Source organism: Salmo trutta, chromosome 16, assembly GCF_901001165.1.
Source record: "Salmo trutta chromosome 16, fSalTru1.1, whole genome shotgun sequence".
In the NCBI taxonomy this organism is placed as follows: Eukaryota; Metazoa; Chordata; class Actinopteri; order Salmoniformes; family Salmonidae; genus Salmo; species Salmo trutta.
In genome coordinates this window covers 15,055,566-15,312,479 of record NC_042972.1, presented here as the reverse complement: position 1 = coordinate 15,312,479, position 256,914 = coordinate 15,055,566, and the positions used below count along the sequence as shown (strand labels likewise).

At 43.9% G+C, this 256,914-nt stretch overlaps 3 protein-coding genes, 4 long non-coding RNA genes and 1 other non-coding gene across 18 annotated transcripts in view; 5 read left to right on the top strand and 3 right to left on the bottom strand.

The window, feature by feature from the left end:
• The first annotated feature begins 26,997 nt into the window (after positions 1 to 26,997).
• On the top strand, positions 26,998 to 66,741 carry LOC115150162 (tensin-2-like). The gene is made up of 24 exons (XM_029693143.1): positions 26,998 to 27,281; positions 27,463 to 27,509; positions 31,744 to 31,921; positions 32,935 to 32,985; positions 44,217 to 44,339; positions 44,448 to 44,512; positions 44,594 to 44,674; positions 44,817 to 44,932; positions 45,447 to 45,507; positions 46,023 to 46,098; positions 46,390 to 46,519; positions 52,448 to 52,513; positions 52,969 to 53,085; positions 53,942 to 55,363; positions 57,599 to 57,659; positions 58,730 to 59,844; positions 60,085 to 60,213; positions 63,033 to 63,125; positions 63,410 to 63,487; positions 63,838 to 63,906; positions 64,244 to 64,412; positions 64,568 to 64,636; positions 65,580 to 65,609; positions 65,917 to 66,741. Exons 1-24 carry the CDS (start codon positions 27,210 to 27,212, stop codon positions 66,065 to 66,067), a joined length of 4,569 nt encoding a protein of 1,522 aa, XP_029549003.1. The 5' UTR covers positions 26,998 to 27,209; the 3' UTR covers positions 66,068 to 66,741.
• A 1,737-nt stretch (positions 66,742 to 68,478) lies between these two features.
• On the top strand, positions 68,479 to 74,967 carry LOC115150161 (uncharacterized). Of its 4 annotated transcripts, XR_003867059.1 has the most exons (6): positions 68,479 to 69,211; positions 69,494 to 69,976; positions 72,109 to 72,204; positions 72,322 to 72,669; positions 72,762 to 72,887; positions 73,469 to 74,967. It is a non-coding gene; the product is annotated as an uncharacterized LOC115150161 (long non-coding RNA). The 4 variants fall into 4 exon arrangements; XR_003867061.1 differs by lacking the exon at positions 69,494 to 69,976 and having other exon boundaries at positions 68,495 to 69,211; XR_003867060.1 differs by lacking the exon at positions 68,479 to 69,211 and having other exon boundaries at positions 69,442 to 69,582.
• trnaq-uug (transfer RNA glutamine (anticodon UUG)) lies at positions 68,487 to 68,558 on the bottom strand. Its single transcript has one exon. It is a non-coding gene; the product is annotated as a tRNA-Gln (tRNA).
• A 5,166-nt stretch (positions 74,968 to 80,133) lies between the features above and the next one.
• Positions 80,134 to 175,251, top strand: LOC115150157 (vitamin D3 receptor B). Of its 4 annotated transcripts, XM_029693138.1 has the most exons (12): positions 80,134 to 80,720; positions 80,947 to 81,026; positions 85,240 to 85,332; positions 134,559 to 134,706; positions 143,337 to 143,467; positions 145,512 to 145,708; positions 147,390 to 147,489; positions 149,162 to 149,345; positions 156,175 to 156,326; positions 159,098 to 159,214; positions 159,711 to 159,955; positions 173,151 to 175,251. In XM_029693138.1, the coding sequence occupies exons 2-12, from the start codon at positions 80,963 to 80,965 to the stop codon at positions 173,172 to 173,174; spliced, it is 1,455 nt and encodes a 484-aa protein (XP_029548998.1). In that variant the 5' UTR covers positions 80,134 to 80,720; positions 80,947 to 80,962; the 3' UTR covers positions 173,175 to 175,251. The 4 variants fall into 4 exon arrangements, with proteins under 4 accessions (XP_029548998.1, XP_029548999.1, XP_029549000.1 ...); XM_029693139.1 differs by lacking the exon at positions 173,151 to 175,251 and having other exon boundaries at positions 159,711 to 159,964; XM_029693140.1 differs by lacking the exon at positions 85,240 to 85,332 and having other exon boundaries at positions 80,135 to 80,720.
• On the bottom strand, positions 88,059 to 111,037 carry LOC115150160 (uncharacterized). Its single transcript, XR_003867056.1, has 3 exons — positions 110,957 to 111,037; positions 110,782 to 110,855; positions 88,059 to 88,557 (listed from the first exon to the last, which is right to left on the bottom strand). It is a non-coding gene; the product is annotated as an uncharacterized LOC115150160 (long non-coding RNA).
• Positions 88,555 to 94,646, top strand: LOC115150159 (uncharacterized). The gene is made up of 2 exons (XR_003867055.1): positions 88,555 to 92,184; positions 93,638 to 94,646. It is a non-coding gene; the product is annotated as an uncharacterized LOC115150159 (long non-coding RNA).
• Positions 106,295 to 107,227, bottom strand: LOC115150158 (uncharacterized). The gene is made up of 3 exons (XR_003867054.1): positions 106,636 to 107,227; positions 106,433 to 106,497; positions 106,295 to 106,348 (listed from the first exon to the last, which is right to left on the bottom strand). It is a non-coding gene; the product is annotated as an uncharacterized LOC115150158 (long non-coding RNA).
• Positions 175,252 to 210,695: 35,444 nt separating the features above from the next.
• LOC115150155 (histone deacetylase 7) overlaps positions 210,696 to 256,914 on the top strand; it is a 77,672-nt gene continuing 31,453 nt past the window's right edge. For 3 of the 5 annotated variants that reach the window (XM_029693133.1, XM_029693132.1, XM_029693136.1), the window contains exons 1-7: positions 210,696 to 211,014; positions 235,811 to 236,004; positions 236,398 to 236,491; positions 245,328 to 245,448; positions 247,460 to 247,566; positions 251,386 to 251,499; positions 251,748 to 251,854. In XM_029693133.1, the coding sequence (XP_029548993.1) occupies positions 210,996 to 211,014; positions 235,811 to 236,004; positions 236,398 to 236,491; positions 245,328 to 245,448; positions 247,460 to 247,566; positions 251,386 to 251,499; positions 251,748 to 251,854 (756 nt within the window). In that variant the 5' untranslated portion in view covers positions 210,696 to 210,995. Of the gene's footprint in view, positions 211,015 to 220,541; positions 221,147 to 221,449; positions 221,548 to 235,810; positions 236,005 to 236,397; positions 236,492 to 245,327; positions 245,449 to 247,459; positions 247,567 to 251,385; positions 251,500 to 251,747; positions 251,855 to 256,914 lie in introns of those variants that run through there. The other 2 variants (XM_029693134.1, XM_029693135.1) reach the window with 2 other exon arrangements.

The window sequence follows — 256,914 nt, the reverse complement described above, 5'->3', positions numbered from 1 at the left end:
TGGACAAACATTTTCAAGTCTTGCCATAGATTTTCAAGACGATTTTAAGTCAAAACTGTAACTAGGCCTCAGGAACAATCGATGTCGTATTGTTAAGCAACTCCATTGTATATTTAGCCTTGTGTTTAAGGTTATTGTCCTGCTGAAAGGTGAATTTGTCTCCCATTGTCTGTTGGAAAGCAGACTGAACCAGGTTTTCCTCAGATTTTTTCCCTATGCTTAGCTGTTTTCCCTTTCTTTTTACCCTAAAAAAACTCCCTTGTCCTTGCCGATGACAACAATACCCATAACATGATGCAGCCAGTACCACGCTTGAAAATATGAGGAGTGGTGCTCAGTGATGTGTTGAAACTCAGCAACAACAAACGTCCCTTTTTCAGGACCCTGTCTTTAGAAGATAATTCGGGAAAAATCCAAATAACTACACAGATCTTCATTGTAAAGGGTTTAAACACTGTTTCCCATGCTTGTTCAATGAACCATAAACAATTAATGAACACGCACCTGTGGAACGGTCAATAAGACACTAACAGCTTACAGACGGTAGGCAATTAAGGTCACAGTTGTGAAAACTTAGGACACTAAAGAGGCTGTCCTACTGACTCTGAAAAACACCAAAAGAAAGATGCCCAGGGTCCCTGCTCATCTGCGTGAACGTGCCTTAGGCATGCTGCAAGGAGACATGAGGACTGCAGATGTGGCCAGGGCAATAAATTGCAATGTCCGTACTGAGAGACGCCTAAGACAGCGCTACAGGGAGACAGGACAGACAGATGATCGTCCTCGCAGTGGCAGACCACGTGTAACACCTGCATGGGATCGGTACATCCAAACATCACAGCTGCGGGACAGGTACAGGATGGCAACAACAACTGCCCGAGTTACACCAGGAACCCACAATCCCTCCATCAGTGCTCAGACTGTCCGCAATAGGCTGAGAGATGCTGGACTGAGGGCTTGTAGGCCTGTTGTAAGGCAGGTCCTCACCAGACATCACCGGCAACAACGTTGCCTATGGGCACAAACCCACTGTTGCTGGATCAGACAAAAAGTGCTCTTCACTGACGAGTCGTGGTTTTGTCTCACCAGGGGTGATGGTCGGATTCATGTTTATTGTCGAAGGAATGAGCGTTATACCGAGGCCTGTACTCTGGAGCGGGATCGAGGTGGAGGGTCCGTCATGGTCTGGGGCAGTGTGTCACAGCATCATCGGACTGAGCTTGTTGTCATTCCAGGCAATCTCAACGCTGTGAGTTACAGGGAATACAACCTCCTCCCTCATGTGGTACCATTCCTGTAGGCTCATCCTGACATGACCCTCCACCCTGCTCATTCTGTGCGTGATTTCCTGCAAGACAGGAATGTCAGTGTTCTGCCAGCGAAGAGCCCGGATCTCAACACGTCTGGAACCTGTTGGATCGGAGGGTGAGGGCTAGGGCCATTCCCCCAGAAATGTCCGGGAACTTGCAGGTGCCTTGGTGGAAGAGTGGGGTAACATCTCACAGCAAGAACTGGTAAATCTGGTGCAGTCCATGAGCAGGAGATGCACTGGCGTACTTAATGCAGCTGGTGGCCACACCATATACTGACTGTTACTTTAGATTTTGACTCTCCCCCCCCGTTCAGGGACACATTATTCCATTTCTGTTAGTCACATGTCTGTGGAACTTGTTCAGTTTGTCTCAGTTGTTGAATCTTGTTATGTTCATATAAATATTTACACATGTTAAGTTTTCTGAAAATAAATGCAGTTGACAGTGAGAGGATGTTTCTTTTTTTGCTGAGTTTATTTGCCCCAAACATAATGATTTGTATTCAGGGCATAATGTAAATTTTTTTGGCCAAATTTTTTGCAGTTTTACTTTAGTGCCTTATTGCAAATAGGATGCATGTTTTGGAATATTTTTATTCTATACAGGCTTCCTTCTTTTGACTCTGTCATTTAGGTTAGTAATGTTGTTGATCTGTCTTCAGTTTTATCCTATCACAGCCATTAAACTGTTTTAAAGTCACCATTGGCTTCTTGGTAAAATCCCTGATCGGTTTCCTTCCTCTCCGGCAACTGAGTTAAGAAGGACTCATGTAGTGACTGGGTATATTGCCTAAAAACTTCACCATGCTTAAAGATGTATTCAAATTTGAGATTTTTGGTTCCAACCGCCGTGTCCTTGTAAGACGCAGAGTAAGTGAACGGATGATCTCCACATGTGTGGTTCCCACCATGAAGCATGGAGGAGGTGGTGTGGGGGTGCTTTGCTGGTGACACTGTCTGTGATGTATTTATTTAATTCAAGGCACACTTAACTAGCATGGCTACCACACCATTCTGCAGCGATACACCATCTCATCTGATTTGGGCTTAGTGAGACTATCATTTGTTTTTCAACAGGACAATGACCCAACACACCTCCAGGCTGTGTAAGGGCTATTTGACCAAGAAGGACAGTGATGGAGTACTGCATCAAATTACCTGGCCTCCACAATCACCCAACCTCAACCCAATTGAGATGGTTTGGGATGAGTTGGAGGGCACAGTGAAGGAAAAGCAGCCAACAAGTGCCCAGCATGTGGGAACAAGACTGTTGGATAAGCATTCAGGGTGAAGCTGGTTGAGAGAATGCCAAGAGTGTGCAAAGCTGTCATCAAGGCAAAAGTTGGCTACTTTGAAGAATCTAAAATCTATTTTGATTTGTTAAATACTTTTTTTGATTACTACATGATTCCATGTGTTATTTCATAATTTTGATGTCTTCACTATTATTCTACAATGTAGAAAATAGTAAAAATAAATAAAAACCCTTAAATGAATAGGTGTGTCCAAACTTTTGACTGGTACTGTATGTTGAACATATTGTTCACTATACTATGCAATGTAGCCTATTTTACTGTATCATAGTGCTGTCCTCTTTCACTGATGGTCCTGTTAGTTTTTAAAGCTAATTCCAGTCAACCTTTTTAATTAGCAATGAAACATTGTATCCTTTGTTATTTAAAAACAAATTTTACCCATCAATGATAATGAATTACCAAATCACTTGTAAAAGAGGAAGTTCCTCCTGTCCTTATAGTCCCTGGTTCCCCAAAGCTCGCGCTCTCTGGCAAGGGTCCAACAGCGGAGGGGTTGCGCGGGGCAGTGGGGCAGCCTTTCCCCGGTCCAGGCCTGGTACTCCAGGGGTCCCTGTTCACCCACATCCAGAAGCCACTGAAAAAGCATGGACTGGTCCCTCTGTGCACACTTGAAATGAATAATTTTCTGGATCTGGAGCTGCTCAGTCTCAGACAGCAAGCTGGCGAGGTCAGTGATCCCTGCAGTGCTTCAGAGCCTCCTTCTACATCTTGTTCTCCTGTACCATCATGTTTAGCTGCAACCTGGCCTGCCCTGAGAACAGTCTTGGTTTCCACTGATGCGATGCTGCCTGACCAGAGCAGGAGAGGCAAATAGTGAAAACAATCAAGGTTTTTGAAAAGTTTAAATCCCTTGAGATAGAAAGAAGCATTCTAAAATGGTTTGGTACGTGAATGTCTGCTGCAATGTGGCTGAGACTGAGCTGCTCTTCTCCTTTTTCGCCACTAGGTGCTGCTATTTTATAATTGCTCTCATTGTAGGCTTGTGAGGGACAGTGACATGACAGGCAAAGATGGGAATACAGTGTGCACAATTTATCCTATTGTAAATGTTTTTATTTTTGCCAAATTAACGTGGTAATATTATTCACATTGTTTTTTTGTGGGTACTATTTAATGAAGCTGCCAGTTGAGGACTTGTGAGGCGTCTGTTTCTCAAACTAGACACTCTAATGTACTTGTCCTCTTGCTCAGTTGTGCACCCAGGCCTCCCACTCCTCTTTCTATTCTGTTTAGAGACCGTTTGCGCTGTTCTATGAAGGGAGTAGTACACAGCGTGGTACGAGATCTTCAGTTTCTTGGCAATTTATCGCATGGCCTTCATTTCTCAGAACAAGAATAGACTGACGAGTTTCAGAAGAAAGGTCTTTGTTTCTGGCCATTTTGAGCCTGTAATCAAACCCACAAATGCTGATGCTCCAGATACTCAACTGGTCTAAAGGCCAGTTTTATTGCTTATTTAATCAGGACAACAGTTTTCAGCTGTGCTAACATAATTGCAAAAGGGTTTTCTAATGATCAATTAGCCCTTTAAAATGATAAACTTGGATTAGCTCATACAACGTGCCATTGGAACGCAGGAGTGATGGTTGCTGATAATGGGCCTCTGTACGCCTATGTGGATATTCCATTTAAAAAATCAGCCATTTCCAGCTACAATAGTCATTTACAACATTAACGATGTCTACACTGTATTTCTGATCAATTTGATGTTATTCTAATGGACAACAAATGTGATTTTCTTTCAAAAACAAGGACATTTCTAAGTGACCATAAACCTTTGAACGGTAGTGTACATATCAGAATCAATCAGACAATTAACCCTTAGTTTGACATGGCCAATAGATTTGTGCGTATCTGCTTTGTTGTTGACCTTACTCCCTATGTCGGCAATAGATCTGATAGAGCGCACAATCGAGAAGAGCGGCATAATGTTAGCAATGATATATGCTAAGATGTATGGACGTCATTATTAATGATACATGAACAATGTAAACAGGTTTTAAAAGAGGACCAAACCCCGAGATGAGTAAGGTAAGAGGATTTGTAGTGTATTCATATTTGTCATAGCCTCACATACCCTTATTCATCAATATATCGACAATTTAATTGAAAAACATTTTGTGTAGTCTGCTGCTCACACACGTCACTACGGTAAAAAAAATGTGTTAGATATTTATGGCGAACTTATTGGTCTGTAACGTTAGCCTACTTCTGTCATTTTTTCATTGCTTATTATCTGCTTGCAAAAGTGAACGACTTCAATTTCTACCAGTTTGCCAAATTATTGTACTCTTACCAAAACTGCCCTGCCAATACGTTGACTCCATTCAACAGCATTTATACTATACTAAACTATATATAACTTTACGAAAAAATATTGCAGTCAGAGTGCAGTATAACTGCAACACACTGCAGTATAACTGCAGTTAGAGTGCAATATTTATTTGTATTTTTTATTTCACCTTTATTTAATTAACCAGGTAGGCAAGTTGAGAACAAGTTCTCATTTACAATTGCGACCTGGCAGTATAACTAGTATGCTGCAAATACTGCGTCCAAAATACGTTTTTTTTTTTAACTGCAGTAATTTTGCAGAGTAACTGCAGTTACAGTGCCGTTTAACTGCAGCTCAACTGCAGTTATTCTGCAGTTACTGTGTCCAAAACACCACACTGGACTGCAGTTTAAAAACGGCAATCTTTTTTTGTAAGGGATAGGCCAGTATAGCATCTCATATTACACTACAATATTACGTGTAGAATACTTGTGAAACTTGTATCATTCAATTTTTACTGAACTTTCTATCCACTTTTACAGTTGAGTTTGAGTCAGTTCATTTCTGGATGCTTCCCACATATCTTAAGTAAGATGTCTAATTTTCCATGGATGGAAAGCATTACTTACAAATTAAACAAGTTAAGTCACTTGTCTTTGCCAGGGGTGTAGGCGAGTTCACGTTGTGTCCACCACCCAAATCTTTTTCCAGATTCATCAGATCATTTCCCTTATCATTTGACTATTTTAGAACACTGGAGTTTGGACACAGAATTGCTTAACTCAAATTGATTCCAGAAGAGCACACTAATGAGTTATATAACAGCCTGATCTAATAGAAAATGTACGCATAGTATCGAACGTGAGGGAGAGAGACCGAGACAGACAGAGATAGGCGACCTGCCGGCGGGCGCGTGGATCCATACATACATTCTGATGCATCCAGTCCCAGTCAGTAGCACTTTAGTGAATGTGCGATGGGACCACGACTTGACCAGTCTGGACACATATCAATCAATCATTGAATAAATGCTCTCGTGTCTATTTTCACACTGTGCTCTGGCAATCTGAATGTCAATAGGATTGCCACTATGCTATTGAACATGCTTCAGCTAGACATGTTAAAAGCATGCCAGGGGCATCATCAGTGGTCTACATGAACTCTATTCATCCTGATTGAACGCACACACACACGACATATAAATGTCTTAAGCGTACATTACGCACTTACTGTACTAAGACCCGTTAATGGTCAATTAAGCTTTTACAGTCTTTACTCAACATGCAATCGATTTAAATCACGGCAAAGCTACATAGTGTGATTGTGCGTCCTCTCAGAATTTAGGATGGCGGGAGGGAGGGGCGGTCAACGGAGAGATGTGCCTTGTGATGGAGAAAGTGAATAAATAAAGGTGTTTGCGAGGGCGTCTGAGGGAGTTAGAGAGACTGTGGGGTGGTGTTTTGGGTGCCTAGTTCAATACCCCTTCTGTTCTTGAGGTAGACGGAAAAACGCTAACTTCAGAAATGCTCTTTCAGCCCAGAGAAATGCACCAGCCATTTAGTCAGAAGAGAAACCCCTGTGTTTGTCGCTGGAGTTGGTGTAAGTTGTTTACCCAGACTACACTCTCCTCATCTCCTCCTCCTCCCTTCTCGCTCAAGGATAGATTAATGAGCTCATGTAGTTCACATGCAGTCAGATGCTACTGCTTTAGGAAGGCGTTGCCGCAACGTTCTCAGACATTTGTCATACCTTGCTTTTTGCCCAAAAGAAGCTAAGAGTGTATGGAAGCATGAAGGACTATGAGGCAGGAGAGGATGTAGATATTATAGAGCTACACCCTAACAGAGACTGTTTAGGTGTGTGTGCGTGTGTCTGTGTAAAACCTTTCAAGTTGTATTGCGACCCACAAATAGGCAAAGCCATGTTTCAAGCGAGCCACGACTAGCCCTGGCTTTAGCCCAAGCATCACTGGGTTCCGATATGCCATTTGTTGTTCTAGATTTGACCTTTCTTTGTTTATAGTGTCCCAGCGCGAACGACCCACGTGGAGTTCCAGGTCTCCGACAGCCTCTGGAACTGCCGGTCTGCGGCCAACAAGGCAGAGTTCATCTCAGCCTATGCTACCCTCCAGTCCCTCAACTTCTTGGCGCTGACGAAAACATGGATTACCACAGAAAACACTGCTACTCCTCCTGCTCTCTCCTCGTCTGACCACGTGTTCTCACATACCACGAGAGCATCTGGTCAGCGGGGTGGTGGCACTGGAATCCTCATCTCTCCCAAGTGGACATTCTCTCTTTCTCCCCTGACCCATCTGTCTATCTCCTCCTTTGAATTCCATGCTGTCACAGTCACTAGCCCATTCAAGCTTAACATCCTTATCATTTATCGCCCTCCAGGTTCCCTTGGAGAGTTCATCAATGAGCTTGACGCCTTGATAAGTTCCTTTCCTGAGGATGGCTCACCCCTCACAATTCTGGGTGACTTTAACCTCCCTACGTCTACCTTTGACTCATTTCTCTCTGCCTCCTTCTTTCCACTCCTCTCCTCTTTTGACCTCACCCTCTCACCGTCCCCCTCTACTCACAAGGCAGGCAATACGCTTGGCCTCATCTTTACTAGATGCTGTTCTTCTACTAATCTCACTGCAACTCCCCTCCAAGTCTCCGACCACTACCTTGTATCCTTTTCCCTCTCGCTCTCCTCCAACACTACTCACTCTGCCCCTACTCAGATGGTATTGCGCCGTCGCAACCTTCGCTCTCTCTCTCCTGCTACTCTCTCCTCTTCCATCCTATCATCTCTTCCCTCTGCTCAATCCTTCTCCAACCCAGCTCCTGATTCTGTCTTCTCAACCCTCTCCTCCCTTTCTGCATCCTTTGACTCTCTATGTCCCCTATCCTCCCAGCCGTCTCGGTCCTCCCCTCCTGCTCCGTGGCTTGACGACTCATTGCGAGCTCACAGAACAGGGCTCCGGGCAGCCGAGCGGAAATGGAGGAAAACTAGCCTCTCTGCGGACCTGGCATCTTTTCACTCCCTCCTCTCTACATTTTCTTCCTATTTCTGCTGCTAAAGCCACTTTCTACCACTCTAAATTCCAAGCATCTGCCTCTAACCCTAGGAAGCTCTTTGCCACCTTCTCCTCCCTCCTGAATCCTCCTCCCCCTCCTCCCTCTCTGCGGATGACTTCGTCAACCATTTTGAAAGGAGGTTGACGACATCCGATCCTCGTTTGTTAAGTCTGGTTTCAAGACTGGTCATTCAACTGAGACTGCTCTTCTCTGTGTCACGCAGGCTCTCCGCACTGCTAAAGCTAACTCTCTCTCCTCTGCTCTCATCCTTCTAGACCTATCTGCTGCCTTTGATACTGTGAACCATCAGATCCTCCTCTCCACCCTCCGAGTTGGGCATCTCAGGCGCGGCTCACTCTTGGATTGCATCCTACCTGACAGGTCGCTCCTACCAGGTGGCGTGGCGAGAATCCGTCTCCGCATCACGTGCTCCCACCACTGGTGTCCCCCAGGGCTCAGTTCTAGGCCCTCTCCTATTCTCGCTATACACCAAGTCACTTGGCTCTGTCATATCCTCACATGGTCTCTCCTATCATTGCTACGCAGACGACACACAATTAATCTTCTCCTTTCCCCCTTCTGATAACCAGGTGGCGAATCACATCTCTGCATGTCTGGCAGACATATCAGTGTGGATGACGGATCACCACCTCAAGCTGAACCTCGGCAAGACAGAGCTGCTCTTCCTCCCGGGGAAGGACTGCCCGTTCCATGATCTCGCCATCACGGTTGACAACTCCATTGTGTCCTCCTCCCAGAGTGCTAAGAGCCTTGGCGTGACCCTGGACAACACCCTGTCGTTCTCCGCTAACATCAAGGTGGTGACCCGATCCTGTAGGTTCATGCTCTACAACATTCGCAGAGTACGACCCTGCCTTACACAGGAAGCGGCGCAGGTCCTAATCCAGGCACTTGTCATCTCCCGTCTGGATTACTGCAACTCACTGTTGGCTGGGCTCCCTGCCTGTGCCATTAAACCCCTACAACTCATCCAGAACGCCGCAGCCCGTCTGGTGTTCAACCTTCCCAAGTTCTCTCATGTCACCCCGCTCCTCCGCACACTCCACTGGCTTCCAGTTGAAGCTCGCATCTGCTACAAGACCACGGTGCTTGCCTACGGAGCTGTGAGGGGAACGGCACCTCCGTACCTTCAGGCTCTGATCAGTCCCTACACCCAAAGAAGGGCACTGCGTTCATCCACCTCTGGCCTGCTCACCTCCCTACCTCTGCGGAAGCACAGTTCCCGCTCAGCCCAGTTAAAACTGTTCGCTGCTCTGGCACCCCAATGGTGGAACAAGCTCCTTCACGACGCCAGGACAGCGGAGTCAATCACCACCTTCCGGAGACACCTGAAACCCCACCTCTTTAAGGAATACCTGGGATAGGATAAAGTAATCCTTCTAACCAAATGTAACCACCCCCCCCTACCCTCCCACCCCCCAAAAAAATATAGATGTACTATTGTAAAGTGGTTGTTCCACTGGATATCATAAGGTGAATGCACCAATTTGTAAGTCGCTCTGGATAAGAGCATCTGCTAAATGACGTAAATGTAATGTAAATGTCCTAGACTTAATCATTGAAGTTGGCGGTCTGCGGAGGCAACTGTTGGTAGTGCCCGCCTGGTGCCCACTGTCTACCATAGATTTCCACTGAAAGGGATGGTGCCAGTCTAGGCAGCTGTGTAAACATCCTGTTCTGAGGAAAATACGAGAAGAGGCCTCTTGTCCTCCTCTCTCTCTCGCTCTCGCTCTCGCTCTCTCGCTCTCGCTCTATTTCAATTTAAGGGGCTTTATTGGCATGGGAAACATATGTTTACATTGCCATAGCAAGTGAAATAGATAACAAAAGGGGAAACAATTATAAAAAATTAACAGTAAACATTACACTCACAAAAGTTCCAAAATAATTAAGACATTTCAAATGTCATTATGTCTATATACTGTTATGTAATGATGTGCAAATAGTTAAATTACAAAAGGGAAAATAAATAAACATAAATATAGGTTGCATTTATATAGGTTGCAGTTTGTTCTTCACTGGTTGCCCTTTACTTGTGGCAACAGGTCACAAATCTTGCAGCAGTGATGGCACACTGTGGTATTTCACCCAATAGATATGGGAGTTTATCAAAATTGGATTTGTTTTCTAATTCTTTGTGGGTCTGTAATCTGAGAGAAATATGTGTCTCTAATATGGTTATACATTTGGCAGGAGGTTAGGAAGTGCAGCTCAGTTTCCACCTCATTTTGTGGGCAGTGTGCACATAGCCTGTCTTCTCTTGAGAGTTAGGTCTGCTTTTGGCGGCCTTTCGCAATAGCAAGGCTATGCTCACTGAGCCTGTACATAGTCAACGATTTCCTTAATTTTGGGTCAGTCACAGTAGTCAGGTATTCTGCCACTGTGTACTCTCTGTTTAGGGCCAAATAGCATTCTAGTTTGCTCTGTGTTTTTTCCAATGTGTCAAGTAATTATCTTTTTGTTTTCTCATGATTTGGTTGGGTCTAATTTTGTTGCTGTCCTAGAGGCTTTGTGGTGTCTGTTTGTGTTTGTGAACAGAGCCCCAGGACCAGCTTGCTTAGTGGGCTCTTCTCCAGGTTCATCTCTCTGTAGGTGATGGCTTTGTTATGGAAGGTTTGGGAATCGCTTCCTTTTAGGTGGTTGTAGAATTGAACGGCTCTTTTCTGGATTTTGATCATTAGCGGATATCGGCCTAATTCTGCTCTGCCTGCATTATTTGATGTTGTACACAGAGGATATTTTTGCAGAATTCTGCATGCAGAGTCTCAATTTGGCCCATTCTGAGAATTGTTGGTTGTATTTCTGGTCCTGGACCTTTTTTGGAACACCATTATTTTTATCTTACTGAGATTTACTGTCAGGGCCCAGGTCTGACAGAATCTGTGCAGAAGATCTAGGTGCTGCTGTAGGCCCTCCTTGGTTGGGGACAGAAGCACCAGATCATCAGCAAACAGTAGACATTTGACTTCAGATTCTAGTAGGGTGAGGCCGGGTACTGCAGACTATTCTAGTGCCCTCGCCAATTCGTTGATATATACAGTACTTGTCAAAAGTGTGGACACACCTACTCATTCAAGGGTTTTTCTTTGTTTTGACTATTTTCTCCATTGTAGAATAATAGTGAAGACATCAAAACTATGAAATAACACATATGGAATCATGTAGTAACCCATAAAGTCTGAAACAAATCACAATATACGCACGCGCGCATTTCTCTTGTCGCATTTCTTGAGGATTTAATCAACTGAGTGCAAGTTTAATACACAAGTTACCACGGTCAGGGTTAGTCGGCACAAGTTACCACGGTCAGGGTTAGTCGGCACAAGTTACCACGGTCAGGGTTAGTCGGCACAAGTTACCACGGTCAGGGTTAGTCGGCACAAGTTACAACGGTCAGGGTTAGTCGGCACAAGTTACAACGGTCAGGGTTAGTCGGCACAAGTTACAACGGTCAGGGTTAGTCGGCACAAGTTACAACGGTCAGGGTTAGTCGGCACAAGTTACAACGGTCAGGGTTAGTCGGCACAAGTTACAACGGTCAGGGTTAGTCGGCACAAGTTACAACGGTCAGGGTACGGCACAAGTTAAAGGTTCAGTAAAATCAGTCAGGGTTAGGTTAGGGGAATATTAACCCAACACCAAAAGGTTAGTCAGTCAGGTTTAGGGTTAGCGTTAGTCAGGGTTAGGGTAAGTCAGTCGGGGTTAGGGTTAGTCAGTCAGGGTTAGGGTTGGTCGGTTAGGGTTAGTCAGTCAGGTTTAGGGTTAGTCAGTCAGGGTTAGGGTTAGTCAGTCAGGGTTAGGGTCAGTCAGGTTTAGGGTTAGCGTTAGTCAGGGTTAGGGTCAGTCAGGTTCAGGGTTAGCGTTAGTCAGGGTTAGCGTTAGTCAGGGTTAGCGTTAGTCAGGGTTAGAGTCAGTCAGTTGGGGTTAGTCAGTCAGGGTTATAGAAAGGGGAAATTACTACCGGCTTCCTCTCTTTAAGGATACAACTTAATTGTGTGTATACCCCCCCCCCCCAAAAAAACTTTGTTGTTCGAGAGCTATAGCACTCCTGCAAAGGAAGCAGTACAGCATCAAATCCTTGGTTTGTGATCTTGTATTTGTCACACACACACACACATTCAGACATTCTCACACACATTTAATGGTGTTCTCCACTAACACACACACACTCCGAAACATAATGTTGTGTGACTTGGCACCAGCTGCAGTGTCTAACGCACCGTGCATTAAAAGAGTTTCAAGTTCCTTGGTGTCCACATCACCAATAAACTATCATGGTCCAAACACACCAAGACAGTTGTAAGAGGGTACAACAACACCTTTTCCCTCGCAGGAGACTTAAAATATTTGGCATGGGTCCCCAGATCCTCACAAAGATCTACAGCTGCACCATCGAGAGCTGGTATGGCAGCTGCTCAGCATCCGACCGTATGGTGCTGCAGAGGATAGTGCGTACGACCCAGTACATCACTGGGGCCAAGCTTCCTGCCATCCAGGACCTTTATACAGTGCCTTGCAAAGTATTCATCCCCCTTGGTGTTTTTCCTATTTTGTTGCATTACAATCTGTCATTTAAATGGATTTTTGGGGATTTCATGTAATGGACATACACAAAATATTCCAAATTGGTGAAGTGAAATGAAAAAATAACTTGTTTCACAAATGTAAAAAATAAATAGAAAATGACAAGTGGTGCGTGCATATATATTCACCCCCTTTGCTATGATGCCCCTAAATAAGATCAACCAATTACCTTCAGAAGTCACATAATTAGTTACATTGCACGCAGGTGGACTTTAAGTGTCACATGATCTCAGTATATATACATCTGTTCTGAAAGGCCCCAGAGTCTGCAACACCACCAAGCAAGTGGCACCATGAAGACCAAGGAGCTCTCCAAACAGATCAGGGACAAAGTTGTGGAGAAGTACAGATCAGGGTTGAGTAATAGAAAAATATCAGTAACTTTGAACATCCCACGGAGCACAATTAAATCCATTATAAGAAAATGGAAAGAATATGGCAACACAACAAACCTGCCAAGAGAGGGCCTCCTACCAAAACTCTGGGGGGTGAATAGTTATGCATGCTCAAGTTTTCTGTTTTTTTGTCTTATTTCTTGTTGTTTCACAATAAAAACATTTTAGCATCTTCAAAGTGGTAGGCATGTTGTGTAAATCAAATGATTCAAACCCACCAAAAATCTATTTTTAATTCAAGGTTGTAAGGCAACAAAATAGGAAAAATGCCAAGGAGGGTGAATACTTTCACAAGCCACTGTACTAGCCGGTGTCAGAGGAAGGCTGAAAAAAATGTTGAAGACTCCAGTCACTCAAGTCATGGACTGTTCTCTCTGCTACCGCACGGCAAGCGGTACCAGAGCACCAAGTCTAGGTCCAAAAGGCTCCTTAACAGCTTCTACCCCCAAGCCATAAGACTGATGAACAATTAATGAAATGGCCACCCTCTGTTTTTACACTGCTGCTACTCACTGTTTATTATCTATGCATAGTCACTTTACCCCTACCTACATGTACAAATTACATCGACTAACCTGTACCCCCTGTATATAGCCTCGTTATTGTTATTTTATTGTGTTACTTTTTATTTTATTTTTTACTTGAGTTTATTTAGTAAATATTTTCAGAACTCTATTTCTTGAACTGCATTGTTAAGGGCTTGTAAGTAAGCATTTCATGGTATGGTCTACATCTGTTGTATTTGGCAGATGACAAATACGATTTGATTATATATTTTGGTACTCCTCTTCTGTGGTATTATAGTAACGATAACATGAGCAAAAACAACTGTAGGGCAGAAAGGCTTGAGAGGAGAGGAGAGGAGAGGAGAGGAGAGGAGAGGAGAGGAGTGGAGTGGAGTGGAGTGGAGTGGAGTGTGCATCACACAGAGTAATGATCAATCTGAAAAAGACACTAAGGTGGGTAAATATATAAATAACCATGGTGCTCGCGAGGGAGCGATTGACAGCAGGCACAAATAAGTGTGCGGCAGCTGGAGAAAGAGCGAGAGAGAAATGGAGTGAGAGAGGGAAGAAAAAGGGAGTATGATTACACAGCTTCCATCTGGGAATATTCATAAATACATGAGGGACACGAGACATGGCTACAAATGTTGTTTAAAAGCTTCACAGCAGAGACAAGGCCATAAATGTTGTTTAAAAGCTTCACAGCAGAGACAAGGCCATAAATGTTGTTTAAAAGCTTCACAGCAGAGACAAGGCCATAAATGTTGTTTAAAAGCTTCACAGCAGAGACAAGGCCATAAATGTTGTTTAAAAGCTTCACAGCAGAGACAAGGCCATAAATGTTGTTTAAAAGCTTACATTTCGCTTGTTTGATTGCCTTGCGGAGAGAAGGTAATCAAACAAGTGAAATGTACGTATAGGGACAAAGTAGAGTCGCAATTCATCGGCTCAGACACGAGACGTATGTGGCAGGGTCTACAGGCAATTACGGATTACAAAAAGAAAACCAGCCACGTCACGGACACCGACGTCTTGCTTCCAGACAAACTAAACACCTTTACCCGCTTTGAGGATAATACAGTGCCACCGACGCGGCCCACTAACCGAGGACTGCAGGCCCTCCTTCTCCGTGGCCGACGTGAGTAAGACATTTAAACGTGTTAACCCTCGCAAGGCTGCTAGCCCAGACGGCATCCCTAGCTGTGTCCTCTGAGCATGCGCAGACCAGCTGGCGGACATATTAAATCGCTCCCTATCTCAGTCTGCTGTCCCCACATGCTTCAAGAGGGCCACCTTTGTTCCTGTACCCAAGTAGGCAAAGGTAACTGAACTAAATGACTATCGCCCCGTAGCACTCACTTCTGTCATTATGAAGTGCTTTGAGAGACTAGTCAAGGATCACATCACCTCCACCTTACCTGCCACCCTAGACCCACTCCAATTTGCTTACCGCTCCAATAGGTCCACAGACGATGCAATCGCCATAACACTGCACACTACCCTATCCCATCTGGACAAGAGGAATACCTATGTAAGAATGCTGTTCATTGACTACAGCTCAGTATTCAACACCATAGTACCTTCCAAGCTCATCATTAAGCTTGAGGCCCTGGGTCTCAACCCCGCCCTGTGCAACTGGGTCATGGACCTCCTGACGGGCCGCACCCAGGTGGTGAAGGTAGGAAACAACATCTCCACTTTGCTGATCCTCAACACTGGGGCCCCACAAGGGTGCCTGCTCAGCTCCCTCATGGACTCCCTGTTCACCCATGACTGCGTGACCATGCACGCCTCCAACTCAATCATCAAGTTTGCAAACGACACAACAGTAGTAGGCTTGATCCCCAACAACAACGAGACAGCCTATAGGGAGGAGGTGAGGGCACTTGGAGTGTAGTGTCAGGAAAACAACCTCTCACTCAATGTCAACAAAACAAAGGAGATGATCGTGGACTTCAGAGGGCGCACCCCCCTATCCACATCGACAGGACAGCAATAGACAAGGTGGAAAGTTTAAAGTTCCTCGGCGTACACATCACAGACAAACTGAAATGGTCCACCCACACAGACAGCGTGGTGAAGAAGGCGCAACAGCACCTCTTCAACCTCAGGAGGCTGAAGAAATTTGGCTTGTCACCTAAAATCCTCACAAACTTTTACAGATGCACAATTGAGAACATCCTGTCGGGCTGTATCACCACCTGGTACGGCAACTGCACCACCCACAACTGCAGGGCTCTCCAGAGGGTGGTGCGGTCTGCAAAATGCATCACCGGAGGTAAACTACCTGCCCTCCAGGACACCTACAGCACCCGTTGTCACAGGAAGGCCAAAAAGATCATCAAGGATAACAACCACCCGAGCCACTGCCTGTTCACCCCGCTATCATCCAGAAGGTGATGTCAGTACAGGTGCATCAAAGCTGGGACCGAGAGACTGAAAAACAGCTTCTATCTCAAGGCCATCAGACTGTTAAACAGCCATCACTAACACAGAGAGGCTGCTGCCTACAGTACATACAGACTTGAAATCCTTGGCCACTTTAATAAATAGATCACTTGTCACTTTAATAATGCCACTTTAATAATGTTTACATATCTTGCATTACTCACCCCATATTTATATACTGTCTTTTATACCATCTATTGCATCGTGCCTATGGCGCTCGGCCATCGCTCTTCCGTATATTTATATGTATATAGTCTTATTCCACCCCTTAGATTTGTGTGTATTAGGTAGTTGTGGAATTGTTAGATTACTTGTTAGATATTACTGCACTGTCGGAACTAGAAGCACAAGCATTTCGCTACACTCGCAATAACGTGTATGTGACCAATACAATTTGGTTTGATTTGAGCTGAGACAAGGCTACAAATGTTGTTTAAAAGCTTCACAGCATGCTATCTTTCTTCTCTCTTTCTCTCTCCCCCCATTGTTCTCTGTTCCTGTCAATATCATTTCCATTCTCCCTACATCTCTCTGTTTCTCTCTCTCCAGATCTCTTTTACTTCATGTCCTATGACTATGTATTTATCTCCAATATTTATTTTGCTTTATTAAATGTATCTGTTAAATTGTTTTGGATTGGCATGGCTGTGAAATGCAGTGTTACCCTACTAATGTGATACATAGTTATTTGATCATACAAGTTGGATGATTATTTGATCAGTTTGCCTGTCTCTTACAGTCCTCTCCTCTTTCTTTCCCTCTCATCTTTGCTTTCTTCATAACATTTCTATTTAGTCTCTCTCTCCCATGTCCTCTCTCCTATTCTCTCTGCCTCTTTCAGTATTTTTTCCTTCTTCTCTTCCTCTCCCTCTCTTCATTTATCTCCCCTCTCTCTTCATCTACTCTCTATTCTCTCTCTCTCTCTCTCTCTCTCTCGTGTTAACACTATCTCTCTGTCCACTCCCTCTCCCCCCTCTTATCCACTCTGCCTCTTTATCTTTCCCTCCCTCCCTCCCTCCCTCCCTCCCTCCCTCCCTCCCTCCCTCCCTCCCTCCCTCCCTCCCTCTATCAGTGTCTCTTTCTCTCCCTTCCTCCCTCTATAAGGGTCTCCCTCCCTCCCTCTGCGTCTCTTCTTCTCCCTTCCTCCCTCTATCAGTGTCTCACCCCATGGGAGGGAATAGGGCGTCAGTAACCAGAGCCCTTTGACTCCGCAGTTGTGCCCATGGGGGTGTGTGTGTGCTGGCACATTGGATTTGTATGTGTGTGAGAGAGAGAAAGAGAGGGAGGGAAAATATTACTGTGTTGTATGCCTGCACAGCGGCAGCGTGTGTTACTGTTAGAGGGAGAGAGAGCGAGAGAGGCACTGTATAATGTTCTCTCTCTACAGAGAAGGCTCTTCTGTGACAGAGAGAGAGATAAGAGGGAGCTGAAGCAGCTTGCTGAAAGGTAAAACGCACTCCATGGTTCAGTCATGATATTGAGGAAATAGAGTAGTCTGGAGTTTATAATGGGCACTGAATGGAAAGATTATACTGTTTGAATCTTCCCATCTTGTGTACTGTGTTTGTGTACTGTGTTTGTGTACTGTGTTTGTGTACTGTGTTTGCACTATGATTTGTTGAAACCTTATCTATTGTAGTTTTTCAAGTGGCAGACGTGACTAGAAGAGAGTATTGACTATTGAGAGTATTGAGTAGTACTGTGTACAGAGTATTAAGTAGTACTGTGTACAGAGTTTTGAGTAGTACTGTGTACAGAGTATTGAGTACTGTGTATATAGAGTACTGCGGTACAGCAAATCTGAGAAGTATGGTAAGAGCTAGGTAGTTGAAAGCGGTGGAAGCGAACTTCGAACGCGTGTCTGTCTGTTGTGTGTGTCTAGACGATTCTGTTTGAGAGGACACAGAAGCAACAGAGTGTTCGGCAAATGGCCAGCTGTCCTAACAATATCTGTGGACCTACCGCTTCTGGTCATCTGAGCTATACAGATTGTCATGATATATGCACTTTGTCAGTTGTTCAGAGAAAGCACTGGTCTGTTGACATGAATTGAGGTAGAGATTAGAGTCATGTGTTACACTCATGTATTAGTGTATGGATGGTTTAGAATATAAAAGGGTAACAAGGTCACCTGTTTTTATGGAGTTCGTCCCATTTTTTATACTTTATTAATTTGTGGACTAAGAATTTGTATTGCACTGTGCAATGACCTGCTTACAATACATTTAATGTATAATTTAAGCCAAATAACTACAGATAGTAGCAGGGTGTCTTGATAGGGTGAAATTCTCTCATGTGGAATACCTTGAGGAACATAGCAAAGACACGAACAGGATTTGATGTTCTAGTAACCAGATAGAAGCAAGACATGCTATCCCTTCATAGCAAGCTCTAGGTATATCAGGAGATTGCTTGCAAGTCAGAAATAGTTCTGTCAGTTTACATAGAGCTCGCTACTGTAGTGCTAGAGCTCATTTGCAAAGGAGGTGAAGTGGATTGTCCGTTAGAAAGGACATGCAGCCTTTGAACTAAGTGCAAAAGCAGTGGACTGAGCAAATGTTACGGTGTTGAGCTTATTGGTCATCTCCGTCACCATTCCAGCTGAAACCTCTGCATGTACTGTAATGTACAGACCCTTCCCTTTTTCCACATTTTGTTACCTTACAGCCTTATTGTAAAATTGTATAAATTGTTTTTTTCCTCATCAATCTACACACAATACACCATAATGACAAAGTGAAAACAGGTTTTTAGAAATTTTTGAAAATGTATAAAAAAGAAAAACAGAAATACTTTATTTACATAAGTATTCATGATTTGGAAAGGCACACACCTGTCTATGTAAGGTCTCACAGTTGCCAGTGCATGTCAGAGCAAAAACCAAGCCATGAGGTCGAAGGAATTGTCCGTAGAGCTCCGAGACAGGATTGTGTCGAGGAACAGATCTGGGGAAGGATACCAAAACATTTCTGCAGCATTGAAGGTCCCCAAGAACACAGTGGCCTCCATCATTCTTAAATGGAAGAAGTTTGGAACCACCAAGACTGGTCGCCCGGCCAAACTGAGCGATCGGGGGAGAAGGGTCTTGGTCAGGGACGCTATGGTCACTCTGACAGAGCATTTTTCACATTTTGTTACGTTGCAGCCTTGTTCTAAAATGGGTTGAATTATTTTTTGCTCAGTCTGACAGAGCTCTGACAGAGCTCCAGAGTTCCTCAATGGAGATGGGAGAACCTTCCAGAAGGACAACCCTCTCCGCAGCACTCCAGCAAGTAGGCCTTTATGGTAGAATTGCCAAATGGAAGCCACTCCTCAGTAAAAGGCACATGACAGCCCACTTTGAGTTTTCAAAAGGTACCCAAAGGACCCTCAGACAATGAGGAACAAGATTCTCTGGTCTGATGAAACCAAGATGGAACTCTTTGGCCTGAATGCAGAGCGTCACGTCTGGAGGAAACCTGACACCATCCCTACTGTGAAGCATGGTGGTGGCAGCATCAAGCTGTGGGGATGTTTTTCAGCGGCAGGGACTGGGAGACTAGTCGGGATTGAGGGAAAGATGAACGGAGCAAAGTACAGAGAGATCCTTGATGAAAATATGCTCCAGAGCGCTCAGGACCTCAGACTGGGGTGAACGACTCTAAGCACACAGCCAAGACAACGCAAGAGTGGCTTCGGGACAAGTCTCTGAATGTCCTTGAGTGGCCCAGCCGGATCCCGGACTTGAGCCCGATGGAACATCTCTGGAGAGACCTGAAAATAGCTGTGCAGCGACCCTCCCCATCCAACCTGACAGAGCTTGAGAGGATCTGCAGAGAAGAATGGGAGAAACTCCCCAAATACAGGTGTGCCAACCTTGTAGTGTCATACCCAAGAAGACTCAATACTGTAATCACTGCTAAAGGTCCTTCAACAAAGTACTGAGTAAAGGGTCTGAATACTTATGTAAATGTGATATTTCCTTTTTTTATTTTTAGTACATTTGCAAAACTTTCTCAAAACCTGTTTTTGCTTTGTAATTATGGGGTATTGTGTTTAGATTGATGAGGGGAAAACAACTATTTAATCCATTTTAAAGGCTGTAATGTAACAAAATGTGCAAAAAGTCAAGGTGGCTGAATACTTTCCGAATGCACTGTATATGCTTTAGTGGATGCATATTGTGTAAATGTCTTAAGCCTTCTCCCCACTTAGTATGGAAGCAATAAAGGGAAAATGTGACCACACACAAATGTGTGTGTTAATATTTACCCAGGGTTTTTCATTTCCTGTGTGGCTGAGCTGGGAGTTACAGACAACAATAGGCCTCATCTAACTGGGATTAGAGGGTTGCGATTTTCCGTGCTGTAGCCATGGTAAGACCACTGGTACTACTGAGGCTTATAGGGTCTTCTAGTTGTTGTTTTTTTGTTACGGGCATGACTTTTTGATTCGTAGGGTTTAATCGATTTTTATGAATGAAATATAGTTGCTTTTGCCTAGGAAGTTGGCTAGATGAGTTACACTGAGTATACAAGACATTGGGAACACCTTCCTAATATAGAGTTGCACCCCCCGCCCCCTTTTTTCCTCAGAACAGCCTCAATTCATCAGGTCATGGATTCTACAAGGTGTTGAAAGTGTTCCACAAGGATGCTGGCCCATGTTGACTCCAATGCTTCCCATAGTTGTGTCAAGATGGCTGGATGTCCTTTGGGTGGTGGACCATCCTTGATACACACGGGAAACTGTTGAGAGTGAAAAACCTAGAAGTGTTGCTGTTCTTGACACAAACTTGTTCCCCTGGCACCTACTACCATACCCCGTTCAAAGGCCCTTACATTTTTTTGTCTTGCCTATTCACCCTCTAAATGGCACACATACACAATCCATGTCTCAATTGTCTCAAGGCTTAAAAATCCTTATTAACCTGTCTCCTCCCCTTCATCTACACTGATTGATGTTGATTTAACAGGTGACATCAATAAGGGATCATAGCTTTCACCTGGATTCACCTGGTCAGTCTGTCATGGAGAGAGCAAGTGGAATATCCAGAAGCATGATAGGGTTAGAGAGAGAGCGAGAGCGAGAGACAGGTTTGTGTGTACAGGTTTCATGCACACTTGAGTATTTGCCTGTGTCAAAAAAACATGGTGAAATAGCAGGGTCTGTACACTTTGTAAAGCTGTTACAAGAACAGCAAGTAGAGATCTGAGTTGACGGATGAACAAAGAAACAAATGCCTTGATGAGCGCTCAGAGCAGTGTAGGGTCTAAAGTAAGGAGGTCTACCAAAATCTCTGTCTGGTCTCAATGGTTGAAAGGCATTTTCAGCTGTTGATACCCCCCCCAAGCACTCTTTCACTCACTAACTCACATGCTCGCTCGCTCGCTCGCTTGCTCACTCGCTCACTCTCCCCTCCTCACTTTCTATCATGTAAGTCGCTCTGGATAAGAGCGTCTGCTAAATGACTAAAATGTAAATGTAAATGTAATTATTTCTCTCTTGTCTACCGCAAGGTCTCCCCTTCTCTTTCACCCAAATGCTCTTGCTCTCCCGCCTTCTCCTCCAAGCTATTTCTCCCCTCTCACCTCTGTGTGCCCACTCCCTCTATCCAATGTCTCTCCTCCCCATGCCTCGTACCCCCCCTCCACCCATCCTCTCGTGCATTATCTTTATCTCTGTGTCTTTTGTCATCTCGTTATAGTCGTGTTTATTTGGGGGAAAGGGGGAGGGGTGGTACATGCTTGTGTCCCATGGCGGCATGACTGTGGTTAGTCTACATTTTACTGGAGTCCCTGTACATAAGGACCTGACAGACAGGCAGGCAGATGGAAACAGAGAGAGGGAGAGAAGAGCATGCTTTCTCACTGGCTACTTACTTATTCACAGCAACATGGCTTCTAAATCTAGCCTGTGTTCTTGGTGGAATGTTGAAAAGTTTGCGCTGTCTGTCTCTTTGACTCAATTACACAGTGGTTAAGAGGAGAGAAGAAGATGCTTAGAATATATAAGATGTAATATATTATAAGATCCTTGAGAGAGTCAGACAGAGCTGGAGTGGAGATTGTGTGTGTCAGTTGTCTGAACTGCTGTCTTAGAATATTCTCAGCTCAATAATCTCAGGGTTTAATTGGTTACCTCACTATGTTAAAAGTGGATGAGTTACTCACTTCTTCCCCCTCTCTCCTCCCGCTCTTCCTCTCTTCCCTCTCTTTTTGCATTAGCAACTGGAAATTAGGTCAGTTCTGTCTTGGAAGTCGTCCTGATAAAACCTATTATTGGATGACAGACAGAAAGTAACCTCTAACCTCTGACTCAAACAGTCAGAATTAGTCTTTGGTCCCACTGACTCAGAATACCCAGCCACTTTCTTTATGTGCCTTTTGCCTTCCTGCTGCTGAGACCTGGCCCAAAATAGCGCCAGACAAAGTTACAGCCAATGACCAACACTGAATATCCAATAGTAGGCCTACAATAAGCAAAAAAGGGTCAGAAAGTAGTTTGAGTGGAAATTCCGCCCCAATAGCCTAGATCTATGGATCTATGGATCTATGGATCTATGGATCTATGGATCTATGGATCTATGGATCTATGGATCTATGGATCTTGGCATACAGCACTCCCAAGTCTCAGGAAGGCAGTAGTGATGCACTTATCTATCCGCTTCATCTAGTTAGGCTCGTGCTTGGCACAATTTTGAGCAAGATGTCTGTGTCCTGAAAAAGTATTTTGTGGTTCATTGGAATCCATTTATACTGTGCCATGATGGCATTGGCAACATCTTAAAGTGGTATTTTGCAGTCATATGTGGCATTCCCATTCATTGGAATCCAATCATCTTTCCATCACAGTAACGTTCTACTAGGTTGTTAAGGTCACAACTGCACTGAGGAAGGTACTTTTGTCTAGTTCTGCTTTCTATGCCCATGACTTGGCCTCTCTGTCTCATGCTGGCTGTAGGGAGGGCCACATGGGCAGCTGTACTTGTGTAATACCAGTCAGTAGTCCCTGAGGGTTGGATGGGGGACGGGCAGGCACCTCTGTAAGTAGTAGCTAGTCTAGCTGATGGACAAGGAAAATGTATCCAGATGGCCCTAGCAGCACACTGGCTAAAGGAACTAATGAAGGTCCTCAGGCTGCTGCTGCCCTGGACACGTGTGTGTGTGTGCGTGCGTGCCCCATCCATGTTAACATGTGTACGTGCGTATACAATATTAGTGTAAATAGGCTACATGCACACAACACAAGCATGTTTGCGAGTGTACAGCGTGAGCGGGTGTGGAAGGTTAAGCGACTGAGACGGTGTCCTGCAAATTGCATCCTGTTGACTCATGAGTTGTGTGTCTGTGTGTGTGCTAGGCTACTGTGTTCAACACCAATCTCGAGGGGCTTCAGTCCTTGTCTGTCTGCATCCTTTCCTTCCTGTGGCTTACTCCATCACCTTATCCAGTTTACCACCATTATTACAACCAATTAATTAACAGTGGCTTCCTACCCTGTGGGATGAATCTCTATTCAAAAACTAGAGATGTGTCCCAAAAGCCCTATGGGCCCTGGTGAAAAGTACTGCATTAGAAAGGGAACAGAGCACTATGGGCCCTGATGAAAAGTACTGCATTAGAAGGGAACAGAGCCCTATGTGCCCTGGTGAAAAGTATTGCACGATAAAGGGAACAGAGCCCTATGGGCCCTGGTGAAAAGTATTGCACTATAAAGGGAATAGGGCGCCATTTGGGACGTAGCCTAGAACTATTGTGTTTTCCTGCTCATCTGGGTTACGTTCAATGGGACGCCATGTTAGAGAACATTCACATAGAAATATACAATGTGGATAGACATGCTTCTCTGTCATGTAGGACAGGGAATCGTGTCAGTCTCTATGCAAGTCGTTTCTATCTGCTCCCGAACATGACCCTGGGAAACAGGTCACATGGTCATGATGTCATCACTTCCTGTTACGTAAAACACACACATACATACACACATATACACACACACACTTCCACTGGAACTCTGCCATCGATTTTATAATGGCATAATGTTACTGTTCTATACCAGGGTTCTATACCACTCTCTCTCTCCCTCAATTGAATTGACATTCAATGAGCTTTCTCGGGAAATGGCAAGCCAATGTCTCCCACATTGCGACAGTGAGTAGAACACATCAAAAGTAACAAGGAGAAATGTAAAAAATATATATTTTCTTCATGTTCATCCTTTTCAAACCTCTCTCGACTCTTCTCTATATCTTCCTCTCTGACTCTCCCTTTCCCTCTCTCCCTTCTTACTCCCTTTCTAGCACACTCTGTCCGTGTTTCTCTCTCTGTGTTTTTTTCTTGTCATGTTAGGGCAGGCAGCAGGGTGGAGTGGTTGAAGTGAAGATGTAAACTCAGCTGTGATCTAGGGCTGTTCAACTGGCTGATGATGGTGTTTAAAGAGCTGCCTGCAGAAGCTCCCTCAGCCCAGCAGTAAACAATCTGACTCTTTCTTTCTCTCTCTCTCTCTCTTTCTCTTTCTTTATCTCTCTCTCTTTCTTTTACTCTCTCTTTCTTTCTCTCTCTCTCGCTCCCTCTTTCTCCTCACCCTGTCCATCCCGCCACCAGAAACACGAGCGAGGGAGAGTTGCATGTGTGAGAGAGGGAGAGAAAGACAACTCTCACCCCATCGCTCGTGTTTCTGTCCTTCTCTCTTTCCCTCCTTCGCTTCTCTCTGACTCCCTGTTTAGTTTCATATCACACCTCTTCACATTTTGCCCTGTCGAGTTTTCAGTCCAGTCATCTGCAGTGTGTCAAAAACAAAGATTAGATTTTGTCTAGTTTAGCACAAAATGGCAGAGATGGTTTAGTCAGGGTCAATGGGTCACGGTCTGGCTGCTTTGTACATTGATGTGTGTGCATCACATGGTATTAATGACTTAGAACTGGTACACACGGGCGGGAGTGAGTGAATCTTCTATCTTCATGTGTTCATTACTGTGTGGAATGAAGAGGAGGCCTCTGTGCGTTCAGGAAACGTCTGTGTAACTGCCAACCAGGAAGGGAGATGTAATGTGGTGCCTTACCCCCGTCCTCCCCTTCCCCTCCTGCTTTTCTCTTCTTCTTTTTTCTCCATCTCTCAGATAAAGATAGAAAGGGATGGGGTGACTGTCCAATAAACAGATTGGAAAGTGTAATGATGTTAATAAATTGTATATAAAGCTCTTGAGGTTTTCATTAATGTGGAAAGTGCCTTACAATAACATTCTTCAAAGCTGCTTCTTGAGGTGATTCTGTCTGGTATTTCATTCGTAACATGTTGACATTCACCTGTCAACAACTAGTAGACCTTAGCCCAAGGGTCAAAGGTCAAATGCCACTCACGTCCTGTCAGTGCAATGATGTAATGAGGTCAGAGGTAAAATGGAATGACATTTAACTGTTGGGGCGGCATCCTGCTCCCCTATCCTCCTCTCCAATGTCTGCAGTGTGCACTTGCTCGATTCCATATATTATATTGGTGTAAGGTAAGCTTAAGCTAGTGGGGGTTTACCCTATTTCTTACACCAGACCATTTCAGCAATGAGGGGAAGTGCAGACCAGGAAAAGGGGTAGAGAATAGGACCTCAGCTTATGGTTTTGGGAGGACTCGGGTTGTGTCCCAATATCTGAGATGGCATATTTTCCTAATCTCCTTTCCTTCATGACCAAAAAGATCAAACTTGATCAATATAAATTCATGGCACATTGAGGACAACATACATTCTGTATTATCACATTTTGTGCGGATCGCAATTATGAGAAGTATAGAAGACGACACATTTCTGTCTAGGAATACAGAGAACTTTACACAGATTCATCTCTGGGACATGATGCTGCAGAGTGCAAACCGATGTGTGTCTAGTCTGGCATCGCGCCCCTCTAGTCTGTCAAATGGAAGGGGTACTCTGGAGTCACGCCCCTCTAGTCTGTCATATGGAAGGGGTACTCTGGAGTCACGCCCCTCTAGTCTGTCATATGGAAGGGGTACTCTGGAGTCACGCCCCTCTAGTCTGTCATATGGAAGGGGTACTCTGGAGTCACGCCCCTCTAGTCTGTCATATGGAAGGGGTACTCTGGAGTCACGCCCCTCTAGTCTGTCATATGGAAGGGGTACTCTGGAGTCACGCCCCTCTAGTCTGTCATATGGAAGGGGTACTCTGGAGTCACGCCCCTCTAGTCTGTCATATGGAAGGGGTACTCTGGAGTCACGCCCCTCTAGTCTGTCATATGGAAGGGGTACTCTGGAGTCACGCCCCTCTAGTCTGTCATATGGAAGGGGTACTCTGGAGTCACGCCCCTCTAGTCTGTCATATGGAAGGGGTACTCTGGAGTCACGCCCCTCTAGTCTGTCATATGGAAGGGGTACTCTGGAGTCACGCCCCTCTAGTCTGTCATATGGAAGGGGTACTCTGGAGTCACGCCCCTCTAGTCTGTCATATGGAAGGGGTACTCTGGAGTCACGCCCCTCTAGTCTGTCATATGGAAGGGGTACTCTGGAGTCACGCCCCTCTAGTCTGTCATATGGAAAGGTACTCTGGAGTCACGCCCCTCTAGTCTGTCATATGGAAGGGGTACTCTGGAGTCACGCCCCTCTAGTCTGTCATATGGAAGGGGTACTCTGGAGTCACGCCCCTCTAGTCTGTCATATGGAAAGGTACTCTGGAGTCACGCCCCTCTAGTCTGTCATATGGAAGGGGTACTCTGGAGTCACGCCCCTCTAGTCTGTCATATGGAAGGGGTACTCTGGAGTCACGCCCCTCTAGTCTGTCATATGGAAGGGGTACTCTGGAGTCACGCCCCTCTACTCTGTCATATGGAAGTTGTACTCTGGAGTCACGCCCCTCTAGTCTGTCATATGGATGGGGTACTCTGGAGTCACGCCCCTCTAGTCTGTCATATGGAAGGGGCACTCTGGAGTCACGCCCCTCTACTCTGTCATATGGAAGGGGTAAATCTCTGAAGACAGCATGACAGCATCAGTGGTTCCTCTCCAGCCTTTGAGAGTGAGAGAATCCCCTCCATTAGCACACTTCCCTCTCTCATCCCCCTATCCTGTTCATTCCTCCTCCTAGACAGAGCCCAATAACTATCTATCTGCTGAGCCACATGACTTGGCATAAAGTGTCTGTGTGGTCAGCATGTGTGTATGGAGGAGAATGTTTTTAGTTACCATCATTATGCAACAGGTATCTTCTGTATGACATATGTATGATATTTAAGTCCTTTATACCCCTATGTATTAATAAAGTACAGTACTCTATATTCAAAAAGTGTTTGTATTGATGTGTAGATGTTGTACTTACCTGTGTTGTGTCTTTCAGGTGACACCCACCTGCGTCCCAGCCCCAGACCTGGTGAGATTCATTTAACTCTGTCCTCCTGCCTTCATGTCGTTCTTGTTTTGCTTTGTTTTAACTTAGTTTGGCATTAGTAAGGTGTTCTCCACTCTGTCTTTACATTCTGATACTCACTGCGGTACTGTACTACAAAAGCCCCAAACTAAAATAGTTGATCTCTTTCCCTCATTCTAAGCAGGGCTCCACAAAGTCTCCGTCCCAGAAGAAGAGGAACTTCCTTCCCAGGTACCAAACACATTTTTACTAGTGAAGGACTTGTTCTCTTTCTACGCTGAACAAAAATATAAATGCAACGCACAACAATTTCAAAGATTTGACTGAGTTCCACTTCATATAAGGAAATCAGTTGATTGAAATTAATTAATTAGGCCCTAATCACATGACTGGGAATACAGATATGTATCTGTTGGTCACAGATACCTTAAAAAAGGTAGGGGCATTGATCAGAAAACCAGTTAGTCCCTGGTGTGACCACTATTTGCCTCATGCAGCGCGACACATCTCCTTAGCAAAGAGTTGATCAGGCTGTTGATTGTGGCCTATGGAATGTTATCCCACTCCTCTTCAATGGCTGTGCGAAGGTGCTGGATAACGCGGGAACTAGAACACGGTGTTGTACACGTCAACCCAGAGCATCCCAAACATGCTCAATGGGTGACATGTCTGGTGAGTATGCAGGCCATGGAAGAACTGGGACATTTTCAGCTTCCAGGAATTGTGTACAGATCCTTGCGACATGGGGCATGCATTATCATGCTAAAACATGAGGTGATGGTGGTGGCTGAATGGCACGACAATGTGTCTCAGGATCTCGTCACGTTATCTCTGTGCATTCAAATTGCCATCGATAAAATGCAATTGTGTTCATTGACCATAGATTATTCCTGCCCATGCCACTTCCCCAGCACCACCATGGGGCACTCTGTTCAAACTGCTCGCCCACACAATGCCATCTGCCCGGTACAATTGAAACCGAGCAAACGTCTCCAGCGTGCCAGTGGCCATCGAATGTGAGCATTTGCCACAGAAGTCGGTTATGAGGCAAAACTGCAGTCAGGTCAAGACCCTGGTGAGGACGACGAGCATGCAGATGAGCTTCGCTGAGACGGTTTCTTACAGTTTGTTCAGAAATTCTTTGCTTGTGCAAACCCAGTTTCATCAGCTGTCTGGGTGGCTGGTCTCAGACAATCTACAGTTGTGAGGCCGGTTGGACGTACTGCCAAATTCTCTAAACGACGATGGAGGCGGATTATGGTAGAGAAATGAACATTAAATTCTTTGGCAAGAGCTCTGGTGGACATTCCTGCAATCAGCATGCCAATTGCATGTGCCCTCAAATCTTGAGACATCTGTGGCATTGTGTTGTGACAAAACTACACATTTTAGAGTGGCCTTTTATTGTCTCCAGCGCAAGGTGCACCTGTGTAATGATCATGCTGTTTAATCAGTTTCTTGATATGTCACACCTGTCAGGTGGATGGATTATCTTGGCAAAGCAGAAATGCTACTAACAGGGATGTAAACAAATTTGCGCCCCAAATTTGAGAGAAATTAGCTTTTTGTGCGTACAGAACATTTCTGGGATATTTTATTTCAGCTCATGAAACATGGGACCAACACTTTACATGTTGTTTATTATTTTTGTTCAGTGAATGACTTGTTATATTTCTACTGTAAGGGCTGTCGTTGGAAGAAGACCAAAATGCAGCGGAGTTAGTGTTCGTCATATTTTTAATTACGGCAAGAACACTATACAATACAAAACAATAAACAGACAACCAAAACAGTCCTGTCACGTTTAACACAGTAACACGAACAGAAACAATTACCCACAAAACCCCAACGGAAAAACATGCACTTATGTGTGACTCCCAATCAACAGCAACGAACTTCAGCTGTGCCTGATTTGGGAGCCACACACACACACACACACACACACGGCCCAAAACAAAGAAATACAAACACATAGAACGCCCACCCAATGTAACACCCTGGCCTAACCAAAATAAAGAACAAAAAACCCCTCTGTGGCCAGGGCGTTACATCTACTTAGTAGTGAAGGACGTGTTCTCTTTCAGTCAGTAGTGAAGGACTTGGGACAAGATTCAATCCGTTGCAGGTAGTGTATTATTTACTCAGGAGTGTGAGTGTGGAGTGATTTAGATTTATTAGGATCCACATTAACCAACGCCAATGGAGACAGCTAGTCTTACTGGGGTCTGACACATAACGAAAAATACATTACAGACAAAATACTTTACAATTTGCATGAATGTGAAAACATCAACGTGTGTGTGTGTGTGTGTGTGTGTGTGTGTGTGTGTGTGTGTGTGTGTGTGTGTGTGTGTGTGTGTGTGTGTGTGTGTGTGTGTGTGCACATTTAACAGTTACACATACAGTACCAGTCAAAAGTTTGGACACAACAACTCAATCAAGGGTTTTTCTTTATGTTTACTATTTTCTACATTGTAGAATAATAGTGAAGACATCAAAACTGTTAAATATATATGGAATCATGTAGTAACCAAAGAAGTGTTAAACAAATCAAAATATGTTTTATATTTGAGATTCTTCAAAGTAACCACCCTTTGCCTTGATGACAGCTTTGCACACTCTTGGCATTCTTTCAACCAGCTTCATGAATGCTTGTCCAACAGTCTTGAAGGAGTTCCCACATATGCTGAGCACTTGTTGGCTGCTTTTCTTTCACTCTGCGGTCCAACAAATCCCAAACCATCTCAATTGGGTTGAGGTTGGGTGATTGTGGAGGACAGGTCATCTGATGCAGCACTCCACCACTCTCCTTCTTGGTGAAATAGACCTTACACAGCCTGGAGGTGTGTTTTGGGTCATTGTCCTGTTGAAAAACAAATGATAGTCCCAAGCGCAAACCAGATGGGATGGTGTTTCGCTGCAGAATGCTGTGGTAGACATGCTGGTTAAATGTGCCTTGAATTCTAAATAAATCACTGACAGTGACACCAGCAAAGCATCCCCACACCATCACACCACCTCCTCCATGTTTCATGGTGGGAACCACACATGCGAAGATCATCCGTTCACCTGCTCTGCGTCTCATAAAGACACAGCGGTTGTAACCAAAAATCTCACATTTCGACTCATCAGACCAAAGGACAGATTTCCACCGGTCTAATGTCCAAGACAGTCTCTTCTTCTTATTGGTGTCCTTTAGTAGTGGTTTCTTTGCAGCAGTTAGACCATGAAGGCCTGATTCACCCAGTCTACTCTGAACAGTTGATGTTGAGATGTGTCTGTTACTTGAACTCTGTGAAGCATTTATTTGGGGCTGCAATCTGAGGTGCAGTTAGTTGCTGATTTCTGAGGCTGGTAACTCTAATGAACATCCTCTGCAGCAGAGGTAACTGTGGGTCTTCCATTATTTTGGCGGTCCTCGTGAGAGCCAGTTTCAACATAGCGCGTGATGGTTTTTGCAACTGCATTTGAAGAAACTTTCAAAGTTCTTGACATTTTCCAGATTGACTGACCTTCAGGACTTAAAGTAATGATGGACTGTCATTTTTCTTTGCTTATTTTAGCCGTTCTTGCCATAATATGGACTTGGTCTTTTACCAAATAGGGCTATCTTCTGTATACCAATGCTACCTTGTCACAACACAACTGATTTGCTCAAACACAATAAGAAGAAAAGAAATACCACAATTAACTTTTAACAAGGCACACCTGTTAATTAAAATGCATTCCAGGTGACTACCTCATGAATCTGGTTGAGAGAATTTCAAGAGTGTGCAAAGCTGTCATCAACGCAAAGGGTGGCTACTTTGAAGAATCTCAAATATAAAATATATTTTGATTTGTTTAACACTTTTTTGCTTACTACATGATTCCATATGTGTTATTTAATAGTTTTGATGTCTTCACTATTATTCTACAATGTTTGCTAAGAGCTGGCAGCAAACTGATAGGTCTGCTTTTAGAACCAGTAAAGGTTGCTTTTCCACTCTTGGGTAGCAGAATGATTTTGGCTTCCCACCAGGCCTGAGGACAAAGACTTTCCTCTAGGATCAGATTAAATATAGGAGTGGCTAGAGAGTCAGTTACCATCCTCAGTAGATTTCCATCTAAGTTGTCAATGCCAGGAGGTTTGATCAAAAATAATAAAAATTGTTCCACCTCTCCCACACTAGCTTTACATTGCTTTTCTTTCATTATTAGTTTTTTTATGCATGAGTATGATGGATCACTTTTAGTTGTTGGCATTTCCTGCCTAATTTCGCCCACTCAATGAAGTAATCAAGACCTGGCCAGATGAAAAACGCAAAGTGATTGTTTTTGTTTTTATGGTTTCACAGTAAGAAATGTGAATCTTTGAGTGGGTGGTGAAGGAGAAATGAAGAGAGACAGCAGATGATGGAGAGAGTGATAGAGTAATTGACCCTCTTTCTCCCTTTTCCTCCTTCCCCTCTCTCCTCTCCTCCAGGAGTGTGAATCGTGTGATGGAGAGAGTGATGGCGAGGCACTATGACTTTGACCTCACCTACATCACTGAGCGGATCATCTCTGTCTTCTTTCTGCCTCACCTGGAAGAACAACGTTACCGTGGCAACCTACAGGAAGTGGCTGCTATGCTCAAGTCCAAACATCAAGATAAGTTCCTGGTGAGTTGGGGGGGAAAGGACTACTGTATTTGGAAAAAAGCAATTCACACATCCAAAATGTGAACTGGGTTGGCAACTAAGCAGACTGAAACAGGGAGGGAGGACTACGCTCTTTTAAATGTTCTTGCAAATCTTTTTCAAACTTTTGCGTGCGCTAATGAACATGACCCTGGTGCTGGGAACATCAGTCGATACATATGTATAAAAAGAAGCCCACATACCGTATTGCCACTCCGCAAAGTTCATTTATCTAATCACACCACCGTGAGAGGACTGCTGTGGGTGCAGGCTTTTTCTCCTGCCAAGCAGTAACACTCCTAATTCAATTTATCAAATAATCATTGTCCTGATTTAAGGCTTTGATTTTTGGAATTGGGCGTTTTACTACTCGGGTGAAGCAAATACCGGCATCCACAACGGCCCTTACAAGGTAAGGTTTCCCACTTCTGTCCATATGGAGATAAAATGGACATTTAAATGGAATACATTTATTGAATGATCCATTTTATCAAACATTATACTCACAAATTGCAATGAAATGGAGATCACATTTCATTTGAAACAGATTTTAATTTCTCCCTTACACTTTTATAATACCAAAAACAAAGGTTTGTTTGTTTGTTTGTTTGTTTGTTTGTTTACTTGTTCTGGTAGAAATGTAATGATCCGTGAACAATAGTGTTTTGTATCGTAACCTGCAAACCATTGAGCTAATGCCATCTTCTTCCATTAGTCTTTTATATAGCTACTAAATGACCATTAGTCATGCTTACATTCTGTTTCGGTATTAACTACATTACTGTGTGGTGTTATGAAGAAGCAATGCAAACAGTATATTGTTCTTTGTAAATAAACGCTCATTGTTTTGTTTCCTCTAATCACATACGTGACGTGCATTTTTGCCACACAACTTGCAGTCAACGTTGAGACAATGTTGTGTGGTGGTTGTGTGCTTGCTGGGTATGACATTGTTGATTTCCTCATCTTTTTGTCTCAACATCTACCTCTCCCAGCTCTTAAACCTTTCTGAGAAGCGTCATGACATCACACGACTCAACCCCAAGGTAGGTTGACTACATACACACTAGGGCTGACCCCATTTAGTCAACTGGTCGATAGGCTGTTGGTCGGCCAAGATTTTTTTAGTCAAACAGTCGCAAATATATAAATCAGACAGGTGTCACGATGTCTGATTCATGCCTGTGTGAGTGGACTAATCCATTGTGGAGGATGCGGGGATGGCACACCAGTATCACCAGTAGTACATTTACCGTTAATTGCCATAATCTCTAATCTACAATGTTTGTTTGGTTACGGTAATTTCTGTTAATGCATTCAATATATTATTATTAGTCTTTTACCGTTCCCATTGTCAGAGTGGACACGTTGTTTTCAGACCGCACCACCTAGGCATTTCATTCCATTTACGAGTTGTCAATTTATGAATTATTTTATTTGTAGCGCTCCTGTCAGTGTTGAGTAAGGGCGCGCACCTGATTATGCATAGAAGTAGGCCTAGGCTACATGGCCTGCGCGCAAATATAGGCCTATAAAATGTGCCCATCTGGGGATCTGTTAGCATTTTTATATATATGTATATTTTATTTCAAAGGATTTTCTTTTGCAATTTTGTACAAACAAAAGCACACAAGAAAAAAAAGGAAAGAAAAACACAGCTGCCAGACATATGAAATGAAGTATTGCTTAGGCAAGACATGGGACAACAAGAGAAAAACAATGACAGTTACAACAGCAGTAAGGGTTCCTAGTCAGTTTTCAAAGTCAGTCTCTGTCCAGACGGTCCAGAAACAGAACCCAAACCTTGAGAAATCTGTTGGAGGAGTTTGTCCTAAAAAAACAAATATTTTCCAAGTTAATTGTGTTAATCATTTCTGCTGGCCATCTACTGAAGCAAGGGGGGGTGGGTGACTTCCATTCTGTGAGGATTTATTTTTTGCAACCATCATTCCAAACATCAGAGCCTGTTGTTCCTCAAACGACGATCTTAGAACAGACTCTGAGCAGCCAAAGAGAGTGAGTTCTGCGTCTGGGTCAATGGCCCTCTCATATACAGTTGAAGTCGGAAGTTTACATTAGGTTAGAGTCATTAAAACTTGTTTTCCAACCACTCCACAAATTTCTTGTTAACAAACTATAGTTTTGGCAAGTCGGTTAGGACATCGACTGTGTGCATGACACAAGTAATTTTTCCAACACTTGTTTACAGACAGAATATTTAACTTATAATTCACTGTATCACAATTCCAGTGGGTCAGAAGTTAACTAAATTGACTGTGCCTTTAAACAGCTTGGAAAATTCCAGAAATTATGTCATGGCTTTAGAAGCTTCTGATAGATTAATTGTCATAATTTGAGTCAATTGGAGGTATACCTGTGGATGTATTTCAAGCCCTACCTTCAAACTCAGTGCCTCTTTGCTTGACATCATGGGAAAATCAAAAGAAATCAGCCAAGACCTCAGAAAAAAAGTGTAGACCTCCACAGGTCTGGTTCATCCTTGGGAGCAATATCCAAATGCCTGAAAGTACCACGTTCATCTGTTCAAACAATAGTACGCAAGTATAAACACCATGCGACCACGCTGCCATCATACCGCTCAGGGAGGAGACGCGTTTTGTCTCCTAGAGATGAACGTACTTTGGTGCGAAAAGTGCAAATCAATCCCAGAACAGCAGCAAAGGACCTTGTGAAGATGCTAGAGGAAACAGGTACAAAAGTATCTATATCCACAGTAAAACGAGTCCTAAATCGACATAACCTGAAAGACTTGTGTTCCATATTTAGCCACTGCCCAGTTGCCAGTACGTTAATGCTCTGGCATTTGCAGCCCAGTAATAATGCTTGACGATGGTTAGGCCTAAGCCGCCACTTTCCTTGGGCTTTTGCAAGTGGGCTATACGAATACGGTGGTTTTTGTAACCCCAGACAAATTACAAGATTGTAATTTGAGTCCAAAGTCTTAAAAAATGATTAGGTAATACAAATTGGGAGAATCTGGCAAAGATAAAGGAACCTGGGGAGAAAAAAACATTTTTATGGCATTAATACGCCACATCATAGAAAGAGACAGTATTCTCCAGCTCTCCATGTTTTGTTTTAGCTTTGCAACCAGTTCACTGTAGTTTAGCTTGAAGATGAGCTTTGGATTTCTAGGTATTTTTAGTCCCAGTTAAGTTAAGTGGTCATGCACCACTTTAAATGGTGTCCTATCTAGCTCCCTTGTTGTAAAATTATCTGCGATACACATGAGATCACTTTTTCCCCAATTTATTGAATAGCCAGATAGTTTGCCAAATGAATTGATTAAGTCTAGAGGTTTAGGGACAGAGGCTACCGGGTCCAAGAGGTATAAAAGTACATTGTCTGCATATAATGAAATACGACTTGTCTGCATATAACGAAATATGTTTCCTACTTTAAGACCTTGGATATTAGGATGAGCCCTTATTTTTGTCGCCAGGGGTTTAAGGGTGACAGCGAAGAGCAAAGGACTGAGTGGGCAACCCTTAGACAGATCTATGTAGTTCAAAGGGACTGGATTTGTTGCTGTTGGTCAGAATAGAGGATGTTGGGCAGGCGTAGAGCATTTTGACCCAGGTGATAAATGAGTCGCCAAATCCAAATCTAGTGAGTGCTTCAAACATATATGACCATTCTATTTGGTAAAATGCTTTTTGAGCATCTAGTGATATAACAGCTGCCCTGGAGCCCCTCCCCTGATTTGCATAAAGAATGTTCAGCAGCCTGCGCACATTAGAAAAAGAGAACCTGCCGGGGATAAACACTGTCTGATCCGGGTGAATAATGGTTGTTACATGTTTGTTCAACCTATCAGCAAGCACTTTGGTGATAATGTTTTTATCAAAATTAAGCAATGCTATTGATCTATAATTTGCAGGATCTGTTGCCTCTGCCTTTTTTCAACAGAACGCAAATAGTGGCTTCTGTTACGGCTTGGTAGTCGTGGAGGAGGAATGAGGCGCAGGAAGCAGCGAACACAGGGTAGTGGTGTTTTTAATATACACTCACAAAAACAAATGTTCCCACACACAGGGGAGAAAGTACATACGGCGTCAAAACAACGTCGACACGAACATAAGCCGTCTGTCAAAGAAACAATCATTAATCCCGCACGAACAGGAGCGGGCCAGCTAAACTAAATAGCCCCTCTAATGGCTAATTGACCACAGGTGTCACAAAATAAAAAAAGGGAAAAGCAAAAGGGAATCGGTGGCAGCTAATAGGCCGGTGACGACGACCGCCGAGCGCCACCCGAGCAGGAGGGGGCGCCACCGTCGGTGGGAATCGTGACAGTACCCCCCTCCTGACGCGCGGCTCCCGCAGCGCGCCGACACCGGCCTCGAGGTCGACCCGGAGGGCGAGGCGCAGGGCGATCCGGACGGAGGTGGTGGAACTCCCTCAACATAGATGGGTCCAGGACGTCCGCCGCCGGCACCCAGCACCTCTCCTCCGGGCCGTACCCCTCCCAGTCAACGAGGTACTGTAGGCCCCTCGCCCGGCGTCTCGAGTCCAGTATGGCCCGTATGCTGTACGCCGGGGACCCCCGATGTCCAGAGGGGGCGGAGGGACCTCCGGCACCTCATCTTCGTGAAGGGGACCAGCTACCACCGGCCTGAGGAGAGACACATGAAACGAGGGGTTAATACGGTAATAGGAAGGGAGTTGCAACCGATAACACACCTCGTTTATCCTCCTCAGGACTTTGAAGGGCCCCACACACTGCGGCCCCAGCTTCCGGCAGGGCACTCGGAGGGGCAGGTTCCGGGTCGAGAGCCAGACCCTGTCTCCCGGTGCGAACACGGGCGCCTCACTGCGGTGGCGGTCAGCACTCCTCTTCTGCCGCGCACTGGCCTCCTTTAGTGAGTCCTGGACGGCTCTCCAGGTCTCCTTGGAGTGCTGGACCCAGTCCTCCACCGCAGGAGCCTCGGTCTGACTCCGGTGCCATGGTGCCAGGACCGGCTGGTAACCTAACACACACTGAAAGGGTGATATGTTAGTAGAGGAGTGGCGAAGTGAGTTCTGGGCTAACTCAGCCCAGGGAATATACCTCGCCCACTCCCCTGGCCGGTCCTGGCAATACGACCTCAGGAACCTGCCCACCTCCTGGTTCACCCTCTCCGCCTGCCTATTGCTCTCGGGGTGATAACCGGAGGTCAAACTGACCGAGACCCCCAGCCGCTCCATAAACGCTTTCCAGACCCTGGATGTGAACTGGGAACCTCGATCAGAGACAATGTCCTCCGGCACCCCGTAGTGCCGGAAGACGTGGGTAAATAGGGCCTCCGCAGTCTGCAGGGCCGTAGGGAGACCGGGCAATGGGAGGAGACGGCAGGACTTAGAGAACCGATCCACAACCACCAGAATCGCCGTGTTCCCCTGAGAGGGGGGAAGATCTGTCAGGAAGTCGATGGACAGGTGCGACCATGGTCGTTGTGGAACGGGGAGGGGCTGTAACTTCCCTCTTGGTAGATACCTAGGAGCCTTACTCTGGGCACACACCGAACAGGAAGAGACATAGGACCTCACGTCCTTAGCTAAGGTGGGCCACCAGTACTTCCCCCTTAGACGCCGCACTGTCCTCACCAGGATGACCCGCAGTGGGTAGCGTGTGCGCCCACCGAATCAAACGATCACGAACACCGAGCGGCACATACATGCGCCCCAAGGGCACCTGCGCAGGCGCAGGTTCTAACACCAATGCCCGCTCGATGTCCGCGTCCACCTCCCATACCACAGGGGCCACCAGCCTAGACGCTGGAATGATGGGAGTTGGATCGATGGGCCGGTCCTCCGTGTCATAGAGACGGGACAGCGCGTCGGCCCTAGTATTCAGGGAACCCGGTCTATAGGAGATGGTAAACCTAAACCGGGCGAAGAACATGGCCCACCTCGCCTGACGTGGATTCAGTCTCCTCGCTGCCCGGATGTACTCCAGGTTTCGGTGGTCGGTCCAGATGAGAAAGGGGTGTTTAGCCCCCTCAAGCCAGTGCCGCCACACCCTCAGAGCTTTAACCACTGCTAGCAACTCCCTGTCCCCCACATCGTAGTTACGCTCCGCCGAACTGAGCTTCTTCGAAAAGAAAGCGCAGGGGCGGAGTTTCAATGGCACACCCGAGCGCTGTGATAGCACGGCACCCACCCCAGCCTCGGACGCGTCCACCTCCACTACGAACGCTAAAGACGGGTCCGGGTGCGCCAACACGGGTGCGTCGGTGAACAGCGTCTTCAACTTCTTGAAGGCTCCGTCCGCCTCCGTCGACCATCGCAAACGCACCGGCCCCCCCCTTCAGCAGTGAGGTAATGGGAGCCGCTACCTGGCCAAAACCCCGGATAAACCTCCGGTAGTAATTGGCAAAGCCTAAATACCGCTGCACCTCCTACACCGTGGTTGGAGTCGGCCAATTACGCACGGCCTTAACGCGGTCACACTCCATCACCACCCCCGTGGTGGAAATGCGATAACCCAGAAAGGAGACGGCTCGTTTGGAAAACTCACACACTTCTCAGCCTTAACGTATAAGTCATGCTCCAGCAGTCTACCAAGCACCTTGCGCACCAGGGACACATGCGCGGAGCGGGTGGCGGAATATATCAGGATGTCATCGATATAGACTATCACGCCCTGCCCGTGCAGGTCCCTGAGAATCTCGTCAACAAAGGATTGAAAGACGGCTGGAGCATTTTTCAACCCATACGGCATGACGAGGTACTCATAATAGCCTGATGTGGTACTAAAAGCGGTTTTCCACTCGTCTCCCTTCTTGATACGCACCAGATTATACGCGCTCCTGAGATCCAGTTTTGTGAAGAACTGTGCTCCGTGAAATGATTCCACCGCCGTAGCGATGAGAGGTAGTGGGTAACTAAACCCCACCGTAATAGCGTTTAGACCTCGGTAATCAATGCACGGACGCAGACCTCCCTCCTTTTTCTTCACAAAAAAGAAACTCGAAGCGGGTGAGATGGAGGGCCGAATGTACCCCTGTCCCAGGGATTCCGTGACATATGTCTCCATAGCCGCAGTCTCCTCCTGTGACAAGGGGTACACGTGACTCCTGGGAAGCGCAGCGTCAACCTGGAGATCTATCGCACAATCCCCCTGTCGATGAGGTGGTAATTTAGTCGCCCTCTTTTTACAAAAAGCGATCGCCAAATCGGCGTATTCAGGGGGAATGCGCACGGTGGACACCTGGTCTGGACTCTCCACCAACGTGGCACCTATGGAAACTCCTAGACACCTACCTGAACACTCCTCTGACCACCCCTGGAGAACCCCCTGTTTCCACGAAATACGGGGATTGTGACCAGCCAGCCAGGGGACCCCCAGCACCACCGGAAACGCAGGCGAATCAATAAGGAAAAAACTAATGCGTTCCTTATGATTCCCCTGCGTTACCATGTCCAGTGGCACCGTAGACTCCCTGACTAACCCTGACCCTAATGGCCGGCTATCTAGGGAGTGCACAGGGAAAGGGGAATCTATCGGCACCCGCGGAATGCCCAGCTTAATGGCAAGTCCACGGTCCATAAAATTCCCAGCTGCGCTTGAATCGACTAGCGCCCTATGCTGGGAAGAGGGAAAAAATTTAGTAAACAAAACAGGTAAAAACACGTGACCAACAGGGGGTTCTGGGTGAATCTGGTGCTGACTCACCTGAGGTGACCGAGAAGTGTTCTGCCTGCCATCTCGACTCCCAGACTGGCTCCTCCTGCACCGGTCGGCCGTGTGTCCTCTCCGACCACAGCTGGTGCAGGAGGAGCCACCTCCTCCGGTGCCCCTTTGCACGGCCCCCCCTACCTCCATAGGGGTAGGGGCGGGGGTGCACAGGGGTGGAACGGGCAGGACCCTCTCCGAACGCCCGCGGGCAGCCAGCAAATTGTCCAGTCGTATGAACATATCTATGAGCTCGTCCAGGGACAGAGCTGTGTCCCGACAGGCCAGCTCCCTGCGGACGTCCGCCCGGAGACTGCAGCGGTAGTGGTCTATGAGGGCCCTGTCGTTCCACCCCGCCCCAGCAGCCAAGGTCCTGAACTCCAGCGCGAAGTCCTGGGCACTCCTCGTCTCCTGCCTGAGGTGGAACAGCCGTTCACCCGCCGCTCTTCCTTCCGGAGGGTGGTCGAACACGGCCCGAAAGCGGCGGGTGAACTCTGGGTAGTGGTCCCTCGCCGAGTCTGGACCGTTCCAGACCACATTAGCCCACTCCAGAGCTCGGCCCGTCAGGCAGGAAACGAGGGCACTCACGCTCTCCTCCCCCGTGGGAGCAGGTCTGACGGTGGCCAGGTACAGCTCAAGCTGGAGCAAAAATCCCTGGCACCCAGCCGCCGCCCCATCGTACTCCCTCGGGAGCGCCAAACGAAGCGCGCCAGAGCCAGACGTCATGGGGGGCGAAGATGGCTGTATCGGGGGAAGTGGAGGTGGAGAGAGGATACCACTTCTCTCCCATCGGTCCATCCTCTCCATCATCTGGTCCATTGCCGATCCGATGCGATGGAGGACTGTCGTGTGGTGGAGTACGCGTTCCTCCATCGAGGGCAGAGGAGTGGCCGCTGCTCCCGCTGATTCCATGCCTTTTATCTTGGTGCGGGATTCTGTTACGGCTTGGTAGTCGTGGAGTAGGAATGAGGCGCAGGAAGCAGCGAACACAGGGTAGTGGTGTTTTTAATATACACTCACACAAAAACAAATGTTCCCACACACAGGGGAGAAAGTACATACGGCGTCAAAACAACGTCGACACGAACATAAGCCGTCTGTCAAAGAAACAATCATTAATCCCGCACGAACAGGAGCGGGCCAGCTAAACTAAATAGCCCCTCTAATGGCTAATTGACCACAGGTGTCACAAAATAAAAAAAGGGAAAAGCAAAAGGCAATCGGTGGCAGCTAATAGGCCGGTGACGACGACCGCCGAGCGCCACCCGAGCAGGAGGGGGCGCCACCGTCGGTGGGAATCGTGACAGCTTCATACAATGATTTTGGCAAAATATAATTTTCTGTTGAATCAGTGGACATCCTGAGTAAGAAGGGTGAGAGCTTCACTGAAGGTTTTATAAAATTCACAGCCAAAACCATCCGGGCCTGCAGCCTTTCCAGGTGGGAGAGCTTTTATTGCCTCCATTATTTCCACTGTTGTGAAATTTGAGTTAAATAATTTTTTGTCTCTATCATCAAGTTTTGGCAGGCTGACGGAATCAAAGAAGGCTGATACATCAGTTCCAGAAGCATCGGATCTGGAAGAATATAACTCTGAGTAAAATTCTTTGAAGCAGTTGTTTATCTTTTTAGGGTCTGTCAGCAAAGTACGCGCCTTAGACCAGATTTCATGGATTGCTGTATTTGCCTGTGCGCCCTTTAGTTGTCTGGGGACAAACCTTTCCGGTTTGTCCCCTAGTTCAAATTGTTTTTGTCTCAGCTTTAGTAGGAGGTTACTGACCTGTGAACCTGTGAACCAAGAATAGAATTGTATTCAAATTTTAATTTCAAAATATTGTTGTAGTCAACCTGAGAGAATGAAGTTCTGTATGTCTCCTCCAAAACTGGGAGTTTTTTTTATCTATCTCCTCTAACCACTTGCGTTTCCCTTTTTTCTACGGCATACTGAAATAATATGACCTCTTATAACCACTTAAACATTTTCCCATAGTGTAGAATCAGATACCACTCCTGTGTCATTAGTCTTGAGGAACTCATTCAACTTGGCTGTCTGGTCTGTGAGCAAGGAGGGGTTAAAACGGCAACTGTAATTCTGTTTTGGTAAAGAAAGATTGAGGGACAACATAATTGGACTGTGGTCACTTATTATGGTGTTTAGAATTAAGCACATCAGTTTGGAATCTATTAGGAAGTAGTCGATTCTAGAATAAGACTTGACAGTAGAATGAGTAGTCTTTGTCTGTGTGATATTGCGGTCTCCAGATGTCCACTAGATTCCTGGATTTGATTAGATTATTTAGAACCTGGTCAGAGGTGATATTTGAAGGAGTACGTGTAGACAGTCAGTAAAGATACGAAACAAGGTAACAAGTAAAATCACCTCTAAATATTAGATTAGTGGTACTAAGATCTGGGAGCAAATCAAAAACATCAGTAAAGAAATGTGGGTTGTCACTGTTAGGGCCACAGATGTTCAATAGGGTGACAGGATAAGAATTCATGTTCCCTGATACATGTGGGTCTGTAGACATGGAGGAGAGTTGAAAAGGGATGTTTTTACGAAAGAGAGTAGCGACACCTCTAGCTTTGGAGGAGAAGGGTGATTGGTAAACTTGAGAAATTCAGTTGGATCTCAGATGCCGCTGCACCGTGGCTAAAGTGCGTTTCTTGCAGGACAATTATGTCAGCACCAAGGGATTTCAAGTGCTTAAATATCATGCCCCTTTTGCGCACGTGCCCGAGACCGTTCACGTTCCTGGAGACTAATGTAACAGCATTAACATCTGACTGATTCCTGAGATCGGTGTGCACGGTCAATGATGAGGGGCTTTGGAAGTTGTCATAGCCCAGCAGCTTGGGAATGAGCTTGGACACAAACTATGTGGGTTTACCTTGTTCTTTATCCTCCAAAATCCCCACAAGTTTGATGTTCAGCCTGCGACTTCGGCCTTCTAAGTCGAGAACCTTGGTTTCCAGGCCTCCGATCCGGGTGTCATGGTCAGACAGGGCCTCATCGGCTGTGTCCATGCAGCTCTTCAGTTCGGCCTGTGCTGAAACTTTGTTTCGAGCCTGTCAAAGCGATTGTTGATAGTTTTTATTACAGCCTCTTTCATTTGTTGACACATTGCCGTTGCATAATCTTGTTGCTGGGTGTCTGAAGAGTTGTCATCTTCAGTACTCAATGGCGCTAGCTGCTGCTTGTTGGGCCTGGGCCTTTGTAGACTGCGTTAGCTGTTCTGTTGGTTTTCGTCGCCATATTTCACTTTTTCGCTGATAGGTTAGTGCCTGGGTTATGTACTAAACAATGTGTATATATTTTAGCAAATTTGGAACTAAAACGGTAACAGTTAAAGATTTCAAAATAAGCGGAGAGGAGATCTGAAGAAACGCTTGTACTCCATACGCATGCGCACTAGCGCCCCGATCTGACAGTATTTCTGATTGTCTTAACTCACCACCACTGTGGAGCTTCTTAAATATGTTTTTCTTCACCTCATATAGCAAGTAAACAAAGTCTGTTTTTACATCAATTGAGAATGACAATAGTTCCTCAATGTAGCCTATTTGAAAAATCTTTCCAGCATTTCTTTCCAGGAAAATAATGTTGTGCTCGGTCATAAGATAGGCCTACCTGATTACTTCTTATCCCTTGCGCAAATAGCCTACAACTTTGGCTGTCCGGAGCTCACTGGCTCAGGAAACTCTGAGTGCCCAAAATATTTTATACAATGTTGCAAGTTTGCTAGCATAAGCTTCAGGCTGGACCCAACATGTTTCAAGTTCCTTGCAAACAGGCCATACGTAACCACTGTGATTTTATAGGATATTTATTTTTATCAGGATATTTTTTTACATGCAGGGTGCAATGTTATATTGGTTGGCTTTATGTAGGCTATTTTTACCTAGTTGGTAATTACAATAGAAGTTACTTTTAGAATTTTGATTAACCACATGATAATGATTTTGAGATACGAAGACTTTATTCTAATTTAAATTAAACTGTTCCACGAAAATGTGCATATGGAAATCCTAAAAGGCATGCAGATCGGTAGAAATAAATTGGCACTCCAAATGGAAAAGGGTGACAATCCCTGGTGTAGCCTATCATCTACCAGCAACATCAGGAGCTTAATGGCAGAATCTGATTAGGCTATCTTAATCTCTGGCTCCCTATTGAGTAATTTGTGTGTCTTAGTTATTTAATCGCAGTGTGCTTAAAGCATCAGACAAGCTCAGTAGCCTACATATAGTTGGTTTTATTAAAACACATAGGGTGTGTCTATATAGGGAAAAATACACATTTAAAAATGTAGACCAATCGATTTGTCGGAAGAACAGACCAATCCAGGTCGACCAAGATTTTTTTTTAGTTGGGGACAGACCTAATAAACACACACTTCAGAGTGCTACTAGTCCAGTGTTCATGTGTGAATAAGTCGATAAATAATAGCCTGGTCCACATCTGTTTGTGCTGTCTTGCCAACTACTATGGTCATATTATCATTCCAAACATGACAATATACTGGCAAGAAAGTACAAACAAGTCTGGGAGCAGGCTAACTAAATAGCCCTCAGAACCTAAAATGTTCTCATCTTCAGGTTGAAGACTTTGGTTGGCCTGACCTGCACGCCCCTCCACTAGACAAGATCTGTGCCATGTGTAAGGTCATGGAGACCTGGCTGACCTCTGACCCCAGCAATGTGGTCGTCCTTCACTGCAAGGTCAGGGAGGGTTTAGTGATGTGTTGTATTGTGTTATGTTTTCTGTTCAAATATCTCCAGATATCTTACATCTATCTCTCTTGTATTTATTTTTTCTCTCTCTCTCAGGGAAACACAGGGAAGATGGGGGTCATTGTGGGTGCCTTCATGCACTACAGCAAGATCTCTGCAGGGTATGTGATGAGTGTGTGTGTGGGGGGGGGGGGGGGGGGGGGGGGGTAGCCTGTTTATTGATAGCCTGTATGTGTGTGTAGGGCGGACCAGGCTCTGACCACTCTGGCCATGAGGAAGTTCTGTGAGGATAAAGTCTCCTCGCTACAGCCCTCCCAGAACAGGTAAGAACATCTCCCCTCTATCTCTTTCTCTTATGCCATGCAACTTTCCTGCATATTCCTCCCATTTCTCCTCCTTCCTGTGTGTTTTACTCCTAATTTTATACCCCCGTCTCTCTCTTGCGCTCTCTCCTCTCCTCCCCAGGTATATGTACTACTTTGGGGGTCTGCTGTCGGGGGCGATCAAGATGAACAGCAGTCCTCTGTACCTTCACCATGTTCTGATCCCCAGCCTGCCCAACTTCCAGGCAGCAGGCGGAGGTCAGTGTCCTACTGTAGAATGTGATGTAGTACACTATAATGTCAAATCTGTGTTGTTTCAACTTGAAAATATAAATTAGCACGATGCCTAATGGTTATAATTTAAGTAAACTCAGAAGATCAAGTTTAGTCAAATGAAAGTTCAAATGTGTGTAGTAACTCTTCTTTTCAAGGTGAAACAACAGAAAATGTTGAGATGGAACTTATTAGTTTAGTACTGGTAGGAGTATCAACATTAGTATTTTTAGAACGATCAACTAGTATTTTTTGTTTAGTACTGTTAGGAGTATCAACATTAGTATTTTTTGTTTAGTACTGTTAGGTGTATAAACATTTGTATTTTTAGAATGATCAACTAGTATTTTTAGTTTAGTCATTTTTGAATTATCAACTAGTGTTTTTATTTAACTTCAAAACTTTGAGGGGATAGATTTCAACTCCTTTAATGACATCACATCAACACCCTCTTTCTCCCCCTGTTGTCTCCTTCTTTCTCACACTTCTCTCTGCGCAGGTTACTATCCTTTCCTGAAGATCTACCAGTCTCTACAGCTGGTCTACACCTCGGGCATCTAGTGAGCTAATTAATGTTGTTAACGGTGATTGTGGTGAATAATAGCATATGGTCTCTAGTGTGTTTTTCACTGTGTTCCCTTTCCACCGTCACACACAGTTGGTACTTGTGTACCTTTGTTGGGACTTGTTTATACTGTTTATACGTGCTACTGTCTGTGTTTACATGTGTGCTGGTTTGAGTTACCTCCAACTGAACATGGTTTACCTGTGTTTTACTATGTTAGCATGTGTTTTGACAATGTTGAGGTGTGTTTTACTATGTTGAGGTGTATTTTGACAATGTTGAGGTGTATTTTGACAATGTTGAGGTGTGTTTTGACAATGTTGAGGTGTGTTTTGACTATGTTGAGGTGTGTTTTGACTATGTTGAGGTGTGTTTTGACTATGCTGAGGCGTGTATTCTGACTGTTGAGGTGTGTTTTACTATGTTGAGGTGTATTTTGACTATGTTGAGGTGTGTTTTGACTATGTTAGCATGTGTTTTGACTATGTTTACGTCTGTCTGTATGCGTAGCGACCCCCAGGGCTCCAGGGCGAGGAAGCTGTATGTGACACTCGAGCCGGCGCTTCTGTTGAAGGGGGACATCATGGTGAGAGAGCACTGTTAGACACAAAATGGATGCCCAGTGGCGAGCTTTCACTCCTGTCAATCATACTCTACTATCTCCTATTTGACCTGTTCTCCTATTGGATTATAGCTACAGAAGTAAACAAACTATCCTCCATGTTGCATTTGAATAAGAATGCAATTGATTAGAGCTTTTGTTGCCAATGTGGCGCAAAAATAAGCATTTACACTCCAAATTGTATTCTCTCCCTCTCTCCCTTCCCACTCTCTATCCCGACCCTCTGTCTCTTCCTCTCCCTCTCTCTCTCTCCAGGTGAAGTGCTACCACCGGCGGCTGCGTGGCTCAGAGAGGGAGGTGGTGTTCAGGCTGCAGTTCCACACCTGTACGGTCCACAGAGCTCAGCTGTGGTTCAGCAAGGGCGAACTGGACCTGGCCTGTGCAGGTACCTTTAACGGGGGTGGAAGAGAGGGGATGTCGGGGAGTTTAGGAAGGAAGGAGGGGAGCAGGGAGAAGGGAATGGTTGTGTTTCAGGATGATATGCAGTTGCTTATTATTGGAGGCAGTCAGATAGATAGACACGCAAGCACGCAGTCTCACTCCTTTGCAAACACACACTTGCTCGCTCACTAACACACACACACACACACACGTACAGAAATCTGACTTGTAGGCAAGACGCAACACAATCTGACAAGAACCAACAGTTTTTATGATACAATTATTTATTTATTTTAAATAGAATATTGATATACAAATAAATAGTTTATTAGCAAACCTATACCTACCAATATCCTAACTGATAGCTCAGAGGCAGAGAGTAAGCCCATCTCCACAGACCCGGGTTCGATCCCAGGCGCACATTTGGCCCAGCGTCGTCCGGGTTAGGGGAGGGTTTGGTAGGTCGGGATTATCTTGTCCCATTGCGCTCTAGCAACTCCTTGTGGTGGGCCAGTACAACACTTGAAGACTGGGGATGGCCTCCTACACTGGAGCAGAATAGAGCAAGGGAGAAGTAGATAGACGGGTATTTACTAAGCTGGTGAATTCAGGCTGAGCTGGTGAAGTCAGGCCAAGGTGGTGAAGTACTTACTAAGCTGGTGAATTCAGGCTGACCTGGTGAAGTCAGGCTGGGGTAGTGAAGTCACTTACTGAGCTGGTGAAGTCAGGCTGGGGTAGTGAAGTCACTTACTGAGCTGGTGAAGTCAGGCTGGGGTGGTGAAGTCACTTACTGAGCTGGTGAAGTCAGGCTGCGGTAGTGAAGTCACTTACTGAGCTGGTGAAGTCAGGCTGAGGTGGTGAAGTCACTTACTGAGCTGGTGAATTCAGGCTGAGCTGGTGAATTCAGGCTGAGCTGGTGAAGTCAGGCTGGGGTAGTGAAGTACTTACTAAGCTGGTGAATTCAGGCTGAGCTGGTGAAGTCAGGCTGACCTGGTGAAGTCAGGATGGAATAGTGAAGTCACTTACTGAGCTGGTGAATTCAGGCTTAGCTGGTGAAGTCAGGTTGAGGTGGTGAAATCACTTACTAAGCTGGTGAAGTCAGGCTGAGCTGGTGAAGTCACTTACTGAGCTGGTGAATTCAGGCTGAGCTGTTGAAGTCAGCCTGAGATGGTGAAGTCACTTACTGAGCTGGTGAAGTCAGGCTGGGGTAGTGAAGTCACTTACTGAGCTGGTGAATTCAGGCTGAGCTGGTGAAGTCAGGCTGAGCTGGTGAAGTACTTACTAAGCTGGTGAATTCAGACTGAGCTGGTGAAGTCAGGCTGGGGTAGTGAAGTACTTACTAAGCTGGTGAATTCAGGCTGACCTGGTGAAGTCAGGCTGGGGTAGTGAAGTCACTTACTGAGCTGGTGAAGTCAGGCTGGGGTAGTGAAGTACTTACTAAGCTGGTGAATTCAGGCTGACCTGGTGAAGTCAGGCTGGGGTAGTGAAGTCACTTACTGAGCTGGTGAATTCAGGCTGAGCTGGTGAAGTCAGGTTGAGGTGGTGAAGTCACTTACTAAGCTGGTGAAGTCAGGCTGAGCTGGTGAAGTCACTTACTGAGCTGGTGAAGTCAGGCTGAGGTGGTGAAGTCACTTACTGAGCTGGTGAAGTCAGGCTGCGGTAGTGAAGTCACTTACTGAGCTGGTGAAGTCAGGCTGGGGTAGTGAAGTACTTACTAAGCTGGTGAATTCAGGCTGACCTGGTGAAGTCAGGCTGGGGTAGTGAAGTCACTTACTGAGCTGGTGAATTCAGGCTGAGCTGGTGAAGTCAGGCTGACCTGGTGAAGTCAGGCTGGGGTAGTGAAGTACTTACTAAGCTGGTGAATTCAGGCTGACCTGGTGAAGTCAGGCTCGGGTAGTGAAGTCACTTACTGAGCTGGTGAATTCAGGCTGAGCTGGTGAAGTCAGGTTGAGGTGGTGAAGTCACTTACTAAGCTGGTGAAGTCAGGCTGAGCTGGTGAAGTCACTTACTGAGCTGGTGAAGTCAGGCTGAGGTGGTGAAGTCACTTACTGAGCTGGTGAAGTCAGGCTGCGGTAGTGAAGTCACTTACTGAGCTGGTGAAGTCAGGCTGGGGTAGTGAAGTACTTACTAAGCTGGTGAATTCAGGCTGACCTGGTGAAGTCAGGCTGGGGTAGTGAAGTCACTTACTGAGCTGGTGAATTCAGGCTGAGCTGGTGAAGTCAGGCTGACCTGGTGAAGTCAGGCTGGGGTAGTGAAGTCACTTACTGAGCTGGTGAAGTCAGGCTGGGGTAGTGAAGTACTTACTAAGCTGGTGAATTCAGGCTGAGCTGGTGAAGTCAGGCTGACCTGGTGAAGTCAGGATGGAGTAGTGAAGTCACTTACTGAGCTGGTGAATTCAGGCTTAGCTGGTGAAGTCAGGTTGAGGTGGTGAAATCACTTACTAAGCTGGTGAAGTCAGGCTGAGCTGGTGAAGTCACTTACTGAGCTGGTGAATTCAGGCTGAGCTGTTGAAGTCAGGCTGAGATGGTGAAGTCACTTACTGAGCTGGTGAAGTCAGGCTGGGGTAGTGAAGTCACTTACTGAGCTGGTGAATTCAGGCTGAGCTGGTGAAGTCAGGCTGAGCCGGTGAAGTACTTACTAAGCTGGTGAATTCAGACTGAGCTGGTGAAGTCAGGCTGGGGTAGTGAAGTACTTACTAAGCTGGTGAATTCAGGCTGACCTGGTGAAGTCAGGCTGGGGTAGTGAAGTCACTTACTGAGCTGGTGAATTCAGGCTGAGCTGGTGAAGTCAGGCTGACCTGGTGAAGTCAGGCTGGGGTAGTGAAGTACTTACTAAGCTGGTGAATTCAGGCTGACCTGGTGAAGTCAGGCTCGGGTAGTGAAGTCACTTACTGAGCTGGTGAATTCAGGCTGAGCTGGTGAAGTCAGTTTGAGGTGGTGAAGTCACTTACTAAGCTGGTGAAGTCAGGCTGAGCTGGTGAAGTCACTTACTGAGCTGGTGAAGTCAGGCTGAGGTGGTGAAGTCACTTACTGAGCTGGTGAAGTCAGGCTGCGGTAGTGAAGTCACTTACTGAGCTGGTGAAGTCAGGCTGGGGTAGTGAAGTACTTACTAAGCTGGTGAATTCAGGCTGACCTGGTGAAGTCAGGCTGGGGTAGTGAAGTCACTTACTGAGCTGGTGAATTCAGGCTGAGCTGGTGAAGTCAGGCTGACCTGGTGAAGTCAGGCTGGGGTAGTGAAGTCACTTACTGAGCTGGTGAAGTCAGGCTGGGGTAGTGAAGTACTTACTAAGCTGGTGAATTCAGGCTGAGCTGGTGAAGTCAGGCTGACCTGGTGAAGTCAGGATGGAGTAGTGAAGTCACTTACTGAGCTGGTGAATTCAGGCTTAGCTGGTGAAGTCAGGTTGAGGTGGTGAAATCACTTACTAAGCTGGTGAAGTCAGGCTGAGCTGGTGAAGTCACTTACTGAGCTGGTGAATTCAGGCTGAGCTGTTGAAGTCAGGCTGAGATGGTGAAGTCACTTACTGAGCTGGTGAAGTCAGGCTGGGGTAGTGAAGTCACTTACTGAGCTGGTGAATTCAGGCTGAGCTGGTGAAGTCAGGCTGAGCCGGTGAAGTACTTACTAAGCTGGTGAATTCAGACTGAGCTGGTGAAGTCAGGCTGGGGTAGTGAAGTACTTACTAAGCTGGTGAATTCAGGCTGACCTGGTGAAGTCAGGCTGGGGTAGTGAAGTCACTTACTGAGCTGGTGAATTCAGGCTGAGCTGGTGAAGTCAGGCTGAGCTGGTGAAGTACTTACTAAGCTGGTGAATTCAGGCTGAGCTGGTGAAGTCAGACTGAGCTGGTGAAGTCAGGCTGGGGTAGTGAAGTACTTACTAAGCTGGTGAATTCAGGCTGACCTGGTGAAGTCAGGCTGGGGTAGTGAAGTCACTTACTGAGCTGGTGAAGTCAGGCTGGGGTAGTGAAGTACTTACTAAGCTGGTGAATTCAGGCTGAGCTGGTGAAGTCAGGTTGAGGTGGTGAAGTCACTTACTGAGCTGGTGAAGTCAGGCTGAGGTGGTGAAGTCACTTACTGAGCTGGTGAAGTCAGGCTGCGGTAGTGAAGTCACTTACTGAGCTGGTGAAGTCAGGCTGGGGTAGTGAAGTCACTTACTGAGCTGGTGAATTCAGGCTGAGCTGGTGAAGTTAGGCTGAGGTGGTGAAGTACTTACTAAGCTGGTGAATTCAGGCTGAGCTGGTGAAGTCAGACTGAGCTGGTGAAGTCAGGCTGGGGTAGTGAAGTACTTACCAAGCTGGTGAATTCAGGCTGAGCTGGTGAAGTCAGGCTGACCTGGTGAAGTCAGGCTGGGGTAGTGAAGTCACTTACTGAGCTGGTGAATTCAGGCTGAGCTGGTGACGTTAGGTTGAGGTGGTGAAGTCACTTACTAAGCTGGTGAAGTCAGGCTGAGCTGGTGAAGTCACTTACTGAGCTGGTGAATTCAGGCTGAGCTGGTGAAGTCAGGCTGAGGTGGTGAAGTCACTTACTGAGCTGGTGAAGTCAGGCTGCGGTAGTGAAGTCACTTACTGAGCTGGTGAAGTCAGGCTGAGGTAGTGAAGTCAGGCTGAGGTGGTGAAGTCACTTACTGAGATGGTGAAGTCAGGCTTTTGCCCTCAGAACAGCCTCAACTCCTCGGAGCATGGACTCTACAAGGCCCATGTTGACTCCAATGCTTCCAACAGTTTTGTCAAGTTGGCCGGATGTCCTTTGGGTAGTGGACCATTCTCGATACGCACGGAAAACTGTTGAGCGTGAAAAACCCAGCAATGTTGCAGTTCTTGACACAAACCTGTGAACCTGTCACCTACTACCATACCCCGTTCAAAGGCACTTCAATCTTTTGTCTTGCCCATTCATCCTCTGAATGGCAAACATACACAATCCATGTCTCAATTGTCTCAAGGCTTAAAAATCCTTCTTTGACCTTTCTCCTCCCCTTCATCTAAACTGATGGAAGTGGATTTAACAAGTGACATCAATAAGGGATCATAGCTTTCACCTGGATTCACCTGGTCAGTCTATATCATGGAAAGAGTTCATAATGTTTTGTCCACTCAGTGTATTTATAACATACTTCAATTAAAATGAAATATACTGTGTATAAGATACACACACGACATATTTCATGTGTGTATATTATACAGCATATGTAATGTATATTTGATGTATGATTTATATGAGAGAGAGAGATACATTTATATAAAACGGCTTGTTTGGATGCTGATTGGTTGATATGTGGGACAATTCCCGCAAAATACCATGACGTGTTAATGTCAAAGTTCCACTGTCCTGCAGCCAGAATACAAAAACAAAGTTACTTGTTAAAATAATATTTGTAATGCAAAAATATCGTTAATGTTTTTTATAAATATGTTGGCAACCTTGGCTTCCCCTCGGGCCACAGAACAGCCCTTGGCTTCCCCTCGGCCCTCAGAACAGCCCTTGGCTTCCCCTCGGGCCTCAGAACAGCCCTTGGCTTCCCCTCGGGTCTCAGAACAGCCCTTGGCTTCCCCTCGGGCCTCAGAACAGCCCTTGGCTTCCCCTCGGGCCTCAGAACAGCCCTTGGCTTCCCCTCGGGTCTCAGAACAGCCCTTGGCTTCCCCTCGGGCCTCAGAACAGCCCTTGGCTTCCCCTCGGGCCTCAGAACAGCCCTTGGCTTCCCCTCGGGCCTCAGAACAGCCCTTGGCTTCCCCTCGGGTTTCAGAACAGCCCTTGGCTTCCCCTCGGGCCTCAGAACAGCCATTGGCTTCCCCTCGGGCCTCAGAACAGCCATTGGCTTCCCCTCGGGCCTCAGAAAAGTCCTTGTTGGGAGTTGTCACACAATAATTCTCGGGTTGTCAGGCATTATTGCTTAAATATATATAGTTTGGGTTTAGGCTGGGCTGTTTGTCTCTCCGTAGATGACCGCTTCCCTCCAGACGCTACGGTGGAGTTTATCTTCTCCTACGGCCCAGAGAAAATGAAAGGGAGAGAGAGAGAGAGAGAGAGAGAGAGAGAGAGAGAGAGAGAGAGAGAGAGAGAGAGAGAGAGAGAGAGAGAGAGAGAGAGAGAGAGAGAGAGAGAGAGAGAGAGAGAGAGAGAGAGAGAGAGAGAGAGAGAGAGAGAGAGAGAGAGAGAGAGAGAGAGAGAGAGAGAGAGAGAGAGAGAGAGAGAGAGAGAGAGAGAGAGAGAGAGAGAGAGAGAGAATGTGCAAAGCTGTGTGTGAGCGTACAAAGCTGTGTGTGAGCGTACAAAGCTGTGTGTGAGCGTACAAAGCTGTGTGTGAGCGTACAAAGCTGTGTGTGAGCGTACAAAGCTGTGTGTGAGCGTACAAAGCTGTGTGTGCACATGTGTGTGCACATCCTTGTTAGTGTGTTGTGTGTGTGTGTGTCTGTGCATTCCAGGTGTGTGTGATATCTAATATCAATCTCTTTCTTCACAGGGCAAGAGTACCGTAAGAATGAGCCATCTGTTACAGTGGACTGCAACACCTCAGACCCAGTGATGCGCTGGGACTCCTATGAGAACTTCAATCTGCACCACCAGGATAGCACTGAGGGTAAGGGTTAAACACACACACACACACTCATACACATAGGGAGAGTGGGGTAAGTTGAGCCAATGGGGTAAGTTGAGTCACCCTTGTTTCTAGGAAACCATACTCAAAATGAATCATGGAGTCTGTGAAGGAAGAAACCACATGGAAAAAGTGGTAAGCAAGTTACGTCCAAAAAACAGATTTTCAAATGTATTTATTGTGTTAAAGGTTTCATGATGGTTGTATCTAAACCTAAGTAGACAATTTTAAGATTGTTCTATACATAAGTTGGGGTCTCTATAAGCTTCAATATGAGGTTCTAAACCTAGCATGAAAGTGCATCCTTGTAGCTGTGTGGTCTTATATTGTTAAAATGTTTGCCTTGGGGTAAGTTGAGCCAATGGCAAGTTGAGCAAATTGAAACGTTTTCTTCACTGGCATAATGCAAGGCATTATCACTGGGTTATGAGGTAACAATGGCCTATGTTATAAGTGTTTAAAAAAGTACAAAATGTTTGTTATCTGTTAAGCCTGTGTTAAAATATGTGCCAAGATTTTTTGGATAAGCTATGTTTAAAAAACATTTAATGTTTACATGAATTCTGATTATTTCTAGAGATACATTACATAACATCCTGAAATATATGTAGATATCTTTGTTAGAAAGAATAATAGATTTCCCTTGAAGGAGTGATGCTGAATGTAAAAAATGGCTCAACTTACCTCACTCTGCCCTACAGACACACATAGTTTATCATGCACGCAACTATACCCACACCCACACATCTCTGGTGTATATACTCACGCCACCAAGACAACATTCCTGGACTCATATACGTACACACAAGCTAACCCTGAATCCCTCTTTGGTTGTCAGACATCTCCCACACGCGTGGTCCCCTCGATGGCAGCCTGTACGCCCTGGTGAAGAAGCATCGAGGCCGGGGCTCTGTCAGTGTCGCTGATGCCTCTCCCAATGCATGCCCCACAGGCAACCCCACAGCCAAGCCCCCTCCACCGGCCCAGCCTCAATCTCAACCTCCGCCCCTGTCCCTCAGCTCTGACTCGGGACACTCCTCCAACCCCTCCGAACACATGGAGGACCCCCCTCCTTGCCCCCTGTCCCGCCTGGAGAAAGAGAAGAAGGTGGTGGACTGTCTACTGCGGAGGGGGGAGGGTGGCGAGAGAGACAGGGAAATGCAGAGGGAGAGGGACCGGGAGATGGCAATTTTGGATGATGGAGACTCTGTTCCAGATATAGAGTTGAGGCGGGAGCAGTGGTCATGTTGCGTTCGAGCGGGCCACGGTCGAAGATGTCAGAGGTGTGGGGAGGCATCGGGTTGGGAGAGGGAGCTGTGCTTTGCTAACGGACATTGTATGGCCCGCTGTAACAGCAGCACCAAGGGGAACCCAAAGAGCCGAGCATTACCCGCCTTACCCTCCCAGCAGCCGGTGTCTCCTCGCCCCCTGGAGCCCCATCTGGACATGTGCCATCGCCATAGCGCCCACACCCTGTCCAAGTTGCCGTGGGAATGTCCCCCGCCCCCTTTACCCTGTCTCCATCGGCCATGCTACCCCTACCCCGCCCCTGAACACGCCCACCCAAACGCCCACACCATCCCGGCCTCCAATAGGCTCTTCTGTGGTGGAGAGGAGTGTCGGGTCTTTCATTACCCCGCCCCCCGCCCTGACCCACCTCGCCTCTCCCACCAATCTCTGCCTTTCAGCCCGTATAGGGAGATGTTTTTCAGCCCGGCGGCTCGTCCTCGCTCTGATGGCTGCCCATGCCGAGACTGCACCTGCAGGCGAGCGCACCAATCGGCTTCGGCCAGAGCCTTCCACCCGCTGTGCCCGGACCAACCAGAGAGCCTGCACTGGCCCCGAGGGCAGGACTCTGAGCTGTGGGACAGGGATGCGGGGCTGAGGCGGGGGAGGGAGGGGCCTTCTCAGTTCTGGGAGCCAGAGAATCCGTGGGAGGCGGAGAGAGAAGCAGAGTTTTGTCAACGGAGGTCAGTGGGAGGGATGTCACCCTATAGAGGTCCCGGGTACCCCAGCCCCCAACCACTCCTGGACAGCCCCGGTGGCAGCAGTGGGTACAACACACCCCAACCCCCCCGCCACTCCTGCCCTTGCTCTCCCTACCAGCAGGCCTCCCCCTTGGAGAGCCACGGGAGCCCGAGGTGTGCCTCGGGGTCCCAGTCTGGGTCCACCTTACCCCTGTCCCCTGGTAGCCCAAACCCTGGTGACTCCCAATCGAAACCACCCACCGACCGGCAGCAACAGACTGATGGACACACTTGTAAGTGATGCAACCTCACACCGTGGCGAACCGTGACTATAGGACCTAGGCCTTCAGAGGGACCAGAAATCTTCCAATATGTTGTATCAAACAAAAAAATACAGAAAATAACAGAAAACATAGCATCACTTAATGCACCCGACATTACATCTAGTTGTAGTGAAGGAGGAGGAATACTTTTTGATGACATTAGGAATTAATTAAACAGGCCTGGCTTCGCTTCGGGCTGCCACACACACAGAGAAAGAACCGGCATGGACACAACATGACACACAGCATAAAATAATGCATTGTTTAAACAATTTATGGTAGCCAACACCAGAGTTGGGACCAAGTCATTGTTTTACAAGTCACAAGTAAGTCTGAAGTCGTAGCACTCAAGTCCCAAGTCAAGTCTCAAGTCAAGATCGTCAAGTATCAAGTCAAGTCTCAAGTCCTTAACTTTGAGTTTTGAGTCCTAAACCAGTCATAATGTGCTCTTCACCAAATGTAATACCATTTCATATTTTTAACAAGAGTAATAGTATATTACATTTACGCAAATCATGAATGCTTTTCAAAATATCTATATAATTATTACTTTCCAAATAAACGTCATATTTCCATGGAAATACATGGGTAGCCATGAGAAAGACACCCCACCCCAATAGTGATCGACTATCGAGGATCGCTATGGGGCGCAATTGGGCGATGTAGGCTTGTACACAATCGCCCAACCTTAACACACACACACACTCTCTCTCTCTAAGTGTGGTTACAGTAGGCTAACGTATATCAATGGTTTTAGGAACAGCAGTAACATCAGTAACTGCCTAGCCAGTTGTAGCTCAATCTTGACTCGAGTCCACACCTCTGGCCAACACCACTATCACACAATCACCAATAGCAACAAGAACAGTGTCACATCAAAGGTGACAGGCTCATGGTGCTGAAAGTACAGCAACTGTAATACTTGTCCACTCCATGGTGCTGAAAGTACAGCGACTGTAATACGTGTCCACTCCATGGTGCTGAAAGTACAGCGACTGTAATACTTGTCCACTCCATGGTGCTGAAGGAGAGCCAGTTTTGGTCTAACACATAGACAGGGCTGATAGACAGGCGACAGCAGTCACACACAGCATCAAATAATGTTAAAGGATAAGCAGCCCATTCACTCCAGTAGGCCCCATGAAATCATACCACTACAAAATCGCAAGCATTTCACGCCAACAATTTTATTAACAAACCAGCTATTTCTTCCCATTGCAAATATATTTTATCATGTTCATCACACTAACCAGTGATCTAAAGTTTAAATGCAACAATGTTTCACAGTCATGATTTTCAAAGAGATAGCTAACAGCAAGCGAACTGCAACAACAAACGGTTTCACTCACCAGATAATGATAAATTGTAAATTAAGTTTGAAAGTTAATCTTGAAAAGGGTGATGCTAACAAATTAACAACAACAACTGCTGCAGCCGCCGTCACCATTGTCACACTACTACAATGGAAGCTAGCTAGCATAACTAGCATTAGCGTGTGAAAACTAGTGCTTGCGACAGATTTTTTTTGTCTTGCGCTCTCTTCTTCTTTAAGGTTTTATGGCAGACTACAACCTATTAGTGTATTTCCGCCACCTACTGTATTGGCTACTGTCAGCCTACTATTCTGTATTATGAATTCATGACCTCTTGCGCTCTCAGTAGTGACCTGTTGAGGCCTTGTCCCACCCATTGCAAGTCAAAATATGATTGGTTAATTCCACTGTCACTCCAAAATTCTGCTCTAATACAGTTGGATGGCAGAGGCCTTCTGTCCAGTTTCTGAAGGCCAGCCAATGGCTGGCTGAGCTAGCTAGTTTTATCTACCCAGAGACCACCAAAGAAAATCCTGATTGGATTATTTGTTCTATTCAGTATTAACCCTTCTCTTTCCAACACAAACTGAAGAGATGAAATCAGGAAATTATTACAATTATTGTAAAGATGAAAAAGAAATTAAAACAACATTTAATTTATAAAATTATATATTTTTATAAATCCTTAGACCTTCTATGAAGGCCTAGAAGGCCCTGACGGTTCCACACTGATCTCACAGGTACTGTATTATGCACATGTTTACACTAGATGGATAAAATGCAACTGGACTTTCTTTCTTGAACTCTCCTCTTTCATTTACTCCCCCCTCTCTCCTTCTGTCACTCTGTCTCTCTCGCTCTCTTTCTCTTAATTTCTCTCTTGGTGCATCAGATGTGGTGCAAAACAGTGTGGGTATGGAGGACTCTTCTTCCCAGGGGTCATTGGGGCAAAGGTTAGTATTGGGAGAGTGGGAGCTGAACCTAGATCTGTATCTTGGGGACACTTCACCCGTATCATGGATCCATTTTCTTCTTGTGGTGTTTTCTTTAGGTTTGTGTTTTCAGTGTGAATTGTGTGACACATAGTGGTGAAGAAAACTCTGGAGCAGGATATGTAATCTTTTTCAGCATCAGACCTCCCTAATTCTCACTTTAAACATTGTTTTTGTGTTTAATAAGCTAAATTACACATTCTGTTAACATATGACCACAAAGTGAACTGTTCTTGCAATTTGTAGTCTATGACATTTCAGATTTACATATAATTTTTTTTACAAAGTAGTTTGGATGTAGTGAACTACTTTTTCAAACTTTAGTTCAGTAAACTATATTTTTCTTAAGGGTAGCTTTAGTGTAGCCTAACTTCTTCCAGTGTGAAGTAATTGGTAGCTTGGTAAACTATATTTTCAGAGTAGCTTCCCCAACACTGTATACAGTGACGTATTAAACCAGTAATAAACCAGTGATGTATTCTGCCAATGGAGCTCGTCAGCTTGTAGTCCTAAAAAACAGAAATTAGTAACTTCTGGTTTGTTCAGCCATTCCCATGGGGAAAATGAATGTGGAAAGAATAGGGTTTTGGGATAAACGCCGAAAATAAGGTCTGAGGTGAACACAGGGTTAGGAGATCTTATACGTTTTGTTCTATAAGATAATATCAGTCAGTTAACATGACCTTTATGAATTAGGAAGCTTTTGTGTGCTTTTTTTGATTTCATTCAAAATTCACCAAAAGTGACGTTAGCTGATGAAGATTATCTCATAGACCAAAAAATATAAGATCTTCTAAGCCTGTGTTTACCTCAGACCTTATTTTCTGAGTTTATCTAAAAACCTGACAAATTCAGCTAGGTCCCTCCCCATTTTGGCCCGCTTGCCTCCGTTTGGTTCTTAGTGAATACTGGAAAATCATTATGTACCTTTTCTACTATGTTGTCTTCAGCACTTTTGAAATGTGTAAATGAGCATAAACAAATCTCTCGCTCGCTCTCTCTCTCTCTCTCTTTCTCCCGCTCTCCTCCAGTGAGAAGAAGCCAGATGAACAGACATTTGACGACACTGTAGAAGGTTCCCCCCCGAGTCCTCCAGACGGTCCCCAGGAGCCAAGTCAAGGGCCCCAGCAGATAGAGCCTCTCAGTGGGACCCCCGTTTCTGCAGAGCCAGCCTCCACCTCCACCATCCTGGAGCCTAACACCAATAGTAACAGTAGCACGCCGGAGACCGAAATGACACCGCACCAAGCCGTAAAATCCACAACGACACCGACAGCATCGACAGATTCACAAAACCAAGGCAGTGACAGCTGTTCTAAAGAGTCCATACAGATGCTGAGTGAATGTGTGAACCCTAGTGACTCACAACAAGTGCACATGGAAGTGCACACTGTAAGTACAAGTGTGCATCCACCTCCCACTACAGCTGAGGATGGAGAATTGAAGGTCGTGGAGAGAGTACTAGAGATGTCCACTCAGACCGCTGCCGTCCCGAGCGCAAGGCATTCAATCGTCCCTGTCCAAGTGAATCTCAATGGCAGCGGCTCACCCCAATCAGAAAGAGGCTGCACTGCATCACCGAGCCCTTGCTCTACCCTCAGCTCTGCCCCTCCCTCACCACACCTTTACATTGGCTCCCCAGAGCGACGCCCCTCCCCTCAGCCCTCTCCATTGGCAATGGACCCAGCTGGGCGGAGACTTACCCCTGTGAGTGACAGTGACCCCAAAATCCCATCCCCTGTCTCTGACGGGTACAACACCCCCACCTTCCCCCTAGCGTCCTACTACTATCCCCTTCTCAACATCCCCCACGTCCCCTACTCGGGGTACACCGCTGTCACTATCCCCGCCGCCCAGCCCCCACTCCCCGAAAAGAGGCGCCTGTCTTCCATGCCAGGGTACCGCAACGGGCACGGCTCCCAGTCCATCCTGAGTTCCTCCCTGGGTGCCATAGGACCCATGGGTACCTCTCCCCAATCTAGCCCCCTCCACGTCATCGTCTCCCCCTCGGTGGGGGGGCTCCCCCCGCCAGTCAGACGAGGACTGGCGCCCCCTAGTGTCAGAGAGGAAAGCAGCAAAGTCAATGCCAAGTTTGTCCAGGACAGCTCCAAGTTCTGGTACAAGCCTGGCATCTCCAGAGACCAAGGTAAGGGCACAGGCCTGAGTTAAAGTTTTGAAGGATTCCCCTTTATTTAGATTGTCCCCCACAGATATAGAGACGCTCACTCTCAACAACTAGTGTCAATTGCAACTGTGTTGACAAGCAAACATCTTGTACGATCATCTTGATTTGAGAAATACTGTTGTAGTGTATACTTGAATTAACTAAGGTAACTAATTTCTACCATAGTAATACTTACTCTAGTGTTCCTCCTCCCCCTCGTAGCCATCGCTTTGTTGAAGGACAAAGAGCCCGGCTCCTTCCTGATCAGGAACAGTAACTCCTTTCAAGGGGCCTACGGTCTGGCCCTCAAGGTGGCCAGCCATCCTTTAAACAACGTCAACAACAACAAAGGTAACGGGGAATTCATTATTTATTTGACAAAGCATTAAAAAAAAAGTCCATTGCCTATTCTATTTTGTTAGAAGTAATATCATATATATATACACATACATACATATATATATATATATATATATACACATACATACATACATACATACAGTTGAAGTCGGAAGTTTACATACACCTTAGCCAAAAACATTTAAACTCAGCTTTTCACGATTCCTGACATTTAATCCTACTAAAAATGTCCTGTCTTAGGTCAGTTAGGATCACCACTTTATTTTAAGAATGTTTAATATCAGAATAATAGTAGAGAGAATTATTTATTTCAGCTTTTATTTCTTTCATCATATTCCCAGTGGGTCAGAAGTTTACATGCACTCAATTAGTATTTGGTAGCATTGCCTTTAAATTGTTTAACTTGGGTCAAATGTTTCGGGTATCCTTCCACAAGCTTCCCACAATAAGTTGGGTGAATTTTGACCCATTCCACCTGACAGAGCTGGTGTAACTGAGTCAGGTTTGTAGGCCTCCTTGCTCGCACATGCTTTTTCAGTTCTGCCCACACATTTTCTCTAGGATTGAGGCCAGGGCTTTGTGATGGCCACTCCAATACCTTGACTTTGTTGTCCTTAAGCCATTTTGCCAACACTATGGAAGTATGCTTGGGGTCATTGTCCATTTGGAAGACCTATTTGCGGCCAAGCTTTAACTTCCTGACTGATGTTTTGAGATGTTGCTTCAATATATCCACATACTTTTCCTGCCTCATGATGCCATCTATTTTGTGAAATGCACCAGTCCCTCCTGCAGCAAAGCACCCTCACAACATGATGCCGCTACCCCCGTGCTTCCTTCACGGTTGGGATGTTGTTCTTCGGCTTGCAAGCCTCCCTCTTTTTCCTCCAAACATAAAGATGGTCATTATGGCCAAACAGTTCTATTTTGTTTCAACAGACCAGAGGACATTTCTCCAAAAAGTACGATCTTTGTCCCCATGTTTTGGAGCAGTGGCTTCTTCCTTGCTGAGCGGCCTTTCAGGTTATGTCGATATAGGACTCGTTTTTTGGATATAGATACTTTTGTACCCATTTCCTCCAGCATCTCCACAAGGTCCTTTGCTGTTGTTCTGTGATTGATTTGCACTTTTCGCACCAAAGTATGTTCAACTCTAGGAGACAGAACGCATCTCCTTCCTGAGCGGTATGACGGCTGCGTGGTCCCATGGTGTTCATACTTGCGTACTATTGTTTGTACAGATGAACGTGGTACCTTCAGGCGTTTGGAAATTGCTCCCAAGGATGAACCCGACATGTGGAATTCTACAATTTTCTTTCTGAGGTCTTGGATGATTTCTTTTGATTTTCCTATGATGTCAAGCAAAGAGGCACTGAGTTTGAAGGTAGGCCTTGAAATACGTCCACAGGTACACCTCCAATTGACTCAAATGATGTCAATTAGCCTATCAGAAGCTTCTAAAGCCATGATGTAATTTTCTGGAATTTTCCAAGCTGTTTAAAGGCACAGTCAACTTAGTGTATGTAAACTTCTGACCCAATGGAATTGTGATACAATGAGTTATAAGTAAAATAATCTGTCTGTAAACAATTGTTGGAAAAATTACTTGTGTCATGCACTAAGTAGATGTCCTAACTGACTTGCCAAAACTATAGCTTATTAACAAGAAATTTGTGGAGAGGTTGAAAAATAAGTTTTAATGACTCCAACCTAAGTGTATGTACCGTAATTTCCGGACAATAAGCCGCTACTTTTTTCCCACGCTTTGAACCTCGCGGCTTAAACAATGACACGGTTAATATATGGATTTTTCACGCTTTCAAATAAAAAAGGTTTTTAAAAAAAACACATTCTGTGACGTGCTCAGTTTTTTGGCGGCATGAAGCTTTCATTAGACCAATGAAATTGCCAAACGGGTTAAGGTCAAACAACTTTTTTGTTTACTGTTTAGATTAAATCGAGCGCGCTCAAACTTCCCATCATTCTGATTACGGTAGTCATTTTGTCACCCTCATCATGGCAAAGACACGGAGAAATGCATATGATGCAGCTTTCAAGTTGAAGGCGATTGATCTGGCTGTTGGAAAAGGAAATAGAGCTGCTTCACGGGAGCTTGGTCTGGAGCAATGACTTTCTTGGTAGGCTACTGTTTACTGCAAATTTTTTATTTTTTGTTACAAGCGGTGTTTCGTTAAAGCCTATTTATTTTTGTTACAAGCCGTGTTTCGTTAAAGCCTGTGTAAAGTTAATTTGTTTCAATGTACCGGTAGGCACCTGCGGCTTATAGACATGTGCGGCTTATTTCTGTTCAAAATAATATTTTTTTTTAAATTCAGTGGGTGCGGATTATATTCAGGTGCGCTCAATAATCCGGAAATTACGGTAATCTTCCAACTTCAACTGTGTATATATATATAGTGTGTGTGCAAAGCTGTCATCAAGGCAAAGGGTGGCTATTTGAAGAATCTCAAATATTGAATATATTTTGATTTGTTTAAAACTTTTTTGGTTACTACATGATTCCATATGTGTTATTTCATAGTTTTGATGTCTTCACTATTATTCTACAATGTAGAAACTAGCAAAAATAAAGAAAAACCCTTGAATGAGTAGGTGTTCGAAAACTTTGGACCGGTAGTGTATGTATATATATCTTTCTCATCCTCTCTCGCTCTCTCTCCCCCTCCCTCACTATCCCTCCCGCTCTCTGCCTATCCCCCTGTCTCTCTCTCTGTGTCTCTTTCGCCCTGTCTCTCCCTATCCCTCGCTCCTCTCTCTCTTCCTCCCTCCTTTTTCTCTCTCTGTCTCAGTGTTTGATCAGGAGCATCTGGTCAGACACTTCCTCATTGAGACAGGCTCTCGGGGGGTCAAGATAAAGGGCTGTCAGAATGAGTCCTATTTCGGTGAGTCTTATTTCTGTCCTGCAGAAGTCACTGTGGGCCTCACAATTAAGTCTATCATTGCTTTGATACCCTTTTTTACACTATCAGGAATTCAGTGCTGGCTCAGATATTTCATTTCACATTATTCTTCACAGTACATTTCCAGTAACTATTGTGTATGCGTAACCAGGTCAGCGCAGTACAGCTCTGCCCGGCTCAGTAGTGTGAAAATGGTTAGAAAGTGACTTTCCTTCCTCGCCTCCGCTCCTTCACCTGTGATGATCTGATATGCGTATGTGTTTTAGGAAGTTTATCTGCCTTGGTGTACCAGCACTCACTCACCCCTATCTCCTTGCCATGCGCCCTATTCATCCCTGAGAAAGGTAAATCCCTGTGTTTCAACTGAATCACTTTGTATCAAACAGTATGGGGGCCGATACTATATGTATACTATACCTGTATCAATATGGCATGGGCTATGTGTGTGTGCACGACACAATATACAATAGACGCTGAGTGTACAAAACATTAACTCAATTTTAGGAAGGTGTTCTTAATGTTTTGTACACTCAATGTATATTTACATTAAAAAGAGTGTATGGGGTGCACGTGTATATGAGAAATGTGTATTGGGAGTGTGTAAGGATATGTGTTGTGCATGTACGTACACAGAGTGTTAGCATGGTTTGGTGGTGTCATGGGGAAATGTCCTAACGTTGTTGTGGTGTTCCAGATCTGGTCGGAGAGCTGCAGAGTGACAGTAACACCAGTACGGCAGCTGACCTCCTCAAACAGGGCGCAGGTGAGAGAATGTTCAAGGGTCAAATACAGCTGCAATGAAGGCTTTGGCCAGTAGTGGCTGCTCAAGGTCCCTGTAGAGAGATGGGTAAACGGAGTGGAATGCTAGCATGACTTAGTAAAATATACCCCATTTACATCAACGAACACTCACATTCTATCAATGCATTGAGCTCGGCAAGTTATCTCAAGTTCGGTGGGGCCTTGTGTAGGTGTGACATGACCCCAACTACATCTCGAAATACTGTTCATCCATCATTCCTAATCTCTGTCACTCTCTCTCTCTACCTCCTTCCCACCATCGTCTCCCATCCTCCTTCTCTCTGTCTCCCTCCCTCCAGCCTGTAACGTGCTCTACCTAAACTCTGTGGAGACAGAGTCACTAACGGGGCCTCAGGCTGTCTCCAAGGCGACCAGGTGCACTCTGACCCAGAGCCCTCAGCCCATGGCCACCATGGTCCACTTCAAAGTGTCCACTCAGGGCATCACGCTGACCGACAGTCAAAGGAGGTGTGTTTTAAAACATTTTGCAACAGAACACTAAAATTAGCATTTCTTTTTGGACCATGTTGTAAGTGTAGACAGTCTCTCCTTGTTTGGCAGTCCGTCCTTGTTTGATTCTGTTTTCTTCCGTTTGGTGCCTAATGAATGCAACCACTATATAGACTCTTCTTCAGGAGACACTACCCCATCAACAGTGTGACCTTCAGCAGCGTGGATCCTCAGAACAAGAGGTGGGCCCAACGTCAGGCTAACGTTAGAGTAGCCTTAAGACAACGCATGGAACAATGGGGTCTGATGCTCCGGCTTTAGGCCTATATGCAATCACTGCGACATAGACCACATGTGAATACCACCGAATGAAAGTTGAAATGTGACGTGTCGTGAGCAATGACTTATATGTGCTGCGTAGAGACGTTGACCTTGTATTTTGACATGGCTGAACACTGCTTTGTTGTGGTTCAGGGTTGGGTCAATTCATCTCTAAATTGTTTCATGTTAAAACAGCAATCAGCAGTAGTAACAATAACAAAGCGTATTCCCCGCCCCTGTTTCAGTAAAAAGCTGAGGGATGGGGCTGGAGGAATGTAATCACTCTCAAATTCATAGCCAGAGCTATGGATGCAAGGACTGATCATCCATAATATCAAAATGATAGTTCTAACCATGTTTGTTGGTTTACATTTACTTGGTTTACAAACATTGGAGTAAAACAAGCTTATATTTTGGGCTCTGATGGGGTACGACAGTTGAACTAATCTCATGAGGCATTTCTAAGTTATTTTCTTCAAGCGTCATTGGGTACATATCATGAATTTATAAGTCCAAAATGGATGTAGCAACTGCTGATTGCACCTTTAACTTAAAATGTATTTCAAATCTAATGGGTCCCAACTCTGTTGTGGCTAAATGTTGCTATAGCCTACCGCAAATTAACCCTGGATTGCACCATTATGGCTGAATTCTGCAACATCTAGAAGGGCCTTCTATGGGTGTTTCTACTGTACATACTGGTATGGTATAAACCTTTTTGTGTATTGTGCAACTACAGTATAGTATGCCTTTTCTGGTTAAGAACAACAACCATGACAGTATGACTGCTCTTCTTGCTCAATGCATCTAAGACATGTTGCCTTTATGTCCCTGTCTGTCTGTCTGTCTGTCTGTCTGCTTCAGGTGGACTAATTCTGATAAAAAGTCAAGCAAGTAAGTGCTTGTTTCTCTGCTTCTGACTGTGTTTGGATATAATTGTGTGTGCATCATGGCAATGTATCATACAGTGTTCTCCTTTTATAAAAAGATGAGTAGATCCCTACATTGAATGAACCTGAAGAGAATGACAGTGAATATAAGTAATGTGATGCTCCAGAGTTTCTTGTAATATCTGTGCTTCTCATGAGAAGAGCGCATTGAAAAAACTGTTTTCTACCATCATAGATAAAAAAAAACACAAATCCTATTCTCTTTCACCTCCTCTCATCCCTCTCTCTCTCTTCATCCCTCACTCCTGCAGGGTGTTCGGTTTTGTGGCCAGGCGGACTGGCAGCACATCGGAGAATGTGTGTCACCTGTTTGCTGAGATGGACACAGAGCAGCCGGCTGTGGCCATCGTCAACTTCATCAACAAGGTCATGCTGGGGCCCCAGCAGCAGCAACGCAGATGAGTTAGGACTCCCAGGGGCCACAGAGCAAGGGCATAACTGGGTGTAAATCGGTGTGTGGGAGGATATTGGTGGTTTGGGTATGTGTGTCTGTAAATTGGTCAGTGTGTTTGTGTGTGTTTTTGCATGTTTGAAGACAGCTGTCCACTGGTGAAGAACCGGATTGGGCACAATCTTCTCCATCAGGACGGTATATTACAAAGGTACAGAATAACTTTTGAGGTGATAGCTTTAAGCTTTTCCTCTACAATTGGTGGATTAACACCACCTCTGCCAGGGGAGATTTCGCATTTCATTATTTTGTAACATCCATTCAGTTACTGTTTGCCATCACCTTTCATTTAATCATGTTGTTCATGACTATGAAGTATTTGTAATTTTAAATAGGCAAGCCTTGTAAAAAGTCTGTACGATGTCGATGACTACCCAGTTTGCACACATGCAGATATGGAAAATGACTTGTTTTGTTGGTCCGTATTATGTTACCCAATGTCTGTATAGTCAACCTCTTTGAAGAGAAAACAGTAAATACAGTAAATACACTGAGTGTAGAAAACATTAAGAACACCTGCTCTTTCCATGACATAGATTGACCAGGTGAAAGATACGACCCCTCATTGATGTCAGTTGTTAATCCACTTCAATCAGTGTAGATGAAGTGGAGGAGACAGGTTGAAGAAGGATTTTTAAGCATGGAGACAATTGATACATGGGTAGTGTGTGTGCCATTCAGAGGATGAATGGGCAAGACAAAAAATGTAAGTGCCTTTGAACAGGGTATGGTAGTAGGTGCCAGGCGCACAGGTTTGTGTCAAGAACTGCAACGCTGCTGGGTTTTTTCACGCTCAACAGTTTCCCGTGTGTATCAAGAATGGTCCACCACCCAAAGGACATCAAGCCAACTTGACACAACTGTGGGAAGCATTGGAGTCAACATGGGCCAGCATCCCTGTGGAACGCTTTCGACACCTTGTAGAGTCCATGTCCAGACGTATTGAGGCTGTTCTGAGGGCAAAAGGAGGGTGCAACTCTTTATTTGGAAAATGTTCTTAATGTTTTATATACTCTGTGTGTGTGTGTGTGTGTGTGGAATGTCAGAAATAGGAATCGGATTGGGAGTCATTTTACTGCATTTATAGTTGGATTAGAATGTCAGCATTTCCTGGGTCGGGTTCATTATGTACCAAACGAACTGAAACAGGGAGGGACTACCTGGACTTGTTGGAAAAAGTTTTTCCTTGCGTGTCCTGATGAACATGACCACCATAATCTTTGTTATGGTTTCTGACATGCCAAAGAGACGAAAAGCAAGTGATCCTATGGAGGAAGATGAAGAAAGCGATTTGAAAAGTTGATAAAAAGCCATATGAACTGTGCACTTTTTACACCAATGTTTTAATTCACACACAGTATCCCAAATAATATTTTCCAAACCTTAAAATAGCTTTTCTACGTTATGTTTATGCATTATTAATGATTGTGCATTATGCAGTTTAGTGTAGCAATTATTAAATGTGAGCGTTGCTCACAATGTAAGTGACATTGGTCTCGCATTGAGAATCAGGAAAGAATCCTTCCCCCAATAAACCTGTGTTTGATATATCATACAATATTTCATATGCAAATGAAATCAACCTGCTAATGAACCGGGTAGTCACCTGTAGCTTAAAAATAGTCCTAGCTCAACATGCTTCACAGAATGGGATACAGCAAGAAAAGAAGAACCATAACTGAATAGTTGTATGATGATCTTATTTTTACTGTGTTATCTTGGAGAAAGAAGTAGCTTACTGGTTTCTGAGGACAACTATAATATCACAATAGAAAAGCCTTCCATCAACACTAAAGGGGTACAAATTCATATTGTCTAATTGCCTAGGTATGCAAATAAGTTTCACTGAAGCCAAAGATAATAACCAAGCACTCATATTTTGTTTTGTATAGGTATGCTGTATTATTGAGACTTGGTTATTTTATACTCTTTTTGCTGTTTTGTTGTTATCGAGTGTTTTATATGAAAAAAAGTATTTTGAATAATTATGTGTTTGTATTTTTCTTATGGAGTTTATATGACAGAAATAATATATTTTAAGTGTCTGAAAAAGTTTATAGGTCTAACAAATGGTGTAAGAAAAACATTTCTTTTTTTTTACTGAAAATTTAGTAAATAAATGGGTTGAAATTAATTATGTCTGCCTTCATTGCAATTCCCTCTGAAAAATGTGATATTTCCTTGGGATTTTATTAGATCCATTAAAATAGGCCTGTAGACTATTTATGGGGATATCAGAGAATGGAAATGAGACAACAAATTCACATTCATCCATGATGAATCTGAGATATAACCACCATTAACTGTCATGTTAATAAGATGGGCAATTTATAAATTGTGTAACTAAGGATATTTTAAATCAAAAGGACGAGGTCCTACCGAGATTTGAACTCGGATCGCTGGATTCAAAGTCCAGAGTGCTAACCATTACACCATAGGACCGCTCTCGTTTTATACCTCTACAACTAGTGTTGTTATGCAGTCGTAACAATTCTACCTCGTCAAATATGTTGCTAGCTACTCGTGTTTTAGTAACGCAATTCAAGTTTATAGTTGCAACTTTGAAAGCAGCCATTTACAACGTGGAATTGCAAAGGCATGCAAACCTAAATGAGGGCAAAAAAAATACATGGTTAGCTAGCAAACTAGCTAATTATCTAGCTGACCAGCTACTGAATAGAGCAGAAACAGTAGCTAGCTTTCCCCTCGTAGTTCTCTGTTAGTTATCTACCTACGTACAGCTTGAAAATAACACCGATCTTATGAATTAATTCGTCCTCGATTCTATTTTCACAGCTAGCTGAGGGTTTCTCCTCCTAGCACCATCCAGCTAACGTAAGCATAGTTAGGCTATCTGCTAGCTAGCTAGCTACATTGAACCAATAAAGGCATGACGGTTCGTAAATGTAGAAGACGAATGCTGGTTTCTGCTGGACATAATACGGCATACAAATAGGAAAGTTCAATTAGCCTAGCTAGCTGCGCTGCAAGTGTGTATGCTGCATGTTCATGATGGCATTACTTCCGGCCCTGGTTATGTTGCAGCTGACATATACAGCCCTTTTGAGTGGGATAGATGCCGCGTTCACGTTAAGGTCGTAACTATTTTTTATTATTATTATATATATATATTGTATATTATTAACAACAAATCAATACAGGATGTATAAATAATATACAAAGGACAATTGGGCAAGGGGGTACAATATCACATTACACAAGGACTTAAATTGCTCTGGATTGCTGTTTGGGGTTTTAGGCTGGGTTTCTGTACAGCACTTTGAGATATCAGCTGATGTAAGAAGGGCTATATAAATACATTTGATAAGAGCGTCTGCTAAATGACTAAAATGTAAATGTAATCTCCCGCACAGTAGGCGGCGGCATGCACAAACAAAATGTGTAAGCGCCATAATGTCAAAGAAGAAGAATTAGTTCCGCCCCTGCAGGAAACAGGAAATGGGGGGTGACTGGTTTTTGGTTGACGTGTCATATTCTACAACTTGTATCAGCTAAAGTTTGTACATACGATACGATGTAACTAACGTTATACAACTACAAGATAGCAACTCTGAACAGAAACTGCATCAATACTGAGATTTGAAAGCACGTCTGACTAAACAAAACTGAAGTATACTGCTTCCTTCAGAGGCCATTACAGAATATCGTGACAGGGTGGGATTTCTTAAAGAAAAAGGCTTCCAAACATTCTCTCCAATAAGATGATTTATCCTGTGTCATCTTCAGGGATTCCATAGTCTTGTAGAGTAGCCACATCCTCTGTATAGACTGTCTGAAGGAATTATGGAGATAAAAGGGCATCTCGGGAATGTCCCGTTTGCAGTAGAAGATCCTCAAAGGTAGAACCTCCTTTTAACCTGGTTAGAGAAGCTGTGTGTGGGCTTCTCAGATGAGAGGAGTCAGAGCTTCAGCAGGGTCTGAGGTGCTCTACAGTCTGCATGGAGAGAAACGCAAACCTTTCTGTCTGTATGATAAACAGCCAGTGTATTTGGTGTGTCATACTTTAAAAAAAACATGCAAACCACAAGTTCAGTCCCATCGATGAAGCTGCACAGAATTATAAAGTAGGGGAAGCTACTCTGAAAATATACTGTAGTTTACCAAAGCTAAAAATGACGTCACACTGGAAAAAGTTAAGCTACATCGAAGCTAAATAAAGTAATGTTTGAAAAAGTATTTCACTACTTCGTGAAATATGTAAATGTCATAGACTATAAATTGCAAGAACAGATCACTGGAGTCAGATATTAGTTCGCCTAATGTCAGTTTGTGACAAAACAAGGACGTGTAGAAAATCATTGTACCATCATTCTAAGCCGCGGTGAAATATATTTTCAATAAGTAAGGGTTAATCAACAAGAGGTTACGCGTTCTATGCAAAATAATGACGCGCCAGTGGAGTGTAACTAACCTTCCACGGAGTTGCATTATTTTCCAGAGAACGCAGAGCCACGAATTTAATATGCCTTTTATACCATGGCTATAATTTAACACATTCAACATCCACTGAAGTAGCTGAAAGTTTACGACATACACAGTAGTTGCCTTGCTAACCAAACCATCATTCAACAATGCCAATGATGTTTTCAATTTGACGTTTGCTTTCAAAAGCAGCTCAAACATATAACATGTAAGAATGAACTATAGACATAGAATTATACCGTGCGAATATGCACGCTCTGGAATGCCTTCAAGCCAATCAGAAACGAGTATTCAACAATGCCATGGTATAACCAAAAATATAGTATTTTCAGTGTTTGAAGCTGGTGTACAAAACAGAAAGTAAAAGACGCAAAAACTAAACTTTAAGTCCAGCCACTGCACCTGAGGGTATTTTCCCCCCATAATCATATCACAATCAAGTTTTACCAGTTGAATGTAGACAAAAAATGTGATAGTTTTTGTATTAACATTTCTCTGAAATATTGTCAATCAAAATCAAATAAAATTGTATTAGTCACATGTACCGAATACAACAGGTGTAGGCCTTACAGTGAAATGCTTACATACAGCCCCAAACCAACAATGCAGTTTTAAAAAATACGGATAAGAATAAGAAATAGAAGTAACAAGTAATTAAAGAGCATACTGTAGGTGCAAATACTGTGCACCTACAGTATTTGCATTTTGCGCAAATCTCTTTTTCTTGACACTGGCTGAAGTGAGACAAAATAATATTGTTTCATTTTTTTTAAGACACTTCAGGACTGGACTTGTCCAGAGCAGATTGTGGATGAATAATTTTTTCAGCTTTCTATCTGTAAAATACTAAAGACATATGTCATTTTCTTTAAAATAAATTCTGATCTAAAATGAATTGGGCAAGTCTGGAGAATATATCTGAGGATAAGCACACAAAATTTGACATTTGTATGTTTACTATTTGAACATACTAATAATAATGGACCAAAATACCAACAAATCTCAGAATTGATAGGTAGATGCAAAAATGTCATTTCAGCCTTAAGAACGAGAAGGATAGAAATAGCACACATAGAACAGAGCTACTGCTACTTAGACTTGCTTTCAATGAGAATGACAGATGTATAAGTCACATTTCTATGTGAGTTTGCACAAAAAGTGAGAGTTAGGCACAGTGTTTCAAGTGAGAGAATAAGACAGGTCTGATGTCGAAAAAGAAAGGGAATTCTTGCCTACTTCACCCATATTACATTTTAGCAACAAAAAAAGGAGTGTGTCGTTCTTGTAGTAGTTAGATACACCACTAAGTAATGAACTACTGAACTACTGAAAACACTACCAAGATTTGAATTTAGTTCAACTACCACCAAGCTACTGCAAAACGTAATTCAATTTACTAGTTGAATTACATGTAGTTCACTACTCACAAACACTATAATGACTACAACCTCATTCTGCTGAGGTTTGGACATTTTATACCAGCATATTTATATAAAGTAATAAAACCCAAATAGACTTTCTTCAAAGTAGTGTCCATTTGTCATTCCAGGCAGAACTCACAACTACATTGAAGCCTTTACAGATGAAGTTGAAGGTCTTTAAAGAAGTAAAACTAACCTGTGATGAAACGGCAAAGTAAATTAAGGTGAGTTTGCTGAATAATGCTGTTCAATACAACTGCGCAGAAGTGAGTTTGTGTACTGAATGTAAGAATGGTAGTTATATTCAAGTATATTTGACATATTTCTCTCACGGCCTCCAGCTACAGGCCCAGGACACAGAGAGGCAGATTGAGTTTGAGAAGCTTCACCAGTTACTTCGAGAGGACAAGGCAGTCAGAATAGCTACTCTGAAGAAGGAAGAGAAGAAGAAGAGTGAGATGATTGAGGAGATGAGCGGAGGGATATCGTCACTTTCAGACACAGAGCCGTAGAGAAGGAGCTGAAAGCAGAAGACATCTCATTCCTGCATGCAAGAACCAATAACTTGTTGATATTATCTGAGATACATTTATTGATGAACTGATTTGATATCATGTATTGCACTGTTTACATTTATTATTAATTTGGTATTTTGTTCTTCTGCAGAACTATAAGGTCACAGTGAAAAGGTAAGGGATCTGCCTCTTGTCGCTCTTCTCTGTGGTTCTTAACAAAGTTATGCCAACCCCACAGTACAACTGATTCCTGAATATTCTTCCAGAGTCCAGTGCACACTGACGAATCCAGAGAAGGTTTCAGAACCACTGATCCATGTGGCCAAGCACCTTGGCAATCTACATAGATCATGTGTGAAGATACAGGAAATTGTTCGAGGTTTTTCAATATAGTGAGTATGATTATGGTACAATGAACACATTTATTTACTAACTGAAGTGAATACATAATGCCCCTTTTTTTAAAGTATGCAATTGTGAAACGCTGCTTGGTCCTCGACTAAGACGAAAAATGTGTTGTGTGAAAGCCCCCTCTAGAATCTAGGCCTGAATCAATTACATATAATGCAGTGTTTCAATTACTGAAAAATACATGTTTAAAAAAGTATTTAGATCACAGGAGGTTGGTGGCACTTTAATTGGGGAGGACAGGCTCGTGGTAATGGTTGGAGCGGAATGAGGGGGATGGTATCAAAAACATCAAACACATGGTTTCCTTGTGTTTGATGCCATTTCATTCGCTTCGTTCCAGCCATTATTGTGAGCCATCCTTCCCTCAGCAGCATCCACTGATCTAGATATAGTGATTTGAGAATATTGGAATGTATTTGGAAATAGGAAAGTATTTGACAACACTTTCAAAAACCTTTTGGTAGAGTTTTACAAGTAGACATTCCAATACTTCAAATAGAGGTAGTTGTTTTGGGCTATGTTTTTGAAAAAACCCAGGTCTGACAGTCTACTTTCTGTCTAGCTGCTGTGACTCTGAACCCCAAGACTGCTCACCCAAGTGTCATCCTATCTGAGGATTTGACCAGTGTGAGATTCGGTGTGGCTCAAAAGCTTCCTGACATCACAGAGAGGTTTGATTGTGCATTTGTCCTGGATTTTGAGGGCTTTAACTCAGGGACACACTTCTGGGATGTTGAGGTTGGGGAAAACGCATCATGGGCTCTGGGTGTGATCACAGAATCTGTACAGAGGAAGGGGCGTATATGCAGTGGATTATAATTGTGAAGGTGAATACTCAGCAGAATCCCCACCAAAGCCAACCATTTCCCTCACAGTGAGACAGACATCCCAGAGGATCAGAGTGAAGCTGGACTGGGACAGAGGAGAGCTGTCATTCTCTGACCCTATTCATAAAAGACACCTACACACAATCACACAAACTTTTAATGAGACAGTCTTTCCTTGCTTTTGTAACTTCTCTAAACGGAAGCCTCTAAAGATCGTGCCATGACAGTGGAAAAATAGTTAGAGCTGATAATGTTTCTTACCATACAATGTTGAATCAACCACCTAGCTACTGCTTGAAAACAAGTTAAAATATTATAGTGACTTGATCGATTTGAACTTAATATTACAAAACGGACACCTAGTACTCTGCCCTGCGCCTTAAAAACATAGTCATTGAACACTAGTCACTAATTATGCTTACCTACTGTTTTACCCACTTCATATGTATATACTGTATTCTAGTTAAGGCTCATCCTATATAACTACTGCTGTATACACCTTTTCTATTCATATACTGACTATACACACCATTATTTTTTATTTATATGTATTGCGGACTCTGACATTGCTCATTCTGATATTGCTTAATTTTTTGGGGGGGTGGGATTTGTGTTTATTGTAAGGTATTAATGCATTGTTGGAGCTAGAAACATAAGCATTTTCCTGCACCTGCGATAACATCTGCAAAATATGTGTACGCCACCTATAACATTTGATTTGATTTAGTCTAAGCTTAGTGGAGGATAACCCTGTTATTTATTTGTCTTAGATATGTTTGATTTGTTAATCATTAGCTCTTATTGTCTTAAGAATACAGTTATGTACATGACTGCTTATCAATTACATATACATACAAAGACATAATGGAACTGTCATTCCTTATTCTATGATTAAAACAAATACATGCTATTTATTTTGTTTCTGTCTGTAAGCGTGGAACAGCTTACATGTAGCACAGTAAAAGCTGATCATGTCTTACCATAATGTTACACCAAACTACTATCCTAACCCACTGACAATCCCATGATTTAATCTTCTCACACTAGTATAGCATGCTTTTTGACATCTGGAGCAAGCACAGAAAGTTTCTTCAGAAATGCAAGCTTTTCCATTTTATGTAGTTATAGCCTGTAGAGGGGGTTAGAGTCACAGGCCAGGGTCAGGCAATGGTCACCAATAACGCTCAACCAGAGAGGGATATTCAGGAAATAAAGCATCTTTGGCTGAACCTAACTGCATTGAATTCAATGATTTTCCACTGGAGGATTTTCTATTTCCAAACCTGGTGTGTGTTCATGTTTGTTTGTGTGTGTGGCTAGTGATAGGTCATCAAAATACTTTACATGTGACTTACTTTTTATGACAGTGAATTAATGCCAGCTGTCCTGGGTAAAGTCCCTCACACTGTAGCATTCAGCTTGCATCAGTTATAGGTGTAGTTTACCAGGTCCCGGTTTCCCAAAATCATCTTACGGTGATTGAGATGATTTTAGGATCCTGTGGTTGTAACGATGAACTTAGCCTTTAAGATGACTTTGGGAAACCGGGTCCTGACATTGGATACGATATAGGACTCAAAGTTAATCTAACTTTTTCTACCATTACAAGATAGCAACTCTGAAGAACAGGAGAAAACTGCATCAATACTGAGACTTGAAAGCACATCTGACTAAACAAGACTGAAGTATACTGCTCCTTTCAGACAATCAGTATTATAGAGGAGGAGCTGAAACCAGAATATATCTCATTATTACATCATAGAGGAGGAGCTGAAACCACAATATATCTCATTATTACATCCTAGAGGAGGAGCTGAAACCACAACATATCTCATTACTACAGGTAAGAAGCAATAGCTCTGTGACAACGAGACATTATTTGAGATACATTTACTGATGTAAATGTATAAATACTCATGATTTATTATTGGTCTTCAGTGAAAAGGCCACAGTGAAAAGGTAAGCTTCTTGTATCCCTCTCTTCTTGCTGGTTCTTAACCTAGGGTGCTAAGATTATTCTTAACCCAACCCCACAGTAGAACTGATTCCTGAATATTCTTCCAGTGCACACTGTCGGATCCATAGGGGTTTCAGGAGCACTGAGCCATGTGGCCAAGCACCTTGACAACCTGCATATATTTTGTGGGAAGATGCAGGAAATTGGTTAAGTGTTTGCTGATTAAGCAAGCAGCATACCACCCTTCATCCCACTGCTGGCTTGCTTCTGAAGCTAAGCAGGGTTGGTCCAGGTTGGTTCCTAGATGGGAGACCAGATGCTGCTGGAAGTGGTGTTGGAGGGCCAGAAGGAGGCACTCTTTCCTCAGGTCTAAAGAATATCCCAATACCCCAGGGAGGACACTGGAAGAAGCCACCGCTGTCCAAAAAAACATTGCTGCATGTCTGAAGTTTGTAAAAGTGCACCTGGATGTGCTACTGGTAAAATATTCTGTGGACAGATGGAACTACAGTTGAGTTGTTTGGAAGGAACACACAACACTATGTGTGGAGAAAAAAAGGCACACCAACCTCATCCCAACTGTGAAGTATGATGGATGGAGCATCATGGTTTGGGGCTGCCTCAGGGCCTGGACAGCTTGCTCTCATTGATGTAAAAATGAATTCCCAAGTTTATCAAGACATTTTGCAGAAGAATGTTAGGCTATCTTTCCGCCAATTGAAGCTCAACAGGACAATGACCCAAAACACTGAAGTAAATCAACAATAGAATGGCTTCAACAAAAATAATATGCCTTCTGGAGTGGCCCAGTCAGAGACCTGATCTCAACCCGATTTGAGATGCTGTGGCATGACCTCAAGACAGCATTAAAAATGAAAAGCTGAAATGAGTCAATAAGTATTCAACCCCTTTGTTATGTCACAAATACAATTATCTTTGTTACCCCACAAATACAATTATCTTTAAGGTCCCTCAGTCGACCAGGGGGACACAGATTCAATCACAAAGAACAGTGAGGTTTTCCAATGCAGGAAGGTCACTTATTCGTAGAAATGTAAAAATATAAAAAGCAGACATTGAATACCCATTTGAGCATGGTGAAGTTATGAATTGCACTTTGGATGGTGTATCAATACAAAGATACAGGTGTCTTTCCTAACTCAGTTGCCGGAGAGGAAGGAAATTGCTCAGGGATTTCACAATGAGGCCAATGGTGACTTTAAAACAGTTACAGTGTTTAATGGCTGTGATAGGAGAAAAGTGAGGATGGATCAACAACATTGTACTTACTTCACAATACTAATCTAATTGACAGAGTGGTGAAGACAGGGTTAAGGTGGCGAAGACAGGGTTCATCGAGCCATCCAACAGCCCTTAGTAGTCATTGTCAAGAAGAAGGACGGCTCATGGCTCATGGCTAAAATGTATACAAGAGTACAGGAGAATCTCTTTAAGGATGTTTTCCCTGAAAAGACAGATATAGCCATATATAGATACCTAACCTTAGTAAATGTGTCATGTGGTCATGTTTTCGCAGACCAATGCATGTCTACATATTGGTGCTTACAGGGGTATACAGATGTTTAATTCATACAGTTCATTAATGTAATATCATTCCCCTCTCCTGAGGTTTTGATGATGTCCAATGCAAGACAGAGATTGTACTGTAGCATCCCAATTTTGTATGATTGATAAACCTAGAGATAAGACTCAACATACAGAGCTATATATTTTCATACTAATTTATTTGAATAGGGACAGATACAATTAAAACGCTGACACACATAAACATAAGATGCATAACACCATAATGCTTTTGTAGTAATTCCCAGAGCCAGACCCTAGATGAAAATGACTTTGAAAATAAATTGATGGTACCCTAGATGGGATTTAAAATATTTTTATTTAACCTTTATTTAAACAGGGAGTCACATTGAGATGAAAATCTTTTTTTTCAAGAGAGCACTGACCACATGACAATAAAAACATAATATTAAAACATACACGTGTATAAAACAATAAAATTGAGCACAATAAAACAATGTTTTTAATAAAAGCAATCACATTCAACTACATACACAATAATTTAAACTGCCTAAGTGGCACCAGCACATCTAATTGCAGTGAATTTTGCAGATTGTTCCACAGATTTGGGGCAGAAGAAGAAAACAAAACAGCATGATATCAAATGGTTAACAGGGGCACATATGATTGCCATTCTTTAAAACCAGTTTTTTCCCCACTTTCTGTGAAAAATGTATCTAACTCTCATAGAAGTTTGAAGTGATCTGGAAGTGATTTCCAGAAACAGACTCGATTTATATTTCCTTTCACACGTGTCCCAGCATTAGCCCCACCCACTCAACTCTGGCCAGCTAGAGCTTATTTCGTCACTCCATGCCACGTTAGGTTACTCCCTACCAACCAGCTTAACGGCCAACCTGGCTACTGGGTATTTGAGGACACAAAATGGCTGTGCCAGAAAATATGTCTGACTGAGGTGTCATGGAGCTAAATAAATCCCCATTAACAGAAAATGCTTGATCCTGAGCTGGTGCCAGTTTGAAGGCGACCCAAGCCTCAGGACAAGGATCAACTCTCCACTACACACTTTCCAAGGCTTCTAAACTTCAACACTCATAGTTATGAGATAAACCCTAATGTATTAACACACTCACTCAATGCCAGATCCAGTATTTCTAAAGTTTAGGATGAGATTAAAAATAATGAATTAATAGATAAGTCTAAACATGTTGCCTACATGAAGGCCTAGCAGGTTGGCGTTGCACGTCGCATACGGTCAATTATATCTATGGATGAAGTGATTCCATTTTATGATTTGAATTGACGTGATGCCCCTTCACTTTAAACCACACAGATGTCGGGCTGAGATTGTGGAATCGAATGGAATTTGTTATGTTGCAGAAAATGGCCCAGGTTCCAGATGCAAGTGGAACCTTCGGTCAGTGGTGTCGAAGCAGCAGGGGAGACATAGAGCCCCCAGCATTATGCTGATGATCAATGCTATCTGGGGTCCTTGGGACGTGCCTGCCCTTAAACCCTTACCCTTACCCTAACCTTAACCAAAACCCATACCTAACCCTAACCTTAACCCTTACCTTAATCATTTTACATTTCAACTTCAATGGATTACTAATGTCCCTAGGATAGCACGGACCTTGTGCTGATGGTTGGATCGATCCTGAGATAAGTGGGAAGGTGATGAGGCTGCAATATATCTGATGGGTGTTGGAGAAACACAATATGGCACAAGTAGATTTGAAAGAAGATATCACTGCATTTGGTCCTCTTTGGAGTACATGGTGTATATTGCATTAATAAACACACAATATGAAGACACTATCTTATTTGATTAGGTGAATAGGTAATCAAAATAGACCCCAGAATAAAAATATTAACCAGTTTGATTAGGCCATGGAAGCTTCAATGTATTACTGTATTGTTACATTGTCCTGACATTTAAATGTAATCACATTTCATTGAAAGTCACAATTCCCAACATTTCTTAAATATGTAGCCCACTATTCCTTAACAAATCATACCTTCTAGTAGCACCTATTCCGTGCCCTGCCTTTAAATCCGTTGACTTTGTAGGGACTAGGGAGTTTAGATTCGAAGGGTATGAATGGGCCGATGGGGCCCCTCTCTCCTTTCTTTATGTCGCATTTGCTGTGTTTACACAGTCGACACACCCCAGACCTTCAACCGAACCCGCCTCCCACAATCCTGTCACACACAACGTGTATGTCACTGACACAATAAATCAATAAACTCTACAATCAATCATGACGATGCAGGTGAACCGAACTGAAACCACCTAAAAATATAAATTGCAGGATTTTAGTCCTTACCCTCCTTCCGTGGGTATCCTGGTTTGTCCGAAAGGAGAGGGAGAGAATATCAAGATAAACTATAGTTTGACCATTTACATAACAATCTTGGCATCAAAGCATGTTTCTGCTACTTTAGGCAGCTGACACGATATCCGCAGCACACTGCAGACACACCCCTCTCTTGCTCTCATGCGCACACGCTTCTGCATACGCACAATGCTGAGTAAGATTAAAATAATAATACAATCACAGAGACAATGAAATGATCGGTGTCATGTATCCCTACACTACTATGTTCAATTCCTAGCCTGTAACGCAATACTTTATTACGATGCTGCCACCTCACAAAACATGTGGCCACGTAACAAAGGATAGTGCATAGCACATATTTGTGGCAGATAATCATATCGTTTCCTTTTCAGTGCATATATTATCATATTGTTACAATGTTATAGTAGCATTGTAGCGGATCAGTGCTTGCGGTGAAACAATGTCGCTTTAAAGCTCACGCGGTCAAAGTTGTTTACCTCTTCGTTACCTCTGACGTCATGACACACCCCTGTGTTTGGGGGAAGGGGACTAGCTCGCACACGTTACGAACATTTGGCTCGACCAAGCATAGCAGGGCTGGTGTAAAATGCCACCAACCAAAACACGGGATTAACGCAGATTGTACCTTTGATTGGCTATTGGAGAGGTTTATGGAACATGTTATATACTGTGGACGGGGCGGGGCATAACAAAAAGTAATGGCCATTTATTTAGGGTCTGGCAAGACAGTGGATTTCAGTTATTCTATACAATTCGCCTTTTGTAGAGCATGACAAAAAGGTAAATACCGTAACCTTTATTACTAGGCGTTTTCGTCATAGCAGTCGCGTTCGGTCTGAATACAATTGATACATCGCCTGAACTTGATTGCTCGATTAGGGTTAACCAGCCAGCTACACGCTAACGATCAGTATCAGCTCTCCGAGCCAGCGTTCAGAGCCTTCGTTTGGGCGTGATAGTTCTGACATTTCGAGTCGATCACATACGGGTCTTTGTAATACGCAGTTATTACACAGTATCGAACATATTTACTACAAGTCAACATGGAGAGGATTTTTTTTCTCTAGATATTGACGACGAAAAACGGATTAAGGGCAACTTGGTCTCGGGAAAAGTTGGACACAGGTATGAAACTCGCATGCAGAGAAAGAATGTGAAAGCTAAAACTATTCTGCTGCTCGAGCTCAAAATGAACGCAGTGTTACAAGGATGTCAGTGTACCAAAATAATCTTTACAATCCAACCACGCATGTTGCTCAAACAATTGTCTTACATTTTCTTTACAGAGATACAAATTGTATTATTCAAGCAACCAAACTGTCTGAAACAAAGTCATTTTCTACTTTTTCAGGATTAGAGATATATTAATGGTTAAGAGAGTTGTCAAGTCTTTATCTGCCATCTACAAACAAGGGCATGCCAAAATCTCAGGTAAGGTACTTTGATCTGATTTAAATCCATGCATTCATATACATTCATGCAATACATCTATCCATTCATGCAATACATCTATCCATTCATGCAATTAAACTCAGCTCGACATTCCGGAAATATTTATTATCTGTCAAAGCTTTAAAAGAAATGAGCTAGATAAGCTCTTTAAAAGCTTGAGTGTATTGCAGACACCCTTGCCCCAAATTGCCAGACTACTACTATATGACATAACGTGAGTTACATTTTAGGCTTCTGTTACTAGACCTTCAAAATGGGCCTCTCGTGTCTCACCCTGGCAACTTTTTCTCTGATTTAACGTCTACCATGTTCTTAATGGGTTCAATATGTAGGTTAAATCAAGTCCACTGGGGTCCAGAATTATTGAATCCCTAGATAGAGATGATCAAATACTGTATAAAATAAATAATACAAACACTGAGCTATATTGTGTGCTCCAAAAAAAGAAAACAATGATATTATTTTATACTAATACAATTGTGCTGAAATATAGGTGTTGTTTAACAATTCATACAAAAAAAGCCCTCAGAAAGTAGGGGTCAAAATTATTGGATCCCCTGTTTCCAAGGTCCGCTTGCGAGGATAACAACATTGAGCCTTTTTCTAAAATGTTTTATGAGATTGGAGAACACTTTGGGAGGGATCTTAGACCATTCCTCCATACAGAATCTTTCCAGATCCTTGATATCATTTGTCTGCGCTTATGGACGGCCCTCTTCAATTCAAACCACAGGTTTTCAATGGGGTTCAAGTCCAGAGACTGAGATGACAATTGCAAAATGGAACGAAACAGGGATAAACCTACCTGAATTTGTCCAATGGAAACTCTCGTTTGCAACTGTTTGGACATCCTACATCAGCTAGATGCAGGCAAGAGTGTTCAAGGCAATATTGAATGTGTCACTATCGGTCACCTTGATTAATCCAATTTGTCTCTCGATTTGTTTCTACCTTAAAAACTTTCATTGGTAGGCTAGGTTGTAGCAACCTCATGATGGGTATAGGGAAACATTGAGCATCATGTAGTAGCCTAAACCTATTGATGTTACATTGAGCTGGGTGAATGGAAAATGAATGACAGTCATTCAATATGCTTTAATAGAAATAAGGCCATGCTGATAAAAAAAAAAAGTTTTCCTCCCAGATTAGAATATGCACATTCTGACTGAGAGACAGCAAACTTGGCTGCCTGCTGCAAGTTGAAGGCACACAGACCCACCCCTCTGCACGCTGCTCCAAATCTGCAGTTTTTTTTGCAGTGAGAATGTGCAGTGAGTTATTTTGCCAACATCTAGTTAGGCATATTAAAACACTTATGTGTCATCCGATCCGATTATCAACTGTCAACTTGCGGATACGATTCCGAATACGAGTATGGCCATGTCGGCACACCCAGAGGTTGAATCCTAAGCGGCCTGCCTACACATAGTCTGAAGTACAATACCAACATAGCTACTGTAGTAAGTCATCGCTGTGTGCTGGAAAACCTTGGTACAGCATGGGTGGAATAGGCATTGTGGTGCTCGTGAATTTCCTTTTTCGACCAATGCCTACTTCTCACTTTAAATATATATTTTTGTTTTTAATAGTGTTTATGTTTTATACAGCAGTACTGTGTGTCCAAGACAAATTCTCCCTCGGGGACAATAACGTTTTATCCTATCCTATGTAACCCATTTTGGAGGTGGAAATTGCCATAATCAAATCAAATTTATTTATATAGCCCTTCGTATATCAGCTGAAATCTCAAAGTGCTGTACAGAAACCCAGCCTAAAACCCCAAAATGTAATGGTTCTTCTGCCAGTGCCATCGGCTGCCATCACTATCACCTCATAATGCACTCGAGAGCATTTCTAAGTGCATGATAACGCACTGACAAGAAGCGCCGTACACTGCGGCACGCCCCTAATTAAGTCGGTGGCACACAGCAACACTTGGAACCGCCACTGTTGTTGTAGAACGTGCAGTTCCTGGTTGCTCTGTACAATTTGTCAAATATGCCAAATTTCTCCCCAACACACTCCCTCTCACTCCCTCGCTCAGTCACATTTCCTCTGCCAAAGAGGTGATGATGAGGGAAGTAGAGAAGTCAAGTCGCCTAGCGGACATGTTTGGAGGCCTGTAGAATCAATGTATGGTACATGCAGCTCCAGTCTAGAGAATGGGAGATCTTGGATAAACATGATACGATCGAAAGAAAGCAGGATGAACAAAACAACTCCTTGGCCTATTCCCTTCCCCTAGCCCCCACATCTTCAGGTTTTTCAGATCTGACTGAGTGGATAGGTGTAAAGGCATCCGGTTGCTTTCCAGTCAAAACAGTTCGGAAGAGTTTGCATATATAATGTAGACATTTTGTGATGTTTTTGTTCGTTATAGACTTTGGTAAGGATTTTTTTGGCTCTTCAGGCACACAACATTTTTTCTTGAGGCAAGCCTAAGTCGCTAGCCAAAGTCTATGCCCCTTCGTTGGTGATTGGTCAATAGTATGGATTTTTCAATAAAGACTTGTTGTCATTCAATGAGAAACAAGTAATTTCCATGCACATTTTTTCATTGAGAAATACTACACCAAACTAAGATCTTCTCTGCAAAAACGTCAAAATTAATGACAGATTTCTTGAGTTATCTTATATTAAATATGACTGTTTTGAGGAAGTGGCTATGGCGTCTCAAAATGGACAAACAGTACTATTGCAGCTTTTTTATAATTTGTCAAGTGAAGGTATTTTAAAGGCGTTGTCGCACCCTGACCATAGAGAGCCATTGTTTCTCTATGGTGAAGTGGTTCAGGGTGTGACTGGGGGTGATCTAGTTTATTTATTTCTATGTGGGGTTCTAGGTTTGATTTTCTATGTTGGTGATTTGTATGATTCCCAATTAGAGGCAGCTGGTAATCGTTGTCTCTAATTGGGGATCATATTTAAGTAGCTGTTTTTCCCACCTGTGTTTATGGGATATTGTTTTGAGTTAGTGCACGTAGCATCTCTGTAGTCACGGTTTGTTGTTTGTTTATTTGTTTTTGTCTTTGCTTAGTTTCACTTTCTAATAAATAATGTGGAACTCAACATTCACTGCGCCTTGGTCTGACATTTATTCCAGCTAGGGGCCAGCCGAATTGAAGCATGCTCACGCCTTAAGTCAGCAATGTGATGGTGGCGGTTCCCTTTAGTCTTATGGGAGCTTCGACCAGATTGCTTACCTCATCTTACACCTATCCAGTTCCTTCCGGTCTGAAACACCAAAGGTGTAGGGGGTTGTTTTCATTTCAGACAGGGCTTTTCTTTAGGCCATTTATTAGAAAGCATTTAGGGGGAGCTGACACAGTGGTAACATTGTACTAGGCTTGGGCGGTATACCGTGTATACCGAATACCGGGGTATGAACAACTCTGAACAGTTAATTTTGAGATGTGTCTGTTACTTGAGCTCTATGAAGCATTTATTTGAGCTGCAATTTCTGAGGCTGGTAACTAATGAACTTATCCTCTGCAGCAGAGGTAACTCTGGGTCTTCCTTTCCTGTGGCGGTCCTCATGAGAGCCAGTTTCATCATAGCGCTTGATGGTTTTTGCGACTGCACTTGAGGAAACTGACAAAGTAATGATGGACTGTCGTTTCTCTTTGCATTTTTGAGCTGTTCTTGGACTTTTACCAAATAGGGCTATCTTCTGTCACCTTCTACCATGTCACAACACAACTGATTGGCTCAAACACATTAAGAGGGAAATAAATTCCACAAATTAACTTTTAACAAGGTACACCTGTTAATTGAAATGCATTCCAGGTGACTACCCCATGAAGCTGGTTGAGAGAATGCCAAGAGTGTGCAAAACTGTCGTTAAGGCAAAGGGTGGCTACTTTGAAGAATCTCAAATAGAAAATATATTTTGATATGTTTAACACTTTTTTTGGTTACTACATGATTCCATATGTGTTATTTCATATTTTTGATGTCTTCACTACTATTCTACAATGTAGAAAATAGTCAAAATAAATAAAAACCCTTGAATGAGCAGGTGTGTCCAAACTTTTGACTGGTACTGTAAGTAAGTGGCTGAATGAATAAGGTCACGGCGCATCATATTGTTTTAGTTTTCTGCCGTGTTTGAGAGGTCAAAGACCTTTGGATGAGTTATCTGTACAGCTGCCACTGCAGCTTGATTTCCTTGTGTTTTTTTTTCTCCTCTAAGTTCTGGGCCCATATGCTCCTCCCCATCTTCTCCGAGCAGAGCAGAGCAGGCAGACCCTTTGTCCTAGCAACTCCCAGACTCCAAACAGAAACAGTGTGTACCCAGTAATGTTCTTCCTTCTGACAAGCTTGCCTCAAAATGTTGTTAATTTTCACAATGTATCTCATTCACACTCACCAAAAATGGCATTTGGTAGCTCCTACCTATATATGTATAACCTACCTATAATGTATAGCTGGATATCCTGTCTTTGCAATTTGTTTATTTTCGTTAACATATTTAGCTAGCAGCCTCCATGGAAATTCCCCATTACTTGTGCACATTTTGTTAGCATTCTTGTAGTAGACTGCCAATGGGATTTTTTGCGGGGGGTTTTGGCGCCCCTTGTGTACTAAGCCGGTAATACCGTAAATCCCGGTGTGAGAGAAGGATGGTATTACATTTACATTTTAGTCATTTAGCAGACGCTCTTATCCAGAGCGACTTACAGTAGTGAATGCATACATTTCATTTCAAGCATTCTTTTTTTTTGTACTGGCCCCCCGTGGGAATCGAACCCACAACCCTGGCGTTGCACACACCATGCTGGCGTTGCAAACACCATGCTCTACCAACCAACCCTACTTTGGGACCTACTTCCCAATCCATTTGACTGTGATCCTGGCTCAGTTGAACATGCCGGCAAGTGAAATCAAACAGCTGGTCGAGCGGTCATGTGACCGAACGCATTCGCGTGTCACTACGGAGTTTTGGTTCCTGACTCAAAGGGAATATACGCTGGCGTCTCCCTCTGAGCATTAATGCCACGTTCAAGACAACTGGGAACTCAGAAAAAAACTGACTAAGACTGCGAAAAAGTATTTTTTGAACGGTCATCCAACTCTGAATTCCAACTCTTTCTGGAGCCCCGACTTTCTGACCTGAAGACCACTGATGTCATGATTTGATCTCGTATTTTTCAGAGTATCCAGTTGTTTTGAAAGCACCATCAGTGCTCTCGTCTGCATTAAAACCAAATATAGAACCAGGTTGGATGTGACTGCAGAGATGAGGTGCGCACGGTTGACCACGCACGCCCCTTGACTTTTAGAAGCTCCGACGTGACATGCATCAAGCACACCCATCTCAGCACACCCATCTCATTAGTGGTAGTGAGATAAGATACATTATGTCAGACTCATTTGTAATTGACTGTCGTAGCCCCACATTAAAAGTATGTGATGGTGAGTTGAGAAGACAATCGGAAATACTGTTAGAATGTTTTTCAATTGACTGCCCTAGCCCCAAATATAAAAGTAAAAACATTTTTTTCACATGGTTGGGGTCGCAAGAATTTTCAGATGTCAAAATGGGGTCGTAGGCCAAAAAGCTGGACAACCAGAGCTGAACCTAGAACAGTAGCCGAGGGCATTGTAATGCAGGCTCACGTTCCAGCCAGTCACAGCCACAACAATGGCAGGTTGTGTACGAGGGTTGAGCAGTCGTGTTGGTACAGTCTATTAGCTTTCTGTCCACCCTGCGACAGCAGTACAATGATCCAACCCACCCCCTCCATGACCACTGTAATTGGTTGCTTCCTCCTCTCCCATATGTAACCGTTTAGGCCTCCTATAGAGCTACCCTTTATTTGACACAGAAAGCTGGGCTTTTGTGTGGGTGTTTACCGTATGCTGTATATAGTGCACGTGTTAAGTTGTTGTTGGGAGTAATGACGCGTTAAGTTCCACCTATTAATCAAATCAAATTTATTTATATAGCCCTTCGTATATCAGCTGAAATCTCAAAGTGCTGTACAGAAACCCAGCCTAAAACCCCAAACAGCAAGCAATGCATGTGAAAGAAGCACGGTTGCTAGGAAAAACTCCCTAGGAAAAACTCCCTAGAAAGGCCAAAAACCTAGGAAGAAACCTAGAGAGGAACCAGGCTATGAGGGGTGGCCAGTCCTCTTGTGGCTGTGCCGGGTGGATATTATAACAGAACATGGTCAAGATGTTAAAATGTTCATAAATGACCAGCATGGTCAAATAATAATAATCATTGTAGTTGTCGAGGGTGCAACAAGCACGTCCGGTGAACATTTCAGGGTTCCGTAGCCGCAGGCAGAACAGTTGAAACTGGAGCAGTAGCATGGCCAGGTGGACTGGGGACAGCAAGGAGTCATCATGCCAGGTAGTCCCGAGGCATGGTCCTAGGGCTCAGGTCCTCCGAGAGAAAGAAAGAAAGAGAGAAAGAGAGAATTAGAGAGAGCATATTTAAATTCACACAGGACACCGGATAAGACAAGAGAATACTCCAGATGTAACAGACTGACCCTAGCCCCCCGGCACATAAACTACTGCAGCATAAATACTGGAGGCTGAGACAGGAGGGATCAGAAGACACTGTGGCCCCATCCGATGATACCCCCGGACAGGGCCAAACAGGCAGGATATAACCCCACCCACTTTGCCAAAGCACAGCCCCCACACCACTAGAGGGATGTCTACAACCACCAACTTACCGTCCGAAGACAAGGCCGAGTAAAGCCCACAAAATCTCCGTCATGGCACAACCCAATGGGGGGCGCCAACCCAGTGTTGGGCACACGTTGAAATGTCCAGTGATTGATGGTTCGAACACTCGACACGTCACAGGTAAAGCATACTGTGTGTAAGTATAGCCGGGTTAGTCATGTAGAATAATGCGACTTCTTGGAAACGTGTTGCATGCAGGGCCCACCAGTGGGTTGACAAAAGGAGAAACCCACCTGGCTTGGTTTGGTCCCTGTATGAGTTAGAATGAGTGAGTTAGTATGAGTTAGTTACATTGTAAATAGTATGAGTGAGTAGGTATGAGTTAGTGGAAATAGAATGCTTTAGTATCCGGCCATAATGATGATACAAAGAAGGTGTTACGACATCATTACCTGCGGGTGATTGAGGCATAGTACACGTTGCCGAGGTTTGTACTTTTTGGGTTTTGGTTATGTAACCGGGACCAGAGTTAAGTGCTTACACACCCACGTCACCCACATGTCTGTTGTCTGGTCGGTCCTGTCCTGTCCTTGCTAGTTCAGAGTGTGTGTGTGTGTGTGTGTGTGTGTGTGTGTGTGTGTGTTTGTGTGTGTGTGTGTGTGTGTGTGTGTGTGAGAGAGAGCGATAGCACTTAATCGCTGCCGAGCTCTGGAGAGACAGGGCTGTGTGTGGGGGGTGGGGGGTTGTGTGTGTGTGTGCGTCCAAGCGGGCCTCTCCTTGCCTCTTCGTCTTTCCCCTCTCCAGAGTCCAGCGAGGGACCCAGCAAAAGGGCAGGCCGCCCCTGCCTCTCGCTTCGCGGTGGGGCCTGGAGAGGGGTGTGTGTGTGTGGAGACCAAGGTTATTATAGTAAATGTAAACTGAAACAAATAAAAACTAAAATTGGAAAAACAGTTTAGTAAAATAATTAAGAAAAACAATTGAAAAACTATTATCTTCGAAAACGAAATAAAATTAACATTTACATTTAAGTCATTTAGCAGACGCTCTTATCCAGAGCGACTTACAAATTGGTGCATTCACCTTATGATATCCAGTGGAACAACCACTTTACAATAGTGCATCTAAATCACCTGCGGGTGATTGAGGCATAGTACACGTTGCCGAGGTTTGTACTTTTTGGGTTTATTAAATTAAAAACATAATAAATTCTGTTTAGTTGTGCAGAAATCTAATAGGGTTTTTAAAAAATATATCATTATGGGGTTTTTGATCTTCTAAATCTGGCAGGTAAATGCTGCCAGTAGATGGTGATGTTTCAAGTAGGCCTAGCTTGTGTATCACTATCACTAGCTAGTAGTAATTCATTGGGTGAGCGAGGAGCATGAGCGTGAACCATAGGCCTGAACAATGGCGGTAGCAGCAAATTTTTTCCTCGCTCGTTGGAATAATGTGTAGAATTGCAGGATTTTAGCTGTAAAACTGCTCAATTTTCTCCTCACTTGATGGAACAATGGTAGAATTGCAGGAAATTAGTATTTAAAATGGCAAAATATGACACGGGAGGTTGTATGACAGAGGGAAATGAAGGAGGGAAAGAGAGAGGGAGAGGGGAATTGAGAGTGAAATCATTGGACATGACTGGTGTGCTCTGACAGTTACTCACACACCAAGTACTCTTTTATTCCGAATGCAATTCTGCATCTTAACAAATGTTGGACTAATTGCAATTAGCACTTGTACTTTGAAATTGTGCTTACCGTGCCTATTTTTTTGTAAATATCCTTTGCTATTTATTTGACATTTTTCAATGTTATATGTTTTATGACTGCTGCAAGATGAATTGCGGACATTTGAGGACATTCACATTTTTGAATCACTGGTGTCTATCCAGGCCTATTCTGTTGTTCCAGGTTCTCTCTTTCTATTGTTCTTTTTCTCTCTCTTTTCCCCCATCAGTCGATCACTGTCTTTTTAGGGTTTCTTCACTGCATCCCCTATCCCTCTTTCTGACACTTCTATTCCTGTTTCTATGTATTCCTTTCTTATTTTCTCTCTGTTTGCTTCTGTTTCTGACTCTTTCTTTCTCGCCGTTTCTCCCCCTCCTCCCCCCACTTCTCTTCGCCTTGTAAAGTTTCTAATTTCTTTCTCCCTCTCTCTCACACTCTCTCTGTCTCTCTCTCTATCCCTCTCTCTCCCCCTCTCTCTTTCCATGGAGAGGGTCATTCCAGGTCTGATTTGTTTAATGTCTGTTCTGTACTTGTAGTGACCCAGCCAGATTATGCAGTAAAACACATCGCCTTGTGTTTTTTCTTGCTCTGTCTCTCGCTCTCTCTCTTTCCTTTTGGGAATATCTTGGCAGTCGGGAGCCATTTCTGAGCCATTTCTGGTATTGCGTCATGTGATGTGATAGGGAGCCAGCCGCTCATTGGGCTCCGTCATTTCGGAGAAGGCCCCGTTCTCTCTCACTCCACCAGCATTCCGTCCCCTCTCATTTTTCCAGCTTTGTTATATGTCTGGATGTGATTCCGGCTCCGACTCTTGTGTGTCGGGATGTGGTCCATAAACTCATTGCTGACATTCTTGAGACATGATGTCGTGTTTTTTATTCCTTCTCTTTCCTGCTTGTCTGTGAGCAGTTAAGGCAAATGATCACTTTTAGAATATCCTGTTTGCATCCGTCTCCCCTACTTCCCCTTCTCATTAAGTTAGGGCAAATGATCACTTTTAGAAAATCCTGTTTGCATCCTTCTCCCCTACTTCCCCTTCTCATTAAGTTAGGGCAAATGATCACTTTTAGAATATCCTGTTTGCATCCGTCTCCCCTACTTCCCCTTCTCATTAAGTTAGGGCAAATGATCACTTTTAGAAAATCCTGTTTGCATCCTTCTCCCCTACTTCCCCTTCTCATTAAGTTAGGGCAAATGATCACTTTTAGAATATCCTGTTTGCATCCGTCTCCCCTACTTCCCCTTCTCATTAAGTTAGGGCAAATGATCACTTTTAGAATATCCTGTTTGCATCCGTCTCCCCTACTTCCCCTTCTCATTAAGTTAGGGCAAATGATCACTTTTAGAAAATCCTGTTTGCATCCGTCTCCCCTACTTCCCCTTCTCATTAAGTTAGGGCAAATGATCACTTTTAGAAAATCCTGTTTGCATCCGTCTCCCCTACTTCCCCTTCTCATTAAGTTAGGGCAAATGATCACTTTTAGAAAATCCTGTTTGCATCCGTCTCCCCTACTTCCCCTTCTCATTAAGTTAGGGCAAATGATCACTTTTAGAAAATCCTCTCTGCATCCTTTTCCTCTTCCCCTTCTTCTTTAGTTAAAGGAAAGGCTGCACAATATATATTTCACAAATTATATTCCATCTAAAAAATGTCAAAAGTTTAAGATTTTTTAAAATAATTATACTTCTATTTTCTCTTTTTGAATTACATTTATCAAAAACTCCTATACAGTACCAACAATACATTGTGGCTTTGACATGAAGAAAGAAACAGCCTGCTGGTGGCTTCGGTGATGGAGTGAATCGGATAAGTAGGTACTAAAGTACCCAAAAGGTTTTGTCATGTTATGTTGCTAGTAGATGATAAAAATCAAAGATAGCCAGCTATCTAAGTGCACCGGTCCATGCAAAATGAACTGGCCCACTCGGATCTAGTGTGCAATAAGCTAGCAAGCTACAACAACTCCATCAACATTGCACGTTTTGCAGAAATGAATGGTAAAATACAAATGATTAATGTAATTGTTTATTTCAAGGTATGTCTTTATTTTAGTTGAACTGCCTGATCTTCATTGGCCAATATAACTTGTAGGATATCATGGTAGCCAATGTTTGTGTTAGCCGTTTTACCTGGATTTACTATTACTGCTGCTAGTAACGTTAGCACTCAGGTTAGCATGTGGGTAACTATAGCTACCATCAGCTAACAACAGAGTTTTAGCCAGTTTGGTCATAAGCATTCGATGTCTACTATGATGGTAAAGGTTTATCTTGATTTTGTGTAACAGTAGGAGAAATGCTGATGTGCTGAACTGCTAATAAGTGATGTGTTTCAAGGCTTCTAGGGTTAAGCCAGCAGGGGTGTAAAAAGGGCCATGCTAAAAGCCTGTGCGCTGTATAAGTGATACAAATATTTTTAGCAGATACAGAATAAAGAAATCCCAGGATACGGTCATTCAGAGTGCCCCTTCCTTGCCTCCTTGTCTCTTTCATTGCTTGACCACAAGCCTGAGTTTCCCTTTACCTGTCCATTTCTATATGCTCAGTAACAATAAAGAGACAAGGAAATTAGGTATTTTGTGAGGGTTGGAACACTGCCATGGTCAGTTTTGAGCCTGCCCACAACTACACCGCTCTCCTCTTTGCAATAGGAGCCTGCAACAGTGCCAATGGCTAGAAGATACAGCGAACAGCAACAATGTTTGGAAATGTATACACTTCCATACGAGATTCAAACCACCATGCACTCCTGATTTATTGACCGTGTTAAAACCTCTTACATCTACACGTTCCGCTAGCGGAACGTCTGCTCCAATATCCAATGATGGGCGGGGCGCGAAATTCAAACTCCTCTAAATCCGAAAACTTACACTTTTCAAACATATGACTATGTTACAGCTATTTAAAGACAAGACTCTCCTTTATCTAACCAAACTGTCCGATTTCAAAAAGGCTTTACAGCGAAAGCAAAACATTAGATTATGTCAGCAGAGTACCCAGCCAGGAATAATCACACAGCCATTTTTCAAGCTAGCATATCATGTCACATAAACCCAAACCATATCTAAATGCAGCACTAACCTTTGATGATCTTCATCAGATGACACACCTAGGACATTGTGTTATACAATACATGCATGTCTGTTCAATCAAGTTCATATTTATATCAAAAACCAGCTTTTTACATTAGCATGTGACGTTCAGAACTAGCATTCCCACCGAACACTTCCGGTGATTTTACTAAATTACTCACGATAAACGTTCACAAAAAGCATAACAATTATTTTAAGAATTATAGATACAGAACTCCTCTATGCACTCGATATGTCCGATTTTAAAATAGCTTTTCGGATGAAGCACATTTTGCAATAATGTAAGTACATAGCCCGGCGTTACAGGGCTAGCTATTTAGACACCCACCCAGTGTAGCCTTCACCAAAATCACATTTCCTATAAGAAAAATGTTCTTACCTTGCTTGTTCTTCATCAGAATACACTGCCAGGACTTCTACTTCAATAACAAATGTAGGTTTGGTCCCAAATAATCCATCGTTATATCCAAACAGCGACGTTTTGTTCGTGCGTTCTAGACACTATCCCAACGCTAAATCTCGGCCACGAGCATGACGCAAAATATGACAAAAAATTTCGAAATATTCCATTACCGTACTTCGAAGCATGTCAACCGCTGTTTAAAACCAATATTTATGCAATTTATCTCGTAGAGAAGCGATAATATTCCGACCGGGAATCTGCCTGTCTGTAAACTGAGGAAAAAACCAAAAGCCGGGGGCGGGGCGTGTCACGCGCCTAAGGCTTAGTCCATTGACTGACCACTCAGCATTTGCTCTCGTGTGCTTCAGCCAGGGCTTTGAATGACATCATTCCTGTTTTTCCCGGGCTGTGAGACTCCATTGTTGACGTGAGAAGTGTCACGTAAGAGCAGAGATCCTTTGTAAACGACAGAGATAATAAAGAAGGGCAAGAAATGTTCAGACAGGGTACTTCCTGAACAGAAGCATCTCAGGTTTTTGCCTGCCATAGGAGTTCTGTTATACTCACAGACACCATTCAAACAGTTTCAGAAACTTTGGAGTGTTTTCTCTCCAAAGCTAATAATTATATGCATATTCCAGTTTCTGGGCAGGACTAATAATCAGATTAAATCGGGTACGTTTTTTATCCAGCCGTGAAATTACTGCCCCCTAGATGTAACAGGTTAAATTGGTTGGAATTGTGGGAGTGCATCTGCCGTTTTCATTGAATGTCTTCAGGTGTTTGATATGCTACTTTTCAGTTTCAGCATAAATCCAGCACCTAGACTAAAGCCTATTAGTTGACCATTTTAAAGGGATTGCATGAGTTTTAAAGGGAAAGTTAATCCGTTAGTCAAAGTTTGTCAGATGTTTACAAAAGTGGTCCTAGGTGTAGCTGAACGCTTAACCTGTTATTGCCATCTGTTGTGTAGGCCTATATGACCCTGCTATTTGTATTAGGAGACATGGAAAGTAAAGAAATGATAAAGGTTGGCCTAATTTCATCTCATTTTGTAATGAGACATGCATGTAGCAGGACCTACACAACTGATGGTGCAACAAACATACTTTCCTGGACCTTCTCTTGAGGTGTGAAAACATCAAAGATTTCACATTTTTGGATGAACAATCCCTTTACTTCCTCCAAGAGTAGAATTCTTGCCTAAAAACACTACCACTGCCTGGTGTTGTTCAATAATGTAGTGCGCAGTTGTTCAATAATTCAGTATGATAGTTAGGCTCTATAGTAATATGGTTTACATAATGTAATAAATGATTGGTTCTCACAATCCCAGTTGCTGGTAGTGAACAGCGTTTAAGTGCTGGTCTAGGTTCAGCTGTCCCGTGAGTCCCATGTTTTCCAGAGCTCAAAGTATCAGAGCAGAGTGCTTACCTAGGATCAGTCTTTTAGAACATAATTCATTAAATTAGGCTATAGGGACAGGGAGGACCTGATCCTAGATCAGCACTTTTACTCTGTCACTGTTCAATACTTTCAATACCAGCCCAGATCATCTTTGAATACATCCAACTGATCCGGATACAGTTCCTAATATGCTTCCCGGATACCATTCCTTAGTCTTGGCCATAGATAATTATGCATCATTATGGTTGTGACGCATGCATGTTATTTCAGTAATCTGAATGAAGAAATCAGAAGCGGAGAGGATTGACCACAATGATGACTAAAATGTAAATGTAAAATGTACAGGTGGACTCCAATCTAGTTGTAGAAACATGATCAGTGGAAACAGGATGCATCTGAGCTCAATTTTGAGTCTCATAGCAAAGTGTCTGAATACTTATGCAAATAAGGTATATGTTTTTTATTTTTAATAAATTAGCAAAAATGTCCAAAAAACTATGTTGTTTGTGTATAGATTGCAGAAGATTTGTATTTTTTTAACCGATTTTAGAATAAGGCTGTAACGTAACAAAATGTGGAAAAACTCAAGGGGTCTGAATACTTTCCAAAGGCAATGTATAGCCCTAGGCGATGCTCTTGGTTCATTTAATGTGCAGGGCGGCATACAGTTAGCCTACAATGATAGTGAATTTGTATTTGATTTTGAATAGCGTAGTAATAGGGCTTTTTAAAAAATATTATCATAATTAATAGGCTAAAACATTACCTTTAGCTATACAGAATATCTCACCACTGTGCCTTTTAACCTCCTCCACTCACCTGTATTCCTTTCTGGAGCAGGCAGAGGGGCTGTCAACAGTTTAGTGAAATAGGTTTCTTTTTGAAAACATGTTACTATCGATGTTCCCGAATGGATTTCACAAGGAATATTTTGCAGGACCAGGGTTGGAGAACCCATGGCATACAACATTTGGGCGTAATATCACGTGTTGGGCAATGAGAGTATGCTCCTCAAACAGTGGTTGATGTGTGGAGTAAAATAAGTGTCATATTTCTTTCTCAGTTGCTCATGTTAAACAAATGTTCCGCTATAAAACCCAAGTAGCTTGGTTGGAAAGTGCACAGCACCATGTCTTCCCCCTGCACCTATTCCTGCCCATTTCATAATGGACCACTCTAAATCAAAACTCATTTGTCATATTAGTAAAGACAAGATTACATTGAAAAAGTCTGATGGGTGAAAATATGATCACTTGATGAGAGAACAGGGTGGAAGAAGAGGCAAGGAACAGAACCCAAGCTTTTGTTGCTACTTTCTCAAACCATCAATAGCCTATAGTCGCAACCTGCAGCCCATACATGTTCTGATTTCTAAAACATTCTTAGGTTTTTATCATTCACAATTAAAGTTTCCAAATAAGTCTAAATCTAGCATATAGGACCTGTTTCAAATGATCACGTATGCTTAACATAGCGACTCATATGCCTACTCACTCCGGAATGGGAAAATGATCCTTTCTATTTTATTCAACTAAGTTCAATTCTAAACTAATTACTATAAAATCATATAATATAAAATAATGGCACGGCACTAAATAATCAAGCCTACAGCCTATGGCAGGAGCATCGCCAGATAACATACAGTATCTAGTCTACTAAATGAACAAGCCTACAGCCTATGGCAGGAGCATCGCCAGATAACATACAATATCTAGTCTACTAAATGAACAAGCCTACAGCCTATGGCAGGAGCATCGCCAGATAACATACAGTATCTAGTCTACTAAATTAACAAGTCTACAGCCTATGGCAGGAGCATCGCCAGATAACATACAGTATCTAGTCTACTAAATGAACAAGCCTACAGCCTATGGCAGGAGCATCGCCAGATAACATACAGTATCTAGTCTACTAAATGAACAAGCCTACAGCCTATGGCAGGAGCATCGCCAGAAAACGTACAGTATCTAGTCTACTAAATTAACAAGTCTACAGCCTATGGCAGGAGCATCGCCAGATAACATACAGTATCTAGTCTACTAAATGAACAAGCCTACAGCCTATGGCAGGAGCATTGCCAGATTACATACAGTATCTAGTCTACTAAATGAACAAGCCTACAGCCTATGGCAGGAGCATAGTCAGATAACATACAGTATCTAGTCTACTAAATGAACAAGCCTACAGCCTATGGCAGGAGCATCGCCAGATAACATACAGTATCTAGTCTACTAAATGAACAAGCCTACAGCCTATGGCAGGAGCATCGCCAGATAACATACAGTATCTAGTCTACTAAATGAACAAGCCTACAGCCTATGGCAGGAGCATCGCCAGATAACATACAGTATCTAGTCTACTAAATGAACAAGCCTACAGCCTATGGCAGGAGCATCGCCAGATAACATACAGTATCTAGTCTACTAAATGAACAAGCCTACAGCCTATGGCAGGAGCATCGCCAGATAACATACAGTATCTAGTCTGCTAAATGAACAAGCCTACAGCCTATGGCAGGAGCACAGTCAGATAACATACAGTATCTAGTCTACTAAATGAACAAGCCTACAGCCTATGGCAGGAGCATCGCCAGATAACATACAGTATCTAGTCTACTAAATGAACAAGCCTACAGCCTATGGCAGGAGCATCTCCAGATAATATACAGTATCTAGTCTACTAAATGAACAAGCCTACAGCCTATGGCAGGAGCATCGCCAGATAACATACAGTATCTAGTCTACTAAATGAACAAGCCTACAGCCTATGGCAGGAGCATCGCCAGATAACATACAGTATCTAGTCTACTAAATGAACAAGCCTACAGCCTATGGCAGGAGCATCGCCAGATAACATACAGTATCTAGTCTACTAAATGAACAAGCCTACAGCCTATGGCAGGAGCATCGCCAGATAACATACAGTATCTAGTCTACTAAATGAACAAGCCTACAGCCTATGGCAGGAGCATCGCCAGATAACATACAGTATCTAGTCTACTAAATGAACAAGTCTACAGCCTATGGCAGGAGCATCGCCAGATAACATACAGTATCTAGTCTACTAAATGAACAAGCCTACAGCCTATGGCAGGAGCATCGCCAGATAACATACAATATCTAGTCTACTAAATGAACAAGCCTACAGCCTATGGCAGGAGCATCGCCAGATAACATACAGTATCTAGTCTACTAAATGAACAAGTCTACAGCCTATGGCAGGAGCATCGCCAGATAACATACAGTATCTAGTCTACTAAATGAACAAGCCTACAGCCTATGGCAGGAGCATCGCCAGATAACATACAGTATCTAGTCTACTAAATGAACAAGCCTACAGCCTATGGCAGGAGCATCGCCAGATAACGTACAGTATCTAGTCTACTAAATTAACAAGTCTACAGCCTATGGCAGGAGCATCGCCAGATAACATACAGTATCTAGTCTACTAAATGAACAAGCCTACAGCCTATGGCAGGAGCATTGCCAGATTACATACAGTATCTAGTCTACTAAATGAACAAGCCTACAGCCTATGGCAGGAGCATAGTCAGATAACATACAGTATCTAGTCTACTAAATGAACAAGCCTACAGCCTATGGCAGGAGCATCGCCAGATAACATACAGTATCTAGTCTACTAAATGAACAAGCCTACAGCCTATGGCAGGAGCATCGCCAGATAACATACAGTATCTAGTCTACTAAATGAACAAGCCTACAGCCTATGGCAGGAGCATCGCCAGATAACATACAGTATCTAGTCTACTAAATGAACAAGCCTACAGCCTATGGCAGGAGCATCGCCAGATAACATACAGTATCTAGTCTACTAAATGAACAAGCCTACAGCCTATGGCAGGAGCATCGCCAGATAACATACAGTATCTAGTCTGCTAAATGAACAAGCCTACAGCCTATGGCAGGAGCACAGTCAGATAACATACAGTATCTAGTCTACTAAATGAACAAGCCTACAGCCTATGGCAGGAGCATCGCCAGATAACATACAGTATCTAGTCTACTAAATGAACAAGCCTACAGCCTATGGCAGGAGCATCTCCAGATAATATACGGTATCTAGTCTACTAAATGAACAAGCCTACAGCCTATGGCAGGAGCATCGCCAGATAACATACAGTATCTAGTCTACTAAATGAACAAGCCTACAGCCTATGGCAGGAGCATCGCCAGATAACATACAGTATCTAGTCTACTAAATGAACAAGCCTACAGCCTATGGCAGGAGCATCGCCAGATAACATACAGTATCTAGTCTACTAAATGAACAAGCCTACAGCCTATGGCAGGAGCATCGCCAGATAACATACAGTATCTAGTCTACTAAATGAACAAGCCTACAGCCTATGGCAGGAGCATCGCCAGATAACATACAGTATCTAGTCTACTAAATGAACAAGTCTACAGCCTATGGCAGGAGCATCGCCAGATAACATACAGTATCTAGTCTACTAAATGAACAAGCCTACAGCCTATGGCAGGAGCATCGCCAGATAACATACAGTATCTAGTCTACTAAATGAACAAGCCTACAGCCTATGGCAGGAGCATTGCCAGATTACATACAGTATCTAGTCTACTAAATGAACAAGCCTACAGCCTATGGCAGGAGCATAGTCAGATAACATACAGTATCTAGTCTACTAAATGAACAAGCCTACAGCCTATGGCAGGAGCATAGTCAGATAACATACAGTATCTAGTCTACTAAATGAGCAAGCCTACAGCCTATGGCAGGAGCATCGCCAGATAACATACAGTATCTAGTCTACTAAATGAACAAGCCTACAGCCTATGGCAGGAGCACAGTCAGATAACATACAGTATCTAGTCTACTAAATGAACAAGCCTACAGCCTATGGCAGGAGCATCGCCAGATAACATACAGTATCTAGTCTACTAAATGAACAAGCCTACAGCCTATGGCAGGAGCATCTCCAGATAATATACAGTATCTAGTCTACTAAATGAACAAGCCTACAGCCTATGGCAGGAGCATCGCCAGATAACATACAGTATCTAGTCTACTAAATGAACAAGTCTACAGCCTATGGCAGGAGCATCGCCAGATAACATACAGTATCTAGTCTACTAAATGAATAAGCCTACAGCCTATGGCAGGAGCATTGCCAGATAACATACAGTATCTAGTCTACTAAATGAACAAGCCTACAGCCTATGGCAGGAGCATCGCCAGATAACATACAGTATCTAGTCTACTAAATGAACAAGCCTACAGCCTATGGCAGGAGCATCGCCAGATAACATACAGTATCTAGTCTACTAAATGAACAAGTCTACAGCCTATGGCAGGAGCATCGCCAGATAACATACAGTATCTAGTCTACTAAATGAACAAGCCTACAGCCTATGGCAGGAGCATCGCCAGATAACATACAGTATCTAGTCTACTAAATGAACAAGCCTACAGCCTATGGCAGGAGCATCGCCAGATAACATACAGTATCTAGTCTACTAAATGAACAAGCCTACAGCCTATGGCAGGAGCATCGCCAGATAACATACAGTATCTAGTCTACTAAATGAACAAGCCTACAGCCTATGGCAGGAGCATCTCCAGATAATATACAGTATCTAGTCTACTAAATGAACAAGCCTACAGCCTATGGCAGGAGCATCGCCAGATAACATACAGTATCTAGTCTACTAAATGAACAAGTCTACAGCCTATGGCAGGAGCATCGCCAGATAACATACAGTATCTAGTCTACTAAATGAACAAGCCTACAGCCTATGGCAGGAGCATCGCCAGATAACATACAGTATCTAGTCTACTAAATGAACAAGCCTACAGCCTATGGCAGGAGCATAGTCAGATAACATACAGTATCTAGTCTACTAAATGAACAAGCCTACAGCCAATGGCAGGAGCATAGCCAGATAACATACAGTATCTAGTCTACTAAATGAACAAGCCTACAGCCTATGGCAGGAGCATCGCCAGATAACATACAGTATCTAGTCTACTAAATGAACAAGCCTACAGCCTATGGCAGGAGCATCGCCAGATAACATACAGTATCTAGTCTACAAAATGAACAAGCCTACAGCCTATGGCAGGAGCATCGCCAGATAACATACAGTATCTAGTCTACTAAATGAACAAGTCTACAGCCTATGGCAGGAGCATCGCCAGATAACATACAGTATCTAGTCTACTAAATGAACAAGCCTACAGCCTATGGCAGGAGCATCGCCAGATAACATACAGTATTTAGTCTACTAAATGAACAAGCCTACAGCCTATGGCAGGAGCATAGTCAGATAAAATACAGTATCTAGTCTACTAAATGAACAAGCCTACAGCCTATGGCAGGAGCATCGCCAGATAACATACAGTATCTAGTCTACTAAATGAACAAGCCTACAGCCTATGGCAGGAGCATCGCCAGATAACATACAGTATCTAGTCTACTAAATGAACAAGCCTACAGCCTATGGCAGGAGCATCGCCAGATAACATACAGTATCTAGTCTACTAAATGAACAAGCCTACAGCCTATGGCAGGAGCATAGTCAGATAACATACAGTATCTAGTCTACTAAATGAACAAGCCTACAGCCTATGGCAGGAGCATAGCCAGATAACATACAGTATCTAGTCTACTAAATGAACAAGCCTACAGCCTATGGCAGGAGCATCGCCAGATAACATACAGTATCTAGTCTACTAAATGAACAAGTCTACAGCCTATGGCAGGAGCATCGCCAGATAACATACAGTATCTAGTCTACTAAATGAACAAGCCTACAGCCTATGGCAGGAGCATCGCCAGATAACATACAGTATCTAGTCTACTAAATGAACAAGCCTACAGCCTATGGCAGGAGCATCGCCAGATAACATACAGTATCTAGTCTACTAAATGAACAAGCCTACAGCCTATGGCAGGAGCATCGCCAGATAACATACAGTATCTAGTCTACTAAATGAACAAGCCTACAGCCTATGGCAGGAGCATCGCCAGATAACATACAGTATCTAGTCTACTAAATGAACAAGCCTACAGCCTATGGCAGGAGCATAGTCAGATAACATACAGTATCTAGTCTACTAAATGAACAAGTCTACAGCCTATGGCAGGAGCATCGCCAGATAACATACAGTATCTAGTCTACTGAATGAACAAGCCTACAGCCTATGGCAGGAGCATAGTCAGATAACATACAGTATCTAGTCTACTAAATGAACAAGCCTACAGCCTATGGCAGGAGCATAGCCAGATAACATACAGTATCTAGTCTACTAAATGAACAAGCCTACAGCCTATGGCAGGAGCATCGCCAGATAACATACAGTATCTATTCTACTAAATGAACAAGCCTACAGCCTATGGCAGGAGCATCGCCAGATAACATACAGTATCTAGTCTACAAAATGAACAAGCCTACAGCCTATGGCAGGAGCATCGCCAGATAACATACAGTATCTAGTCTACTAAATGAACAAGCCTACAGCCTATGGCAGGAGCATCGCCAGATAACATACAGTATCTAGTCTACTAAATGAACAAGCCTACAGCCTATGGCAGGAGCATCGCCAGATAACATACAGTATCTAGTCTACTAAATGAACAAGCCTACAGCCTATGGCAGGAGCATCGCCAGATAACATACAGTATCTAGTCTACTAAATGAACAAGCCTACAGCCTATGGCAGGAGCATCGCCAGATAACATACAGTATCTAGTCTACTAAATGAACAAGCCTACAGCCTATGGCAGGAGCATAGTCAGATAACATACAGTATCTAGTCTACTAAATGAACAAGTCTACAGCCTATGGCAGGAGCATCGCCAGATAACATACAGTATCTAGTCTACTAAATGAACAAGCCTACAGCCTATGGCAGGAGCATCGCCAGATAACATACAGTATCTAGTCTACTAAATGAACAAGCCTACAGCCTATGGCAGGAGCATCGCCAGATAACATACAGTATCTAGTCTACTAAATGAACAAGTCTACAGCCTATGGCAGGAGCATCGCCAGATAACATACAGTATCTAGTCTACTAAATGAACAAGCCTACAGCCTATGGCAGGAGCATCGCCAGATAACATACAGTATCTAGTCTACTAAATGAACAAGCCTACAGCCTATGGCAGGAGCATCGCCAGATAACATACAGTATCTAGTCTACTAAATGAACAAGCCTACAGCCTATGGCAGGAGCATAGTCAGATAACATACAGTATCTAGTCTACTAAATGAACAAGTCTACAGCCTATGGCAGGAGCATCGCCAGATAACATACAGTATCTAGTCTACTAAATGAACAAGCCTACAGCCTATGGCAGGAGCATCGCCAGATAACATACAGTATCTAGTCTACTAAATGAACAAGCCTACAGCCTATGGCAGGAGCATAGTCAGATAACATACAGTATCTAGTCTACTAAATGAACAAGCCTACAGCCTATGGCAGGAGCATCGCCAGATAACATACAATAGGCCAACTCTTATTATGTTTTTCTGAAATACTTTTTCTTCATATCATAATGTTTCTTTAGACCTGACTACAATAAATAAGGGATTTATTGTGATGGTATATATTACATTGATTTATTAGACTTTTTAAAATGTAGATGTTCCAAATGCCCGTATCAGCAGACTGTTTCCTGGAGATGCTAAACATGTTTATGTTAATTAATGGTCAATTACCTTGAAGTATTTTGCATGACAGTAACCGACTGACAAAATGTCATGACCGCCACAGCCCTACCTGAGACCCTATAGTGACACTGTACAGTGAGTGACCTTTGACTCCCTGACTCATGGCATGAAGGGGCGTGTCGGACACTGCCCTGTCGGTCTGTAACATATCGTCCCGGCTCCCTTCGTGGCCCCTGTGTGCCCTAGATCAGCCAGCTCCTTCCTGTACAGTCAATGTACACAATGGCCGGATTGGCCAGGGTGTGGAAAAAAGAGGCCTCTGTCTGCATCGCATTCCGTCAACTCACATCGCACACATTAGACACACACCACAAGACCAGTCCCATCACATCACACACACATCACACACACCACAAGACCAGTCCCATCACATCACACACACCACAAGACCAGTCCCATCACATCACACACACATCACACACACCGCAAGACCAGTCCCATCACATCACACACACATCACACACACCACAAGACCAGTCCCATCACATCACACACACATCACACACCACAAGACCAGTCCCATCACATCACACACACACATCACACACACCGCAAGACCAGTCCCATCACATCACACACACATCACACACACCACAAGACCAGTCCCATCACATCACACACACATCACACACACCACAAGACCAGTCCCATCACATCACACACACATCACACACCACAAGACCAGTCCCATCACATCACACACACATCGCAAGACAAGTCCCATCACATCACACACACATCACACACACCACAAGACAAGTCCCATCACATCACACACACCACAAGACAAGTCCCATCACATCACACACACACATCACACACACCGCAAGACAAGTCCCATCACACACACATCACACACACCACAAGACCAGTCCCATCACATCACACACACATCACACACACCGCAAGACAAGTCCCATCACATCACACACACATCACACACACCACAAGACCAGTCCCATCACATCACACACACATCACACACACCACAAGACAAGTCCCATCACATCACACACACCACAAGACCAGTCCCATCACATCACACACACATCGCAAGACAAGTCCCATCACATCACACACACATCACACACACCGCAAGACAAGTCCCATCACATCACACACACATCACACACACCGCAAGACAAGTCCCATCACATCACACACACATCACACACACCACAAGACAAGTCCCATCACATCACACACACACACATCACACACACCACAAGACCAGTCCCATCACATCACATCACACACACATCACACACACCGCAAGACCAGTCCGATCACATCACACACACTGCAAGACAAGTCCCATCACATCACACACACATCACACACACTGCAAGACCAGTCCCATCACATCACACACACATCACACACACCACAAGACAAGTCCCATCACATCACACACACATCACACACACCGCAAGACAAGTCCCATCACATCACACACACTGCAAGACCAGTCCCATCACATCACACACACTGCAAGACAAGTCCCATCACATCACACACACATCACACACACCGCAAGACCAGTCCCATCACATCACACACACCGCAAGACAAGTCCCATCACATCACACACACATCACACACACCGCAAGACAAGTCCGATCACATCACACACACATCACACACACCGCAAGACAAGTCCGATCACATCACACACACTGCAAGCCAAGTCCCATCACATCACACACATCACACACACCATCAGCTATTGGACAATTTCAGGAAATAAGAGGAATCAGATAAGTAAAAGCCTCCCTTTCCATCACTTTTCATTCTGGAATACAAACACAGGCTGCAGCATTTTCATTGTGTCGCTGATAGATCTAAAGAAGATGAATAGTTGTCGAGAGATGAGTCGTGTGTTATTTTTAGCCCACAATTTTACCCGGGCCACAGGCTGTGTGTAGCTAGCTATATTTTTAGCCGCTGTTTAATAAATAACTCAAAAACAGTCTGTTAGTCCTCTTCACTACTCTGTTCCCTCATGCTGTTGTCCCACAGGTCCTTTTCCTGGGCTGCATCTAGTTCCCTGTGTATCTGACCTCTCTATCTGTATCTGACCTCTCTATCTGTATCTGACCTCTCTATCTGTATCTGACCTCGCTCTAGTTCCCTCTGTATCTGACCTCTCTATCTGTATCTGACCTCTCTATCTGTATCAGACCTCGCTCTAGTTCCCTCTGTATCTGACCTCTCTATCTGTATCTGACCTCGCTCTAGTTCCCTCTGTATCTGACCTCTCTATCTGTATCTGACCTCTCTATCTGTATCTGACCTCTCTATCTGTATCAGACCTCGCTCTAGTTCCCTCTGTATCTGACCTCTCTATCTGTATCTGACCTCTATCTGTATCAGACCTCGCTCTAGTCTCGCTCTAGTTCCCTCTGTATCTGACCTCTCTATCTGTATCTGACCTCGCTCTAGTTCCCTCTGTATCTGACCTCTCTATCTGTATCTGACCTTGCTCTAGTTCCCTCTGTATCTGACCTCTCTATCTGTATCTGACCTCGCTCTAGTTCCCTCTGTATCTGACCTCTCTATCTGTATCTGACCTCGCTCTAGTTCCCTCTGTATCTGACCTCTCTATCTGTATCTGAGCTCTCTATCTGTATCAGACCTCTCTCTAGTTCCCTCTGTGTCTGACCTCTCTATCTGTATCTGACCTCTCTATCTGTATCTGACCTCTCTATCTGTATCAGACCTCTCTCTAGTTCCCTCTGTATCTGACCTCTCTATCTGTATCTGACCTCTCTATCTGTATCAGATCTCTCTCTAGTTCCCTCTGTATCTGACCTCTCTATCTGTATCTGATCTCTCTATCTGTATCTGACCTCTCTATCTGTATCTGACCTCTCTATCTGTATCTGACCTCGCTCTAGTTCCCTCTGTATCTGACCTCGCTCTAGTTCCCTCTGTATCTGACCTCTCTATCTGTATCTGACCTCTCTATTTGTATCTGACCTCTCTATCTGTATCAGACCTCGCTCTAGTTCCCTCTGTGTCTGACCTCTCTATCTGTATCTGACCTCTCTATCTGTATCTGCCCTCGCTCTAGTTCCCTCTGTATCTGACCTCTCTATCTGTATCTGACCTCGCTCTAGTTCCCTCTGTATCTGACCTCTCTATCTGTATCTGACCTCTCTAGTTCCCTCTGTATCTGACCTCTCTATCTGTATCTGACCTCTCTATCTGTATCTGAGCTCTCTATCTGTATCTGACCTCTCTCTAGTTCCCTCTGTATCTGACCTCTCTATCTGTATCTGACCTCGCTCTAGTTCCCTCTGTATCTGACCTCTCTATCTATATCTGACCTCTCTATCTGTATCTGACATCGCTCTAGTTCCCTCTTTATCTGACCTCTCTATCTGTTTCTGACCTCTCTATCTGTATCTGACCTCGCTCTAGTTCCCTCTGTATCTGACCTCTCTATCTGTATCTGACCTCGCTCTAGTTCCCTCTGTATCTGACCTCTCTATCTATATCTGACATCTCTATCTGTTTCTGACCTCGCTCTAGTTCCCTCTGTATCTGACCCCTCTATCTGTTTCTGACCTCACTCTAGTTCCCTCTGTATCTGACCTCTCTATCTGTATCTGACCTCGCTCTAGTTCCCTCTGTATCTGACCTCTCTATCTGTAGCTGACCTCGCTCTAGTTCCCTCTGTATCTGACCTCTCTATTTGTATCTGACCTCGCTCTAGTTCCCTCTGTATCTGACCTCTCTATCTGTATCTGACCTCTCTATCTGTATCTGACCTCTCTATTTGTATCTGACCTCGCTCTAGTTCCCTCTGTATCTGACCTCTCTATCTGTATCTGACCTCGCTCTAGTTCCCTCTGTATCTGACCTCTCTATCTGTATCTGACCTCGCTCTAGTTCCCTCTGTATCTGCTCTTGGCACACTGGGGCTTTGTGACACACAGTGTCACTGAGACAAGGAGGTCACCACCGCTCCCTCACCCTCTCCGTTTCTCTTTGATTTGGATTTTCTCGCTTTCTTTTTTCCCTCTCTATCTATCATCCTACTCAATCTCTGTTTCACTATGTTTGCCTCCAACACCTGTCTTTCTCTGTTAGTCTTTGTTTCTAAACCTGATTTGTTTTATGCCCTTCACTCTCTCTCACTCTGTGATTCTATCTTTTGTTCTCTCTCTAGTTCCCTTCTCTCTCCTGTTTCTGACCTCTCTCTAGTTCCCTCTGTTTCTGACCTCTCTCTAGTCCCCTCTGTCTTACTCTGTATCTGAACCTCTCTCTAGTTCCCTCTGTATCTGACCTCTCTCTAGTCCCCTCTGTATCTGACCTCTCTCTAGTTCCCTCTGTATCTGACCTCTCTCTAGTCCCCTCTGTATCTGACCTCTCTCTAGTTCCCTCTGTATCTGACCTCTCTCTAGTTCCCTCTGTATCTGACCTCTCTCTAGTTCCCTCTGTATCTGACCTCTCTCTAGTCCCCTCTGTATCTGACCTCTCTCTAGTCCCCTCTGTCTTACTCTGTATCTGAACTCTCTCTAGTTCCCTCTGTATCTAACCTCTCTCTAGTTGCCTCTGTATCTGACCTTCTCTCTAGTTCCCTCTGTATCTGAACTCTCTCTAGTTCCCTCTGTATCTAACCTCTCTCTAGTTGCCTCTGTATCTGACCTTCTCTCTAGTTTCCTCTGTATCAGACCTCTCTAGTTCTCTCTGTATCTGACCTCTCTCTAGTTCCCTCTGTATCTGACCTCTCTCTAGTTCCCTCTGTATCTGACCTCTCTAGTTCTCTCTGTATCTGACCTCTCTCTAGTTCCCTCTGTATCTGACCTCTCTCTAGTTCCCTCTGTATCTGACCTATCTCTAGTTGCCTCTGTATCTGACCTCTCTGTAGTTCCCTCTGTACCTGACCTCTCTCTAGTAGCCTCTGTATCTGACCTCTCTCTAGTTTCCTCTGTATCTGACCTCTCTCTAGTTCCCTCTGTCTTACTCTGTATCTGACCTCTCTCTAGTTCCCTCTGGATCTGACCTCTCTCTAGTTTCCTCTGTATCTGACCTCTCTCTAGTTCCCTCTGTATCTGACCTCTCTCTAGCTCCCTCTGTATCTGACCTCTCTCTAGTTTCCTCTGTATCTGACCTCTCTCTAGTTCCCTCTGTATCTGACCTCTCTCTAGTTCCCTCTGTATCTGACCTCTCTCTAGTTCCCTCTGTATCTGACCTCTCTCTAGTCCCCTCTGTATCTGACCTCTCTCTAGTCCCCTCTGTCTTACTCTGTATCTGAACTCTCTCTAGTTCCCTCTGTATCTAACCTCTCTCTAGTTGCCTCTGTATCTGACCTTCTCTCTAGTTCCCTCTGTATCTGAACTCTCTCTAGTTCCCTCTGTATCTAACCTCTCTCTAGTTGCCTCTGTATCTGACCTTCTCTCTAGTTTCCTCTGTATCAGACCTCTCTAGTTCTCTCTGTATCTGACCTCTCTCTAGTTCCCTCTGTATCTGACCTCTCTCTAGTTCCCTCTGTATCTGACCTCTCTAGTTCTCTCTGTATCTGACCTCTCTCTAGTTCCCTCTGTATCTGACCTCTCTCTAGTTCCCTCTGTATCTGACCTATCTCTAGTTGCCTCTGTATCTGACCTCTCTGTAGTTCCCTCTGTACCTGACCTCTCTCTAGTAGCCTCTGTATCTGACCTCTCTCTAGTTTCCTCTGTATCTGACCTCTCTCTAGTTCCCTCTGTCTTACTCTGTATCTGACCTCTCTCTAGTTCCCTCTGGATCTGACCTCTCTCTAGTTTCCTCTGTATCTGACCTCTCTCTAGTTCCCTCTGTATCTGACCTCTCTCTAGCTCCCTCTGTATCTGACCTCTCTCTAGTTTCCTCTGTATCTGACCTCTCTGTAGTTCCCTCTGTATCTGACCTCTCTCTAGTTCCCTCTGTATCTGACCTCTCTCTAGTTCCCTCTGTATCTGACCTCTCTCTAGTTTCCTCTGTATCTGACCTCTCTCTAGTTTCCTCTGTATCTGACCTCTCTCTAGTTCCCTCTGGATCTGACCTCTCTCTAGTTACCTCTGTATCTGACCTCTCTCAAGTTCCCTCTGTCTTACTCTGTATCTGAACTCTCTCTAGTTCCCTCTGTATCTAACCTCTCTCTAGTTGCCTCTGTATCTGACCTTCTCTCTAGTTTCCTCTGTATCTGACCTCTCTCTAGTTCCCTCTGTCTTACTCTGTATCTGACCTCTCTCTAGTTCCCTCTGTATCTGACCTCTCTCTAGTTCCCTCTGTCTTACTCTGTATCTGACCTCTCTCTAGTTCCCTCTGTCTTACTCTGTTTCTGATCGCTCTCTAGTTCCCTCTGTATCTGACCTTTCTCTAGTTCCCTCTGTATCTGACCTCTCTCTAGTTCCCTCTGTATCTGACCTCTCTCTAGTTCCCTCTGTATCTGACCTCTCTCTAGTTCCCTCTGTATCTGACCTCTCTCTAGTTCCCTCTGTATCTGACCTCTCTCTAGTTCCCTCAGTATCTGACCTCTCTCTAGTTCCCTCTGTATCTGACCTCTCTCTAGCTCCCTCTGTATCTGACCTCTTTCTAGCTCCCTCTGTATCTGACCTCTTTCTAGCTCCCTCTATATCTGACCTCTCTCTAGTTCCCTCTGTATCTGACCTCTTTCTAGTTCCCTCCGTTTTACTCTGTATCTGACCTCTCTCTAGTGCCATCTGTATCTGACCTCTTTCTAGCTCCCTCTGTATCTGACCTCTTTCTAGTTCCCTCTGTATCTGACCTCTCTCGTTCCCTCTGTATCTGACCTCTCTCTAGTTCCCTCTGTATCTGAGCTCTCTCTAGTTCCCTCTGTCTTACTCTGTATCTGAACTCTCTCTAGCTCCTTCTGTATCTGACCTCTCTCTAGTTCCCTCTATATCTGACCTCTCTCTAGTTCCCTCTGTATCTGACCTCTCTCTAGTTCCCTCTGTATCTGACCTCTCTCTAGTCCCCTCTGTATCTGACCTCTCTCTAGTCCCCTCTGTATCTGACCTCTCTCTAGTTTCCTCTGTATCTGACCTCCTCTGTATCTGACCTCTCTCTAGCTCCATCTGTATCTGACCTCTCTCTAGCTCCATCTGTATCTGACCTCTCTCTAGCTCCCTCTGTATCTGACCTCTATCTTGTTTCGTCTGTATCTGACCTCTCTCTAGTTCCCTCTGTATCTGACCTCTCTCTAGTTCCCTCTGTATCTGACCTCTCTCTAGTTCCCTCTGTATCTGACCTCTCTCTAGCTCCCTCTGTTTCTGACCTCTCTCTAGTTCCCTCTGTATCTGAACTCTCTCTAGTTCCCTCAGTATCTGACCTCTCTCTAGTTCCCTCTGTATCTGAACTCTCTCTAGTTCCCTGTCTTAATCTGTTACTGGCGCTGTCTCTCTCCCTCAAGTCAATTCAATGGGCTTTATTGGTATGTTAACATTGCCAAAGCAAGTGAAATAGATTAAAAACAAAAGTGAAATAAACAATTAATAATGAACAGTAAACATTACACTCACAAAAGTTTCAAAAGAATAGAGACATGTTATATTATGGCTATGTACAGTATTGTACCAATGCCAAGATGGCGCCGATGAATACGGTAGCCTCGCCTCAAACTCATACAAAACGTTATAGGCTTCTTTTTATAGTTTTTTCCAGTGTTTTTCTCTAATTGTCTTACTCAGTTTGTTTTTGTGCCTTACTTCATACATCCGTGTAGAACTATTGGTATATGAATCGCTGTGTACTCACCGTCCACCCGACCTTCCCAAATTCCCGGAGACGGCGGAACAATGGCCTAGCCTCTTCGGTGAGGCACCGTGTATCTGAGAGAGGGAAACGAAGTCGCATGCTATTTGTCAATGTTCAATCATTAGTGAATAAATAAGGATCTCCTTCCAGAGGGACATCAGATTCTGCAACATACTCTGTTTTTCTGAGACTTGGCTTTCCTCCAACATCCAAACAGATTATATACAACCAATGGGTTTTATAGTTCATCGAGTGGATAGGAAGCAGGCACTCTGGGAAGAACAACGGCGTAGGGCTTTGCTTTATGACCAATAGGTGGTGTGATGGGGGAAACGTACAGGAACTTGGAAGCTTATGCTCTTCCGACTTGGAATACTTTGTCATCAGATGTCACCCTTCTTCCGAGAGAGTTCTCAGAGATTATCACCACGGTTGTGTATATCCTGCCCCAAGCTGACACCAAAAATGCTCTATCAACACATTGACTGTCCAACTTTCGGAAATTCTACTCATGAGCCATTCTACACGCCTTTTTTTCGACATGGCATAAGGCCCTCTACCGTCATTCTTTTGGCAAATCGAACCACGACTATTTTGCTCCTCCTGCAAATAAAGACTCAAGAGGAAAGTTCCGGTGCCAAAGAAAGGGAATGTAACTGAACTGGGCGGCAGGTTGGACTAATAACTGAAAGGTTGCAAGATCGAATCCCTGAGCTGACAAGGTGAAAATCTGTCGTTCTGCCCCTGAACAAGGCAGTTAACCCACTAGGCCATCATTGAAAATAAGATTTTTTTCTTAACTGACTTGCCTAGTTAAATAAAGGTAAAATAAAAAATTAAATTATCGACCTGTAGCACTCACTTCCGTCATCATAAAGTGCTTTGAGAGGCTAGTCAAAGACCACATCACCTCCTCCCTCCCCGATACACTCCACCCTCTCCAATTTGCTCACCGCCCCGACAGATCCACAGATGACGCAATCGACACTGACCTGCACACTGTCCTCACCCACCTGGACAAGAGGAATGCATATGAGAGGATGCTGTTCATCGACTACAGCTCGTCCTTCAATACAATAGTGCCCTCTAAGCTCATGGCCCTGGGACTGAATTCCTCCCTATGCAACTGGGTCCTGGACCTCCTGATGGGCCACCCCCAGGTGGTGAAGGTAAGCGACATCACTTCCTCCACACTGGTCCTCAACACGGGGGCCCCACAAGGGTGCATCCTCAGCCCCCTCCTGTACTCCCTGTATACTCACAGCTGCGTGGCCTTACACAGGCATTACACATAGGCCTGATTACCAACAGAGAGGGGGTAAGCACTCTGACGGCGTGGTGCCAAGTAAAAAATCTCTCCCTCAACGTCAGGAAAACAAAGGAGCTGAATGTGGACGTCAGGAGGAACCAGGCTGGGCACACCCCCATCCTCATCAACGGCCACAATGGAGACGGCCCCCCCTTCTTCAATGGACATTTATTTACCCTTACCTCCATCCCCCAATGGACATTTATTTACCCTGCCTCCACCGCCCAATGGACATTTATTTACCCTGCCTCCACCGCCCAATGGACATTTATTTACCCTGCCGCCACCCACCAATGGACATTTATTTACCCTGCCACCACACACCAATGGATATTTATTTACCCTACCACAACCCCCCGAAGGACATTTATTTACCCTGCCACCACCCACCAATGGACATTTATTTACCCTGCCACCACCCACCAATGGACATTTATTTACCCTGCCACCACCCCCAATGGACATTGTACATTGTAAACAACATTAAGAACACCTGCTCTTTCCATGACATAGACTGACCAGGTGAATCCAGGTGAAAGCTATGATCCCTTATTGATGTCACCTGTTAACAATTCAATCAGTATAGATGAAGGGGAGGAGACAGGTTAAAGAAGGATTTTTAACCCACAGACAATTGATACATGGATTGTGTGTGTGCCATTCACAGGGTGAATGGACAAGACAAAAGATTTTAGTGCCTTTGAACAGGGTATGGTAGTAGGTGTCAGGAGCACCGGTTTGTGTCAAGAACTGCAACGCTGCTGGGTTTTTCACGCTCAACAGTTTCCCGTTTGTATCAACAATGGTCCACCACCCAAAGGCTATCCAGCCAACTTAACACAACTGTGGGAAGCATTGGAGTCTACATGGGCCAGCATCCCTGTGGAACGCTTTCGACACCTTGTAGATTCCATGACCTGACGTATTGAGGCTGTTCTGAGGGCAAAAGGAGGAGGGGGTAACTCTATATTAGGAAGGTGTTCATATATTATTATTATTATTTTGTATTATTGTTTCATTCACTTCCCTTCCCTTTGACCTGCACTGCTTCAGAATGTCATTGTACCATGCTATTACATCTCAGACCCTGTGACTAATAAACTCTAATCTAAATAGTTGAAGTACAAAAGAGAAAATAAATACATAGATAAATATTAGTTTTGTTTGTGCTTCACTGGTTGCCCTTTGCTTGTGGCAACAGGTCACACATCTTGATGCTGTGATGACACACTGTGGTATTTCTCTTTCCCCCTCTCTCTTTCTTTCACTCTCTCTCTCACTCTCTCCTTCCTATGCTAGCTTGCTGCAGTCCGTGGGCCGCCACTTCCTCTCCCTGGCTGTCAACAGTGAGAGGCCATTTAGAGGGCAGCAGCTTAGGTGGAGGGCTAAGGCCAATAGTCCCTGTAGAGAGGCAACGGTCCCTGGCTGGTCAAAAGTAGTACACTATACATGAAAAAGGGTGCCATTTGGGACGGAGACCCTGAAGTCCTGACTCGTTCAGTACCTTTGAACAGAACCCTATGGCCCGTGGTCAAAAGTAGTGCACTATAAAGGGAATGCGATGTCATTTGGGACACAACTATGTTATCTTGGATTCTCCACTAGGCTGTGAAATGATGGAGGCCACATTCACCGCTCCACTTTGACCACACCAGTGAGATGCAGAGGTATTCATGAGAGTGAATATTCACAGCAATGGAAGTGATTGATTCCAAGATGTGGTCTACATTTGTTGCTTAACATAAAACTATCACAGCTGTTTTTGAAATTGGGTTCTTCTAGTATGTTCAGAGATCCAACCAACCACTTACTGCAAGTCTATCAGGCAGAAGTGAGACAGATCTTTGTTGTTATTACGAATGCATCTTGGAATATTGTTCCATTGTTTATGTTTTTGTTGGTGGAATCTGGCCCAATTCTTCTGTGGTAATCAAATCCTACAGAGTGTATCTTTAACACTGTTATCACACTGTGTTAGTGTCAGTCCAGTCTCCAACAGACCAAGTATCCACCTATTGTAGAGCTGTAGAGATACCTGAGCTAACCCAGAGTAGCTCGCCAATCAAATAGAAAATGTGTAACACAAAGTGACCGTGACACACTTTATATAGATGACCGCAAGGCTGCATTATCTTTCATAGCTCTTTGGCCTAGATTCAAGCCAAGATCCCAGGCAGTCGCTCTAAGTGTGTCACTTTCTGTGCATCTCTGCAATGTGTGGCTCAGTTGGTAGAGCATGGTGTTTGCAACGCCGGGGTTGTGGGTTCGATTCCCACGGGGGACCAGTTCGGGGGGAAAAAACATGTATGAAATGTATGCGTTCACTACTGTAAGTTGCTCTGGAGAAGAGTGTCTGCTAAATGACTAAAATGTAAATGTAACGTTCAAGAGCACAATTACGCAATGCTTCGCTAACTCAAACCAAAGACACATTCTCATCTCCATCCTTGGACGGTGGACCTCCACGTTGTGTATTTTCATCGCTATCCCTGACCTATACCTGAGCTGGATTAGCTCTGCTTATGATGGCCATTGATGGTCAATTAGCTGTAGGTATCATACAATTACATGTGATAACGCAGTAGAAACCAGTAGGGACTTTCCACCAGGCAGCACTAAGTAGCATCACCACTCTATTCCATGATAAAACGTTACATATCAATATTTATGCAGACAGCAGCACATCAACATCCTGACCAAGATTCCAACAGATTTGTAGTGAATTCCCATGAATAAATAAAAACAGAACAGTCTCAACAGTCAAATATTGCAGGATGTCCGCGGATATGCAGTAACAACAACCAGTATTTCACTTCTCAATCGTCTATATCTTATATGCCTCATCTATAAATCAGTTGGGACTGGGAGCATAACAGAGTTAAAGCCATAGGCTCCATTCCCTTATCTGTCCAGAATCGGATCCAGTGAGATTTGCTGTTTCATTGGCGTAAACATACCCGTTCTTCTTCCAAGGGAAATCCCAGAAGGCTTTGTATTGTAAACAGAGCAGGTAGACTCCTATTACAGTTAGACTACATGGCATACAGTAGTACTACAACCTGTTTGTGAGTTGGCAGTAGTTGTTTAAGCAAAGCCCCTGCAGAAACATACACTGAGTACACAAAACATTAAGGACACCGAGTACACAAAACATTAAGGACACTGAGTTCACAAAACATTAAAGAAACCTGCACCTTCCATTACATAGACTGACCAGATGAATCCAGGTGAAAGTTGTTATCCCTTATTGATGTCACTTGTTAAATCCACTTCAATCAGTGTAGATGTAGAGGAGAAGACAGGTTAAAGAAGCCTTGAAGACAATAGAGACATGGATTGTGTATGTGTGCCATTCAGAAAATGTCCATATGCACAAAAACTTATTTCTCTGAAATGTTATGCACAGATTTGTTTACATTTATGTTAGTGAGCATTTTTCCTTTGCCAACATAATCTATCCACCTGACAGGTGTGGCATATCAAGAAGCTGATTAAACAGCATGATCAATACACAGGTGCACCTTGTGCTGGGGACAATAAAAGGCCTCTCTAAAATAGTGCTGGGTGATATGGCCAAAATATTATATCACGGTATTTAAGAAATATATATATATTTATTTTTTGAATAATAAAAGTTGTATATTTGCTTTTTGAGTAGTGAGTGATTCTAGGGTGGCAACACACACATTCTAAGTGATTTCAATGAGTCTTTCTTCATTCTGATTGTTCAATTCAACCCAAAATTATATTTAGCAATCTAGGCCTTATTTTTTACCAAATGTTGCAATTGCGATTTGACTTGCGCTTTAGAGCAAAACACTTGGGAGAACTTTCAGAATCATGGAAATAGATTGTTTATTCTAATAGTTAGAATATAATAGTGGGCACTTTGAATACAGTGTTGTTTGACATGACAACGAATGAAAATGCCAGGGAGGAGTTATTGTGACAGGGTAGGAACGAAAGTGTTGATAAGTGTTCCCTAGGGGACGCTATAATCTTTGGCTACATTGTAGTGATGGGCATTCCAGCTCTTTTCCGTGAGCTGGCTCTTTTGGCTCCCAAACGGCTCTTTAAAAAAAATATGTTTTGTATTTTTTCAAGTCAAACAGTTTGCTTTAGTTTGACTATGACTGGTGTTAAAACAATTCTAATTAAATTATTAAATGAAATCATATTCTACCTTAACCACAATGTATTTAAAAATGTATTGGTTTGTTATGAAAAAGAATGCTATTAAACATTTGCATTTAAAGTATAATGTTTTTAATGTGTATAAACAAAGTGCATATAAATGTAACAATTTAAAACGAATACAATCTGCAGCATAATAGAATATTGCACCATATCAAAGAAAAATAAATAACAATGTGCAAAACTGCAGCAACCCACTTAAAACATTAAATTGGTTCCTCTTTTCTCTCTCTTCTTTATTGCCATGTTTTAACCAGCAGCGCACAGCAATACTGACCATATTTTGCTTTTATGAGAGATTTGCATTCAGAAATGCAAGCTGTCTCCCTTTCGAGGGGCTGATGCGGTTTCTTCTCTCAGTAATTATTTGTCTCGTTTTCGAGAAGACCCTCTCAGAGGGAACGGATGTGGCCACTATGCAGAGTCTCCCTGTCATGACTTTAGTAAGCCGTGGGTAGACAGAGGCCTTGTTCTTTCACCAGCTCAGAGGATCTGCAGATCTTTGGAGGAGGGGCTCCTCCAAATCGGATCGGACCTCCATTATGGCATCTGCTGAGGGATTCCTTCGTGCTGCATCCCCAGTTGCTCTCTCGTCAAACAGCATCCAAACAGCAGACGTTTGTGGCACTACTGCTGATGCTTCTGCTCCATCTGATCCCTCTTCTTCCTGTTGCCCTGGTGCCTGAGCCAGCTGACTGCTGGGGCTGTCCCTCCCTGCTACTGAGGTTATTCTTTGAAGAGCCTCATCAATCGCTCTGGCATCACTGAAGGCTAACTTCTTAAACCTGGGGTCAAGTGCAGCGGTTTCTGATAGCACGTTCCATTCTGTGGAACTTTCTGTCCATTGATGAACATAGGGTGTCCATCTACTCCATCACATGTGCTATAGTTACAATTGCTTTTCTCTGGCAGCTGGCTGTGATTCGCTGCAGATCCTTACACAGGAGTATCATTTTTTAGGCTGACACATAGCTGAAAAGAGAGAACAGTAACTTATTAGTTCAGGTTCGTGTTTTGTCTACTGTTACTACATTCTCATCTACTGCTCATATACATATATAATACTGGATTAAATAATGATGTAGTAATAACTGCTTACTGTACCTCTCTCCACTGATCTCCACAGTGACCTGCTCAAAGGGTTCCAGGACTCTGCACACCTCCTCCACCACCTCCCATTCCTCTTGGGTCAGAGCATCAACAGGTGCATTGACAATGGCCAGGGTAGAGATGATGGCTCAAGAAACCACTTCAACATATAAAATGTTGAATTCCACCTTGTAGTGCAGTCTTGTTTAGGCCTCAACTCAGGCATTCCCATCTGGCGTTGTGTAGACTTTAGTTTTTCAGCACCTACTGTGCTCCTGTGGAAGTATTCTACAGCTGCTTTCACTTTGTCCACAGTGGGCTTCATCACCTTCAGAGCATCTCTTACAATCAGGTTGATTGTGTGGGAAAAACATGGATGATGGGTCCATTTTAAAATGTTCATGGCTTTGGTTATGTTAGCTGCGTTGTCGCTAACACAACAGACCACTTTTTCCATCTACTTGCCATTCTCTGCCAAGTTCTCTGAGGTGTGTCTGTCTCTGAACTCAAAGCAGTCCAGAAAACAGCTAGACATCGAAAAACCTTCAATGAAGTGACATGTAACCGACATGTAAAAAGTGGTTACCCTTGATGTAGGCCTACTTGACTGAGTGGATACATCTCCACGTGTGGAGGTGCTGGCTCCACCACTATCACTAGCAGGCTCTGCTACAGCTAGCTTCACAGTTGGGTGCACAGTTTGCATATGCCGGTGTAGGTTGTGCGTAGAACCGGCTTTATATGAGATTTAGTTTTGGCAAATTCTACACTGTGCTCTAACATTGTCTACATTATTTAAATGTGCTTCCAACTCATTTTCCAGCTGTTGTTTTCACAGCTGTCCTTCCTCTCTCTCCTCCGCTGCTAAGTGTGTGACTGTGAGTGAGTTGGCTCAGCCCTCCCTCATGCATCTTTGGTTCATTGGTTGACACAGCGTGTCTGATTGACAGGAACAACAGGTGAGGCTGTTAGTCTGAGCAGACAGTCAGAACAAATGTGTGCGCGCTTGATCATTTAGGCCTATATTATTTTATTTCTTTTTTGTTCTTTGAATTAGTTCATTCTATTCATTTAAATCTTTTGATTATTCAAATCTTAATTTTTTTATATTTTTATAAATAGATAAGGCTCTTCTGATATGCGAGCCGGCTCCCAACGTTCACCTACAAGAGCCGACTCTTAGAGCCATCACTACTACATTGAATGTTTCGCTTAGCTACTTCATGGAGCTAACATATTCTTGCTTCGCGTGTGCCTCTTTGATTTAGAAGATACTGTTGCACAAACAGCATGCTGATTCAGGTCTACACCATCACTGGTATTATCAGGCTGTATAGTTTGCTCTGACTCAATATATTTATTAGCTAGTTAGCGATTAGCATCAGCAGCTAACCAAATTTAGGCACAACTTGCTAAGAACAGACAAACTAGCTGTTTGCCGAAGTAAGAAACACTAATAGTGTAATTGTAGAACGCTAGTGGATTTATATTAAGAAGCAAAGTGAAAACAGCATTGTTGTAATCAACATTGGCCATGCAGACTGAAGGCAAGTGTCTCGTGGTTGAGCAGCAATAAATGCGCTCCTTGAGTCACAGGAGGCAGAGCGAGGTCTGTGTGGAAAGCGGCATGGAGAGAGAGCGGAGAGAGATGACTCAAGTAGTGAAGTGAACTATAAAAACGTACGTTACACACAACATATCACATTTAACAAACCAAACATTCAAATACCGGTATAGAAGGTAAAGTCAAAACCCAAACTGGTCTGTGCATCAATACCAGTATATTCTAAAATACGGTATACCGCCCAGCCCTACTTTAAAATGTGCAATTTTGTCACACAACACTGGGCCATAGTTCAATTGGCATGCTGACTGCATGAATGTCCATCAGAGCTGTTGCCAGAGAATTGAATGTTCATTTCTCTAGCAACATCGCTTTAGAGAATTTGGTAGTACGTCCAACAAGCCTCAGAATCACAGACCACGTGTAACTACGCCAGCCCAGGACCTCCACATCTGGCTTCACAACCACAGACCACGTGTAACCACGCCAGCCCAGGACCTCCACATCTGGCTTCACAACCACAGACCACGTGTAACCACGCCAGCCCAGGACCTCCACATCCGGCTTCTTCACCTGCTGGATCATCTGAGATCAGCCACCCATACAGCTGATGAAACTGTGGGTTTGCACAAATCAAAGAATTTCTGCACAAACGGTCAGAAACCGTTTCAGGGAAGCTCATTTGCGTGCTCGTCGTCCTCACCAGGGTCTTGACCTGACTGCAGTTCTGTGTTGTAACCGACTTCATTGGGAAAATGCTCACCTTCGATGTCCACTGCTACGCTGGAGAAGTGTGCACTTCTAGGATGAATCCCGGTTTCAACTGTACCGTGTATGGCGTGGTGTGGGCGAGCTGTTTGCTGATGGCCCATTGTCATGCCATTTATCCGCCGACATCACCTCATGTGATCACCCCATGATAATGCACGGCCACATGTTGCAAGGATCTGTACACAATTCCTGGAAGCTGAAAATGTCCCAGTTCTTCCATGGCCTGCATACTCACTGGACATGTCACCAATTGAGCATGTTTGGGATGCTCTGGATCAATGTGTACGACAGCATGTACCAGTTGCTGCCAATATCCAGCAACTTCACACAGCCATTGAAGAGGAGTATTACACAGGCCACAATCAACAGCCTGTTCAATTCTATGTGAAGGAGATGTGTCGTGCTGCATGAGGCAAATGGTCACACCAGATACAGACTGATCTTACTGATCCAGTAAAAAGACATTTGAAAATAAGAGTAGCAAGGATATATACAGACACCGGTTAGTCAAGCTTATTGAGGTAGTATGTACATGTATATATGGTTAAAGTGACTATGCATATATGATGAACAGAGAGTAGCAGTAGCGTAAAAGAGGGGTTGGCAGGTGGTGGGACACAATGCAGATAGCCCGGTTAGCCAATGTGCGGGAGCACTGGTTGGTCGGGCCAATTGAGGTAGTATGTAGGAACTTTGATTGATACTGCTCCAATGTCTGGCCAGACCATACATCATATGCATATTAATTCATCTATACTGGGAAAGTTAAGATGGGGGCAGCGGTTTTTCTTCATATTATTCACAGTTTGCTGTGTTCCGTGTGTCCACTCAAATGGCAGTGGATTCACTCTAACAGTGCACTCATTCATTATTTAGAGCTCCTCTGTTTGCTATTGTGAGTTTAGTGTAATAGGTTGTCAAAGCCGAATGGAATCGCAATTGAATGACTTTCTCTGATAGAGTAGAATGATATTTAAGAAGTAAATAATATTTTCATAATAGGTGTCTGTTCACTGATTTGGGGGTCAGTCAGAAAGTTAGACCTAAGTATGTGCTGTGTGTACGTGTGGTTGTTGCCTACGTGTTGTTAACCTAATGTTAGTTAAGTTGTGGTTGTGCAGGTATATAGGATATGTTCAAATGGCAAACCATTCAAAAACTCAGCAGGACTCCGGATGACCTCCCGCTTTGCACTGTACGTGAGACAGTCTCTGATGTCAACTGTTTATTGTCCTAAAAAGAAGCCATTTTCCCCATGAAATCAGTGTTAAGGAACTCCTGACCTGGAAAGCTGAGACTGTATTTTCGTTGTGTAATCCTGTTTGCATTGGGAATGTCCTGTTTTGGAGGTTATATATAGGTTTAACAGAGCCTTCATCTGGACTACACATAGTGCATCGGTAATATCATTTTTGTAACTAGATAAAGGCCTAAGTCTTTAAACTATTTTGTTATAGGTCTAAACACTAGGCTACACTTGAGTATATTACTGTGTACTTTTCCATGATTTGGTTTGATTGTTCTTTCGTAACATCCATGGAAATGATCATATTGTAGACTAAATATATTTGGTCACAGATAAGCCATATTATAAAGTTACCATATAGACCTAGTGTTCTTTAAACATATTAATGTATGATTGATAGGCTTTGATCCCACTATTTGCCAATTAGTCACCTAGGCTTTGATCCCACTATTTGCCAATTAGTCACCTGCCCTAAAATGGCCTCCCGGTGGCTTGGTGCACCCAGCGTGTTGTTCTCTGTGACCATTAACCCTTTGTGTGTACTTTTACCTCTGCACTCGTGGAAGGTGAGGGTTACGTGGGAGTTGAACTGGGGTCGGGGGCAAGCAACAGATGACGAGAGTCACAATATCTGTACGGTAAAATAATCTGGGGAAAATGGAAGATATAACCTTGACTTTTCCACCATAAGGCCCAGTCCTGTCACCACCGTAACACAACCTTGCGCAGCAACACCACCTGTCTGGGGAGCTGCGCACTGTAGGTGGAGTGCTGAAAGATTTGTTTTTAGAAGCAATGAGCACAGGTATGAAAGTTGGTCAAATTTACTCAAGTCTTCTAAAGTAAAACTTTGTCTTCGTGTTTCTTGGCTATTTACATTGTTTTGTTGACAAGGTAGGTTGATTTTCAAAGTTTGAGTTTGCTTCTCACCCCTTACAAAACGCACCAAAGTATGTTTGTAAGGGGTGTTTAACTGGTGGCAGAGAAGTCAGACTCAGGAGAGAAATAACTGTGTTTCCAACGGCACAGTTTATTACAAAAAAAACCCGGAAAACATAATAAAAATCAATGGGTGACATAACCCACCGCACACCAGTACAGACGTACACACACTTACAATTAACAATCTCTGACAAGGACATGAGGGGGAACAGAGGGTTAAATACACAACATGTAATTGATGGGATTGGAACCAGGTGTGAAGGAAGACAAGACAAAACCAATGGAAAATGAAAAATGGATCAGTGATGGCTAGAAGGTCAGTGACATCGACTGCCGAACACCGCCTGAACAAGGAGAGGGACCGACTTCGGCGGAAGTCGTGACAACGTTCATCTCTAGGAGACAGAACGCGTCTCCTTCCTGAGCGGTATGATGGCTGTGTGGTCCCATGGTGTTTATACTTGTGTACTATTGTTTGTACAGATGAACGTGATACCTTCAGGCATTTGGAAATTACTCCCAAGGATGAACCAGACTTGTGGAGGTCTACAATTTTTTTTCCGAAATCTTGGCTAATTTCTTTTGATTTTCCATGATGTCAAGCAAAGAGGCACCGAGTTTGAAGGTAGGCCTTGAAATACATCCACAGGTACACCTCCAATTGACTCAAATGATGTCAATTAGCCTATCAGAAGCTTCTAAAGCCATGACATAATTTTCTGGAATTTTCCAAGCTGTTTAAAGGCACAGTCAACTTAGTGTATGTACACTTCTGACCAACTGGAATTGTGATACAGTGAATTATAAGTGAAATAATCTGTCTGTAAACAATTGTTGGAAAAATTACTTGTGTCATGCACAAAGTAGATGTCCTAACCGACTTGCCAAAACTATAGTTTGTTAACAAGAAATTTGTGGAGTTTTAATGACTCCAACCTAAGTGTAAACTTCTGACTTCAACTGTGTATATATATATATATATATATATACCTGAGGCGTACAATGTATTAGCACAGCCTATGTGTATGTTACGTTTGCTATGACATGCTGTGGCTGTGGTTTTTGAGTGTCTTATTGCCTATTGGTCCACATATTTCATTATAGTGATTGTGTTCCCCATACTCTATATAATATATATGTGTGTATGTAAACTTCCGACTTCAACTGTATATAAGGTAGGAGCTACCGAATGTGATTTTGGACTAAACGGTTCTGGGGAACTACGGTAAGCTTCATAATGTAAAATAATGAGACCGGTCAAATAAAGAACGCAATCTGCTTCATCTTCTAACATATTGCACAAGTTGACTCCTGGTATTTACTTAAAGAGTATTTAAAAACTTAAAATAAAGAGTTTTGATGGTATTGTAAAACCATCCTGTGGCTTTTTCCAAATTCCCCGGTATACAGTATATATGGGATAGCGCCCAAGTCTAACACTTATGCCACCAAACATACCACCAGGGGTCTTTTCACAGTCCCCAGTAAGACTAGCTGTTGCCATTGGCGTTGGCTAATGGGATCCTAATAAATCTAAGCTTCAATGGATGTTTCTCAAATATCTTTATCAAACACATATTATCACGCTTTCCATTTGTATGTATAGAGCATCCATGTAATCTTAATGTTTGTGATCTAAAAGGCAAAACTGATCCTACTCTGTCATGCTTGATACAAATAGCCCCATATGTGTTTTGGAGCAGTTTAGCACCCAGGCTTTTTAGACACCTCTGGCGTATTCACTTTGCTGCAAGTGGTGATGGAGAGCTCTGTCAAAACAGCTTACATTATTCAGCTTGCCTCCTTAACTCATTGCTCATGATTTGTGAAGTGTGTTTATATTCACATCAGTTCAGTATTGAGATTGTCTCCCCTCCTTCCTCCATCCCTCCATCTCTCCCCCGGTTTATTTTCACTAAGAGGTGGTGGTGGAGGGAACACTACCCTGGCGTTGAGGATGCTACCCCTGCATTAGGGATTCTACCCCTGCATTAGGGATTCTACCCCTGCATTAGGGATTCTACCCCTGCATTAGGGATTCTACCCCTGCATTAGGGATTCTACCCCTGCGGTGGAGATGCTACCCTTGCGGTGGGGATGCTACCCTTGCGGTGGGGATGCTACCCTTGCGGTGGGGATGCTACCCTTGCGGTGGGGATGCTACCCTTGCGGTGGGGATGCTACCCCTGCGGTGGAGATGCTACCCCTGCGGTGGAGATGCTACCCTTGCGGTGGAGATGCTACCCTTGCGGTGGGGATGCTACCCTTGCGGTGGGGATGCTACCCTTGCGGTGGGGATGCTACTCTTGCGGTGGGGATGCTACCCTTGCGGTGGAGATTCTACCCTTGCGGTGGAGATGCTACCCTTGCGGTGGAGATGCTACCCCTGCGGTGGAGATGCTACCCCTGCGGTGGAGATTCTACCCTTGCGGTGGAGATTCTACCCTTGCGGTGGAGATTCTACTCTTGCGGTGGAGATGCTACTCTTGCGGTGGAGATGCTACCCTTGCGGTGGGGATGCTACCCTTGCGGTGGAGATGCTACCCCTGCGGTGGAGATGCTACCCCTGCGGTGGAGATGCTACCCCTGCGGTGGAGATGCTACCCCTGCGGTGGAGATGCTTTTTTCCCCCCTCACGGAGATTCTTAAGTGAAGTAGATACTCTGTGCACTATGTAATCAAATGTAACTCTTTGTTGTGTAATCCGTTGGGTAATATTCTAAGCCCCCAGGCAGACGAAGACACTGGAGTTCACCTCTCCACTGTGTCAATCGAAGACTTCATGATAATGGCAGTATAGATACAGGCCGTTTTACTGACAAAATGTCAACACAGCCTACATAAAGTGGCCTCTTACCTTCTTACCCTGTTTTTAGTCTTTATTTGGAGGACGAAGATTTGGCCTTTTAAAAATGTTTGCATCATGTCCCTCTACACACATAGTTAAGCTGGAAATGACATTTGTTCAGAAATGTGAGTGGAGGTCCATGGTATTGAGGGTTAGGCCATCAGAAACATGTTTACAAAATGTGGATCTGGGTTTTGTCACCTCGGCCTAACAAGTCAATTACTGCGTTCTGAAGGTATTGAACCACCTCAGAGGTCTAAATTCAATTCCATTTTTGTTCCTGTAGTCTTTGATTTAATCAGGAGAAAGACAACTCTCGCACTGTTGCTGAAAAGGTTTCTGGCAAACATGACTTGCCTGTGGGATATTGGCAACTGGTGGCCTGTGACACTGTTCTGCGTTGACTATAATATTTTGGGCAAGAAATAAGACTCATGTCAAACAATTTGCACCTGGAAATGTACTACCTTCTTCTCTGACACACACACAAACACCAGTGGCATAGCCAGAAATATAGGTAAAGCAGCGAACTTGCTGCAATTTTACACATTTTGCCATGGGGCAATGACAAAAAATGTGTAGTTTTATAGCTAATCTCATGCTATTCTACACATTCTGCTATTAGGCTGATGGAACATTTTGCTGTTTTAAAGCTAATTGAAGCTAAAAATATACGTCTGTTGACTGATAAAAGCTCTGGATTATGAGCTATCTTGTTTGCTAAATGAACAAATGAAATATGCAGTGGCATGGTGCATATAGCCATAGAAGCACAGTGACATATGCCTCAATGGAGTCATATTCGTGACTTATTGGTGGTGTGGCTTTCAGTTAGTTATTTTTGGAAACCCATCTCGGGAGAGTGAATGTTATTCCAGTTCACCTGTTCTGATATATTTCATAAAATATGACAAACCCAGTGCACTGCTTGCTATGCATTCTATCCTATGGTGTTTGCATGTTTAGTTAAAAATACAAATAATGTCCCCTTTGGAACACAGACAAATAAAGAGCATAAAAAAATATAGCTCCCATTGCCAACACCCCTGACACACACACACACAACCTTTGATATTCTTGTCTGTTTGTGCTACAAGCTTGGCACACCTGATTTGGGGCATTTCTCCCATTCTTCTCTGCAGATCCTCTCAAACTCTATCAGGTTGACTGGGTAGTGTTGCTGCACATCTATTTTCAGGTCTCTCCAGAGATGTTCGATTGGGTTCAAGTCCGGGATCTGGCTGGGCCACTCAAGGACATTCAGAGACTTGTCCCGAAGCCACTCCAGTGTTGTCTTGGCTGTGTGCTTAGGGTCATTGTCCTGCTTAGGGTCATTGTCCTGTTGGAAGGTGAACCTTCGCCCCAGTCTGAGGTCCTGAGAGCTCTGGAGCAGGTTTTCATCAAGGATCTGTACTTTGCTCCGTTCATCTTTCCCTCAATCCTGACTAGTCTCCAATTCCCTGCCGCTGAAAAACATCCCCACAGCATGATGCTGCCACCACCATGCTTCACAGTAGGGATGATGCCAGGTTTCCTCCAGACATTACGCTTGGCAGTCAGGCCGAAGAATTCAATCTTGGTTTCATCAGACCAGAGAATCTTGTTTCTCATGGTCTGAGAGTCTTTAGGTGCCTTTTGGCAAACTCCAAGCGGGCTGTCATGTGCCTTTTACTGAGGAGTGGCTTTCGTCTGGCCACTCTACCATAAAGGCCAGATTGGTGGAGTGCTGAAGATGGGAGTTGTCCTTCTCGAAGGTCCTATCTCCACAGAGGAACTCTAGAGCTCAGTCAGAGTGACCATTGGGTTCTTGGTCACCTCCCTGACCAAGGCCCTTCTACCCTGATTGCTCAGTTTGGCCAGGCAGCCAGCTCTAGGAAGAGTCTTGGTGGTTTCAAACTTCTTCCATTTAAGAATGTTGGAGGCCACTGTGTTCTTGGGGACCTTCAAAGCTGCAGAAATGTACCCTTCCCCATATCTGTGCCTCGATACAATCCTGTCTCGGAGCTCTACGGGCAATTCCTTCGACCTCATGCGTTGGTTTTAGCTCTATGTGTGTGCCTTTCCAAATCATGTCCAATCAAGTTGTAGAAACATCTCAAGGATTATCAAAGGATACAGGATGCACCTGAACACAATTTCGAGTCTCATAGCAATACATTTGCAAACATTTCTGAATGTTTTTGCTTTTGTCATTATGGGGTTTTGCGTGTAGATTTCTGAGGATTTTATATTCATTTAATATATTTTAGAATAAGGGGTTATGGGGTTTTGCGTGTAGATTCCTGAGGATTTTTTTATTCATTTAATATATTTTAGAATAAGGCTGTAACAAAATGTGGAAAAAGTCAAGGGGTCTGAATACTTCCCGAAGGCACTGTATATACAGGAGCCACAATGCAGCCACCTGAGGTCATAGGACAGGTCACATTCTGTCTAATCCACCTGAGGTCATAGGACAGGTCACATTCTGTCTAATCCACCTGAGGTCATAGGACAGGTCACATTCTGTCTAATCCACCTGAGGTCATAGGACAGGTCACATTCTGTCTAATCCACCTGAGGTCATAGGACAGGTCACATTCTGTCTAATCCACCCGAGGTCATAGGACAGGTCACATTCTGTCTAATCCACCCGAGGTCATAGGACAGATCACATTCTGTCTAATCCACCCGAGGTCATAGGACAGATCACATTCTGTCTAATCCACCCGAGGTCATAGGACAGATCACATTCTGTCTAATCCACCCGAGGTCATAGGACAGATCACATTCTGTCTAATCCACCCGAGGTCATAGGACAGATCACATTCTGTCTAATCCACCCGAGGTCATAGGACAGATCACATTCTGTCTAATCCACCCGAGGTCATAGGACAGATCACATTCTGTCTAATCCACCCGAGGTCATAGGACAGATCACATTCTGTCTAATCCACCCGAGGTCATAGGACAGATCACATTCTGTCTAATCCACCGAGGTCATAGGACAGATCACATTCTGTCTAATCCACCCGAGGTCATAGGACAGATCACATTCTGTCTAATCCACCCGAGGTCATAGGACAGATCACATTCTGTCTAATCCACCCGAGGTCATAGGACAGATCACATTCTGTCTAATCCACCCGAGGTCATAGGACAGATCACATTCTGTCTAATCCACCCGAGGTCATAGGACAGATCACATTCTGTCTAATCCACCCGAGGTCATAGGACAGATCACATTCTGTCTAATCCACCCGAGGTCATAGGACAGATCACATTCTGTCTAATCCACCCGAGGTCATAGGACAGATCACATTCTGTCTAATCCACCCGAGGTCATAGGACAGATCACATTCTGTCTAATCCACCCGAGGTCATAGGACAGATCACATTCTGTCTAATCCACCCGAGGTCATAGGACAGATCACATTCTGTCTAATCCACCCGAGGTCATAGGACAGATCACATTCTGTCTAATCCACCCGAGGTCATAGGACAGATCACATTCTGTCTAATCCACCCGAGGTCATAGGACAGATCACATTCTGTCTAATCCACCCGAGGTCATAGGACAGATCACATTCTGTCTAATCCACCCGAGGTCATAGGACAGATCACATTCTGTCTAATCCACCCGAGGTCATAGGACAGATCACATTCTGTCTAATCCACCCGAGGTCATAGGACAGATCACATTCTGTCTAATCCACCCGAGGTCATAGGACAGATCACATTCTGTCTAATCCCACTGTGTGCTTTTCAGGTCAATGGTCACAAATGTTCCTTTTTCTCTCTCTCTCTCTCTCTCTGTGCATGCTGGGAATTTTTGGGAGTTTGAGTGTTTGGTGAGGAGGACTCTGTCCTAACTAACTTTCTAGACTCTTGTCTTGATCTTTTCCTTACATTTTATTTTCTATGGTATACGGTTAATGCAATATTTGTTTTAGCGGTATCCACAGTTTTCTTTTCAGAGTTAGGGTGGAAGAGGACAGAGTAAGTTTTCTGGGGTTTGCAAGGCGTGGTATGCGCGATGGCTTCTCAGCCTAGCGCGGAGGAGACGCTGTCGATACGACATGGATTCAGGTGTGTTCCTGAGAATGGAGTTAAGGTGGAGGAGGTTCTGCTCGCGGTCGGCGAACAGGTAGGAGCTGAATTTATACATTCTGCTTCTAGAATGAACAAAGCTGTGGTTGTGTTCATGAAAAGAGAAAATTTGGTTGGTAGGCTAATTGCTAGCAGAATATTTGTAAGGGATGTGTTGGTGCCAGTTTTACCTCTTTCTACCCCTTCGACAAGAGTAGTCGTTGCAAATTTACCTCCGTTTATTACGGACGATCAGATCAGGAAAGAGCTGAGTCGTTTTGGTAAGTTTGCTAGCGGGTTTCGTGTACTGTCGGCAGGCTTTCAGGCAGTTGCTGTTAAGCACGTTGTTTCGTTCCGGAGGCAAGTGTTTATGTTTCTGAACAACAATGAGCAACAGCTAAATGTGCATTTTAAAGTGAGGCATGGGGAGGGGCTCTATGCAGGGTTTGCCAGCACAGACAGTCTACGGTGTTTTGAGTGTGGGGATTTGGGGCATAAGAGCTTTGCATGCCCACATAAAGGCCGTAGACAAAGTGAGGGTACAAGCGCTGGTGGGGGAAATCGAGATCAAAGTGCAGGGGGTAATGAGATGCAGACAGCAGAGGCTGGGCCTAGTCAGACCAGGGATGGTGGGGTAGCTGAGGCTGGGTCTAGTAAGGCAAGAGATGGTGGTGTAGCGGAGGCTGGGTCTAGTCAGACTAGAGATGGTGGTGTAGCGGAGGCTGGGCCTAGTCAGGCTAGAGATGGTGGGGTAGTGGAGGCTGGGTCTAGTCAGACTAGAGATGGTGGTGTAGTGGAGGCTGGGCCTAGTCAGGCTAGAGATGGTGGGGTAGTGGAGGCTGGGTCTAGTCAGACTAGAGATGGTGGTGTAGTGGAGGCTGGGTCTAGTCAGGCTAGAGATGGTGGGGTAGTGGAGGCTGGGTCTAGTCAGGCTAGAGATGGTGGGGTAGTGGAGGCTGAGCCTTGTCAGGCTAGAGATGGTGGGGTAGCTGAGGCTGGGCTTAGCTATGCTATGGAGGGTGGTGTAGAGGATGCTAAGTCTAGTCAGGTTATGACAGTGGATGAGGAGAGTACAGTGGGGAAGTGTAAGAGACTAGGGGGGAGGAGGAGGGTGCCAAGCGGAAAAGGAAAAAGGGTGTGGTTAAAGGCACAATGGAAACTTTGCCTGTTGCTGTGGGAGATGCCCTGACCAGAGAGGAAGGGCAGGTGGTCAGGGTGGGAGATAGAGATGAGGAGGAAAGTGAGTCTGAGGAAGAGGATGAGGAGTTATTTTTTTCAGACTCCTCTTCAATAGGCCCGGAGCTGACAGCCAGTCAAGCAGAGGGGTCTAAGTACACGGTGAGGGAACTGACAAGGTTCCTGAATGAGACCAAGGGGAAAAAAGTCAATCTTGAGGCTTTTTTCCCTGATTCAAGAAAGTTTGTACGATCAGTACAACATGCTGTGAGAAATGAGGGGCATGGTGTCCTCTCACCCAGGACACGGTTTAGGTTGAGGAAGTGGGTCACAACAGTGCGTAAGGGTCTACCTTCGGACACTGTTTAGATGTATACTTTCTTTCTGACACTGGGGTTTTTGAGCTTTGCTATTGGTCTCTTTCTCTGCTGGCTTTTCTCCCACTTCTTATGGAGACTCTACGGGTAGGCTCGCTCAATATAAATGGCGCCAGAGATGCGGGAAAGAGGAGTGTGTTGGGTGAATATGTAAAACAAAAAGAAGTACAGGTGTTGTTTCTGCAGGAGACACATAGTGATGTATTGAATGAAGTCGATTGGGGGCTCTGGTGGAAAGGGGCAAGTGTGTTGAGCCATGGGACAAATCTTAGTGCAGGAGTGGCAGTCCTTTTTGCACCGGGTCTGTCTGTAAAAATTTGCTCCTCAAAGGAGGTGTGTAGGGGTAGGCTCCTTGTTGTTAAAGCAGAAATTAACAATATGGGGTTTGTCTTTATAAATGTGTATGCGCCTAACACAGGGAGAGAAAGAGGGGTTCTATTTGGGAGTCTTAGACAGGAACTCTCACAGGTAGTGCCTGAGGAGACACTGGTGGTTGGAGGGGACTGGAACTGCACAATGTATTTTACAAAAGACAGAAATGGGGAAGAGCCTCATTCAGTGTCAGTGGGAGTGTTAAGGGATATTATTAATCAGTTTGACCTAGTGGATGTTTGGAGAACTAAACATCCGAACACAAGACAGTATACATGGGTGAAGGTTTTTGGGGCTAGGGGGAGTGCAGCCCGACTTGATCGGTTTTATATGTCTAGGAATCGGAGCAATAGGCTGTTGGGCGCTACCATTCTCCCGGTGGGGTTTTCCGATCATCATATAACCATGGCTCGGCTGTCCATTTCACCAGGTCCCCGGCAGGCATCCTATTGGAAATTCAATGTAAAGCTCTTACAAGATGCCACTTTTTGCGCAGGTTTCCAGAACTTCTGGGAAAGGTGGAGGCAGCGAATAGAGGATTATGAGTCTCTGAGCCAATGGTGGGATGTGGGAAAAGTCCAAATTCGGCTTTTCTGTCAACAGTACACAGCTCTCTCATCCTCAGAGGCTAGGAGAGTTTTGGGGGAACTAGAGCGGTGTATTAGGGAGATGGAGGTACAGATGGTGGGGCAAGGCAATGTAGGCCTCCAGGCTAATTTAGCTGAATTACGCAGGGACCTGGGCAGTTTTTTCCAGGTTAAAGCAAAGGGAGCACTTGTAAGAGCTAGATTCTCCATGCTCAAGGAGATGGATGCTCCCAGCTCCTTCTTCTTTGGTTTGGAAAGACAGAGCAGTGAAGCCAAGGGTATGCATTGTCTACGGCTGTCTGATGGGCGGGTGACCTCTGTGGTGGGTGAGATGCGGGAGCGGACTGTGGAGTTTTATACTGAATTGTATAGGGCAGAAGAGTGTGATCCTTTGTGTGCTCAGGTCTTGTTCACAGGACTCCCTAAACTCTCTCTGGCACAGAGGGATGATTTGGACGTTCCTCTGTTGTCCCATGAACTGGCAGAGGCCGTAACCCAGATGTCCACCGGTCGTGCACCGGGGGTTGATGGACTCCCAGTGGAGTTTTATAAAAAATTCTGGGGAATAATTGGACAGGATTTCTTTTGCGTGTTGCGTGAATGCGTCGGGGTAGGAGAGTTGCCGATGAGCTGCCGTCGGGCGGCTCTGACTCTCCTGCCCAAAAAAGGGGACTTGTGTGAACTTAAGAACTGGAGGCCTGTGGCATTGCTCTGTGCGGATTACAAGATATTTGCCAAGGTCCTCTCTAACAGACTGAAGTCCCACTTGGACTCGATAGTACATAAGGACCAAACATATTGTGTACCGGGACGCTCAATCACGGACAACTTGTTCTTAATTAGGGACATGTTGGACTTGTCGAGAGGGTCTAATGTGAACTTCGGACTTGTCTCTTTAGATCAAGAGAAGGCTTTTGACAGAGTGGACCATGAGTATCTGTTTAATGTGATGTCTGTGTTTGGGTTTGGGAGGAGTTTTTTGACCTGTGTGAAGCTGTTGTATGCTGGGGCGTCATGCATGGTCAAGGTGGGAGGGGGGCTCAGTAGGCCAGGCTGGGTGAGACGGGGCATTAGACAAGGATGCCCTCTATCTGGGCAGTTATACACACTAGCCATTGAGCCTTTTTTAGGACTGCTACGCAGGAGACTGCAGGGAGTGTGCTGGACAGGCATGGATGTGTTGACAGGAATAGCAGTGTCAGCATATGCAGATGATGTTTCTGTGATGGTCAGGGATGGCCAAGATATGCAGGCACTGGAGACCAGTCTGAAGGTGTACGAGGGAGCTTCTTCAGCTAAGGTAAACTGGGGCAAGAGCAAAGCTCTGTTATGCGGGGCATGGGGGGATAGGGCTCCTCCTCTGCTTCCAGGAGGTTTGCAGTGGGGTTGTGAAGGGCTTAAAGTGTTGGGGGTGTACCTGGGCTCGGAGAGGTGGGTCAGGAAGAACTGGGAGGGGCTGTCACAGGCAGTGGTGTCAAGACTGGCCAGGTGGAGGTGGCTCCTGTCCCAAGTGTCATATAGAGGGAGGGTGCTGATAATTAACAACCTGGTGGCATCTTCCCTGTGGCATAAACTGTCTGTCCTCAACCAACTGCTCGCAGACCTGCAACGCAAGCTGGTGGACTTCTTCTGGTCGGGCCATCACTGGCTGAGGGCAGCAGTGTTGTATATGACCGTCCATGAAGGAGGACAGGGCCTGGTGGAACTGGAGAGCAGGATGGCTGCTTTCCGGCTAAAGGCGGTGCAGAGACTGCTGTACCATACTGACGTTGGCTGGAGGGAACCAGCATGCGCGCTGCTGAGGAGAGCTGGCGGATTAGGGTTGGACCGGCAGCTGTTCCTCATGAGGCTGGAGAGGCTGAGTACAGCAGGTCTCTCAGACTTTTACTCTGGGGTGCTGAGGGCCTGGCAGCTGCTAAGGCCCACACGAGAAGGGGGTGTGGAGCCTGGGCTGTGGGTGTGGGAGGAGCCTATCTTCCACAACCCAGCCATCCCTTTGAGATCGGTCCAGTCGGCCACCCTGCAGAGACAACTGATGGCAGGGGGTGTAAAAAGGCTGGGTGACTTGAGACTGCTGGGAAAGGAGGGGTGGAAAAGCCCGGAAGTCTTGGCACAGCAAACAGGGATAATGTCTCTTAGGCTGCTGGAGAGATTCCTGGAGGAGGTCCAGGAGGCACTGTCTGAGCCGGTAAGAGGGATGTTTGAGCAGCCAAAGGGAGAGGGGCCACCAAGCTTTCCGCCACTGCAGGTGACGGCAGAGACTGGAGACTGGCAAGGGGGTCTGGAGGACTTGTTAGATTTTAACACTCCGAGCCTGGGGGAGTTTGAAGGGGTGGGAGGTAAAGCCCTCTACAACCTCTGTGTTAAGGTGAGGAACATTAGGAGCCTAACAGGAGTAAAGGCACATCAGTGGCAGGGGGTATGTGGGGCGGAGAGTATGGTGGGTTTTAGATGGAGGGGGCTCTACAAACCCCCAGCACCAAAGAGGTCAGGGGACCTCCAGTGGAGGGTTCTACATGGAGCCCTGGCCACTAACAGCTGGCTGGCACGGGTTGAACCGGGAGTTGGGCAGGAGTGTCCTTTCTGTAAAATGAAAGAAACAGTGCACCATGTGTTTTCTGTGTGCACCAGGTTAATTCCATTAATGTCTCTGTTGGAATGTCTGTGTGAGAGGTTGGGGGTGGTCTTTACTGTTGGGGTGTTCATAATGGGATACAGGTATTCAAATAAGGAGAAGGCCAAATGTGTTTTGTTGAATTTTCTGTTTGCTCAGGCGAAATTGTCTATTTGGCTAACAAGGAGGAACAGGGTCAAAGGTGGGGGGATAACAGACCCTTTACTATTGTTTAATGGGATGGTCTCTGCGCGCCTTAGGGTTGAGTTTGAGTTCTATAAAATGATAAAAAGTGTGGAGATGTTTCAGGAGATATGGTGTGTTGGGGGGGCTGTCTGTATAGCTGGGGAAGATGTTTTGGATATACGGTTGTAGGAGTGGGTATTGTTTTGAGTATTGTGATGTTGGTTTGTATCATGTGGTACATGTATGCATCACAGGATGTATTTTTGGTTTTATTTTTAAGGGGGGGTTGGGTGGTGAGTTTTAAATGAAATGAGAATGGTTCAATAAAGAAAGACAAAAAGTCAAAGTCTCTCTCTCTCTCTGTCTGTCTGTCTGTCTGTCTGTCTGTCTGTCTGTCTGGCTGGCTGGCTGGCTGGCTGTCTGTCTGGCTGTAGTGATGGAAAATACGGCTGTGATTACCTCCACTCTGGCCAATGAGGAGTTTGACAGAAACGTACCACGGATCTGCGGTGTGTGTGGGGACAAGGCCACCGGTTTCCACTTCAATGCCATGACCTGCGAGGGCTGCAAGGGTTTCTTCAGGTACGGACACACACACACACACTCCTGGCAACAACAAGCCCTTTTGTTGTGGGTATACACAGCCTTATCTTGCTCTCGCTTTTTCTTTCCCTACCCCACACACACACACACACACACACACACACACACACACACACACACACACACACACACACACAGAAAGCTACTTTACGCCCAGTCGTCCACGCTTACATAAGAGCACGCACAAACATACTGTGTCATACTATGCATGCTTGTTCAAGCGCCCAGACATGCATACATTTACAGTTCATCACACACTGAAGCACACACACTCAAGTACATACACGTACTGTACACTCAACTATTTAAAGTAAGATGCACCAAATGACCTCACCTTTATGTGTGTGAATGTGTGCATGTCTGTTTTCCTGCATGGGTACATTTTGCCACAGCTCATGTGTAATACCTCTTCTCCGAGTAGAGCAGGCAGGCCCGTTGCCCTAGCGACTTCAGACTCCACACAGACACAGCTTGTAAACATGCTGCTGGAGAGCCAGTACTGTTCTACCTTCAGACAAGCCTGCGTCAACACAGTTCATGTATAAAGACAAAGAGTAAAAAATAAGTATTCTTTCCATACTTATGTCCCAGCAGCCCTTGGCTTACACTTTGTTTTCAGGCAGGTGTGTGCATGCGCGTGTTTACAGATGTAGGATCTTAATTTGATCACCCTATTGCAGGAGAATGTTCCTACAATGCAAGAAATGTAAAACATGTGTTGTATTTGAGATTTAAAAAGGCTTCTGAACTTTTTAATTTCGACTTGATTTTCCCTTACAAAAAATGTATCAACCCCTACAAAAATGTCCATTAATTATAGTCCGCATTTCTTCATGCTGCAGGATTATTTTCCTGCTGTAGCGAACTGGCTCAAATCAAGATCCTACATCTGAATATGTGTCAGAGGAGGAGGAAGCAGATATTTCTTAACCTATTTACAGTAATTACATGTGTGGGTGGGTGCGTGGGTGCGGGGGGTGCGTGTGCACGTCCGTGTGTTTGTGAGCGCACACATTTTACTTTTTCCACATGTGGTGTTACAGCCTGAATTGAAAATGTATTACATTTAGATTTTTGGGTCGCTGGCCTCCACACCATACCCTATAATGCCAAAGTGGAATTATGTTTTTTCGACATTTTTACAAATTAATAAAAAATGTAAAGCTAAAAAGTCTTCAGTCAATAAATATTCAACCCCTTTGTTATGGCAAGCCTAGATAAGTTCAGGAGTAAAAATGTGCTTAAGTTACATAATAAGTTGCATGGCATCACTGTGTGCAATAATAGTGTTTAACATGATTTTTGAATGACTACCTCATCTCTGTACCCCACAAATACAATTATCTGTAAGGTCCCTCAGTCAAGCAGTGAATTTCAAACACAGATTCAACCACAAATGCCTCGCAAAAAAGGGCACCTATTGGTACATGGGTAAAACATTGAATATCCCTTTGAGCATTGGGAAGTTATTCATTACACTTTGGATGGTGTATCAATACACCCAGTCACTACAAAGATACAGGCGTCCTTCCTAACTCAGTTGCCGGAGAGGAAGGAAACCGCTCAGGGATTTCACCATGAGGCCAATGGTGACTGTAAAACAGTTACAGTGTTTAATGGCTGTGATAGGAGGAAACTGAGAATGGATCAACAACATTGTAGTTACTCCACAGTACTAACCTAATTGACAGAGTGAAAAGAAGGAAGCCTGTACAGAATATTCCAAAACATGCATTCTGTTTGCAACAAGGCACAAAAGTAATACTGCAAAAAATGTGGAAAGGAAATAAACATTTTGTCCTGAATACAAAGTGTTATGCTTGGGGCAAATCCAATACAACACATTACTGAGTATCACTCTCCATATTTGTAAGCATATTGGTGGCTGCATCATGTTTTGGGTATTTGTATGTATTAGGGATTCCCATTAGCTGTTGCCAAGGCAGCAGCTATTCTTCCTGGGATCCAAACACATTAAGTCACTTACACTACATATATATATAAAAAAAGATAAAACAGTATCATATAACAGTATTACACATCTACATAGAGTTGAAGTCGGAAGTTTACATACACTTAGGTTGGAGTCATTCACTTTTTTTTCAACCACTCCACAAATTTCTTGTTAACAAACTATAGTTTTGGCAAGTCAGTTAGGACATCTACTTTGTGCATGACACAAGTAATTTTTCCAACAATTGTTTACAAACACATTATTTCACTTATCTTCACTGTATCACAATTCCAGTTGGTCAGAAGTTTACATACACTAAGTTGACTGTGCCTTTAAACAGCTTGGAAAATTCCAGAAAATGATGTCATGGCTTTAGAAGCTTCTGATAAGCTAATTTACATCATTTGAGTGAATTGGAGGTGTACCTGTGGATGTATTTCAAGGCCTACCTTCAAACTCAGTGCCTCTTTGCTTGATATCATGGGAAAATCAGAAGAAATCAGCCAAGACCTCAGAAAAAAAATTGTAGACCTCCACAAGTCTGGTTCATCCTTGGGAGCAATTTCCAAATGCCTGAAGGTACCACGTTCATTTGTACAAACAATAGTACACAAGTATAAACACCATGGGACCACGCAGCCGTCATACCGCTCAGGAAGGAGACGCGTTCTGTCTCCTAGAGATGAACGTACTTTGGTGCGAAAAGTGCAAATCAGTCCCAGAACAACAGCAAAGGACCTTGTGAAGATGCTGGAGGTAACCGGTACAAAAGTATCTATATCCACAGTAAAACGAGTCATATATCAACATAACCTGAAAGGCCGCTCAGCAAGGAAGAAGCCACTGCTCCAAAACCACCATAAAAAAGCCAGACTACGGTTTGCATCTGCACATGGGGACAAAGATTGTTCTTTTTGGAGAAATGTCCTCTGGTCTGATGAAACAAAAATAGAGCTGTTTGGCAATAATGTCCATCGTTATGTTTGGAGGAAAAAGGGGGATGCTTGCAAGCCGAAGAACACCATCCCAAACGTGAAGCACGAGGTGGCAGCATCATGTTGTGGAGGTGCTTTGCTGCAGGAGGGACTGGTGCACTTCACAGAATAGATGGCATCATGAGGCAGGAAAATGATATTGATATATTGAAGCAACATCTCAAGACATCAGTCAGGAAGTTAAAGCTTGGTCACAAATGGTTCTTCCAAATGGACAATGACCCCAAACATACTTTCAAAGTTGTGGCAAAATGGCTTAAGGACGTCAAAGTCAAGGTATTGGAGTGGCCATCACAAATCCCTGACCTCAATCATATAGAACATTTGTGGGCAGAACTGAAAAACTGTGTGCGAGCAAGGAGGCCTACAAACCTGACTCAGTTACACCAGCTCTGTCAGGAGGAATGGGCCAAAATTCACCCAACTTATTGTGGGAAGCTTGTGGAAGGCTACCCAAAACGTTGACTCAAGTTAAACAATTTAAAGGCAATGCTACCAAATACTAATTGAGTGTATGTAAACTTCTGACCCAGTGGGAATGTGATGAAAGAAATAAAAGCTGAAATAAATCATTCTCTCTACTATTATTCTGACATTACACATTCTTAAAAAAAGTGGTGATCCTAACTGACCTAAGACAGGCAATTCTTACTAGGATTAAATGTCAGGAATTGTGAAAAACTGAATTTAAATGTATTTGGCTAAGGTAAACTTCCGAAGTTCAACTGTATCTACAATACAACATGTAAAATACAACCATATTACAATAGACTAGACAGCTGCCCTGGGGAATTCCTGATTCTACCTGGATTATGTTAGAGAGGCTTCCATTGAAGAACACCCTCTGGGTTCTGTTAGACAGGTAACTCTTTATCCACATTATAACAGAGGTTCTAAAGCCATAATGTCAAATGCCGCACTGAAGTCTAACAAATCAGCCCCCACAATAGTTTTATCAATCTCTCGGCCAATCATTACACATTTGTGTAAGTGCTGTGCTTGTTGGATGTCCTTCCCTATAAGGATGCTGAAAGTCTGTTGTCAATTTGTTTACTGTAAAATAGCATTGTATGTGGTCAAACACATTTTTTTCCCAATAGTTTACTAAGGGTTGGTAACAGGCTGATTTGGTCAGCTATTTGAGCCAGTGAAGGGGGCTTTACTATTCTTGGGTAGCGGAATGATTTTTGCTTCCCTCCAGGCCTGAGGTCACACACTTTAAAGTAGGCTTAAATTGAAGATATGGCAAATAGGAGTGGCAATATCGTCTGCTATTATCCTCAGTAATTTTCCATCCAAGTTGTCAGACCCCAGTGGCTTGTCATTGTTGATAGACAACAATAATTGTTTCACCTCTTCCACACTCACTTTACAAAATTCAAAAGTACAATTCTTGTCTTTCATAATTTGGTCAGATATACTTGGATATGTAGTGTCGGTGTTTGTTGCCAATGAAAAAAATCATTAAAACATTGAACATTCAATAAATGTGCAAAAATGTCAAAAAAATTAATTCACTTTGTCGTTAAGGGTTATTGTGTGTGGATGGGAGGGGAAAAAGTATATTTAATTGAATTCAGGCTGTAGCACCACAAAATGTAGAATAAGTCAAGGGTTATGAATACTGTCTGAAGGCACTGTATGTCCTAACATATTTACAGTTGTGTGTGTGTGTGTGTGTGTGTGTGTGTGTGTTGCACTGATCATTGTAATGCCTTGCATATCTTTGTAGCCCCTCTCTCACTTTTTCCCTCTACTGGCATGTGTGGATGTTTGTGCTTCTTTGAGTAGGAACCAGAGAAGAGGTGAAGGACATCAATATTTATGGCATGACACCGTGATTACACATTTCGGTCACTACTAACTGATTGGTAGTAGAGCCGGGACGATAAACCGGAAATAACCAACACCAACCGAACAGACCACTTATCGAGCACCTTATGCTGATATTGTTAAATATACTGCTCAAAAAAATAAAGGGAACACTTAAACAACACATCCTAGATCTGAATGAAAGAAATAATCTTATTAAATACTTTTATCTTTACATAGTTGAATGGGCTGACAACAAAATCACACAAAAATAATCAATGGAAATCCAATTATCAACCCATGGAGGTCTGGATTTGGAGTCACACTCAAAATTAAAGTGGAAAACCACACTACAGGCTGATCCAACTTTGATGTAATGTCCTTAAAACAAGTCAAAATGAGGCTCAGTAGTGTGTGTGGCCTCCACATGCCTGTATGACCTCCCTACAACGCCTGGGCATGCTCCTGATGAGGTGGCAGATGGTCTCCTGAGGGATCTCCTCCCAGACCTGGACTAAAGCATCCGCCAACTCCTGGACAGTCTGTGGTGCAACGTGGCGTTGGTGGATGGAGCGAGACATGATGTCCCAGATGTGCTCAATTGGATTCAGGTCTGGGGAACGGGCGGTCCATAGCATCAATGCCTTCCTCTTGCAGGAACTGCTGACACACTTCAGCCACATGAGTTCTAGCATTGTCTTGCATTAGGAGGAACCCAGGGCCAACCGCACCAGCATATGGTCTCACAAGGGGTCTGAGGATCTCATCTCGGTACCTAATGGCAGTCAGGCTACCTCTGGCGAGCACATGGAGGGCTGTGCGGCCCCCCAAAGAAATGTCACCCCACACCATGACTGATCCAACGCCAAACCGGTCATGCTGGAGGATGTTGCAGGCAGCAGAACGTTCTCCACGGCGTCTCCAGACTCTGTCACGTCTGTCACGTGCTCAGTGTGAACTTGCTTTCATCTGTGAAGAGCACAGGGCGCCAGTGGCTAATTTGCCAATCTTGGTGTTCTCTGGCAAATGCCAAACGTCCTGCACGGTGTTGGGCTGTAAGCACAACCCCCACCTGTGGACGTCGGGCCCTCATACCACCCTCATGGAGTGTTTCTGACCGTTTGAGCAGACAAATGTACATTTTTGGCCTGCTGGAGGTCATTTTGCAGGGCTCTGGCAGTGCTTCTCCTGCTCCTCCTTGCACAAAGGCGGAGGTAGCGGTCCTGCTGCTGGGTTGTTGCCCTCCTACGGCCTCCTCCACGTCTCCTGATGTACTGGTCTGTCTCCTGGTAGCGCCTCCATGCTCTGGACACTACGCTGATAGACACAGCAAACCTTCTTGCCACAGCTCGCATTGATGTGCCATCCTGGATGAGCTGCACTACCTGAGCCACTTGTGTGGGTTGTAGACTCCGTCTCATGCTACCACTAGAGTGAAAGCACCGCCAGCATTCAAAAGTGAACAAAACATCAGCCAGGAAGCATAGGAACTGAGAAGTGGTCTGTGGTCCCCACCTGCAGAACCACTCCTTTATTGGGGGTGTCTTGCTAATTGCCTATAATTTCCACCTGTTGTCTATTCCATTTGCACAACAGCATGTGAAATGTATTGTCAATCAGTGTTGCTTCCTAAGTGGACAGTTTGATTTCACAGAAGTGTGATTGACTTGGAGTTACATTGTGTTGTTTAAGTGTTCCCTTTATTTTTTTGAGCAGTGTATAAGTAGCCTATACTGGAGAAATGTGAAGTTAAATGAATTGTGTCTGCTAATACAGTGGCTTGTGAAAGTATTCCCCCCCTTGGCATTTTTCCTATTTTGTTGCCTTACAACCTGGAATTAAAATAGATTTTTGGGGGGTTTGTATCATTTGATTTACACAACATGCCTACCACTTTGAAGATTAAAAATATTTTTTGTTGTGAAACAAGAAATAAGACAAAAAAACAGAACTTAAGTGTGCATAACTATTCACCCCCAAAGTCAATACTTTGTAGAGCCACCTTTTGCAGAAAATACAGCTGCAAGTCTCTTGGGGTATGTCTCTATACGCTTAGCACGTCTACCCACTGGGATTTTGCCCAATCTTCAAGGCAAAACTGCTCCAGCTACTTCAAGTTCGATGGGTTCCACTGGTGTACAACAATCTTTAAGTCATACCACAGATTCTCAATTGGATTGAGGTCTGGGCTTTGACTAGGCCATTCCAAGGCTTTTAAATGTTTCCCCTTACACCACTCAAGTGTTGCTTTAGCAGTATGCTTAGGGTCATTTGTCCTGCTGGAAGTTGAACCTCCATCCCAGTCTCAAATCTCTGGAAGACTGAAACAGGTTTCCCTCAAGAATTTCCCTGTATTTAGCGCTATCCATCATTCCTTCAATTCTGACCAGTTTCCCAGTCCCTGCCGTTGAAAAACATCCCTACACTGTGGAGATGGTGTTCTCAGGGGTGATGAGAGGTGTTGGGTTTGCTCCAGACATAGCTATTTTCTTTGATGGACAAAAAGCTACATTTTAGTCTCATCTGACCAGAGTACCTTCTTCCATATGTTTGGGGAGTCTCCCACATTACTTTTGGCGAACACCAAATATGTTTGCTTATTTTTTCTTTAAGCAATGGCTTTTTTCTGGCCACTCTTCCGTAAAGCCCAGCTCTGTGGAGTGTACGGCTTAAAGTGGTCCTATGGACAGATACTCCAATCTCCGCTGTGGAGCTTTGCAGCTCCTTCAGGGTTATCTTTGGTCTCTTTGTTGCCTCTCTGATTAATGCCCTCCTTTGCCTGGTCCGTGAGTTTAGGTTGGCAGCCCTCTCTTGGCAGGTTTGTTGCAGTGCCATATTCTTAATAAAAAAATTAATAATGGATATAATGGTGCTCTGTGGGATGTTCAAAGTTTCTGATATTTTTTTATAACCCAACCCTGATCTGTACTTCTCCACAACTTTGTCCCTGACCTGTTTGGAGAGCTCCTTGGTCTTCATGGTGCCACTTGCTTGGTGGTACCCCTTGCTTAGTGGTGTTGCAGACTCTGGGGTCTTTCAGAACAGGTGTGTGTATATGTGTATATATATATATATATATATATATGTATATGTATATATATGTATGTATATATATATATATATATATATGTATATATATATATATATATATATATATATATATATATATATATATATATATATATATATATATATATATATATATATATATATATATATATATATATATATATATATATATATATATATATATATATATATATATATATATATACTGAGATCATGTGACACTTAGATTGCACACAGGTGGACTTTATTTAACTAATAATGTGACTTCTGAAGGTAATTGGTTGCAACAGATCATATTTAGTGGCTTCATAGCAGAAGGTGTGAATACATAGGCACGCACCACTTTTCAAATTGTTTTAATTTTTTGAATTTTTGGAAACAAGTGATTTTTTTTTTTTTTTTCATTCTACTTCACCAATTTGGACTATTTTGTGTATGTCCATTACATGTAATCCAAATAAAAATCCATTTAAATTACAGGTTGTAATGCAAATAAATAGGAAATACGCCAAGGGGGATGAATACTTTTGCAAGGCACTGTATGTGCTTACTGTCAATTGATAGGTATAACATTTGAAGTAGTAGTTTGAGTTTTAAGTAACTGTGATGCACATGAATGTTATAAACGTATTGTTCTATTGGTCATTATTGTAATAATTCAGCTCAGACCGTCACAAGGAAGGTCATAGGTCATCCGGTATTCATCACATTCCTCCATCTCTCTCTTTCTACTTCTCTCCCCCCGCCCCACTCTCTCTCTTTCCTCTCCCCCTCTACAGACGCAGTATGAAGCGTAAGGCTAGCTTCACATGCCCCTTCAACGGCAGTTGCACCATCACCAAGGATAACCGCCGCCACTGCCAGGCCTGCCGGCTCAAACGCTGCGTGGACATCGGCATGATGAAGGAGTGTGAGTGTCCGTTCTGCACAGATGTAGGATTAGGTTCCCCTTCCCCAAATCCTAATGTCAGCAACTAAGGGGGAACAATGCAAAACTGACCTTAAATCAGTACCTAGAGGCAACGTCGTCCCACTCATCCTTCCTGCTCAACTCTTCTGTCAGAAATGCTCTTTCATTTTGACTGTCAGAGGATTGCCTTGCAGGCTAGATCAGTGTTTCTTTAAGCCTGGTCCTGGGGACCCAAATGGGTGCACATTTCATTTTTAGCCATAGCACTACACCCCTAATTTAAACAATCAACTCATCATTAAACCTTTGACTAGTTGAATCAGGTGTTTAGAACTAATCTGGTGTGTAGAGTCCTTGGTTCTAGGACCAGGATTAAGAAACACAGGATTAGAGGTGTAAGATCACACATAATATGATCATGCACACACAAAGGAAAATATCATTTGACTCTGAAGAGGGCAACTGTTTTTAATAAGAAATACACTCATTTCTCTCCCATGAGTGTCTGAATGATCTCTTGAATTTTGAATGATGTTTTGAACCATGAAGATGTGTGTGTTGAAAAGAGCAGAGAGAGCACTGAAGAGAGAAATTATCTTTTATCAGTCTGCTGTTAGGTAACTGTTAATGGGGTGTAATGGCACACTGATAATAACAGGAGATAATTAATCTCATGGAGGAAAATGGAATTTCAGTCAAAATAACTTTGTTATTAGAAGTCAGTACGTGTCAGCTTTAAAACACGAATTAGCCTTCCAATAGCAATGACAAACACCCACACAAACACACGCACGCATGCACACACACATAGAAAAAACCCACTGACCTTTGAACAAACAGGACTCGTATCACAGCACTGTCTAACCCAGGGGTCAAACATCCGGCCTGCGGGAGGGTCCAATCCGGACTGCGGGGGAGTCTAATCCCACCCACCGGTTGGTTTGAGTAAAAAACTAAACGCAGAGGAAACCTAACCAATAATTTGTGCGGCCCCACGGATCTCATTGAAGACCGAATGGGGAACCTGGTGCAAAATGAGTTTGACACCCCTGATCTAACACCTGACCCCTTATTTTGTATCCATAGAGAGCAAGGCACACACCATATTTACCAATAGAAGCATTTGGACCCGGTCAAGACCTTCTAGGTCATTTCCGTCATAAGAATGTTTATAACATCCACCAGGAGTACTAGAGCATTCTGGGAGAGCCTGTACATTATGTTCCCTTTTGAACTTTAGACACCTGCAGATGTTTTTGCCACACTTCAAATGGACTCTGTTTTCAGAGTCTGTAAATAGAAGGTTTGGTTGTTGTTTTGTTTTCCCCATGAAATGCGGATATGGTCCAGGTGGGTGTTTGAATTTGTATTTGAAGCAGTGAATTCCCAGAGAGTGAATTCACAGTGCTTCCAACACCGTACATGAATAGGAGCCAGTGCACTTATGCTGCTGCTGCTATGACAACAATCTGTTTTAGTGCGGAGCAGAGTGTGAGCTAATTCAGTGGCTGGAAGAACAACAGGGGGAACGGAGTGGAGATAATGCTTTGTGTGTTGACGACAGGACGATGCATGCGCTGCGCAACCTAGTCACGTTGAAGAACACACGCTGGCTCGCGCTTGTGCACACACACTGACACACAAACATTGAAATATGCTCAATTTCTCAAACACACACACAACTTAAATATGCTAATTTTCTTAAACACACACACACACTTACATATGCTAGTTCAAACACACACACAGCATCAGCATTAACATCTCTATTTTGCTTATGTCCCAATCAGTTCAGTCTCAAATAGTCAGGGTGTGGTATCTGCATTTCTTTCTTTAGCGTTCCTCCCTCTTCTGAAGCCTTCTTTCTGCTCATTCAATAAAACATTTTCTCTTTCTTTAACCCCTCTCTCTTTCTACTCCTTTTTCTGACCCTGATATTTTTCTTTCCGTATCTCTTTCTCTGACCTCTGATCTCTTCCCGCTCAATCCCCCTCTTCATCACTCTCTTTCTGAACCTCTCTCTCTGTCTCTGTCTATCTCCCAGTCATTCTGACAGATGAGGAGGTACAGCGGAAGAAAGATCTGATCCAGCGGAGGAAGGATGAGGAGGCGCAGCGGGAGGCGCAGAGGGAGGCGCAGCGACCCCGGCTGAGCGAGGACCAGAGCCAGGTCATCGCCACGCTGGTGGAGGCACACCACAAGACCTACGATGACTCCTACTCCGACTTCAACCGCTTCAGGGTCCGTGTCCACTCCGTTACACCAGTATTCACCCTGTAACACCAGCATTCACCCTGTAACACCAGCATTCACCCTGTAACACCAGCATTCACCCTGTAACACCAGCATTCACCCTGTAACACCAGCATTCACCCTGTAACACCAGCATTCACCCTGTAACACCAGCATTCACCCTGTAACACCAGCATTCACCCTGTAACACCAGCATTCACCCTGTAACACCAGCATTCACCCTGTAACACCAGCATTCACTCTGTAACACCAGCATTCACTCTGTAACACCAGCATTCACTCTGTAACACCAGTCTCCACTCTGTAACACCAGTCTCCACTCTGTAACACCAGTCTCCACTCTGTAACACCAGTCTCCACTCTGTAACACCAGTCTCCACTCAGTAACACCAGGATAAACCCTATAATACCAGTGTTCACTCTGTAACACCAGTCTCCACTCTGTAACACCAGTCTCCACTCCGTTACACCAGTCTCCACCGTTACACCAGGATAAACCCTATAATACCAGTGTTCACTCTGTAACACCAGCATTCCCTCGGTAACACCAGTCTCCACTCAGTAACACCAGGTTAAACTCTATAATACCAGTGTTCACGCTGTAACACCAGCATTCCCTCGGTAACACCAGTCTCCACTCAGTAACACCAGGTTAAACTCTATAATACCAGTGTTCACTCTGTAACACCAGTCTCTAATATGTAACACCAGTTTCCACTCCGTTACACAAGACTCGACTCTATAATACCTGTCTTCACTCCGTAACACCAACCTCCAATTTGTAACACCAGTCTCCAATCCGTTACACCAGTATTCACTCCGTAACACCAACCTCCAATTTCTAACACCAGTCTATACTCCATTACACTAGTATTCACTCTGTAACACCAGTGCCAACTCCGTAACATACTCACTCCGTAACACTAATCTCTAATATTGTATGTAACACCAGTCTCCACCCTGTAACACCAGTCTCCACCCTGTAACACCAGTCTCCACCCTGTAACACCAGTGCCAAGCCCGTAACATACTCCACTCAATCCAACTGGGCACAGGCATCAGTTCAACTTTTAGTTTCAATTTAGACTGGATTGCGTTGTCAACTAACGTGTGTGCCCTTTGTCCAATGTGATATCTGAACTTGAAATGAAAGTATGCACTGTACATAAAGTTAGATTTAAGTTTATTGTCCTAGAACAGGAACATCTTAGCACACCTCATACATTACATACACAAACCACAAGGCAAACAACAGTAAGAGTCAGACGAATAGTTCCCCACACCGACACCTAAAGGAGGACGCTACATACAGTTGTTCCTAATGGTGATAGGCCCTGATGTGACACTCCTCCCAAAGTGCGAAGCGCTGCATTTAATTGTCTGATGGTCATGATGTAGACTATATTGAGTACACGTAGTCCTGTATGGCTCAGTAGGTATAGCATGGCACTTGCAACACCAGGATTCTTTTTGTAGGGGTTGATACAATTTCATTATGGCAAATCAAGTCTGACATTTCAAGCTTCAGAAGCCTTTTTAGTATTCAAATGCACTACAAGTTTGCATTTCCGCTGTGCAGGACAATTCTCACCAACAAACAAATTAACATCCCACATCTGTAAATTGCATATATTACTATATATATTATATTACGTGTGTTTTCCTTTAGCCTCCGGTCCGTGAAGGCCCAGTGACACGCAGTGCAAGCAGAGCTGCTTCTCTCCACTCTCTGTCTGATGCCTCATCTGACTCCTTCAGCCACTCTCCAGGTAAACCACGCTTACAAGTGAAACCGACGTCAGTGTGCTGCTAACAGCTCCGCTTCCTCCAATGTCCCTGTCCCCTTACTAGGCTCGAAACCGGTGGTCCTCTGATCGCAAACACAGGTGACCGCCCTCCTTGACAACATACCGATAGTTGTACTATAGGAAAGGATCCAATTCGATAGCGCCATTTCAAGCTATCTGTGGAGTGAGTTTTATGGCACATTCTTACCTCTGTTACACACGTACGCACACAGACAGACAGAAAAATTTGCAAAATGTGAGAAATTAAGAATCAAAGGGTAAAGCTGACACACATGGAGGTGGTGTAGGAGATCTCACAGAGGGGGGGATGAAGGAGAGCTCACAGAGGGGGGATGAAGGAGATCTCACAGAGGGGGGGATGAAGGAGATCTCACAGAGGGGGGGATGAAGGAGATCTCACAGAGGGGGGGATGAAGGAGATCTCACAGAGGGGGGGATGAAGGAGATCTCACAGAGGGGGGATGAAGGAGATCTCACAGAGGGGGGATGAAGGAGATCTCACAGAGGGGGGATGAAGGAGATCTCACAGAGGGGGGATGAAGGAGATCTCACAGAGGGGGGATGAAGGAGATCTCACAGAGAGGGGATGAAGGAGATCTCACAGAGAGGGGATGAAGGAGATCTCACAGAGGGGGGATGAAGGAGATCTCACAGAGGGGGGATGAAGGAGATCTCACAGAGAGGGGATGAAGGAGATCTCACAGAGAGGGGATGAAGGAGATCTCACAGAGGGGGGATGAAGGAGATCTCACAGGGAGGGAATGAAGAAGCTCACACAGAGACTGGATGAAGGAGATCTCACACACGTATTGGTGTTATTTGCCATCAGTGACTGCTTCCTGTGTACTCGTATGTGTGATTGTGTGTGCGTGTGTCAATCCTTCATGCTGTTTTACTCAGAATCCCCAGAGGTTTCTCTGGACCACTGTCTGCCAGGAGTTAACAAGACATCATTAAGACAACCACTCATAATGGAGCCAACACACAGAGAGGCACGGCCCTCCCAGCCTGCGTCATGTCTTTTTCTACCGTTTCCCCCCCTTTCTCTCTCTCTATCATTCTTTCTCTCACTATTTATTTCTCTCTCTCATCTAAGTTGTTTTCGATGGTCATCGTGATCTCTTCCTCTATGAACAAACCTTGCTCATTCATTAGATGTGTGTGTGTGTGTGTGTGTGTGTGTGTGTGTGTGTGTGTGTGTGGTTTACCACATGTAAGTTTGTCTCTGACCGAGAGGGATGTCTTTCTTGTGTTTTCATGTTTTCACTCCCTAGCCTTCTCTCTCCGTGTTCCATTCCCTTTCCCCTTTTTCAGAAGAATCAATGGATACTAATCTGACGGGAATGTTGTTTTTCTCCTATGAGTTTCTAACTCTCCCTCCCTCCCTCCCTCCCTCCCTCCCTCCCTCCCTCCCTCCCTCCCTCCCTCTCTCTCTCTCTCTCCCTCCCTCCCTCCCTCTCTCCCTCCCTCTCTCCCTCTCTCCTGCCCTCTCTCTCTCTCCCTCTCTCCTGCCCTCTCTCTCCCTCCCTCCCTCTCTCTCTCCCTCCCTCTCTCCTGCCCTCCCTCCCTCTCTCCTGCTCCCTCCCTCCCGCCCTCCCTCCCTCTCTCCTGCCCCCTCCCTCCCTCCATATAGAGTCTGTGGACACTAAGCTGATGAACTTCAGTAACCTGCTGATGATGTACCAGGACCAGGGTGGCAGCCCGGACTCTAACGACGACGACGGCTCCAAGCTCTCCATGTTGCCCCACCTGGCCGACCTGGTCAGCTACAGCATCCAGAAGGTCATTGGTTTTGCTAAGATGATCCCCGGTTTCAGGTGAGTGTGTGTTGGGTAATGGGTGGTTTGTGTGGGTGGGTGGGGTGAGGGGGGTAAAGGGGCTGTGTGTGTGTGTTTAATTACAGTATGTGATTTTTTTTAAATGTGTTGAAATCTAAATTTACAGCATATTTAAATACCAAAAATGTAATATATATTAATGCGCGTGTGTTTGTAGGTTTGCGTGGGCCTGCGTGTGTGTGTGTTTGTGTGGGCCTGCGTGTGTGTGTGTTTGTGTGTGCCTGCGCGTGTGTGTGTGGGTTTGCGTGGGCCTGCGTGTGTGTGTGTGTGTGTGTGCGGGCCTGCATGTGTGTGTGTTTGTGCGGGCCTGCGTGTGTGTGTTTGTGCGTGCCTGCGTGTGTGTGTGTGCCTGCATGTGTGTTTGTGTGTGTGTGTTTGTGCGGGCCTGCATGTGTGTGTGTGTGTGTGTGTGTGTGTGTGTGTGTGTGTGTGTGTGTGTGTGTGTTTAGTTACAGTATGTGATTTTTTAAAATGTGTTAATCTAAATTTACAGCACATTTAAATACCAAAAATGTAATATATATTAATGTGTGTGTGTTTGTGCGTGCATGCGTGTGTGTTTGTGTGTTTGCGTGGGCCTGCGTGTGTGTGTGTGTTTGTGCGGGCCTGCATGTGTGTGTCTTTGTGCGGGCCAGCATGTGTGTGTTTGTGCGGGCCTGCATGTGTGTGTGTGTGTTTGTGCAGGCCTGCATGTGTGTGTGTGTGTGCCTGCATGTGTGTGTTTGTGTGTGTGTGTTAGTGCGTGCCTGTGTGTGTGTGTGTGTGTGTGTGTTTTAGTGCGTGCCTGTGTGTGTGCATGCCTGTGTGTGTGTGTTAGTGCATGCCTGTGTGTGTTAGTGTGTGTGTGTTAGTGTGTGTATGAACAGTTTCCCTGAATTACAGGATTTCCAATAATGGATTCATGAAGTCTATTTCTCACAAATATAAACAAGGCCTTATTTGTGGGTTTACTCGTTTAACACTAGAAGTGCCGAGGCAGTCATTTTGACTGCATTTGCAGGTTCAAATTGAAATATCTCAGCAATTGTTTAAGTCATGCCCCCCTCCGTTCTTGACATTTCCTGAATAAATCTATTTAACAGAGGTATGCTGTTAGAATTTCGGAATCACAAATATAATTTGTGTTACAGTTGAAGTTGGAAGTTTACATACACTTAGGTTGGAGTCATTAAAACTCGTTTTTCAACCACTCCACAGATTTCTTGTTAACAAACTATAGTTTTGGCAAGTCGGTTAGGACATCTACTTTGTGCATGACACAAGTAATTTTTCCAACAACTGTTTACAGACAGATTATTTCACTTAAAATTCACTGTATCACAATTCCAGTGGGTCAGAAGTTTACATACACTAAGTTGACTGTGCCTTTAAACAGCTTGGAAAATTCCAGAAAAAATGTTTAGAAGCTTCTGATAAGCTAATTGACAACATTTGAGTCAATTGGAGGTGTACCTGTGGATGTATTTCAAGGCCTACCTTCAAACTCAGTGCCTCTTTGCTTGACATCATGGGAAAATCCAAAGAAATCAGCTAAGACCTCAGAAAAAAATTGTTGACCTCCACAAGTCTGGTACATCCTTGGGAGCAATTTCCAAACTCCTGAAGGTACCACGTTCATCTGTACAAACAATAGTACGCAAGTATAAACACCATGGGACCACGCAGCCGTCATACCGCTCAGGAAGGAGATGCGTTCTGTGTCCTAGAGATGAACGTACTTTGGCGTGAAAAGTGCAAATCAAACCCAGAACAACAGCAAAGGACCTTGTGAAGATGCTGGAGGAAACAGGTGCAAAAGTATGTACACTGCTCAAAAAAATAAAGGGAACACTTAAACAACACAATGTAACTCCAAGTCAATCACACTTCTGTGAAATCAAACTGTCCACTTAGGAAGCAACACTGATTGACAATACATTTCACATGCTGTTGTGCAAATGGAATAGACAACAGGTGGAAATTATAGGCAATTAGCAAGACACCCCCAATAAAGGAGTGGTTCTGCAGGTGGGGACCACAGACCACTTCTCAGTTCCTATGCTTCCTGGCTGATGTTTTGTTCACTTTTGAATGCTGGCGGTGCTTTCACTCTAGTGGTAGCATGAGACGGAGTCTACAACCCACACAAGTGGCTCAGGTAGTGCAGCTCATCCAGGATGGCACATCAATGCGAGCTGTGGCAAGAAGGTTTGCTGTGTCTATCAGCGTAGTGTCCAGAGCATGGAGGCGCTACCAGGAGACAGACCAGTACATCAGGAGACGTGGAGGAGGCCGTAGGAGGGCAACAACTCAGCAGCAGGACCGCTACCTCCGCCTTTGTGCAAGGAGGAGCAGGAGGAGCACTGCCAGAGCCCTGCAAAATGACCTCCAGCAGGCCACAAATGTGCATGTGTCTGCTCAAACGGTCAGAAACAGACTCCATGAGGGTGGTATGAGGGCCCGACGTCCACAGGTGGGGGTTGTGCTTACAGCCCAACACCGTGCAGGACGTTTGGCATTTGCCAGAGAACACCAAGATTGGCAAATTCGCCACTGGCGCCCTGTGCTCTTCACAGATGAAAGCAGGTTCACACTGAGCACATGTGACAGACGTGACAGAGTCTGGAGACGCCGTGGAGAACGTTCTGCTGCCTGCAACATCCTCCAGCATGACCGGTTTGGTGGTGGGTCAGTAATGGTGTGGGGTGGCATTTCTTTGGGGGGCCGCACAGCCCTCCATGTGCACGCCAGAGGTAGCCTGACTGCCATTAGGTACCGAGATGAGATCCTCAGACCCCTTGTGAGACCATATGCTGGTGCGGTTGGCCCTGGGTTCCTCCTAATGCAAGACAATGCTAGACCTCATGTGGCTGGAGTGTGTCAGCAGTTCCTGCAAGAGGAAGGCATTGATGCTATGGACTGGCCTGCCCGTTCCCCAGACCTGAATCCAATTGAGCACATCTGGGACAACATGTCTCGCTCCATCCACCAACGCCACGTTGCACCACAGACTGTCCAGGAGTTGGCGGATGCTTTAGTCCAGGTCTGGGAGGAGATCCCTCAGGAGACCATCCGCCACCTCATCAGGAGCATGCCCAGGCGTTGTAGGGAGGTCATACAGGCACGTGGAGGCCACACGCACTACTGAGCCTCATTTTGACTTGTTTTAAGGACATTACATCAAAGTTGGATCAGCCTGTAGTGTGGTTTTCCACTTTAATTTTGAGTGTGACTCCAAATCCAGACCTCCATGGGTTGATAAATTGGATTTCCATTGATTATTTTTGTGTGATTTTGTTGTCAGCACATTCAACTATTTAAAGAAAAAAGTATTTAATAAGATTATTTCTTTCATTCAGATCTAGGATGTGTTGTTTAAGTGTTCCCTTCATTTTTTTGAGCAGTATATATCCACAGTAAAAGTCCTATATCGACATAACCTGAAAGGCCACTCAGCAAGGAAGAAGCCACTGCTCCAAAACCGCCATAAAAAAAGCCAGACTACGGTTTGCAACTGCACATGGGGACGAAGATCGTACTTTTTGGAGATATGTCCTCTGGTCTGATGAAACAAAAATAGAACTGTTTGGCCATAATGACCATCATTATGTTTGGAGGAAAAGGGGGAGGCTTGCAAGCCGAAGAACACCATCCCAACCGTGAAGCACAGGGGTGGTAGCATCATGTTGTGGGGGTGCTTTGCTGTAGGAGGGACTGGTGCACTTTACAGAATAGATGGCATCATGATGCAGGAAAATTATGTGGATATATTGAAGCAACTTCTCAAGACGTCACAAAGTTAAAGCTTGGTTGCAAATGGGTCTTCGAAATGGACAATGACCTCAAGAATACTTCCAAAGTTTGGGCCCAAATTGGTTTAAGGACGTCAAAGTCAAGGTATTGGAGCGGCCATCACAAAGCCCTGACCTCAATTCTATAGAAATTCTGTGGGTAGATCTGAAAAAGTGTGTGCGAGCAAGGAGGCCTACAAACCTGACTCAGTTACACCAGCTCTGTCAGGAGGAATGGTTCAAAATTCACCCAACTTATTGTGGGAAGCTTGTGGAAGGCTACACGAAACGTTTGACGCAAGTAAACAATTTAAAGGCAATTCTACCAAATACTAATCGAGTGTATGTAAACTTCTGACCCAGTGGGAATGTGATGAAAGAAATAGAACATTAAATAAATCATTCTCTCTACTACTATTCTGACATTTCACATTCTTAAAATAAAGTGGTGATCCTAACTCACCTAAAACAGGGAATTTTTACTAGGATTAAATGTATTTGGCTAAGGTGTATGTAAACTTCCGACTTCAACTGTATATGCAGATTTAGGAGGATGTGTCATTTTTTTCTCAGTGCTCCAAAAGGTGACTTTTTCAAATAATCTTGCAGAGTCACATGCAGGTACGATGTTTTGATTTCTATATAGTTTCAGAAAGAGCAGATTCTGAGGTCTCCACAACACTTACCTTTACCAAATAACTTTCAAAATACACTTTTTCCAAGAATAACCTTTGCACTACACACGTGAGCACACGGCAGCAGATGGATTACAGCAACATAAACTAATGAAAATGCTATTGTGTTCTTTGAAATACATTTATGTTGCAGTCAAAATGGCTGCTTCTTGATGGAGTGCAGGGGGGTTGCGAGGCCCAGCAGTTTAAGTGTTAAGAGTCCGAGTGTTCCTTCATAGAAGGACAAGTGGGCCTACACATGCAATTATTTCTGTTATCTTTTGTTATCAGCAGATGATATGTCATAAACATTGATATTTGACAGAGTAAAGTGGCAAAGTAAGGTTGAGGATACGGTCAGGCATTGTTAGTAATGTTCATGTAGGTCTTCTGATCGAAGAAGAGCATTGAGGCTTGTCAGTGCTGCACAATTATATAGCCATTATATAGTCATTGCTTTTCGCAGAATAAATGTACATAATGAATGCCTTACTACAACTGAGTCTTCGGTTGTAATACTTCATTGTTTAGGTTTTTGCTGTCTTTGTCGTGCTTCAAAATATGTTTAAAACTAGTCGTTGCATCCAAAGCTACGTTTATGCATTTGAGAGTGTTTCTCCAGTACAAATTGGTAGAAGCAGTCTGTCACAATTAAAGCTTGTGCCTTTAACGTCACACCGAATATGTGATTGGTTGATGAGGTCAAAGGTCATCATCGTATGTCAGTAAAGAATTACGTTTACCCTGAAGTAATACAACAAAATGTTTCAATTCAATGTAGTCAAAACAACTGTATTTTATCCCTTGAGGGGCTATAATATATCTTCAGAAGGGAAGGCCACTGAACACATGGCGTCAGCCATAACCGGTATGACATGTAAATCCTGCCATGGGGATATGACAGAGTTTCGTGGAAACTACTTCTTTGATTGCTTTCTTTTGCCCCACGATGTAAGGGCTCTGTTGTTGTACGGTGTTTACTCTGGTGGAGTTTGTCAACGGGGGCCATCACTCAGTGTCACAGAGGCCAGGGATAGGGCACGTCCAGACTAGCTATGGCCTGTCTTTCCAGACCATCACCATTCCCTTCTCTCCTCTCTCTTGGGATGACGATGATGATGATGGATGCTACCGGATTAACTCTGGAATGTTTACACATGTATGATCTGATATCTAAGCTTCAAAACCACCCAAAGTGTGTGTGTGTGTGGTGTGTGTGTGCATAATATTGTATGTGTGTGTGAGGGTGTATATGCGTGAGATACAGTGCCTTACAAAGTCCAGACAACTATTTATCTCGATTGCACAACACAAGCGCTCAAACCAATCGATATGCACTCAGTATCCAGTTTATAAGGTACAACCATCTAGTAGCAGGTCGGACCCCCCTTTGCCTTCAGAACAGCCTGAATTCTTCGGGGCATGGATTCTACAAGGTGTGGCATTCAAACATTGCTCAATTGGGATCAAGGGACCTAACTTGTGCCAGGAACACACTCCCCACTCCATTACACTACCACCAGCTTGTTCTGTTGACACCAGGCAGGATAGCGTCATGGACTCATGCTGCTTGCGCCAAATCCTGACTCTGCCATCAGCATGACACAACAGGTACCGGGATTCGTCAGACTAGGCAATGTGTTTCCACTCCTCAATGTGCCCACTGGAGCCGCTTCTTCTTGTTTTTAGCTGACAGGAGTGGAACCCGGTGTGGTCGTCTGCTGCAATAGCCCATCCCTGACTAGGACCGACAAGTTGTGTGTTCCGAGATGCAATTCTGCACACCATTCTTGTACTGCTCCTTTATTTGTCTGTTTGGGGCCCGCCTGTTAGCTTGCACGATTCTTGCCCTTCTCCTTTGACCCCTTTGATCAACCAGCTGTTTTCACCCCCATGACTGCTGCTGACTGGATGTTTTTTGTTTGTCGCACCATTCTCGGTAAATCCTAGACACCGTTGTGCGTGAAAATCCCAGGAGGCTCGACGTGTCTGAGATACTGGAACAGGGGCGCTTGGCACCTACGATCATACCACACTCAAAGTTGCTTAGGTCACTAGTTTTGCCCATTCTAACGTTCAATCAAACAGTAACTGAACAGTCTCCTAAATTTAAAAATCTACAACCCCATCCTTTAAACCTTTGTCTGACCATAAGTGGACCGTAAGCCCACTGTTTATGGCCACTGTCAAATGGAATATCTTTCTTTTCACAGAGGCCATCTTTCTGGGCCACGTTCATTAAGTACCAAACAGAAGAAACGGAGGGAGGGGGACTACCTGAACTTGTCCAATGAGAAACATTTGTTTAGCTTTTTTTGCTACGGTGTACACTAATGAATACACCCCTGGTTGTAATCCTTCCAGGGAGCTGACGGCTGAGGACCAGATTGCCCTGCTCAAGTCAAGCGCCATCGAGGTGATCATGCTGCGCTCAAACCAGTCCTTCAACCTGGAGGATATGTCCTGGAGCTGTGGTGGGCCCGACTTCAAGTACTGCGTCAACGACGTCACTAAAGGTAAGACTGAGGCAGGCTATCACACACACCCTTTCCAACAATCGATGTTGCTGAAGGTGAGTGAAAAAGGATAACACAAACACATACAGGTGCGTACACACAACACACACAGATACACATTTTCCAACTAGGAGTACGTACTCTAAGACGCTAAGACACTTGAGCAGCAGAGCCAGTCGGACCCATCCACAGACCCCCAAGGCTTTCATTTGCTTTTCAAACAAGCCCAGGGTATTTTTACAGATCAACCAAAGAATTTCACTCCTGACCTAGACTCTCTCACAAAGCATCTCGTGCAGCGTTCCCCAATCTCGGTCCTGGGGACACCAAGGTGTGCGAGTTTAGTTTTTTGCCCTAACACTACACAGCTGATTCAAATGATCAAAGCTTGATGATTAGTTGATTATGTGAAATCAATATGAATCATTATTATTTTATTATCTTTTGGTATTTGTTTCGTTAGTTCATTGTTGATATATTCCCAAAATGTTTTGTATGTCAGCAATCAAGTTTTCATGATATATAACTTTCAGAATAAAGAAATACAGCTTCTGCGTTTTGCATCATATGATGCAAAAACACTCCAATCTCTTTCATAAATTCTTTAAAACAATAACAGTTCATTTGCCAACATTTCAGAAAATATATATATATATATAGCGTTTTGGAAATAAACTCTTCAAATAGAGATGATCAATAATTACCAATTAAACAATTGATAACTCACAAGTATACCTTTTGGTTGTGAAGTTGACAGCCTCCTTTCTAGTTTCTGGATCATAACAAATGTAAAAAGGAGTTTATGATCCAGAAATGACAAACAGGAGGCCTGTATCTTTATCTATCAATTACCACCTAACTAAAGTGAACTATATGTTTCCATCCAAAACGCTATATCATGTATGATTTACTGATAATACGTTTCTCATCTCATGAAACCACACAAATGCTTAGTTAGGGAAACCATATATCAACAGTGATTAATTAGCTGGGCCCTTGTTATATTCACATTATCCAGAGAGACTTACAGGAGCAATTAGGGTTACTGGCCCAATCTCTTAATCGCTAGCCTACCTGCCATTATCTAGGAGTGCTGATTTAGGATCAGTTTAAATCATAATGAATGAGAGAGCTGATCCTGGATCCTACTCTGCGATAACAATCACTGTTTGATGAAAATAATCACTGTTAGCTTAAAATAATCACTGTTAGCTGATAACAATCACTGTTAGCCGATAACAATCACTGTTAGCCGATAACAATCACTGTTAGCCGATAACAATCACTGTTAGACGATAACAATCACTGTTAGACGATAACAATCACTGTTCGTATACATAGACATATGAGATATCACACACATGATATACAGTGCCTTCGGAAAGTATTCAGATCCCTTGACTTTTTCCACATGTTGTTACGTTACAGCCTTATTCTAAAATGGATTAAATAGTTTTTTCAATCTACACACAATACCCCATAATGACAAAGCAAAAACACGTTTTTAGAATTTTTGTTCGAATTTATGAACCCCCCCGCCGCAAATATCACATTTACATAAGTATTCAGACCCTTTACTCAGTACTTTGTTGAAGCACCTTTGGCAGCGATTACAGACTAGTCTTCTTGGGTATGATGCTACAAGCTTGGACACCTGTATTTGAGGAGTTTCTCCCGTTTCTCTCCTCTCAAGCTCTGTCAGTTTGTATGGGGAGCGTTGATGCACAGCTATTTTCAGGTCTCTCCAGAGATGTTCAATTGGGTTCAAGTCCAGGCTCTGACTGGCCCACTTGAGGACATTCAGAGTCTTGTCCCGACGCCACTCCTCATTTGTCTTGGCTGTGTGCTTAGGTTCGTTGTCCTGTTGGAAGGTGAACCTTCGCCCCAGTCTGAAGACCTGAGCACTCTGGAGCAGATTTTCATCAAGGTTCTCTCTGTACTTTGCTCCATTATTCTTTGCCTCGATCCTGACTAGTCTCCCAGTCCCTGCCGCTGAAAAACATCCCCACAGCATGATGCTGCCACCACCATGCTTCACCGTAGGGATGGTGCCAGGTTTGCTCCAGACGTGGAGCTTGGCATTCCGGCCAAAGAGTTCCATCTTTGTTTCATCAGACCAGAGAATCTTGTTGCTCATGGTCTGTGAGTCATTTAGGTGCCTTTTGGCCAACTCCAAGCACTCTGTCATGTGCCTTTTACTGGGGAGTGGCTTCCGTCTGACCACTCTACCATAAAAGCCTGATTGGTGGAGTGCTGCAGAGATGGTTTTTCGTCTGGAAGGTTCTCCCATCTCCACAGAGGAACTCTAGAGCTCTGTTAGTGACCATCGGGTTCTTGGTCACCTCCCTGACCAAGGCCCTTCTCCCCCGATTGCTCAGTTTGGCCGGGCAGCCAGCTCTAGGAAGAGTCTTGGTGGTTCCTAACTTCTTCCATTTAAGAATGTTGGAGGCCACTGTGTTCTTGGGGACCTTCAATGCTGAAGAAATGTTTTTCTGTCTCGGAGCTCTACTGACAATTCCTTCGACCTCATGGCTTGGTTTTTGCTCTGACATGCACTGTACTGTACAGCACATGGTGACATGCAGTGACATGTACGGCACTGTACAGTACATGGTATAATATGAATACGTCTCATCTCGTGAAACCACACATCCTTAGGTTTAGACAAGTATATAAAGATATATTGTGATTGCTATCTGATCAACGTGTGTGTGTGTGTGTGTGTGTGTGTGTGTGTGTGTGTGTGTGTGTGTATGGGTTGCCTCCTGCAGCGGGCCACACTCTGGAGCTGCTGGAGCCCCTGGTTAAATTCCAGGTGGGACTTAAGAAACTCAACCTCCACGAGGAGGAACATGTGCTACTCATGGCCATCTGCCTCCTCTCCCCAGGTACACACTGTGTGTGTGTGTGTGTGTGTGTGATGAATTGTTCATGTGAGTCTGCTTTTTTTGTGAGGATCAGTTCTCTTGTGGTGGACTGTTAAAATGTGAGTGTTTTTGTGTGTCTGTGCTGAAGTCAACACCCTCCAGTCTCAGTGGCTGCTGACGCATGTGTGTGTGAGTGTGTATCTTGTCCATTTATTTTCCTCAGTGGGGTTGATGATAACGTGTGTGTACACATGCATGGCGTGCCTGTGTTTGTACATGACATGGTATGAATCGATTTTGATCATTTGTGTGTATGTAGATTTCCCATGTCTACTCCCTTCCTTCAAATGTAAACACTGTCTGGTATGGTGCTGGAGATGATGAATATGACGTTCAAAAGTGGAGAAGTGTCCCTTTGAAGTCTTACCGCCTATGTCCTCCCTCCATTCACATAACACACACTGTGGTGCTGGAGATGAGAAGTAACGTTTTAACATCTGTGTCTCCCTCCCTGCAGACCGTCCTGGCGTGCAGGACCACGGGCGCATCGAGGCGCTGCAGGACCGTCTGTCGGAGACGCTGCAGGCCTACATCCGGCTGCACCACCCAGGCGGCCGCCTGGTGTATGCTAGGATGATCCAGAAGCTGGCGGACCTGCGCAGCCTGAACGAGGAGCACTCTAAGCAGTACCGCTCGCTGTCCTTCCAGCCAGAGCACAGCATGCAGCTCACCCCGCTGGTGCTGGAGGTGTTCGGCAGCGAGGTCTCCTAAATTAACACATTTTGGTGATCTTTGACCTTTCATGGAGGTGGAGAGGTGGACGAAAGGCCATAGGAGGGGTGGGAGGAGAGTATGAGGTGGGAGCTATAGGAACGTGGTTAGATGTGTTATGGATGGTGTGAGTGTTAGTTTGTGAGGAGAGATTGAGGGAGGGAGATGGTGTGGGGGGAGGGGGTTGGGGGGGTTAGTGGGTGGGTGCAAGGGGGATATGGAAGTGTGTGTGTTAGGAATTCCCCTGCCGTGTGTGTGTGTGTGTGTGTGTGTGTGTGTGTGTGTGTGTGTGTGTGTGTGTGTGTGTCTTTGGTAGGTCAGACGCAGCGACCTGAGACTGGGTACATGTTCCAGCTGTTGACTGGAACATGCAAAGTGATGGCGATTGAATGATACAAACAGCAGAATTTACTTCAGAACCATACATACATGGAAATTCTGCTTATATTTGACATGTACGCTTACCTTCTTATTGAAGGGACAGTATATTGAAAAAGAGTATTGCATCTTGTATACCGGTATATACAGTGCATTGTGTGCTTTTTGTGCGTGTCATGCAAGTGCTGCTTTATGCATGGCAGTGTATGATTACACACAGTCACACAAGCCTACTCACTCACTAATACAGTCCGTCATTACGTTGGAGCTACCTCTGATTTTGTTTTGTTTTTGTATTCACAAATACCTTTCTGTTCACAATTACACAGAATAGAACCTTAAAAATGCATGAGGACATTTCAGTCCAGGATAGCTATTTGATGCTAGAGCGTCACTAGGGCAAGAACAGTGCCAGCAAAGCATTTCCATGTGTTTCTCTCATCCTCTAGTTATTCTGCTCAATCGCTTTCCTCAAGGGCAAGTGTGTGTGGGTACGTATACGCCACAACAACACACGCCCTTCACCTCTGCCAAAGGTATTGGCCGTGTTCGAGAGCATCAAAACAGTGAACATGGGTAAATTGTGACTGACTGATCTACAAATAATATTGAGTAGTTATTTATGACGCAAGGTGATTTGTAGATCAGTCAGTCACGACTTCATTTGAAGACGGCTGCAATGTTGAACGCGCCCATTGTCTATGTTCTCAAAGCTTCCGGTCTTCTACGAGTGTCGCCTTGTGACGCCTTCTATGAGCACACTATTCACCATTTGTGCTATCATCTAGGAATTGATGAAGGAAAAGTATACACTATACAGCATACAGAATATTTTCTGTAACCCGGAAGTAGTTTGGTTGTGGAGTAGTGTGTGTGAGGGGCTGTGGTTGTTTAGCCACTAAAGCAAGCTGTCAATCAAACCAAGCCAGAGCTCTGGTTGGTTAGTTTCTTTGTTTCTTTGAGAAGGGGCGGGGGAAGAATTATGATAGCTGCAAATAAATGTAGCTGCAAATTCTATGTATCCCAAACACTACTAGACCACCTGTACTCAAGTGTATCTATTAAAGTATGTCTATGTTTAAGTTTTTTCACCGTTTTCAAAGGGCTACAATGCTAAAATTTGATTGGAAATGCATAGTTAGGCCGGTTACTCTACTGTCCACATCTTTTTGTATTATAGCCACATACCCTGCGAGTAATCTGGACAGCATCTTAAAACAATTAGTGTTTCAAAGCTGCTTGTTCTTAATCTCTCCACAGATTTCACTCCTTTCATTTCCGACTGGGATGTGGAATTGTTTGAAAAGAATGTCTTGAGGACTCGGATGGACCGTTTTCTGTTTTGTTTTTTGACATGTCAGAGTCCTCCGGTTTGATGTTGTATGCTGCTCAGCCCTTCAGTGGCTGCATCCTGTAAATACTATGTATCGATACAATAACCGCAGCTGTACATAGGGCTACATACACAGTTTATTAGGTACACCCATCTAGTACTGGGTCGGTCCCCTCTTTGCCTCCAGAACAGTTCGAATTCTTTGGGGCATTCTACAAGTTGTCGGAAACGTTCCACAGGGATGTTGGTCCATGCTGACGCGATGGAATCACGCAGTTGCTGCAGATTAGTGGGAGCAGCCCGTTCCAAAGATGCTCTATTGGGTTGAGGTCTGGGGACTCTGCAGGCCAACTCGCTGTCATGTTCCTGGCCATCTTTTTCCACTCTTCAATTCTCCAGTGTTGGTGACCGTGTGCCCACTGTTCTTAGCTGATAGGACTGGAACCCGGTGTGGTCGACTGCTGCAATAGCCCATCTGTGACAAGGATGGACGAGTTGTGCTTTCCGAGATACCATTCTACACACCACTGTTGTACTGCACTGTTATTTGTCTGTTTGTGGCCCGCCTGTTAGCTTGCATGATTCTTGCCATTCTCTTTCGACCTCTCTTTCGACCAAGCTGTTTTTGCCCACGGGACTGCTGATGACTGGATGTTTTATGTTTGTCACACCATTCTCTATAAAACCTAGGCACTGTCGTGCATGAAAAGCCCAGGAGGGTGGCCATTTCTGAGATACTGGGTCCGGCGTGCCTGGCTCCGACGATCATACCACGCTCAAAGTCGCTTAGGTCACTCGTTTTGCCCATTTTAACATTCAATGGAACAGTAAATGAATGCCTCGATGCCTGTCTGCCAGCTTTATATAGCAAGCCACGGCCATGTGACCACTGTCTGTAGGAGCTAGGTGGTGTACCTAATAAATTAGCCGGTGAGTGTAGATATTACTACTACTAACTCTTAGTAAGGAAATTCTTAGATTATATATGCAAACAACATGATATTGATGACCGTGTTTTACGACTTATTTTCGCTTTCTCAACTTTCTATATATACTGAACAAAAATATAAACACATGCAACAATTTCCAAGATTTTACTGAGTTATGTATAAGGAAATCAGTCAATTTAAATAAATAAATTAGGCCCTAATCTATGGATTTCACATGACTAGGCCTGGGTGCAGCCATGGGTGGGCCTGGGAGGGCATAGGCCAGCCCACTTGGAAGACAAGCCCACACACTAGGGAGCCAGGCCCAGCCAATCAGAGTTTTTCCCCACAAAATGGCTTTATTACAGATAGAAATACTCCTCATCATGCTGTTTAATTAGCTTCTTCATATGCCACACCGGTCAGGTGGATGGATTATCTTGGCAAGGGAGAAATGCTCCCGAACAGGGATGTAAACAAATTTGTGCACAAAATCTGGGAGAAATAAGCTTTTTCTGCGTATGGAACATTTCTGGGATTATTTATTTTACTCATAAAACATGGGACCAACACTTTACATGTTGTTTTTATATTTTTGTTAAGTATATAAAGATGGATCTATATAGGTTTAGGTGGGGATGAGTGAGTGTTTGGCAATGCCTAGCGGCCTAATCTCCAAATCAAATGAATTAACGTATTGACTAAGGTTGTGTCGTTGATGGACGTTTGACGTCTTTGGTTAATCATTTGGGAGAATGAGGATTTTCTACAAGCTAAATATACAGTGCTGCTCTCTAATATAAGCCATATGGAGGGAGAGAAAAACAAACAAAGCTAGTTTAAAGAAATGTCCCTCGTATTGATTACATGGGGCTGGAGATACACAGTTTATATATTTAGAATGTGTATTTGTATGGCTCAGATATTCTATTGTACATGCTATGCTTTCAATCATCTCATTCCCTTCTCCATACAAGAGCCTTGTGTGATAAGGACACTGAAGTGGGTGCAACATGTTGGCTGCGCTTAAATCCAGCCCATTATTATTAACTATTTAGGCTACTCTACAGAGTACTTAAAGGCCGTCATGGATACAATAGTCTTTAGGGGGCACCTGTTGACCACAATGAATGTCCTATCACCCGTTCCAGTTTTCTAAACGGGTTACTTTCTAAATGTAATCCTAATCCGTTACAGTTACTAGTTACCTGTCCAAAATTGTAATCGGTAATGTCACTTTTGGATTACCCAAACTCAGTAACCTAATCTGATTACTTTCCTTTACTTTTAGATGACTTTTCCCTTAAGAGGCATTAGAAGAAGACATATGTACAGTATGTTACCAATTGAATGACACCTATTGCTGGATAAATCAATGTTAAAGTTTACATAGCTGACCATATATACAGTGGGGGGAAAAAGTATTTGATCCCCTGCTGATTTTGTACGTTTGCCCACTTACAAAGAAATGATCAGTCGATCATTTTAATGGTAGGTTTATATGAACAGTGAGAGACAGAATAACAACAAAAAAATCAAGAAAAACGCATGTAAAAAATGTTATAAATTCATTTGCATTTTAATGAGGGAAATAAGTATTTGACCCCTCTGCAAAACATGACTTAGTACTTGGTGGCAAAACCCTTGTTGGCAATCACAGAGGTCAGACGTTTCTGACCTCTGCCACCAGGTTTGCACACATCTCGGGAGGGATTTTGTCCCTCTCTTTGCAGATCTTCTCCAAGTCATTAAGGTTTTGAGGCTGACGTTTTGGCAACTCGAACCTTCAGCTCCCTCCACAGATTTTCTATGGGATTAAGGTCTGGAGACTGGCTAGGCCACTCCAGGACCTTAATGTGCTTCTTCTTGAGCCACTCCTTTGTTGCCTTGGCCGTGTGTTTTGGGTCATTGTCATGCTGGAATACCCATCCACGACCCATTTCCAATGCCCTGGCTGAGGGAAGGAGGTTCTCACCCAAGATTTGACAGTACATGGCCCCGTCAAATGATGCGGTGAAGTTGTCCTGTCCCCTTACCAGAAAAACAGAAAAGCATAATGTTTCCACCTCCATGTTTGACGGTGGAGATGGTGTTCTTGGGGTCATAGGCAGCATTCATCCTCCTCCAAACACGGCGAGTTGAGTTGATGCCAAAGAGCTCCATTTTGGTCTCATCTGACCACAACACTTTCACCCAGTTGTCCTCTGAATCATTCAGATGTTCATTGGCAAACTTCAGCCGGGCATGTATATGTGCTTTCTTGAGTAGGGGGACCTTGCGGTTTTCAGTCCTTCACGTCGTAGTGTGTTACCAATTATTTTCTTGGTGACTATGGTCCCAGCTGCCTTGAGATCATTGACAAGATCCTCCCGTGTAGTTCTGGGCTGATTCCTCACCGTTCTCATGATCATTGCAACTCCACGAGGTGAGATCTTGCATGGAGCCCCAGGCCGAGGGATATTGACAGTTATTTTGTGTTTCTTCCATTTGCAAATAATCACACCAAATGTTGTCACCTTCTCACCAAGCTGCTTGGCGATGGAATGGGCTACAAGACCAGCCTTGTGTAGGTCTACAATCTTGTCCCTGACATCCTTGGAGAGCTCTTTGGTCTTGGCCATGGTGGAGAGATTGGAATCTGATTGATTGATTGCTTCTGTGGACAGGTGTCTTTTATACAGGTAACAAACTGAGATTAGGAGCACTCCCTTTAAGAGTGTGCTCCTAATCTCAGCTCGTTACCTGTATAAAAGACACCTGGGTGTCACGGTTGTCGTAAGGATTGGACCAAAACGCAGCGGGAATATGTATACTCATCTTCTTTTTTATTGAAGAAGGAAAACAAAAATAAACACGTATACAAAAACAACAACGAAACAGTCCTGTAAGGCTACTAGGCTATACAAAGAACATTAACCACAAACCACGAAACACATAAAACAAATGCCCCTCTTAAATAAGAACATAGCCCAACAAACCCCGAAACACTCTAAACAAACACCCCCTGCCACGCCCTGACCAAACTACAATAACAAACAACCTCTTTTACTGGTCAGGGCGTGACACTGGGAGCCAGAAATCTTTCTGATTGAGAGGGGGTCAAATACTTATTTCCCTCATTAAAATGCAAATCAATTTATAACATTTTTGACATGCGTTTTTCTCGATATTTTTGTTGTTATTCTGTCTCTCATGTTCAAATAAACCTACTATTAAAATTATAGACTGATCATTTCTTTGTCAGTGGGCAAACATACAAAATCAGCAGGGGATCAAATACTTTTTTCCCCCACTGTATATATATGTTAAATATTACTTTATAGGTTGGTTATATAGGCTTCTACTAACCCATCGCTTTCTACTACATATAATAATACGATTAAATTATATCTTTACATTAAAAACTAAAGTCTGTCAGAATTCCAGTCATTCCAATAAATGTTATACCCCTTTGATCTTCAAGAATAGGACTTGGAAATATGGAAGTATAGATTAGCCAAATTGTTTTACCTGAGCGTAACCCCAAAGCTAAAGACTTATTTGCCAGCCCTACTCTGTTCTTTATAATTTGTGGCCATGCAGGACTGATTGGGCTCATTGATTTGAGTTGAAAAATAAATGCTGCACTCATGGAATGGCATGCTTTGAGCGCTACTGAAAAGTGCTATTTACATGTGAAAAATTTATGACATATGCTGCATTTGCTATAGGCCTATTGTTTACCTTTTTGTTGGTGACATTTTTATATCTTGACAATATGCAGCTGTTTAAAGGGCAAATCCACAGATGAAACAATAACAAAACGGTCGCCCCGCCACTGTTTTGGTAAAAAGCTGAGGGATGGGCCTGGAGAAATGTAACCACTCTCAGATTAATAGACAGAGCTATGGATGCAAGGACTGATCATCCATGATATCAAATTTATTGTTTAAACCATGTCATGAGGCTACACAGTGTTCGTTTACATTGAACTAAGCTCATGAGACATTTATAAATTATATTCTTCAAGAATCTATATATATATATATATATATATATATATATAAGTCAAAAACATGGATGTAGCAATTACAGATTGGCCCTTTTAAGTCTACCAAAAGTGTGTGAGTTTGAGCATGTGTCCATTAGGCCTATGGATTTTTATTTTATCAGCATGAATTAGATTGAGCAATAAAAGCCCCACTTTTATTCCATAGGCTGGGATCCGCACAATGCAGCTGTTTCAAGAGTGCGTTTTTCACTGGTTGTCCACTGGTTTCAAAAACAATGATTGATAGTCAACTTACATTTCTTGAATTCAACCGTTATTGGGTTCAAATACACGTTTCGATTTGTTTAGATTAATGAACAGCCATCCACATCAACCACAAGTCGCAAATAGCTAAATGAGAGAGCAACAGTGTGATTCACATCAATATGCTATGTACATATCAATAATAAGTGATATCCTTATTGCCGTAGACTACACCACTGCTGTCATCCTTACCTCCAAGCGTTTATTCAATTTGGATAATCTTTGGATGCCGACAGCAGTCGCACCATTGGAAGACATAGCTTGGACTATAGCATACAAAAGCCTATTCCTGCTCTTTTCCTGCGATCGATCAAACACATTTATTGTGTCATCATAGTGGTCTCTGACTTGTGGTCAGACTTGCTCAGCTGGAACAAACTTAAACTTGGGCCTTTTTTCTAAGATGATTTGAATGTCATTGAGAGAACAGAGAAGTTATTTCTGAATATAAAAGTAATCCTTGAAGTAATCATCTACTTTTTCAAAAGTATCTGTAATCTGATTACAATATTTTAGCTGGTAACGGATTACAGTTACCGTTGTTTTGTAATCCTTTACATGTAATCCGTTACTCCATTACTCCCCAACCCTGTGTATTCACTTGTAAAGCAAGTGAATTGAAACTGAGGACCGCTTTTCTGGACACAGATTATTAAACCTAGTTGGAAAATGGAGATTGTCCATACATTTTTGTCAAAACTAGGGGCTAGATTCAATCTGGATTGCGGAAGAGCCGCGTTATTGTGTGACTGAAAAGTAAAGATAATTTACGATTGAGCGGTCTATATGCAGCGTTTTACCGTGAAAGCAGTCTCCGCAAACACGGGAACATTGCCTTTAAATTCAGGCTATAGCGCGGATCTTCAGCGGTGCGGATTAAATTGAGGTTTAGCCTAATCTGTGTCCAGGAAACTGACCCTAAGAGGCTATAGCGATATAGATCTCTGTGTAGGGTGAAGTTGACCTTAAACTGACCTAAGATCAGCATCTGTCTTTTTCCCCGCTGATGTGGAAATGATTGTGTGAGACTGCGGTCTCTTGTACGTTCTGTCCTTCAGTCTCTGTACGCAATTTGCCAAGGCTCGCTGCCGAGTACTACTTCTGCTTCAACTAACCTTGTGATTGGCTAAACGGAAACTACCGGGCATTTAGTTGTGCCGCTTCATCACTATAGGCTACAGAGAGCACTGTTATGTGGTCTTGCAGATAGTGGGGGAGAACGAAGGACTATGGGTCTTGCGAATGTTGAAGGAACTTTATCAGAACATTGTGTTCTTAGCAGTAAACCTTGTCATTGCTTTAAAACATCACCATCAAGGCGTTGTCGGTAAGCGGAGTACCTACCCCCTAAGACATCAGATAGTACTGCGAACAAATGGACCACAGCCCACTCAATCACACTCACCCTTATTGACAGTCTTTCATTCTTTTGTTAAGTCCCCTCCTAGCCGACATAACACATTTTCCATTGGCTGACTGCAGAAAAATAGGCTATATACATTGTATAAAATCTAATTGTTCTGCAAATCACACTTTATATCTAGTGTGAGGGATTCACTTACATAGGCACCTGATGATTGGTGGAATCATTTTTAGTTCTTACGAATGATTGACAAGTTCCTGGAAGAGATACTCTCCCAGGATATGGAAGGTGATGATAGGCTGCATGATTATTTCTACTCAGTACCACTCGTGTTCAAGTCGGTTAGGTGAAGGTTATCGTGTGTTGTTTTGAGGTCACGGATGTAAGATGACTTGTGAATTTTGGGCGGTATTGGTTTTTGATTTCCTTCATGCATATCTCTTTGTGTAGATACAGAGAGTTGATTGTTTTCATTTGATGAGATATAAATATACAGTATTGATTTTCATTATGTACAGTGCCTTCGGAAAGTATTCAGACCCCTTGCCTTTTTCCACATTTTGTTAGGTTACAGCCTTATTCTAAATTAATGAATGAAATTTTTTTTTGTGTCAAATCGCCTATTGGCAACCCATCCCTTATGAGATTAATTGACACATAAACAAACATTACAGTAATTCACTGTGGTAATTAAATGCTAATTCTTCTTCCGGTGTTCTCTGCATTGCGCATCGCATAAAGAATGAAAAAATGTAAGGTACAAATCAATACAGTGAATATGGTTGTCCAAAATATAATTATATCCCTAGAGCAGTAAAAGAAGACACATACATACATACATACATACATACATACATACATATAGTTGAAGTCGTAAGTTTTCATACACCTTAGCCAAATACATTTAAACCCAGTTTTTCACAATTCCTGACATTTAATCCTAGTAAAAATTCCTTGTCTTAGGTCGGTTAAGATCACCACTTTATTTTAAGAATGTGAAATGTCAGAATAATAGTAGAGAGAATAATTTATTTCAGCTTTTATTTCTTTCATCACATTCCCACTGGGTCAGAAGTTTACATACACTCAATTAGTATTTGGTAGCATTGCCTTTAAATTGTTTAACTTGGGTCAAACGTTTTGTGTAGCCTTCCACAAGCTTCCCACAATAAGTTGGGTGAATTTTGGCCCATTCCTCCTGACAGAGCTGGCGTAACTGAGTCAGGTTTGTAGGCCTCCTTGCTCGCACACGCTTTTTAAGTTCTGCCCACAAATGTTCTATAGGATTGAGGTCAGTGCTTTGTGATGGTCACTCCAATGGCTTGCCTTTTTTGTCCTTAAGCCATTTCGCCACAACTTTGGAAGTATGCTTGGGGTCATTGTTCATTTGGAAGACCCATTTGTGACCAAGCTTGAACTTCCTGACAGATGTCTTGAGATGTTGCTTCAATATATCCACAAAATTTTTGTGCCTCATGATGCCATCTATTTTTTTTAAGTTCACCAGTCCCTCCTGCAGCAAAGCACCCCCACAACATGATGCTGCCACCCCCGTGCTTCACGGTTGGGATGGTGTTCTTCGGCTTGCAAGCATCCCCCTTTTTCCTCCAAACATAACGATGGTCATTATGGCCCAACAGTTCTATTTTTGTTTCATCAGACCAGAGGACATTTCTCCAAATAGTACGATCTTCGTCCCCATGTGTAAATGCAAACCGTAGTCTGGCTTTTTTATGGCGGTTTTGGAGCAGTGGCTATTTCCTTTCAGGTTATGTTGATATAGGACTCGTTTTACTGTGGATATAGATACTTTTGCACCCGTTTCCTCCAGCATCTTCACAAGGTCCTTTGCTGTTGTTCTGGGATTGATTTGCACTTTTCGCACCAAAGTACGTTCATCTCTAGGAGACAGAAGACGCTTCCTTCCTGGGCGGTATGATGGCTGCGTGGTCCCATGGTGTTTGTGCTTGCGTACTATTGTTTGTACAGATGAACATGGTACCTTCAGGTGGAAATTGCTCCCAAGGACGAACCAGACTTGTGGAGGTCTACACATTTTTTTCTGAGGTCTTATCTGATTTCTTTTGATTTTTCCATGATGCCAAGGAAAGAGGCACTGAGTTTGAAGGTAGGCCTTGAAATACATCCACAGGTACACCTCCAATTGACTCAGATGATGTCAATTAGCCTATCAGAAGCTTCTACAGCCATGACATAATTTTCTGGAATTTTCCAAGCTGTTTAAAGGCACAGTCAACTTAGTGTATGTAAACTTCTGACCCACTGGAATTGTGATACAGTGAATTATAAGTGAAATAATCTGTCTGTAAACAATTGTTGGAAAAATTACTTGTGTCATGCACAAAGTAGATGTCCTAACCGACTTGCCAAAACTATAGTTTGTTAACAAGAAATTAGTGGAATGGTTGAAAAACGAGTTTTAATGACTCCAACCTAAGTGTATGTAAATGTCCGACTTCAACTGTATGTACACACACACACACACACACACACGCGCATACATAACGTGCAGATCAATGAATACAGATAAAAAGAAACAGAAGGCATTGGAACCCAGTCTGGCACAGAGAGAAGATTCATGTGGGAGACAAGCCTATACACAATCTATACACACACGTGCCATTTACCACATAGAATTGATTAAATCGTTTTTTCGCCTCATCAATTTACACCCAATACCCCATAATGACAAAGCAAAAACAGGTTTTTAGAAATGTTAACAAATTTCTTAAAAATAAATAACTGAAATATAACATTTACATAAGTATTCAGACCCTTTACTCAGTATTTTGTTGGAGCACCTTTGGCAGCGATTAGTCTTGTCTTCTTGGGTATAACGCTACAAACTTGGCAAACATGTATTTGGGGAGTTTCTCCCATTCTTCTCTGCAGATCCTCTCAAGCTCTGTCAGGTTGGAAAGGGGAGCGTTGTTTTCAGGTTTCTCCAGAGATGTTCGATCGGGTTCAAGTCTGGGCTCTGGCTGGGCCACTCAAGGACATTCAGAGACTTGTCCCGAAGCTCCATTCATCTTTGCCTCGATCCTGACTTGTCTCCCAGTCTCTGCCGCTGAAAAACATCCCCAGAGCATGATGCTGCCACCCCCATGCTTCACAGTTTCCTCCAGACGTCACGCTTGGCATTCAGGCCAAAGAGTTCAATCTTGGTGGTTGGTGGTGCTCTTTGTGGTTCCAAACTTCTTCCATTTAAGAATGTTGGCGGCCACTGTGTTCTTAGGGACCTTCAATGCTGCAGAAATGTTTTGGTTCCCTTCCCCAGATCTGTGCCTCAACACAATCCTGTCTCGGAGCTCTACGGACAATTCCTTCGACCTCATGGCTTGTTTTTTTCTCTTACATACACTGTCAACTGTGGGACCTTATATAGACAGGTGTGTGTCTTTCTAAATCATGTCCAATCAATTGAATTTACCACAGGTGGACTCCAATCAAGTTGTAGAAACATCTCAAGTATGATCAATGGGAACAGGATGCACCTGAGCTCAATTTCATTCCTCATAGCAAAGGTTCTGAATATTTATGTGAATAAGGTATGTCTGTTTCTTATTTTTAATACATTTGCACACATTTCTAAAAACCTGTTTTCACTTTGTCATTATGGTGTATTGTGTGTAGATTGCTGAGGATTTTCTTTTATTTAATGAATTTTAGAATAAGGCTGTAACAAAATGTAGAAAAAGTCAAGGGATCTGAATTCTTTCCCTAAGGCACTGTATGTATAAGACTTGGTTATCATGTAAATGCCACAGGGCAGGAAGTTGTCACAAATCTCCCCTTAGAGAAGTACAGGGTAAGGAGAGGTCTCTCTCACTCTCAGGTCTGGTTTTGCACAGTTATAGCTGCTCAATATTCAGTCAAATGTAGTGGATTTTCCAAAACGCTTTATGAAGAAAAGGCCTAATGTGGCTTCATGACCTACAGTCAGTTGATTTCAACTCCAGACATTTCAAAAGCTGTTCAATAGCATTAACTATGAGTTGAAGAACGAAAGCAAAATCAGAAATTTATTTCAATCCATTTTTTGTCATTAATCTTGGTTACGCCTACATTTTTGTGACATTTTGATCGAACTCCAAACTGGAACGTAGGAACCATTTATTGAAATGAAATTCAACTAGAACTTGCATCATTTTGAGTTTTTACAGTTGGCTCTGTCTTTTCCTTACTTGTTTATTCATCTATATCAAACGGGGCGAATACATAGAATACAGGGTGTGGTGCACTAGCATCAGCTAGCATAACGGTCTAATTTTTTTGTTTTAGAGTGTGTTCTTTTATAAAAGGTTGTACAAAGCAATTACAAATCCAGTTTGAAAATGAATTGAAATGTAACTCACAAAAAATAATATGAATTGTTTTGATCGAGTGAGATTTGCCTTTCAATACATTTTCAGAATGTGAAAGGGATCGATATACTGTACAGTACCGTTGATATTGACGTGTAGGTTTTTTTTCTTCAAACAAAAGGAGTGTCCACAATGGATGTACACAACAATGATCTACCTCTATTAGCTACAGATTATGCTTTTGCATTAAAGGAGTTTCCTCTGTTTTTACTTTTGTAATATGTGTTGGTATTTATTGCTGTCTAATGAATCAATGATTACCTCAAAGATGTCTCATCATGCAGACTGGGAGACTATACAGCTAATGAAGTCATTGGTAGTTTTTTTTGTACAATATTTTTTTACGAAAAGCATTGCCTTTTTTCTTAAAATAACGAACAAACACCCACCAGAGGTTGTGTTTTAATTGTGCCTGCATTCTGACCAATGGGGGTCCAGGCTGGGTTCTGGTCGACCGGGGTTGTGTTTCATTCTAATACGTGGTTTCCTCCCTTTTTCTCTTAGTTCACTCGCGTTTCGCCCATCTGATACAACTGGGTAGTTGTATGTAAGGAATACCTCCACCTGGTTTCCGCCATATTCAGCTTACAGTGAACAAGGACAGAAGGGAGGGAGCAACTTCCTGGAATGAAACGCAGCGAGAGACTTAATTGTGACCTCTGTATAGAGGGGTCATGAGTCGTATGGTTTCGGTCGGAGAGTTGGTGCGTCTGCTCCTCTTGGTACAGTTGGCATGGTCTTTGCCCTTACTAGATGTTTCTCACTCTGTCCCCTATCCATCTCTCTTTCCTTCTTTCCCTCTATCAGCTAGTAAGTTTTCTCCACTCTCATATCCCCCAACCCACCTTTTTTAGAGTAAACTCTTCTCTGTAGATCTTCATATTTTCAGGGCAGAAGCTCTGACAGGACAAAGATCAGTATCCATTTAATGCTGCTTTTATCAAGAGCATCATAGATCGATCAGTGTGTTGTTATTCTTACTAACATTGGCACGGTTGGGTATCGCCCAGCAGATATATGCTAACCAGGACATGTGAGGCCACAGTGTCTGTCATGCTATGTAGTTTTTTAAAGCCAAGTAGTTTAGGTTGGTATAAAGCTATAGGAAACTGGTTCTAGAAAAGCAGGCATGGGTAAGTTCCTATTTGAACAATGTAGACTTGAGGAGGTTGATGCCCATTTATTGACTTTGATTAAACCACTTTAATCTATCAATGAGGCGGCAAGTATTGTGTAATATTAATCACCAGCTAATCCACCTTCCAACATGAAGGCACTTTTCTTCTTTCTTTTGACCAGATATTCTAAGTCTTTGACTCTAATCCTTTGAGCATACTCCCTGTGGTGAACTGTATGACTCTAATCCTTTGAGCATACTCCCTGTGGTGAACTGTATGACTCTAATCCTTTGAGCATACTCCCTGTGGTGAACTGTATGTGCACCATTTGGTTGAAATTGCTCAGTAAGTACCAATTCAAGATGTTGAGTAACTGCTACTAATATCTTTGAATACAGTTTTTGAATACTTTTTGACAATGCTTCCTACCATCTTTCCAACTGTCTCGATTTTGACGGTTTGTATTCAAACAGAACTTTAAAAAAGAAAGATGTGTCCAGCAAAAGCAGTCAGATTGATAATCAGTTGTCGTGCTAGCTACTGGAGGTATGTAGACCTCGCTAGACATCGAATCGATATAAACTAATGCAAATAACAGTACCTTAAAGTGACCTGCATGCACAAATAATTCCTTTTTCACAATGAAAATGGGGGAATTGGCTCCCATGTACTCCTCACGCTACACTTTGGAGTACAAGGCAGGGAGTGAAAGGAGTTCAGAATTAGTAGTGATTAGCTAGCTTTGTGTTACCTATGTATTAGCTATAGCTATTGACAGCCAGCAGACACTGTGGTCCCTCGGGGCCTGAGTTGAGTGCCTATATGAACCTTTTAATGACTGGAGAGTGTTTTGCAAAGCAGAAATAGAAAGTTAGCAATCTAGCTTTTCCAAGTATCTTTTCCAAGTATCGTAAAACAACTCAAATTAGTTCTTGATTCTCGAGACAGCTAATTTCAAAGATTGGTCAATAGTATTTCCTTACCTATTATTCTAGCAGCTAACTGCGATTCTACTTTACCGGTCTTTGTGGGCAAGAAAATCTAGTTTAAGAAGAATTGTTAAGCTAAAATATTAGATTGTTAAATGAATAATCATGTTTCTAACACACTGCACCACTTCACATTCGATGGAAAGCCAGAAACAACAGAAGCACTTAAGGTATTGTTTGTAACACAATGCATACATTTGGATGAATATGCTCTACATAAATGCCTGTCCATTTCAGCATTATATGGCTGCAATTATCAAAGTAATTCATCTAATTTCTTGCAATGTATATTTTTGTTTTTATTTCATTTAAGATGTTTTCTTTCAATTACAACAGACATTATAAATTGGTGTTTATGTAATGTTATTTTTGTCAGATGTTTTGCAAATCAAATAATAAACAACTGTGTAGTGTTGTGTGTCTGTTTGATGTTTACTGTATGCATAATATATTTGATGGATTTAAAATAAATTAAAGACCCATGTTTAATTGTTTCAACACTTGGACAGTGCTACATAAGTGAATAGTCTGGTCAGTATAACTAACATACAAATACAGTAGAAACACAGAGTTAACTATCATCTGAATGGTTGGTATCGAAACATGATTTATCAAACACAAAAAAGTTGTATGAAAAAACAGATCTCATGTGGTGAAATACCATACAAGCAGTGTGCCAGACTATTGTGGTGGCAACTTTGTCCGGTGTTTTAGTGTGGGGAACTCCTATTTAATAGTCTACATACACATTTCAGTTGGGAACCATACTGTAAAGTATTATTGGAATAGATGAAATGTGTGTTTGATTTAGCGAAGGTTAATGGGGAAGTCTGAAGGAAGACTGCAAGGTGACAGAATTACTGTACAGACTACTTATCTGGAATACTTAAAAAATACATCTGACTTTTTTTAAATTGCTACATCCATTTTTGGACTTCTAAATTAGTTATATATACCCATTGATTATTGAAGAATATTACTTATAAATTCCTCATACGCTTAGTTCAATTGTCGTGACAAGTCAAAATCCAAAATATAAGCTTACTCCAATCTTTGAAAACAAAGTAAATGCAAACCAACACTGTATAGCCTCAAAACATAGTTCAACTGTAATTTGTATATCGTGGATGGTCAGTCCTGGCATCCACGGCTCTGCCTATGAATTTGAGAGTGGTTACATTTATCCAGGCCCATCCCTCAGCTTTTTACCAAAAAAGAGGTGGGGTGACACTGTTAGTGTTTCAACTGCAGATTGGCCCTTTAAAGCTTTGGCGAGAGTTAATGTCACTTGCAAACATTTCTGTGTTCAAAACTACCTCCGTTGCTGAGGTGTTTTCACTGTATCTATCTCCGTCTGTACTCCGTATCATTTCATCTATTGTCCAGCAGAGGGCAGTCCTACTGTTAACTGTTTAACTTTAATAAATCCATTGACCCTATGACCCTTCTTTTTCAGCTTTGAGTTCAACAGAGAAATAGGTGTGTATACTGTGTTTTTAATGTTCCCACTTAGCTATAATTTGGTGGTTAAACTAAAACACACTGGATGGCTCCCCTTTAAAAGCATTATACAAATTCCAGGGCTGTTCTGATTCTAAGGTGCTTCAAATCAAATGTATTTATATAGCCCTTCTAACATCAGCTGATATCTCAAAGTGCTGTACAGAAACCCAGCCTAAAACCCCAAACAGCAAGCAATGCAGGTGTAGAAGCACGGTGGCCAGGAAAAAGTTCCATTCAGTCTACATAAGGCCCCTTGTGGGTTTTCAGTTCGGCCTTGCATACTGCTGTGTGATTTCAGCGAGCTACGTTCCAAGTACGTTGAGAAGTGATTTAAGGTCACTGGCCCTCCCTTCAGACTCACCACATCCACCTTTCTCTAGGACCCTTCTCTAGGAATGGAGAGAGCGGTTGCATGTACAGCAGGAGGAAAAATACAAGTTTATCCGAGCATCCAGTTGGCGTTGTGTCGGTTAATTGTCAATGTTTTAATAAAGAGGTGGCACTTGTTTGTGCACTGATAAGGTCGAGTTTGTGCAGTTTGGTGGAGGGTGAACCGTTATACCTCTATAAGGGTTGGATGAGGCATTATCTTAAAATTTTATTTTCCTAGCGAAGCATTCATACCCACTGGGCTTTTTGTACAGTGTGTTTCTGAGCATAGGCCTACAGACAGTATGAGCTATCTAGGCCTACACCTGTAGGACTATCAGTATCAGTCACAGATGGGAAGGTTTCTACAGGTAAGATCAAATATAGACCCCACACACTGTTGTGTAAGAGAATGTAAAAGAAAAAAGAGTTTAAAATACAATGTACACAATTCTAAAAAGAGAACAACTAGAATATGTATTTCAACCATGCAGAATCTCATCTGAGCATATTAGAACATTGTGCGCCTTCAATTTGGCTTAGATGGACAGCTATAGTGAGCTCCAAAAGTATTTGAACAGTGACACATTTTTGGTTGTTTGGCTCTGTACTCCAGTACTTTGGATTTTAAATGATATGAGGTGAAGGTGCAGACTGTCAGCTTTAATTTGAGGGTATTTTCCATATCGGGTGAACAGCAATTTCTTTACACAATCCACCCATTTTAGAGGACCAAAAGTATTAGCACAAATTAACTTAAATGTGTATTAAAGTAGTAAAAAGTTAAGTATTTGGTCCCATATTCATAGCACGCAATGACTACATCAAGGTTGTGACACTACAAATTTGTTGGATGCATTTGCTGTTTATTTGGTTGTGTTTCAGATCATTTTCTGGCCAATAGAAATGTATGGTAAATAATGTATTGTGTCATTTTGGAGTCACTGTTATTGTAAATAAGAATATAATATGTTTCTAAACACGTCTACATGAAAGTGGATGCTACCATGATTACGTATAATGTTGAATGAATCGTGAATAATGATGAGGGAGAAAATATCATACCCCCAAGACATGCTAACCTTTCACCATTACAATAACAGGGGAGGTTAGCATTTTATATCATACCCCCAAGACATGCTAACCTCTCACCATTACAATAACAGGGGAGGTTAGCATTTTATATCATACCCCCAAGACATGCTAAACTCTCACCATTACAATAACAGGGGAGGTTAGCATTTTATATCATACCCCCAAGACATGCTAACCTCTCACCATTACAATAACAGGGGAGGTTAGCATTTTATATCATACCCCCAAGACATGCTAAACTCTCACCATTACAATAACAGGGGAGGTTAGCATTTTATATCATACCCGCAAGACATGCTAACCTCTCACCATTACAATAACAGGGGAGGTTAGCATTTTATATCATACCCCCAAGACATGCTAACCTCTCACCATTACAATAACAGGGGAGGTTAGCATTTTATATCATACCCCCAAGACATGCTAACCTCTCACCATTACAATAACAGGGGAGGTTAGCATTGTATATCATACCCCCAAGACATGCTAACCTCTCACCATTACAATAACAGGGGAGGTTAGCATTTTATATCATACCCCCAAGACATGCTAAGCTTTCACCATTACAATAACAGGGGAGGTTAGCATTTTATATCATACCCCCAAGACATGCTAACCTTTCACCATTACAATAACAGGGGAGGTTAGCATTTTATATCATACCCCCAAGACATGCTAACCTCTCACCATTACAATAACAGGGGAGGTTAGTTAGCATTTTGGGTGTGGTATGATATTTGTGCAGAATCATTTCAGAGCCAAAACAACAATAAATGTGTCACTGTCCCAATACTTTTGGAGCTCACTGTATTTTGTGCTGTGGTGCTCATCCGCCATTAATTATTTTTAAAAAAGTCCATTTATAATCCAGATAACAATTCACAGCTCCTGCTGCTGCATAATTATTTTCTTTCTGTGTGAAACTGGCTCAAATTAAGACGCGGCATCTGTAAACTAATGCAAATTAATATGTTACACGTGGTTACGTTTATGTTACCTTCACTAGCATTACACATTCAATCTCTGCAGATTACTAAAAGGAACATGAATAAACAAACTGGAAGCATGAGGAAAAAAGAATAAAGAAGACTATAGCTACAGCAACATGGACAGATGCATTGCGGTTGTGAAATCAATAAACAGCATGTTAGAAACATGAAGCTCTGTCTCCATCACCTCATTCAGCTGCCTCTGTTCAACTCTATAGACAAAGTAGTTGGTGGCAGTCTTCTGAACAATGACCTTTAATTTGACTGTGTAGAATCCCTCAAGGTCCCTGTGTATCACTGGAGGTTTATCAGAGTAAGTCCGTCACTGTCCAGCCACACCAGCTCATGATCCAGGTATCATCCTTTCGACTCACACTAGATCCACCCCTCCCTGTTTGGGTCCCAAAATCGAGATCACTAGCTGGGATCCTACAGCTTAAACAAAGACTTATACTGTTAGCACTGAGGTGGTCCGCCCTAGGAGGAAGTCCACTGTGTGCAGCTCACCCTGCACTAACATAAATAAGTAAGTAAACAAGTAAAGCAATGAAAACAAGTAAGCATCCCAGTGGAAAGGTGCTCAAAATATCCCACGTTATCACTTGTAGCACAAGGTTCATGAAATCAATCATTTGGTAGTATCGGATAACATTCATATTCTGACTATCTCTGAAACTCACTTAGATAATACATTTGATGATAGTGGTAGCAATACAAGGTTATAACATTCACAGAAAATATAAAAATGCTGTGGCGGAGGTATTGCTATTTAAATTCAGAACCACATTCCTGTAAAGATTAGACAGGATCTCATGTTAAATACTGTTGAAGTAATATGGCTACAGGTTCACCTGCCTCACCTAAAGCCTATTCATGTGGGAAGTTGCTGTAGACCACCAAGTGTTAACAGTAAGTATCTGGATAATATGTGTGAAAGGCTTGATAATGTATGTGACATCAACAGAGAGGTATTTTCTGGGTGATTTAAATATTGACTGGCTTTCATCAAGCTGCCCACTCAAGAAGAAACTTCAAACTGTAACCAGTGCCTCCAACCTGGTTCAGGTTGTCAGTCCACCTACCAGGGTAGTTACAAACAGCACAGGAATTAAATCAACATGTATTGATCACATCTTTACTAATGCTGCAGAAATGTGCTTGGAAGCAGTATCCAGATCCATCAGGTGTAGTCATCACAATATAGTAGTCATATCTAGGAAAACCAAAGTTCCAAAGGCTGGGCATAATATAGTGTATAAGAGGTCATACAATAAGTTTTGTAGTGATTCCTATGTTGTTGATGTAAAACATATTTGTTGGTCCGTGGTGTGTAATGAGGAGCAACCAGACGCTGCACTTTGACACATTTATGAACGGTCTTATTCTAGTTACTAATAAGCATGCACCCATTAAGAAAATTACTGTAAAACCTGTTAAATCCCCTTGGATTGATGAGGAATTGAAAAATTGTATGGTTGAGAGGGATGAGGCAAAAGGAATGGCAAATAGAGTCATAAAGGTGGAGCACCTTAAATTAAATTTTGGGAAAAAATGCAAACTCAGCTACATCATTTATTGCATCAGTTGGCTCATTCATCACAAAACCAACTGATATTGCCAACAACTTGAATACATTTTTTTCATTGGCAAGATTAGCAAACTTAGGTATGACATGCCAGCAACAAACGCTGACCCTACACATCCAAGTATATCTGACCAAATGATGAAAGACAAGCATTGTAAGTTTGGATTCCGTAAAGTGAGTGTGGAAGAAGTGAAAAAATTGTCTATCAACAACGTCAAGCCACCGGGGTCTAACAACTTGGATGGAAAATTACTGAGGATAATAGCAGACGATATTGCCACTCCTATTTGCCATATTTTCAATTTAAGCCTACTAGAAAGTGTGTGCCCCCAGGCTTGGAGGGACGCAAGGGTCATTCCGCTACCTAAGAATAGAAAAGCTTCCTTTACTGGCTCAAATAGCTGACCAATCAGCCTGTTACCAAACCTTAGTAAACATTTGGAAAGAATTGTTTGACAAGATACAATTCTATTTTACAGTAAACAAATTGACAACAATCTTTCAGCATGCTTATAGTGAAGGACATTCAACAAGCACAGCACTTACACAAATGACTTTTTTTATCAATCATGGTCTGATGCTGGAAAAACGTATGTTATGGCTTTACACCCCTTGATTTATTGTGGATAAAGAGGTACCTGTCTAATAGAACACAGAGGGTGTTCTTTAATGGAAGCCTCTCCAACACAATCCAGGTAGAATCAGGAATTCTCCAGGGCAGCTGTCTAGGCCACTTACGTAAAATCTTTACAAATGACATGCCACTGGCTTTGAGTAAAGCCAGTGTGTCTATGTGTGTCAGCTACTGCAGAGACTGAAATGACTGTAACACTTAACAAAGAGCTGGAGCAGGCATGACAGTATAAGAGATTGCGCTATGTCCTCTGATAAACCATCAAACCATCAACCATCAAACAGAAAAATCAACAATACAGGACTAAGATCGAATTGTACGACACCGGCTCTGATGCTCGTCAATGGTGGCAGGGCTTGCAAACCATTACAGACTACAAAGGGAAGCACAGCCAAGAGCTGCCCAGTGACACGAGCCTACCAGACGAGCTAAACTACTTCTATGCTCGCTTCGAGGCAAATAACACTGAAACATGCATGAGAGCACCAGCTGTTCTGGAAGACTGTGTGATCACACTCTCCGTAGCCGATGTCAGTAAGACCTTTAAACAGGTCAACATTTACAAGGCCGCAGAGCCAGACAGATTACCAGGACGTGTACTGCGAGCGTGCGCTGACCAACTGGCAAATGTCTTCACTTTAGAAGACACTTTGCATCCTGTAGCACAAACTCCAAAAAGTTCTGGGACACTGTAAAGTCCATGGAGAATAAGAGCACCTCCTCCCAGCTGCCCACTGCACTGAGGCTAGGAAACACTGTCACCACTGATAAATCTGCAATTATTGAGAATTTCAATAAGCATTTTTCTACGGCTGGCCATGCTTTCCACCTGGCTACCACTACCCCGGTCAACACCCCTGCACCCTCCACAACAGCTTGCCAAAGCCTCCCCCATTTCTCCTTCACCCAAATCCAGATAGCTGATGTTCTGAAAGAACTGCAAAATCTGGACCCCTACAAATCAGCAGGGCTAGACAATCTGGACCCTCTCTTTCTAAGATTATCCGCCGAAATTGTTGCAACCCGTATTACTAGCCTGTTCAACCTCTCTTTCATATCGTCTGAGATCCCCAAAGATTGGAAAGCTGCCGTGGCCATCCCCCTCTTCAAAGGGTGAGACACTCTAGACCCAAACTGCTACAGACCTATGTCTATCCTACCCTGCCTTTCTAAGGTCTTCGAAAGCCAAGTTAACAAACAGATCACCGACCTTTTCGAATCCCACCGTACCTTCTCCGCTATGGAATCTGGTTTCCGAGCTGGTCATGGGTGCACCTCAGCCACGCTCAAGGGCCTAAACGATATCAGAACTGCCATCGATAAGAGACAATACTGTGCAGCTGTATTCATTGACCTGGCCAAGGCTTTCGACTCTGTCAATCACCACATTTTAATCGGCAGACTCAACAGCCTTGGATTCTCAAATGACTGCCTCGCCTGGTTCAACAACTACTTCTCAGACAGAGTTCAGTGTGTCAAATTGGAGGGCCTGTTGTCCGGATCTCTGGCAGTCTCTATGGGGGTGCCACAGGGTTCAATCTTCGGCCGACTCTTTTCTCTGTATACATCAATGATGTCGCTCTTGCTGCTGGTGATTCTCTGATCCACCTCTACGCAGACGATACCATTCTGTATACTTCTGGCTCTTCTTTGGACACTGTGTTAACTAACCTCCAGAGGAACTTCAATGCCATACAACTCTCCTTCCGTGGCCTCCAACTGCTCTTAAATGCAAGTAAAACTAAATGCATGCTCTTCAACCGATCGCTGTCCACACCTGCCCGCCCGCCTGGTTAGACTGTAACTCTCCTTCCAGACTCACATTAAGCTTCTTCAATCCAAAATTAAATCTAGAATCGGCTTCCCTTCCTATTCCGCAACAAAGCATCCTTCACTCATGCTGCCAAACATACCCTCGTAAAACTGACTATCCTACCGATCCTTGACTTCGGCGATGTCATTTACTTAATAGCCTCCAACACTCTACTTAGCAAATGATATGCAGTTTATCACATTGCCATCCGTTTTGTCACCAAAGCCCCATATACTACCCACCACTGCGACCTGTATACTCTCGTTGGCTGGCCCTCACTACATATTCGTCGCCAAACCCACTGGCTCCAGGTCAACTATAAGTCTTTGCTAGGTAAAGCCCCGCCTTATCTCAGCTCACTGGTCACCATAGCAGCACCCACCCGTAGCACGTGCTCCAGCGGGTATATTTCACTGGTCACTCCCATAGCGAATTCCTCGTTCGGCCGCCTTTCCTTCCAGTTCTCTGCTGCCAATGACTGGAATGAACTGCAAAAATCACTGAAGCTGGAGACTCATATCTCCCTCACTAGCTTTAAGCACCATCTGTCAGAGCAGCTCACAGATCACTGCACCTCTACATAGCTCATCTGTAAATAGCCCATCCAACTACCTCATCCCCATACTGTTATTTATTTTGCTCCTTTGCACCCAGTATCTCTACTTGCACACTCATCTTCCACACATCTATCACCCCAGTGTTTTAATTGCTATATTGTAATTATTTTGCCATTAATTAATTAATTAACTGCTCAGCCTCCTGTAGTGCGAATGGCCCAGTACATCACTGGGCCAATCTTACTGTGTGCTCTAGGGCAATGGTGTCTAGATGGAATTTGTATTCGTTCTCCTGGCAACTGGACTTTTTTTGGAACACCATCATTTTTGTCATATATGTTCAAGAGTGTGGGGCTTAAGCTGCATCCCTGTCTCACCGCCCGGCCCTGTGGATTATTTAACATTATTTTCTCTGAGTTCTCAGTTGTCTTGAAAGCAACATGATCATCATGTACAGGTACCAACAATTATTTGCAAATTATTTAATTTTATGCTCAACTGTGCCTCGCAAGTGCTTACACCAACATCTATTTTGTTATCAAAGATTGAATTTTGAAATAGAGAAGAACAATATTGGCAGGCCAGGCATATAGCCAATGTGCTGTGATAATGTATTAGGCATACTGCACAAACCTCATTCCTACAGAACTGCTTTTATTAGTTTAATGTTACATTTTTTAAGTCATGTTTAAAAAAAGTTTTAGATTTTGGCTTGCTTTTTGACTGCGAAAGTGATCTTGACTCAGAAAAGTTTGGTGACCACTGCCGTAAAGGGATAGTTCACCCACATAAAAAATATTCATATTGGTTTCCTTACCCTGTAAGCAGTCTATGCACAAAGTAAGAGATATTGATGCAATGGTAGCTAAAATGGGGAGAGGTCTTTCCGTGATAAAGTGCTGCTCTGCTTTCCTGACATCACAATAAACTAAACAAGCCCTACAGGCTTTAGTTTTATCACACATGGACTATTGCCCAGTTATATGGTCAAGTGCCACAAAGAAGGACGTTTACCTAGAACAGAGCAGCACGACTGGCCCTTAAATGTCCACGGAGGGCTAAATATCAATAACATGCATGTCAATCTCTCCTGGATCAAAGTAGAGGAGAGATTGACGGCATCACTACTTGTCTTTGTGAGAGGTATTGATGTGTTGAAAGCACCAAACTGTCTGTTCATACAGCTAACACACAGCTCCGACACCCATACATACCCCACAAGACATGCCACCAGGAGACTCTTCACAGTCCCCAAGTTCAGAACAGACTACGGGAAACGCACAGTACTACATGGAGCTCGAGCAGTAAAATCAGATTTTAAAAACAGATAAAACAGCACCTCACGGCACAATGCATAATGTGAAGAGACACACGTACACACACACACTAACACACACACTCTACACACACACATTGTAATATTGTTGTATTGTAGTATTGTACATATGTTTTAAGTGTTTTATATTAGAGTAATGGTGTAATAATCTATTGTATTTCAAATTTAGGCTGTTATTGCCTTTAGTGCAATGTAATTGTTTTAATTTGGACACCCAGGAAAGAACTAATGGGGATGCTAATAAATATTAAATATTAAAGAGAGCAAACTATACTCTGGTTTTGTTTACCTGACCACTGTCTCCAAATGCTAACTTTCTAGCATTTGTGGGAAAAAAACGAATGTAAGTCAATATCCCCAAAATTAGCATGTCCAAATAAGTTTAAAGTGACTTCATTGAGCTACACAATCAATAGACACCTGTGAGATTCTAAGTAAGCAACTTTTATGAGAAACCAAACAGATAAGACTACTCAAGACAGACAGACTAAACATAATCACATGTACATACTGTATGCATATCCAACTCAGGAAGTTTTTATTGTACTTCTTTCCACTGGTACTTACTTGGTATGTAATACTAAATTATGTTGTATCAATATATAAATGAATTCAATATGAGTTTAAACACAATTGCTGACTTGCTGGTACATTACTAGGGGTACCAAATGTTGCCTAATGCTGATTGATTTAATACATCCCAAAGATAGTCATTAATAGTTTGTTACTGATAATGTATAATATAGTTTTTGCCATGTAATTTCTTAGTAAATACCTGATTAGTAACCCTATAAATAAAGTAAGCTACCCAAAATCATTTTATAAGCGTAAGTCGATGTGGCAAAATTATCTGCTAATTTGTTGTATTGCCACTTTTCACTTTTTTAATGCTTTTTAACTTGTAAAAAAAGGTAAAATAAAGCTTCTACAAGAGAAATCAATCAGGATGGTGATGAGATTTAACTGTAGGCTACATGTTATGTCAACTTAAGGGGATATCCTGTAGTAAGTAGTCTCTCGATCTAGTTGGGATAATAAAATGTTTCGTTTTTCACACCACTTCACTTTTTCTGCATTTTGTTGTGTTACAGCCTGAATTTAAAATGGATTACATTGATATTTTGTGTCACTGGCCTACACGCAATACCCCATAATGTCAAAGTGGAATTATGTTTTTAGAGTTTTTTTTACAAATTAAATAAAAATAAATAAATAAAAATGAAAAGCTGAAATGTCTGGAGTAAGTCAATATTCAGCAGCTTTGTTAAGGCAAGCCTAAATAAATAAATACGTTCAGGAGTGCAAATGTGCTGAACAAGTTACATAATAAGTTGCATGGACTCACTCTGTGTGCAATAATAGTGTTTAACATGATTTTGTAATGACTACCTCATCTCTGTACCCCACACATACAATTATCTATAAGATCCATCAGTCGAGCAGTGAATTTCAAAAACAGATTCAACAACAAAGACCAAGGAGGTTTTCCAATGCCTCGTAAAGAAGACATTGAATATCCCTTTGTGCATGGTGAAGTTATTATTTATACTTTTGATGGTGTATCAATACACCCAGTCACTACAAAGATACAGGCATTCTTCCTAACTCAGTTGCCGGAGAGGAATGTAACCACTCAGGGATTTCAAAACTAAGGATGGATCAACAACATTGTAGTTACTCCACAATACTAACTTATTTGACAGAGTGAAAAGAGGGAAACCTGTACAGCAGGTGTGCCCAACCTTCTTTGACGTGAGATCTACTTTTTCATTTGCCAGCCTGATGAGATCTACCAGTCTCTAAATCTAAATCTAAACCAACCAACAAATGTATGAAACGCAACACACCACTGAGTATGGACCTGCCACTATGACACCCAAATATGTGGACCAATAACATGTTTTCACACAAATAAGTGCAACTCATTTCATTTCCTACCTTAGTGTGACTTTTGGCATTGGGTGGAGGCAAGTAGTTTTTCATAGTCAGGGCTGTAGCAGCTTGTTGCCAGTCTCATGCAGGCCACAAGGTGGTCATCAGTCATAGTAGATCTGTACCTGGACTTTATTATCTTCATGTGAGAAATTGCAGACTCACAGAGGTAGGTTGATCCAAAAAGGGCTGATAAATTGAGAGCACATATTCTTATGTTGGGATACTTCTCCTCTAGCAGTAGCACCCAGAACTCCTGCTTCATCTCAGCTGAATGTCATTTTGAAGGGTGAGAATTTCAGTTTCTGCTATAGTTGTGTCCAACTGAAAAAGTGATCCCATTTTGGAGGCAATGACTTCCACATTTATGTTTGTGCCAAACGGAAAGCACATATAAGTGGTAATAGGCTCAAGTGGTGCAAAGTCAGTGAAACGACTGTCAAACTCAGATAAGATGCTCTGGACTTGCTCCACATAACGTGCTCTGTCAAGCTGTGCTTTATCCTTGCCCTGACGTTCAAGTTCTGAATGCATGTGTTGAAAGAAGTGCAGGTCCTTACATTGCAGCGTTCTTTTGAGCAGTTGTAGTTTGCATTTAAAAGTGTTCACAGAGCTGATCATGTCAATTACATGTTTGCCTTTTCCTTGCAGCTCTACATTCAGTTCATTAAGCATGTAAGTTACGTCAGTTAGAAAAGCTAAATCCAGGAGCCACTGTGTGTCCTCTAGCTGTGCATATTCTGCATGTTTGACCTTGAGAAACTCCTTGATTTCAGGCAACAACTCACTGAATCTCCCTAAAAATGTCCCTCGGCTCAGCCACCGCACATCCGTGTGCAGCAGCAGGTCTGTGTGCTTAGCTTCAGTCTCTTCTAAGTGAGCCCGAACAAGCCTCCGCTGTAGGCTTCTTGCGCAAATAGAACACACAATCTTCATCGCAACATCCATCACCTCTTTCATGTTTAACATCTTCCCGCACAAAGCTTGCTGATGAATTACGCAGTGATAACTAAGAAAGTCCGGGAAAGAGTCATGTCGTTTGCACAATGTAACGAACCCACTAATGCGGCCTACCATAGCGGGTGCCCCATCGGTAGTAATGGAGACAAGCTTATAAAAAGGGCAGTTGGAATTTGTTAGTAAACTCCATAAAAGCTTGAAAAATATCTTTGCCCCTTGTATGTCCTTTCAGTTGCAAAATGATGAGTAGTTCCGCCTTTGTACTCATGTTGTCAAATAGCATTCTGATGAAAATGCATATCTGTGCCACATCTACCATATCTGTGGACTCGTCAAACTGGAGGGAATAACACTCGCAGTTGTCAGTATCCTTCTTCAGTTGATCCTCGAGGTTCTCCGCTATTCCCTCACATCTTCTTGTCACCGTATTTCTGGACAACTGAATGTCATTGATGGCAGCCATAATTTGTCTTATTCTTAAAATCCCCAAACAGCGAGTCTGCAGCCTCAGTAAATGCTTCCTTGATCGTCTCCCCATGTTTGAATGACTTTTTATGCTTAGCAGGAACGCGACTCACGCGATAAGATGCTATGGTTGCCGCCTTCCCTTTGGTCACAGGCCTTGTGAAAATTGACTGCTGCGCTGCCAGTTGATTTTTTAGTTCTTGTACCTTTCTTCTTCGTAATTCAATCTTTGCTGGAAAATCTCTTTCCTGGGTTTTGTGTGTGGTTTTAAAATGTTGTTCTATGTTACCTTTCTTTGGGATAGCGATAATGGCAGATAATCTCTGAATGTAAGACAGTGAAACATAAACACATTATTAAAGTGGCTTTATGTACTTAGTGTATTTGCATCTACATTGTATGCTATAACCATAGAAACAGATCTGAGCACATTTGGGGATAAAGTGAAAGATGTAAAAGATGTGTAGCAAGTGCACCCAGGCCTGTGAATGTTACTGCACCTCTCTGGTTTCCAGAAGCCCTAGGCAGGACCTAGAAAACCCCAGAGCATTACAGTAAGCCATGGATGTTTGTGTTCTAGTGTGTGAACTAAGCGTGTGTGTGTGTCTATCTCTCACGCGCTCTCTCTCTCTGTGTACGCGTGGTGTGTGTGTGTGTGTGTTTCTGTGTGTTTGTTTATGTGTGTGTCTGTGTGTGTCCAGGTTGTAATGAGGTTTTCCCTGCAACAGGACTGTGACTGAGAGAGGGGAAGGCCTTTGCACACGTGTGTGTGTGTGTGTGTGTGTGTGTGTGTGTGTGTGTGTGTGTGTGTGTGTGTGTGTGTGCGTGCGTGTGCATGTCTGTGTTTGTGTGCGCCTGTATATGCATATGTATGTGTGTATTGGCTGTGTGATATGAGCCTTGTGGCAGGGTGTTTTCTGTATAAAAACCACAGGCCTCCCTGTGCTTCACAGCTGTGGACCAGGACACCTGTAGAGATATACTCCAGCCCTGTGGTTACACTGCCCTACATAGACTTAACACACAGAGAAAGAGAGAGAGAGAGAGAAAAGAGAGAAAGGCTTATGACAGGTGTCCTTCAACGAATCAAAGGAATATTGCCAGTTTCAATTGACTCCATAACCCCTGACCTGATCCATGACCCCTGACCTGACTGCCTGTATCATGTTCAGTAGGCACAGAACAGGCAGTTGTCAAATAAGTCAATAGACTGAATTTAAAGGCTACTTGATCCTATCCAGACTTCTCTTCAGGAAGAATTATTACTAAACATTTCCCTTCTCTCTATTCACCATTTCACAGTGTCTTCCTCTTTCTTCTATATTTAAGCTTTACTTCTGTCAATTGCTTGAATGACATAACTGCCAATGGTAATGCTGTCTATCAGAGAGCAACAGTGGGAGAGTTCAGAGACAGCAAGAGAGACAGAATAGTGTTGCAGGTCGTGTGTGTGTGTGTTTGTGTAAGAGTCTGTGTGTGCGTGCGTGCGTGTGTGTGTGTGTGTGTGTGTGTGTGTGTGGCATTTCCGGCAGTATGCAGGTGTGTCAATGTGTCGCCCCTGTTTCCCCTCAACCACACACACAAACACATACACACACACACACACACACACACACACACACACACACACACAAACACACACACACACATACTGAGATAAAGTCACAGCTACCACTGTAGGCAACACTACTGGTTCAGTAGAACAACCATAGGGGGGATTTCACAGAGGTCTCAAAACCAAAACCTCTTTTGATTGCTTGGAGTGTGTGTGTGTGTGTGTGGGGGGGGGGGGGGGGGGGGGGGGGGGTGTTAGCAGCTGCTCACAAGTTATTCACTGCTGCTTTCTTGGTAATGTTGCTTAGAGTTAGACTGTCAACCACAGACATACAGGTGCTCTCTACTGCTTATCTCCACTACGACAGGAAAGGGCAAAGCAACACAGAAGTAAGGAGAACGAGCTCCATGTGACTGAAAACGTGCGAAGGGACGGGCTTGATAGAAAAATGAGGCAACACTGTACTACGGTGTATGGGCATTATGCCAGGGCAACTGTATGGGAACAAATGATGTAACACTGCACCATGTTAGTACATGTAGCTACAAAGTACTTCCTGCTGCTAAATCTGTTGTCCAAGTAAAGACAAATCAAGTGATGAGTACTGCATAACTGCATATGGACTTAGCCTACTAGCCTGTTACAATGTAATTAGTTATTTCACTAGTATTCAATCGTATGTAGTTGCGCCTATAGTGTAGCAGAATGTGTGTGTGTGCCGCTCGTCTGAGAGTGTGTTGTGTGTGCACATGTATGTACCACAAGTATATGGCTTTGTGCATGTATCAGTTTTTTCAGGTTACAGTATGAACACATGTAGAACATTGATCAGTTTACCAGGTTACAGTATTTATTTATTTTATTTATTTATTTAACTAGGCAAGTCAGTTAAGAACAAATTCTTATTTACAATGACGGCCTACCCCGGCCAAACCCTAACCTGGACGACGCTGGGCCAATTGTGCGCTGCCGTATGGGACTCCCAATCACGGCCGGTTGTGATATAGCCTGGAATCGAACCAGGGTCTGTAGTGACGTCTCTAGCACTGAGATACAGTGCCTTAGCCCCTCCTCAGGAGTGTGTGTGTGTGTGTGTGTGTGTGTGTGCCAATGTTTGTTTTGCTTCACAGTCTCCGTTGTTCCATACGGTTTTTTATCTGTTTTTTAAATCAAATTTTACTGCTTGCGTCAGTTACTCCATGACTACATGGAATAGATAAAAGTAAATAAATAAAAGTAGTGATGAAGTCAATCTCTCCTCTACTTTCAGCCAGGAGAGATTGACATGCATATTATTAATTTTAGCTCTCTGTGTACATCCAAGGGCCAGCCGTGCTGCCCTGTTCTGAGCCAATTGCAATCCTTTTTTGTGGCACCTGACCACACGACTGAACAGTAGTCAAGGTGCGACAAAACTAGGGCCTGTAGGACCTGCCTTGTTGATAGTGTTATTAAGAAGGCAGAGCATTGCTTTATTATAGACAGACTTCTCCCCATCTTAGCTACTAATGCATCACTATGTTTTCATCATGACAGGTTACAATCTAGTGTTACTCCAAGCAGTTTAGTCATCTCAACTTGCTCAATTTCCACATTATTTATTACAAGATTTAGTTGAGGTTTAGGGTTTAGTGAGTGTTCTGTTCCAAATACAATGCTTTAAGTTTTAGAAATAATTAGAGCTAACTTATTCCTTGCCACCCACTCTGAAATGAACTGCAGTCGCAGTAGTAGCTGACGTGTATAGTGTTGAGTCATCCACTTACATAGACACTCTGGCTTTACTCAAAGTCATTGGCATGTTGTTAGTAAAAATTGAAAAAAGCAAGGGGCCTAAACAGCTACCCTGGAGAATTCCTGATTCTAACTGGATTATATTTGAGAGGCTTCCATTAAAAAACACCCTCTGTGTTCTGTTAGACAAGTAACTCTTTAACTACATTATTGCAGGGGGTGTAAAGCCATAATGCATACGTTTTTCCATCAGCAGACTATGATAATTAATGTCAAAAGCTGCACTGAAGTCTAACAAGACAGCCCCCACAATAATTGTATCATCAATTTCTCTCAGCCAATCATCAGTAATTTGCGTAAGTGCTGTGCTTGTTGAGTGTCCTTCCCTATAAGCATGCTGAAATTCTGTTATCAGTTTGTTTACTGTGAAATAGCATTGTATCTGCTCAAACACAATTTTTTCCAGAAGTTAACTTAGGGTTGGTAACAGGCTGATTGATCACATGTAGAACATTGATCAGTTTTTCCAGGTTACAGTTTGAACACATGTAGAACATTGATCAGTTTTCCAGGTTACAGTATGAACACATGTAGAACATTGATCAGTTTTTCCAGGTTACAGTTTGAACACATGTAGTACATTGTTCAGTTTTCAAGGTTACAGAATGAACACATGTAGTACATTGATCAGTTTTCCAGGTTACAGTATGAACACATGTAGTACATTGATCAGTTTTCCAGGTTACAGTATGAACACATGTAGTACATTGTTCAGTTTTCCAGGTTACAGTATGAACACATGTAGTACATTTATCAGTTTTTCCAGGTTACAGTATGAACACATGTAGTACATTGATCAGTTTTCGAGGTTACAGTATGAACACATGTAGTACATTGATAATGGCCCCAAAATGCTTGTAATGCCACCTTACCATGATGCCATCATTTTTTAGGGAACTGTGATTTGTCGTGCATATGCATACGTGCTTGTGTGTGTGTGTGTGTGTGTGTATGTATGTGTGTGTATGTATGTGTGTGTGTGTGTGTGGGTGTGTTGTTTTGTTCTGCAGGCTGTTTCATATACTTTCACCTCCCTCAGTCTTTCCCTCTGTCTGACAATGTTCTTAAAGTCCCCAACATTTCCTCTAAAACTCCTTCTCTCTCTCCCTCTCTTCCTCTCTCTCCCCCTCTCTCTCCCCTACTCCCCCACTCCCCCTATCTCTCTCTCTCTCTCTCTCTTTCTCTCTTATTTCTCTTTCACTTTAAACTAGGGCTGTGATTTAAACACAAAGCACACCAAAAACTCTTTGTCCCTTTAAAAACCTGCTGTATGTAAAATATTGTGTTTCCAACACTAAGGCTGTTTTCCTAAAGAAGTTTTGTGTCCTTGACACGATACTAACAGGTATGGCGATATTGCTATCATCGAGGCCCTACTTTAAACATTGTTCACTATACAGTTGTTCCTATGCCTCATGTTACACGTTCTTTCATTCTTTAGGACTCTGGCTGTCAGGGACACAGGGCTCTGGCTGTGGGTGTGGCTGTGGGTGTGGGTGTGGCTTTGGGTGTGGGTGTGGGTGTGGCTGTGGGTGTGGCTGTGTGGGTGCGGCTGTGGGTGTGGCTTTGGGTGTGGCTGTGTGTGTGGCTGTGGGTGTGGGTGTGGCTTTGGGTGTGGGTGTGGGTGTGGCTGTGGGTGTGTGTGTGGGTGTGGGTGTGGGTGTGTGTGTGGGTGTGGCTGTGTGTGTGTGTGTGGGTGTGGCTGTGGGTGTGACTGTGAGTGTGGCTGTGGGTGTGACTGTGGCTGTGTGGGTGCGGCTGTGACTGTTGGTGTGGCTGTGGGTGTGGCTGTGGATGTGACTGTGGGTGTGGCTGTGGGTGTGGCTGTGGGTGTGACTGTGGGTGTGGCTGTGTGGGTACGGCTGTGGGTGTGGCTGTGGGTGTGGCTTTGGGTGTGGGTGTGGCTGTGTGTGTGGGTGTGGGTGTGTGTGTGTGTGTGGGTGTGGCTGTGGGTGTGGGTGTGTGTGTGGGTGTGGGTATGGCTGTGTGTGTGGCTGTGGGTGTGGGTGTGGCTGTGGCTGTGGGTGTGGCTGTGGGTGTGACTGTGAGTGTGGCTGTGGGTGTGGCTGTGTGGGTGCGGCTGTGGCTTTGGGTGTGGCTGTGGGTGTGGCTGTGTGTGTGGCTGTGTGTGTGGGTGTGGCTATGTGTGTGGGTGTGGCTGTGGGTGTAGGTGTGGCTGTGTGTGTGGCTGTGTGTGTAGGTGTGGCTGTGTGTGGGGGTGTGGCTGTGGGTGTGGGTGTGGCTATGTGTGTGGGTGTGGCTGTGTGGGTGGGTGTGGCTGTGGGTGTAGGTGTGGCTGTGTGTGGGGGTGTGGCTGTGGGTGTGGGTGTGGCTGTGGGTATGGCTGTAGCTGTGTGTGTGGGTGTGGCTATGTGTGTGGGTGTGGCTGTGGGTGTAGGTGTGGCTGTGTGTGGGGGTGTGGCTGTGGGTGTGGGTGTGGCTGTGGGTATGGCTGTAGCTGTGTGTGTGGGTGTGGCTATGTGTGTGGGTGTGGCTGTGGGTGTAGGTGTGGCTGTGTGTGGGGGTGTGGGTGTGGGTGTGGCTGTGGGTATGGCTGTAGCTGTGGGTGTGTGTGGGGGGTGCTAACACACACACACACCGTGTCCCCCAGCTGGTTCTCTCAGGCCAATTATATTATGCCCACTTCTTTTGCCCCGTACCCCTCCCATTGGTCCCATAAGCACCTTCCTGCTCTTTCTATTTTTAGATATATCCAGACGAGATGTAGGCGAGAGAGGGGGAGGGAGAGAGGGAAATAAGAAGAAAAGAGAGATGGAGAGAAGGAGAGAGACCCAATTAGGACCAATCACGACAACCACTGCAACCGCTGGCCTGAAATTCTCAGTCAATGCTTTCCTTCGGCGTTCCTTCCTTCCCTCCTCTTGCTCTCTCCTCTCTCCTCTCAGAAAACCTCCACTTCCTGTCTGTCTCCCTGGGCCAGACGGCTGATTGAAGGCAAAAAAACACTCTGAAAAGTGTGTGTGTGTGTGCGTGCGTGTGTGTCTTTGTATTCGCAGTGTACATCTCTCTTGAGTTGTGGACTTTCACTGGATCATGATAACAAAAGCAAACTCAAACTTTCATTTTTTGTTGTTTATAGATTTTTAATAGGTGATGTACTGTATCTCAGCTCATCCTCCAGTTAAAGTCAATATCATCTCCTCCTCCTCGTCCTTCTCCTGCTTCTTCTGTCCTCCTGCTCCCCCCTCGTCCTCATCCTTCTCTCTCCCTACTCCTCCACCTGCTCCCACTAGTCATTAGGGTCTTGTTACGTCCTACGCCGTATTTCCAGATGAGTGGTGGTGAAAGTACCCAATTGTCATACTTGAGTAAAAGTAAAGATATCTTACAGAAAATGACTCACGTAAAAATGAAAGTCACCAAGTCAAATACTACTTGAGTACAAGTATAAAATAATTTGGTTTTAAAATTACTTAAGTATCAAAAGTAAAAGTAGAAGTCATTTCAAATTCCTTATATTAAGCAAACTAGACGGCACTATTGTCTTGTTTTTTATTTATTTATGGAAAGCCGGGGCACACTCCAACACTCAGACATCATTTACAAACGAAGGATGTTTGTTTAGTGAGTCCGTCAGATCAGAGGCAGTAGGGATGACCAGGGATGTTCTCTTGATAAGTGTGTGATTTGGACCATTGTCCTATCCTGCTAAGCATTCAAAATACTTTTTGGTGTCAGGGAAAATGTATGGAGTAAAAAGTACATTATTTTCTTTAGGAATGTAGTAAAGTAAAGGTTGTCAAAAATATAAATAGTAAAGTACAGATACCCATAAAAACTACTTAAGTAGTACTTTATTACTTAAGCACTTTACACCACAGTGTGGATCACAATGTAATGATTCTTAGGGAACATAGTACCATTTCCAGAGTTTTCAACCACCATATATCTCAACCTTATCCTACAGATCAAGCCACCATCTAATTTCCTCCTGCTCCTCTTATTCCGCTTCCTCCTCCTCTCTTCCTCTTCCTCCTCCTCCTCCTCCTCCTCCTCCTCCTCTCTTCCTCTTCCTCCTCCTCATCTCCTCCTCCTCTCTCCTCCTCCTTTCTTCCTCTTCCTCCTCCTCCTTTCCTCCTCCTCCTCCTCCTCCACCTTTCCTCCTCCTCTCCCCTCTGCCTCCTCCTCCTTCTCCCAATGTTCTTTAGGGTCTTGTAACAACCTATGCAGCCTTATTCTAAAATTCATCAGTCTACACACAATACCCCATAATGACAAAGCAAAAATAGTTTTTTAGACATTTTTTCTAATTTATAAAAAATGTAAAACTGAAACATTACATTTACATGAGTACTTAGACCCTTTACTCAGTACTTTTTTGAAGCATCTTTGGCAGTGATTACAGTATCGAGTCTTCTTGGGTATGATGCTACAAGCTTGGCACACCTGTATTTGCCGAGTTTCTCTCATTCTTCTCTGCAGATCCTCTCAAGCTCTGCCAGGTTGGATGGGGAGCGTTGTTGCACAGCTATTGTCAGGTCTCTCCAGAGGTGTTAGATTGGGTTCAAGTTCGGGATCTGGCTGGGCCACTCAAGAACATTCAGAGACTTGTCTCGAAGCCACTCCTGCGTTGTCTTGGCTGTGTGCTTAGGGTTGTTGTCCTGTTGGAAGGTGAACCTTCGCCCCAGTCTGAAGACCTGAGTGCTCTGAAGCAGGTTTTCATCAAGGATCTCTCTATACTTTGCTCCGTTCATCTTTGCCTCGATCCTGACTAGTCTCCTAGTCCCTGCCACTGAAAAACATCTCCACAGCATGATGCTGCCATCACCATGCTTCACCGTAGGGATGATGCCAGGTTTCCTCCAGATGTGACACTTGGCATTCAGGCCAAAGAGTTCAATCTTGGTTTAATCAGACCAAATAATCTTGTTTCTTTAGGTGCCTTTTGTCAAACTCCAAACGGACTGTCGTATGCCTTTTACTGGGGAGTGTCTTCCGTCTGGACACTCTACCATAGAGGCCTGATGGGTGGAGTACTGCAGAGATGGTTGTCCTTCTGGAAGGTTCTCCCATCACCACAGAGGAACTCTAGAGCTCTGTCAGAGTGACCATCAGGTTCTTGGTTACCTCCCTGACCAAGGCCCTTCTCCCCCGATTGCTCAGTTTGGCCAGGCGGCAAGCTCTAGGAAGAGTCTTGGTGGTTCCAAACTTCTTCCATTTAAGAATGATGGAGGACACTGTGTTCTTGGGGACCTTCAAAGCTGCAGAAATGTTTTGGTACTCTTCCCTAGATCTGTACCTCGACGCAATCCTGTCTCTGAGCTCTACGGACAATTCCTTCAATCTCATGGCTTGTTTTTTGCTGTGGGACCTTATATAGACAGACGTTTGCCTTTCCAAATCATGTCCAATCAATTGAATTTACCACAGGTGGACTCCAATGAAGTTGTAGAAACATCTCAAGGATGATCAATGGAAACAAGATGCACCTGAGCTCAATTTCAAAACTCATAGCTAAGGGTCTGAATACTAATGTAAATAAGGTATTTCTGATATTTATTTGTAATAAATTTGCAAACATTTCTAAAAACCTGTCTTCGCTTTGTCTTTATGGAGCATTGTGTGTAGATTGCTGAGGAAAAAATACAAGTTAATACATTTTAGAATAAGCTGTAACGTAACAACATTTGGAAAAGTCGAGGGGTCTGAATACTTTCCGAAGGCACTGTAAATGCACCTAGTAGTAAACTCCTTTGTACTTTTACATATATCTGTCAATATAAGTCTTATTATTATTATTATTTTGATTTTCCATTAGGCCTTGAGATATTTTTCCAGTGTGCCCTAAACTTTAGTGTTGAAATTTCATTTTTGTTTATTTGGGCTACATTTTAGGGCACGGGTTGGCAATACCCTGCAAGAAGCATTGCTCCAGGCTTTTGTTCCAGCCAGGCAGTAGCACAATTGTTTCTACTCATCAACTCATCAGTCTCCAGTCAACTGTTTCAACTCATCATTCTCCAGTCAACTGATTCTACTCATCAACTCATCAGTCTCCAGTCAACTGATTCTACTCATCATTCTCTAGTCAACTGTTTCTACTCATCAACTCATCAGTCTCCAGTCAACTGATTCTACTCATCAACTCATCAGTCTCCAGTCAACTGATTCTACTCATCAGTCTCCAGTCAACTGATTCTACTCATCAACTCATCAGTCTCCAGTCAACTGATTCTACTCATCAACTCATCAGTCTCCAGTCAACTGATTCTACTCATCATTCTCCAGTCAACTGATTCTACTCATCAGTCTCCAGTCAACTGTTTCTACTCATCAACTCATCAGTCTCCAGTCAACTGATTCTACTCATCAACTCATCAGTCTCCAGTCAACTGATTCTACTCATCAGTCTCCAGTCAACTGTTTCTACTCATCAACTCATCAGTCTCCAGTCAACTGATTCTACTCATCAACTCATCAGTCTCCAGTCAACTGATTCTACTCATCATTCTCCAGTCAACTGATTCTACTCATCAGTCTCCAGTCAACTGTTTCTACTCATCAACTCATCAGTCTCCAGTCAACTGATTCTACTCATCAACTCATCAGTCTCCAGTCAACTGATTCTACTCATCATTCTCTAGTCAACTGTTTCTACTCATCAACTCATCAGTCTCCAGTCAACTGTTTCTACTCATCAACTCATCAGTCTCCAGTCAACTGATTCTACTCATCAACTCATCAGTCTCCAGTCAACTGATTCTACTCATCAACTCATCATTCTCCAGTCAACTGTTTCTACTCATCAACTCATCAGTCTCCAGTCAACTGTTTCTACTCATCATTCTCCAGTCAACTGTTTCTACTCATCATTCTCCAGTCAACTGATTCTACTCATCATTGTACCCCCACATTGCGAGCAAAATATTTGAATGGCCCCCCCTCTTGACAGCGGAGAATTGTTTTTAACATTTTGGAGATTATTTTGTGCAATTCTACACATTTTGGCATGAGGCGGCAAGAAGATTTGGAATTTTATAACTCAATTCAATAAAATGTTACTGATTTTGACATGGTGCAGTATGGCGCAGGTAGAGTATGGTGCAGTATGGTGCAAGCAGATTATGGTACAAGTAGAGTATGGTACAGTATGGTGCAGTATGGTACAATATGGTGCAGATACAGTATCATGCAGTATGGTGAAGGTACAGTATGGTACAGGTAGAGTGTGGTGTAGGTAGAATATGGTTCAGGTACAGTATGGTATAGTATGGTACAATATGGTGCAGATACAGTATCATGCAGTATGGTGAAGGTACAGTATGGTGCAGGTAGAGTGTGGTGCATGTAGAGTATGCTGCAAAATGGTACGCTATGGTGCAATATGGTGCAGTATGGCGCAGGTATAGTATGGTGCTGTATGGTGCAGGTACAGTATGGTGCTGGTATAGTATGGTGTAGGTAGAGTATGGTGCAGGTGGAGTATGGCGCAGATAGATTATGGTACAGTATGGTGCTGGCAGATTATGGTGCTGGTATAGTATGGTGAATGTAGAGTATGGTGCAGGTAGAGTATGATGCTGGTATAGTATGGTGCAGGTAGAGTATGGTGCTGGTATAGTATTGTGCTTGTATAGTATTTTGCAGGTAGAGTATGTTGCAGGTATAGTATGGTGCAGCTAGAGTATTGTGCAGGTATATTATGGTGCAGGTATAGTATGGTGCAGGTATGGTATGGTGCAGGTATAGTATGATGCAGGTAGAGTATGGTGCAGTATGGTGCAAATCGAGTATAGTGCAGGTAGAGTATGGTGGAGGTAGAGAATGGTGCAGTATGATGCAGGTAGAGTGTGGTGCAGTATGGTGCAGGTAGATTATGGTGCAGGTAGAGTATGATGCAGGTATAGTATGGTGCAGTTATAGTAGGGTTCAGGTATAGTGTGGTGCAGGTTGAGTATGGTGCAGGTATAGTATGGTGCAGCTAGAATATGGTGCAGGTAGAGTATGATACAAGTAGAGTATGGTGCAGTATGGTAGAGTATGGTGCAGGTAGATTATGTTGCAGGTAGAGTATTGTACAGTATGATGCAGGTGGAGTATGGTACAGTATGATGCAGGTGGAGTATGGTACAGTATGATGCAGGTGGAGTATGGTGCAGATACAGTATGGGACAATATGGTGAAGCCAGAGTATGGTGCAGTATGGTGCAGTGTGGTGCAGGTCCAATATGGTGTAAATAGAGAATGGAACATGGTACAATATGGTGCAGGTACAGTATCAAGCAGTATGGTGAAGGTACAGTATGGTGCTGGTATAGTATAGTGCAGGTCGAGTATGGTGCAGTATGGTACAAGTACAGTATGGTGCTGGTATAGTATGGTGCAGGTATATTATGGTACAATATGGTGAATCCAGAGTATTGTGCAGTATGGTGCTGTATTGTACAGTATGATGCTGATAGAGTATGATCCAGGTAGAGTATGGTGCAGGTAGAGTATGGTGCAGTATGGTAGAGTATGGTGCAGTATGGTACGGGTACAGTATGGTGTAGGTGGGGTATGGTGCAGTATGGTACAGTATGGTCCAGTATGGTATAGGTACAGTATGGCGCAGTATGGTACGGGTACAGTATGGTGTAGGTAGAGTATGGTACAAGTAGAGTATGGTACAGTATGGTGCAGTATAGTAGAGTATGGTACAGTATGGTGCAGTATAGTAGCGTATGGTACAATATGGTGCAGTATAGTAGAGTATGGTACAGTATGGTGTAGGTGGAGTATGGTGCAGTATGCTGCAAGTAGTTTATGGTACAGTATAGTACAAGTACAGTAGGTATAGTATGGTACAGGTAGCGTATGGTACAAGTAGAGTATGATGCAGTATGGTGTATGTAGATTATGGTACAATATGGTACTGTATGGTAAAGTTACAGTATGGCGCAGATAGACTATGGTGCTGGTACAGTACGGTGCTGGTACAGTATGGTGCAAGTACAGTATGGTGCAGGTACAGTATGATGGTGGTACAGTATGGTGCAGGCACAGTATGGTAGAGTTAATTTCACCATGCTGGCACACTTACAGTAATCTTGTGAATGTGGTTATGGGTATTCAGAACACAGCTGCTTTAACTCAACTAGCCACATTAACCATATCCTCACCAATGTTCACACATTTCACCAGTAACTGGGGCAGGTTTTTCCACTGTGTAAAAACCCACGCCTCTGTATTAATATTAATAGTTACTCCTTATTACGATTGGTCTATGTTGTAGGCTATAGTTTTACATTATTTGTTCTGTAGTACAATTATTTCTTAATGAATTAGTTTCACCAACATTGATTAACTTTTAAACTAGGTTAAATCAAGGTTTATCTATAAATCTTGTTGCACCAAACTTTAAAACTATTTATTTAAAAAATCCATAGTGGCTAGCGCCTTAGCTCAGAGAGCCAGACCACACAGAGGCCCAGGTCAGGTGAGTTCTCGACATTCACTGCTGCGCCTCTCACCTATCCAGGGGAGCGTTTGCGGTTTTAATCGACTGACAGAGGAAGTTCAAGGTCACGTGCTCCCTTCCAAAAAACACAATAAAATTCCAAAATCCACAATAACATGGCTAATGTTAGCATTAGCAACGTGCCTGCCGTTAATTAGCCTAGCATTGTCTAGTGTAGCCTTAGCATGGCAGTTGTTGTTGACTTGTTTTGTATGTCCCTGTCCTTGAATTATGTCTGGCTAGAGTTGTTTGATAGGTGAGATGAAAGCATAATGTTGATTTAATAAAAATACAGGTGGCCTAGTGTTTACTTCTGGGGTGTTGTAGCCTACATGTCCTTGGTGTGCAGTGTTTCTCAATGCAAGAGTGTATTACCGTGTGTATGTGTGCACATGTGTGTGACTGAGTCGATCTTCGTCCTTCATAATCCATAACCAGAGCACCTTTGAGGATCATGTATAGTAATAACCTTTTGAGGATTATCTACAGTAGTAACCCAATCCAGAGAGGACTATTCCTGCATGAACTTCCAACATTTCCTCAATTGCCCCTCTTAAAGTATTTTACAGTGACTTTGAGGCAAATATTTCTTTATAAACAAGTAAACCACATACTTTCAACAATTCCTAGATCCAACATGATATTTCCTTGTCTGAATCACTACCACTAACTCCTGATTACATCATTTTCTCTCTATCACTCACACCCTCTCAACTTCCCTATTGTTTACTTTCACTCATGCTGAAATGTAATTAGCGAAGTGAAAGATGTTGCCTCGTGGTTGTGATTACACAGAATGGCCTATTTGTGTCTTTACACTGCCATAGTTACATTCCTGGGTAGCATTTCAGAAAGCAGCATCAATAAGTTAGCCAGAAAAAGTTGCCATGACCATTTTAAATTAATCTTTCTCTATGAACTAGGACAGATCAGGCTTTTCAGAAATGTAAGAAAAAGTTATCTGGTTAACTTATTGATCATGGTTTATGAGATATCCTCCCTGAGCAACTGATTATAAATAAATAAGAACTTTAATTATAAATTGTTTTATTTAACCCTTGTTTGACCAGGTATGATGACTGACAACACAGTCTCATTTACAGAAACGACCTGGGGAATAGTTACAGGGGAGAAGAAGGTGGATGAATTAGCCAATTGGAAGCAAACCAATAGTAATAGTCTACTACAAGATACACTGTGATGCCCAAGGGATATTACACTGTAATGCCCAAGGGATATTTAAGCAATAAGGCCTGAGGGGGTGTGGTATATGGCCAATATACCACGGCTAAGGGCTGTCCTTAGGCACAACGCAGAGTTTTATTTATTTTTATTTAAACTTTATTTAACCAGGAAGGGCTCACCGAGTGTCACGCTCGTCGTACGAACTGGAAGCGTACTCGGACCAACGTGCAGCGTGATCTGGGTTCCACATATTTTATTTAAGTGAAACGCACAAAACAATAAAAAATAAATGAAACTTGACTAAGTGGTGCACATGCACAAAACACAAAATAATATCCCACAAGCACAGGTGGGAAAAACAGCTACTTAAATATGATCCCCAATTAGAGACAACGATTACCAGCTGCCTCTAATTGGGAATCATACAAATCACCAATATAGAAATAATAACCTAGAACCCCACATAGAAATAATAAACTACAATACCCCACAGTCATGCGCTGACCTACTTCACCATAGAGAAACAATGGCTCTCTATGGTCAGGGCGTGACAGTATCCCCCCAATGGTGCGGACTCTGGCCGCAAAGCCTGAAACCAAATAAGGAGGGTGGGGGGGGGGGGGTGATTAGTGTCGGTGGCGGCTCTGGTGCGGGACGAAGTACCCTCTCATCTGCCAGCATCGGGGACGGCTCTGGTGTGGGACGAAGAACCCGCTCAGCTCGCGGATCCACCATCTTTGGTGGTGGCTCTGGTGCAGGCTGAAGAAACCGCTCATCCCGCGGATCCAACCATGGACCCAGGCTGAACACTGTGCCTGGACTGGATCTCGATGCCAAGGAAGGCTCCTGCCATGAAGTGGGATTGAACACTGGCCCTGGCCTGGACATCGGTGCAGAGGAAGACTCCTGCCATGGAGCGGGACTGGACGCCATGTCTGGACTGGGCATCGGCGTAGAGGAGAGCTCCTGCCATGGAGCTGGACTGGACGCCATGTTTGGAAGCTCCGGACCGTTGACCCTCGCTGAAGGTTCCAGACCGTTGACCGTTGCTGGAGTTTCCTGACTGTGGCCCATCGCCGGAGGTTCCAGGTTGTGGACCGTCTCAGGAGGTTCCGGACTGTGGACCGTCTCAGGAGGTTCCGGGCTGTAGACCATCTCAGGAGGTTCGGGACTGTGGACCGTCTCAGGAGGTTCCGGACTGTGGACCGTCTCTAAAGGTTCCGGACTGTGGACCATCTTAGGAGGTTCCGGACTGTAGACCGTCTCAGGAGGTTCCGGACTGTGGACCGTCTCTGGAGATTCCGGACTGTGGACCGTCTCTGGAGGTTCCGGACTGTGGACCGTCGTTGGAGGTTCCGGACTGTGGACCGTCGTTAGAGGTTCCGGGCTGTGGAACGTCGCTGGAAGTTCTGGACTGGGAACTGTCGCCGGAAGCTCTGGACTGGAGACCGTCGCCGGAAGCTCTGGACTGGGGACCGTCGCCGGAAGCTCTGGACTGGGGACCGTCGCCGGAAGCTCTGGACTGGGAACTGTCACCAGAAGCTCTGGACTGTGAAGGCACAGTGGAGGCCTGATGCGTGGAGCTGGCACAGGACATACTGGGCTGTGGAGGCGCACTGGAGACCTGGTGCGTAGAACCGGCACACATGGCACCGGACAAATGACACGCTCCTCAAGGCGAGTGTGGAGAGCTAGCACAGGATGTACAGGGCTGAAAAGGCGTACTGGAGACCTGGTGCGTGGAGTCAATGTGCGGGAGCACTGGTTGGTCGGTCCAATTGAGGTAGTATGTACATGAATGTATAGTTAAAGTGACTATGCATATATGATAAACAGAGAGTAGCAGCAGCGTAAAAGAGGGGTGGGGGGGGGGCACACAATGCAAATAGTCCGAGTAGCCATTTGATTACCTGTTCAGGAGACTTATGGCTTGGGGGTAAAAACTGTTGAGAAGCCTTTTTGTCCTAGACTTGGCACTCCGGTACCGCTCGCCATGCGATAGTAGAGAGAACAGTCTATGGCTGGGGTGGCTGGGGTCTTTGACAATTTTTAGGGCCTTCCTCTGACACCGCCTCGTGTGGAGGTCCTGGATGGCAGGCAGCTTAGCGCCAGTGATGTACTGGGTGGGCCGTACGCAATACCCGCTGTAGTGCCTTGCGGTCGGAGGCCGAGCAATTGCAGTACCAGGCAGTGATGCAACCAGTCAGGATGGTCTCGATGTTATAGCTGTAGAACCTTTTGAGGATCTCAGGACCCATGCCAAATCTTTTTAGTTTCCTGAGGGGGAATAGACTTTGTCGTGCCCTCTTCACGACTGTCTTGGTGTGCTTGGACCATTCTAGCTTGTTGGGGATGTGGACACCAAGGAACTTGAAGCTCTCAACCTGCTCCACTACAGCCCTGTCGATGAGAATGGGGGCGTGCTCGGTCCTTCTTTTCCTGTAGTCCACAATCATCTCCTTAGTCTTGGTTACGTTGAGGGATAGGTTGTTATTCTGGCACCACCCGGCCAGGTCTCTGACCTCCTCCCTATAGGCTGTCTCGTCGTTGTCGGTGATCAGGCCTACCACTGTTGTGTCGTCTGCAAACTTAATGATGGTGTTGGAGTTGTGCCTGGCCATGCAGTCGTGGGTGAACAGGGAGTACAGGAGGGGACTGAGTACGCACCCCTGGGGGGCTCCAGTGTTGAGGATCAGCGTGGCAGATGTGTTGCTCCCTATCCTCACCACCTGGTGGCGGCCCCTCAGGAAGTCTAGGATCCAGTTGCAGAGGGAGGTGTTTAGTCCCAGGATCCTTGGCTTAGTGATGAGTTTTGAGGGTACTATGGTGTTGAACGCTGAGCTGTAGTCAATGAATAGCATTCTCACATAAGTGTTCCTTTTGTCCCGGTGGGAAAGGGCAGTGTGGAGTGAAATAGAGATTGCATCATCTGTGGATCTGTTTGGGCGGTATGCAAATTGGAGTGGCTCTAGCATTTCTGGGATAATGGTGTTGATGTGAGCCATGACCAGCCTTTCAAAGCACTTCATAGCTACGGACGTGAGTGCTACGGGTCTGTAGTCATTTAGGCAGGTTGCCTTTGTGTTCTTGGGCACAGGGACTATGGTGGTCTGCTTGAAACATGTTGGTATTACAGACTCAATCAGGGACATGTTGAAAATGTTAGTGAAGACACCTGCCAGTTGGTCAGCACATTCACGGAGCACACGTCCTGGTAATCCGTCTTGCCCCACAGCCTTGTGTATGTTGACCCATTTAAAGTTCTTACTCACGTCGGCTATGGAGAGCATGATCACACAATCATCCGGAACAGCTGATGCTCTCATGCATGCCTCAGTGTTGCTTGCCTCGAAGCGATTTAGCTCGTCTGGTAGGCTCGTGTCACTGGGCAGCTCGCGACTGTGCTTCCCTTTGTAGTTTGTAATAGTTTGCAAGCCCTGCCACATAAGACGAGTGTCGGAGCCGGTGTAGTATGATTCAATCTTAGCCCTGTATTTACACTTTGCCCGTTTTGTGGTTTGCCGCAGAGCATATCAGGATTTCTTGTAAGGTTCTGGGTTAGAGTCCCACACCTTGAAAGCGGCAGCTATACCCTTTAGCTCAGTGCGAATGTTGCCTGTAATCCATGGCTTCTGGTTGGGGTATGTACGCACAGTCACTGTCGGGGCAACGCCCTCGATGCACTTATTGATGAAGTGAGTGACTGATGTGGTGTACTCCTCAATGCCATCGGAAGAATCCCGGAACATGTTTCAGTCTGTGATAGCAAAATAGTCCTGTAGTTTAGCATCTGCTTCATCTGACCACTTTTTTATAGACCGAGTCACTGGTGTTTCCTGCTTTAAATCTTGCTTGTAAGCAGGAATCAGGAGGATAGACTTGTGGTCGGATTTACCAAATGGAGGGCGAGGGAGAGCTTTGTACGCGTCTCTGTGTGTGGAGTACAGGTGATCTAGAATTTTTTTCCCTCTAGTTGCACATTTAAGATGTTGATAGAAGTTTGGAAGAACTGATTTAAGTTTCCCTGCATTAAAGTCTCTGGCCACTAGGAGCGCCGCCTCTGGGTGAGTGGTTTCCTGTTTGCTTATTTCCTTATACAGCTGACTGAGTGCGGTGTTAGTGTCAGCATCTGTCTGTGGTGGTAAATAAACAGCCACGAAAAGTATAGCTGAAAACTCTCTAGGCAAGTAGTGTGGCCTGCAGTTTATCACAATATACTCTACCTCAGGCGAGTAAAATCTAGAGACTTCCTTAGTCATTGCACAATTACAGACAGACAACATGAAAAACTGCAAGTAATCTAGTAAAAACCTTAGAAATCACAGGAGTATAACAAAATCATAAAACAGCAAATTAAAAACATCGACAGGTCAAGGAATCAGCCTCAACATCCTTCATCAATGATTTAAAAACACCAACCGAGACAAGTTCTTCCTGTTTAAATATCAAGGCACAAGGCAAGACCCAGATCCAGACACAGGAGGCAGATGGTTGGAGTCTTGGAATGTTTATTAATCCAAAAAGGGGTAGGCAAGAGAATGGTCGTGTACAGGCAAAAGGTCAAAACCCCTTCAGAGTCCAATAGGTACCAAAGGGCAGGCACATTCAAGATCAGGGCAGGCGGGATGATCAGGCAGGCGGGAAAGTAGTCCACAGTCAGGTAGTGGTCAAAACCAGGAAGACTAGCAATAGAGAATAGAAAAGGAGTACAGGGAAAAACACGCTGGTTGACTTGATTACACATACAAGACGAACTGGCACAGAGAGACAGGAAACACAGGGATAAATACACTGGGGAAAATAAGTGACACCTGGAGGGGGTGGAGACAATCACAGGGACAGGTGAAACAGATCAGAGTGTGACATTAAAACTATTTTGTAAGGCGTTCCAAGCCGATGGCGCAGAGCACATAAAAGCCCTTTTACCAAATTCAGTTCTGCCATTTGGAACATTTAGCAGGATAAAGTGTGGGTTTGTTTTAGGAACCTTAGAATTTCTTACAGCAACAACAGCACAATGGTCACTTAAATCATTACAGAAAACACCAACCGCAGAATATTTATGTGGAACATTTGTCAATATTAAATCAATCTGGGTAGATTTCTCTGGACATTTGAGATTTGGGCGGGTGGGTGAGTTAATCAACTGGGTTTGCAGAGGGGGGTCTATAGCAGAAAATCCCAGTTATAGAGAGACCATTTGAAACCTCAAGATTCAAAGCAAGAAATTCCAACTGTTTACAAATAGTTTCATACTTTGCCACATTTACTAGGAATTTAGTCTTTACATATATGGCCACACCCCCACCTTTCTTAGCCCGATCAGTGCCTGGATACAGCCATATACCATAAACCCCCGAAGTGCCCTTTAGCTATTATAAACTGGTTACCAATGTAATTAGAGCAGTAAAAATACATGTTTTGTCATACCCGTGGTATACGGTCTGATATACCACAGCTGTCAGCCAATCAACATTCAGGGCTCGAGACACCCAGTTTATAATACACTGTTATGCCAAAGGGATATTACACTGTAACGGCAAGTTCAGAATTTACAGTAACTGTCAAAACATTACCTTCCTAAAGGATATCTTTCAGTTAAGTTGTTTTTATGGGTGTTATTTGACTCCACTGTTTGTATTTCTGTACAGTGCATCCTGATACATTTCCTGCCATTGTCTATGTCTGCCTCTGGCTGTTACAGTCTCTCTCTCGCTCTCTCTCTGTCTCTGTATTTCTCTGTCTCTCTCTCTCTCAATTCAATTCAATTCAAGGGGCCTTATTGGCATGGGAAACATATGTTAACATTGCCAAAGCAAGTGATGTAGATAATATACAAAAGTGAAATAAACAATAAAAATTAACAGTAAACATTACACATACAGAAGTTTCAAAAGAATAAAGACATTACAAATGTCATATTATGTATATATACAGTGTTGTATAGATGTACAAATGGTTAATGTACAAAAGGGAAAATAAATAAACATAAATATGGGTTGTATTTACAATGGTGTTTGTTCTTCACTTGTTGACGTTTTCTTGTGGCAACAGGTCACACATCTTGCTGCGGTGATGGCACACTGGTATTTCACCCAGTAGATATGGGAGTTTATCAAAATCGGGTTTGTTGTCAAATTCTTTGTGGATCTGTGTAATCTGAGGGAAATATGTGTCTGTAATATGGTCATACATTGGGCAGGAGGTTAGGAAGTGCAGCTCAGTTTCCACCTCATTTTGTGGGCAGTGTGCACATAGCCTGTCTTCTCTTGAGAGTCATGTCTGCCTACGGCGGCCTTTCTCAATAGCAGGCTATGCTCACTGAGTCTGTACATAATCAAAGCTTTCCTTAAGTTTGGGTCAGTCACAGTGGTCAGGTATTCTGCTACTGTGTACTCTCTGTTTAGGGCCAAATAGCATTCTAGTTTGCTCTGTTTTATTGTTAATTCTTTCTAATGTGTCAAGTAATTATCTTTTTGTTTTCTCATGATTTGGTTGGGTCTAATTGTGTTGTTGTCATGGGGCTCTGTGGGGTGTTTTTGTGTTTGTGAACAGAGCCCCAGGACCAGCTTGCTTAGGGGACTCTTCTCCAGGTTCATCTCTCTGTAGGTGATGGCTTTGTTATGGAAGGTTTGGGAATCACATTCTTTTAGGTGGTTGTAGAATTTAACGGTTCTTTTCTGGATTTTGATCATTAGCGGGTATCAGCCTAATTCTGCTCTGCATGCATTATTTGGTGGTTCACATTGTACACGGAGGATATTTTTGCAGAATTCTGCATGCAGAGTCTCAATTTGGTGTTTGTCCCATTTTGTGAATTCTTGGTTGGTGAGCGGACCCCAGACCTCACAACCATAAAGGGCAATGGGTTCTATAACTGATTCAAGTATTTTTAACCAGATTCTAATTGGTATGTTGAATTTTATGTTCCTTTTGATGGCATAGAATGCCCTTCTTGCCTTGTCTCTCAGATCGTTCACAGCTTTGTGGAAGTTACCTGGGGCGCTGATGTTTAGGCCAAGGTATGTATAGTGTTTTGTGTGCTCTAGGGCAACGGTGTCTAGATGGAATTTGTATTTGTGGTCCTGGCGACTGGACCTTTTTTGGAACACCATTATTTTGGTCTTACTGAGATTTACTGTCAGGGCCCAGGTCTGTGTCACAACGTCCACAGAAGGTGGCGCCTCTCCTTGGTTGGGCGGTGCTCGGCGGTCGTCGTCGCCGGCCTACTAGCTGCCACCGATCCATGTTTCAGTGTCTGTTTTAGGTTGCACCTGTTTCTTGTTTGTCATTAGTGGGGGGGTATTTAGTTTGTATGTGTTTAGTTAGGATTCGTGCGGGATTGTTTCATGTTACATTTTTACATTTTTTACATTTTTATCATTTAGCAGACGCTAATATCCAGAGCGACTTACAGTAGTGAATGCATACATTTCATTTCATACATTTTTTTTTTCTGTGCTGGCCCCACGTGGGAAACGTGTTGTTACGTGTTGTAGGGGTAGAATTTATGTACGTAGTTTATTTCGCTACGTTGTTGGATAGGCAATAGGGTTGCCGGGCTGCGCCCCGTCTATTTTTGAGAGTGGAGCTGTTCTCCTCGTTTCTTGATGCACCCTGCCTTGTACTTGGATTTTGCCCTTGGCAGTATTAAATACGTTGGGGTCAACGGACCTCTGTCTCCTGCGCCTGACTCATCCCTCCAGCTATTTATCTGCCCGTGACAGTCTGGCAGAATCTGTGCAGAATACCTAGGTGCTGCTGTAGGCCCTCCTTGGTTGGTGACAGAAACCCCAGATCATCAGCAAACAGTAGACCAAAGCCAAAGCTTACTTTGGATATTTACAATATTAAGATAATAAGAATCAAAATTGTCAACGGGACAACAGTAACAACAATAACCAAGGGTCAAAATAACCATACATTGAACAATAACAATAGCCATACAGTAGAGGACATGTGCAGGTTGATTGGTCTGTCAGACACTGTCCCTCAACTTATGGCAGGCAGCAATGTAGTGCGCTGCCAACCCACAGCTCTCTGCATCCTCCTCCAACAGGACGGGTAGCCTATCCTCATCAGAGAGGTCTTTGAAACCTTGAATATGGGTTTCAAATTTGGGGAAATTACACTCTCTAATTATTTTATATTTTTTACATTTTGTCAGGAAATGCAGCTCTGTCTCAGGTTCTGCTGTGGTGCAGTGGTTGCACAGCCTTTCCTCTACAGGGAGCCAGGTTTTCATGTCTACCCTTCTCAATGGCAAGGCTGTGCTCACTGAGCCTGTACTTTGTCAGAGTTTTTCTAAGGTTTTGATCAGTAACCATTGTCAAATAGTTAGCCGGTGTACTGTCGATTTAGGGCCAGATAACACTGCATTTTGCTTTGTGCTTGTGTTTCCCAATAAGCAATGTAGTTTTGTTTTGACTGTGTTGTAATTTGTTTTATTCTGATTGATTGTATGTTCTGGTCCTGAGGCTTCAGTGTGTTAGTAGAACAGGTTAGTGAACTCAGCCCCAGGACCAGCTGGATGAGGGGACTCTTTTCTTTGCTCAGCTCTTGGCATTGCAGGGCTTGGTAATGATATGATAATGATATATGGTATGGTAATGATCTCTCTCTCTCTCTCTCTCTCTTTCTCTGTTTCTATCTCTCTTTCTGTTTCTCTCTGTCTCTTTCTCTGTCTCTCTCTCACACACACACATACACACTCTTTCTCGTTTTTTCTCTTCCTCTCCGCGTAGCTTCTGGCTCGGGTGCTACATTGACAAAAGTTACAGCAGACTGATAGAGCTGAGCAACTGTGTGAGTCTGAGAGCGAGAGAGCGAGAGAGAGAGAGAGAGAGAGAGAGAGAGAGAGAGAGAGAGAGAGAGAGAGAGAGAGAGAGAGAGAGAGAGAGATAGACAACTTCATTGTCTAGCACGGATCTGAACTCACATCCACTCACTCCCCTCTGTCCCGGGTTCGGCTATGAGATTGACCTGCTGACTGCGTTGGACCTAACCCTGAATGACCAAACCTAATACTGGTAAGGCAAAATACTTTTACTGTTACAGTATGTTTCAGGTGGCTTCTACTTGTGTTTCTCATGGGTTTATCTATATTATTAAAGATGGGCTGACAAGATAATCAGATGTCACTTCACTTACTTTACTTGTCACTTTACTTAAACTTGACTTACACTGTACTTAACTTGACTTACACTGTACTTAACTTGACTTACACTGTACTTAACTTGACTTACACTGTACTTAACTTGACTTACACTGTACTTAACTTGACTTACACTGTACTTAACTTGACTTACACTGTACTTAACTTGACATGCTCAAGTTAGAGAGTAAGGACATTGGGTGACAAGTTTGCAGATGAGGAGACGTGTTGTTGTTGTGTTTATTTAAGCTGGTAAAGTTATGCTTTATTGATTCATCATCGTTGTCATCTTGTTTGTTTGATTCAAGCTCCCCGAATTCTGACATCATCAGCAAATTTTCATGTGCCTCTCGATGTGAGCATTTTGACATCACGAGCAAATGTTCATGTGCCTCTCGATGTGCGCATTCTGGTGCATGAATGGCTTTGGTTTGGTTTTTCCTCTCTTTGCATTGCTTCCCACACTTGTGTAGTTGTTAGTGCTAAATAATACCACACAACATATAAAAAACTCAAAGGTGTTCAGAGGAAAAGATCATCATTGTTTTTCCTTCCTTTTTCCGACTTGGCACAGGGAGAGGGGAGAAAATTGGAAACAGACCCACCCACCCCTGGGAGTGAGTCCGCTCAGAACGAGGAAACATAAAACACCAGTGTCAGGGAGTGTGTGTGTGTGTGTTAGAGAGAGAGAGAGAAACAGAAGGAGTGAGACACACAGAAAAAAGAGAGTACACAGGGTAAGGGGGAGTTTCCTAATGGTCCGATTTGTTTTGATAAGTCTGATGTTGTCACGACTTACGCCGAAGTCGGTCCCTCTCCTTGTTTGGGTGGCGTTCGGTGGTCGACGTCACCGGCCTTCTAGCCACCGCCAAACCACTTTTCATTTTCCATTTGTTTTGTCTTAGTCTTACACACCTGGTTTCACTCACCCAATTACCTGTTTATTATTTAACCCTCTGTTCCCCATGTTTGTTTGTGAGTGATTGTGTGTTGTATTGTGGTCCGTATTGTGGGCTTGGTAATTCTCTTGTATGTTGATGACTTTGAGTAAAGTTACTTTTATTTACTCATCTCTGCTGTACTGCGCCTGACTCCTCTGTACCAGCTACACATAGATCCTTACAGATGTCTCCTTTGCCCCATACGTTAGTAAAGCTTGCAGAGTGAGAGGGGAGAGAGCAATAGCTAGGGGCATTGAGAGTGAATTGGGCTGCTTTCATAATCCGGCCAATGTCATTCCATGTGTCTCATAGCCCTTTTCTTGTGGCAACAGGTCACACATCTTGCTGCGGTGATGGCACACTGTGGTATTTCACCCAGTAGACATAGGAGTTGATCAAAATCGGGTTTGTTTTTAAATTCTTTGTGGATCTGTGTAATCTGAGGGAAATATGTGTATCTAATATGGTCATACATTGGGCAGGAGGTTAGGAAGTGCAGCTCAGTTTCCACCTCATTTTGTGGGCAATGTGCACTTAGCCTGTCTTCTCTTGAGAGCCATGTCTGCCTACGACGGGAAAATTAACACAACTAAATGTGCTTGCAATTGGTCCATATCATTTCCCCTCTCACCCCCTTCCTATACATTGGCACACGTCTTCTTGTTCCTTTAAAAAACGATCTTTATGACAGCCATATCACAATTTGAAATTGTAACAGTAATGACACAAAACAGTAATGAAACCAAAGTTTTCTTAGTTGTATAGCTACAAAAGCTGTCCTAGTTGAATACGTTGAACATTTGTGTACTTTACAACTGTTAGTAATTCTATGATGTGGGCCAATCTTCAGGTAACTAAACAAAAGTTGAAAATATAAATTCATCTTAAAAGGGATAAAACGCCATCAAAAAGACATAAATACAGTGCAGAGCATTCCCCGCTCTTGATTCGTTTTTTCCTCCTTGACTTTACAGTGCACCATACTTAAATCATTCTTGATAAAAACACATGATTGAATGATTGGCTCAGCCTTTTGCTCGCTCTCTCGCCCCAAAATGCAAAAGTACCTCTCTATTTTTACACTCCCCAGGACTACTCCATATATAGACCTATGTCTTTGTGGTTTGTTGAGCTCCTAAATCAGAGTTTTATGTCCTATTTGACAATAACGGTCCATAATGATGACATTCACAGGTTATTTTGATCTGACTTGGAGGTGACGAACTCGAATTACAGTCCAAAGAATTGTCGTTGGTTTGAACTCAGAGCTGGAGAGTTGAAAGCTCTTTGTATAGAGGTTTGGACTGATGTCATCTATACCAAAATACTGTAGAGCAGCCAGAAAACATTAACTGGACTCAAGAAGACAGAAAAATTCATATTGTAGATGTGCACCATTTGATACATCAAATCAAATTTGATTGGTCACATAAAATGTCCGTACATAGTTATGAAAAGTAAAAATTGATAACGTTCGCGTATTACGGCTATGATTGCACTCAGTTTCACCATGTGTTATGCTTCTTGGACCTATGGTATGAGTTCTCAGAATATAAATTTCATTTAAATTCAATCAATCAAATAAATAACATTTTAGTGGAACAAAAACTCTCCCTGTGAAATGCCAGACTAGGCAATCGGCCTCCATTTTAATGACATATGGCCGGTGTTTCTGTCCCAGTAATAAATCGTCCAAAAGTTTAATCTGTGGAGGTCAAGATGTCAAAAGGTCACTGTCAGCCAGACATAGCCTACTGAGACAATACTCTCTGGGACAATAGTTGACTCTCAGTCTTAGTATAGCAGTGACCTGGACCACAGGTCAAATTCAGAGAAGGAAGTGGTGGCATTACGGGTCTGATGGATCATTAACAATATTACAAATGTGAATGTCAATACCGTAACAATGTGTGAAGGTCAATACCGTAACAATCTGTGAAGGTCAATACCGTAACAATGTGAGAAGGTCAATACCGTAACAATGTGAGAAGGTCAATACCGTAACAATGTGTGAAAGTCAATACCGTAACAATGTGTGAAGGTCAATACTGTAACAATGTGTGAAGGTCAATACCGTAACAATCTGTGAAAGTCAATACCATAACAATGTGAGAAGGTCAATACCGTAACAATGTGTGAAGGTCAATACCGTAACAATGTGTGAAGGTCAATACCATAACAATGTGTGAAGGTCAATACCGTAACAATCTGTGAAGGTCAATACCGTAACAATGTGTGAAGGTCAATACCGTAACAATCTGTGAAGGTCAATACTGTAACAATCTGTGAAGGTCAATACCATAACAATGTGTGAAGGTCAATACCGTAACAATCTGTGAAGGTCAATACCGTAACAATCTGTGAAGGTCAATACCATAACAATGTGTGAAGGTCAATACCATAACAATGTGTGAAGGTCAATACCATAACAATGTGTGAAGGTCAATACCGTAACAATCTGTGAAGGTCAATACCGTAACAATGTGTGAAGGTCAATACCATAACAATGCTAACAGCAAGAAAAATAAAAATTCCACATTGAAAATGCAAAATGACAAGATGGGTTTGGCTCTATACTCCATGTTTGGATTTGAAATGATACAATGACTATGAGGTTAAAGTTCAGACTGTCAGCTTGAATCGGGGGAACCACTTAGAAATTACAACACTTTTTGTATGTAGTCCCCCCATTTTAGGGGAGTAAAAGAATCGGGACGAATTCACTTAATGTGTATTAAAGTAGTAAAAAGCTAAGAATTTGGCCCCATATTCATAGCATGCAATGACTACATCAAGCTTGTGACTGCAAATTTGTTGCATACATTTGCTGTTTCTTTTGGTTGTATTTTAGATTATTTTGTGCCCAATAGAAATGAATGGTAAATAATGTATTGTGTTATTTTGGAGTCACTTTTACTGTAAATAAGAATATAATATGTGTCTAAACACTTGTGCATTAATATGGATGCTACCATGATTATGGGTAATGCTGAATGAATTGTGAATAATGATGAGTGATAAAGTTACAGACACAGAAATATCATACCCCCAAGACATGCTAACCTCTCACCATTATTACAATAACAGGGGAGGTTAGCATTTTATATCATACCCCCAAGACATGCTAACCTCTCACCATTATTACAATAACAGGGGAGGTTAGCATTTTATATCATACCCCCAAGACATGCTAACCTCTCACTATTATTACAATAACAGGGCAGGTTAGCATTTTATATCATACCACCAAGACATGCTAACCTCTCACCGTTACAATAACAGGGGAGGTTAGCATTTTATATCATACCTCCAAGACATACTAACCTCTCACCACTATTACAATAACAGGGAAGGGTAGAATTTTATATCATACCCCCAAGACATGCTAACCTCTCACCATTATTACAATAACAGGGCAGGTTAGCATTTTATATCATACCCCCAAGACATGCTAACCTCTCACCATTATTATAATAACAGGGAAGGTTAGAATTTTGGGGGGGGGTATAATATTTATGTGTCTCAACTCTTTAATTGTGAGGGAGGTTGTTACAGGGCGTAGAGGTTTAGTTAGACGGGTTGTTACAGGGCGTAGAGGTTTAGTTAGGCGGGTTGTTACTGGGCGTGGAGGTTTAGTTAGACGGGTTGTTACAGGGTGTAGAGGTTTAGTTAGGGGGGTTGTTACAGGGCGTAGAGGTTTAGTTAGACGGGTTGTTACAGGGTGTAGAGGTTTAGTTAGGGGGGGGTTGTTACAGGGTGTAGAGGTTTAGTTAGGGGGGGTTGTTACAGGGTGTAGAGGTTAGTTAGGGGGGTTGTTACAGGGTGTAGAGGTTTAGTTAGACGGGTTGTTACATGGCGTAGAGGTTTAGTTAGGGGGGTTGTTACAGGGCGTAGAGGTTTAGTTAGACGGGTTGTTACAGGGTGTGGAGGTTTAGTTAGGCGGGATTGTTACAGGGTGTGGAGGTTTAGTTGGGGGGGGGGGTTGTTACAGGGTGTAGAGGTTTAGTTGGGGGGGTTGTTACAGGGTGTAGAGGTTTAGTTGGGGGGGTTGTTACAGGGTGTTAAGATTATGTTGGGTTGGAGAGTAGTTACAGGGTGTAGAGTGGTCTCTGGCAGAAAACACCCTGTCCTGATTTGACAGGGAACAGGTGTAATGTTGGAGAAAGACAGTAAATAGAATAGACCATAAATATAAATACACCCCCCCCCCCCCCCCCCCCAAACAATAAGATCTTCCAAGTATCAAAGCTAATTGTAATCACATCTGTCACATGTGCCAGGGAAAGACTGGAGCACAACAATGAGCAGTTCACTTCTTTCTCTCAGTTATTTTACTCTTGATGGACCAGCTTGGTCATGTTTCCCTCTCTGCTGTCATGACTGTCCTGTGAGGCTCCAAATAGGTCAGATCAGGTTTGCAATTAATGACTTCAACCAGACCCCTCTCTCCCGCAGGGGGTGGGGGGACTGTTGGGGGTTAACAACTCACGCCCTGTTGTAAATCAAGGTAGAAGATTCAGGTCTCCCTCTCCAAATTCACCAAAGGAATGTGCCTTTGTTTCAAGAGATTTTTCCCACCAAAACTCTAACTCATCCTATGCATTGTGCACGTAATATGAAAAATGATTAATGTTTTTTTGTGAAGAGAGGGATGTGATTTTAGGAGCCATAAGAGATAATTTTTTGGCATAAACTTTGCACAGTGACAAGTCATGCCCCTGGGTGAGGTCAGAGAGCGTGTCAGCCTGATGGAACCGCCCATTTCAAACAAATTGTATAAATTGGTGGGTTAAGAATGAACATATTAGACCAGAAAAGCATTGAGCTGCAGCTGCACGTTTAAAGTGGTCTGAACTCTGAATCTCAACACGAGGTAGAGACGAGAAACTCACCCCCCGGACAATCACTGGTACGGCTGATTAGCTGTCCTAAGTAAATCTAGAAAAGCTAATTTAAGTAGGACCATTCTACTACTCTGCTCAAACCATCGTAGTACGCTACTCTCATCACCCCACTGGGAACCATGGACACAGCTGTCTATTCTATCTACAAAGAGGCATCTTCAGGAGCGAATGGAAGGAAAACCAACTCTAGTTCTGTTCAGGACTACATGACAAGTCACCGGATACCAGACAACTACAGAGAAGAACAGTAGAAGACTTGTTGGAACCATTTTTGGACAATCAGTGCCTTACAAGCGTACCTCAAAAAGGCCCAACCCCCTTTCCAAGGCGGCCCGGTTCTGAGAGAGATACTCGATGAACCAATGCATTTCACGTAAATGCATTCATGATTTCTTACTCCAAATGGGCGGCGGTTCGTGTGCAAAGTATAGGATTACTATGAGTGCTAGTAGTTTCTAAATGTACTGTCGTGTCTTTGGCTATGCCGGATTAAGTGATATGACATGCTATTCTATAAGAGATGGATTTTTAAAAGTAGAAGTTCAAATTGTTTGGGTACAGACCTGGATAGTAGGACAGAACTCTGCAGGCTATCTCTGCAGTAGATTGCAACACCGCCCCCTTTGGCTGTTCTATCTTGTCTGAAAACGTTGTAGTTAGGGAGGAAGATTTCAGAGTTTTTGGTGGACTTCCTAAGCCAGGATTCAGACACGGCTAGGACATCCGGGTTGGCAGAGTGTGCTAAAGCAGTGAATAAAACAAACTTAGGGAGGAGGCTTCTAATGTTAACATGCATGAAACCAAGGCTATTACGGTTACAGAAGTCATCAAAAGAGAGCGCCTGGGGAGTAGGAGGGAGCTAGGCACTGCAGGGCCTGGATTCACCTCTACATCACCAGAGGAACAGAGAAGTATGAGGATAAGGGTACGGATAAAAGCTATAAGAATTGATCGTCTGTGACATCCGGAATAGAGAGAAAAAGGAGCAGGTTTCTGGGGGCGATAAAATAGCTTCATGGTATAATGTACAGACAAAGGTATGGTAGGATATGAGTACAGTGGAGGTAAACCTAGGCATTTAGTGATGATGAGAGAGATATTGTCTCTAGAAACATCATTGAAACCAGAAGATGTCATAGCATGTGTGGGTGGAGGAACTGGGAGGTTGGATAAGGTATAATGAGCAGGGCAAGAGGCTCTACAGTGAAATAAGCCAATAAACACTAACCAGAACAGCAGTGGACAAGGCATATTGACATTAAGGAGAGGCATGCTTAGCCGAGTGATCAAAGGGTCCAGTGAGAGTTAGATAGCTAGCCGGGCCATAGGTAGCAAGCTGGTAGAAGATGGAGGGAGGTCTGTTTTTAGCCACCTCGTGCGATTCTGTCTGTAGATTAGTGGGGTTCCGTGTGGTAGGGGGGACCAGTCCAATTGCCAAAATAGTTAGTTATAAGAAAAATTGTCCGATAGACCTATTCAGATAGCAGCCGATGAGACAGCTAACGATTAGTGGGCCGCAGATGGGCATTCGGGTTACGTCGCGACGGAGGGGCCAGTTGGATAACTCCTTCGGGCAGATAACGTCGGTGGTCCAGTCGTGAAGGCCTGATGGGGCTCCGCATCGGCAGTAAAACGGGTCCGGATAGGTGATTGTAGCCCAGGAGAGGCTGATGGAACTCTTCAGCTGGCTAGCTCCGGAATAGCCCAGGAGTGGCTGATGAAACTCTTCAGCTGGCTAGCTCCGGAATAATTTATGTTAACTCCGGGACCTACGTTGCCAATAGTCACTCAGGTAGCAGCTAGCTAGCTGCAAGATCCAGGTGTAAATGTCCAGAGCCTGCGGTAGAAATCCGGGGATATGGAGAGAGAATAGGTCCGGTAAACTCTGGTCTGAGTCGCGCTGTACAAAAACTGCCGATAGCTTTACGAGCTAATGGATAGCTGAGGACCGCTAACCGTGGCTAGCTGAACTCCAACATTAGCCAGGCTAACCTCTGGCTAGCTTCTGTTGTGGATTTCAGATTTGAGGTAAATAATACTTTTATTTTTTAAATTGGTGAGGCAGGTTGCATTAGAGTGTTTTAAGGTTGAGTTTTTAGAAAAAAAAATATGTAAAAAGATATGCAAAGAAAATATGTAAATATATATATACATGGGACACGACAAGAGGAAGACAAAGGACGTCTGAACTGCTACGCCATCTTGGGGACAAGATCTACACATGATACCCCATAATGACAAAGTGAAAAAAGGTTTTTAGAAATGTATGCAAATGTACTACAAATAAAAAACAGAAATACCTTATTTACACAAGTATTCAGACCCTTTGTTATAAGGCTTGAAAGTTAGCTCGGGTGCATCTTGTTCCATTGATCATCCTTGAGATGTTTCTACAACTTGATTGGAGTCCACCTGTGGTATATTCAATTGATTGGACATGATTTGGAAAGGCACATGCCTGTCTATATAAGGTCCCACAGCTGACAGTGTATGTCAGAGCAAAAACCAAGCCATGAGGTCGAAGTAATTGTCCGTAGAGCTCCGAGACAGGATTGTGTTGAGGCACAGATCTGGGGAAGGGTAGCAAAACATTTCTGCAGCATTGAAGGTCCCCAAGAACACAGTGGCCTCCATCATTCTTAAATGGAAGAATTTTGGAACCACCAAGACTCTTCCTAGAGCTGGCTGTCGAGCCAAACTGAGCAATCGGGGGGAGAAGGGCCTTGGTCAGGGAGGTGACCAAGAACCTGATGGTCACTCTGACAGAGCTCTAGAGTTCCTCTGTGGAGATGGGAGAACCTTCCAGAAGGACAACCATCTTTGTAGCCCTCCACCAATCAGGCCTTTATGGTAGTGTTCAGAAGGAAGCCACTCCTCAGTAAAAGACACATGACAGCCCGTTTGGAGTTTGCCAAAAGGCACCTAAAGACTATTAGACCTTGAGAAACAAGATTCTCTGGTCTGATGAAACCAAGATTGAACTCTTTGGCCTGAATGCCAAGTGTCACGTCTGGAGGAAACCTGGCATCATCCCACCATGAAGCATGGTGGTGCAGCATCATGTTCTGGGGATGTTTTTCAGCAGCAGGGACTGGGAGACTAGTCAGGATCGAGGCAAAGATGAACAGAGCAAAGTACAGAGATATCCTTGATGAAAACCTGCTCCAGAGCTCTCAGGTCTTCAGACTGGGGCAAAGATTCCCCTTCCAACAGGACAACGACCCTAAGCACACAGCCAAGACAACGCAAGAGTGGCTTCGGGACAAGTCTCTGAATGTCCTTGAGTGGCCAAGCCAGAGCCTGGACTTGAACCCGATCGAACATCTCTGGAGAGACGTGAAAATAGCTGCGCAGCGACGCTCCCCATCCAACCTGACAGAGCTTCTGTTTGTGTGTATAAACTCGAAATCCTCTTCATCAACACAATACACCACATCCACACAATACACCACATCCTTGATATAGCCTATTCGTTATTATCGTAATGCAATCTCTAGATTGAGTGTGTGCATGTGCGTGTGTGTATATGTGAGTGTGGGAGAGAGAGTGCCAGTGTGTGTTTGCTTGAATGTGCTGTTTCTGTATCACGTGTATGTGTGTGTGTTTAGAGTGAGCTGATTCAGTGTGTGGACATGAGTTAGACAGGTAGATCAATATGATAAGATGGGCGCGCGCACTCTCGGACAAACGAGCAAAGTATCGTAATGGGTTCAGCAGGTGGAGGCCTGAGACCGAACTGGTTCAGTTTACTGTTCCTGAAATGAGATGAACGTGAGATTGACACAGCCGCTCAACAACAACTCCGCTTCAAGTTAGATTCAACAATGCGATAGTTAGACAGATGAAGTCAACAACTCTCACTTACTTTTTAGTCTCGTCTTCAATTATAGACGCGCATCGCTGAGGCGTGTGTGAGTGTATGTGTGAGAGAGAAGTTATCCATCTTTTTGGAGTTGTAAAGATATTTCATTAGCCTGTATCAACAACTTTTTTGTCAAGAGTGCTGTTGGACCATTCAAGAGGAACACATGTATCGCAAAATTGGTGCACATGTTGCTCACTTGTTGCATTTTATTCGCTAATTAATATCAGTGTGGAATACGTCATTCGTCAAGATGGTAGAAAACTGATCGCAAATGTGTCAAATAGCCTAGTGACTGAGGTAGGTTACTTATTATTTGGTTCACTCTTGTATTCTGTACAATTTGAATTTGCAATATCATCTTGAATCCTTGGTTTACATTTTAATGGAAGAATTGAGGCGGTGTTTTAGCGCGTGTGAAACGTCAACGAGCTTTTGCATTTACACACGTTGTTGATAATGCATGTAAAAAACAATCAAACCTGTTGCGTTGTCTTGTGCTTCAGAATTAACTCGAAAGTGATGATGCACCTAAAGGATCCACCTCAAAACGCACTGTGCTGAATGTTGTAAAATTCACGATTGTTTTTCCTTACATAACAGATGGACCTATAGAATCTGGAACTGAAATAGAGACAGACGGACCTGAAATACGTTTATCGACAGTGACAGCTAGGATTCCATATTTCACCAATATCAAGGTATATGTCTGGAGTTGTGTTAGGTGCCTCTGTAGGCAAAATTCCCTACTGAAAGATTTGAGCTAACTACATGGTTGTGTGGTTGTATTCTACACAGTGTATTGTAGGTTAAGCGTGCCCTAATTAGTAGAAAAGTTTATATACAGGATTACAGGATTACAGCAATTACAGGATTACCTTAACAGAATAGCCTTATTGTCAGTGAAGGTATTACGTTTCTATGAGGCTGACTACTACCCATAACGTCATTGAAAATGTTGACTTATTCACTGGGCAAAAACGCGGTTCTGGAATAATGTACAGTAGTTAATGAGTATGTCTGATGTTTCACAGCAATGGGTGGGCAGCTGTGTGTGTGTGTGTGTGTGTGTGTGTGTGTGTGTGTGTGTGTGTGTGTGTGTGTGTGTGTGTGTGTGTGTGTGTGTGTGTGTGAGAGAGTGAGAGAGTGAGAGAGAGTGAGAGTGTGAGAGTGAGAGTGAGAGTGAGAGAGAGAGAGAGAGAGAGAGAGAGAGAGAGAGAGAGAGAGAGAGAGAGAGAGAGAGGAGAGAGAGAGAGAGAGAGAGAGAGAGAGAGAGAGAGAGAGAGAGAGAGAGAGAGAGAGAGAGAGAGAGAGAGAGAGAGAGAGAGAGAGAGAGAGAGAGAAAAACGGAAAAATGAGAGTATTACACACACAGACAATAGACCTGATGAGGTCATAGTTGTAGTGTGAGGAAATAGTTACAGTTTCACATGTGCCATGCCAGAGGAATTGACTCCACAATACGCCCCCTTTGTACCTATAGCCGTTTAGATCTCTTTCTTTTCCTCTCTTTCTCCATCCCTCTCAGATAACCAACTTAATTGACTGTGTGTGTGTTTGTTTGTCTGCATTTGTGTGTAGATGAGAATTTTTTTAATTATCTAAACAGTGTGACATTGTATTAGTATCACTTTACCTGAAATGTGAGGGTTACAGGTTAGTCAAGGTAGCCATTTGATACATTTTTCAGCAGTCTTATAGCTTGGAGGTAGAAGCTGTTGAGGAGCCTTTTGGTCCTAGACTTGGCACTCCGGGTACCGCTTGCCGTGCGTTAGCAGAGAGAACATTCTATGACATTCTTTGGGCCTTCCTCTGACACCGCCTAGTATATAGGTTCTAGATGGCAGGAAGCTTGGCCCCAGTGATGTATTGGGCCGAAGTCACTACCCTCTGTAGCGCCTTACAGTCAGTTGCCGAGCAGTTGCCATACCAGGCAGTGATGCAACTGGTCAGGATGCTCTCGATGGTGCAGCTGTGTAACTTTTTGAGGATCAGGGGACCCATGCCAAATCTTTTCAGTCTCCTGAGGGGGAAAAGGTGTTGTCGTGCTCTCTTCACAACTGTCTTGGTGTGTTTAGACCATGATAGTTTGTTGGTGATGTGGACACCAAGGAACTTGAAAAATGTATCCACTCACTACTGTAAGTCACTCTGGATAAGAGCATCTGCTAAATTATGTAAATGTAGAGTTATTTATTGAGAGGTGCATTGATACAATATAAATATGAAATGCCTCATCAACAATGGTTATTTTTGGTGTCCCAATGGTATATTGTAATGTAATTCTGTCACAACCTTGTCATTAGAATGAAGCATCGCCAGATAATGAGAACTCACCTACTTATCACCATGGACACAGAGCTGTCATGAGGCATGGTTTTGAGTTTGACGGTGTAATGTGTCACACCACACCAGAGTTATACCGTATCTATCATCAAGTCAGCGCATGCATCGAGTCAGTCTCATGACATTAGGGTTGGGCGATGTCAAATTTTGTCCTTTCGTGATTAAGTACCCATAAAACATCATGATGGTATCAAATTTTGACCTTTTGTGATTAAGTACCCATAAAACATCATACGATGGTATCGTTTAATAAAATAAAAGACTGCTAAAAAGGAGCTTGCATACTACAGGAGGGATGAGAGGAGATGTGGCACGAATAAGGTATGTGTCTGTGCATGCCAATGCCTGCATTTCAGCACATTTTGCCATATGCATAGAGAAAAACGTTCAGTTTTAAAGCAAATTTCTTGTTTAGGGGTTGGGGGCCCCCTGGGAGTCGGGGGTCCCGGTGCACGTGTCCTGCGTGCCCGTTTGGTAATCCGGAACAAGAAACTCTTGTCACATTCTCCAAGATAGCAGGAAAGGGGTAAGTCAGGCGCAGGAGACTGAGGTCCGTTGAACAGACGTTTAATACAGCCAAGAGCAAATACAGAGACAAGGCAGGGTGCACAGTCAACAAAAGGAAGGAGAACAGCTCCAAACTCCAAATAGACGGGGCGCAGCCCGGCAACCCTAATGCCTAACAAAATACGTTGCGTAATCCAATACATACATAAATCCTGCCCACTACAATAAACGAAACAATCCCGCACGAATCCCAAATGAAAACAGACACACTAAATACCCCCCCACTAATGACAAACAAGGAACAGGTGCAGACTAAAACAGACATAACCAACAGACACTGAAACATGGATCGGTGGCAGCTAGTAGGCCGGCGACGACGAGCCCTGCCCGACCGGGGAGAGGCGCCACCTTCTGTGGACGTTGTGACAACTGTGCTGATAATTATTCAATGATTCACATTTTTGCCTAATCTCCCTCTCTTATTAGGCCTAGGCTTCTGTATGCTGTATGTAGGTTCTATACATTACTAATAATAGGCTATGGAAATAGGCCTACTCTACGCTTTGTTTCTTTCATAAGCTTTGTTTAGCTGTAAGTTTTCTTTTGACTCCTCATTCGATTTTTCCATCTTGTCTCTGACCTTCAAAATTGTTCAAGCTGCAACTTTAGGACATTAAACACGTAATTAGAATATCCTATTTGGAAAATACTCTTAATAACTTTAACTTGAATTAATGCTTTTGATAGGGTATTTTAATTAGTAGGATTTTGCTTTTGTCCGTTTGGTTAGCAAAAGCAAAGAGGAGGGATGCATGAATCATTTATTTTAGACTAAGCTTTGATCAACTGGAAGGTTTGTTCAATCTCTATTTATTTAGGCCTATCATGTTTGTTTTTAGGATATTCAAAAACAACTTCTGAGAACGCTGTTAGATAAATTCGTTGTTTGATCATGAAGTGACACAGCAGGAGGAGGCAGGAGAAAGCCAGAATGAATAAAACTGAAGTCATACTCATATCAAATGGAGAGAAAATACAAAATTAGGGTTTTAAAATAATTCAACACTGGAGTGCCTAAGAAAATAATCCTGCAGCAACAGGAAATGTGAATAATAATGTACATTATAAATATTTTTATAAATATTATAAATATTTTTTATAGGGGTTGATACATTATTCTTCAGGGCAAATCAAGTCTGACATTTTAATGTACCTAACCATAAGCATCAATGCCTTCCTAAAAATCAATACACAGAAGTATATTTTTTTAAACCTGCATATTTAGTTAAAAGAAATGCATGTTAGCAGGCAATATTAACTAGGGAAATTGTGTCACTTCTCTTGTGTTCAGTGCAAGCAGAGTCAGGGTATATGTAGCAGTTTTGGCTGCCTGGCTCGTTGCGAGACCATTTCTTCCTGACAAAGACCGTAATTAATTTGCCAGAATTTTACATAATTATGACATAACATTGAAGGTTGTGCAATGTAACCTAGGTTGTGCGACAGGTAGCCTAGTGGTTAGAGTGTTGGAATAGTAACCGAAAGGTTGCAAGATCAAATCCCCGAGCTGTCACGACTTCAGCCGAAGTCGGTGCCTCTCCTTGTTCGGGTGGCGGTCGACGTCACCGGTCTTCTAGCCATTGCCAATCCACTTTTCCTTTTGTTTTGTCTTTGTTTTACATACCTGGTTTCAATTCCCCAATTACATGTTCATTATTTAACCCTCTGTTTTCCCCATGGTTTTTGTGCGTGTTTGTTCGTTGTTAAGTGGTCAAGATTTCTGTGAGCTGGTGTGTTTCCCTGCGTGGAATGATTTTGTTGTTTTATTTGACTAAAGGAAGTTTTTACTCAGTTCTGTGTCCTGCGCCTGACTCCGTCCTACCCGCTGCACACTGACACTTGACAGAAACACGCACCAAAATATGGAGTCAGCAGGTGCACCCAGTCCTCCGTTACCAGTGGAGGAGCCCGTCCAGCAGCACGCGACGATGCTCCAAAATCTTGGCACAGCCATGGATCTCGTGCTGCACACCATGGAGCGATGGGAGAGAGGGGGTTTTCCCACACCCCCATCAACTTCACCCCAACCCACACCGCTGTCCACTCCTCCGTCACCTGGACCCAGTGGGATTCGGCTCTCACTCCCGAGGGCATATGATGGGACGGCTGCCGGGTGCCAGGGGTTCCTGCTCTAGTTGAAGTGCTACCTGGCGACCGTCCACCCGGCTCCCTCGGGACACGAGGGCGTGTCCGCCCTCATCTCCTGTTTGTCAGGGAAAGCGCTTGAGTGGGCCAACGCCGTATGGGGAGGAGTAGACGCAGCGTTGATCCGCTATGAGGATTTCACCCGCCGCTTCCGGGCGGTCTTCGATCATCCACCTGAGGGGAGAGCGGCGGGGGAACGCTTATTCCATCTCAGACAGGGGATGAGGAGCACACAGGACTTCGCACTGGACTTCAGGACCCTGGCTGCCAGCGCGGGATGGAATGAGAGGGCCCTGATCGACCATTACCGATGCCGTCTGCGTGAGGACGTTCGTCGGGAGCTGGCTTGCAGGGACACCACCCTTAACCTCGACCAGCTGGTGGATTTGTCCATCCGGCTGGATAACCTGTTGGCCACCCGTGGACGTCCAGATCGGGGCTCGTCCATTCCATCCCCCAGCACCTCCGATCCTACACCTATGGAGCTCGGAGGTGCTGCTATGAGGGTGACCGGAGTGGGGGCCACTTCCTGCACCACATGTGGCTGCAGAGGGCACACTGCTGGTCGGTGCTTGGGAGGTTCCCCAGGGAGTCGAGGCAGCAGGCAGGGCACTAGTGGATCATCCCAGGTGAGTGGGCACCCGACTCACCGCGAGCTCCCTGTTGCGCACGTGTGTGTGTGTATAGAATTTATTGAGTTTTCCCCGCATTCCCAGCATAAGGCGCTAGTAGATTCAGGCGCAGCTGGGAACTTTATTGACTGTTCATTTGCACTTAGATTAGGGATCCCTATTGTTCCTGTTGATGTGCCCTTCCCTGTACATGCCTTAGATAGTCGTCCTTTAGGGTCAGGGCTGATTAGGGAGACCACTGCTCCACTATGTATGATAACGCAGTAGGGTCATGAGGAGAGAATTAGTCTCTTCCTGATTGATTCTCCTGCGTTTTCTGTGGTGTTGGGTCTTCCCTGGTTGGCCTATAATGACCCCACTATTTTGTGTCAACAGAGGGCTCTCAAGGGATGGTCACGTAAGTGCTTAGGGAGGTGTGTAGGTGTTCCATCGGTGCTACTACGGTGGAGAGTCCAGACCAGGTCTCCACCGTGCACATCCCCTCTGAATATGCCGATTTGGCTCTCGCCTTCTGTAAGAAGAAGGCGACTCGACTACCACCCCATCGACGGGGGGATTGTGCGATAAATCTCCTGATAGACGCAGCACTTCCCAGGAGTCACGTGTATCCTCTGTCACAGGAGGAGACGGCAGCTATGGAAACATATGTCTCCGAATCTCTGGGGCAGGGATACATTCGGCCTTCCACTTCACCTGCCTCCTTGAGTTTATTTTTTGTGAAGAAGAAGGACGGTGGTTTACGCCTGTGTATTGACTATCGAGGGATCAATCAGATCACTGTGAGGTACAGTTACCCGCTGCTTCTCATAGCCAGTGCGATCGAGTCAATACACGGGGTGCGCTTCTTTGCAAAATTGGATCTCAGGAGCGCGTACAATCTGGTGCGTATCCGGGAGGGGGATGAGTGGAAGACAGCATGTAGTACCACCTCTGGGCACTATGAATACCTCGTCATGCCGTACGGGTTGATGAATGCTCCATCATTCTTCCAATCCTTTGTAGACAAGATTTTCGGGACCTGCTCGGGCAGGGTGTAGTGGTGTATATCGGCGACATTCTAATATACTCCGCTACACGCGCCGAGCATGTGTCCCTGGTGCGCAGGGTGCTTGGTCGACTGTTGGAGCATGACCTGTATGTCAAGGCTGAGAAATGTCTGTTCTTCCAACAGTCCGTCTCCTTCCTAGGGTACCGCATTTCCACTTCAGGGGTGGAGATGGAGAGTGACCGCATTTCAGCCGTGCGTAATTGGCCGACTCCCACCACGGTAAAGGAGGTGCAGCAGTTTCTAGGGTTTGCCAACTACTACCGGAGGTTTATGTGGGGTTTTGGTCAGGTAGCGGCTCCCATTACCTCACTGCTGAAGGGGGGACCGGTGCGGCTGCGGTGGTCGGCTGAGGCGGACAGGGCCTTTGGTCACCTGAAGGCGCTGTTTACCTCGGCTCCCGTGCTGGCTCATCCGGATCCCTCTTTGGCGTTCATAGTGGAGGTGGACGCGTCCGAGGCTGGGATAGGTGCTGTGCTGTCTCAGCGCTCGGGTACGACACCCAAACTCCGCCCCTGCACTTTCTTTTCGAAGAAGCTCACCTCGGCGGAGCGTAACTATGATATGGGGGACTGGGAGCTACTGGCTGTTGTAAAGGCTCTGAAAGCGTGGAGACATTGGCTTGAGGGGGCTAAACACCCTTTCCTCATCTGGACTGACCATCGCAATCTGGAGTACATCCGGGCGGCGAGGAGACAGAACCCTCGCCAGGCAAGGTGGGCCATGTTTTTCACCCGTTTTGTTTTCACCCTATCCTACAGACCAGGTTCCCAGAACGCGAAGGCAGACGCACTGTCCCAGATGTATGACACAGAGGAGCGGACCATGGAGCCCACTCCCATACTTCCAGCTTCTTGCCTGGTGGCACCGGTGGTGTGGGAGCTGGACGTGGACATCAAGCGGGCGTTACGTACAGAGCCCACTCCCACCCAGTGTCCAGCTGGGCGACTGTACGTTCCGTCTGTCCGCGACCGTTTGCTCTATTGGGTCCACACGTCCCCCTCCTCTGGTCACCCTGGCATCGGTAGGATGGTGCGCTGTCTTAGTGGGAAGTACTGGTGGCCCACTTTAGCTAAGGACGTGAGGGTTTATGTTTCCTCCTGCTTGGTGTTCACCCAGTGCAAGGCACCTAGACACCTGCCCAGAGGGAAATTACAACCCTTACCCGTTCCACAACGGCCGTGGTCACACCTATCGGTGGATTTCGTGACGGATCTCCCTCCGTAACAGGGAAACACCACGATCTTGGTCGTTGTGGATCGGTTTTCCAAGTCCTGCCGTCTCCTTCCTTTGCCCAGTCTCCCTACGGTGCTGTTTATGGCTTCAAGCCTATGAACTCCCAAGATTAGGCTGGCAATACTATAGTGCCTATAAGAACATCCAATAGTCAAAGGTATATGAAATACAAATGGTATAGAGAGAAATAGTCAACGCATCATAATTCCTATAATAACTACAACCTAAAACTTCTTAACTGAGAATATTGAAGACTCATGTTAAAAGGAACCACCAGCTTTCATATGTTCTCATATTCTGAGCAAGGAACTTAAACGTTAGCTTTTTTACATATTGCACTTTTACTTTCTTCTCCAACACTGTGTTTTTGCATTATTTAAACCAAATTGAACATGTTTCATTATTTATTTGAGACTAAATTGATTTTATTTATCTATTATATTAAGTTAAAATAAGTGTTCATTGTTCATTCAGTATTGTTGTAATTATCATTATTACACATATATATATATATATATATATATAAATAAATCGGCCGATTAATCGGTACCGGCTTTTTTTGGACCTCAATAATCTGTATCGGCGTTGAAAAATCATAATCGGTTGACCTCTAATACAGACACGCACGCACACACACACATAGGCACCCACACACGACTCACACACCCAAACACACACACACATACAGTGTATAATGCAAGAAATGGGCAAGAAAAGTGATCCCATTCAACCGAAATAGCAGCATCTGCTTGCCTAAATTAACGATTGACAGACACTCTGATTAACAGACACTCTGATCAACAGACACACTGATCAACAGACAGTCGGATCAACAGGCACTGTGATCAACAGGCACTCGGATCAACAGGCACTCGGATCAACAGGCACTCGGATCAACAGGCACTCGGATCAACAGGCACTCGGATCAACAGACACTCGGATCAACAGACACTCGGATCAACAGACACACTGATCAACAGACACTCAGATCAACAGACACACTGATCAACAGACACTCAGATCAACAGACACACTGATCAACAGACACTCAGATCAACAGACACTCAGATCAACAGACACTCAGATCAACAGACACTCAGATCAACAGGCACTCAGATCAACAGACACTCAGATCAACAGACACTCAGATCAACAGACACTCAGATCAACAGACACTCGGATCAACAGACACTCGGATCAACAGGCACTCGGATCAACAGGCACTCGGATCAACAGACACTCGGATCAACAGACACACTGATCAACAGACACTCAGATCAACAGACACTCAGATCAACAGACACACTGATCAACAGACACTCAGATCAACAGACACTCAGATCAACAGACACTCAGATCAACAGACACTCAGATCAACAGGCACTCAGATCAACAGACACACTGATCAACAGACACTCAGATCAACAGACACTCAGATCAACAGACACTCAGATCAACAGACACTCAGATCAACAGACACACTGATCAACAGACACTCAGATCAACAGACACTCAGATCAACAGACACACTGATCAACAGACACTCAGATCAACAGACACTCAGATCAACAGACACACTGATCAACAGACACTCAGATCAACAGACACACTGATCAACAGACACTCAGATCAACAGACACTCAGATCAACAGACACTCAGATCAACAGACACTCAGATCAACAGACACTCAGATCAACAGACACACTGATCAACAGACACACTGATCAACAGACACTCAGATCAACAGACACACTGATCAACAGACACTCAGATCAACAGACACACTGATCAACAGACACTCAGATCAACAGGCACTCAGATCAACAGACACTCAGATCAACAGGCACTCAGATCAACAGACACTCAGATCAACAGACACTCAGATCAACAGACACTCAGATCAACAGACACTCAGATCAACAGACACTCAGATCAACAGACACTCAGATCAACAGGCACTCAGATCAACAGACACTCAGATCAACAGGCACTCAGATCAACAGACACTCAGATCAACAGACACTCAGATCAACAGACACTCAGATCAACAGACACTCAGATCAACAGGCACTCAGATCAACAGGCACTCAGATCAACAGGCACTCAGATCAACAGGCACTCAGATCAACAGACACTCAGATCAACAGACACTCAGATCAACAGGCACTCAGATCAACAGGCACTCAGATCAACAGGCACTCAGATCAACAGACACTCAGATCAACAGAGAAGTTCACATCATCGTTGTTTTCCCCTCTATTCTTAAAACACATTGTGGATCTTATGATTTAAAGTTATGAGTAGCTTTCTATCACAATGTCCACAGAAGTTGGCGCCTCTCCCCGTTCGGGCGGCGCTTGGCGGTCGTCATCGCCGGCCTACTAGCTGCCACCGATCTCCTTTTCTGTTTCATTTGGTAATGTCTGTTTAGGTTAGCACCTGTTTTGTGTTAATTCATTAGTGGGGTATTTAGTCTGTCTGTTTTTGGTTTGGGTTTGTGCGGGATTATTTTGTGTCGTCTTTTCGTAGGTTGGGGGATTTGATTTTCCTCTGCCGTTCGGTATTAGGCATTAGGGTTTGCTGGGCTGCGTCCCTACTCATTTTAGGGTTCTATCCTTCGTTGGAGTTTTGTACCCTGCCTTGTTTTACGGCACTTTTTGCACTTGTTCATTAAACGTGTGTTTCACGTACCTTGGTCTCCTGCGCCTGACTTCACCCCTCCTGCTTGTTAGAGTCGCTCTGACACTTTCAGCATTCCTTTACCATATCGGGCCCATATTCACAAAGCGTCTCAGAATAGGGCTACTGATCTAGGATCAATTTTGCCTTTTAAATCATAATGAATAAGATGGGGGACCTGATTTGTGGCCTCCGGGCCTTGAGTCACTGACCTGAAGTACATGAATGCTATTCAGATAGTTACAAATGCTATACGTGTCTCAGTGTGGTTATAAAGTGTCTTTTGGCTAGCCTTGTCCTATTCCTGCCCTTCTCTTTGATGTCATGGTGATACTCTTTAGGTCTCTTCAGGGTGTGTGTGTGTGTGTGTGTGTGTGTGTGCCCCCCACCATTTCCTCCGAAAACACACTCTTCTGGTAGTACATGCTATTCTGCTGCCTCTGGGTAATTCCCGTAGCTGTTTTTCTTTTCAAAGATGAAAGGAAATGGCAACGTTAATTGATTTGTCCATGCTGAAGTACCACAGTGGATATTTAATAAATGCAAATCAAATCACATTTTATTGGTCACATACACATATTTAGCAGATGTTATTGCCGGTGTAGCGAAATGCTTGTGTTCCTAGCTCCAACTGTGTAATATCTAACAATTCACAATACACACACATCTAAAAGTAAAAGAATGGAAGTAAGAAATATATAAATATTATCACGAGCAATGTCGGAGTGGCATTGACTAAAATACAGTAGAATACAGTATATACATATGAAATTCGTAAAGTAGTATGTAAACATTATTAAAGTGACTAGTGTTCCATTATTAAATAGAAAGATTGATAAAAAGATAGATGCAATGCCTGCATCTTCAAATATCATTAGGGTACCACAATTTGAGATGGAATTAGAAAGTGTAGTAGGCTGTATCACAACCAGCCGTGATTAGGAGTCCCACAGGGCGGCGCACAATTGGCCCAGCGTCGTCCGGGTTTAGTCGGCCTAGGCCGTCATTGTAAATAAGAATTTGTTCTTAACTGACTTGCCTAGCTAAATGAAGGTTAAATTTACATTTGAGTCATTTAGCAGACGCTCCTGTCCAGAGCGACTTACAGTAGTGAATGCATACATTTCATACATAAAAAAAATAATAATAATTGTACTGGCCCCCCCGTGGGAATTGAACCCACAACCCTGGCGTTGCACACACCATGCTGGCATTGCAAACACCATGCTCTACCAACTGAGCCACAGGGAATAAACGAAAAAATATGCACACGCACACATACATACATACATACATACACACATTCACACACATTCTCACACACACACACACACACACACACACATACATACATACATACATACATACATACATACATACATACATACATACATACATACATACACACACACACACACACACACACACACACACATACACACACAGAACCAAGGTTAAGGACACTTCAGACAGTCCCACCGTAGCTGTCATGGCTCATTGGTTGTCATGGCGATGTAATGAGGTAATATCATACAACCATGCAGATTCTGTTTCGCTACACGGATTTCACAGCGGTGATCAGTCGGGTAATTATGAGGGTCTATTATGCTAGAATGCACCAGTTATCCCAGTGGTTTGATCTTACTGCACCACCCACCATTGTAAAGAGATCCCCAGATGTACTGGAGTCTGTTGTTTGGTGATGGGGCAGTGTGTCATGCATATTTGTCTTACAGTAATAAGTGTGTGGGTGTGTTTTCCCTCTGAGAGTACTGTCTGGCTGAACACTCTTGCAGACATCTCTCTCTTCTCATCATTTCTCTACTCAGGGACCATATTCATAACGTTTTTCCAGAGTAGAAGTGTTGATGTTAGATCAGTTTTTCTTTTCCTATCACAATGTATACGATTAGATGGACATAGGGCATTTGATCCTAGATTAGCATCTCCTACCCTGAGTCGCTTTAGCACAGCTTAGATACAGGGCAGAGTTCAATCAAACCTGCAAGGTGTCAGTTCACATGATTCCTGGATCTGCAATAATATTGGTTAAAAAGCACTATAGTTCATCCCTTAAAAACATTGGGCTTAGATCTTTGAGGATATAATGTCTGTCTGTGGTACTGTGTGCAAGTATGCTGAGTGAAGTTTGCTGTTGTTTTTTTGATGCAGTACTGTTTGTTTCTCATCGGACCAATGCTAAATACGGTATCTAACACTTTTATTATGTGTTAAGTTATGTTTATTATGTTAAGTTATGTCTCCTCCCTCCTTGTCTGTCCATTCATTTCTATCAGCAGTACCTTTAATATCACATTCCATGCAGGCCATTGAAACTGTTTGGAGGAGGATTCATGTATCAATCTTTTTGACACATAAACATGACATGGTGGTGTAAGTTGAATCGGTAAGCAAATCTAATATGGCCACATTAACTTTTGAGGAAAGTCGGGCTCTGTAGTAACGAGCCTTGTGCAATAATGTTTTTCACAGTCAGGTACTCTTCCGTCAATGCCCTACACACATTATGTGGTCAATTTCCATTCGTCTACACTTACTGCAGACAAACTGGGCATGACTAGGCTGACTCCTGACCCAGATAAATGAACACAATGTTTCAACAAGCATTTTTAACCGTGATGCCCACAAAATGTTCCTTCAATAACCCGTGACTCAAAATGACTCCGAAATATTTATTCTCCAGTCTACCTATTAAAGGGACGATTGTTATGGGACATGGCCCTGAGTTTGCTTTTATTGTCTCACTTTTTCTGGCTAAATTTAACCTTGTTTCCTGGTAAAAACTTGATTGTGGTGACAGATTTGTGTACTGTATCTGACCCAAATTCCACACAATGTTGTAATCCACCTTTCTCCCCTTCACTTCTTTCAGTCTTTCTGTCTTTCAGTCTTTCAATCTTTCAGTCTTTCAATCTTTCAGTCTTTCAATCTTTCAGTCTTTCTGTATTTCTGTCTTTCAGTCTTTGTCTTTCTGTATTTCAGTCTTGTATTTCAGTCTTTCTGTATTTCAGTCTTTCTGTATTTCTGTATTTCAGTCTTTCTGTATTTCTGTCTTTCAGTCTTTCATTCTTTCAGACTTTCTGTGGCTGTCTGTTTTCTTCACTCTCTTCCCCCTCCTATTACTGAATGTAATTTTAGCCAAGTCCATTTGAGCAGGATGACGTTCCTCTTCCTGGGAGTCTTGTACGACGACTGTTATTCTACATAATAAACAAACTATCAACACATAAACTTGACATACACTGAGTCACATTATCTATCAATGGCCTGTTGTAAGGACTGGTACTCTCTTACACCTTAATATCCCTGTATACTATCTACTGCCGTTGTGCCCTTGAACACGGCACTTTACCCTTAAGTGCTCCAGGGGCACTGCTCTTCTCAGCCCCTGTACTGCTCCCAGTGTGTCAGGTTGGGTACTGTGACAGCAACAAAATGAAGAATATCTGTGCAAATGGACCAATAAAGCATGTATTGTAGTATTGTATAATGAGACATCAGCCCATGTTTCGTTTCAATTTAATCTAGTTGTTCATTGTCCAGAATCATCTATAAATGCTACAAAGCAGAATCAAGGAGTTAGCCAGCTAACTTGCCTAAATCTTCTGATATAACTGTTTCATTTTTAGAAAGATAAGCTTGAAACGAGCATGGTCTAATTGATTCAACAAACAAAAACACATACCCAGTTTAACGTTTTTTTAATGAACCAGAAAATCAGTAGCTTTCTCTGGTTACTTATTAAAGTTAAACTCGTTGATCCTATTTTGTAGTATATCCCTCAGGTGTGGGATACAGCTATTTATTATGGTGTGTGTGTGAGTCTGTGTGTGCGTGCGTGTGTGCGGGTGCATACCATCATTGGTATGTTTTAATCACACGAGTGTAGACTATTCCATGGGATCAGCTATCTCTTTTCTAGTGTGTTTCGGCACAGGCCTCATCATGGGGGCCTCATCATGGGGGCCTTGACTGGGGGTCTTGACTGGGCCATGAAAAGAAACCACACAAGAGAAGAAGAGAGAGAAAAATAGAGGACAGAAGGAGAGAAAGGGAGAGTTATGGCTGGGTTTTCTATTTTGGGGATTTTGGACAGCCCAGATCCCACCGCTGACACCAATTCACGAAGTTCAGTCGGGAGCTTAGAATGCAGCACCTCAGCTTCGGTTCAGTCCCAGGTTATCCGTTCTCTCCAATGATCTAGTCTAACGAACAAAGCCTTGGCTCATCATTTTAACTAATGTCTTTCTCTCCTCTTTCTCCTCTTTTATTTTCCTTCCCTTTCTCTGCAGTGGATGTGCAAGTTCCTTGCGAGGCTTCGTCACCACTCCGGCCGGAGTGGCCCATGGACCTGCGTACCCAGAGGTTGGTGCGTCCCGAGCCTGACTCGGTTATGCTGGCACCCCACCACTCCCTCTTCCTGGGAGCCTTCTCAGCCCAGCACTGTTCCCAGGACTCCCAGAAGCACCTGCCACAGCACATCCACGTGAGGAGCCCTTTCACAAACTTTATAGTTGAGATAGCCCTCCATGGCACTGGCCATGCTGTTACAGAAGAAATCAATGGCAATTATAGGAGGTGTGCCCTCTTTCCATCTCTATGATCCCTTTCCTTGGGCTGATATAAGTTCCTGGATATTGTCTATGGCCCAATTTGCCAGTTGTCACTAGTTACCACAGCCACAAAGTCATAAACCACACCTATTTCAAAAATGTATATTTTTCAAATGTGATTTTAACCCTAACCTTAACCACACAGCTAACCTTAAATTAAGACCAAAAAGCACATGTTTACGATATAGCCAAATGGGACTTTGTCATTGTGGTAACTAGTGAAAACCCAGTGTGCTTAAATGCAAATCTGAATGGTCTCGTTTCAGTACGCGTATGACATGGAGCAGAGTCGCCAGGAGAAAGAGCAGGACAAGAGACAGGAAATACAGCAGCTGATGTATAAGGATAAGAGTGAGCAAAGTAAGTAACTGTGCCCCCTGGCCCTGTGGAGGACACATTGCATGGGATAGAAACGAGTAGAATGTTATCAGTATGTTATGGTACTGTATCACAGGAAGTTGGTGGAACCTTAATTGGGGAGGACATGCTCGTGGTAATGGCAGGAGCGTAATCAGTGGAATGGTATCAAATACATCAAACACATGGTTTCCATGTGTTTGATGCCATTCCAATCGCTCCGTTCCAGCCATTATTATGAGCCGTCCTCCCCACAGCAGCCTCCACTGTACTGTATATCAAATCAAATGAAATTTTATTAGTCACATGTGCTGAGTACAACAGGTGTAGACCTTACAGTGAAATGCTTACTTACGAGCCCCTAACCAACAGTGAAGTTTTAAAAAATACGAGTAAGAATAAGAAATAAAAGTAACAAGTAATTAAAGAGCAGCAGTAAAATAACAATAGCGAGACTATATACAGGGGGTACCGGTACAGAGTCAATGTGCGGGGGCACTGGTTAGTTGAGGTAATATGTACATGTAGGTAGAGTTATTAAAGTGACTATGCATAGATGATAACAACAGAGAGTAGCAGCGGTGTAAAAGGGGGGAGGGCAATGCAAATAGTCTGGGTAGCCATTTTATTAGATGTTCAGGAGTCTTATGGCTTGGGGGTAGAAGCTGTTTAGAAGCGTCTTAGACCTAAACTTGGCGCTCCGGTACCGCTTGCCGTGTGGTAGCAGAGAGAACAGTCTATGACTAGGGTGGCTGGAGTCTTTAACAATTTTTAGGGTCTTCCTCTGACACCACCTGGTGTAGAGGTCCTGGATGGCAGGAAGCTTGGCCCCAGTGATGTACTGGGCAGTATGCACTACTCTCTGTAGTGCCTTGCGGTCGGAGGCAGTGATGTAACCAGTCAGGATGCTCTCGATGATGCAGCTGTAGAACCGTTTGAGGATCTGAGGACCCATGCCAAATCTTTTCAGTCTCCTGAGGGTGAATAGGTTTTGTTGTGCCCTCCTTCACGACTGTCTTGGTGTGCTTGGACCATGTTAGTTTGTTGGTGAAGTGGACACCAAGGTACTTGAAGCTCTCAACCTGCTCCACTACAAAGGAGGGGACACTCTTGACCCAAACTGCTACAGACCTATATCTATCCTACCCTGCCTTTCTAAGGTCTTCGAAAGCCAAGTCAACAAACAGATTACCGACCATTTCGAATCCCACCGCACCTTCTCCGCTATGCAATCTGCTTTCAGAGCTGGTCATGGGTGCACCTCAGCCACGCTCAAGGTCCTAAATCATATCATAACCGCCATCGATAAGAAACAATACTGTGCTGCTGTATTCATTGACCTGGCCAAAGCTTTCGACTCTGTCAATCACCACATCCTCATCGGCAGACTCAATAGCCTTGGTTTCTCAAATGATTGCCTCGCCTGGCTCACCAACTACTTCTATAGAGTCTATTCTATACTATAGAGTTCAGTGTGTCAAATCGGAGGGCCTGTTGTCCGGGCCTCTGGTTGTCTCTATGGGGTGCCACAGGGTTCAATTCTTGGGCCAACTCTTTTCTCTGTATACATCAATGATGTCGCTCTTGCTGCTGGTGAGTCTCTGATCCACCTCTACGCAGACGACACCATTCTGTATACTTCTGGCCCTTCTTTGGACACTGTGTTAACCCTCCAGACGAGCTTCAATGCCATACAACTCTCCTTCCGTGGCCTCCAACTGCTCTTAAATACAAGTAAAACTAAATGCATGCTCTTCAACCGATCGCTGCCTGCACCTGCCCGCCTGTCCAGCATCACTACTCTGGACGGTTCTGACTTAGAATATGTGGACAACTACAAATACCTAGGTGTCTGGTTAGACTGTAAACTCTCCTTCCAGACTCACATCAAACATCTCCAATCCAAAATTAATTCTAGAATTGGCTTCCTATTTCGCAACAAAGCATCCTTCACTCATGCTGCCAAACATACCCTCGTAAAACTGACCATCCTACCGATCCTCGACTTCGGCGATGTCATTTACAAAATAGCCTCCAATACCCTACTCAACAAACTGGATGCAGTCTATCACAGTGCCATTCGTTTTGTCACCAAAGCCCCATATACTACCGACCACTGCGACCTGTACGCTCTCGTTGGCTGGCCCTCGCTTCATACTCGTCGCCAAACCCACTGGCTCCAGGTCATCTCCAAGACCCTGCTAGGTAAAGTCCCCCTTATCTCCGCTCACTGGTCACCATAGCAGCACCCACCTGTAGCACGTGCTCCAGCAGGTATATCTCTCTGGTCACCCCCAAAGCCAATTCCTCCTTTGGCCGTCTCTCCTTCCAGTTCTCTGCTGCCATTGACTGGAACGAACTTCAAAAATCTCTGAAACTGGAAACACTTATCTCCCTCACTAGTTTAAGCACCAGCTGTCAGAGCAGCTCACAGATCACTGCACCTGTACATAGCCCATCTATAATTTAGCCCAAACAACTACCTCTTCCCCTACTGTATATATTTATTTATTTATTTTGCTCCTTTGCACCCCATTATTTCTATTTCTACTTTGCACTTTCTTCTCATACAAATCTACCATTCCAGTGTTTTACTTGCTATATTGTATTTACTTTGCCACCATGGCCTTTTTGCCTTTACCTCCCTTATCTCACCTCATTTGCTCACATTGTATATAGACTTATTTTTCTACTGTATTATTGACTGTATGTTTGTTTTACTCCATGTGTAACTCTGTGTTGTTGTATGTTGTCAAACTGCTTTGCTTTATCTTGGCCAGGTCGCAATTGTAAATGAGAACTTGTTCTCAACTTGCCTACCTGGTTAAATAAAGGTGAAATAAAATAAATAAATAAATAAAAATAAATACAGCCCCGTCGGTGAGAATGGGGGCGTGCTCGGTCCTCTTTTTCCTGTAGTCCACAATCATCTCCTTTGTCTTGATCACGTTGAGGGAGAGGTTGTTGTCCTGGCACCACACTGCCAGGTCTCTGTCCTCCTCCATATAGACTGTCTACCACTGTTGTGTCATCGGCAACCTTAATGATGGTGTTGGAGTCGAGCCTGGCCCGTGCAGTCATGATGAACAGGGAGTACAGGAGGGGACTGAGCACGCACCCCTGAGGGGCCCCTGTGTTGAGGATCAGTGTGGCGGGTGTGTTGTTACCTACCCTTACCACCTGGGGACGGCCCGTCAGGAAGTCCAGGATCCAGTTGCAGAGGGAGGTGTTTTGTCCCAGGGTCCTTAGCTTATTAATGAGCTTTGAGGGTACTGTGGTGTTGAATGCTGAGCTGTAGTCAATGAATAGCATTCTCACATAGGTGTTCCTTTTGTCCAGGTGGGAAAGGGCAGTGTGGAGTACAATAGAGATTGCATCATCTGTGGATCTGTTTGGGTGGTATGCAAATTGGAGTGGGTCTAGGGTTTCTGGGATAATGGTGTTGATATATAAGGAATGCTTAGATTATCATGTAAACTATGATGACCATGTCTTTTAGAAAGGCAATGTATGATGACACCTGTGCAGTCTTATAGGTAGTTTAGGTGTTTGTGTGCATCGGTTTCGGTTAATCCTTTGAATCCTGCAATGTGTTGTATGGGGGAATTCCATTAGTTAAGTCAGTCTATTTGCACATAAAACCTAAGTCAAAACAAGGAAGCAAGTAACATGTAATAATTGTACAATGTCATGTTCTTTGTTGTCTTTTACTTTCCGGAAGGAAACCACTGTTAAAAAATGCGGCAAAGCAATCTGTAATTCACCAAATTCCTAAGAACCTGTCCATCAGAGTTCAGCTTCAAAGGGGTTACATGTGAAATACCGCCCTCTCTTTTTACTGCCAAAGTCTGCTATTGTTGATTCTGCCCGTGAGGAGATGACCAGGCCTCTGAGAGGTAGGGTTCACCTTTTCTATTTGACAACAGAAAAACGGACCGTCTTTTGTTGTCTAATAGAAAGGCTGAATTATCAGAATGGGATTTTGTATTGAATTTTCTGAAATTACAATGCAAACTGTTTACATTTAGCCTCTTTAATGGCTTATCATTGTATAACTTGCATTTCGCAAGTCACAGCAGTCAGACGGTTGTCTGACTAGTAATTAATTACAAGGGAAATGCATAGCATCTCCTCTTTTGCAAATGTTGATGTTTTCGGCAGGTGCATTGAATACCCAGCTTTAATAAGCAGGAATAGAGGTAGATTGTTGATTTTAACACATGATGAAACTGCTTGTCAGTTATTATACAGTACAGATAAAATCTTTGTATTTGAATTATTGTCCTGTATCCCGCCACTGACACTAATATATCAAGTTCAGGGGTTGGAACCGGTTCAGGGAACAGAACCGAAAACCGGAAAATAACAAAAATTTTCCTGGAACAGAATCCGAACCATGAAATGAGGTGATCTATACTGTTGTGGAACAGAAACGTTATTTTGAAAAGCATGGGAACCGTTAATAATATTATTTTACATCAAGGGAATTTTTTTCAGTCCCACAAAAAAAGCAACAAGGTGCGTATGTAAACCCCTCACTCTGTCACACAGAAACGTATTCCGGTGTCTTTCTGCCAACTGGAAATCTTTGCCAGTGAGTGTGTAGGCGACCTGCCCCTCCCCCTCTGCAGTGTAGTCTACTCTAGTCTACTGATGTTACTGGTGTGGTCTCGAAATTAGGGATAGATTTTTTATTAGAGAAGAATGGATTAACTTTTTCAATCCTAGTTAAGTATACTATACAGTGCCTTCAGAAAGTATTCATATCACTTGAGTTATTCCACATTTTGTTGTTACAGCCTAAATTCAAAATAGATTCTATATATGTTTTTTCTCACCCATCTACACACAATAACCCATAATGACAAAGTGAAAACATGTTTTTAGAAATTTTTGCAAATGTATTGAAAATGAAATACAGAAATATCTCATTTACATACAGTAAGTATTCACACCCCTTTGCTATGACACTGCAAATTGAGCTCAGGTGCATCCAATTTCTTTTGATCATCCTTGAGACTTCACTACAACTTGATTGGAGCACCTGTGGCCAATTCAATTGTTTGGATATGATAGAAACACACCTGTTTATAGAAGGTCCCACAATTGACAGTGTATGTCAGAGCAGAAACTATACCATGAAGTCCAAGGAACTGTCTGGAGATCTTCAAGATAAAATTGTGATGAGGCTTACAGTGCATTCTGAAATTATTCAGACCCCTTCACTTAAAAAAAAAAAAAAAGTATGTTACAGCCTTATTCTAAAATTGATTAAATAAATGTCAATCATCAATACCCCATAATGAAAAAGCGAAAAAAGCTTTTTAGAAATGTTTGCAAATGTATTTAAAAAAAAACACGAATACCTTATTTACATAAGTATTCAGACTCTTTGCTATAAGACTCTAAATTGAGTTCAGGTGCATCCTGTTTTCATTGACCATCCTTGAGATGTTTCGATTTTGATTGGAGGCCACCTGGAGTCCACCTGTGGTAAATTCAGTTGCTTGGACATGATTTGGAAAGGCACATTGCTGTCTAAATATAAGGTCCCACAGTTGACAGTGAATGTCAGAGCTAAAACCAAGCCATGAGGTCGAAGGAATTGTCCACAGAGCTCTGAGACAGGATTGTGTCGAGGCATAGATCTGGGGAAAGGTACCAAAAAATGTCAGCAGCATTGAAGGTCCCCAAGAACACAGTGGCCTCCATCATTCTTAAATGGAAGAAGTTTGGAACCACCAAGACTCTTCCTAGAGCTGGCCGCCTGGCCAAACTGAGCAATCGGGGGAGAAGGGCCTTGGTCTGGGAGGTAAACAAGAACCCGATGGTCACTCTGACATATCTTCAGAGTTCCTCTGTAGAGATGTGAGAACCTTCAAGAAGGACAACCATCTCTGCAGCACTCCACCAATCAGGCTTTTATGGTAGAGTGGCCAGACGGAAGACAATCCTCAGTAAAAGGCACATGACAGCCCGCTTTGAGTTTGCCAAAAAGCACCTAAAGGTCTCTCAGACCATGAGAAAATGAAAAACACAATTCTCTGGTCTGATGAAACCAAGATTGAACTCTTTGGCCTGAATGCCAGGCATCATGTCTGGTGGAAACCTGGCGCCATCCCTATGCTGAAGCATGGTGGTGGCAGCATTATGCTTTGGGGATGTGTTTCAGTGGCAGGGACAGGGAGACTAGTCAGGATCACAGGAAAGATGAACAGAGCAAAGTTAAGTGTTTTTAATTCTGGTGCCGCTCTGCACACACAAGTTTATTTGCCAGCTAGATACAATGAGGGAAAAAAGTATTTGATCCCCTGCTGATTTTGTACGTTTGCCCACTGACAAAGAAATGATCAGTCTATACTTTAATGGTAGGTTTATTTGAACAGTGAGAGACAGAATAACAACAAAAAATCCAGAAAAACGCATGTCAAAAATGTTATAAATGTATTTGCATTTTAATAAGGGAAATACGTATTTTGACCCCTCTGCAAAACATTACTTAGTACTTGGTGGCAAAACCCTTGTTGGCAATCACAGAGGTCAGACATTTCTTGTAGTTGGCCACCAAGTTTGCACACATCTCAGGAGGGATTTTGTCCCACTCCTCTTTGCAGATCTTCTCCAAGTCAGGTTTCGAGGCTGACGTTTGGCAACTCGAACCTTCAGCTCCCTCCACAGATTTTCTATGGGATTAAGGTCTGGAGACTGGCTAGGCCATTCCAGGACCTTAATGTGCTTCTTCTTGAGCCACCCCTTTGTTGCCTTGGCCGTGTGTTTTGAGTCATTGTCATGCTGGAATACCCATCCACGACCCATTTTCAATGCCCTGGCTGAGGGAAGGAGGTTCTCACCCAAGATTTGACGGTACATGGCCCCGTCCATCATCCCTTTGATGCGGTGAAGTTGTCCTGTCCCCTTAGCAGAAAAACACCCCCAAAGCATAATGTTTCCACCTCCATGTTTGATGGTGGGGATGGTGTTCTTGGGGTTCTAGGCAGCATTCCTCCTCCTCCAAACACGGCGAATTGAGTTGATGCCAAAGAGCTCCATTTTGGTCTCATCTGACCACAAAACTTTCACCCAGTTGTCCTCTGAATCATTCAGATGTTCATTGGCAAACTTCAGACGGGCATGTATATGTGCTTTCTTGAGCAGGGGGACCTTGCGGGCGCTGCAGGATTTCAGTCCTTCATGGCGTAGTGTGTTACCAATTGTTTTCTTGGTGACTATGGTCCCAGCTGCCTTGAGATCATTGACAAGATCCTCCCGTGTAGTTCTGGGCTGATTCCTCACCGTTCTCATGATCATTGCAACTCCACGAGGCGAGATCTTGCATGGAGCCCCAGGCCGAGGGAGATTGACAGTTCTTCATTGTTTCTTCCATTTGCGAATAATCGCACCAACTGTTGTCACCTTCTCACCAAGCTGCTTGGCGATGGTTTTGTAGCCCGTTCCAGCCTTGTGTAGGTCTACAATCTTGTCCCTGACATCCTTGGAGAGCTCTTTGGTCTTGGCCATGGTGGAGAGCTTGGAATCTGATTGATTGATTGCTTCTGTGGATAGGTGTCTTTTATACAAGTAACAAGCTGAGATTAGGAGCACTCCCTTTAAGAGTGTGCTCCTAATCTCAGCTCATTACCTGTATAAAAGACACCTGGGAGCCAGAAATCTTTCTGATTGAGAGGGGGTCAAATACTTATTTCCCTCATTAAAATGCAAATCAATTTATATCATTTTTTACATGCGTTTTTCTGGATTTTTTTGTTGTTATTCTGTCTCTCACTGTTCAAATAAACCTACCATTAAAATTATAGACTGATCATTTCTTTGTCAGTGGGCAAATGTACAAAATCAGCAGGGGATCAAATACCTTTTTCCCTAACTGTAGCTAACTAGCTAGCTAGCTGTAGTCCAACGTTAAGCCAACTCTTGGAAGTTCAAGACATTCAAAGTTCCTCCATAGAAGCCGCTCCTCTGTAGGTATAAGTCTCTGGGCCTAATTCAGATAATGCATGTCATAACAAGATTCCCAGCGCTTCAAGCCAAGCGTCTTCCTCCGCCCTCTCTCATTCTCACCACCTGCAAAATTTCAGTCGCATCTTGTCTGTCCATCGTGCAATGTTTACCAACTATTGCCCGCTACATACAGTAGCTAGCTGCTCTATCTGCACTGATTGGTGAAGTAATTTAATCTTGAGCTAATGGAATTTTTTAGGGAGATTTCAGAGGTTCAGAAAGGAACGATATTAACCAGTACTTTTTTGGGGTTCGAACAGGTTCAGAATGTAATTTTGCAGATCGGAACAGTGAAACGGAACAAAAAAAATGCTTCTGTTCAGAACAAAACGTTAATACGTTTAGTCAGCTTAGAATGCTGCACTTCAGCTTCGGTTCATTCTTGCCTCTGTCACGCTGTTATAAATGATTCGGGAGACAGACGCAGGAATGCGTAATAGGGTATTTTATTGTACCCAAATTATGGCGTTCCGTGTAAAGGCACAGGGACGAAGACCAAAACAAACACTAGACAAAACACAGGGTTGAAACCCAAACAAAAGAACGAGGAGTACCTCGAATAAATAACACAAGCGCACAATGATTATCATACGAAACGAGACCCGTAATAATCTGCGCAAACCACAATGGCACGAAAGCCAAAACACACAGCACAGGTGTTCACATGAACCAACAGACATTGTTACAATAATGAACAGGGCACTGGTAAACCAAGGGCACACTTATACAATTACTAATCACTGGGAATAGGTGCCAGGTGTGCGTAATGAATGTTCCGGAGGGATCCGTGACACTCTGATTGGGTAACTCTGTTGACGGACAGGTGCTGTGGCCAGTCCCCTGGTGAAACAGAAACTCAGAAGCCAAATCCTGAAGAGGAAGGAGCAGGCCGCCCTGGAGAAGACCGCCTCCAACCCCACCAGAAACGCACCCAGGGGTTACAGGTGAGAATCGACCCGGGAGAGACGTTGATTAAAGTTTCTACAGAAACGTTGTTTTCTTATTGCATTCAACTTTAAAAAAAAATGTGTGACTGTGAGAGAGGGAGGTGTGTGTGTCCACTCATGAAAATATACTGTTATTAGACTCCCATGCCTTTGGTGGAACTACCATCTTTTTCTTCTCACCTATCCAATCCTGCCCCACAAATTATCCTCATAAGGGATGAAAGTAAGAAAAATGTACCTCTAAGACAATCAAGATAGGCCTGAGTGACTCATTAGATTAGGCGATAGATTACATACAGCCTGACTGACTGGCCTGAGTGACTCATTAGATCCGCTCAGTGGTCACCAACCTTTTCTGAGTCAAGATTACTTTCGAAGTCAAAAAGCAAGCCAAGAACTACCGCTCAGATTTTTATTTTAACGTGACTTAAAAAATTTAACATTAACCTAATAAAAACTCTTCTGTAGGAATGACATTTGTGAAGTAGGCCTAATACTTTATCACAGCATATTGGCTAAATGTCTGGCCTGACAATATTGTTCTTCTCAGACTATATTATATTTCAAACCTCAAGCTTTGATGACAAAATAGATCATTTGGTGTAGCACTTGCGAGGCACTGTTGAGCATACATTTTAATTATTTGCTAACAATTAGCTGTTTTATTTTACTGGACTGATGGTACTGTACCTGCATCTGATTGTTATGGTGCGTTCAAGACAACTGGGAACTCGGGGAAAAAAGAGGTCAAATCATGACGTCAGGGAACTTCAGGTCGGAAAGTCGGAGCTTTAGAAAGATGCCAGAGTTTCCGAGTTGGATAACTGTTCAAAACCATTTTCCCCAGTCGGATCTCGTTATTTTCAGAGTTCACAGTTGTCTTGAACACGTCATTAGTCTCAGTGGAGGGAAGAAGAGAGCAGCAAAGGGTCCGCCTCTCATGGTCCCTGCTCTCCTTTTTTTCCTCTGTTGAGACTGACAAGAGAGAGGGAAACAGTCTTCCACCTGATGGCGTTAACTCGAGTCGCACCGCATCTGCCTCAGGTACAAATTCATATTGTTCCTATGACCAGAGAAAGTGAAATACTCCTCGATATTAAAATAGACAAGCTGCTAATAATAATAAAACGCAGGGCTATCGATACACTTGGCTACTCATTCATTGCAGCTGCATCTTGAGTGGAAGTAGAGAGAAGCACGTTTTATGTTTTGTAATAGTGTTGAGTAAAAACACTGCTGACAGTGCTGAATAAAACTTAGACATGAACTGACTCATAAAACAGCAGCTGTTTGCTATATTCTTTGACAGTCTCTCTCTGGTCATGGTTTTAAATGTTATTTAATCTCACATAGGCTAGTATCAAACTTTGCTGTGGCCAGGGTCGTGGGTAGATGGGTAGCTGTAGGTAGGCACGGTGATTTGAGCTATCTGATTGCCCAGCACAGTAGGCACACTTGATTTAGCCACAGATCTCCCATTCCACCGGGTAGGCGGAGTTTGTCTTTTCAGACAAATGAAAGGGTACAGAATGGGTACACTGCCGACCCAGTACTGCCAACAGTGCAACCCAGAGAAAGAAAAAAGGAGCACAAGCTTTTCTACAGAAATATTTGGTGATCCACTAAGAATATCTTGAAGATCACGATCGACCGTTTGGTGACGACTGGATTAGGTGATAGATTACAGCCTGACTAACTGGCCTGAGTGACTCATTAGATTAGGTGATAGATTACAGCCTGAGTGACTCATTAGATTAGGTGATAGATTTTAGCCTGACTGACTGGCCTGAGTGACTCATTAGATTAGGTGATAGATTACAGGCAGACTGACTGGCCTGAGTGAAGCATTATTTTATAACACGATTCTTTACTGTCCATTTTTATCTACATTATTTTTGAGGCCACCAGTACATACACAAAATCAATAGAACACAAAACAAAAGACACTTAGCAATGGTTATTTAACATTTTGGTGGATGACTCTCAACTGACTGTCTTGGTTGCATAGGGAACTGGCCCCAGATCCTGACATGCCCCCAAAGCCTCACGTGGTGACCCCTGTTGTCCATCATCCACCATCTGACCAACGCAAGGACACGCCCCTCAGAAGAACAGGTGAGACATTTTGTAGTTTGTACAGTTACTACAAGATTGTTTCCTGTTCTCACTATGGTGTCATCATGTGACATTGTAAACAATATGTGGTCGACTCCTGACAATGGTTTGGGTCTGCCATGAATGATGTGCTAAACCAGAGCACAGCAGTGCTCATCTAGGATCACTTTGACCTTTTAGAACATAATTAATAAGATTACATGGACAGGGGGGATATGATCCTACAGTAGATCAGCATACCTACCCTGATAGTTGTTGGGTGAGTTATGTAGTTAGATACATGTTAACACACATATACTGAACACTGATGTAGAGAGAGGGAGAGACAGAGACAGAGTTCAGACGGGGGAGACACCAAGCCTAGAGGGCAACAGAGAGAAAGAACGAGAGAGTGAATTACTAGACAAAAAGAGAAAGAAAGCATGAAAGAAAGACCAAAAGTTAGTTACATAACTAAAGTATGTGTAAAACAAACCTTTTGTGAGAATGTCAGGCATGTCTGTCTTACTGACTGGGTGTATGAATAACATACGGACATAGTGTGTATGTCATTTTCCGCTTAGAGGAAAACAGTGCTGACCCGGGCAGCCGCCGTTCACGAGGACTGTGAGCTCTCGTTCTCCGTGGCCGACTTGAGTAAGACATTTAAGTGTGTTAATCTTAGCAAGGCTGCCGGCCCAGACGGCATCCCAAGCCGGGACCTCAGAGGATGTGCAGACCAACTGGCTGGAGTGTTAATGGGCATATTCAATCTCTCCCTATCCCAGTCTGTTGTCCACACTTGCTTCAAGATGTCCACCACTTTTCCTGTACCCAAGAAAGCGAAGGTAACTGAACTAAATTACTATCGCCCCGTAGCACTCACTTCTGTCATCATTAAATGCTTTTCGCATACTGCCCCAACAGATCCACTGATGATGCTATCTCTATTGCACTCCACACTGCCCTCTCCCACCTGGAACAACTATGTGAGAATGATGTTCATTGACTACAGCGCAGCGTTCAACACCATAGCGCCCTCCAAACTCATCACTAAGCTAAGGACCCTGGGACTGAACTCTTCACTCCAAAACTGGATCCTGGACTTCCTGACGGGTCGCCCCCAGGTGGTTGTGGTTGGCAACAACATCTCCGCCACACTGACCATCAACACGGGGCTCCTCAGGGGTGCTTGCTTAGTTCCCTCCTGTACTGCCTGTTTACCCACGACTCTGTGTCCGCCACCATCATTAAGTTTACTGACGACACAAACAGTGGTAGGCCTGATCACTGACGACGATGAGACAGCCTATAGGGAGGAGTTCAGAGACCTGGCAGTGTGGTGCCAGGACAACAACCTCTCCCTCAATGTCAGCAAGACAAAGGAGCTGATCGTGGACTACAGGAAACGGAGTGCAGACCACGCCCCCATTCACATCGACGGAGCTGTAGTGGAAAGGGTCGAGAGCGTCCTCTGTGTCCACATCACTAAGGATCTATCATGGTCCACACACACCAACACAGTCATGAAGAGGGCACAAAAACGCCTATTCCCCCTCAGGATGCTGAAAAGATTTTGCATGGGCCCTCAGAACCTCAATAAGTTCTACAGCTGAACCATTGAGAGCATCTTGACTGGCTGCAGCCCCGCCTGGTATGGCAACTGCTTGGCATCCAACCGTAAGGTGCTACAGAGGGTACTGGAATAGGGAGAGATTGAATATGCCCATTAACACTCCAGCCAGCTGGTCTGCACATCTTCTGAGGTCCGGGCTTGGGATGCCGCACGGCCCAGTCCATAACTTGGGTCGAGCTCCCTGCCGACCAGGATCTCTATACCAGGCGGTGTCAGAGGAATGCCCTAAAAATGGTCAGACTCCAGCCATCCAAGTCATAGACTGTTCTCTCTGCTACAGCATGGCAATTGCCAACAGGACCCTGAACAACTTCTACCTTCAAGCCATAAGCCTGCTAAATATACTGACCAAAAATATAAATGCTACATGCAACAATTTTAAAGATTTTGCTGAATTACAGTTCATATACAGTGAGGGGAAAAAAGTATTTGATCCCCTGCTGATTTTGTACGTTTGCCCACTGACAAAGAAATGATCAGTCTATAATTTTTATGGTAGGTTTATTTGAACAGTGAGAGACAGAATAACAACAAAAAAATCCAGAAAAACGCATGTCAAAATGTTATAAATTGATTTGCATTTTAATTAGGGAAATAAGTATTTGACCCCTCTGCAAAACATGACTTAGTACTTGGTGGCAAAACCCTTGTTGGCAATCAGAGGTCAGACGTTTCTTGTAGTTGGCCACCAGGTTTGCACACATCTCAGGAGGGATTTTGTCCCACTCCTCTTTGCAGATCTTCTCCAAGTCATTAAGGTTTCGAGGCTGACGTTTTGGCAACTTGAACCTTCAGCTCCCTCCACAGATTTTCTATGGGATTAAGGTCTGGAGACTGGCTAGGCCACTCCAGGACCTTAATGTGCTTCTTCTTGAGCCACTCCTTTGTTGCCTTGGCCGTGTGTTTTGGGTCATTGTCATGCTGGAATACCCATCCACGACCCATTTTCAATGCCCTGGCTGAGGGAAGGAGGTTCTCACCCAAGATTTGACGGTAAACATGGCCCCGTCCATCATCCCTTTGATGCGGTGAAGTTGTCCTGTCCCCTTAGCAGAAAAACACCCCCAAAGCATAATGTTTCCACCTCCATGTTTGACGGTGGGGATGGTGTTCTTGGGGTCATAGGCAGCATTCCTCCTCCTCCAAACACGGCGAATTGAGTTGATGCCAAAGAGCTCCATTTTGGTCTCATCTGACCACAACACTTTCACCCAGTTGTCCTCTGAATCATTCAGATGTTTATTGGCAAACTTCAGACGGGCATGTATATGTGCTTTCTTGAGCAGGGGGACCTTGCGGGCGCTGCAGGATTTCAGTCCTTCATGGCGTAGTGTGTTACCAATTGTTTTCTTGGTGACTATGGTCCCAGCTGTTATTGTTATTCTGTCTCTCACTGTTCAAATAAACCTACCATTAAACTTATAGACTGATCATTTCTTTGTCAGTGGGCAAACGTACAAAATCAGCAGGGGATAAAATACTTTTTTTCCCTCACTTTAAGCATTTCACTGTTAGTCTACACCTGTTGTTTATGAATCATGTGACTATAATACAATTTGATTGGATTAGACGTGATCAGTTGCAAAGATAGTAGGCGTTCCCTCTTTCCATTTCTATGAGTAAGGACTACAGTACTAAGGAGTGGTTCCTACTAACTGTACACTATGTCACCTGAAGTTCAATTCCAATGCCATTATTTACCTGTATTACCCTAGCAGCATTGGTCATTTGGCAGCTACACACCCCTCAGTCATCAGCGTCTTCTGTCTGGACCAAGCCGCTCTCTGATTGATCATGTAGTTAAGCCTATTGTGCTAGTTGCCAAAATAAACATGAAACTTTAGTTTTTTGTTCTGCCGTGCTGTTGAAGAGCTTTGATAGGGTTTTGTTATGTACTGTAGAGGATTTATGATAAGATAGCACATTATGGATCTGTAGCCATTTTGATTTGCCTATAATGATTGTGCTCAGCTTTTATGCATTCAGCTCACTGTTTTATTGTACACTGTCTAAGGATGTGTTAGAGAAATGTCCTGAATTGGCCAAACTATTAACATCCATTTGTATGTTGTGTCTGTGTGTACGTGTGTGTGTATGGTATGTGTGTGCTCGCGTGTGTGTGTATGGTATGTGTGTGCTCGCGTGTGTGTTTGTGTGTATGTGGGTGCGTGTGTTTGCTTGTGTGCGTGTGTGTGTGTGTTCAGCTTCTGATCCCCTCCTGAAGGTGAGAAGTAAACACATCAACTCCAGACAGAACCCTCTCCAACGCAAGACCAACGCCCCGCCCACAGTCAAGCCCAGAATGCCGAATACTCTGGGTACTCCTGCCTTGTTGTGTCCACTATCTATCAAAAAAGCCTCTCGTGTTATTTTCTCTTAGTCTTCCTCCTTCCTGATGCTGTACAGCCCCAGCCGTTTTGCACCAGCCTAGCACTAACATACCTGGGTTGTATTCATCAGTGAGCACAGTAGAAAAAGTAACAAGCGTTTCTTATTGGCCAAGTTCAGGTACACACACAGTTCAATGTATTATCCTGATTGGCTGTCCCTCTCTTGCGTCCTGCAGACTCCTCCCCCAGCAGCAGTACGAGTAGCACTCCAGTGTCTGGGTGCAGCTCGCCCAATGACAGCCTTCTCTCGGACAGCCCACTTACTACCGGACTAACCCACGTGGTGAGCCCCTCTCAATCCCCCTCTCTCCTCCCACTACAATATACTCCTCCCACTGCCCTCTCTCCTCCCACCCCTCTCTCTCCTCCCACTACACTATACTCCTCCCACTGCCCTCTCTCCTCCCACCCCTCTCTCTCCTCCCACTACACTATACTCCTCCCACTGCCCTCTCTCCTCCCACCCCTCTCTCTCCTCCCACTACACTATACTCCTCCCACTGCCCTCTCTCCTCCCACCCCTCTCTCTCCTCCCACTACACTATACTCCTCCCACTGCCCACTGCCCTCTCTCCTCCCACCCCCCTCTCTCCTCCCACTACACTATACTCCTCCCACTGCCCTCTCTCCTCCCACCCCCCTTCTCTCCTCCCACTACACTATACTCCTCCCACTGCCCTCTCTCCTCCCACCCCCCTCTCTCCTCCCACTACACTATACTCCTCCCACTGCCCTCTCTCCTCCCACCCCCCTTCTCTCCTTCCACCCCCTCTCTCCTCCCACCCCTCTCTCTCCTCCCACTACACTATACTCCTCCCACTGCCATCTCTCCTCCCACCCCCCTCTCTCCTCCCACTACACTATACTCCTCCCACTGCCCTCTCTCCTCCCACCCCCCTTCTCTCCTCCCACCCCCCTCTCTCCTCCCACTACACTTTACTCCTCCCACCGCCCTCTCTCCTCCCACCCCCCTTCTCTCCTCCCACCCCCCTCTCACCTCCCACCACACTATACTCCTCCCCCCCCTCTCTCCTCCCACCCCCCTCTCTCTGCCCACCACACTATACTCCTCCCACCCCCCTCTCTCCTCCCACCCCCCTCTCTCCTCCCACCCCCCTCTCTCCTCCCACCCCCTTCTCTCCTCCCATCACCTCTCCTCCCTCCCTCTCTCCTCCCTCCCCTTCTAACCTCCCACCACACTATATTCCTCCCACCCCCCTCTCTCCTCCCACCCCCCTCTCTCTTCCCACCACACTATATTCCTCCTACCCCCCTCTCTCCTCCCACCCCCCTCTCTCTTCCCACCACACTATACTCCTCCCACCCCCCTCTCTCCTCCCACCCCCCTCTCTCCTCCCACCACCTTCTCTCCTCCCACCACCCTATACTCCTCCCACCCCCCTCTCTCCTCCCACCCCCCTCTCTCCTCCCACCCCCTCTCTCCTCCCACCCCCTCTCTCCTCCCACCCCCCTCTCTCCTCCCACCCCCTCTCTCCTCCCACCACCTCTCTCCTCCCACCCCCTCTCTCCTCCCACCCCCCTCTCTCCTCCCACCCCCCTCTCTCCTCCCACCACCTTCTCTCATCCCATCACACTATGCTCCTCCCACCCCCTCCTCTCTCCTCCCACCACCTTCTCTCCTCCCACCACACTATACTCCTCCCACCCCCTCTCTCCTCCCAACCCCTCTCTCCTCCCACCCCCTCTCTCCTCCCACCCCCCTCTCTCCTCCCACCCCCTCTCTCCTCCCACCCCCCTCTCTCCTCCCACCACCCTATACTCCTCCCACCCCCTCTCTCCTCCCACCCCCCCTCTCTCCTCCCACCACCTTTTACTCCTCCCACCCCCTCTCTCCTCCCACCCCCCCTCTCTCCTCCCACCCCCTCTCTCCTCCCACCCCCCTTTCTCCTCCCACCCCCTCTCTCCTCCCACCACATCTCCTCCCACCCTCTCTCCTCTCCCACCACCTCTCCTCCCACCCCCTCTCTCCTCCCACCCCCCACTCTCCAATCCCACCACCTCTCCTCCCACCACCACCTCTCCTCCCACCCCCCTCTCCACTCCCACCACCTCTCCTCCCACCCCCTCTCCTCCCACCACCTCTCCTCCCACCCCCTCTCTCCTCCCACCCCCACTCTCCTTTTTTGTGTATAATATATGTATGCACAGTGCCTTGAGAAAGTATTTGCACCCTTTGACTTTTCCACGTTTTGTTGTGTTAAAAAGTGGGATAAAACTAGTTTTTTTTTTGTCAAGGACCTACACAAAATACTCTGCCAGGTCGAAGTGGAAGAAGAATTCAACATTTTTTGGGGGAATTAATGGAAAATAAAAACTTTTATATTTTTATTAGATTATAAGTGTTCAATCCCCTGAGTCAATACATGTTAGAATCACCTTTGGCAGCCTTTGGCAGCGATTACAGCTGTGAGTCTTTCTGGGTAAGTCTGAGATTTGCAAACCTGGATTGTACAATATTTTTTTTTAATTCTCAAGCTCTGTCAAGTTGGTCTTTGATTATTGCTAGACAACCATTTTCAAGTCTCGCCATAGATTTTAAAGTCGATTTAAGTCAAAACTGTAACTAGGCAACATTCAATGTCGTCTTGGTAAGAAACTCCAGTGTATATTTGGCCTAATGTTTTAGGTTATTGTCCTGTTGAAAGGTGGATTTGTCTTCCAGTGTCAGCAGACTGAACCAGGTTTTCCTGTAGGACTTTACCTGTGTTTAGCTCTATTCCTTTTCTTTTTATCCTAAAAAACTCCTCAGTCCTGAACGATTGCAAGCATACCTATAATATGATGCAGCCACCACCATGCTTGAAAATATGAAGAGTGGTACTCAGTGATGTGTTGTGTTGGATTTGCCCCAAACATAACGCTTTGTATTCAGGACAAACAGTTCATTTCTTTGCACATTACTTTGCTGCTACAACAGCCTCCACTCTTCTGGGAAGGCTTTCCACAATGTTGGAACATTGCTGCAGGGACTTGCTTCTGTTCTGCCACAAGAGCATTAGTGAGGTTGGGCCTTGATTTAAGCTGATTAGGCCTGGCTCGCAGTCGGCGTTCCAATTCATCCTAAAGGTGATCGATGGGGTTGAGGTCAGGGCTCTGTGCAGGCCAGCCAAGTTCTTCCACACCGATCTCGACAAACCATTTCTGTATGGACCTCGCTTTGTGCACGGGGGCATTGTCATGCTGAAACAGGAAAGGGCCTTCCACAAACTGTTGCCACAAATTTGGAAGCACAGAATCATCTACAATGTCATTGTATGCTGTAGCGTTAAGATTTCCCTTCATTGGAACTAAGGGGCGTAGCCCGAACTTTGCAAAAAGGCCCTTCCCTTGTAGTTTGGAATTCAGTTCATTCATGAGGGCCATGATGTCTACAGTGAAGGCAAAATCAGCCAACCATTCTTTATCTTGCAGTTGAGGGAAATCAACATATTTTACTTTCATTTGCAAAAACTCATCAATCTCCAACTTCAGGTCCCACACCCTTTTAAGCTCCTTCCCGAAACACAGCCATCTCACGTTTGTGTGGTAGGAGAGATCTGCATGATCCGACTCTGTCTTCCAACAGTGAGACAAACTGCCTGTGGTTTAAGATTTTGCTCTTATGAAGTTTACCACTTTAGTGACTGTATCCACAACAGACTCATTTTCAGAACACGTTTACAGAGCACCACCTGATGAATAATGCAATGCAGGAAAATCATTTTCTGATCTGGGTTCAGCTCAGCTACTTGATCTTGCATCCTTTTCAAAAGGCCAATGTTTTTTCCTGTCAAGTTTGGGCACCCATCAGTGGTCACACTGGATATATTTTTAAAACTCAGTCCCAGCTTTGCCACACATTTATTACCCTTCTCCAATCAATCTTTCCCTGTGGTTGTGCTCTTCATTTACTGCACTGAATCAAGCTCCTCTGTAATTTCAAAGTCTGGGGTTTTGCCTCGTAAGAATATCAACAACTGCACCGTGTCACGTGCACTGCTCTCATCCAGGGCCAAGGAGAAATAGCTGAAATCTTGTACCTTGTCTTTCAACTGTTGTTCCATATTCTCTGCAATGTCCTCAACACGCCGTTTCACTGTTCGTCTAGACAGGGAAACATTTTCAAACAGCTCTTCCCTCTCAGGGCAAAGTATTTCTGCAGAGTCAATTAAAAATGCTTTAATGAATTCGCCCTCAGCGAATGGTTTGCTATGTTTAGCAATTTTGTGGGACAGTACATAGCTAGCTCTCGCAATTCCATCATTTGCTGAATGCAGTTTTGTGAAAAGTCCTTGCTGCTTTTGCAACTGAGAAAGCCACTCTTTAGATGCCCATGCTCACCGCTCAGAAGACATATTCCTATTTTTCTCTGCATGCTTCGTCTGGAAGTGTCGGGACAAGTTGTAGTCTTTCAAGACAGCGATGCTCTCTTTGCACACAAAGCACACAGCTTTCCCTGATACCTCAATAAAGAAATATTTCGATGTCTACTCTTTCTGGAACACCCTACATTCATTGTCTATTTTCCTTTTCTTTGAAATCTTTGAAAAACTATTTTTTGCACAATTTCTAGCTAGCTACTATTTGTAACTGTGACGTGTGTATCAAATTCTTTATGTGATCTGAGCATGATTCCGCGGGCCGTACTGAATCAGGTCGCGGGCCGCACACAGCCCCCGGGCCGGCCTTTGCCCTGGTCTCGTCCCATCGCTGCAGCTCCCGTACGGACTCGGGACAGGTGAAGGTCGAGAGCCATGCTTCCTCTGAAACACGACCCCGCCAAGCCGCACTGCTTCTTGACACACTGCTCGCTTAACCCGGAAACCGGCTGCCCCAATGTGTTAGAGGAAACACCATACAGCTGGCGACCGAAGTCAGCATGCAGCCACAAGGAGTTGCAAGAGTGCGATGGGACAAGGACGTCCAAGCCGGCCAAACCCTCCCAAAACCCTGACGACACTGGGACAATTGTGCGCCGCCTCATGGGTCTCCCAGTTGCAGCTGGGAGAGCCGGGAGGAGAGAGGGGGGGTGGGAGGAGAGAAGGTGGTGGGAGGAGAGAAGGTGGTGGGTGACACAGCCTGGGATCAAACCCGGATCTGTAGTGATGCCTCTAGCACTGCGATGCAGTGACTTAGACCGCTGTGCCACTCGGGAGGCCCTCCTCCATCAAACTTTACAGTTGCCACTATGCATTCTCCAAACCCAGATTAGTCCGTTGTACTGCCAGATGGTGAAGCATGATTCGTCACTCCAGAGAACGTATTTCCACTGCTCCAGAGCCCAATGGTGGCGAGCTTTACACCACTCCAGCCGACACTTGGCATTGCACATGGTGATCTTAG

What these genes read in the sequence shown, in the direction of transcription:
- LOC115150157 (XM_029693138.1), top strand. Translation starts at nt 80,963, where the DNA reads ATGGTTAAGAGAGTTGTCAAGTCTTTATCTGCCATCTACAAACAAGGG. An exon ending in CTCCTTCAGCCACTCTCCAG is followed by an intron (nt 147,490 to 149,161) that starts GTAAACCACGCT and finishes CCCTCCATATAG; the next exon opens with AGTCTGTGGACACTAAGCTG. An exon ending in AAGATGATCCCCGGTTTCAG is followed by an intron (nt 149,346 to 156,174) that starts GTGAGTGTGTGT and finishes TAATCCTTCCAG; the next exon opens with GGAGCTGACGGCTGAGGACC.
- LOC115150162 (XM_029693143.1), top strand. Translation starts at nt 27,210, where the DNA reads ATGTGTAGATGTTGTACTTACCTGTGTTGTGTCTTTCAGGTGACACCC. An exon ending in ACAGACTGATGGACACACTT is followed by an intron (nt 55,364 to 57,598) that starts GTAAGTGATGCA and finishes TTGGTGCATCAG; the next exon opens with ATGTGGTGCAAAACAGTGTG. An exon ending in CCTCCTCAAACAGGGCGCAG is followed by an intron (nt 63,907 to 64,243) that starts GTGAGAGAATGT and finishes CCCTCCCTCCAG; the next exon opens with CCTGTAACGTGCTCTACCTA.